The 288,358-nt window shown below is 37.0% G+C and overlaps 3 protein-coding genes across 9 annotated transcripts; 2 read left to right on the top strand and 1 right to left on the bottom strand.

The window, feature by feature from the left end:
• Window positions 1-159,091: 159,091 nt before the first annotated feature.
• On the top strand, window positions 159,092-180,936 carry ZNF507 (zinc finger protein 507). 4 transcript variants are annotated; one of them, XM_086758146.1, is made up of 7 exons: window positions 159,092-159,121; window positions 162,579-164,683; window positions 165,856-165,961; window positions 171,086-171,200; window positions 173,623-173,727; window positions 176,657-176,791; window positions 176,923-180,936. In XM_086758146.1, exons 2-7 carry the CDS (start codon window positions 162,584-162,586, stop codon window positions 177,281-177,283), a joined length of 2,922 nt encoding a protein of 973 aa, XP_086614272.1. In that variant the 5' UTR covers window positions 159,092-159,121; window positions 162,579-162,583; the 3' UTR covers window positions 177,284-180,936. The 4 variants fall into 4 exon arrangements, with proteins under 4 accessions (XP_086614272.1, XP_086614275.1, XP_086614273.1 ...); XM_086758147.1 differs by lacking the exon at window positions 159,092-159,121 and adding an exon at window positions 159,138-159,163; XM_086758148.1 differs by lacking the exon at window positions 159,092-159,121 and adding an exon at window positions 159,177-159,237.
• A 2,942-nt stretch (window positions 180,937-183,878) lies between these two features.
• On the top strand, window positions 183,879-219,207 carry DPY19L3 (dpy-19 like C-mannosyltransferase 3). Of its 4 annotated transcripts, XM_086758061.1 has the most exons (20): window positions 183,879-184,089; window positions 185,630-185,772; window positions 187,258-187,391; window positions 194,415-194,505; window positions 195,348-195,469; window positions 195,669-195,814; window positions 197,588-197,711; window positions 198,101-198,235; window positions 199,912-200,043; window positions 201,134-201,235; window positions 201,577-201,650; window positions 201,887-202,045; window positions 203,611-203,733; window positions 204,098-204,209; window positions 204,679-204,735; window positions 207,362-207,445; window positions 207,542-207,624; window positions 214,071-214,203; window positions 214,886-215,044; window positions 215,669-219,207. In XM_086758061.1, exons 2-20 carry the CDS (start codon window positions 185,670-185,672, stop codon window positions 215,828-215,830), a joined length of 2,235 nt encoding a protein of 744 aa, XP_086614187.1. In that variant the 5' UTR covers window positions 183,879-184,089; window positions 185,630-185,669; the 3' UTR covers window positions 215,831-219,207. The 4 variants fall into 4 exon arrangements, with proteins under 4 accessions (XP_086614187.1, XP_086614188.1, XP_086614189.1 ...); XM_086758062.1 differs by lacking the exon at window positions 207,362-207,445; XM_086758063.1 differs by lacking the exon at window positions 195,348-195,469 and having other exon boundaries at window positions 194,415-194,522.
• A 1,900-nt stretch (window positions 219,208-221,107) lies between these two features.
• On the bottom strand, window positions 221,108-287,780 carry LOC104486731 (neural-cadherin). The gene is made up of 33 exons (XM_086758031.1): window positions 286,754-287,780; window positions 271,147-271,344; window positions 270,005-270,230; window positions 267,328-267,532; window positions 265,660-265,771; window positions 264,094-264,343; window positions 261,141-261,283; window positions 257,843-258,015; window positions 256,903-257,071; window positions 255,977-256,147; window positions 254,858-255,030; window positions 253,619-253,786; window positions 252,788-253,037; window positions 252,560-252,687; window positions 251,513-251,699; window positions 250,639-250,782; window positions 248,879-249,162; window positions 246,739-248,350; window positions 245,477-245,570; window positions 244,152-244,336; window positions 243,709-243,938; window positions 240,283-240,560; window positions 239,169-239,383; window positions 238,058-238,185; window positions 237,325-237,452; window positions 235,032-235,155; window positions 233,173-233,353; window positions 232,120-232,286; window positions 231,096-231,360; window positions 229,095-229,275; window positions 227,867-228,111; window positions 225,425-225,579; window positions 221,108-223,135 (listed from the first exon to the last, which is right to left on the bottom strand). Exons 1-33 carry the CDS (start codon window positions 287,778-287,780, stop codon window positions 222,722-222,724), a joined length of 8,610 nt encoding a protein of 2,869 aa, XP_086614157.1. The 3' UTR covers window positions 221,108-222,721.
• Between the last annotated feature and the right edge of the window lie 578 nt (window positions 287,781-288,358).

Genomic DNA, 288,358 nt, shown 5'->3' with positions numbered 1-288,358 from the left:
CAGTCCAGAAGGCCAACCACATCCTGGGCTGCATCAAAAGAAGCATGGCCAACAGGTCAAGGGAGGTGATTTTCCCTCTCTACTCAGCTCTCATGAGACCCCACCTGGAGTACTGTGTCCAGCTCTGCAGCCCTCAGTACAGGAAATACATGGACCTGTTGGAGCAAGTCTAGAGGAAGGTGTCAAAGGAGATAAGGAGCACCTCTCCTATGAGGACAGGCTGAGAGAGTTGGGGCTGTTCAGCCTGGAGAATAGAAGGTTCTGGGGAGACCTTATAGCGGCCTTCAAGTACCTAACAGGGACTTGTAAGAAAGATGGGGAGAAACTCTTCAGCGGGGCCAGTCGCTATAGGACAAAGTGTAATGCTTTTAAAGTAAAAGAGGGTAGATTTAGAATAGATATAAGGAAGACTTTTTTTTTTTTTTTTTTTTTTTTTTTACAACAAGCTTTTCTTGTATGTTTAAGAATTACAGGATTGGTTACAGATGGTATCTAAGCATAAAATCCTATGCTTATGGAAGATTCCAATAGTGATAAATGCACAATAAACCTACAATTCATAAGAACAAGACATGGATTTCAAGGATTGCCACATATACAGGTGTATCAAAACCAGCAGTAAGACAGTGTTTGTACAGCAGATTCTTCTTATGGCTAAGTAACTATTTTAAACAGAAAAATTCATCGCAAAGCAATTTAGCTGTATTCAGAATTACAGATCTGAGGACTGTAACAGACAGAATTAGACTGTGAATCATTTCTGTTCCATTACAAACTGCAAAACTGCATTACACACAAAGGTCATCTGTTTGTACACGTTAATATCTGTATAGGAAAGGTGAATGCCACATTGGTCTGTTTTACATTGATATCTGCCGCTGAAATATTGAAGTCCCTAGTGTGTGTGTGTGTGTGTGTCTTACTTCTGACATAATCAACAATGAGCAAATGCAGAATAGAAACTCTATTGGAGATAGTCCCTTCTTTTTGAAAAAAAAAAAAAAAAAAAAGTGTGGTTTAGGTTTCAGTAATCATCTCCTTTTATGGCAATTTTGGGACACAAAAAAAAGCTCAGGTTGTGAGTGTTATTCTCAGAGTGATGACCTATAATGCAGTTCAGCCATTTTTCAGAGAATGAAAAATCTATCTGGAAAGTGTTTACAGATTTTCAAAAACTCTGCTGAAATGCCACCAACTTACTTAAAAAAAAAAAAAAAATCTTGAGTTTCAAAAACGTAATTCCTTGGTTACACAGAACTGTTATGCATATTAATACTATGTCTATTTTGACAACCAATGAAAAAAAAGGAAACAAGACTTGGTAACTATGCTTCTGAAATCTGAATTCTGAGTTTCAGGACAGAATCAGAAAAAGAAATTAAAAGAGCTAAACAACCTTTAATATCAGAACTCAGGACAGGGGATTCCTCCTAGATCTGCAGAATTCAAAAAAATACAGAAGAAATATCCACAGAATCACATGCATTTCAGATTATGAAATTGTCCCATTTAGAACCAGCACATAGCTGTAAAAAAGCCTGGACTAGTTTAAAGCTGGCACCTACTACACGGTAGGACAATGATACAACTTCCTCAATCTGAATGCAAAAAAAATTATTCAAGTCATTTCTGACTCAGCTGCTTCTCCTTATAAATGAGCATAATATACATTTCCTTAGAATAACATTATACTTGCCTTTCACACAACTGAGTGGAGCTGTTCAGTGGATGGCACAATATTCACCATGCTGGGAGAGAAGTCTTCAGCGAAAGAAGGTCTTTAGGCCTACAAAAATACTAAAAACCTAAGACATCCCAAATAGAAAGTCATTGCCCCCAATCCAAGGCTGCACTTGTCTAAGAAGTGTAAAATAGTACACTTGACACCATCCTTCATGTAAGAGCTTCAACTGGTCATTTGTATTTTATTGGCATTAAAGATCATTTAAGGTTTTGAGGGGATATTCTTTTTAATAATTTTATTTGTTCAGCATCAAGTCTTCTTCATTTTAAGCTGCCTCTATTTAGCATTAAATATTAAATGTTAATGGGAAGGAGTCATCTGGGCAGCATTATAACTTTGGCTCCTCCACAAACACAGTAGAATTCTCAAATTTCCCCAATTAACATTGGCAAACGACCACATCCATTAGGGGTTTTAGGCTTTTTATTTCATGGGGGTGGGGAGGGAGCTGAATCTATGAAAACATCTTCAGGGTCCATTAGGCACCTACATTATCCATGTCCTTATTTTAAGAATACAGTATGAGGGATCAAGTAGAATCATAGAATGGTTAGAGTTGGAAGGGACCTTCAAAGGTCATCTAGTCCAACCCCCCTGCAAGGAGCAGGGACATCCCCCACTAGATCAGGTTGCTCAGAGCCTCATCCAGCCTGGCCTTGAACGTTTCCAGGGATGGGGCTTCCACCACCTCTCTGGGCAACCTGTTCCAGTGTTCTAGAACACTCATTGTAAAAATATTTTTCCTAATACCAATCTAAATCTGTCTCCCTCTGTTTTAAAACCATTACCCCTTGTCCTATTGCAACAGGCCCTGCTGAACAGCCTCTCCCCATCTCTCTTGTAGGCTCCCTTGAGGTACTGGAAGATCGCTATTAGGTCTCTCCAGAGTACTATCCATATCAGAAATAAATATCCATAGATAAACATAGAAACTTTTCCAACTCTTTCCTTATTCTATTCCTTAAGAAAAAAAAATTAAAAATTATTAATAGCTATTCAGGAAGGCTCCTATAAACCAAACAGTTAACATTAAACTTTTAATTCGAAGATGAATGCAGTAGGTAAATTAAGTAGGAAGCTTCCTTAATTTGACTAACCTATGAACTGGATTTTCACTAGTACCAGAATACAGATCCTTCATCTCATATGTCAAATACAAGTGATTTTTCATTTAAAAGTTCTCTTGCAAAAACTGTCCTTTAACATTGAACACCCCAGCAAAGGAGCAGGCAAAATGTTTCACATTTCCAGCACTGATGCGCTAAGGAAAGAAAACGTTGACACAAAAGTTTCCGAAACATTGAAAAGGTACCTATGCCAATCCATCAAGTAGACTCAAAAGTATAAAATCTGCTATCAAGAACATTCAGAACACTGAAACAAATGAGAGAGCAAGACCTCGAAAAGAAAGCCAAAGCACTACAAAGATGTGAGTACAGAGGCCTTGCAAACCGCAAAATTTTCCTGAAGTAACATTATAAAAATGTAGAAACAGATAACATATGAACAGTTGGCAATTCACAAATGCATAGCAAATACGGGCCACTTCACAGAAGCCAGCATAAAAAATTACTATCCTAGGAAGTCAGAGGACAGCACTGAACAATAACAGGTTCCGTAAACCATGCACAGCAGCTAACTGCCAGGCTGAGAATCTGAGTTCTACCTTGCAACTCATATCCCAGTGAATAAAACAAAGCAAAATGTTATGAATATCCAACTGATCCTAAATCATAACAAGTACAGTGAAAATTCATTGGAAAGAGGTTCTCTCAAAGAATTGTGTCCCCTTTACGAAGTGGGACTAAAAAAATATAAATAGGGAAGTCTCCAGATTACATTCTCTAAAACCCAATTTTATTGACTTAAATACCTTTTTATTTTCAGATTTAAAATCTATTTTCTAAACACCCCATGGAATTAGCTTCTTTTGCCTCAAGAAATGATACAAATAAATCAATGAGTAAACTATGTCCACCCTTAAGACCCTCTACTGCTTATTCATTTTAATCAAATTTCCCCATATTCTTTGACTTCATATCCTTCATTCCCTTGAGCTATGCATTGCAGCTACTGATGACATACAAATGTTAATTTTTTTCAAATTCAAACACAATACAGAAGAGCCCATTTTAAAGACTACTTTGCAAACATCACACTTAAAATGAAAGAACTGAATTAGACTACAGAAAAGAAAAAAAAAAATCAAGTGGATCCCTATGTTAGCTCTGTCAAATGATCTTCAGTCTCCTTAGGACTCAAACAGTGATTTCTTTACTTGAAACTTTAACAGCTGTATATTCTATTAAAACATAAAGAGAAAGAAGAACTCCTTTAAAAATAAAACAATTGTGAGGCATCCAAAGAACCAATGATAGCAAACTTCATCCATAGTAATTAAGGGAAATGGCCGCGACAGTAGACACACAGCAGCTGTGCAGCAGTTAATGATGCTTTTTGTTCTTCTTTTGTCATTTTCAATATTTCCTTTATTCCCTTTCCCTTCTATGCTTAAAAAAAAAAAACAAGAAAGAAAGAAAGAAAGGAAAAAATGCTAAGACCACAAATAGCCATTCTGTTGTAGAAAAGAAGTAGTGCACTTATGTTCTGCCTCGATCCTAAAACGAACTCTATTCCACATTGAGTTTGGAATAAAAAGCACGGGCTTTACTTTCACTTAGACATGTGACCACTAATACTTCCCAGTCACTAATACAAATACAGTACCACTTTGTTCACCATTTAACCAGAGACCTCCTGCTGGGTCTTGCTGCTTATGCCAGATTTGCAGCTACATAAAAACTCTTGGAACTCACATGGTAAAAACTTAAAAGAACATAAACAATTTGGTAACTACAGAAAGGCTCAGCTTTTAAACAAGGTCTCCTTTGCCTGTGCCTCAGCAGCATTACCTCAATGCATGCAACAAGATCTAATGTGACCACTTCTATCAGGATGAAACAGAGTTCCCCCACAGCTCATCTTACAAACTGCTATAGTTCAATCTTATTTGATGAGAAGCTTGAATTCAAATTCATCAAGGCTAGGACACCTCAATGGGACACCTCTAACACTCGCCATAAGCAAGTATGTTATTCTGATGAGCCTCTCGTCATCTCCTATCTTCTACGCTGCTGATTAATTGTGCTTACTTACTGTGCAACTGATTTACTGAACTTCTCATTTATTTTTCTTCTATACTCTGCTTCAATATTTTCTAGAAACTTTTACTTTTTCTGACAAAATTATTCACAGAGAACACACCTGTTCTTTCAAAATACATGTGCAGGCCCCTCAAGTATGTTTCTAATAATATTAAAAGGGTATTGTCAGAGCAATAAATTCTGTCAAAGTGTGCATTACATTCATATTTGCTCATTCTTGATGCCTCAAGGCACAAAATCTTCTGTACTTTCTCTTAAAATAGCAATGCAATAGCAACTTCCACCAGTGACCACAAAAATGAGTCTATTGCAGTTCACTGTCAATCCACCTTTTCAAGCAGGTAAAACAAAGATCAAGTCCTCATATTAACTCATTTAAAACCCACTCTCTGATATTGTCACTGGGCATCAAGGCATTATCAAGACAAAAAAGCTTTCTTGCAAGTCACAAAGGTATTATACATTTATCATAACTGGAAAGGTGATCAACGTAAATTAAGTAAATTAAGTAAGTAAATCATAACTTTCTTTTTAATCAGTTTTGACTAATGCTAGTTTCAATGGCATCCAACGGTTGACTGCATTGTTGGATATGCGAGAAGAAAAATCAGAACTACGGTTGCAAGAAGAATGAATATTTAGAACTGAACTTGAAACACCGAATCTGTTTCATATGGCTTATCACAGCCTATCTTTTAACCCTGAACATGTTAAGTATCGGTTCTTCCTCTGGAGATTTGAAGATCTAGGGTTAACAGTCTTCTGTTTTAAAAATTCATTGAGGTGCAAACAAATGGTATTGCTTCCAATGCATATGCATCACAACAAGCCAAGGAAAAAAAAAAACCCTTACCCCCTGCAGGATACTTGGCAATTAACTCCAGCTATGTCAGCAATTTTTTGAAAAATTTCCTAAACATGAGGAAATCTCATCTTCACTGTATGAAAGACAAAGCTACTGCAGTGACTCTTCCATGCATTACAATGTGTGTGTCTTACTTCTTAACCAAGCCGCTAATCACGCAAATTATTGCAACTAATTACATCTGAAGGTCTAATTAATTCTTTCAGTACCACATCATTTAGTACGCATTCACAACACAGCACCTGTTTTGAAAATCCTTGCAGTTAATTTGTTTATAAACAAACACTATTTGCATAAAATGTTTAATGAATGGTTTAACAGTTAGCACAATACTCCAGCTTTGTCTTCGTAGATTTGAGGTCATCGAAGGCCACAATAAATTAATTTTAAACTATACAAATTAATTTAAATAGTATGTGTGAATTTCTCATTAATAAAGAAAACATTTCTAACATGTTAATTAATATCTCTGTAACAGGCCAATTACTGTCTGTACAAGTGCATCTTACAGTCAAACCCAAAATATTTTATAGGGTTCTACTTTAGTAGAGTAAAATATTCCAATTCACATGGACATGGGACACATACAAGTCACAGTGGCATTCAGAACTTACTTTCAGATGTCAGATAACTTTTTAAAATGCAAGACATTAGCATACTTCAATATTTTTATAAAGTATTTTAAAAACCATAGGAGATTCATAGCTTGTATATCACATCTCTATGGAACAAAGTAAAATCAACGGATTTAACTGTACCTTCTGTTTATTATCTCTTTATGTTGTACGATGCCTCTTTCTTGCTTTATAAATAAATAATAAAATTTTATGTCATTATACGTTCCCTAACAATAGGTATTCTGATTAGAGGATTAAAGGTTGCATACAGTGTTCTGACTCAGAAGTGTTATAACTCTCTATATACAATAATATGTCAACCTGCTTCATGTAGAAACTAAAAGAGAACATTATTTCTTACTATTAAACATAGTCTTTGCACAAACTATCATTGAAATATGTTTATATTCCCGAAGTTTGTTTCTGATTTGCAAGCATTTTCAAATTTGATAAGCACCTACTGTAAATTTACATTCACTCATGAACTATTCTTACGATAGGAAGCTAAGACTTGTAAAATATATTTATATCCTTACCCTTGTGTAGCATTGCCCCTTAATGCACGTTTTGATGAATTCACATCATTGTACTACATCGCATTATGTACTACCATATCTGTTTCAATAGGGCAAATAATGAACAAGGGAACTAAAACCAGTGCTCATTTTCTTTTGATTGTGAAATTTACTGAGACTGTAACCACATAGACACTTCAGCCAGACACTCAACAACAAAACCACTCGGGGAAACCAATAGCCTGTATTTGTTTCCAAAAACACTTTCAAGTGTGGATAATCTAATCTTTTTACAACACAGTTTGCTATTTCTAAAATAGGGATTTGCCAACAATTTTCGAAAGAAAAATCTGGATATGTGATAAAGGGTATCACAGTGTGAGAAGGAGCATCTATGGACATATATACAATCTGAAAACATTAAGACTTATACTGGATTATTGACCTAACATTGGCTATTTAAAAATAATTGTAATTCATTTCAGCATTACGGGGAGTTGTTTTGCAAAACAGCTACTTTAATTTTTCCTACTCTTTAAAAAGTTTCCTAACCTGCAGCTATTGCATACTGACAGTTCTAAAAACACAACTAAGATAGAATTTATTCCAGTTTCTAAGAAATACAAATTACTCAGCATGTTGACACCAACACTGAATATTTCTCACAGATCAAACCATCTTAGCCAGACCAGAATTTAAAGTAATGCAAACCAGTGATGTCAAAGGAGCAAGAATAAGTTATACCAAAGTCAATCTGGCCTATTTGATTAATGTTCTGCTAAGTGCTTCTCAATCCTATCCATTCTCTCCTTGTGTCTCAGGTTGTACAACATATAGCTTGATTCAATTTAGCATGAGTTATTTTTGAGAAAGACTTATCAAATATGCCAAGCGAAAGATCAGTTTTGATATGTACAAATCCACTAAGAAAAAAATGAGCTTTTCCTTTCCTATTATACATTTCTTTCCCTTTACAGTACACCAGTTATGGTTCATAGAAGCATTTTAAATGTTTTTCATTAAAACAGATATTAATTTCCTTTAAAAAAAATTAACAAAACTTGTAAGCACTCTTCCCCCATATACAAAATTTCAGATCTCATTCCCATAAGACAACAGTCTCTTGATAACACCTGTATAGCAATCAATTAAATCTATACTCTTTATATCCCATTCACATAACACTGTGTCTGTGTGAGACAGAGAAAGCAAGCAATATGGACACAACTATTTTCAAAACACTGAAGGGAGATAAACTTGCTGTTTTAAATGAAGACCTGAAGGAGGATTTTGTTTGCTGATTAAGATAAACATTTTTGTCTACACAGCTTGGTTTTATTCTGTCCTATTGTTGGAAGAGTTAAAGAACCTTAAAGATTTGATATAAACAAGACAGAACTTTAAAGTCAAAGATAAGTTGCTCAGGCAGCTGCTGAAGAAAACAAGGCCACAGCTAAACTACAAACAATATTAGTGCTGTGTCTAACTTAATAAGTTATTTGAAACGTCCCATGCACCAATGTCCAAACTATTCCAAACAAACTAGCCTTCTTTTTCTCTTCTCCCTCAGCAACAGTTACACTGAACTCCTGAGATGGCTTTCCTAACATTAAGAATCACTAGCATTTCAGAAATAAAGGAGATCACCATGTGAAAAATTATCTTTTAAAACGGAGTTTAATTTGCATATAAGGAACAGGAGATTTATGACAAGCAACACAGCGCAGCACTGCATCTGCCTAGTATCAGTCGTAATTTAGATTGTTTGTGACCGATCTTAAATTCTAAAGCATGGAGAAGATGAAGTGCTCTGTTGCTGTGTTATTGTCAGGAGTCTAAGACTTACCAGAGATTTATTAGTAATCTTATCACAAACATGTCTCAAGTTTTTGCTTTTAATATGTGCCAAGCTCCTCTGAGGAATTTTCCTCACTGCAATTATATTTCTCAATGCATGCATTCTGAAGCTTAGTTGATTTCCTTCCCAAAATAAAGCGACCTATCATTACACTACAGTTACTCTGCTACATTTTTCCTCTGCTACTTAATAATCAATGTATTCATCATTAAAATCTGAGCCCTGAAGCAATGGTTTTTAGCATATTCTAATGACTAGCGACTTGCAAATTACATTGACCTTTCATGTACATTCTGTAAGCACCTTGTTCTAATGTGTACTGTATTTATAGTTTGCCAATACAAACTAGCCAAAGATTGGATAATTACTGTAATCTATTAGCTCGATTGCTTTCCCTGCTCATTTGTAGCATGTGCCATATAGACCATTTTCAAAAGCTAGCCTATCTTTCATCTCTTGCAAGCCCAGAAAGTAAGAAATACTTCATCTTCACAATATATACACTTACTAATATATGAAGAACATCACATCTCAACTCAAGGATATTTCAAGAAATAAAGAATCTTCTTTACTATTAGTGTCATAATGCTATTTGTGACTGACAAAAACCACAGCTCACTGAGTGTAAACTTTACTTGAAGAACGTCAGGCCAAGTTCCATTTTCTACCCATTACCCTGACTTTCAAACAGCATTTAATAAGAACCGCTTGCATCTTTTCTTAGAAAGAAAGATAAAAAGACACTTTTCCTAAAGCACAGAACTTTTTTTAAGCTATAAGTAAATGTTTTAAAAAAAAAAAAAAAAAGACAAAACAAAACACCACACCACAAGCTTTAAACACTTTTTATAAAGGCACACTCCTGTGACTTAAGAAAGATAAGAAATACTACATGGAAGTATTAGCTCAAGTCTCTCTGTTCTTTCTGTTGACAGCCTATTTCAAGACAGTTATGGATAGATAACACTACAGACACTGGTAATTAAAACAACACTAATTTTGTCTCAGTGGCTACGCTTTGTTGTTTGAAATAATCTATCATGGCCTTCATGCTTCACACAATGAGAAGACATTTGTCTAGTCACATTCTGCTTGGTCAACACTTTTGCTAATATCCCAGCATGCCTGGGTGCTACTGCACTGTTAAAGAGGTAGTGCATTTTGTTTTGTTTTGTTTTTTAAAAAAGAGACCCTATTATATAAACTGCTTTGAATGCTTAGAGAAATTCATTATTTTTTGTTACATTTAAAAATTACATAATTACATTAACATCTTTTATTTAAAATGGGTTTAAAAAAAAAAAAAAAATACCAGTCTTCCTCACATTTTAACTGAGACAGCATCAGTTTAGCACACAAACTTCTACCCACCACAGGGAAAAAAAAAAAAGATAGATATACTGATACATCAGCATACATTCTGAAACAAAATAAATGCTTGAAATGCCTGGCCTCATATACTACTGATTACTTTGTATGCATTAGTTTAATTGATTTATGGACACTAAATTTTTCTTCAAAGTACTTTTTAATATTCTTAAACATCATTTACTTTAGTATTAAGAATTACAGCATGCAGATGCTTTATATTTTAACAATAAAAAAAGGCAGAAAAGACTCGTATTTCACTAGGGAGGATGAAGGAATCAGACATTATTTTCAGATTACTGCTTTGTTACTGCTGAAAAGCAGTAACAAAGTAAACTAAAGCACTTAAGATAGATTTCAAAGGGTTGTTACTGAATGACACAAACAAGACAAACAGGCAAGATCACTTAACACGAAACTGAATTCGGCAAGGCTACTAAACAAAGAGCTGCTGTCTTTCTGAATAGGCCTGTTGTTACAGAATTTCTGAATACAAAAATGAGCCCCATCCTGTAAAGCTGCCATCATTGCCTAATCACAGAAAAATACATCAGAAATAAAATTCCCTAAAAGTTAATAATACTTAAAATTCAATGTTTTCTACACCTTTTAAAGGCTTTGCTTTAATTTAAGAGGAACTTCAGAGTGGCCCACATGTAGTTTAAAACATGAGGTGAAATCACAGCAGCCTTGCTACTCTAGCTGCTCTCTCCAGGACAATATCCTTAAGTGGGGATAACGGACAGATAGGGCTTCAGCTTCACACAGAAAGGAACCCTACTCCAATGCTGGAAAGGTGGCATAACCAGCTAATAGAAGTTATAGTTTTATCACAGATCTACATATATTAAAAAGTTAAAAGGGGGCGGGGGAATCATTAATTTGCAATTCCTAGCCTTTTCACGGAAGGCTAAAATAATAAAAAAAAAAAAACTTAGCATCTCTTCCATCTTCAACACAATTTAAATGGTCATAGCCTAAAACATTTAAAATTCTTGTCAAAAAGTTACATGAGCACTGACTGTAGTAACGTTAAGACAGAAAGCATACAAACACTTGAAAGGGAAAAACAGAATAGCAAATAAGTTAGAAAATACTAGCGAAATACAAGTTTATTCCCATGAGCTAATGAGCATCCCTCAAATTTAATAGAGCTCAAACTATGTGCTACCCACAGGGAAAGAGCAGGAACCCCTCAGGATTTAGGTTTCTACGGCTTCTGTACAAAAAGATTTTGCTGGCAACAAGTGGCTCCTTAAGTCACACAGGCAAAGACTTGTCAGTCTGCAAGTAGACGTGGCAGGAACCGGTACGTCATTCGCTTCTGCAGCTGAAAACAGGAGAAACCCTGCCTCTTGGCTTCATGAAGTACAACAATTTAGCTAGTTATAACTTCACTTTTTTAATATGCTGGGAATTCTTCAAAGGGATTGGTATCGTATTTTTATTGAATGTTACTGGATTTTAATTGCAGTGTTTCATAGGAAGGCTCTAGAAAACCAGTGGCATATGAAGTACTACAAAACTAGGAAATGTACCACTAACTCAATACAAAACTTACCATTTATTCTAATTTTCAGATACTAGTAAAACAACATGAATGAGCTGTATCAACAATATCTTAAAGACAAAAGTGAAACAAATAATTTAAAGCAAGCTCTATTTTTTTTTTTGTTCATACCCTTTTATAATCCCTTTAAGATTAGTACTCAACAGATAACTATTATCAATGGACAAATTGCATGAGACAGTAACGCATACAGAGTCCACAAAAAGAAAATGCCTGCTCCCAATACCTGTTTCTGCAATGAATGAAGACGCACAAATCTTTTCACTTTCCATAACTTATTTGCATGAATTTACTTTTTTGCCTTAAGAGGTTGTTGTAATGTGTGTTAAAACACACAGTGCGATTTTAACTCCATAATATCATTAAAGAAATATTGTGTTAGTACAAAGTCTAAAAGTATGAATGCTGTTAAATTCTTCGAAGAGAAACAACAGTGCAGCACTGCTCAAAAGCACCACCCAAAGGTAGAAGTGATGTAAAGACATTTACAGAATTGGCGTTTTTGTGTGCAGGTGGTGGTTTTGGTGGGGTTTTTTATTGTTAATTTCAGCAAAACCTAAATGTAAAAAATGACAGTGTGGTGAAACTTGACAAAAGCTTTTGATTGAAGTGACCGATTTCTACAGCTGCACCTGTAGGAAACTGATGATAATGCTGTCTAAACAACTCACTAGGATTTGGAACTCTACTCGAATGAATACTGAATTTATGAATTTGAGAGACGTGTTGTAGATAATATGACAAAGTAGTGTTTTCAACTGAAAATTCCTTTGACCTAATTTTATAAAAATCATGCAAAACTAGGGAAGATAATTTATTTCTAAAGCCTTCTGAAACAGCTGAAGTTGTACTTTCGGAACAGTATGTATGTGAGCTAAATATATTCATAGGGCAAATTCAGCTATCAATTGTATTCATCAATTTTCTTTATTAGAATTATAAAGGATAAGACTTTTTCATATTATCAGCAATCAGTTGCTTCTTAGACAAAGAACATTTTTCCTTCTACTAATCACACTCACAATATTTCTAAGGCTGAAATAAGCAACAACTTAGCATTTAAAAATACATAAGCATAAACCTTGATAAACCATGTGATGCTAATCATGAAGTGCTAACTGGTAATCATTTTCATGGAATAATCACTTCAACAGCATATTAGCCAGATACTTTAAATGAGAGGAATTTGATGCATGGATGTTCAAAATAGTGCACTACGCTAACATAAAGAAAATTAATACATTATGCCTTTAACTTCTGCAAAAAGACTCTAGATATGACTAAGTATAACATTGCCATATATCTTCCAGATTTAAGTAGGTTAATTTGCTGGGGGATGGTTTTGCCCTTTTTACTGACATTCATTGCCCACAAAGAAAAGTTGAGAAATTGTGAAGCAAGAGCTCCACTGAAACACCAACTCACTGGAACGCAGATCAAGTACAAGAAATATTAGGAAAAGATAGCACACCTGGCACAGAATACAGATCTCTCACTTGCAGTCATACTTACACAAACACCTTCAATACAAGTATTCTTCTTACTAGAATTGCCCTTGTCTGCATAAGTGATTAGAACAAAAAACATGCAGAATGGTTATTTATTGATGCAGAAAGGATGCAGTACAGAGTTTGCTCTGCATGCTTCTGTTGCAAGAGTACAAAAATAAGCTAATCTACAAAACTCCCTCATCAAAGAAACAAGACAGTAATTCTGTTCTTGCAAGTATGCCTACACAGTGATTTTTACCACCAACTGAATAATTCCGTCATGTTTCTTATTCCTCTCTGTTGAGGAAGCCAGGGAAATAACTAATTATCAGAGGAGACAACACTGAATATCAAAATCAGGTTTTCACAAATGTATTGTAATATAAAACCACATTTCAGCCTGGAAAATGTACCTAGTTATGTTAAATCCACAAGGAATTCTCCTCCATATTCCCTTTTTCTTTAAAGCTCAATACATTTCTGCAGAGCAAACTTATAGAGGGTTTTTAAACAATATTTGTAACAGTGTAATATACAGTCCTGGTACTTCAGATTTTACAAACCCTGCAAAATTGGCATAGTTTGTTTTTTTTTAAAGAGACTTACTGGTCTTCAACAGAAAGCAGCCTGTAAGGCAGGGCATGTCCTGCAGGCTGAGAGGGAAGCTCAGGCCGCAGAAGCACACCAGTAGCCGTGCCATGCACAGGCTCGCAGGCTGGTACTGGTAGGGCACAGGCACTGGAGGCCCCTTTGCCTTTCCACTCAACAGAAATCCGTGTCAGACTCCAAACAGACCTTTACCTGTGGAAGGTAGGGAGATACTGAAGGCACCTCAAGCTCTTACTATCAAGAAAATTGCAGCTGATAGGCGAGATCTTTAACGACTGTAGTAAGGCTTTCTCTCCCCATCCATGCCTATGCTGCAGGAGAAAGTAGCATTTCATAATTAAATGCCATTTTCCAGTCCTTCCTCCCTCTCTTCCTTACAGATCAAGAGAACAGATTAAAATTTCCTCATATCCCATGATAAGATGTCATAATTTTAGATCAGACAAGCTCTATAGACTGTATGATTATTTACAGGAAAGGGTGCAGAGAGAGGAATACATACCTCACAACATCTTTGCAAGAATCAGAAGGTTCACTAGGAAGTATCTGGAGACTGTTTCAAAGGCATTAGTAATTCCTTAAAAAGTTGTAAACTGCAGTTTGAAACAAGCATATATACACGGTCCAGATGCAAGAGGTTTGCCCCCCACATTAGCCTGATCTCAGCAGTTCCTGGGAGGAGCGTGGATTATGTTCAGGCAGGCAGCAGACACCTCTCACGGCACAGCATATGCTCACTTTCCCTCAACTGTTACCAACTTTGTGCAGTAAGACTGCTTTCTTACAAGGTATCATTAAGGAAATTCACAGGACAATGACCCCATACAGTATGTAACCATTTCAGCCATTAGAAAAACAAACACAATCAGTAATGGAATTACCTGCTATTTTCAGCTCACTCTTCTAACCACAGTATGCAGTTACAAAATGAAACTGTTCTTCTAGAGGTTTCAGCAGAACCTCAAGCACGCTTAGAATTGTGTCAAGACAGTCAGTCTTCTGTGATAAAGAGGTCAAATTCCCTGTTTGAATTACCCAATAAGTCAAATTCCCCATAGAATTTCAAGGAGACATTCACGTCATTTCACTCATTCACAATGTATCATTTGGAAAAGTCTTTTTTTGCCACTATCAACAGAATTGTTCAGTATCAGACTACTTAATAATCTGAGTTCCACTGCAATATATTTAGTAAAAAATAGCGCTTTTTTAATTATTATTCTTTAAGTGTATTTGAGGCCAGTTCCTCTTACCCTTTTCCTTTCTTACTCTCTTTAATTCATAAGCTTCTCATTAGAAGTTGGCCCAAATAGGAACCGTGCATCCAACTTAATTATGCTTATTCAAACCTACTTTGATTCCACACTTCCATGAGGAATGCTTTCAGTACTCCTATAGGATTTGGCTAACAACTTCTGACAAACTCAAAGATTCAGCATCTGGGAGTTCGTTATCTACACCAACACAGGAGCAGAAGCAGGAGCTGAATGTAACACCCTTGTCTTTATCTCAGAAAGAAACACTCAGGCATGTCTAACAGAAATAATTGAGACAGGAGATCGTAATACCAGAACATACAAGCAGATGAGTTAAAAAGATTATGTGGGCTCCCTCATGACTCCCTCTGATGGACCTTAGACAGTAGGGAGAACATACAGGTATCCTGTTCCTTAATACAGGAGAAGTGTCTGATATGGCATCTCAGTCTTTGCCTTTTCAAATACATCAGTGTTGGCACTTGACACTGATACAGGTCTTACAGTGTTCAACTTGGGGATCAGTGATTATTGCTCAGATCTCCTTTAAGTCACTCATTTGTTCTTAACAAGTTTGAGAAATAACGATACCCAAGGCAGAAACATCCACGCTAATTACAGATATGTATGAAAAGTTATGAGATGCTTGGTGAGAATTACCAAAGATAATACAGACAGTAGATTTATTTTAAGTAAGAAAATGTCAGGAGCAAAACATTTTCAACTCCTGAAATAACAGAAGTCTTTACTCTCCAACTGGGCTGCTACCCAGCCATTGTAAAACAAGATGGCTGGGTAGCAGTTTTCAGCCCGAGCACATTTTCATCATCAATATTCAACACCTAAAGCTGATGGAGCACAGTGCTGGAATAAAGTTATACCATCAGCCCTCCAATAGGTGAGGAAAGTTGGATGAAGACTAGTGGTTGTGTTATCATTCATACCTTCCACACACATGCAAGAATGCAGGGAGACAGACAGACCTCCAAACAGGCTTTTAATGATGAAACTCCACCAAGGGCCTCCTCAATACTCTACTCCAATTACTCTACCAGCCCTATTATCCTTATAACATAATTAATTTACACTCAGAATCTATCAAGAAAAGAAATACAAATAAAATTCAAGAGGTAGAGATACAGACAAAGGAAGAGAGATAACAGAAGGAAAGTTGTACTTCAGAACACTTCGAAAAAAAGTCATTTCAGAGTAACAGAAAGGGACCTTTCTGAGGAACCTTGAAGGACCATGTACTCAGGGGTAGAACAGGATCAAGAAAATTCCATCAAAATGAGTCCAAAAGAATTAATGAGCCTGAGTTGCAATGCTGAAAAGTAATATCTACAAATTTATCTAGATTTCCCTCACTTTTCTTTTACGTGTTTTATTTATCACTATTTCAAAATAACTTTTTCTATGAAGTGCTTTTGCAAACCTGTGCTATTCCAGATTACAAACGAAATTTTACAAAATAAGATTATTATGTATTTTAAATTATATAAATTCTTACTCATTTACACTGATCTTTTTTCAAAATAAAATTAAACCATGTATTTAGCCTAATGGACATGTTCTTTGCTCTTGAGTTCTATAAACATGACAAAAAATAAATATGAGGCTAAGAATGTCTTCTCTATTAGTAATTAAGTATTAAATTCCTTTTGCATAATTTAAAAACTGCAAAACCTAAAATCTCACGAAATAGATAAAAAAGGCCGAGGTTGTATAAGCAAGTAAGAAAGATCAGAACAGAGTGATTTTTTTTATTATATGCATCTTATGTTATCACAAAGTTTCACATGTTCACAATATTTTCCCATATTTATTGATACTAAATCACTAAGGGGAGGGGAGCAGAAGGGGTGTGAAGAGGATTACTGCTACCATGTATATGTTAGGAGGTAACAACATGCAAACAGTCTCCAGTTATCTAAGAGGATCAACAGTTAGTACTGTTACTGAAATTGCTATTAATAAAAATCCTGAAATGGATCATGCATCACAGCTCCAGTTTTCCTGGAAAAAATATTGCATGTCCTATAGCATGAGAAAAACAAAATAACACTTCAAGATCCACCATTACTATATAGCGTAGATTAAAGGACTCAAAATTCTGATTTTATTTAAACCTGTAACTTGCAAAGTCCATTGGCTCTGCTTGAGCTAAAGCTGGAGATGTGTCCTTTTCTCCTCTGTACTTCCAACATAATAGGTATTAGTACCCATAACTTTTTATTTAAAAGAATTGTGTAGCCAGGAAAATGAATGAATTTTATTATCAATGCAGTGTGAAAAAAAATCATTAGAGCAAAAGCCTGGAACACTAGGTATTAACAATAAACAAAAGTTATTAAAAACAGTTTTAATAAGTGTCATTCTTTCTTCAATTCTTAAAATGTAAATAATACAAACACAGAAACAAGAGAACCATATGTAAACATCTGTAGTTATTGGCAAAAGATGACTAAGAAAATGCTAAATGACTGACTGGATCATTTAACTTTAAATCTATACTTTATGTGGCAATAGGAGAGGTCATTTGATTGCTACGCATAAAAAATTTAGAATTCTAATATGATCTAAAAGTTTCACCTTCATAAGACAAAATTTTCATTATAAAATTCTATTTAATGGTATTAATACATACCTGTCACCTCAGTTTTGTAATATTATATTTCTATAGACTGTCGACTATGCATTATAGAAATTATTATTTAAAAATAGAGCAGAATTTTTCTCCTTTATACTTTACTAATTCCCCAGTTTCCTTCATAGCTGCATAATGAAATTGTGTGGCCTCTTAAACACAAACCACAAGTTGTTGCACAAAAGAATTTTATCAGCTAGGAATCAGCATTTTGCAGATATATTTCCTGGGTAGAAAGATACTCTCAGCCACAGCTTCAGGCTCCATTCTCTGCATTTCAATGTTTATACTGAGTCATGACTCAGCCTTTGAGGATTTTGAGAGGGTTTTTTTTTATTTTCATCTTATTATTTTGTACAAATTAATGTATAATCTGGGCCAATTTTTTTCCTCCCCAGCAGCATGCAAAGCTTCCTAAACACAAGAGAACAACTTAGACCAAAAGTTATGGCTACTGAAAATTTGTGTTATCAAAAGTAGAAAGAATATTAAATATGTACTGTTGCTGCAAAAAAAAAAAAAAAAAAAAAGACAGCCAAAATCCTAGCTTCAGATACACAGGAATAGTTTCTACTAAAGTTTACAAACGTGCTTCCAGATATAATTTGGCCTTGCTGATTAAACTTTAATTTACCTAAAGTCCTGACTCAGAGACGCTTCTCAAAGTGTACTTATTTACTTCACTATTTGTTTAAAAAAATGCACTGGTAAAACACTTCCCTGCTACTTATTTAACTACAGAAAAATGCCATTAGATAGCATGGCTACACATCCACTAGAATACCTGGTTGTTAATCGGGCTGGGAAAGAATTGTCATAAGCGGAGCTGAATGAAGTAATACTGGTGCACAGGAAACAGCCACAAAAGACAGCAAGTAAGGGTAGAGAACGTTGCATAGAATCTACCAAAGGTCAGTTTTGATATTCTCATGTATAAGTTGTACTGAAACAAGCATTATTTCAAATTTGGAATATTTATGCTGATTTCTTAACAAAAAAAAAAATTCATACAGTATACAAAGAAAAATTAGAAAATCACTGAGTTTATAAAATTACTCACTGTATTAAGTTCATTAGTGGTTATTTAAGACGAGGTTTCTTTTTTGTGGTGATGTCCTTTGTAATGAAGTCATACAACATTCTGTAAAGTTTACCAGCCTTAGGCTCTATTCTGTAAGACATTTCAGACTGTTTAACTTTGCTAGTGAGAATATTCCCTATTGATTTCAAAGAGATTACTTGCAGAAGTAACTACAAGCAGAAGTATTTGCAGTAGTGGAGTCTCAGACATCTTTTCCCACCCTTTTGCTTGGGAGAAATCAGAATGGAATCTAGAGTTTGAGAGATCTTACACTAGAGGGCTAAAAAGTTGCAAAACCCAAACATTTTAAGTGAACCATACTGCATGCCAGGAAGTCGTCTTAACTACAGATCTTTCTGGGGGAAGAATGAGACAGTAAAAACAGGTTGGAAAGATACAGGTTAGCAAAAAAATAAATGTAAAACAGATTTATTCATGTTGTTCAACGGTGAAACTACTGAAGGATTTAAGTTAACAGCATTAACAATATGCCAATCAAAACTTAGGCATCTCATTTAGCAGACTGCAGAGGTTTCCTCTACAGTCAAAGGAGAAAATTTTCCTCCTAAGAGCACAATTACAAGCAACAAAGTCAGTGTCTAGAACTTCATAGAGGGTTACTCCGGAAAGATGTCAACAGAGCCTTCCCACCCTCAGACTCTCAAAGGAACCTAGGAGTCCCAGCCTAGAGGAGAAAGAACTCAGGAGTATCCTGCAGAGCAACCTCTGCCCCGTCTGCTCCGCTGTTACTTCATAAATGCCCAACTCGCCCGGAGCACCGCTCTGGAGAACCTGCTAGAGCCTTCATTACAACAGTCCATGCCCACTTCCCACACAGATAAACCTGTTGAGCTTACCAGGAGTAAACTTCCTCCCCTTGTCTCTTACAGGTGACTGTGCCTTCCCCAGTGATGTAAAAAAAAAAAAAAAAAAATATGGAGATCAGGCCAAACCACATTCACTACATCATCTACTCACTGAAGCCATTACATACATTATATTCATTATTTTTCAGAGCGGGCACAAAATATTTTATTCTCATTTGGCTTCAGACTTTGAATTTTGAGGATTTATTTTGAAGGCATAATCTTTGCTAAAAGAAAATAATCCAGACAGCTAAGGTAAGGCGGATCAGGAGTCAGATTATATAGGTTCTATTTGCATTCTTGTATGGACTCACTGCGTAGTCCTCAGCATGGGGCACCTTTCTAGGAGATATTTTCTGTTCTCTCTCCTAACCAACAATACATAGCAACAACAGAGCAACAATGCTACAAAATCATTTTGCGAAGTATTTGAGATCCTTGGAGGGGGGGCATTTATCAAAGCAGTTTTTCTGATATTAACTGTGAGAAAATTAGTAGACTAAAGATGGTCCCTTTTCTTGCTCACTTGCAGCAGTGATTACAGAAAAGATGTACTTCATATGCCACAGTTCAAATCAACAGTGCAGCAGTGAAAAATAAATATCAAAGAAAACATTTTGGAGGAAAATAATGAAAAATAAATTATTTTATACATAATGCTATGGAATCATAGTTCAATCCTCACATTTGCAAGTGAATAACTTCTATCTGAAAATACAATTCATGTGTGCACTGAAAAGGTCTTTCTTCAGCAAGCAGATGGCTCAATCTAAATGACCATGTGAAAGAAGAAAAAAAAAAAAAACACACCAGTACAGATCAATACCCTCACCATGATTCCTGCATTCCAATAAACACCAAGCCACCAGGCGCAACAGTGGAGGGAAAAGAGCATCAAAATACCATTTTAGGAAAAACAGTAAATAGCGAAAACCAATCTGAAAACAAACAGTCAACAAATTTAACAAAAAGAAGGTAAACAAAAGCCAAAACAGCTTTACTCTTAACGCCAGTGCCTATGGTTGTCTTGCATGTAAACAACAAAATAAACCACCATGAACCTCTGTGTATCACATACATATGCCATAGTGAGAAATCAAAAAGAAAGGAAAATTAATGCTTCCACATAAATGAGACACCTTACTTTTTAAGAAATTTAAATTATTTCTTTTGCATTTTCGTGCTTATTTACTTGCCTACCTTCTACTCTGATACTGTATCTTTACTAATTGCACTCTGTTGTAACGTAGTGATCTAAATTAACCAGCAATTTCTATACTCAGTCTGATCCAAGAACTGATCATTATACCGAGATGCCATTTTTGCATCAAGTTGTGATAATTATATTTGATTTTTCAATTTTACAAACTAGGACATTCTAAGAGTGTGAATTGTATTATATTGTAAAGAAATAGTAGTAATCTTAAAAGCAGATAATATTCACTAGTCTTAATTTCAGTCATTTAAACAAAGTTATCCTTTAAGTAATATTTATTTTCCTACACAAAAGAACTCCACACCTTTCCTGCACATATTTGCATATCTCACATAAACTCTTTTATTCTTAATAAAAAAAAAAACAAACCCTTCACTAATAAAGCTAAGAAATAGAATTCCATCATGAAGCCCAAACGCAAGACGACATATACTCATCAGCCCACTGATTGTTCCAATCATAGCTGAGTATTTTACTACTTTTCTAGAAGGACACATTTAGCTCTTAAAATTTTGGGGTCATATCTAGCCATTTAAAATAAGGACAGTTCGCAAGACATGAAAAAAATACGACAGCATTACTAAACAAATACTCTGAAAAGCTCTTAGTATAAAACATCTTGCAAATCCCACACATTCCCATACAAACATCTGAAAATAGCCCTGGCTCAAAATCCTTTAAATCTTTTCTAACCCATAGTTTTATAACCCTGTAAATTTTGCATTCTAGTTTAGGACATCAGAGAAATGCATTGTATTTCTACTGTTATTTGCATAAAAACTGGTCAAAAGAACAAAAAGTATATATTATGCCAAAAGTATAGACTATGTCAAATGTAAATTTGAACATTGCCAAAAAGCAACTGTAAATTTCATTTTATCAACATGCAAATGGAATGTAGTGAAAATAAGGGTGGATTAACCTGGGTTATAGAATTCAGACATCACAAAGCTCCGAAGTTCACCAAACCACCCTGACATGCAGTCTCTTTGGCTGCCTTTAGTCTGAAATACAGAGACTTTAAAGGCCTTAGAAGCTGACCTAATGTCCCAGTTACAACTTGAATAGTTAGTTTTCTTCCTAGTAGCTGGTATAGTGCTGTGTTTTGGATTTAGTATGAGAATAATGTTGATTACACACAGATATTTTAGTTGTTGCTAAGTAGTGCTTACAGTAAGTCAATGACTTTTCAGCTTCTTATGTCCTACCAGCAACGCATGAAAACTCAACGCATGAGTTTTCTCATTTTTATCCTTCAGACTCTCTCACCTATGCCACTGGAGAGGGAGAGGGTGAGTGAACAGCTATGTGGGGCTTAGTTGCTGACCAGGGTTAAACCACAACACCTAAGGAAACTGACTTTAAGTCTAAGAAGAACTTAAAATTGAACTATATTTGCTAGGAAAAAAATCTCACATTTCAAATTTTGTGCCAGCAGTTCATACAGTATGTGTAATATTTAAACATGCTGTAATTCTTACATGTCAAAACAATCATGTTCATTAACATTTCCATTGTGCCTGCACTACTTTCAATGTATAATTTTATAAGAACCATTCCCTAGCTACTTGGTACTCGTCAAGAAACTCAGAAGAAATGGGAATCAAAAATTGCCACCACTACAGCCAAATTGCATATTGATACAAGCAGTGCTTAACTAAACCTGTTCAGAGGCCCGGAGTAGACAGAAAAAAAAAAAAAAAAACAACACCCATTTTATACATAACATTGCTAATCTTTGTCCAGCCTGGAGAGAATCCATTTGCCATAAAAGTTTTCTTTTCCCCTCAGAAAGATAATCCCCACCCCATCACAGTCAAGGCAAAATGCAGTTTCTAACTATTTCAAGAAAGGAAAATAGAAAGTTTGTAAGCCTTCTCACTGAGAAAATGAATGAATTTACATACTCAATACTAGATAACAGCAATGGAACAAGAGCACTATAGAATAGATTGCAAGTTGGACAGCTACAGAACTGCAGATTTGGGGATTTTTAGGGGAGCTTCACAAAGGATTGCGGACCTCTGCTGGAAACTTCTCCATAACCAAGAAGCAAAATACAACCTGGAAAACATACACAACTTAGATAAACCCCACTGAAACACTAGACAATCTTAGATTTCTAGGTCTTTTACCCTGGACTTCTAGCTGTTGGTTATCAAGATCTGTGGAATAAAGCACTAACTACTCTCTCCCTGCTGCCCTTGACATTTAAATAAACAAGCCAAAAATCTTAAAAGTAAAGATAGACAAAACTGCTGATAAATGGTTTACCACTTGTAGTAGTTTAGCCCAGCTCAGGACCAAGCTATGCAGTCTCTCACTCACTCCCCCCACCCTCCAGTGGGATGGGGAGGAGAATTGGCAAAGAAAAGAAGGGAAAACTCGCAGACTGAAGTTAAAAAAAAAAAAAGTTTAAGAGAACAATAGAAGAAAAGAAAACAGAGATGGAAAACAAACAAACAAAACCCAATAAGAGAAAATACTGAAGCACATAACTTACGGTACAACAGCTCAAAGGGAATCCTGATGCTCAGCTCCTCTCTGAGTAGCAAAACCTGCCCCTCGCCAACCTCCTCACTTAAATACTGGGCACGGTGTCCCATGGGGTGGAATGGCCCTTGGGCCAATTTGGGTAAGGTGTCCCAGCTGTTGGCTAATGAGTAACCTATCCCAGCTGTGTCCCCCAGCCACAGGTGCCACCAGCTCCAGCTCCTCTCCCAGCTCAGGTGAAAATTAACTCTGTCCCAACCAGAACCAGGACACCACTGCAAACTGTAACACACTGAAAGTTCTCAGTCCTGGCCTGTCAGATTCCTAAAAATAGATAAATAAATATATTTTTAAAAATAAATAAATAATAAAAAGACAGGGGTGACACATGCTAATTTGATTTCCTACCTCTCTATCACATTCTTCAGTAGGAAGCACTACAAACCCACACATTAAGACACAGACTTTTCAGGCAGTTTAAGAAGGAGGATTACCAGATGTTTTCTGTTTCTAGGAAGTTTTATAATTGTTCTTTCTGTCTTGGAGGTTTCAATTGTTCTTTCTTTAATATAAAAATGAAAATCATCTAGATTGAGAGCATATTTTTTCCTATGGATAGGAAAACAACAGAGGCACGACCTTCTCTTGGGGGGTTTGTTACACACATTCCAGGTAGCACTGATCATATTTCACTACCCTAGAAGTGATTGTGATGTCCAGAATACTGAATTATGTCATTAATTAAGGAATCAGGCCGGAGGTAGCCGATTATAAGGGAGAAAGGATCTGTACTTACACAAAACTGTTTTCATAATCAGTGATGATAGATAGTGAAATAAAGAAAAATTACCTTGTGCTTAATACAAGTGTTCTGCTATATTGTTTTAAAAGATTGTTCTGTGTCTAGAAGATGCTGTTTAGCTTCGGTGGTCAGCCAAAAGCAAAGCATAGGTTTTAACAACCTTGCTGTAGCATGAGAAAAAGAGACACTATAAGAGTTTGCTTTGTATAGCAAACTTCCTAATTTCTCTGAAAGTACATACAAGAAAAAGGTAGGACGAAGGCTGTAATCCATTTAAATTCTCTTTTTTTAGTGTTGATTTTACCTGAAACAAAATGTGCAGCATGCAAGAGCAAGAATATCATTTACTAGAGTATCAGAGATTAGTTCATTAATGGGTTCAAGCAACTGGCCCTGCATCAGCATAACATTAGGGGCTAACTGATTTCCCTCTGTAAACCATTTATACAACTGAGCATTTGCAAATCATCTCAAGATGCATGTCAGAGAGAGATGACAGTGTTAAAGAAATACATTTTTCATTTATTCTATTAGTAATACACACTACTGAATATGTTATAGTGCAGAAAATAAAAGAGACTTATTTTTTAACCAGTTTGGCAAGCAAGAACACGCATTACCTGCAATGTGGCTCTTTTCTATAAGACACAATTGAAGCAAGATTTTACTGAACAATAACAGGATTTGGTCAAATTATGATCTTGCCAAATTTCCTACAGACTTCCATATTCTGATTTTCAAATAATCATCCGATTTCTTTCTTAGCCATATTAAAAAAAACAAACTCACTGATGTTAAGCAAAATGGCCAAATGCGGCCATGTGCTTAACTATCTGACCAAATCAGAGCCTTAAGATAAGGAAATTACAGAGGTTATGCAAAACAATCACTGCTGTGCTTCTTAACACAAAGGCCAGAGCAGTCGCGATGTAATGCACATAGATGTCAGATAGGATTTCTAAGTGGTCACTGGGTAAACATCACAAGTATGCAAAACATTCATGATTTTTTTTTAAAAAAAGAGAGGTAAATAGGCTACAGACAGATGTAGTTTCCTGTCTGTCCCAGTATTTTTGCTTGCATTAGGCATGGAGAAACACACATGATATTGCTGCAGCAATTTTTCATTCCCATATGAATGAAAATATCACTTGCCAGCCATCTTTCAGAAAACTGAAATCCAAAGTGACCCGAAAGACAATACTGACTGGCACTTTATCACTTATTCATGGAAAAAGAAGCTTGTGAGAGCAACCTTCACAAGGTGAAGATATGCAACAATAAGAACCATCAGGAATGTATGTCTAAAAATTTCAGATACTTGATTATCCCAGTAGCAAGAACCAAGCTAACAAAACTGGAAACACACTAACTCTCTAAGACGATGACCAGGAACTACAGCATATCTCATAGCACATACTGGGAGTGCATAGCAGCTCCAAATGTTAAATTTCAAACAAATCCATTCCAGCACTTCTTACAGCAAAAATAAAATGGTTAAACAGAGTCTTTGTAAGTCACAACCAATTAGTAGTTCTCACAATTTTCAAGGACTACACACAAATGTACACATTGCTAAAAGGTCCCTAAATAATCAGTAGAAGATAGGAGGTTCAGAGGAGCACGTGTAGTCCTCTGGAGCAAGAGGTGAGTGTTCTTCACAATTCCTCTTTCTCGTATTTCATAATGGGGGTAACTGAAAAGGTCTTCCATTCATGGGAAGCATGAATTTACATTTCCAAGGAAACTTTTATTAGGAGAAGACTAGATTTTAAAAATGAAAGTCCAAATTCTCTTCTACAGACACTTCAAATTCCAAGTCTTAGTCTGAGAAAAGAGCATATCACATTGCCAGATTATCAATATTGAACAATTTCTCTGCTGGATTTCAACATATATCTTTCAGGGGCTTTTGCTTTAGTCCACCTCAGAAACCTCTGTTCCACTGTTTTTTTCACTTGGAAAACATGGAGCTCTGCAGAGGGAGACTGAAGGAAAAGTCTTTGATATCTTTGTGTTATCACCTGCAGTGTGCATCAGCAGGGAGTGAGAGCACATGGCAATGTGAAAGCCAGCTTGCAACCCTGAGAATCCACTGCCAAAAATCCACAGCAAGAGACAGACATAGTGATTTGGCTGGAAGCAAAGATGCTGATGCCTAGCAGCCCTCAGGTGGGCAAGATCCCGGTGGACAGGGTCCCCATGCAAGCTACTCTTACTCAGCCTACATTTGACTTCTGCCTTTTTTCTTGGGTCTGTTTTTATATTTAAACTCTTAAGGTTACTCTTTAGCTATATTGCTCTTTAATGGGAAAAAAAACCTGCATTGAATCATTAAACATTTTCATAGCTTTGTTTTCATTTAAACTTATTTTCTTTTTTTTCATTCCAAGACCATTTTGCCTCAGGAAATTTTTCTTCTTCCATCTATGTTCTCAAGCAACTAAGCCTATTTTTGTAAGGCTAAAAAGTAATATTCATCTATTTTTAAATACTGACTTATTGACTATGTAGGCTGTTTTCATTCCTTCTATCCTCCCACTACCACAACTATAACCTGAGCAGCTGCAGATGAATTAAAAAATAATTAAATTGTTTTAGATAGAAAGAAGAAAGGAGGATAGTAAAGAGAACTTTATATTTCTCCCTTCAGTGTCACTAGTTGTCAATATACAGCAGCTCCCTCATGTAAAGAAATGAAAAGTTAAACTTAAAGAGTAACTGATGGCAGTTAAAAGTGCACCCTGAAGAAATCTAATACAGAACACATGTTTAAAGCATCTCTCCATATACATCCACGATAAAGCATTTGATCATGTTTACTAATTTAAGAATAAATGTGCACATTAACAAAAAAGAACGATGACTGCCAAATTGCTAAATTCTACATAGCAGAATATGCAGGCATTCTTTTAGCAAACACATAATTTTTCCTCATATTACTGCAAGCTATTCAAGGACTTCACTGGGAATCATGATACACTTCTTGTAGTATTTATTCTTAATGAGATTACAATAATCAAGCTTAAATTAACATTTATTCTGCATATTCATGCAGAATTAGTGTGCATGTACACATACACAGGCTGATGAAAGTATTATTGATCCAAGGAATAATGCGCATGTAGTAGAAAGCTCTTACCATTATGAAAACTGGTATTGAGAACTCTGCAAATATGCCAGGAGATAAAAGTCACCATATTACTGCGGTCTGTTTCAGGGACAAATAAAGTATGCTATTATCTCATATACTATGGAATACACAGAACTAGAAACAGAAGTGTTTCAATTCAATACAATATGAAAAAATTCAAAATAAAATGAAAAGTGTCTGAAAACAAACCAACAAAATTACACAGCAGAGTTGTTAATTATGATTATTTATGATCATTCAGAACTGGCATCGTTATTATAGTTTTCCTTCCAAATTTGTCTAAGACGCATCACTTCATAGCAACTCAAGGATCTATATGAATCACCTACCAGCAGTTTAGGGGTCTAAAAGGTGTCTTACTCAAGCCTGATGTTGCTACTGCTCTAAACAAGAGTGTAATATTTAATGTACTCAAAAATTTAAAGTAGGCAATTTATGATGGACATCTTTGGCAGAGCATCATCAGGCTAGTCAACAAAGTACTCGCAACAACTGAACTGGTCTCCACTGTGAGCAATCAGCTCTCCACCATTCTTAAAAAACAATCACCAAACTCATGAGCATAATCCATTCAGTGCATTGCTACCTGCTACACTGAATATTTCATCAGAAATGACAAGACTTTTTGCTTCTCCCTCCCTCCCAACCCCACTTTTATATTTGCTCGCTTGACAACTTGTCACTGCCACATCACTGCCACGCTGGCTGTCCTTGAAACCTGACCTCTGTAGCTTTTTGCGCCCAGTGGTCATGCCGTCCCTGTCTCACTCCAACCATTTCTGACAGGAGACATGCTGATCTCAACAGCAAGTCCTGGCACCTGAGACACACTGGGATTACACAGGTAAATCAGGGTATTCCATGTTGTCTCCTAGCTAACAACAGAGGGAAAAACATGACATCTTGAACAACAGATCTTACATTCGCATATTCAAAAGATTCATCATGTTTTTACAAGCAGATGGGCAAGATTGTTTCCCCTTGCTCTGAGAGGGCAAATCATACATATAAAATAAAAGAAAGAGAGAACCCCAGGAGATTTTATTTCAGTTTTCATTTAAACAGAAATTAAGGGTCCATTATTGAGTAAGACACCAGATAAAACAATGAATTAAAAATAAAGAAGGTGAACTGAAAGGTCTGTTCACCAATCTGAAACAGTTTCAATTACATCTTTTATTAGAAGCATCTCAGTTTATTTAGCTCTCGTGTGAATCCTGTGTGCCTAATAAGGTGTATGATTTGATTCCACAATGATACAATCTACTTAAAAGTAGGTGTATTTCTAAAGAAATGTAAGGTTTCCCTTTAAAATGGCATGTTTTTTAACTTTTCTTGAAATGTCTGTGTAGCAAGGAACGTGAAGTATTTTGACTGAAATAAATGCTTTCATGGAAAACAGTGAACCCTGGAGATTATGCCGATTCTTGAAGAACTTCATACTGTTTTAAGCAGGTGACAGTAATGTCATCGCCTGAGCTTTTTGCCTTCCACACTTGCACAACAAAAAAAAAAAAAAAAGAAAAAAAAAAAGAAAAAAGAAAGAAAGAAAGAAGTTTTACATTAGACAGAAAAGCTCAGAGCTACCCATGCAGATAGCACCTTAGCACAGGCTACAATTAACGTACATTGAGATCAGGTCCACTGCTGTTACCTTATGGCCAATGCTGCCTTTTACTATGAAAAAAACATGGTCAAAACCATACCTGAAATGAGAAACTGTTTGCATTTAATCAATTTCCCTTGAAAGGACTATAAACATCTTACATTACTACCTACATCACAACTAAACTGGACCAGGTAATTTGGATATTCCCTGCACATCAGCACGGATATCATAATCCACAGGATATCATACAAGCATATGAAACCACAAGAGTAAAGTTTAAGAGAAACAAGATGCCCTTGAGGATAGTATTTAAACATATTTTGCTGTGCATTTACAACTTTCCATCCTCAGTTATTTTTTGCCATTAGTAAATAGCTACAGAAAGCTCCTGGACTCCTTTAAAATCATGTGTTCCTGAAACTATTCATGCCCTAAGAATATGACATTATGCTTGGCAATGCTTCAAAGGCTACTAATAGTTATTTGACCACATTTTAGTTTTAATATTCTTAAAAACATTTAATTCCAAAATGTACTAGCAAATGCTCAATTTTTAGCAAGGCTCTATACTATATGACAGTTCATCATCAAAATCATGGACTTTGAGTTTGAATAATAATTTTAATGCACGCAGGCTACATAGCATTCCTCCTCCATGTCTCATACTAACGTTACTATTAAATCATACATTTAAGAGCCTATTCAAATTAAAGTATCCAACACTATCTCCTTTGGTAGTTGTTTGCATTCAAGAGAGAATAAACCCTTCAGGCACTGTTCACTGATATAAGAAAATGGGTAGGGGGAAATCACAAAAAGCATTTAGCCAGGTTTTTTTTTACCTGCATATGCTTCAGGTAAATGAAAGTTAAATAATTCCCATTTTCACTTGTCACAGCTCAACTACCTGCATGCATAGCATTTTGTGAGTATCACTTCTTTTAGGTGGCCCTTACCTATAGTTGCCCTCCAACCAGCTTTAAAAACAGACTAAACACTCCTAGCCATATGTAGAAAATATTTTTCTATTTGGAAAGTTAATCCAACACTCAGTCTGATTAGGAATATTCACCACATCCACCACATCAACCACAAGATTACAACCTCAGTGGTGAAGAGGCATCCAGATATTTCAAGGTGCAAACTCTACTTTAAACACAACCACAGCAAGTACGCATGGATGCAGCAGCTGCATCATCCCACGCCTACATTCAGGGATGGTAGCCAGCAGACGTTCCAAGCAAGCTCATCTAGGGAGCCTGGATGAACCTGGATGAACCACTGTAACCTTCCACTTGATTTTTCCTGAAGGAAAATTCTGATCTTATGACAGTTCCATTCTCTGGTCCTCTGCTAAACTACAGGAGGCAGCAGTCAGTAAAGTGGTTTATGAGTTCAACAGAAATTTAACTGCTAATGGTTGAGGTTACAAAACTGGCGAAGAAGATACAAGGTGTTGGCCTGTTTCTTCTTTTGAACCAAGTCTCATCTAATAAAGAAGGGGATTCTAATGAAGGAAACACAGAGCGAATACAAGTTAGTCGGCAAAATTCTATTAGCGTATTTTACAATGCCCTCAGGGAACACACTGTTAGGAGAGAAGTGATCAACTTCCAGAAACTAGAAAGAGTTCACAGCAGGTAAGAACAATCTAAAAAAAAAAAAAGGCCTGTGCATACTTGTGCTCAGAAAAGCTTTTTGAAAAACAGGTAACACCTATAGCAATCTGCTCCAATAGAAAACTTAAAAAAAAAAAACCAACCAAAACAAAAAAAAACCAAACACCACATGAAAATCTGTATTCTTTCAAAGTGTAATTACCCTTCCAATAAACACGAGTCCTTTAACAATCTTGCTTTGACTGCATCCACTGAGTGTGAATCAGTAGGAGAATTCAGAGAATTGCAGAATTTAGCCCTTTTTTGAAAGCCCCAATATGCAACTGAATTATCAGTGTGATGTAACTTATCAGCAACACTTAAGAGAGTCATGCTTGAAAACATATGTAAGCAAGTTGCAGAAATGATAGCACTTTTCTTTAAGAGAAATTTATTACATCTGTCACTTCTGTTCTCAAAGCCCATCTGTCTATCAGTGTGCTCTCCAAGCAAATGCAACTGAATGCTGTCTCCACAGTGAATCATGTTCTACAGCACGCCTAGGAAAGCATCACTGTCCCAGGCACAAAGGTTTCTGTAAGTGCAATCTTCTCATTCCACTAATGGTGAAGTTTTTGTCTGGGCTTTCTTCACAGTCCCCAGTTTTCCAACAGCACATCCTTTATCTACACATTTAAGAAAAAGTGAGTGCACTTTTAAAGTTCTTATGCTTCTATATACTCAAGTAGAATTTGCAGCCACTCAGTTCATGACCCACTCTGTTATGTGGACAAGGATGCAAATTCTAAGCTTCTTTGTCTAGCATATTTGAATCTACAAATCTACAGCAGCACAGACATGGATAATGTTGCATAAATAAAGCCTAAGGAAGTTAAAGGCTCTGAAGAAGGGGAGGGTGGGCAGAGAATCAATCCTTCAGACCCAAGAACCCATATTGTTTAAAATTTTATTTCTAAAAGTCACAGTCAAAAAAAACAAGTATAACTTATGCCTCAAAATATGATAACAAAAAGGATATGGCTAAAATCAAAGTCTTCAAAATAGCACAGCCTCTGCCAAAGCAGTTATAGTGGATTTTGTCTGGCAGTAAAAAAAAAAAAAAAAAAAAAAAAAAAAAAAAAAAAACCAACCCCACAACTAAAACCAAAACAACCACCAAAAAAGGCATCAAAAAAGCCATCCACACCTTTAAAAACAACAAAGGAAACCCCGAAAACTCAAAAAGCTGCAAACCCCACCAGTGAACCAGCAAGTTAATATCCCTTTCTTTAAAAGATTTAGCTGTACCACAGACCCAGACCATTAGCCATGAAAGAAGTGTTACTCATTACAGCTCAAACTCCAAAGCAGCATCATTAGGCTTCACAGTTTCAGATCCTTCTTATGCTTCAGGAATATGTATCAACATTAAATTTAAAGGAAAACAGAGTCTGGATTTTTCAAACAGATAGAATTCAAAATATAGGATAAAAAGTCACTGTAGAACTTTTGGCAAACGTGTTTTGGGAGTTGAGGATAAGATTCTCAAAGCAGGATTCCCAAATATCTAAGGGACTTGGCTTGCAGCACACTCTGTTCTACGTTTCTTTTTGTTTCCATAACAAACTTACACTTCTTCAGCTTTAATTAATGTGTGACATATTGAGCACTGATCCCAGATCATACCCTCTCCATACCTTTACAAATGTTCATGTCTTTTGCAGCAGATCATAAAGTTCAAGGGCATAAGCAGATGTACTGTAATTCAGCCATATGATTCATATGAATTCTGCTTTGCTTAACACACTCAGGAAGCCCTCCCTTCCCCAAGAGAAAAAAAGTTCAATTCATAAAATACTAATAGTGTCATTATGCATGCTCAGAGGCTGAGCTACATCAAGGAGAAGAAAATTGCAGAGCTAGATCTGGATAAAAACAGTCTCATGTTTACAAGCCCAGCTTCAGGAATACTATGACATCACAGTAACTACTTCCATTTGTACGGTTGTATAGTACTTACATTTCTCAACTCAGTATGTAATATAGGCGCAGTACCACAGTAGCCTGCATGCATAAAAACAACAACAAAAAATATGAATAGCTTTTAACTGATCCATTCATCTCCATTTTGAAACCTACTGCTCCAGAGAGCCCCACAGCAGGAAACTGCACGGGCAAGCCTTCATAGCCATCTTAAAGCAGAAGTAACCATGGAAAGAGAACCTAACCGAGCTTCTGACCTTACTTTGGTGGTGCTATGGTTGTATAACTGCAAAGTCCAGCTACAAAACCTAAAGCCTTTTGCAGTGAAGAGGCAAGACAAACAATTTAGCTAGTGCTGATTATCCAGTCCCTTACTGCTCTACCATTACATTTCTGTGCAGAAATTGTGTCCTGGTTTACATATTACAGTTCCATATTTCAAAATCTATTTATGTGTTTTTTATGTAAAGATTACATCCTCCAAAATGCTGGACATTAGTTTTACAAAAGAGGTATTTTCGGTCTGGTGCACATCCACAGACTGACACAGCAGTAAAGACCATGCCATCCAGATACTAAACATCCTATTGCTCTGCCTTGGCAGTAGCACATCTCATGATACCCCTCACTCTGCCTTGCACTGCAGTTTGCCTTTGTCATTCTCAAAGTTTCTCCTCTGTTCCCTGGAGAAAGGGGGAAAGCGTTTAGTGTTCAAGCATCCTTCTCTGATCTTACAGTTTATTATTCTCACTATGGCCGTTTCTACAGGCATGCAGATGTGCCTTTCCTATAGGTGGTAGCTTGAGGCAATACCTGATGCAGACATCCATGGGATACACAATCTCAGATGCCCCGTCAGCCAGCACACGGGGGATTTAAACAGGTGTGGAAGGTCAGAGGGACCTGTCGTGGACAATTATTCACGCACTGTATCCAATGTCTTTGGAGCTGGGTATGAGCATTTTGAGAAGAGGAAAAGATTCTCAGCAACCCTGCTACTTTAAACTAGAACCAGACTTCTCCCTGAAAAAGAATTCTCAGAATCCATCCAGCTTGAAAAATATTTTTGGACACAATCCAAAGCACACCTAAGTCAATGGAAAGACTGTACATAAACTGAAACCAATCATAGTTCAGCAAAGTCTAGTTGTGAAAAGATGGAAAAATGTTTCTGCAAAGAAGAATTTGTACTTACAGACCAACTTCTTTCAACAATTTCAAGCAGAGTGATGAAAGAAAGTAGAAGGATATTGTTTACCACTAGGAATTACAGAAGCTCTGTTCAGACTCACATTTAAGGACACACCCCACTACCTTTATAAGTGTGCATTTTAGCTGGTTTATGCCCTTGTAGTCAAAGTTTATCCATATGTTAAGCAAGTAAGGTATGAACACAGAAGGAAGAAATTTCATTTTCTATTATCATCTCTATATAAAATTTTTTACAACACATAAAATGCAAAGAACCTAACAAAAATGTACACAGCAATTTATTTCTTGCACTTTTTACCTATGAATGAATTATTATTTTTAATAGATGAACAATTATGATGGGTTTTTAATAATACTAAATTTAATTTGTCTATTTTAACTCAACCCATTATTGCAACCTATTAAAAAAAAAAAATCCATGCCAAAGTCTGCATGTAAATGACTGCATTAAAAGCATATATACATGATGCAAATCAGAATATTTAAATTCTGAACTGTGTACATATGTCTGTATGCTCATTTTCACCATTCCACACCAAATGTAAAATTAACTAGAAGATACATCTGCACTGACTTTAATCTATCTCATGTTGATCAGTAGCTAAGAATACTTCACTATAGAGATTTATCACATTCATTAGCTCTGAAATTACTCATAGTAATTAAGTATATTGTTCTTAAACTCTTTAGAGTTTATTGAAATACTTTCACTGCTACTTAAGGGAAACAAATATCGAGGGAAAGTCTTTTTCAGAAGAAAAACTTGTCTATTCATGATCTTTTAATTCTTCTAAGCTCTCCTACTCTTCCATTGGTCCTGCTCTCAATGAACTTCATACTATCTTCTAGAAGCCTAACACAACTAAAAAACAATTGCTAAAATCTTCATAGATTTTGAACTGCGACATACAGCATGTCATGTTATCACAGTGATCTTTGAACAATTCCTGTTTATGCATGTAGCAATCCCCAATGTAGTACAATGTTCTTCTCTAACTCAGATCCTCATATCACAAGTGCTGCAAGTATATGGGATTTCTACAAAGGTTTGCCGAGTATTGTGGAAGAAGTCAAGACTCTGTGTTCCCACAGGATAAAACATACAAAAGCAGAAACTTATATTTGCATGGCTTATTACGAAACACAAAAGGGAGGCCTGACTGGACCAATAAAGCTTTTTAGAAACTAAAATCCTACAGTACTGGATATCAGCACGGAGTGTGCCCCCCCTTCGCACCTTTTTTTTTTTTTTTTTTAAGCAAACAGCGTGGCTTAAATTTCTCAGGCTTGACATCCCAAAGGGCTGGTGCGTCATGTCCCTTTTTGTCAGCCTGTCACGTCACACAGTGTAATGTGGCATTTCTGTGTAACGGACTGAGACACGTCATGCCAATGACATGTCAAGCTTGTGAATTTCAAAAAGATACAGTTCAATGAAAAACATGGTTTTCTAACTGCCCTAGAGGTTTTAAACCTTAACAAAAATAAAAAAAGGCTTTTCTTCTCCAGTGATTTTGCCACTGAAAAGCACATGTTTTTTTAATGTTACCCGTGTGTAGAAGCAGGTAGCAGGTATCTGAATATTTGGACATCTTTATTAACTGAATCTTAAATTGCTGATTCAGTGAGATAATTAGGAAAGTTCCAGAGTATATCAGTATTCACTGAGCTGATACTGTTGTTTATTTCCAGTGGAATACATATGCAGTGATAAAACTTTTGCCACTTAATGATAAGCTAAGTCTAAATATTCAATTTCCATGACTCATAATATAATGATTCATCCCTAATACTTTTTATGCATATGTATGCTCCTGGCGACTATAATGGCATATTATGTGTCTGCTTAGATACCAGACAACAGGCAGGACACTGAGTGTTAGCCTTGCCTATCCTCTACACTGGTTTTAGATTTGCAGGAAAAAAACAAACAAACAAACAAACAAAAACAAACAGAATCTGTCTGCAACACTAAGCACCTCATGAATTTTTTCAAAGCATGCTTTGTCAACACAGATTTAATGTAGTCCAAACTGTGAAATGAATCAGCTAAGGACAACACCTTTCTCCCATCACTGGTGCTATTCCTTATTCTCTGTGCTTCCTAAATGCTTAAGGAAAGCGGCTCCTTTATGCTATGCCCCAAAATGTTTTTATTTTGTTAACAGTTATTTTGAACTCAATTTGTAGGAAGGAGCAAATGAAGAGCCTAATTAGAAACTATCATGCCGGTACCTCACTGAAGCAAACAAGTGGTTGGTGGCTTTTTTAAATAGCATTTTTGCCAACTTCAAAAGCAGTAATGCTTTCTCAGATGGACTGCTTTCAAATCACAGGGCCATCACATGAGACCACCACTGTAAATTGAATAAAGAACTGGGAAGCCACTAATACTACTCGTAGAAAACCAGTGAAATGTACTCCTTGGCAGATACTTATCTTAAGCAAATACATTTAGTGTGCACTGAAGTCAGATCATGGGTAAGTTAATACTATTCTTAGGTTGAAGAGCACAAAAGATAATTGATCAAATCTAAATACGCAAGAAGAAACACATAATCTATACTCACCACCAGTACTCCAATTCACCTACACAGCCAGCAAAAATTTCTGCTGCTTGCACATATGCCAATGGCTTGAAATAAGAACAGGCAAATTAAGAGACCTAGTTTCCCTCAACACGGCCTTTTCCACAGTCTCTAAGTGGAAAAAGTGTCTGACTACATTTATATAATCAATTACGTTGCCCACAGGTCCATAAGGAAATACATGTTCCCTGAAAGGAAACCAAAACCTTAAAAGAAAAAAAAAAAGTGCAACTTCTACAGTATCATCCTATCCTTATCTCCCTCTCTAGTTTTAACCAGACAGAAAGACATCAAACAGTAGACATACTTTAATGCATCATTCTCACATGTGCCTCGACTTCTTTAAATCTCTGCTTATCCATGTACTAAAGATTTTAGTTGACAGACCTTTAGCGGTGACAAATATCTACACACATCCATATATTAGTTGTATTAACTGTATACTAGGACTGGTTTAAAAACATACATACATACATCTGTTTTCCTGGAAAAATAAAAAAAAAAAATTACTACCCTTATGAAAAACAATCAGCAGCTAGCTCCTTTGGGTGGCTGATTAGTTACAGACTAATATTAACTCTCTGCTGAAGCCAGTTTTATTCTAGAATGCATAACTGTTCTTAGCAGAACTTATAAAAAAAAAAGTGTATTTGTTGTATTATATCCATAGCTTTTCAAATTTTTCAGATACTACAACAACTATTCTAAGGGAAGACACAAAGATCTCAGCCTTTGGAATGGTTATTTTACTAAATACCTTTTTTTTTTTTAAATAATGGGGCTACTTAAAAATGCAGTAACAAAACAGATAGTAAAAATAAAACCACAATGTTCTTCATTATAAAACAGCTTTATATGATAAAATGTTTTTGTTAATAAGAAAAACTATTTAAAGGTTTATAATTTTATTTCCTCAAAATGCTATGACAGCTATTGAAATGTAGCACTCTACAGTGCTAACAATGGTGGACTAAGAGCTACATTCCATTTTAATCTTCATAACTCCATCTGAGAAGATATGGCATTCCGCATCTTAAACTTTGTGCTGGTTAATATAACATTAGTTTACCTTCCCTGGAGTGGTAATCCTGTTCTAGGAAACACTGAATTTTCCAATGGAGTTTTTCAGTGCAAGAAATACAGTAATTTTTAAAATATTTTTTTAAATGCACAGTAAAACTTGTAGTCTAAATGTACAATATATTGCCACAGCATGCATCTTCTCATGAAGCCATCAACCACAGGAACACAAGTGTTCCATTAAATCGCACATTTTACAAACAGCTGTATTTTACAGAAAATAAATAAATAGTACACCTGAATTCATATTAGCGCCTATTGTTACACAACTATATCTGCTTTTTAACCACCAGTCCCAAACTGTTCTCCCAGATATCATCCCTCTTCTCTAGCCCAGACGTTCTTCAAATCTGCAGACCTAGCATGGCTAGCCAAGGAGGCAGAGTTGGCCATGAATCAGAAACAGGAGAGTATATCTTACTCTTCTCCTTTCTTTAATGTAAGACCCATACACAGGTCTGCATTTATGCATGATACAGCACCAAACAGGTCTTATGAAATCTACAGTTTCTATACATCTGTACAGAAATGTATCTTCTCTGCTGTACATTGTAATGTACGATAAGATGCCAGAAGATGTCAGGAAAAACAAAGCATCTTTGTTAAAGAGAGAGGTGAGAAAGAGATAAAAACGTTTACTTTTTCTTGTGTATTGATACCTTTGGATCTAGCAGGTGATTTTTTATTATTAACTATTGAAGAAACAATTTTTAACATTTATGTGACCATCTTAAAAAATTTTCATTTTGTCATTATGATGAGTAAAAATTATTGCTGCTAAAGGCAGAAAGGATTAATTGTCTCCATAGGATAACAGTGGGTTTGTAAACAGATAGGTCTAGTTGGAGGACATTGTCTTACGCAACCCACTATGCTGTCTCTCTGGAATATAAAACTAGTCAGAAACTTTCCCTCCTCAAGAAATATTAAGCTGCTGCTTCTCTTCTGAAAAAGATGCATATCTAACAGCTGCCAATTCTCATATTTCTATCTGTAATTTTGAGCAACGTCTCTGACAGCAGACCTGGACTGAAAACAAAATACGGGACCATTAATCATAAATAATTCCAAAAGATGCAGGATATGTAGTTCTGTTGGAGAAGAACTGAAACAACTTGATTTTTTTTTATTCTTTTGCTTCTGACAGTAAGAAATAACGTGTGCATCTGTAGTCATCTATACTATATATTCCAGAATCCAGTGCAAAGCTTGTATACAAATGCAAGGTCTTCATATTTCTAAGTTCTAATTCTAACTATTCATTTCTAATGTTTATGAGGTCATTTTTAAAGACTCTCAGAATGAGATTTTTACCATTAGATAAGCCAAATTCAATCTAATAATTCTACCATTTCTTTGGCATTCATTTTAGATTTATTCTCAGTTTCAACAGTGTAATTCCAGTGGAGTATTACTATCATCTCCCATAAACAGACAACTTTAAAGCTGATAATCCCTGTTTCTGCTCAGCTTAGCAGGAGCATGGTTACTGAAGGAAAAACCAGTAGGAGTTGGTTGGCACCTGGTCTTGGATTCTCTTTCAGTGTGTAGCTCCCCCTTTTCTGAGGACTCTTACACAGAAAAGAGAGCAACAAGGCCTTCACTCCTCTCATCAGCCTAGCTCTGTGTGTCAGAGTCACGGAAGTTTCCTTGCTGTAGCTCCCATTTCCATCAGGACCGTAGCAGCAGTCTTCATTTTGTTCCAGTTAGGATACAACTCATTCTCCTTCCCTCCCATGAGCTCTTAGTAAGCCACTGCTTTATTTACTGTTATATTCTCAATTCTAGAGATGCCATTTAAGGCCTGATAAGTACCTCACACTCCTTTGAAAATTGCCTTTATAATATCAGTACCGGTTTCGTTGCAGCTTTATAGCACAAGGCAAAACAGCACATCTGTTTTGAGTCTCTTGCCTTGCATAGACAAAGAGGAGGCTTTGCTTCATCCCTATCCCAGTTTCCTAAATGGCTGCACTCGAAGAGATTTCAGCCTCTGATCAAACACCACTGGCCTTTCTAAGCCATAGACTTGCTTTTACAAGCCTCAGCCCAATTCAGTTCTTATACTGTGGTTAATAAGATCCGCAGCCTTTCTTTGGTCGTAAAGTACACGATAGTGGCTTTTTTCGTTTGGTGCATAGATTAAATGGTTTTAGTATGACAGAAGCACAAATACACATCTAAACCAAAGTCCTCAATCCTGTTCTTGCAGTTGAGAAACTATTAACCTTTCCTCCTCTCCTCCCCAAAATGCCAATTTGTATATAAAAACAACCTCCAGGACTTAGACCTTGGGTGGCAGTTTTAAGTCTAAAATCAATTTTTGAGTTATTAACCCTCTGAAAATAGGGGTTTATAATGGAACCACTGACAGACCCTTAACTACAGCGGCGCTAGCGGGCACCACTGTAATATACGAATAAAACTAAATTACATCACTTGTCATCATTAAGAAAAATTTTCATCTCAGTTCTTCATTTGAAAAGCACTATAGTTAATGAATGATTACTGAGCCATGACACCTAAATGACTAAAATATAGGAATTATACTGAGGTCAACTCAAGTATTTTTTAAACCATGAAATTAAGGGATCTATTCACTTTGGTATAGGATACCTGTCCTGGCTATTATGCTCCCTTGCAACACTGACTTTAAGCATAAGGGAATGGTATGTATTTCTATACTGGAGATTAAGGTCCCATGCAAATTTAAGAGGTGAATACATGATTGCCCAAGAGTGACGAAGTATGGGATTCTTCTCTACGTTCGTACATGTTTCCTTCAAGCACCTGTTTTCTTTACACTCTTCCACATATAACTAACTTCAAAAAGAGTATTTAATGGCAATAGATTGTTCTTTGAAAAAGAATATTTAATTATTCAACAGAAAGTCCTTTAACTTAAATTTAGTAACCCACATTTAAGTAGACCAGATCCTTTTAGCCAAGACACTTAAAAAGACAGACATTTGAAGGAGAGTTGTTCTATTGTGCAATGCTCTGACAGTGCCTAACCACATCCCTTAGATACTGTGTGATCTCAGATTAAGAATGGAAAAGCCTTACTTTCCATATCTTTAGACATTTAAAAAATAAATACAAAGAACCAACTGTAAAAAAAAAAAACAAAAAACAAACAAACAAAAAAAAGTAGTAAAAATTGCTTTAATTTGCATTGTTTTCTTAAATGGAAACCATTTCATACTTACTTTCAAGTAGGAAAATGAAGATGCTCATGAGAGGCAGAACTATTTCAATTGCTTATGCAATACAAAGAAATTAAAAGCAGCAGGTAAAGATACAAAACAACTGAAAAGCAGACACTTTTCATCACTGCCACCCAAAGATTCTAACTCTGAGATATCTGCCCAGTCCACCTACTTTGCTCATGTTCTGAGAGCACTGAGTCTGAGCACTGCTGACTACGAAGATTTGTCTAACACCTGAAAGCATGCCGAAACTATGAAGAAAGTATGCAGAGTCTAAGATTAGAACAAGCATCTGAAATTATAGCTTTAAAGATAAATTGTCAGTCCTGCTACTTAGTCCCTGTACCCATGTTTACCTAATGTTTCATTGAGCATACTTCAGGTAAATAAAGATGACTAAAGTAACTTCAGGTTCTCAAAAGCTTCCAGCTCAAACAGTATTAGCAACATTCATTATTTCAACCCCAATTCTTGAACTCTTTTTTTTTTTTTTTTTTTTTTGGGGGGGGGCACGCTTGGAGGGAGGGGAAGGGAAGGACAGCACACAAGCAAGAAAAAAAGCTATCCAGAGAATAATGACTGAACACCATGAAATAAAACTGCATTTATTCAGTTTTTTCATATTAAGTTTCAAATACGCACATTTCTCAATACTCTTAAAGTAGCATTTGGAAATCATGTGTGTTGTTTCCCAGTGTGGAAAACTCTCACTAGATATTGGAGATGAAAGCATAAGTAGAAATGAAGGTTACCAAATTGAAAAGTATCAATGTAGACTGCATGTTAATTGTCACCTAGCTAGTTTACCCGTGTTGGTCACATGGCTAGTGACACTCATAGATGTTGATAGAGCCCGACCTGTTCTAAAAAGCTGGCATTTTCAAACAAAGAAAGAAAAAAAATGGCATAGAAGCTATTTCTGCAGTCTGTGGAAAAATAAAACGAGAGAGAGCAGCTTCTGACAGCTTAAGCAGAGGAGGAAAATTAGAAAGGAAAGCCAGTACCACTACCATATGGGCTCATAGCTCGTCAGGACAGCTGGCAAGAAACATTGCTCTTCTCTTCTTTTCTTCCAAGGCTGTAATACATTTCTTTATATGGCTATCAATAATACTGAATGATTAATGCTAATGATTTATGTTAATTTCATTATAAGCTTTATTTGTTGCCCAGTGCCTGTCAAATCATCCTTTTCTACATCACTAAAGATTCTTAAAATGCAGAGCTAAATATAACATCTGATCATTAATATGTTAATACACCTGTTTCATATATACACCAGGAGAACAAGAAAGTGGCTATTTTAGGATGATTCTCAGAGCAGCGGTTCATGGATCTTATATCTACTTACAACCCATTACTTAAAGGAGAAATACTGATAATGTACATTTTCCTCCTGCAAGCCTTTGGAAAAAAAAAAAAAAAAAAAAAAAAAAAAGAAGAGGGAAGGAAGGAAGAGGAGGGAAGGAAGGAAGAGGAGGGAAGGAAGGAAGAGGAGGGAAGGAAGGAAGAGGAGGGAAGGAAGGAAGAGGAGGGAAGGAAGGAAGAGGAGGGAAGGAAGGAAGAGGAGGGAAGGAAGGAAGAGGAGGGAAGGAAGGAAGAGGAGGGAAGGAAGGAAGAGGAGGGAAGGAAGGAAGAGGAGGGAAGGAAGGAAGAGGAGGGAAGGAAGGAAGAGGAGGGAAGGAAGGAAGAGGAGGGAAGGAAGGAAGAGGAGGGAAGGAAGGAAGAGGAGGGAAGGAAGGAAGAGGAGGGAAGGAAGGAAGAGGAGGGAAGGAAGGAAGAGGAGGGAAGGAAGGAAGAGGAGGGAAGGAAGGAAGAGGAGGGAAGGAAGGAAGAGGAGGGAAGGAAGGAAGAGGAGGGAAGGAAGGAAGAGGAGGGAAGGAAGGAAGAGGAGGGAAGGAAGGAAGAGGAGGGAAGGAAGGAAGAGGAGGGAAGGAAGGAAGAGGAGGGAAGGAAGGAAGAGGAGGGAAGGAAGGAAGAGGAGGGAAGGAAGGAAGAGGAGGGAAGGAAGGAAGAGGAGGGAAGGAAGGAAGAGGAGGGAAGGAAGGAAGAGGAGGGAAGGAAGGAAGAGGAGGGAAGGAAGGAAGAGGAGGGAAGGAAGGAAGAGGAGGGAAGGAAGGAAGAGGAGGGAAGGAAGGAAGAGGAGGGAAGGAAGGAAGAGGAGGGAAGGAAGGAAGAGGAGGGAAGGAAGGAAGAGGAGGGAAGGAAGGAAGAGGAGGGAAGGAAGGAAGAAGAGGGAAGGAAGGAAGAAGAGGGAAGGAAGGAAGAAGAGGGAAGGAAGGAAGAAGAGGGAAGATCATCGTCCTCTGATACCAGACTGCATAACACCATTCCTTACACAGTAAATAATACAGTATGTACTTTTCAGTGAGTGATCAAGCCCCCTGCTGAGGCACCCATTTTCCACGATTCTAAATTTAAGCTACCTCTGGTTGTTCAAAATGAGTAAGAAGAGTAAAAGATACACAGGATAGTATTTAACCATGTTAAATCTCATCCATCCATAGAACTACATAGGAATACCTCTTACAGCTCAGGCTGTCTTTCCCTTCACGTTCCTCTCCATTTTATAGAGGAAAACTGTCAGTTCCTAACTCCTCCTATCTTATTCTCAGACCAACTTTCTTGTTTATCACAACCTCAGATTAAAAGAAAGTGGAAAGGAAGTTGTCGTTGCTATTCCAGAAATTCTAACCCCATTCCCTGTCTTCCTTAAAATCCATTTCAGCTAAAACCAGGTCATTTCCACCTACCAGAGATCCAGGCACAGACCCCATACTTGATTATCTACAAGCTGCTAAACCACTTTAGAAATAATTATTTTTAGTGTCTTAATGCAGCAAGAGGAACTGGCTAGTCTTTTTACTTAGAAATTTTAAATTATAATTTTCACTTACAAATTTATTCATAAATTCCTCTCATAAATAGATCAAACTAAATACAGTAACTACAACCATTTCTTTGAATTCAGTTTATAGAGCATGCTGCCATATGCCTTTCACAAACAGATTTATTTGGTCCTCTGAGGCTGGAAGAAAGAGAAGAGTCTGACTACTACTACCTAAATGACAAAATGTCCTTTGTTTAAGTGCACATAAAGTGCAAGACTGCATGTAAGCATACATTATAAGGCATTTGCGAGAAGGTAAAGGATAAGTATGTGTCTTCCAAAAATAATTCAGAATTTTGATCTAGGTGCTAGGAACTGAACTCTTCATGTAAAGTAGCCCAAAGTTTCATTGACTTTTGAGTCCGCTCTGGATATTCTTGTCACTGCGTATCTTTCGTTAAATTTCCCAGGTTTTTTGAACAAGGGAAAGTTTTGGGGAAAGATAGAAGTGAGTTCTCTCAGAGAATCCCATTTGATTGACTATATAGAGACACTGATATTAAAAAATGGCTAGAATTACAATTTTATGAGGTCTGACTTCTGCCAATTACAAAGCCATAAAAGACAAATTATATACACTGTATTCATAGACTATAATTACAAAACTTTAAAAAAAGTGAACTTTTAAAAACTTGATTTTTTTTGTTTTTCTCTCTTGAAATCTACTACTTGCAGTTTTTAAACTACAATATATAGGGATTGTACCAAAAAGGAAATATTCTATTTGTTGCTCCTGCTTTTTATGATGGAACTACAGTTCTACCAGTTGGTCTGGGCTATACAGCTAACAAATGTCAAAACATATGGACCAAACCATTTATCAAATAATCTGCTCTTTGAATAGATAGGCACTATCAGCAATCTGGTATTGATCTTCACAGGCTACTGCTATTGTTCATCTGAGCATCCAGAATGCCAGCAAGAATTAATGAAAGAAAGAAAATAATGCATACCAAGCACACAGTACACAACTTTTTTTTTTTTTCTTTAACTTTGGTAAAATTTATGTAGTTATCAGAAGTACATTACTATAAACAAAGTATGCAGGCAGGATGGAATACGTGATAGAAAAATCACCTCCCAGGCATTAACTTCTGCAGACTTCCAGTATATTTACTTCTGGATTAGTGTAACCTACTTGCAGTTGAGATCTAGCATGATAAATTCCTTGCCGTGTGTTACACTGGCATTCACTATAGCTGAGATGAGAAGGCACTTTCATTAAAAGCTCCATTTCAGGGCATGTTTTACGTCTTGGACATTTCAAATTGCATCTGGCTGAATCTTGGCATACAGCTTGTCAGTCCAGATGCACGGGTTTTGTTTGGTTTTTTTTTTTCACAGAAAATTGTATAAATTGGTTGCGACATTCAGGAGTTCCATTGTGACTAAAAATATTACATGTTAGTATTTGGGGAATATCCTTTTTAAAAGAAAACACACACATTTAGTTACTCCCTTTTCAAATTTATCTACATGCTTTCTCCCACACTGCCTTCCCTAAGCTCTGCAAAGATCCACAGCTCCACCACACCATTCTCCTTCAAATTCATCTTCACAATGTTCTTCTAAGAAGATGCTATTTGATGTACTATGTTTTGACTTAAGACTAGACTTGAGATCATCAACCCAAACCAAAATTTTAGATATAGATGTTACTGCCATTTTCTCTTCTGTACAAGTAGCACAGTAGGGGAGATGTGATGGCAGAGAAGCCATGACCAGACTTATAGCTAACAATCATATCTAGCAAATCTCCTTCCTAGTTAGTACAACAAAACACAAACCACACCTAAACAGAACAAAGCAACTACAATATGCAAAAAATCTAGTCTTTTTTGGAGGGCTCAGAAATTAGGGTTGGTTTCCCAAACCTCAGCCCTGTATAATCAAAATTCATCTTTCATCTCCAGGACCAGTGATTCCTATACTCCTCACTGCCCCACCACTCTCTTTCCAAAGGTATTTATTAGGTTGTCATTGCAGTTATTTTACCATGGAGAAATGTGGGGGAGAAATACAAAGGAGTCACAGAGAAGCAAGAGGAGCAGCACAGCAAACATGCCTAGACTCAAAATCATTGTTCTGGACATCGTCAATACAATTTCTAGACCGGATGATGTTTTTTTCTGAGATCCTACTCAAACAAACAAGATCGTAACAGCACTGATCTTGTTGACACTTTTATATTAAAGAATCCATCATGCTGTTACTGTATACAAACATTCCTCACCATGAGTTTTCTAAGTTTGACAAGTTCAATTTCACAATGAACATATACTTTGGGAAATAGCTAGGAGTTCAGAAGCACTCTCGTGTGAATTGGAGGATAATGTCAAGTATAAGGAATAACAAAATACAGTATTACTATTGACATGGCCACTGCTAACAGTGTTCTGAGGATTATTCACTTCTGAAATGTTTCCTATTAATTAACTACAGGAGGCTCATGAGTTGCATGTTTTGTCCAAGTTCTGTTAAAAGATCTTACTTATTTTCAGTGATTAGCATTAAATTAAAGTATGTCAGCATTTCCATTATAAACCACATTCTCAGGGGTTTATTAAATTATTGGAAAAAAAATACTCTGAGGTAAAACTTAATACTTAGGGGTAAATTTTCAAAGTGCACATGCAGTTTTAGCTCCCAATCTCTGAACAAAGTCAATAAGAAGCTGCAAAGCTGCACCCCTAGTCAATGCTTTGAAATTTCACTTCAAAGTCTCACCCCAGGAACAAATTCTGTCATACACACACAAAAATCAATTTGACCTCTTTAAATCTGAAGAATGCCTACTATTCTTGCACTGTAACTACTTTTCATAAAGATGTTCACTGTTTCTAAATCTGCCTAGCCAATCATAAGCAACAGCTTTTGGGAAAGGGAAGAAGGATTAAAGAGGGTATAAATACTATATCTAGAAGGGGAAAAGATTTATTGTTACTTTAACCAGAAGCAAAACCAGAGTAAATAACTACAGCCATGAGTAGAGTAGTGCATTTGTTCACACATCAACATGACTATAGTAAACTGAATTTACTAAATGCAACAGCAGTAATCAAGAAAGATGATCCTTTCCTATTGCCAAGAACCAAGAAAATTACTCAAAGTCAGTAAAATGGTAGACATTTTATACTGAAAGATCTGAAGGGGAATACATTGAATATAAAGATGACTAGTCTCGTGGCAGTGAAGAAAAAAACATCATTTTTCATTGATGTAAGGCGGCAGAGTTGGAAAGAACACAAATACAACGGTAGATCCATTAACCATTGATCATGACAAGAAACAGTGTTCGCATTGACTTACTAAACTGTTTTTGATTCTTTAGTACCAACATGCAGAACGATCCTTACATTATGTTGCCAAGGAAAACCTAGAATGCATTTATTTCATAATGTAGCTTTCTTCCATTATCATAATAGAGCCATCATAGTTGTTGCAAACACTGTATGGCCTCAAACACCTAAATACAGCCGTTAAATTGGACATTTTTTAAGAGGAGGACATTTTAAGCCTCCCTAGAGATTTGTGTTGCTTGGCAAACTCTCAGCACGAACCATCTATTACTGCAAAACCTTGCTTACATGTGAGGGAGGAAGAAATGATCTCAGCTAACAAAGAGGACATATTTGGAACCATGACTGGAGAATGAAGGCTACCTCGAGGCCATTGAAGTTAAGACCATACACTGACACACAACTTTGGGTGAAATTTAGGCTGAGCTGATGAGCCTTACTGAGCTTGTATTCATTCTTGGCAAGTGTTTTCTCTCTTCTGTGATGGAAAATTACAGCTTGAATTCTGTTTTTTTATCTTGAAGCCCCATCTCACCCACTCACAAGACTTGAACTGTGTGCACAAAGAGGTTAAGAGTGCATTGCAGAAGAGAAATACAAGATGGTACAGCAACTGAGATGTTCAAGTCAAAGATTTGCAAAGTATTCCCCTTTCTAAATATGAAGGGTGCAAAGGACAGACTTTTTTAATCACTACCTTGCTTATTGAACACAGTAACAAGTCAGGGAGAGACAGAAACTCTTTTGTTTTAGAATGAAAATCAGGAATAACTTCTTAACATTCTATGCTTTAACATACATGCTTAGTAAATCCTTATTTATTTTAATTTTAATGTTTATTTTAATTGTTTCTCTGTCAATATACTGGTGACATGGCTAAAATATCACGTGGTGCTATCCTGTCAATTACCTACTAATTTGGAAGAGCTCAGAACAACTAACCCAGAGTTAAAAATATTTCATATTTGTTTGATTTAAAGTATCATTAATTTCAGGAGGATTTGTTTATGCATGTAATGAAACTAAGAAACACAGAGATACCTTTGCCCATCTCTTTGTATCAAAAGAGCTTTTAGACAATTAAATAAAAATATTTGTGGTGGATTAAAATATGGCATTTGCATTGATCAGTGTTCCAGCTTTTCAGCAGACGTTGTCATTTTACTCTTGGCTACGTTTTAGGATTCATAAAATCTGACAATCAATTCTCCTCTGAATGAGCAATAAAAATCTTACTTTTAATTTCACATAAAGAGTATTTGCACTGAATGTGCACAACCAGCTTTATAACATCTCTTAGTGTAATTTGCATTAATAATTACATGTGAAAGGTGTGCCTTGGCAAATTCCATTCTTGTCTGCAGTTCACAAATAACTGTATTAATGCTAACTGGTCAACAGTCCAACACCTCAATGTTTGCTAGGAGAAGGGGTAAAATTAGCTACCAGCAGCATTAATAACGGTAGCTTGAAAAAGCAGGATTATCCAACAATGAGGAATAGGTTTTATTTTGTTAAGAATTCAATATTATTTTAAAATTTCTTTGAAGTTGTATTCCTTACTGTCAACACTATCTCCATCCCCAAGGATGGTAGTTTGATACATACACATTATAGATTCCTCCACAACTTCATAGCCTAATTAAATAAAAAGATCATAGGTTTTGTGTCACCTCTCACCAGTCGCTTCCTAGTAACTCAGCCGTACGCTCTGGATCAGCACTATCTTCTCCACTGGCTTGATACAAAAAGGAGCAGAGACACCCCCACAGGCCCCTTTGCTGCAAAGCACCGTACTATATTAAGACAGCATTATCTTATTTGCCATTAACATAAATATGCCCAAAAGCAGTGCATAAAAGTCATACACACATTCCCCCAGTGTCCATACACAGTATCTATCTGGGAAAACACTTATATCGTTGCTTCAAAAAATAGTACCAGTGTCACAGGACATATATTTAAAACTTAGTGTATGTATTTTTAATATGACCCATTCTGATAACATCTGTAGCACAACTCTTATTTGTAAAACTACCTAGTATCATTATAAATACATATATATCTATGTACAACAGTAATTTGACAACTTGGTGTAAAAGACTGTGTCAAAAATTTGTCTCAACATTGTTGAAACAGCGGGCCACCACCCGAGCAATGGCTTCCCATTATCTTGCAAGGCAACTCCTGTTGTCTTGCAAACCTGAATGCAGAGCTGGTTCCGAGAAATCTAGCCCTAGCCCCCGGCATGCGCCCAGAGATACATATCACCTGCTAATGGGCATGCATATCGCCTGGTAATAGATCACCCGCTAATAGGCCTGCATATCACCACCAGGTGAGGGGTGCAGCTAGGAAAACCAGCTCTCAAAATACAATGAAAACAACCAACATAAAAAGGGACATTTCTGGACTTAGACACTTCTTCGAGACTGAGACACTTCTTCTACACTTCGAGACTTCTACACGTCACTACTCTTCACTTCATTCCTTCAACGGAATACACATTCGCCGGAATACACATCCACGGAACTGACATGGAGACAACCAACACTGGACAGATCGTCACCCCATTGAGCAAACTGAACTGTCGGGACGCTGCAGCTCTGTGGTGGTAGCTATTACAACCAAAACTATTTTCCCTCTTTCCTTCCTTTCTCTCCTTTCTCTTCCATTTACAAACTTCTTATCGGGTTAATAAAGCTACCTGGCACTTGACTCCATTTTGAGTCTTAATTCTATTCCCGAGAACATGAACAAAATCACGCTCCGTTGTGTGAGAGGTCAGTCCAGCCGCCCCTAGCCCCCCAGACTCGTCTGAGGTCGGCTAGAACGCAAGGGGGCCTTCCTCTCGTCCGAAATCGGAACATGACACTTGGGGTAAGAGATCAAGATGGCAGGGTGTGGCTAAGTGCCTACTAAAGCAGGCTTGGGAGTTTATTGCAGGAAAATATAAACACCACTCCGATATTCTACACTCAGTCTTAAGAACAAAATTCAAACATCAATGCTGAACTACAGCTGAAAGAGGGAGCAGCTGCTCTCAACAGAACTCAGCTAGGAAAAGGCATATCCTCCTAGCTCTGCCTAGTTCACATTACTGATCTGTGTGCTTGTGTTATACCAACAGCATCAACACAGGATCAGGTGTAGTAGGTAATTTACATCCAAAAAAAAAAAAAAAAAGCACAGCGTACAGAGCTGTGACAAAAGAGGGGAAAAAAAAAAAAGAAAATAAAATATGTAAGACTGAGTTTTATGGTCATGATTTACTACCAGACAAAAGAGGCAAAACAAGAAGCTCTTACAGAAGCACTGAATTTAACAAGTATGTTGGATAAAGTGTGTGTACAAGTTTATCTAGTGCCTGTGAGAGCTCCACCAGAAATTAAGTCTTTTCCAAGCTCCTGTATATCACAGCTGCTGCACATCTTACCACTACGCTTTGCCATTCTTGTAAAAACTTTTCCACTTTTCCTCATAATTCTCTCCCAGACATGCTAATCCTTAAGGTGGTGATACACTGACCAGCTTTTGTACTAACCTTCGTTTTCTGGAGCCAGAGCCACTACTGTTGTGGTTTTCTGGGACTGCTAGAAATCAGCTTATGACCCTTGAATAAAGGAAGACTTCTGGAAGCAGGATACCCTCTACTTCTGAAGTTCTAAGAAACAAAGTAACACATGTAATTTATGAAGCAGAAGTATTTCTTTACTGGTGTTTTTACTTCGTTTACCAGTAGTCTTAAACATAGAACAGAGAAACAATGCAGTCACCTGCAAACAGAAATTTCTACTGTTTGACAACTCCTTGGCCTGCACAAAGAGTAGCAGAAATGGAAGAGACAACCACATATGGGTAAGGGAAGAGCAGATAAAAAAACAGAGCCATTAACTCTCAAGAGGACATCAGACATATCCTGTTCAAGGCAGAAAAGCTTCACTGAGTTTTTCCAAAAAATTGACAAGAAAATTTTCGTTTCTTCATGCCATACCTTCTCAGAATAAATGTTAAAAAATAGCAGGGTTTCTACTTAATCTTTTTCAGCTATGGCCTAAAAACAGATGAAGAGGTAATCTCAATATCGGACAAAAACAAGTACTAATTTCCATAACTAGGATTTCATAAAATGCAACCTGGCTTCAAGTGTGTGGAAAAACCTAATATTTGAAAAATCTAAAAGGTCTGTATGGCCACCACCAGACAACACTTTTCTGACTAAACTCCTACTATGCAGTGTGAACAATTTACAATCCAACACAACACACAGAAACTTCTCATGCACTTCTTCCTATTTTCAGTTATCACCGATCACTGTATTCCCCACCCCGACACCCCCAAAATTAACCTATTAATGAGAAGAAAGATGTTAATCACCCGGGGTGACAGCATTGGTGGACAAGGGACAAGCAACGGGTACCATCTACCTGGACTTGTGCAAAGCTTTTGACACTGTCCCGCGTGACATCCTTCTCTCTAAACTAGAGAGACATGGGTTTGATGGACGGACCACTCGGTGGATAAGGAGTTGGCTGGATGGCCGCACTCAGAGAGTGGTGGTTAACGGCTCAATGTCCAAGTGGAGACCGGTCACGAGTGGGGTCCCTCAGGGGTCCGTGCTGGGCCCGGCCCTGTTCAACATCTTTGTCGGCAACATGGACAGTGGGATAGAGTGCACCCTCAGCAAGTTTGGCGATGACACCAAGCTGTGTGGTGCCGTCGACACGCTGGAAGGGAGGGATGCCATCCAGAGGGACCTTGACCATGCCAACCTCATGAAGTTCAACCAGGCCAAGTGCAAGGTCCTGCACCTGAGTCGTGGCAATCCCAGGCACAAATACAGGCTGGGCGGGAAATGGATTGAGAGCAGCCCTGAGGAGAAGGACCTGGGAGTGCTGGTGGACAAGAATCATAGAATCATAGAATGGTTAGAGTTGGAAGGGACCTTCAAAGGTCATCTAATCCAAACCCCCTGCAAGGAGCAGGGACATCCCCAACTAGATCAGGTTGTCCACCAGCACTCCCAAGTCCTTCTCCTCAGGGATGCTCTCAATCCATTCTCTGCCCAGCCTGTATTTGTGCCTGGGATTGCCACAACCCAGGTGCAGGACCTTGCACTTGGCTCAACATGAGCCGGCAATGCGCCCTTGCGGCCCAGAAGGCCAACCGCATCCTGGGCTGCATCAAGAGGAGTATGGCCAGCAGGTCGAGGGAGGTGATTCTCCCCCTCTACTCTGCCCTGGTGAGACCCCACCTGGAGTACTGTGTCCAGTTCTGGAGCCCCCAACATAGGAAGGACATGGACCAGCTGGAGAAGGTCCAGAGGAGGGCCATGAAGATGATAAAAGGGCTGGAGCACCTCTCTTATGAGGACAGGCTGAGAGAGTTGGGGCTGTTCAGCCTGGAGTAGAGGAGGCTCCGGGGAGACCTGATAACAGTCTTCCAGTACCTCAAGAGGGCCTACAAGAAAGATGGGGAGAGGTTGTTCAGCAGGGCCTGTTGTGACAGGACGAGGGGTAATGGTTTTAAAATAGTGGGGGGTAGATTTAGATTGGATATTAGTAAAAACTTTTTTACAATGCAAGTTGTAGAACACTGGAACAGGTTGCCGAAAGGGGTGGTGGATACCCCATCCCTGGAAACATTCAAGGCCAGCCTGAATGAGGCTCTGAGCAACCTGATGTAGTCGGGGAGGACCCTGCTCCTTGCAGAGGGGTTGGACTAGATGACCTTTGAAGGTCCCTTCCAACTCTGACCATTCTATGGTTCTAATTTCATTATCATCTTGCCAACACTTTCAGTCATTATTTTAATGATCTTCAACAACCTGCTACTGAGTCAATTCTGAATCTAAAGTAAATTGATAAGAAGCAATATGGGAAATATTTTTTAAACATTATAAGGACCTATTTTGGAACAGGAGATGATAAACTTCTGAATGTCAGCAAATAATACCCTCATTAATTTTTTCGTAATGAAAGACAAAAGAAAACACACTATCGCAGTGGAAGAGCATTTCTAAGTTATATAACCATAAAGCTGAAGGATCAAGCACCAACATTTCTTCTAAAAAAAATTCATGAAGTGTTTCACTTGCACACTCTTACATTGACCCAACTGTCAGGAGAGGGCCGTACATTCTGAGTTTTGACTCCGCATTAGTCATTTCCACTTCCACGTGGATCTCACACAAAATCAACTGTGCATGATGTAAATACAAAACAACTATTTTATATATGTAGAAATTACACAGAGACATGTTGAAACATCCATGGGTGGTTGAGAAACATTCTATACTTCTCAGGACCTGGTATACTAAATGGTATTCCTATTTTCACTGAGCACTTAATAATGCCTTGCATATATTGTTTAACAAAATGTGGTCTTCATTCCGATATAAATATCGTACTATTAACAGGTCTTTACTGTTTGATCAAATCTTGTTCCACAGATTAGAAATTGCCTGTATTGCATAGGTTTGTCTTAGATTTGTTTCACTAAGCCCAGCTTTTCTTACTCTGTTTCAATTCACAGTGCTTGATACTGCTTCATGAGCCTCTTAAAGGTTCTCCTCCTTCTAATCAAACCCCTAGAGGCACTTTAGCAGGTGACCTGGGTGATTACAGGCATTGCTGTTGTAATTTACTAAATTATAAATGCTTTTTCTTAGTCATCAGTTTCAATTGTGTAAAGTTGACCAACTGTAATGGAAGTTGCATGCAGAAATATTGTTGAAAATTTAATTTGCATGCAAATCTGCCCACTTGCCATCCTTTATTGTGAAGTGTTAATGTAGTCACACATGCTGCACTCATGGATTACCAGGATTTTCAAACAGGTACTGTGACTATGACCACTTGAATATACTATCCTACATTGCACCCACAAAAGTTCTTATATAGGTTCATCAGAGATATGTGCTTGCACTCACATATACTCAAAAGTACACATTGTTGTGTATATGCTCGTACATTTAGTACATTCCACAGGAACTAGAAAATTGCTTTAAACCATTGCAGTTGTACATATGCAAAAACTAAAATACATGTTTTAAATAGTAACATTTTAATACAAATACCTTTTTACTTCTTTGGTCTCCCTTCACTTTATTTCTGTCAGTCGGAAAAAAAAATAACAATAATCATCTGTTGCTAAACTTTTCAGTGAGGTTTATCCTGAGACTTTATACCTGTCTGTTGTCAGGGGTCTTTCCCCCACTCTCCCTTAATCCTCCTTCATTCACACCAACCTGGCACACAGTACACCACACACCACTTCCAGCTCCATCGGCAAGTGCCTGTCACTATCACCTATTGTGTTTCCTGTCTGATTGATCGTATTTAAGAAGTTATAGCTGCAGGTAATTAAAGAGTAACAACTCTGATATGACAAATAATCACCACACAATTCGTGTTACACTGGATAAGTGTGAATATCTTTCCTCCTCACTTCTTAGGCTTCACACAAGACAAACAACTGACCTGCTGCTGCTTTTTTTTTTTTTTTTTTTTTTTTTCTTCCAGATCCTACACTTACAACATTCCGGGTCTAACTAGTTTAACCAGTTTTATTCACATTTTTAATGTAGCACCTATAAACAGTATATTCTGAGAAAATAATGAAAAAAAATATATACAAGTGCTTATTCAAGAGTAAAGAAAATTCTTAGTTTGAGATAACTTTATGTTTACTTTTGGAAAGTATTTGTCTTCCATTTTTACTAAGAGAAGCGCACATAAGAAGTGCATTCTAAACTGAGGCATCCTGTTGCGCCAGGAAGTGCACAGTGATCTCCAGTACATGGACATTCACTGCAGTCACTTGTTTCAACACCTGACTGAAAAAAGCACATGGATCCCATGCTTCAGAAGTTTAGCATCTGTTCGTGTGGTTTTTGAACCTAATGAGTTAGTGCTCCCAATCCATTATGACTTCCCACTGCACCCCTCTGCAGAATTTGGGTACATGCTCCTTACAAACAACAAATATTATTTTCTTTATAGGGAAAATATACCCACCACTGTGAACATGAACTGCACAATGAAATAAAGAATAATCCAGACAGATGTTTCAGAAAGAACAGACACTTAGACCTAAAATCTATTAACTTCATGGAAAGGAAAACACTTGTTCCGATGAACCACAATTATATCACAAACATTCCATACCTTTTCTGAATATTGAATAGCAAGAAGGGAAACAAAATTCTTGAACTGTAGGGTAGAAAAGTGTTTATATCGTTCATTAGCTATTGTTACCAAAAAAAAAAAAAAAGATATCTTTAGTATTTCAGTTACATATAACAGAAAGACCTATTTGCACACTCCAGATGTTCTTGGAATTACAAAGATGTAAGAAAGCACTCAAATGGGTTTTGGGTTGTTGGGATTTTTTGATTTTTTTTTTTTATGTTTACCAAGAAAAATTTACAGGCTCATCCGTTAAATCACAGAATACAAGAGACTGGAAATCGAATAGGTCACAAAAGGTCAAGTACTATTTTTATGTATAACTCAAGCATTGTCCCTGGAGTAGCTCTGAATGATATGTGAAACAGGCCAGTAATGAGTATTATCACTTAATTTGGCATTCTTATTTGAAATTCCCTTCAAAGCCTGTATGATCAAATATTTTCAAAATATTTTATTACTACTATAATAAGCAATTTCAGAACAAAATAACATTTTACTTTTCTTTCTGATAAGTTTGCACTAATTCAGATACTGAAATAAATTTTAGATTGCTAGAAAAAGAGAAAAATCAGTAAATATTTCAGCTTCCATAAAGAGATGCAAGGCAAGACATTTAAATCCTACAACTCAGACTTACAGCAAACAGGATTTGCAAGACTAAAGAAACATAGTGCAAGTCTGTTTTTTTTAAAGTACTTATTTAATTGAATGCACACGCTGAGAAAAATCTTAAAGGAAATTAAAGATTATAAATCCCACTCCTCTCCTGCTTCTCATTTCACAGCAAAGTCCACTGATAGAAGGAAAATTATATTTACTGTTCTTACATACCTGACCTCCAACTACGTTTACAATGGAACTTTGGTCACAGAAATACAACTGATCAAAGACTCTAACAAAACGGTCTTTCAGGGTCTTACAATATTATTCATTTTTAAAGTACTTATTCAAAACAACATATATCCCCAGTGCATCATTATGTCATGCATTAAGTTCACTTACTCAAAGGAGTTATTCCACGTCTTCCCTGCTTTCAGGCAGAAGTCATTTCTATCAAAGGCGGCAAGAGCAGTACAGTTTACAGATCTTCAGTGTACTGTGGCACAAACATAGGAATATGAACATGCAGATTTATTTAAACTCCTTTGAATACAGCAAGAAATACAGCTATAGGCAGTTAGCTTAAACTAGTTAAGAAATTATTAGGAGAGAGAGGAAAAATTGTCTTTCACTGCAATTTTCCAGTGAATTTAGTTTTTATATTCTTCATACTTCCAGTCATAGAGTGCTCTCACTGGCTCCAAACACATTGCTACCCTACGTCCAGTGAAGCAAATTTCACAAACTTGCCAGGTGGATCCACTCCTATTTTACATGAGGCTAGTTGTTCTTAAAAGATTTTCATGTTTTACAGCTGAAACTTTCTCTGCCAGCCTGACACCAGGTGCAGTTATATACAGACTCTACTGTGCTGTGTATATGGTTTGTACTAGATTTTTATTGTTACTTTTTTTTTTAAACTCCTTTTAAGGAAATAATTAGCACTGCACTCATCTCTGTACTTAACAAGACTTTACGTTTACTGCTGCTAAAATTAACTGTTTTTAAAGGCCTGAAATTACCTCCCATCAGTTTGTTCAGATAATTTCACCAAGCAAAAAAAAAAATTTACAAATGCTTTGTTTTATTAACATCTACTTTAAATATTTTTTTTAAAGTGCCTCAGAAATTCTTTTCAGTAAATTACAATTTAGGGTTTGTCTTATTAAAACACTTCCCCATATAACACTAACCCACATACAAGCTCTCTGCATAAAACAGAATACACACATGTTATATACAGCTCCAGCATTTGGTGTTAGAGGGAACTCTACACAAGAAACAAACCTCCTCAGTCCTTCCCCTCAACTAGAATAAAATCTCCATGCCTGTCTTCCAGAGCAGAGTTCTCAAGATGTATCTGCTGTTACAACACAGCGGTAATTGCCAAGCACCTTCAGTTTGGGTTCAAGCAAAATGATTCTGAGGAGCTCCGCATCCCTTCTCAGGGTGTTAGCCTCTGCCAGCCTCTTCCATTTCCTTCCTGTACATTTTATCTGTGCTTTTATCTTTTCCTCCCTTTATTTTGCTTTATCTATTTTCTACAATAGTGACTAGGACAGTATAACAGCATAATATAAGCTTTTTACAGTGCCATGTTTTGCTTTACAGAGTGAGCATAAATGAGGAAACACTAAGTTAAAGTCTGACAGCCAATGCTGGATGTATCAGCTTGGCCTATAAATAAGCACTGATCACCTCCATTTTATTGAACTCATTTTCCAGGCAAGCAAAGACCACAAGATTCCTCTGCAAATTTTCCCTTTACACTCTCCAGCAGTGCTGCTAGTGTCAGCCGCGACAGATTTATAGCCTATTCATTCATGGGAACAAAAACCCTGCCAGGGCTGGTCATGCAACACGCAGTAGCAGTTAGTTCAGAAGATAACAGCTGCAATACCTCACTTCCTTATTCAGCACTCTATAGCATACACTACTTTGGAGATAATAAATGCTTCTTGTTTGTGTTTCTTGAGTAATATCAGAGGAAAGGGTCTGCATTACAACAGTATGAAGTGGCACTACAGCACAGGGGGATTAATCAGTGTTTTCTTTGTATTTATTCCTTCTCTGGCTTTATGGTTCTACAACTGACATTAAAAAGTTACTCTAGACTGTTTCTATATTCTGTCACTTCCAGGGATAGTCAAATACTTACATTTTTAATTTAGTGCCCGTTTTATTTAAAAGGTTATTTTGAATTATTTTGAATTCCTAAGTCTTAGAGTATGTAGTGCTTTAATACCAAGACATATTCACTATCAGGATTAACCAGTTATTTTCCCTTACAAAGTAAAAAAAATGTGCTTAATCTGAAGCAACAGAACTATAGGTTATTAAATTATCAGATTCCTTTTACTATTTTGAAAAAGCAAACTAAAACATGTAATAGTTTTGTAAATATTCTTTAGTTGCAGTAAGATGTGGTATTAGAGAGAAGACATCAGACTAAGATCAATACTGCTCTTTTTTGAGGTGCAGAGTAGAACATACAACCCAGCAGTTCTGAGGTTTGCAGTGCCTGCAATGTTCCTATTGGGTGTGGAGGCAAGGGAAAAAGAAAAGATTTTCTGTACTGAAAGTGGGGAAGAGTGTAAGAAACTAACCACTCGAATGATTTATCCTCGCATTGTCCTACTCCGGCAATATAAATATAAATACACATATTTAATGGTACAATATTTATAAATAAGCTCTTATGAAGCAGCCCTATTTTATCTACGGAAAATTAGCCACCCCCTGCTGTAAACACTGGATTTTTCCCACTCAACATAGAAATACATTCGCTCTTACAATTGTTCTTTTCTTTCAAATCACCTAATATAACAAATGCTAGAAGACATTATAGTTCATCTGCTAAGCAGTCTCTTTATAAGTTGAGGCTTCCATGCTTTAATGGGAAAATTGCCTGATATAAGTAAATCATATCACCTCCACCCAAGTAATCATATTTGTTGCAGACTTCTGACCTCATCTCTACAGTAAAAACAAAAACTCATTTACATTTTCAGCTTGAGATATTTGTTTCAAGTTATTTAAAAAGAGATGAAAACTAATTTTAGCCTACTCCAAAGATACTATTTAAGTTCTCTGTTGATAGTGTTTACAGATATATAATTATTGGTTACTGTCATTTAAACAGAGGCAGCATGTTTTTGCAGAAAGAAGGCAAGCAACTTGTGAGATCATTTCTGTATCGGTTACTACATTTTGAAAATGTTACTTTCACGGAAAAAAACCGAAAAGTTAAAAAGCTAAACGTATGTATATTCTATGATAAGAGGTTTCAGTTTTTTCCTGTATACGTTGTCTTCCCCACTGCTTCATAGAATAAATTCTTTTTGAAGTTACTTCCCATAGCATTATCTGCATCACAACATTTCCATGTGAAATGTTTCAAAAAACACTGGTAAACTAGTCTTGTGAAATTTCAAGCAAGTTTTAAACAAACAAGAAAAGATAGTTTTATCCTAGTTATTTCCCACATGCACGAGAAAAAGCAATACTGCTGTTACAAAAGCAAAGGTTAGAATTTCACAGGGAAGATAGTACAGCTTAACATGTCAATGCATACTGTCCTCAAGACTATCATCAGCTTCACATGTTGCCTTTTCAGTTAAAATGAATTTATTCAGCATCCTTACTTTTCACTTGGTCACGGACTTTCCAGTATGCAAACACGATTTCTAGCCTGTATTCTTCTATCTGAAGTTCTGATCCAAATAAGACAAGTAAGGAAGATGGGAGGGAAATCAACAGAACTTACTGGAAATTACAACTTTCTTGTATGGTTTAACTCGTTGTGTGGAATGCAAATTCCAAAGACACGAGACCACAGGAACTATCCGATCATCTAACCTGATCTGATGCAACATAGATCAAAAAGCATCATTCAGCTACTTCTATAACAAGAGTACACCCCCTAACACAAAACAACTTCATCCTGTATTGTGAAACTCTGAAAAGCTACAGAGCTTTACAAAAACTTGTGTAGATCTGTAGAACTTTACAGGTCTCTAGAAATCCTAATAATTTCAATGATTTGGTTTTTTTAAAAAGCTGAAATGCATGTGGATGTAATAAAAAGAATATGATATGTAATAATAAATTTGAATGGTTTGCCTTGAATTTATACTCTCCATTTTTAATTTCAAATTTGAGGTACAAAAGTGAAATTTGAGGAAATCAACATGGTTTCCCTCAATATACAAGCCCAATGAGACTCCTAGACCCATTGGCTTTTTTTCACTACACTGGGAAAAATATTTTGGATCATAATCCAAGCTTTTCTTCCAAATGAGGTAAGTCTTATTTTCTAGGTTTCAAAAGCTTAGAATCCTTCATAACAAACATTTCCATTTGTTTTTACTATTTCACAAAGACACTGGAAGACACAATTTTTTTTACAAGACAAAAAAAAAAATCTCTGCTTTAAGAAACTTAAAAGGCAAAATTTACACATTACAACCTGTAAATTTAAGGTGAAGGGATGATATATAACCTCTCACTTATTCATATTGCCATTTAAAATGACCTAAAGTAGGAGCATTGGGTCCTTCGGAAAGGCTTCCTTTATTTAATCCCTTCTTCAGCTGAAGTTTCATACATACTTCTAGTGGATACTATTTTTTCTCAATAAAAATATTCATTAGAAGAAAAAGGAAAATTAAAAAAGAGCAACTAAGCAAAACTCAACATTTTGCTTTAGCTTCATATCCTTTGTACAGGGTTCTGTCCATTACAATTTCTTTTCATCCTCTTACAAAAAGATTGGCTTGTCCCAAGTTGTTCCAGAAAAACCAAAAGAAAGGAGTGTGAAAAAGCTTCCATAAGCAGTAAACATAAAGGTGGCAATAAAAGCAATACAGAGGTGATAATTGACCTCAGTGGTCAATCTAGCCTAATATTCTCTCTCCGATATGTGCCCTTACGAATTATTTAATGTTTAGAAAGTTCCCAATAGGTCACAGTGTATCATATTAGAAAAATCTATTCCTAAGTATTTCAAATTATTTCAAAACATTCCTTTGAAATTTACAGTAACACTAGATGTTGTTGCCCACCTACATGTCTAATATGCTAAAGCAGTAGTCCCACATGACTTCTGACAAAAGGATTCCCAAACTTCCAAACGTAAGTGCTATGAAAAAAACTTTTCTTTTCACTTTTGTTTTAAACTTACTGTTTTCTAGCTTCATTAAATGTCCTGTGTTCAGAACTCATAACACCAGTGTCTTATTCACTAAGTACCTAAAACAAACTTAAGCTAAATGCCTTTTCAATTTTTTTTTTTTTTTTATTTGTACCACTTTGCATCAATTCCCCTTTTCCAGGGTTTTGAGCCCCTAGAAACGCAGGTATAATGTGATTTTCAAGGAAGCCTTCAAATTTTTGAACACTATGCATCACGTCTGAAACACACTGTAAAATTGACTAAATTTGCAGAGAGAGTGCACGGTAATACAGAGGTGGAGGGAGGAAGAATATGAGCTTTAACTGCTAGATAGAAATGCTGAGCCTTCTTTCTCAGAGCTGAGTCCTTTGTACCTATGTAATATGAGGCTTCTTTCAACAGAGCCTATTGCATTTTAAATTTTGTAAACTGTGAAAAGGAAGCAGGGATGTTGTTTTCAGTATTATTTCTGTGCCTTTTTACTAGAAGCCTCTTAATGTTATTACTATTACTTGATTTATCTGAGATTTTCTTCTCTGAAGTTCTTTTGCTATCTATTTCGGCACTTTTTAGTCTTTCCTTTCTTCTGCTTTTCTTTATAGAGTTATCTATGTCTTCCCTTTCACAATACATTCATGTAAAGATGACAGTGAAACTCTTCTGCTCACCACAAGATGTTGTTACTGACAATTATAATTAGTGTGCTATCACAATCACTGAAGGAAAGAACACGCTACAGCCCCACCATGGGTTGTTGCCTCTTCAATTGCTTATACTATTGTTCTTGAGATCTTGTTAAAATTATACTTAATGACTGCTGTTTAGATTAGTTTATCATGAAACCTCATACACACAGGTTATTCACCCATTTACTTTGCCATCTCACTTCTTCATCCTTCTTTTTCATTAACTGCCTGTTAACAGGAGTTTTGCCTGCTAATGTAATTCATTCCTTGCACTAGTATATCTTCATTACATGAATACATATATCATATCTGGGTTTCTGGGTTTTTTTCCTAATTTAGGCCAGAAGAGTACAGTATGTATTTTCCTCACTGTTTTTCTTCTCAATGTTTTCAGGATATTGGCTGATCAATTGTCTTCTAATCAATACGGAGATTAAATGGCATCACATATTTCACCAATATATGTTTATTCCTGTGCTGAATAGGCCAACTATTAATTTTTAAATATTTTCAGGTTTGCTGGTTAGAATTAAAGGGAACACTCACAATTATTATATGTGTATTTTTCTATTATGCACATACTGTAAAGAGAACTGTGCACTATTACTTATTGAGTTGTCCTATCCACAGTCATTCTGCTACCCAAGAAGTAATTTCTCAGACACAAGCTCCACTCAAGTTAGTTTTACTAAGTAACTGACAGAAGCAGAGAGGAGTGCAGAATTCAGGGATAATACTCACTCATGTACATACACCACTTATACTGATGCTGGCTTTATCCATGGCCAGGCCAAAGGTCTTTGGAGAACTGAGGTTTCAGTGCCCCATACCTCTAAGAAACAACCCACTAAATGAAGAATATCTTCACCTGGCATCTTCTAAACTATCAGTCTTTCTTCGCTATATCTCCCTTCACCTGTTGTATATGCAAAAGGCAAACAAAATGAAACTCTCCCCAACCAAACATAGTGGCCTGCTCCCTTTTAATATTTTATCTGGTTCAGTAAATCCTCAGAATTTTTGCAACTACAAGCATAAACTATTATCTATTTTATTGATAAATTATGTTTCTTTTTTTTCCACATTGTGTATCAGAAGTTCAAGGATACTGAACACTACATAGCTATAGGCAGAAATAAATTTATACGCATAACAGCTTCCCGGGCATATAACCCCTTCGACCACACACACACTAGACTACCACATATTGAACTCTTGTTTTGAATAGATGATACCATATTCACACAAGGAGCTTTGCCATTTTCAGGCTACATGCTGACATCAATGTAGGCTTTCTTACAGTAGGCACTTAACTCATGAATTTCAAATATACTGAATGTAATATTATCATAAAGGGATTGCATGTATCCAAGCAAAGATGGTGTATTTAGTCCAGTGTTAACCAGAAATATATTTATATTATATAAAAACACACAGAGGCTAGAATTCTCCTGCTCTGCACGGGCAATAGCACAGGGTTCACCCTCACCAGAATGAGGGCAGAGAGACCCAGCTTGGTGCATTCTCATTGGCACATGCTGCCTCTGACCTTCACAGGTAAAGGTAAAATGAATCCCCCTTCAGGGAATTCACAGAGGGGAACTGCCTAAATTCTCTTCTTCCTGATGCTGCCATAGTGAACACCCTAAAAGCTGCAGCATTCACATGATTTGTTTCCAGTGCCACCATATGCTCATGGGAAAGTCAAGGCAAGGGGCATATTTTGACTCTTCACCTGACAAGATGAAGAAAATCAATTCCAATGCCCAAGGGAAGAAATTACTGCTAGAGAAGGTCACTCACCACAAGTTGTTCCATTATCATGTAGTCTTGGAAGGAAGTCTACAAAAATTAGGTAAGTGTGGGGTTTGAGCTGATAACTTGGGGTAATGTAAAAGGTATATAAAGAATCTAAACCGAGTAAGATTTGTTTATGCATATTTGTTCTGATAGAGAGTTTAGGTAAGATGCTGTTTATCTGATGCTAAAGGACAACAATTTTTGCACTGCACATACAAAAAAAAAATTTGATATAACACAAAAAAGATTCACATCAAGTTGAGATTGCTGCTAATAGAGGATGGGGCACTTCACTAAGGAAAATGGTCTAATAGTCACTCGCAATATTCCAAGAATATGCCTTTCTTCAGAAATCAGCACGCTCATTCAAAGGAAGCCTGACTTACCATGCACATAAAATTTTAAGGGGCCAAGACTGAACCTCAGCTGAAGAAATGGACAGTCTATCCCACACTCAATGATTTGTAAATGGCTTTGCAAGGGGAAAAGAAACTGGCAGAGAAGCAACAACATAAGAACAGTAAAATATTGATGGTTTCATTCATGCTATATTTAACAGGCACACGCTCAAGTGAGATAAGGAAAGCATACTCTAAAATGGACACAGTCACTACCCTTATAGGGAAGCTAAATATTCAAAATAAATACCAACATAAAAGTGCTAGTTGTCATCTGACTAACCTTAAGAGGCATTGATAGAAGCTAATTCCTTATAAAAGTCAGGATCAAACGTGGAAAGCAAAACAGCAAAGTGAGACAGTAATTAACTGGTAAACTGTTTACCATCCATATACAATGAAACACTCAGTATTGACAAATGTCACAAATATATTATTATCTTCCCAGTATCTTGTGGTTTGGTTTTTTTTTTCCTTTAAAGCTCCACTTGCCAGATAATGTAATCCCAGGAAAAAAAAAACCACTCCACATAACTTACTAATTTTCATAGTCACATTTTAAAAATCAGTTACTATGAACTTGGCTGCAGAGAAATCAAGACTCCAAATTCACTTTAACATATAACAAAACAGAAAATAAATTCATTTCGAGGCCTTACACATGACATATGAATGCTTGGTAAAACTGAATATGCTAAATGAAGATTAGAATTTTAAGTAAAACAGATCAAAAATAACAGTTAATCTGTACAGCAGAAAGACAAAATAAGGTCAATGAAAAGACAAACACCCTTTGATGTAAGTGTTTAAAAAAGTAAAATAAACAAATAAAAAACACCCCTATGACACAGTATCCTCTTCAGTAACATTATTCTTGTGAAATACTCGCATGTCTGTAATACTTATACAGATCCCAGCTCTTTTAAGGAGGTTTCTTATTAGTGCTTTTTCACTTCTCCTGACATCAGAGGCTAAAGTACACAGAAACTGAATCACAATGTCATGCTGAAAGATGACAAGAGAGTGGAACTAAAAGAACATCAGGTGCTCTCTCAGTCCTTCGGAGCAGGGAACAAGTCACTGGGGAATATTGGATTAGGTCTTGGAAGCAGCTGGAGAAACACAGGGAAGTCAGGTGGTGAGAAAGCTACATTAGAAGACTGAACAGTCTTATTAGTAGACAAAACACACTTTTGATTAAAACTTCTACTTTGAGTTTCACTGTTTTTGTGTAATTTAATTACAGCAACACTCACTGCATGATATATGCTTTGTGAACACTAATAAAGGACACACTCTGCTGCACAAAACCTTAGAGACTGAAGACTGACAAGTTGACAGAGTAGAGTAGCCCTGAAGCTTGTATGTTATAGTTGGAAAGACAAATTAAGTCCAAACCAACCCCACCCTCTCACCCTTCAAAACATAAATGAGAAAGGCACCTATAAAAATAACCCAAAAACCAGTAAACTCCGTTTCAGAGAAGCCTACCATCACACTTAAAAGTCTTGAACATAGAAGAACTACAGAACAGAATTTTGGTCCAGATTTCGAAATTATTTTTTAAGATGGTATCAACAGCACTGCATATGTGAAGTTTTTATGTACATAAATTTGTATCCTCATGCAAACACAAATACAGCTTTTCCTTCCATACCTGGTATGAGATGGCAAACACTGAAATTCTGTCCTCTATCAACATAATTGATCTCTGAACAGATTTGAAAACAAATGAGGCTATCCTGAGGCAAAGATAAAAATAGTATTTATATAAGCTATTATTAAAAAAAAAATCATACCTTTATTTGAACTATGTGTGTCACATTTTTCTCTAATAGATATTTAAGGTGCTAAGGAAGAGGGATTTCTAATTACATTACTTTGGACATTCTGTTACACAAAACGTAATGCCAAGTTCAGTCAAGACTGTGACATAAAACTGGTAACACCATAGCCTGTGGATTCCATGTTATTTTGCTTCTCCTATTTAATGTTTTAGTCACTGGACATGTATAGTATGCCTTCTCTTGGGAAATTAACTATTTTTTCCATAGTTGCTACCACCAAATGGGGTGCACAAGACACATCAGAGAAGAATTTGTGCATCATGCAATCAACATCTCTGCTGTTCTACACCTTTTTCCACTATACATCACATTAAACCAGTGTCCCTGTAGTCCAGTGAGTGTCAAAGTACAACAGGAAAACAGAATACCTGACACTAATAGAAGTTTTTGCCAATAGCTGTTCATAACCAGCTATGAGTTTTGTATTCCACTCCAGATTAAAACGGAAGAAAACCTAAGAGTTCACTTTGCTTCTGCATTGTATCCTTCAACATTATCTACTCCACATGTTAAGAGCAAAAAAAAAAAAAAAAAAAACCCCAAAGGTTCAAGAACCTGTTCAAGGACACACGATATTTTTGACTATTTAAAGTTTCTTTTAAAGGACAATTGAACTGAACCCAAGATCGAAGTCAATGGAACAATATCCATTCAAGGAAGCCATACTAACAGTGATAAAATGATTAATATGTTATTGAGGTAAATATTTTTAGCATACTCAGTTAAAATGTCCATTTCAACTTCACCCATTTTAAATGCTAAATACTACATGTAGCATTCATTTATTTTGAAGGAATAATAATTTGATATCTACAAAAGTTCTTAAATAGTGGATTTTTAAATTTTTCACTCAAACTGCTTTATTAATCATGTTAGTTACTACATTGCTATATTAGCTATGTATACATTAAAATTACAAATGAAAGACTCAGAATAAAAAACAATATACAGATTTCTTTTTTTAACAACACTGAGGTTTTGGGACATAAAAATATGAAGGAAGAAGATAGACAAATTAAGACTTGTGAATGTCTGTCAGACACTAACAGGTTAAAACCAATCATCTGTATCATCCCCTTACAAGATAATTCATGCATAGAGGACAGAATAATCTATTCATTTGCTCTCATGCAGCAAACTAGTAGACCAAGCAGCAAAAGGCATTTGCACCTTTTTAGAACTAGCAGGTTATTTGTCCCAAAGTATATATTCCTTTCGAGGAATCACTGAGATCAAAGGCACCTGATGGAAAATTCTGTGTGGTCTTGCACTATTTTCTAATATTTCCTAGCATTTCCCTGCTTCTGTGTCAGCATGTCCATAATAAAATACATCTTTCCTGGTTTTGCTACCAGTTAAGCTCACTATAACCTCACCTCACAACCCTCTACAAGATCAAGGAAAGCTCAGGTCATTTATATCACTGGCTGTAAATGTCCTAACTACTTCAGATTCCTCCTTCACAATAGAAGAGGAACTTGTAGTTTTGATTTCAACCTATCCTCCTAGCGTGAGAAGCCATCCCCAAATGTGCTTTTAGCACAGGCAAACCATTTTCAGGGGGTTATCTGAGCAGCCATTCCACAATGGCGCTAATTCCAACTACTCAGTCTCACAGAGCACCCTGAACCGAGGGCAGCAAGGGGTCTTAAACATTTAAAACTATCTAATTAAATTCTAGGAATAGCAACCCAAACATCCTCTGTGTTAGAAAGAATATATAACTTGGGCACTGAAGTGCGTCTCACCATGCCCAGGGAGGGCACAGAAAACTTACACAATACTTTCAAAGTATTGCAAACACTCTTCTAGTATTCAGCTATCCCAGTTGAACAACCTGGTACATTCAGGATAATCACAGAATTCCTTGCTGCTCAAGCAATAGCCAATCCATGTGTTACATTTCAACTGGAACCGTGTAGCTCCTCACAAACATCACCATGCCTAGCTCCTGTTAAAAGCCTGTCAGTCTGTAATAATAGAATTCCTTTACCACTTTACCACTCACCTAGGCACCACTATCCCTCATGTCAAACTGATTTTTATACACATGACTGATCCAATACATCTTGTTTGGGGACAAACTTTTTAGCAGAGCTTATTGCAATAGGACAAGGGGTAACAGTTTTAAAGTAAGAAATGGTAAATTTGGACTAGGTATATGGAACAAATTTTTTACAATGAGGGCAGTGAAGCACTGGAACAGCTTGCCCAGAGAGGTGGTGGATGCCCCATCCCTGGAAACATTCACGGTTGGATTGGACTGGACTCTGAGCAGCCTGATCTGGTTGGAGATGTCCCTGCTCCTTGCAGGGGGGTTGGACTAGATGGCCTTTAAAGGTCCCTTCCAAACCAAACTATAGTGTGATTTTATGATCTCAAGAGTATGATCCATTTGGCCTTCTAAAGATCAGGCCACTCTAAAGCACAAAGTACTCGAGAGGCAGCATTTTCCTAACTAGTTTATCATTTTTCCATGTGCTTCATGTTTCCCCACCACTACCTCACCAGATGCACAATCAAAAACAGAACCATCAAAAGAAAATGTACATTCAAAAGACATGGAACCAGGTTCAGAACAAGTTACTGAATATTTGTCCTCATTTACAGACATTTAGATCCTGGCTTTCAATTAAATTGATTAAAACCTACATTACAAGTACAAAAATATACATCTTTGTTCACAAGTCAATCCCATATGCTTCCTTCCAAAATTTCAGGAGACAAACTATCTAGACCATCTATTTATCCCATCTTAATTTTCAGTACCATGAGATTTCCATATGACAAACACTGCCAAAGCAAGTAACTCTAGTCACTTGAGTAAATTTCTGAACTCTGTATTTAGTTCAAACAAAGAAAGGTAATCACATCTTGGTGCCACTTATCATTATTTAGGACACTAAATACAATATTTGCAGGTAAAAATTTTAAAATTCTTTTTACATTTGTGGGTGATTATGCATATTTAAATGCATACCTTATCTGGCAGTCATCTTCAGGCTCGAGAAGTTTGATGAAGGTTACTCTCAATGCAATCCAAATTGTCTCACTCATCTTCAATATTGTTTTTCTTTTCAGTACTTCTAGCATGTTGGTCTCTGGCACTCATTAAATTTCCTACCCTCTGCTCACCTTAGACACGTAAGAGCCAAAACTCTCTGTTTTATGTCAGAAGCTCCTGAAGCTGCTACTTTTCCCCAGGGCTGAGCACTACGATGTTTAGCATTTACTTATGGTGCTCAGCTGCAACCTTAACAAACTATATCTACAGAGAGGGAAAGTAAGCAAGGCGGCTGACATAATAACAGCCATAAATTTGTCAGCATTGTGGCGCTTTTACACCGGAACCTGGCATTCTGGCAATGTTTGCCAAACCCCTGGCAATGCTCCCGCGCACCCCGCCCCATTAATCCGATGCTTATTTTGGTATCATTCCCACTCTGACACATCAGCTGACACAGTGTGACCCCTTGTAGCCTTCAAGTAATGAGCAGCAAAGGAAACTTGACTGCTCTAACACTGCTAGTAGATAAACCAGTCACCTAAAGCTTGTGTCATGTAATGACCGTTTAATGCAATCAGGCACAATTCAAGTGACTTCAGATCCATAAAGCCCTCTGGAGACTGATGGCACTCCTCAGTTAAGAGCTCCGGGCTGACAACAGCAAAGCCAAACTCTACAGTTACCTCTGTTAGATGTAAACAGCATATATTTGCTTCTGTGGTCACTGAAGGTTTTCACTGTAACTCTGACAAATACAAAACAAAAGCTATTATCTGGAAAACATCACTGTTATTCTCATGTATGAAAAGTAGTGCTTAAATATTATTTTTAGATGAAATATAATGCATCAATAACAAATCTGGGGACACCACCATACTATACTACTTTTTAATTAAATTCTTGCATTGCATTTAAGTGAAGTTTTTGAGCTTAATGTTTTTTATGTAGATTCCTGTCAGTTAAAAGTATCAGTGATATTTTTTCAGAATAATAGTAACTACAAGCATTTAATAAAAAATCATGGAATTTTAAAAGTAAAATTTAACACAGTATTTTTATAAAACTAGCTTACTCAATTTCAATACTATTTCAATAGACTATCTGGCTACAAAACAATAATTTGAATTTTCTAATGTGAATCTAAGAAGATGTTATCTTTAGACAGATATTTTTTGCATATCTGCAGATGCTTGGCCAAAGTTAGAATTAGACCTTAAAACTCCTTCTCATTAGACTGCCTAATGGTTTTTGTGTTTTGAGATCTACAGCCAGCAAAAACAGACCTGCAGAAACAGGCATATCCATTTAAAGTTTTGGCAGTTTGACACACTCATACTGAAACAGAACATCCTAAAGAACAGTGTTTGGTCCACACGTGGCTTCCCTTGTAAGAGGATAAAGTCCATCTTGTTATCCTGTAAAGGTTTGTGAGATTTAACTCGGTTTTATGTCCTTCACAGGTGTTGTGAACAAGGTGGTGGGCAGGAATCAAACAGCCTACCTTTTAACTCACTTATATGCTGAAACAGAAAGTAGAGAGAAAAGATGGAAAAGTTGTAGGTGAGAAGATGGCAGGATGATATATTTGATAAAGTACAAGCTAAGCATACATCAAAGTGAATGCAAAGAACTAGCTCTAGAGAAATTCCAGCTTGAATCATGGCCAGGTATACCCTGGGGAACATAGCCCAAACTGTATAGGAAGTTACTATCCAGAACCATGATGTTAGGCTAGATGTGTACTTTTTGTCTACTTAAGCTTTACTATGCTGCCAGCTCATTTTTAAAGCAAAGATTAACCATAGCTTGCATGTACTTGGTTCCACTGAGGCAGTACAGCTCTATCCTCAGAACTGTATTTAAAGCACTAATAGTTATTATATTAGAAAGCAGGTTTTGTCTTTAATCATAATTAGCATAATTAGCACTTTAACATCACTAGGTACCGCCTGAAATCAGCTGCACAGCCAGGGAAACAAAAGTCCTGACTTGCAATAGTCACCAAACAGTACTCCCAAGCAGAGTTTACAGGCCAGCTCAGACTACAATGAATATATACTTTTGGACATCAGAAAATTAAATCTGTATGCAAACATTGTAAAATGCATCACTAGAACAATTTCCACCCATGCCTGTAAAAGCAGGCCACATGTTACTCTTTTCCTTTCAAAGTTAGAACAGTGTTGATTCTTTTTTTCTCCAATATCTTCATGTGAACAAGATATTTCATCTCAGATTTTACCTCAGTTCACTCTATGCACATTTTAAATAAATTAAGATGAAATAAATCTATTTTATTGTATTACTTTGTGCCACCTCTATGAAATAACACTCATCTTTGTATTTTGTAAGGGATGTTGACATGCCTGAAAATGGTGCATGAAGTATAATGTTTGAGGACTGCTAGAAAAATAAATCTAAGCCTATGTTTCAAGCTTAGTATGGCACCACTTTTGATTGAAATGCCTCTGAAACATCCATTCCAATACAGTTATGCTGTGAAATTCATACAATTGATCACTAGTGTAGCTGTAACAAAACTAGGGAGTAGTAGCTTTGTTTTATAAACATTTGTTCATCTCTTGCAAGCATAAAATTTTCCCATTAAATAAATTACATAAAATCCTTCCGTTTCAGAAAGGAGAACTACGAACTCACTGTAGGGAAAATCAGGTTACAAAGAAGGGCTGGTGACATAGATGACAAACAAGAACAAAATGAAGTTTAATATTTATTAATAGCAAAAAAAACCCACCTCTTCTCATGGAGGAATTTTATTCATCACAGGTCTTAGTCAAATAAGTTTGAGATATGACATCCCTAGCAAAATAGTGGCATTTCTTCTTATTTCTTGCCTCCATTCTTCGATCCAGGCAAATTCCCAAGCTTATTGAGTCCTAACAGAAAAACGAAACAAGAGTGAGGTATCCTTAAACAATAAAATGGCTTCCTGTGATATAAAAACCAAGTGTTTAATGAAAAAAAAAAAGTGAAAGGATGATCAGTTGAGAAAAAAAAAAGTCAACTTTAAAGCCTCATTATCTAAAACCAAAGTGAACTGATATCTTCTTTATCTATCTTTTTATGACCACAGCAACGGAGGTTTGCACAAATCCTCAAAATTTGTGGCAGAATAAGTAAGAAATATCTGTTCTGTTGAAGAAATTAATTCGTGTTTTGGAATATGAATTTTTAATAGTTCTCAGCTTCAACCTTAGCAGCACATTCGTAACTCCAGAAATCATCAGAGCAAAGAGAGATAATAACACTTAATGAAAGAGACAAGAGTATATTTAACTGTCAACTTCCCAATAGCTGAATGAAGAAACTCCCTTGGCATTTTCTGGCACTAGTTCCATTTCCACTTTGAGGTCATCTTCTCTCTAACATGAAGAAAAATAGCTTTATGAATCAAGAATCAGCAAGTCTTCCCTAAAGAAAACATTCTACAACTGCCATTCAGGAAAACATAATGAGGAGCCATTTTTTTTTTAGCTATGATCAATGCCATTTATATTTTCTTTTACAATGAAAGTACATACATTCAAGTAGGGGGGTAAGTGGGCATGACCATCATATTAACCAAATACTAGCTACAGAAGAGTTATCTGCTAGACTTACTTGATGAACAGGCATATAGAAAACCTTGTACAAAAATGGAGAAGTTATATTTAACACAAATCTGCTTCTATTATGTCACTAGAACAAAACAGGAACACAATTAGAGCACCCAAATCAAACTCTCTGTCACCATTTACAAGCTTAAAATAGGACAATAAGAACCACAAGTTTCACAGTGTTCTCATTCAAGAGGAAGCAAAGAACATGGATATATCAAAATTCTGTTAACAAGCCGTTAAAAACCTAAACAAAAAAAACGTACTTTATCTTTCTTTCCAACCACACAACTTACTCACATGAGTTACAGTTTATAAGTTTGAATTTCTTATAGTATTTTCATTTATTCACTTTTTATGTTAGAAGTATAGTTAAGCTTGATTTCTGATCATTTCTGCGTGAGGTTACACAATGTGGGAAGTTTTCAGAATGAAAAAACTTGTGAAAAAAATGTTCACAAAATACAAGATTTGGGCACGAGGTTTTTTTTTCTTCTAATTCATTCAACTACTCAAAAGCAAGGCTTCTGATGAATGCAATAAAAATACAAGAAAAATATTTCTGTCTGGCTAACACTATCAGTTAAATCAGTTATCCAAATCTCCCATCCCACTGCACTCCAGATCTACCATATTTTGGCCTTTAGGAAGAAAGTGACATTTATTTGTACCAAATCTTAGTAACTACTTGTTCAGAATGCAGGTATACTAGATCACAATGTAAGTGGCAGAGTCTTCAAGAGCCCATTACTCTCAATTACAAAGACTTTACCACTTCAGATGTAACAGTCAATCGTATTTTTCTCTGCTTAATATACATAAAGCTCATTCATGTATATTTACAGAATTACAGAATTACAGAATTATTATCACGATTGGAAAAGACCTAAAAGATCATCCAGTCCAACCATCACCAATACTTCTCAGCTAAATCATATCCCTCAACACAACATCCAAACGTTTCTTGAACACCCCCATGGTTGGTGACTCCACCACCTCCCTGGGCAGTGCATTCCAGTGCCTGACTACCCTTTCCGAGAAGTAATATTTCCTAATGTCCAGCCTGAATCTCCCCTGGCGCAGCTTGAAACCATTGCCTCTAGTTCTATCACTGTCTACACTAGAGAAAAGGCCGACCCCTAGCTCACTACAACCTCCCTTCAGGAAGTTAGAGAGAGCTATAAGGTCTCCCCTGAGCCTCCTCTTCTCCAGACTGAACAATCCCAGCTCCCTCAGCCGCTCCTCATAAGGCCTGTGCTCCAGACCCCTCACCAGCTTCGTAGCCCTCCTCTGAACGCGTTCCAGGGCCTCAATGTCTTTCTTGCAGTGAGGGGCCCAAAACTGAACACAGTACTCGAGGTGCGGCCTCACCAGTGCCGCGTACACGGGGACAATTACCTCCCTGTTCCTGCTAGTAACACTGTTTTTGATGCAAGCCAGGATGCTGTTGGCCTTCTTGGCCACCTGGGCACACTGTCGGCTCATGCTCAGCCAGCATCAATCAGTACCCCCAGGTCCGTTCCCTCCACACAGTCCTCCAGCCACTCCGCCCCAAACCTATAGCGCTGCCTGGGGTTGTTGTGGCCGAAGTGCAGGACTCGGCATTTGGTCTTGTTGAATCTCATCCCATTGGCTTCAGCCCAGCTCTCCAGCCTGCCCAGATCCCTCTGTAGGGCCTCACTACCTCCAGGCAGATCCACACTCCCAGCCAATTTGGTGTCATCTGCGAACTTACTGAGGGTGCACTCAATGCCCTCATCCAGATCATCAATAAAGATATTGAAGAGGACAGGGCCCAGCACCGACCCCTGGGGAACACCATTTGTGACTGGTAGCCAGCTGGATTTAACTCCGTTCACCACCACTCTCTGAGCCCGGCCCTCCAGCCAGCTCCTTACCCAGCCAAGAGTGTACACATCCAAGCCATGGGCTGCCAGCTTCTGCAGGAGAATACCGTGGGAGACAGTGTCAAAGGCTTTGCTGAAGTGTAGGTAGACCACATCAACAGCCTTTCCCTCATCCAGCAGATGGGTCACTTGATCATAAAAGGAGATCAGGTTGGTCAAACAGGACCTGCCTTTCATGAACCCATGCTGGCTAGGCCTGATCCCCCAGCCATCCCGCACATGCCGCATGATCTCCCTCAAGACTATCTGTTCCATAACCTTCCCTGTAACCGAGGTCAGGCTAACAGGCCTGTAGTTCCCCGGATCCTCCTTACAACCTTTCTTGTAAATGGGAGTCACGTTGGCAATCCTCCAGTCTTCCGGGACCTCACCAGTCAACAAGGAGCGCTGATAGATGATGGAAAGCGGCTCGGCTATCACCTCCGCCAGTTCCCTCAGCACTCTTGGGTGGATCTCATCCGGCCCCATGGACTTGTGGCAGTCCAGTTGGAGTAGTAAGTCTCTGACTGTTTCTTCCAGAATCACAGGGGGGTTAGCGTGCTCCCCAGCCGAGACTACCAGGTCAGAGAGAGGAGTACCCTGAGGATAACTGGTCTGACCTTTAAAGACAGACGTAAAGAAGGCATTCAGAACCTCTGCCTTTTCCTTATCCTCAGTGGTCACATTCCCAGCCTCATCCAGCAAAGAGTGGATATTCTCCTTTGTCCTCCTCTTACTGTTAATGTATTTATAAAAGAGTTTCTTATTCCTTTTCACCCCAGTGGCCAGGTTAAATTCAAGCTGGGCTTTTGCATTTCTGATTTCACCTCTACACATCCTAACGACTTCCTTGTATTCATTCTCAGTTGCCCGTCCCTCCTTCCACAGGCGGTAGATTCTCTTTTTCTCCCGGAGCCTCAAGAATAGCTCCCTATTCATCCACGCCGGTCTTCTTCCCCGCCGGCTCATTTTGCGGCTCAGGGGGACCTCCTGCTCCTGCGCCCTTAAGACTCCCTTCTTGAAGAGCAACCAGCTCTCTTGGACCCTTTTGTTCGCTAAGACTGAATGCCAGGGGACTCCCCCTACTAGTCTCTTGAACAATTCAAAGTCCGCCCTCCGGAAGTCCAAGGTAGCAGTTTTACTATTCCCCCTCCAAGCTCCACCATGAATTGAGAAATTTATCATTTCATGGTCACTCTGTCCAAGGCAGCCCCCAACCTCCACATCTCCCACCAGACCTTCCCTGTTTGCGAACAGCAGGTCTAGCGGGGCAGTTCCTCTCGTGGGCTCTCTGACCAACTGCATTAGGAAGGCATCCTCTATGCACTCCAAAAACCTCCTAGACTGCTTCTTCTGTGCTGTGCTGTACTCCCAGCATATGTCAGGGAAGTTGAAGTCCCCCATGAGGACAAGGGCTGACGACCGTGCAGCTCGTGCCAGCTGCTTGTAGAATACCTCATCTGTCTCTTCATCCTGGTTTGGCGGTCTATAACAGATGCCCACCAGGATGTCTGCCTTGTCAGCCCTTCCTCTGATCTTTACCCATAGGGATTCAATGTTATCATCCTCAGTCACAATCTCAGTAGCAGAAAAGGATTCCCTAACGTAGAGAGCCACACCACCACCCCTCCTTCCTTGCCTGTCCCTCCTGAAGAGTTTGTAGCCATCCATTGCAGCGCTCCAGTCATGGGAGCAATCCCACCACGTTTCTGTTATGGCGACTAGGTCATAGTTTGCCTGCCGCACATTTAGCCAATGCTTTTATGGTTTTCAAGTAAGGACATACAATTAAGTGTCATCACTTAATGATGGCCATCACCACCCACATTACTCAGTGAACCCCAAAGGCCATATCACCTTTAAATGTCTAGATTCTTTGTCAAGAACTTGCATTTACTTCGCAGCTTGACAATTCTAAAGGATTCAGACTTTTTTACTAGACCATAACTCATGAAAAAGGTGGAACACCTTCACCTCATCACGGAATAGCTCTCCTCTGTCTTTACTGAATATTGTCCAACATTTGATGAAACAGTATTCTTTGCCTAGAAGCATTTCCATGCAGTGGGTCCAAGAATTACATCCAGATAACCAGGCAGATATAGTTAAAAATAAAAGTACACTTTTGTGTCTTTCATCTGTACATCCAGGTCTAAAGAAATAGAACTGGCATATAATACAACTAAATCATCCCTAGAATTCGATTAAGTGCCAGGATGCTCAGCGCCATACAGGGGGGGAAAGAAAAAAAAAAAAAAAAAAAAAAAAAAGGTACTTTATGAGGAAAAAAGATAATAAATGATACATAGGCAATCTGGTATCTCCAAAGTTACCACAATCAAAGTGCTTAAAGACATTTTTCCTCTAATAATTTTCATCAAGCTAACACTCAACAGCTGGCAGTATTTTGAATTCTAAAGCCTCTCTTTCTCTTAAGGATACAGTACTCATCATGTACTTCCCCTAAAGTTAGAAAAGATAACTCCCTATATGCCTTATGCATTTTTGGTGACATATAGGATCAGGACTGTAAGACATTCCAAGCACTGACTTCCACTCAATTCCTTACTGTAGCAACTGTGGCCAGTGCCTGACAGCATACATCTGCTAGTTTGGGGTTTGTTTTCTTTTTAAAATACATTTATTTATTGATTTTGACAGAAACTGTTCCAATTTAAATTAAAGCTCAAGTTGGCATTATATTACATCCTGACCCAAGCCAGGAAAATGTCAGAGTTTAACCATTAACTTCAACAAGGTCATAATTTCAACCTTTTGTCCTGTAGATTAATCATATAGAGAATTATCACATATCTACTATAAGGAAGGAGAATTTTTTTTCAGTAGCACCTAGTTAGCTAAGAATTTTGATTGTTACATGTTGATAGTCACTGGCATGTGTACTTGTAAGAGTCTAAACTTAAGTTCCATCGCATGTCTCAAGATAACAGTTTAAAAAGCCACTAAAACTTCATAAGAGAGTTGGACATTTTTCAAAACTTTCACCATTAACACTTTGCTTCTTGCATATAAAAAGTGTACTGGGAACAAAATGTATCATCTGCAGTGATTTTATTTACTTCCTTACATTTATATTGCAAATTTGAACTCTTATTACATTGCAGCCTTGCAAAGTATATTATCGTATTTCATTATCTAGCACATAGCAAATGTATCTTACGAACAATGCTCTATTATTATAATGAATTCTGAATATCTAGTATAAAATTGTCAACATTATAAAATAATGTAAAAGTAACTACACAGTCAAATGCCTACTACAAAGGAATGGAGTTTAACACTCACATTTTCATTATAAAGTTTGTCAATGAGAAGTTATTATGTTTCAATGAAAAAGTGTACTTCCATTATCTCATCAGACCTTATTACCCAGATAGTAAAAAAAGAAAAAAAAAAAAGAAAAAAAGAAAAAAAAGGTGTAGCAATCCACTGACATAGATACACTCCAATGAACTTTTATATTTGAACAATGTAACCCAATACTTATGATTTTGAAAGCTACGGAATGACTGGTTTAGGTATTTTACTTCTCAAAAGAAAGCATTAAATATTTGTTTTCATTTAGTTTATTTTCTGATTTTAACAGTTACACACATACAGCAAAGATGCTATAGTTGTATTGATCTTACATGAAATACTTGGAGTTTCGCAATTAATTTTGAAGTCTTTTGTTGCAAGGCAGAAATGTAGATTATGACAGTCTGCTACTATTAAAAAAATATTCAAAATGTTATAGAATATAGACATAAACCAAAAAGTTACTGATGAAAAAGACTTTCCTACTCAGGATTAAAATGAAAGATTGTAATTCAGTTTAGAGAAGGTTTCTATCCCCTCCTTTGGTAGATCAAATCAAGCCCTTCAAATCTGACTCTCACAAAACTCTTAAACATCCTAATCTAAATAGTCATGACTGTTGACTCTCCTCAATATTTCCTTCTTATTTACTTCAGCAGGAACCAGACTAGATCTTTTCATTTTGTTTCCTCCCACTACTCAGAGTCATCAACATTTATAACATTAACAACATTTTCCATAAACTCTCTGTTTATAGTATTCAGAAGTAGTAATCAGTTACATGACCCTTATATTTATTTGTAGAAAATAAATAAATGAAGAAATAAATCTGTAGAAAACAGATTGATATTATGTACTCCTAAAAACCAAGAGTGCTCAGCCTCTATTAGTTTGAGTGACATTTTATATGTAGGCCACAGTTCCACAGTTAAGAGTCGTGTGTAAAATAAGAAAAGAGTAACTATGATGTGAACAGAACTAACAGGAGATACATACAATTAAAGTGAGATGGAGAAAAATATTCATAAGAAATATCTCTACTGAATGAATTGTGAAATAATATTTCAAATCTACATTTTATCAAAAAAAGTATTTATTCTGTGATAATGATTTCTTGAGAGAGACTATTTTATTAATAATGGATGTTCAGATGGAATCAGATACAGTAGGTGGAAATAACACAGAATCATGTCTTGTCAGATGTGTGATTAATTTTGCACTACAAGTATTGATTTGACAGAACACCTTTTTTTTTTTACCTGTTCATAGCCATTTAATCGTAATGGACTTCTTCATTATCCAAATGTTATTCCTTTGTTTAAGCTTTTCATTTGAAAGCACTTTGATGCATTTATAACCAGTTACCAAGTCTCTGGATCTTTATATGTGCATTATGTTCTAAGTTTACTCCTCCTCTTTTCAAGTCTATTAGCGTCAATTAGGCTTGCAAAGACATGCTAGCCTGACAGGCAAACTTTGATAAAATGCTTAGGCTGATCAACCAAACAAAGACAATGCTACAGCATTTGGTTCCAATAAATGATTGCATTTAATAAACATTTCCTTGAATTTTACTTTTTTTTTTACCATATTAGTGCATATAATTACTTTTATTAATGTCATAAAACTGCTATCCATTGTGATGTACACATCACTTAAGTATCATTAATAGTTTGCATACACTGGTGAGCTAAAGGAATGGTTGGACTTATGGATAAACTCTACCTTTTAGAGGCCACATAATCAGCAAACATTTAAATACACAGCAGAATAAAGTTGTTACTGCATAAGCACCAATATTAGGCAGCAGAAAATGGTTTGGTAGTATTTTGTGATCAGACTATGCCTTGCAATCATTTAAAAGAAACAGAATTTTCACCTCTTGGCTCCCACTGTTCTTCCCAAATTAAAAGTAAAAAATTCTAAGACAGTTTCTCCTGTTTTCACTAAGGCTACATAGTATCTTACTTCACAAATAAACCCATTAACTTCTTCAGTAAGAGTGTGATGGAACATATCTGTTATTTAACTTCCTTCTACCTACTCACAATGAACAATTTCTTTCCACCTTTCAGAAGAAAAAAAAAAAAAAACCAAACCATAAAATGAAGAACAAATATTTGTTAAGAGGCACTATGGGTGATTAGTAACTGCAACTGCTATGTATGTGAAAATACAGAAAAAGTAGATGGGAATTCCAGCTGTAAGATACTGCCTTTGAAAGATACACACACATTAACTCCAACATAACGTTTATTTCTGAATAGGAAGTTAAACAATGCTTTATGGGAAAAATTGTAAAGTTATTTGGTTAAAAACAACAAAAGAAGTAACTGGCTCTAAAAACTTTGCAGGCTATTTCAAAATACCTGATTTTTACAATTCACTCTTTTTCCTTCCACCTCTACAATAATGGAAAAAAAAAAGAAGCAAAATTCAGATGCACCACTGTAAGCATCTGGCATTCCTATAGCTCCAAATTTAAAACATCAAAACAGCACTACTTATAGTAACTTGTTGCCTTGGTATACTCAGTAGTCTTTCAAAACCAGTATTTCATATCATAGTGCCATTTCCTGATAGAACTGAACAATTGTACAATTGCAATTATTTGAAATACTTAAGACATAAGAAATTTTAAATATTCAGTGGGCAGTTTTTAGCAGTGTGCCAGTCATAAGGTCTCATTTCTTTACAAATATCTTTATTTTACAGTATTTTAATTTTCTAAGCTGGAATATGTCTTCTGGTCAATTGTTCATAAATAAAAATGAGAGATATAAGCAGAAGGAAGAAGATAAGTGACAAGTCTTAAATATCAAATGCAAAACATTTTTCCAGTTCCACAAAGAAGGTATTTTTGGCAACAAACAAGCCAGTGGACACACTGCAGTAAACTGTAATTTTAGGTGCATAAGGATACAGGATGATAAATGCCATATTTATCAATAAAGAATAGCTGGATGTACTATTAACAAATAATTATTCTTAAGACTTTTTTGAGGTGACAAACAACTGACCAAATTATATTTGATCCCTACCACAACTTAGACTGCAGCTATTCTTTTCTATTTCTAATTCAAATTTTAGTCTTATTAAAGCTTTAAATAAAAACGTTAGTAGCAGCATGTTTACATTAACTGTACCGTATTATTTTTCTGTAGCTGAAATTTGTCCTGAAATTTTAGAATTGTAAAACTATTAAATGTAGAGTGAAATTACACCGAGAGAGCAGAGTTTACCACTTTATTAAAATTGTGATTGTTCACATAAAGACTCAACCAGGTCACATATTAATAATTATCACTGACAATCTTTAACATCAGACTAAACTCACAAGTGAAGCAATATTACATCTCTCTCTCTCATTTATCTTTACTGCTTATGGCCCCTCTGTGGTCAGCATGCTGTGAGCTTCGTGGACATTTAATTATGAACACATCATAAATGTGGCTGACAAGGCAGAAGCCGGGTTCAGATGCTCCTGGGATGAAGGAAACATCGTTGAAACCACTTAGACTTGCAGTACTTTCATTCTGTTACAATAAACAGTGTTCTGTGTTACCATATACACACTGAATATAAAACTCCTTCCCTTTCTCATTACAGGTTTTAATTCCATCAAATGTAATAGTACATCTTGGTGAAAATATGAGAATGCATTTTTCATGGCCCTTTAAAAAGAAATGATTTATCCTTCACTAGTCAAATTATAATGGTGTAATATCAGTGTAATAAGGGCCAAATGCTGAATTTTTCTACCCATATCATACAGGTTACTGGGAAAGGAATAGAAATGCAACACCCAGGTAATAACACTGTGAAGCATTTTCGCTGTGCCAGGTAACAAGAGAGATGCCTCAGAGAGCTCAGGCAAAAGAAAGGAAATGCCCAACAGCACGTATAATTTTTGCTATGAGTACCAACATATATTACTCCTGTCTATGAATTCCTGGGTATAGGTAAGATAGAGACTAGTCTAGCCTAATGATTTTTACAGCAAATGCCATAATTGTCATACATTGTCATAGATCTCAGCCAAACACAAAAAAAAAAAAACACTCCAGAAACAAAAAAAAAACCCCACACCATCACGCAACTCCCATGGAAGTTGTCAAGACCATCACCTCCCAGATACTATACATCTGAAATAAAATTCTGGCATCAGAACCATATGAATATTTTGTCTTGAAAACACACATAGTAAGCGAGACCAAGACATGCAGATTTGGTATAAACAAAACAGAGAGGAAACTTGGATAAATCAGTTAAACCTACTGTACTGCCACACTGGAATAAAACAAGTTCAAGATCAGAATCAGGACAATGCTCTTTCAGAGAAAAAGTTAGTTACAATATATTCTGACTCAAATTAGTTTCACATCCTCACAAAAGCTGCTTTCTGCCACCCTCTCCACACAGGCTTTGATTCTGGATTTTGTCTTTCATGGCAATTAAAATCCCTGTAGCAAATAATAGAGAGCATCTCAATTCTACCGAGATTCTTGAAACATCATTGTTATAAAATGCTCTGAATCCTCATCGTTTACAAATTTCACTAACAAGAACCCTATTTTAATAAAGCAGCCTATATTGTCCACAAAGCTGTCAAAAATGGTGCAAAGATGTTTCCTCTAAGGTGATTTTTTTTGGTGGAATAATATTCATAATCCTAAGAATTAACATTTGAACAAAGAGTAAATTTTGCAAGCTACCCTGATGCTTAAACACCTAGGTAAGAATAAATGTGCATGCAAAGAACTAACCAGTGTTGTGTTTCAAAGCAACTGTCCTCTGTAGTGCTGAGGTACATATTTCTATACCTCCCCAACAGACTAGAAATAGAAAAGACAAAGCATATAATAAAGCCAAGCACAATGAAAGAGCTCTGAAGAGAGAGCTGAAAAGTAGCTATCATGTTGGCAGATAAATTCTACACACAATTATTCATTCCTAGCCTCTTGACATGTAGATTAATGAGTTTGATAACCCAGGCTTCTAAGAAGTAGATTCAACTCTGTTTCACTAGCTTTCTTCTCCTCTTCTAAGTACAAACAACACTTTGGTCTATTGAGGGAAAAAAAACAAATCGATACATTTGCACTGGTCATCAACATTTTTGCAATTGAAGTCCTATGTCAAAAATATGATCTCTGCTATGAGACATGGCTCTTTACTGGCCCTGTCAAGAATTCACTGGGGCTCATGTGATCACTGGAGGGAGGAGTTTTTGCTTATGCAGGCTGTGTTTCCATGCCAAGTTCAAAGTCATATAGTAGCCAAGGAAAAAAAAAAAGAAAAAAATAGAAAAAAAAAAAAAAAAAGAAATAGAAACACCACAACAGCTATTCTCATAGTTATAATGACCCTGTACTCACTGCAATGTGTTCTGTACATAAAATTTTCTATTTCTTCCCTGAGGCCAAATGACCTTTTGTCAACACTTCGGTTAATGTTCACTGATCAAAGTGGATTTTAAAGCAAGTGCTGTATCAGATTCCAGCCATGACGACTTTACAAGGGATTGCGTCTGCCTTGAACCAGTACACATAGTGATGCACGCCCAGGGGCGGGGGGAGAGGGGAGGAAGGAAAAATACAGTTAATGATTTACAGATTTATTCTTTGTTGAGGCAAGTCTTGCAGAGTGGAAATGTTTCATTCTTGATTGCTGAGCAGCTTTGAGTCCTTTTTTTCATCTCAAATGTTATGAGTTCAAATTCTCCCGAGTAATAACAGTCATATGCAGCTGTGTAAGATTTATCAGGAGGTTTAAGGGACAGGGCGGGGCAGGGGGGGGAAGGGTATGTTTGTTTCAGGTTACCTCCTTTTCCTGGTTCACAGCTATGTGAAAAGTAGTCTTTGGCTCTTAAGAAAAAACAGATAAATCCTGTGCTGCAAAATTACTAAGATATTGGTTAGATAATCACAATTTCAGAACCCTGTCTAGTGTAATTATAACATTTTGCTGTTATCTGCAACTGGAAAAGAAATCAAGATTACAGTAGGCACTCAATGCATGCTAACAGGCTCATCCTGATGGAAAGCTACAACAATCCCAAAACTAGAGACAGGCTATACCAGGCTAGTGATGCCAAAATAGCAACAACGTTCCATAGAATTGAAGTGTAGTTTACTTGCTCAGGCAAGGAGTGATATCCTTCACAGACTGCAACAGATTTTTCTACTGCAAACACCATAACAGTTACCAATTAATTTTTTTTCTCTTTGAATGGCACTCTAATGATGTGAGCAAACAATCAATGTGTTTGAGTAATTTTGTGCATATTGCCATGCAACTTTTTTTTTTTATCTACACCTGAAAGTAGGTTGGATGATTGGGTTTTACTTGCTATTATCACTACCTTTTTTTTTTTTAATTCAGGAAGAACTAAGTTACAGTTGCAAAATTTTGTTTTAAGAACTTTAGTTTTTAAAATGTTGTTTAAACCCAATTTATTTACCCTGGATGTTTTATTTGATTGGTTGGTTTGGTTGCGATTTTGGTGTGGGTTTGTTTTGTTGGTTTTTTGGTTTGTTTTTTTTTTTCTAGAAGTCACTAGAAATCATTAAGTGTTTCAGTGGAGATTACAGAGAAAACAGCATTAGTGAAGATATACACAAGATTGTTAACTGGGAATTAAATTGTATTGTGGAAAAGCTTCACAGTTTTGTTAGGATTCACAGCCACCAAGAGTGATTTCTGCTCAAATATGTCAGGCATCTTTTTCCCCCGGTGTTGTGAAAATAAGTGGAAGAGCTCAGCACCAATGAAAGGTACACACAGAATTCTCATTTTGTCAGAATGGTGTTGAGCATGACTGGTCCCATATTGATGGGTATAAAGGATGCTCAATGACTGCAGAAGCAAAGGAATTTCCTAAATTATCCAGACCTAAATGCAAGCTAGCTGAAGAATCACTAGTAATTTGTAAATCAGCGGTCAGGCTATTATATGCCTATCTTTTAGTCCAGTCAAAGAAAAGAGAGTATTAGTCTCACCTTAAGATCTTAGTTCTTTGTGTATAGAGTAGAGACTTGTGCTTTTTTTTCAACAACATCTAGGGCTCAAGACCTGGTAAATCCTCTTTGTGTAGTAGCTAGAACATTGATAGACACTGGGAACCGAACAACAGAAATTATTGTTGCAGCCAAATTGATACGCAGGTGCACATCTGAGCACATTTATCTCTAATTATCTGTTCTTGGGCACAAACCAAGCAGTTAGAGCAGAAAATACACAGGTATTTATTTCATTTTATTCTTGCTCTGAAATATGTTTCATGTGCAAAAACAAAGATCAGCTTGTCACAGAAAGAACCGAGTCTCAAGCCCACTAAAAATATGCCCCGAAGCGACTTGCCCACGTGAATTTTAAAACTCATACTTTAGGAAAGACAGAAAGGAGCAAAAGTGCCTGCTTACAGGACTATCAGAAGCACTGAGACTGACTGCCAAAGAGCATCAACATAACTTCAAACTACTTCACCAGAACCACTCAACTTTTTTGGCAGACATGCACATTTTCTACACCTCTTCTGGGGATAAAATGCAGCATCTTAGATATGTGCATGTGGTAATAGATGGTTTATGCCAATTGGTTTAGTGGCAAATATTGCATAAACTTTGAAATACCTCGGTGTTCTGAAGCTGTAAGTTAGAACTCCTGGACTGAGAAATTTATATAATTAACCCTTTAAGGGAGATAATGTAAGCTGTGTACAGTTTAGGATGTGCATCTCTCAGATGAGATAATTCTGCACTCTTATTGCAGAGGATTTTTTCCAAAGAAAGATTTGTTCTACAGCTTTCACTAAAAATTTCACCTTTTGCCACCTTACAGTACATTGAGTACCAGGAACTGCCAGTATAGGGATCTTTCCACTATATTAATTTCAATAGTGCGCATGTTATGTCTAGATTACTTATTGCCATACAGCAGAGATCCTCGAATTAGCTTTAACAAAGGGCACAGAGTATATTAGCTCCTACAGAGCTCTGTGTATCTCAGCTAGATTTCTTTTGGAATCTGAAAAGAAATCTCTATATTGCTCTGCCAAATGCAGTGTAGACACATACCAGTATAGCAGGTCAGTAGCAGAAGCTAAATCCTGATTCTGTAACATTCCAACATACTAATCACTGTAACTACTGCCTCTTATGAAGTCCTTTGGATGAAAGCTATTATGGCAATATAAACCTTTTGCTTTCTTTCCTTATTTAAAAATAATAAACCTTACCTAGACAGAAATAAGTGCTGCTTCTACAGCAGCCTTACACAAAGCAAACAAGGCTCTTTGTGAGAGAAATGAGCTACTGAGCACCAGACTGAATACCTGAATACTTTCAGGATACGATAGATTCATGCAATGTATTTATGTACAGCAATGGAGATCCAAGGAATCTGCTCACTTAAAAGCCACAGAACAGACAAGGTTATCGTAAGTTAATGCAACAGTCTAACAAATTTTAAATAAAAGATACATCCAGACTTCAATGACCAGCCTTTACTACAGCAGTCTACCCAGTTTCAATGAAACATTTCAAGTGCAGGTTTGAAAAACTGTCTCAATACAGAAGAAATAACATTTTACTTAAAGTACTAAGCCTGATGATTCAGGAGCCACCTCTCTCCCCCTCCACTCACAGATACCCCACCAGATTCACAGGATTAATATGAGACTGGCTTGAGGGTTTTAGCAGTAACTGCTGCAAAACAAGTTTTGATTGGTTGATTCAGAAATTGGGATTCTGGGCAGTGTTTTATAAAAGGATAATGTATCTTTAAGCCTAGGTGCCCTTCAGGGAAATGTATTGGATAAATGTCTTCTGAAAAGCCTGTAAATATTCCATCGCCTCACTGTCATTACTACCATGAAATGATAATGAAGCATGAAAGAAATATAATTCCATATTCAGATGACAGCATTAGCCTTCATAAGCAAACTGAAATATTTATTAGTAAAATGTTCGGTATCTACGCCTGTAATCTAAAAAAAGGACAAAAATGTTTTATAATAAAAAAGAGATTGAATGCAGAGGTAAAATCTGGTTGGCTGATTTTATTGCTTATTATTAAATCCAGGCAAAACAATTATTTTTTTCTTTTCATTAGTAAGGCACCCAAATTAAAACTATGCCCTCAGGCTGTGAGGTTTACAGTAGTGATTAAAAACAAGAAATTGTGATGCATGGGGTTTTTGACAATGGCATAATCAAATTCATTCATATTGTTCAATCTTTCACTGACAAATATTTTTACAGTGAAATATAGCAAACAAAGAAGCGCATACAAGTACTATCAATACAGAGGAATTAGGAAGGCTTGTTATTACCGCAGTAGAGAACAGATACAATGTTTCTATAATCTTGAATATAAACATTATAATGTAGTTAATTAGGGTAATTATTGCCTAAATTGTGCTTAATTGTTTTATACTGAAAAGGATTTCTGAAAGAAGCCTTTTGGATTTCCACAAGGCACAGAAGTGAATACTGTGCAGTCTAAGTATTCAGATGTAATTTCATAAGTTTGATTGTATTTCCTATAAGTCAGAAAATACATCCTGAAGCAGGCTGGGACAGAGATAAACGCAAGCCACATGCCGTGACCTCTGTTTCACCTTATTGAAAAAGAGGCGTAAAACAGTCATTTAGTACACTAGCATCAGAGAGTATTCACACACTCTAAGCACATTCTTTTAAAAAAAGGTCTTCGAAGTGAATGAAAAATTAGAAATTCAAGTGACCACGATCAATTCTGAAACACTGCACAAAATTAATTACAGTTTTGCATCAGAAGCAAGAATGTAGATTCCAGACAGTCTATGTCATTTATCTCATGCTGTACAATATACAAGGTGATTAAAAAGCCAAATCCGTTCCCACCCCCTGAGTCTAAGGCCTATCAGAGGCTGTGAAGTACAAATGATTAACTCCAAATTATTCAAGGGATTGTACAGACGCTTCAACTTGAATGAAATTTGCGGCAAGTCACAGGAGCTACAGAGGGACAGATTTGCTGCTCTTTATCAAAATCTAGTCTGACTATCGCTGACAGAATCCAGATAAATTGCATAGCAATCTGGCAGTGGCTGTGGAAAGCTTGCTCTGCAAAATCCAAATCTCTAATTTCTATCTGGTTTTAATTGCTTGACTTAAATTTGCATTTTTATACAATTGGCTTAAAGGATTTATTCTGTTCTTTAGGCTACTCTAATAAAATTGGGCCCCATCTTGCACGGTATCTCAGAAACCTACTTACATTAAATAAGCATGCTGTATTACAAAAATATTTACTGTAGCAGAAAAAGATTCCTTTTTATGTCATGTTCAGAATTAGCTAAAGAATACATGTGTCAGGAAGCTAATTTTAAACTCCCCTATGAAAACATACCCTCAGAACCAACAGGATAGTACAACAAAGAAAAGTGGGAGGGGAAAAGCATTCATTCAACAGAGGATAAGCTGGTAAGAAAAAAGCCAAACTTATGTGGACCAAAGAGTAGGCAACACATTTAAATACAAGTCAGAAGCCACCAATAATACAATCTGTTGTTAAACAAACATCATGAAAACAGTCATCCACACAGCTCTCCAGAATCTGAAAGGTGGGCATTAAAGCAAGTCTTCCAGTCTTGTATTTACCATGCTCCCCACGTCATTAATGGAGGTGCTGGCATCAACTGACTATTGTCCTTATTAACAAACCATTGTTACCTTCCCAGATTATAGCTTACCTTACCCCAACCATAAATATTAAAGAATACCAACAGCTGAGCAGCACTTGGCTGGCTAATATCCCTCAACCACTGTTCAACTGAGCATCAGAAACCAAGAATAACCAAGGCAAAATGACTAAATTATTACACTCCTAATCACTTCATCTACATATATCCATTCTGGAACTGACTAATGCAACAGATGAGGAGAACCCATTGCAAACACAAATTTTAACTTTCTACTCAACCTTTGCCAAAACAGTTGCTGGCAAAGAGAGGGCCCCGGGTAGACGTTATAGCAGCCTTCCAGTACCTAAAGGGGGCCTACAAGAAAGGTGGAGAGCAACAATAATTTTGACAAGGGCAGGTAGCGATAGGACAAGGGGTAATGGCTTTAAATTGAAAGAGGGTAGATTTAGATCAGACAGAAGGAAGAAATTCTTTACTGTGAGGGTGGTGAGACACTGGACAGGTTGCCCAGAGAAGCTGTGTATACCCCATCCCTGAAAGTGTTCATGGCCAAGTCAGATGGGCCTTTGAGCAACCTGCTCTAGTGGACGGTGATCCTACACATGGCAGGGGGGTTGGAACTTGATGATCTTTAGTGTTTCTTCTAATCCAAACCATTCTATGATTCTGTGATTTAAAAGATACAGCCATTATAGAATCATAGAATAGATTGGGTTGGAAGGGACCTTTAAAGGCTATATAAAGGCTACAAGTATCTTTGAATTAATTTGAATATCTGGAAGCAAAGATATACAAACTTCACTGTGGTTTAACATAACTCAATAGAAACAACATCTTACATTCTTATAGATTAAGTTCAAATAGCATTAAAAAATAACAATAATAATAAATTGAACAACTGAATTTTACCCTACAAGTTCCAACAAGGATTTACAGATTGCCTTTCCTTCCAAGTCAGTGTGAACAGAACAGCATCAAACAGTTCCCATATCACCACCACAAACATGATCTGACCCCAACCATGAACAGGATTTGGTCCTAAATGCTATTTACAGTGCTTAATATGAACATCAGCACTGCTGGAACTTAGTTATGTTCCAGCGTGGAGGGTAGTTGCTCCATTACTTTTCCAGTGGATAACACATCCAGTATCCATACTTACAAAGAAAATTCATGAAAGAAATCAAGTCAATCAACTGGGAAGAGAGGTCAGCTATTAGAGAACATATGCTGGTATTACATTTCTGAGGTAACCAGCTATCAAACATGTGGCAATTCTAACTCTGGCATTGTGTAGATAAATCAATAGAGATATACAAGGACAGTTATCAAAATAGTACTTTTCCCCTCTTCAAATCAGTAATGTTCCTCTGGGATGTACAGGCAAAAGGAGTTTGAGCAGCAAGAAACCAAACCCCCTCCACTGCAGAACCAGTCTGCATAGATCACCAGAAATATGGACAAAAAGCAAGGATTATGTCATTTCCAAGGCTCAATGTTCACAGCAAACCCCCAGTGAGAAACCAATCAGAGAAAATAATCCGTAATTGTTTTAATGAAACCCCCAACAAGCAATATAAGGACAGTCAATAGTTCTACTGCAAGATCCAGAGGAACTCTATATTTTGTTGCTCTTGCTAGTATTCTTTGCAAAAACTGCGTAGGGAGAGCAATGCAGTTTCCTCCTAGAAAACCAAACAAAACACTGGAAGCTACTGCTTATACGCCAGATTTAGGAAAGGATGGCAAAACTCTGTGTCAAACTGACATGGAATCAAAAATCAGTGTAACACGGAACATCGATATCAGAATAGATATCAGAATAGAAAATAACTGTCCATAGCCTGTTCCAATCCAACTGTGTCACACCTTTATTTTATCAGAAACCTTCACACTCATTCTCATGAATTACTGTTACTAAGCTAACCCTCCCTGAATATAATGAGATATTCTATATATGAGATATGAGAACAAATACATCTTAACATGTTATAGAAGAAAAACAAAGGCTGACAGACTAACTCCAAACTGTTTCTAATATATGTTTGCATTGAATACTCCAGGAGGAAGTAGTCCACTGGTCTGTATTTCCTCTAGCATCAGAAATTACACAATACATGCAGCCATGCATGTTTGAATTTTTAAAAATACCTGTACAATATTCAAAACTCAGAATGCATCTTACATACCATTCAAGCTTCCTCATGTCTTTTGACAATTCTGCTATTACTTTTTTGGTACTATTTCCCTTTATTACCATGTTTTTATAAGGTAATTTATATAAATCTTCTTTAAGATTACAGATAAAAATTCCATTTAACTGTTGAGTGCATCTTATACAAGTTCCACAATGATACATAATTTTCTAGCAACAAATTTCATATTCACCTTTGGATACTAGAATGAAGGAAGACCTCCAAGGCTTTAGCAAAAGTCTTCATATAAAATACATTTGTATTTTTCCTTCTTTCAGAGGTTTTAAATTTTATGTTTCTCTAAGAATTAATATCTGATTTCATTTCCAGCTGAAGGTAGTTATTCTAAAGTATCACTCCCTTTTCATATTTCTCATGTTTGATTCCTTTGAATTCCTATACTGTCAAATATTAGAAATAAAGAGATCTGTTTGGTGAAGCAGAATTCCCTAAAGCCGATTCCTGCCAACATGTGTCAGTGTCCACTGTACTCCATACATTTTTGTCAGCTAAACAATGCTGCTATAATCTGCATCAGTTTTCTAGGATTTAATTCAACTGCAATGTAAAACTAGCATTCAAATCTCACAGTGGGTTCATTTTAAAATAAACAAATAAATATTTCCCTTCAGCCAATATTTGGCTGCATTTCTCCACTGAATACATTCCACAAGTGGTGTGTACCGACAATGATGCAAGTAGACTGCTCTAAACGATCAACTGATGTTGCATTACATGTTCAGCAAAAATTGGTCTAGCAAGTATTATGGCACTGTAGGCCCAAACTTGAAAAAATCCATGCCTTCAGCCCACAGGGTTCTACCTCTACATCAGTTCCATGCTTTGCCCTCTCCTGACACATTAAAGCATGCAAAGCTACAAAGCAGGACACAGGTGTGAGCAGCCTACATTTGGATCACCTCTCACAGTAGCCCAACTGATTTCACTGGCATTATTCATATGGAAAATAAATCATCTGCATAATTAAAAAGACATTTTTTTTTATTTCAAAAATTGAAATTATTTCAATGCACTAATTAGAAAATCTTAATTAAAACTCTGTAAGACCTTACATATTTTAAAAGTAAAGTAATTGTCTACTTACAGCTGTATAAGTTTATGCACCGAACAAATATGTTATAGCAAAATTAGATTGAAGCACAACCTTCCAGTATTAAAAAAATATAAACATTCCATGGTGTCAATATAAAAAAAAAAAAAAAACCCACACCTTATTTTTATGGCAAAAACCAGAAATGTTGAAGCAAAAGGAGCTCACAAAGAGCTTTAAACAACACATCACCAAATATATATATATAAGCTTGTCTGCACTAACACCTTCTATCATTGCAAAGACAAAAAAAAACCCACATAAACTTGAAAATAGATAGTACAGAGTTTACCTCACAAAACTAATTCTTTCTTATATTTCCTTTGAGTTTGATTTAGCATCTGGTTTTCCTCAGAGAACACATTTCAGGAAAAATTTTTAGACAATTTTTTTTCCTGGACATCCGCTCTGAATAGAGTCCCTCTAAGCTCTTGATTCTATGACTGAGATTGGAGAGTAGTTCACTGTTTAGCACAAAAGGTTCAATTAAGCTGCACCAAATAGACAGTGATTTAAAATCACGTCTTGGTCCTAAATGTTTAAGTAATAGTAAGGGAGGAAAAGTGGTGGTGCCTTCCCATAGGATAAGAAGCCAGAGGTGCTGCACCCTCATGTAAGATGTCTCAATTGTTATAAGTCATTATGGGCATGTTTCTTATTTGAAAATAATCCCTTGCCTGTCCCCGGATACACAAATCAAGAGACTGCTCTTTAGCAACTCCTAACTCTACAGTACATAAGGACCAAGCCATAACAAAGTATAAATCAAAACCATTGTTTTCTTAAGTATGTGAACTACTATACATACTGAACCTGGCTTCGCCATCCACATCAGATATTCTGCATTCTGTATTCTGAACTGCCTTTCCAGTGACCTCCAAGAGGGGAGATTTCACAGCAGCAATCCAATTCAAAAGTGATGAAAGCCTGAATAAGCCAGTGAAGGCAACAAGCAGAAGTTATAGCTCTATCTCTGAGAAGATGTCAATGCCATCTAAGTACTCAATATCATACATGGAACCCACAGAAGCCCTGCATTGCAAACTGATTTGTGTTGCTAAGCACATGTCTACACAGCACAGTGCAGCTAGAAAGAGCCACAAAGCCAGAAGACCCAATAGGGATACAGAAATATTGTAGCTGTCTTAGTGTAAAACTCCACCTATACCAATTAGACCAACTGAAATCTAAAATAAACCTCAGGAACATGAGTTGGTGATGAACCTAACACTGCTTCCAATACTCAGAGTGTCTTATTCAATGGTAGCATGGGTATCTCTGCAGGGCACTGCACAGTATCAATATAAAATAATAACTAGTTAATAAAGAAAGATAGAATCTTTGCCACGGTTTCTACATACTTCAGTTTTAGGTAGGCTGAGTTTTAGCTGACTACTAACTTTAATTTTTTCCAAAATATCTTACTGTGACAATGCATTACCAAAAAAGTTCCAAAGGATATAATAATTGATTTAAAAAGCAAATAACTCCTGCCCTTTCCCTCTTCTCTTCCTCTTCCATCTCTTCCTCCACCTCCTTTCTCCCTCTTCCTCACTCTGCTTTACAGAAAACCTTTTCATCAAATTAACTTACAATGAGACATGAGAAAATATACTGAGAGGTCCTGAGACTCCTCATATGAAACAACCCATTTTAGATCACAATGGGCTATTTAGAAATGTTATGCTTTACTGATGCAAAGCTATCACAGAGTAAGTTTCAGTTCCTTTTTATATCCTGTTGAAAAATAATGACTTACTGAGTTGCTTAGCAATCAAATTTAGAGTCTGACCTACCAGGTTCTTGGGGTCTTTTTTGGTAGGGTTTTTTTGTAAGTTTTGGGGGTTTTTTGGTTTGTTTTGTTTGTTTTAGAAAAAAAACTAACCAGAAGTTCTAGAGAATTTGTCCTCATTACATTAACTTAAAAAAAAAGAATTTGAAACCCCTTATTCCATAATTGGAAATTTCCTATAAGTTAAAGATATGTTATTCTAGAGCATACAAAGCGAAAATAACATAAAACACATATGTTATCCTAATTGGCAAGAAGGACAAGTCTTCCTAGGAATTTGAATTTAAAAGCGTATGTTGTACAGAGTATCTGACACTTTCAGAAAATTACTTATGCAGTGCACACCTCTGCGTTCCATTTTTGTGTATCTCTGTGGTATAATACCAAGTATAGGAAAATGCTTTACAAAAATAAAACTGCAATTGTCTGACCAATAAAAGTATTCCTGTATGTAATCCCAGTAATAGATTTTTAAACCCTTACTACTGCTGCAACATTATATATTCATAGTTATTATCTTGTCCACTTCCAAATCCTGAAAGGTTAGATTGTTTAAAGATTTGTTAGCTGTGAAATACTTAAAAAAGCAAAGTATTAAACTCAGAGCTAATTGAAAAATAGCATTTTATCAGATTCTCCTTTGATATTATCTTGTAATGATTGTACTTAAGGTACTCACAATACTTCAGTAAGTAGTGAAATTAAAAATATCTTTAGGGCTTTTGAGAGAATGTGGCTGTTAACAATTTATACTGGGGGGGTTAACCATTATTTTCTTATATTTCCCACAATGCTTCACCATCAGAAGCAAACAGAAACTGAATGATTACCCCAAAGTGTGCTAGATGAACTGGAAAAAGTCTATTCAAACAAAGCTCATTAGTTTTGATACCTCCAGGGCTATGACAAATTAAGCGGCTGGTGAATATGCTTGCAGAGAAAAGGATGATGCAAAATCTAGGGCTGTGCTAGGCATTGTGTCAATAAATTCTACTGAAAAAGGTAAAAATTACAATTGAAGCTAAAATGGAATCCCTTTAAGGAACGTGTAGAAAATAGATCATCCCTTTTCTTAAGTACATTTATGAATGATTGCACTATAAATAATAAAGGGATTTCTTATTGGCTACTTTTAATGTACATTGTGGTGGGTCAGTCCTGGCCTCTGAAAAATTTTACTCCAGAGCCAGTAAAAAGCACATAGAGAATTTAGGCAGATTCTCTGAATTGCCTTGCCACATTGAAAATATAACTATTCTACAACTGCCGGAAATTTGTACCACAGAATCATAGAATGGTTAGGGTTGGAAGGAACCTTTAAAGGTCATCTAGTCCAGTCCCCCTGCAAGGAGCAGGGACATCCCCGACTAGATCAGATTGCTCAGAGCCCTGTCCAACCTGGCCTTGAACGTTTCCAGGGATGGGGCATCCACCACCTCTCTGGGCAACCTGTGCCAGTGTTCTACAACTCGCATTGTAAAAAAATTTTTCCTAATATCTAATCTAAATCTGTCTCCCTCTGTTTTAAAACCACTTATTACAACATCCACTCCTGAAGTGAGAGCAGCTACCATCAAGCTTATGACTGTACCTTCAGAACTCACCAGTGAAAATGCACAGGTAGCTACAAAATTAATTGGTGAATTTGGCCCTTCTCCTAGTGAACATGGATCTAAACCACACACACTCTCACAACCCGAAGCCCAGTTGATCAGCTCAGAAAAAACAGAAAGAAGCTACTCATTCCTCTATCATAAGGTGACCCTACTGTGTCATCACTGAGCCATTCTGGTGATCTGATATTTGTCTGCCCTTTGCAGTGCTTATGCTGTACATGTTCTGAGGTGAAGTGAAGAATTTGAATGACAGCACTAAAACTAAGATCCTTCAAAGATGCTAGGAGTTTAATATTCCTGCCTGTCAGCTTCCACTGGTTTTAATGAGAATAGGACTGGAACTTTTCTAAATTATAATTAATTCCTAGTATTTGCTCTTTAACCACCAAAACACTTTTTGATGCAAACCTTGTTCCTTTCACGTACTTGTTTGTTATTTCCAGTCATGATTAGTGAACTATTATACAGGTGGTGTGTCATGAAATTGTGCAACCACTCACATACTTAATTTTGCTGATCATGTGACATACCTGTTCTTTCACAGCTGTACAGTATTTGGCCTACTAAACTAAAGTTTCACATGTTTAACATAGTCAAGATCTGGCCTATGATTGAAGTCATATTTCTACATGTTGCAGTCAGCGAGTCATTTCCTCAGAACTGTCTGCACCTTAAAATTGCTACAGAATAAGAGCTGGAAGCTGGATTCACCTTCTTTTATGCCACTAGGAATTCAAAGGCAGTTCACAACCTAACTAATCCAGGCTGCCACCAAAAGCAGATTATTGCTTTTGAAATTCACCTTCCCTTCTGACAAAGCCTAATTTTGCAAGCTTTCAAGAGAACATTACAGAACTCCCTTTCACATCTGATAGAAAATCAAGAAGTATATCTGATCAAACAGGCCAATTTTCCTCTCCATAAACTCAATGAGACCTGTTACCACTAGGGAAAGAACATAATCCTTGTATACTTCTGTTGTGGATTTTATATACACCACAAATTTTGAAGATGTCTTTGAAAATTCTTTTAAAAACACATTATCAATTTTTTAAAATAAAAATTGACTAGAAATATTACTGATCTAAATACTAACCAAGAACATTTCTTAAGATATAACAAAATATACAACTGTATTTTCTCTGAGCTCATAGTTCTCGCAAGAATGTATCTATATTTCCACATCTAAGGTCAATTTTGTTACTTAAAGTCAGTTTAAAAAGATAGCATATTTCCCTAGATAGCATAGTTTCCAGAGGAAAGAATAAATTGGTTAACAAATATTGTACACAATTCGTTCTGCCAGAAACTAAACAGAAATCTACAGTTGTAGCTTTTTGCATGTATGAACAAATCTCAAGTACCAAAACAAAGTATTACCTGGAAATGTAAATTGCGGGGGGAAGGGGGTGTGGAGCCCACATCAGTTTCTCAATAAATGAGGAGTTGTCTCTGTATTCCTTAATTATTGGTTTCAAAATTATATTTTTTGAAAAGTTTTCTAGCTGGTGCTCCTGTCTGGAGGAAAGAAGAGGAGGAAATGACATGCAGGTGAGCCCTGCTGATTTGATTTTGTGGCTTTCAGTAAATATCATACACATCACTTTAAATAACAAAGCCATATAGAAATGTGCTCTAACAGAATCAGGCTGGTAGGCAAGACAATGCTGGCCTTAGAGACAAAGCTGGATGCAAGAGAATTGCCAACATATCGATAACTGACTCAGAAAGTCTCGGGAAGAAATAGGTGGTGTCATGATGAATTCGTTAGCAGCATCCAGAACCTGAACTTTTCATTCCTGCTTACAATTTGCTAAGAGGAGCACCTTATGGCCAGGATTCCATTTGCAAATAAACTCACGTTATTCTCTTCCAAGTGTCACTCTCATCTCCCTTATTTGTGTGTAATGTAATGAAGTACCTGTCTTCTGGAGTCAGTAGTCATTCATTTTATGGGCAACAAAAGGAATGCTTGTTAGTAAAATACCAGGTTAAGGGAAACACAAAGTTCTCAGTCACAGAACAAGAAGGTGCTCCTTGCCCAATTGTTCTCGATTTGTGCAGCTTTACCTGGGGCTACAACACATGACTAGCAAGAGGATTTTAATCTAAATCTCCTAAATCTCTGATTTGGGGAAGAATCAAGAAAGGAGTGATTGCTGGGGCCAGCATTATTACTGTGCAGTTCTGAAACAGTACTGTACTTTCCAGCTGTGCACAGCCCGAAGTTCTCTTGTAACAGTACTAGCCTGTAGCAAGTTGTCACTCTCTCTTGCTTGTACTACTGAGAGCTTTCCCTCACAAGTTACAGACCATCTGTCTGTAGGTCTTTGCAAAATAGAAATTTTTAATAGACAGCTCACTGGATAAAAAAAATCTATAATCTGAAAGTTAGGCTGGGTTCTTCTTCCTGTGCATGTTGTCACTAATATTAGAGTTTTTCCAGTCCAACTTCAGCCTCCACCTCACCTATATAATGTCAAGATCTTCAAAACATCCCCAGACACATCTGCAATCTTAGAACTGTCAATGAATTTGCACCATCCTAATTCATTGGAGCTGCAATCATAATCCTGTACACACTGCCTGCCTGTGGGTTTGGGTTTTTTGCAGGACAATTAAGTGGAGCAAAAGGAACAAAAAATTTTTAATTTGCAACATACACCACTGCCTGGAATAGGGAAAAAATTCTCTTAATTCAGTGTTAAAAGTAAAAGTACAATTTACAATTTTCTTTACTGATACTTTTAGCTTGTATGCATTCAAGAAATAACTTTGATGGTTCTAGCACATACTTATGATGTCAAGGTCTGGCCTATTGTTCAATTAAATATATTAAAGCAATTGTCACAGTCCAAAAAAACCACAACCAACCTTGAGATGCATCTGTTGCACACCTTGTCTTAGCCGACTCCTAGCCCCAGTAGATAAATTACATTTCCTCCTCCATAAAAAATGTAAATAAACTCAGTTGTTAACCTTGACGACTTCCAGATCACAGAAGTCAGGAAGTTCAAAGATTGTAGCTCTTAATTCTGCAGTGCCTTACCCAGGAAACTGCAGTGTGATAGTTTCTCTCCATTCTTAAAGGATAAAAAGAGCTGACTTACTGAGATTTAAACCTATAGTTTTGCTTTTAGTTCCAATATATAGAACACAGTTCTGTCACAAAAATATTAAGAAAGATATCTGAAGATTTTGAATTCTAAGAAATCATGTGTCTCTCCAAATTATTCTTTTGGTTATCCACATACTACTAAGCTGAGCTACCATTTTTGTAGCTATTGTGCAATTCTTTCTTATCGTATTTCATTCTTCAAAACTCTATTGTCAGCCACTTCATTATCTTCATTATAATCACTGTCAAGAGTGGAAAGCATGAAAGGTTTCAACTAACATCTTCCTAAACAAAACCCTTTTGTGCTTTATAAGTCGCTAGTGATCTTACACAGCATATCTAGGCTCAAGCAGTGAAATATCAAGAGCATAATTCTTGCAAATTTTTTAGTATCATAAAGTCTTACTGTGCATATCATCCAGACTGTTATGATGTTACTTCTGTCTTTTGATATGGCAATCAACAAACGTTTATATCCACATGTATAAAAGACATGAATAAAAGATGAAAGACAAATACAACTACACAGATATAAAAGAAGATTTGATACATATAAGCATTTAGGCTAAAAAGTATATTTTTTTCTACATCAATCTGCCTAGTCCATCCAATCAAAACCAAAATCCAGTTTAAGGAGTGACTTCATCTATTTTCCCAAGACTTATTTATCATCAGAACTAAATTAAAGTAGGTCCCTTTTTAATCTCAAGGTGATTTATGGCAATATTTCATGTTCCTAATCAAAAAGCACTCGCAAACTTTTGGGGAAAAAAAGACCGTTTCACTGGAAAGGTAACAATGCTGTCCCAAGCAGTTATACAAGAACATTAGAATCAGAATAAGGTTCTCCTGTACCTGCAGGCCCACCCTTCCCTTTCAGTTCATCTTTGTAAACTACTAACCAATGAATCCACAAAGATGCTGCAGAGCAACACATCCATGCATGTAGAGGTAGCTATGCAAACCTTCACAAAACTAAGAATGAAGAACAGAATGGGTGTTGGAGAGCAAGAGATTACAGTGGAACAAGAATTCTTTCAGGAAGTACCTAAATTGACTTTATAGTATGCCAAGCTGACTTTCTAGCAGTGTTACGTACCCTTCATTTTCAATCTGTCCTGTCGACATGTAACTGGAAGTTGCTCAATAGTCTATGTTAGTAACTTTAAAAATGTACACTGAAAATAACAGATAGACCTAAAGGCATCTCAGTGTTTCCTAAAGTAGGAAAAGAAGCTAAGAGGACCACATCATCCAAAGATTCTTACCAAAGGAAGTTAAATATCTAAATATATTTTTAAGCTATTCATATAACTGTGAAATAAAGTTCACTCTTTGCAAGAGGATGCTGTACATAAAAACTCCACAAAATGTATTTTAAGGGATGTTATTTTTAAAGAAGAATAAATTTGCATGCCATATACTAACAACAGTTAGTTAGTTCTTCTCGTGGATAGGCCTAGAATGTCATTGGGCTAAGTGGGGCGGGGGGGGGGGGGGGTGGGAGGAGGGGGAAATCACAATCCCAACACTTGGTGATTTAGAAAAAAGAACATCACAAAGGTGAGGTTTATTCTTACAGCTACCAAGGCGCTTCCTGAATAAAACAGTAAATCTCAGCAAGGGGGGGAGGGGAGGGGGACAACAAAGGAAAAAAAAAAAAAAAAATAACCCACTCATACAAAACACAACATACTTCAGTAGAGAAAAAAGCTACACTGTTTGGTTGGGAAAAAAACCCAACCAAACAAGAAATAGAATTATGAGATATCCATTTATTACACTCTCATGCCAGACAAATCTGTCTTCAGACAGTTCTTGCACAATCTAAGCTGCTGAACAAAGATAAAATGGCATGAAAACTCCTCCTACAGGCATTGCAACTGGAGTTCACCTTCACATTGATGACATTTTTTGTTTTCTTTTTTCAAAACCATATAAAGATAATGTCATCTATTCTGATACTGCCAATTCAAAACAGGACTTGCTTGAGAATTGCAGAGTAGAGACCTGCCAGATAGCACTGATACTGGTGATTTTTCTCACAGAAATTCTTCACATGAATAAAGATTTTTTTTTTTTTTTTTTTTTAATGGAGACTAGATATAAGTACTGGAAGAAGTACTGGAAGCATTCTGAGAGGAAAAAGAGACAGAATACACTGTTACATTTCTCTCATAGGAGGAACCATTTTGGCAAGATCTTCATTTTCACTCTTTACTTATCACACCAATCATGAAAAATGATCAGAAACCCTAAAAAGTCCAGCAGATATTGGCCTCTGATAGCCATAAAGGTTAGGTGAAAGCTGTGACTCACAGCTTGAAATAATATATAAAATTACTCTGTTTTTGACTATTCACATTTAAAATGTTGATTCTAATTAAACAGTAATATTTTCTAAGTATACACCTTTAGTCATTGTGCATCGTATTATTGAAACGTAAAACCAGTATCTTCAGAACTTCCATGATCTCCTCCATTTCCTCCTCCTCCTCCCTCCAATCCCCTCAGCACTTTGCTCAGGTTAGCCATGATTCACACACCTTTACAAAGCCTGGAACACAAATCAGGGGTGGGGGGCAGAGGAAGAACACAGTTCAGAGAAGCCATTTCACATGCCCTTCAGAATTAATGCATGAAAAACCAAAAGACTGAAAATAAAATAGCAGTTATAATAAAAAGAAGATAGCTAAGTCCAAATTCAGTTGGTCAGATCTTTCCAGTCTGACAATTAGAATAATAAAATAAAAGGAAGTTTTTCGACCTTCTTAAGCAAGTATTTTTATTTTATTTAATTTTTTTTGTATGTTGATATCTCCCTAATCCAATGGGATCCTGGTTTATAAGCAAAGTACTCAGGCAGTGGCACAGTAAAAATAATTATGTGAACAGGCCCTTAAATAACACAGATCATAGAAATATGTAATAGAATTACATTGGCATTCTTGGGAAAAAAAGTTTACATTATAGTCAACAGCTTTTAAATACAACTGCTATTCCCCAGAGTCAGAGGTCTCCAAGGAATCTGCAGACCAGCAGTGAAAAACATGAAACATTCTACTTCAACAACAACAGTGAATATTACAACTAAAAGTAGTTCTTACTTCACTCAGACAACAACTGCTGGAAGAAACTTAGAAGCTATGAACATACATGCTGCTTAAAAACCTATGTATTATTATAATAGCAAATTCACGTGAATGCCCACTTGTAACAGAAATAAACTTTTGATATAATAATTTTCCACATTTCTTAACCTGACAAACAAAATCTATTTAAAATGTCAGGCTTATAAATTTTCCTGGATTGGTGATGACAGGACTAAGATTTCAGTATGCATTTGAATGAAGAGGCAGCAGCAGAATTCATCCCTCTGTGACTGTATTCTTCAGGTCTCTCCAACAAGCAATCCTTAGGGCATCTAAGTTTTTATTTCTGCTCAGAACAATCTGAACATTCTAACTTCTCATCTAAGCAATGTGGCTTGACTTGGCACCAACACTGCTTACCTCTATTCGGTTTCGCAACACCTGTATTAGTAACATAAATATACAAAGTCCTCGTTGCAGCCCTGTGCTTCTTTTCGGGTCCTGTATTACTGGAAGAAGGAAAGGTACTTTACGCAGTCTACGTTTCACAAAAAAAAAAAAAAAAAAAAAAAAAAAAAAAAACCACACAGAAGAGCATTTCCTTACTTTAAAATAATGAGTGTCAGATTTTGAAAAGTTTATGTTATTTGGGAAAACATGAATGTTACTTTTTAAAATATTTTTAATTTTCAATATATATACAGCCTTTTACTGATTTATATCCCGGACTACTTTCTGGGAAGGATAGATTAAAATCTTCTTTCGAGGTGAAACATATTGTTGGTTATTTCCACTTAGTGGTTTAACCTGGAATAAAATGAACCTTCAGGACTCAGGCAATTACCTGAGGAGAACATGTTTTCCTAGGGCACTGGATAACTTTTTCCTCAAGAAGGTTTTAGTGAAACATACAGAAAAAAAAAAAAACGTGTAAGGACACAGGAAAAAGGAAGAGAGCCAACCTGTGCAAAAGCAGTAATATAGGGTTAAGGTCTGACTTAAAAAGCTGTGTAAAGAAAAAAAAGGAGGAAAAAGGCAAGCTGGCACAAGTCCATGACATTTGTCATTGTATATTTCATTCAGTGACTCAGGCATTTTTCCATTGGACTTTAGGAACTAAGATAATTGATGTTAGCAGGGCCTGTTGTGATAGGACGAGGGGTAACGGTTTTGAAACAGAGAGAGGTAGATTCAGACTGGATATAAGGAAAAAATTTTCTACAATGAGGGTGATGCAACACTGACTGGCACAGGTTGCCCAGAGAGATGGTGGATGGCCCATCCCTGGAAACATTCAAGGCCAGGTTGGACAGGGCCCTGAGCAAACCCATCTTATAATTTGCAATATGTGTCTTTTCTGCTCCAGCTGACTGCTTATACTTGTAACTATGCAAAACTCTACCTCTGTTTAGTATCATACTGCTAGGGTAACTTCAGGAAAGAACACTACAAGACAGTACTACATCTGTAGTAACAAAATCCTACACCTCATGCTTATTACATGTCTAAATGTAAGGATTTCTTTAAGACCCTTTCTAAAAGGAAAAAAGGGAAACTGATGTAACCATACGATTACATTATTAACTGCTATGGAAGCCTTCTGCATGGTTCATCTCAAATATATTAATCTGTTAAAAAATTTTAAAGAACAATAAATTCCTATTTTAGTTCAACTCTTGATGCATGTGCAAGTGATTTCTCTTTTGCCATTTTACTTACATTTGCATGTTGTTCTACATTGTAATCATTACTACTATGCAGCTTCTGGCCCGAATGATATATATTGGACTAGAAGAGCACGAAGTTTGTAGCACTGGTACATTTGGAAGCATACCTTAATAAAAACTTTAAATTCATACATTAAAAACAAATAGATTGAGTGGAAATACTGCCACAAAACCTCAATTTTATCAAATTAATAGCATGATCTTCAAAACAGGGAATACATGGACAACAGTTTTTATGTGAATGTTATTTCCAAGGATAGGACTCCTAGCATTACAAATTGTAATCTAAAGGGGAAACGAAGAAAATTCATATGCCGTTACAGCAATCTAAAGCTCTTTTCTAACCTCATTTGTACTCTACATAACTCACAATTTAAATTACACATGCACACATTGTCATAATCTATCTTTCAATTAAATTGTCAATACCTCAAGGTTTCTCTGTTCTGGAATATAAGGCCTCTCAGTAATTCCATTGGGTATTATCAAGGTTTTGATAGTTGCAGACACCAATATGGGAACAGTACTTCAAGTTTTGTATGGGCTGTTTGTTTTGGATTTTTACATATCTATGCTACCACGAATTAGAGCCAGACAAGATACATGAGGTCATCTTGTTCACATTGTGTTAGTATTGTTCCCATTGTGTTAATATAAAATTATTCTTAATGGATTTTTTTTCCTTCCATTGAGTCTAAGCTGCATTTAAACGCTTCATGATGGAACTTCTGCCACAAGTTACACAAGTTGCACATTTTTCTCTCTTTCTTAACATCTCAGCAATGCTACATACACTAGTTAGCAGCCTCAAGCAGCTTTAAGCTGAGAAACAAAACCTAGGCAGCAAATTCTGTCACGGTCAGTGACAATGACAGTACAACAAGGTTTTTCTGCATTATATATCATGCACAAAGAGTTTTCAACATCTGTCTACTGCTCCTACAAGTTCACCTCCTTTTTCCGCAGGAAAACAGTTGAAAATGCTGTATTGGAAGCTAGAGAAGCCTTTATTCTATTTAAAAAATCTAGAAGTATTAACATGGTATATTATGCACTATTTGCACATTCAGATTACAAGGGAGAAGTCCTTGCCGCTGCTGTATTTGAAATCTATTGGTATGCCCCAGGACCCAACTGTGTTGATCCTGTTTGCTTTTGGAGAGGGAGAGAGAAGAAGAAGAATAGTAGTAGTAATGACAAAGATTCAAGCAATCAAATGAGGGATGCTATATTTAGTGAAATTTCACTTCATCCAAATTAAAATAAAGTTTCTGGATTAACTCATTCCATAAAAGCAGTTATCTATTTCAGGTCAGCATACACTTATTTACACAATCTATTAAGGTATACTTTTAAACTTGAAACCATTTTGGGTGCAAATATTATAGAAAATACAATTCTTCGGTTCAATGATTCTGATGTTTATTCATATTAAATAACCATGATTTACATTCCACTCATTTTTTTTCCTTTCTATATACATAGCATGTACAAAAGAATAAATGTGGTACAGTAATCCAAAATTGTACCTAATGGTAAATGTAGCAAAGCTTAGGTATGTTTAGTTTAGTTCTCCCACAAAAAAAAAAAAGTTCAGAAATGTAAGTTTCAAGCTCTCTGCAAAATATTTTAATCAAATTTCTATTATTGAATTATATAATTTATTAAATGGAATATTTTTATTTATTTATGCAGAAAGATTTTTTTTTTTAAATGTATGGGAGGTTTTTTAAAAAAATAAAAAATAAAAAATTCTGCATTATTCCCTTACCAGCCATCAGCTACATGCTGAAAGAGTTTACTGGAATAAAAGGAGTCTTTACTAGTATAAGTTCTCTTTGGCACCTAGAAGTTATATTAGAAAAAGGCATACTTCTGTACTTCTGTATAGGTATCCACTCCAGAAAATTTACTCTCTCTATGACTATTTCAGCTGTACTTTCTAATATAAACTGCCAATATTCACTCAGACTACTTACAAAAGTGTGGTGCAAAATAGAAAATGACACTTTTTTACCTAAAAGCATCAGAAAATTCAAAATTTAACAATAAAGTTTTTCATATAAGTCTCTAGCACCAAACCATAATCTTTTAACAAACACATAATAGATGTATTTCTTCCACAATAATTCAAATTACTTTTAATAATGTATTCTTTTCAACTAGATAAAGATTGTAATATATTTTAAGTATAAGATAGATTTTGCTCTCTAGTATTTCCATTCATTTTTTCACAAGTTCTAACTCTTTTAAATTTTGTAACACTGTAGCCTGTGTCAAATAAGAATGAACTGATACTGATTTCTGATCTAAATCAGTATATGCCATTGTCTGTTAATAAAATTCAGTTCTTACATGTAAAATGCATAAAAGGATCTCTATTTAGCATTAGCTGCAGTGATTTTAGCTACAAGTTTCATACCTGCTTCATAAGTGTCACCATAAGAAAAAGAATGTAAAAATTTAAGAGCCAGAGCTCTGGTTCAAAGTGTTCAAGCACATGATTAAGTACACAAATAATCCCACACTATTCATTAACTTTAAGTATGCAAGTTTTCCCAAAAGTATATTTAAGTAGTTTACTGGATCATGGCCTATAAGTTTATTTGCAAGAGGTAGTTAAAGAAAGTTTGGGAAATTTTACTAGAATTACTGCAGCATGCTTTTTTAGACCCATATGTCTAAACATACATAATTATACATCAAAATAGAGCTGTAAAATCTTCAACTATTTAGGATATGTTCAGACTGTACATTACAACCTCAGAGGAACTTAAGGTTTAGTTAAGCTTGCATTTAATTATTGAAGTATCAAACTGGGGCCCTTGCTGTCTGCCCTTTAGGTTTTTTAATCCATTATGCCAAGAAAGCCCAAGACAGTGCACCACAGCAATTCAGTATGAGCAAGCTAGTGTAAGGTTACTTGGTCTCATACCGTGCACTCCATTCGTAGGTTACCAGCTTCTGAATTTCATGTTACCACACTGTTGCCTCACGCATTTGTGCCTGAACAACATAATTTTTTTCTAACCTCACCTATACTTGTCTCTTCACAAGTTGTCGAAAGAAAAAAGCACAAAGCACTCAAGCAATTAAAAAAAAAAACCACACACACACAAATTCTCTGAAGAGTTTCATATTAAGTGTTAACACCATCTAAAATTTAGCAGTAATGCAGCTACCTATGGCTATTCAAGAGACAGAAAGAATTTAAACTTGACCAATTGCAGTGACAGGCTGGTAGTAGCAAAAAGGGAGTTTTCAGTAATCATTAAAAAGACATGTAATGCAATGCTAAAATTCCCCTCCCTCCTTTAGCAAATGCAATGAAATTTGCTCCCTCCTCCTCCACTACTGGCCATGTAAATATCACCCTTTGGAAAACAGTCAGTACTCTATTAAAGAGAGCAATTAGCTGAAGCTGCCAAAGCAGCAGGTGTGGCAAACCACCAGGTACTTTGTAATCCTATATGGATTGCATTGATCATTAAGAGGAACTACAGTGGTTTGCCACATAGCTCTAACTTCTCTGATCTGGAGACTAGACCTAATAATACTATTTCCCATGTAAAGGACAGAATTAATCTAGTTTAAGTTTTAGTTATTTTAGCATAAGATATCCAAGTCTCAGTTAATCAGCCATAGAGACTAGTCAATGGAGAACAATGGGTGCCGGGGAAAGAATCACCTCTTTAGACATCTGCTTTAGGCATTCCTAAGCCTGTAACTGTTACCTGTAGGTAAAGAGTCAGTACAAAAGGCAATAATGTAAGTATCTATATTCTACCCTGGTTTTGAGTTACAAACCAAGTTACATTTTGAAGTTAAAATATTAGACTTTTAATTAAAGCTATTTTATTAATGCTCATCCAAATAGCTTCTGAATTCAACTCCAGCATCACAAATTCTCATCAGCTGACCTACTATGCCTACAGAACAGGCATAGGGCTCATAGCCCTTCCAGATCTAACTCAGGTGTTAGTTACCTGATTTTTTATATAGTTCAGGTGAAATATCTGCATAGTTTGCATTATATACTGTGTGTTTTACCCAAAGACATATTATACACAGTCATTAAGTGAAATGCCATAAATGCTAATATCTACACTACAATATATATGGAAAAGAAAACATGCTAAACTAAAGGAAAAAAATATTCCAGGCTGTGAAGTGTAACAAAAAAGGCCCATGATGACAGTTTGATATGAAAACAGCAGACTGAGACATATTAAAATTGGTTTATTGTCTTCCTAATGAGGCAAAGTATGTAAAACCCAAAATACTCTATAATCAAAGTTACCAGGTAGTGTAAGCTTTGAAAAAACGACAAGCAAATCTATAACTGATAATTAACAACTTCCTTCATTGTTGACTACACAGGAAAGAGAAGGGTGTTTTTACCACTGTTCTACTCTGCTTTACTGTACAATGCTACTGCTATCATGCAGTCTGTACCCCATCTCAAAACACAATAACTGCTTTATTTTTTTCCTAAAAATATTGTGAGTTGCAGTCAGGAAGGACTACTTTTTGTACACTAAAATGATTATGTCATTTATTTAGATAGAATTAGAATTATCTGTGTAACTATAACAAATCATAAGCTTTCAAGCTTAGCAGTAGTGTCATGAAGACATTAAGGTTTTTTTTTCTTACCTGAGTCTGTTTTCCCAGGCTAAGTGTAACTCATCGCTGTATAAACACAAACCCTTAAATACTTCTTAACATACCTTAAATAGGGAGAAAAAAAAAAAAAAAAAAAAAAACAGCATTTGTAACCTACCAATGTAACCTATTCAATAAGAGAGTAAATCTAAGGTGAATGTCTTAACTATCTTATGCTAATTCTCCGAAATGCCTAACAGAGGCTGATGGCCATCTTTTTCTGACCACAAAAGAAAGCAACACAGGAAAAAGAGAGTAAAGATGGCTCATTCAATGAAGCCTACTGCCTATAGAAGCTGCAGTAATCAGGAAGCAGCATTATTAATAAGATGACCTAGTTGGCAAAAACTAGTTGCAGAGATACTTTATCTGAAACTCTGCTTTGCACTGAATGACAATACAACACAACCACTCAGACTGCAGTCTTCTACCAGAACGCTACATCCAGAGCATCCTGTCATTCAAGTCAACTGCTGGTTTGATTCTTTTTTTTCCCCAATGTTCTCTTCGAATGTTTTCACAGACTCAAAATATTATGTGAACCTACAAAGTGAACAAAAATGTGAGGAACAGGATATGACCTCTGCTTAAATAACTTTGGGGAATTTTTTTCCCTCTAAAATCATAGTATTTTTTTCATAAATCCAGAATTATTTCTTGCTGTATATTCCTAACTGGATGCATTCCATGCTGTGAAGGTTTTTATGCTTTGCATTAGTACATCTCACATTTAAACTAGGTTTTCAAAACTGGCTATGTGCAAATCAAAATGCTACTTACTCATTTGCCCAGGGCAATAATTAGTAAGATTTCAGGACAATTTTGCAAGGTTGATATTAAAGAACGTGCATGATCATGTGCACCAAGTATTTCAAGGATTCAATGAAAACTGTAAAACACTAATAGATAATAGAGAAAACTTATATCCAAATACAACAAACCCAAACTTGAAAATCATTGGGTAGACCACAAAATATTCGAATGATATATACAGATGATATACCATCAATTATTGATGGGAAATAATAAACTGAATTCCAATACAAAAGCTTATTCCTGAACCCTAGTTGGGTTCAGTGAAGAAATAATGGCATACCTATGCTTCTGGCACTGAAATCTAAACAGTTTTGAGCTTAGGAAAGCACAAACTATGAAAAGAAATAAGCCACACGTTCAAAAAGAACCTACATGTGGCTTACAGTATTTTTAAAAATATATATATATACTTATTTATTTATTTATTTGGTGCACTCATATGGGACCTTTTGATAAGATTTAACTGGAATCACAAGGTATGTATTACTTGAGACCAAAAAAAATGGTTTTGATCTGGTCAAACAAATACTGCCACATGCCGTAAAACTGTCTAAGAACAGTGGCTACTAACCCAGTGTTATGACCAAAAGATATCACACTTGAAAACTCTGTCATCATGGAATCTTAGATATTTTCATATTCTGGACCCCATCTAAATGGAAATATTACCTTCTCATCTGCACTTTCATAAACCAAGCTCCCGCATCTTCACAATCCTGACTCACATCCACCACCATTTAAGAGCAAGTGTGTATCTTTCCAGGGCTTCATAATTCCATCTGTCCTGCCTGAGATTTCCTGAAGTACAGATAAATTCCAGCAAATAACACTTTTCCTCAGGAAAAAAAAAAAAACCACCAAAACTGAATGCAACATGTGGAATGTATACATTTAGAGCAGCATATGGAAAAGCAATATTAAGAAGTACATCATGTGTATTAAAATACGAATGTGATATAGAAACCCCAAAACAAACCAAGAATGAGGAAAATATCACCACTAGAGTACAATCTGTCTGCAGATAATCCTAAACTTTCACCATGGATTTTTGATTAAGATATAAACTCAGTTGAGCATATTCAGATATAGACTCAGTTGATTCTGCATCAACTTATTCCTCTAAGGGCTACATTCAAAGTACAAGGGGCCATCTGTACAAGAAAACATGTATGTGATACATTTTCAAAAACCAAACAAAAAACTCCATCCCTTACACCTCACTGCAGCTGGTCACTACCTTTCTTTTCCACACGATATAGAGACTACTGATGTAAAACACTGTCCCTAGCTTGATATCAGGCAGTTGGTACACAAAGAACTCAACAGGATGAGCAGCACCTTTTCTTTACCATTTACTGTGCACTTCTACTGCCCACACTACAAGTAAATCTAGCATGCAATTCTTGGTGTGGACAAATAGTTTTACAGTATAATCCATTATTGTTTTTTTTCTGTGAAGTTTGCAGAGCTACCTTTATGACCTTGAGTTCAAATCATCCTTAGTTAATTTTTGTCCTCTGTAAATCAACTTAACTTTGCACTCCCATCCTATTTGACAGGAGAAAATAAATAAATCTGTTTAAAAAACCTGAACAATGTAAGTGTCTTTTCTAGGTTTTTTTTTCATCATCATATAATTTGTCAGTTACCACATGAACAATGCATCTGATTATACAGTTTGTAGAAATACTGAAGACAACTTTCTCCCAAACAGTTTTAAATAAAGTACAAGGTGGTCTGGGGTTTTTTAAAATCTATTTCTGATTTTTAAAACTACACACTTCTCAGTCATATTTTTGCCTGGATTTTCTAAACAGTGCGATGAGAAAAATCTGATCAATAAACACTCTCTGACAAGAACTTGTAAAAGTTTTTCCAAATTCATACCCTGTTGTCATGGCCTCACATCTCTTAAAATACATAGTACTTCAGAGGCAGTAGGGAAAAGAAACACTGACAAATAATGAAGTAAGAAAACCAGCACAAACACCCCCACCCCCTCATACCCCCCGCTTTAAACAACCCCGTAGTTTTATATATAGAAAACAATCTTAGGGCCTATTGCAAAAATAAACAGTAACAGCAGCACTCAGGTAAATATCCTAATTCTATTTCACCTATCTATATTTATGTCATAAAAATTCAAACTTCAAATAAACTGCACGTGTCACGTATTCAGCTTCATATTATTTCTAAGTAGCCAATTTTCTTTCTGCTGTTGTGTTTTCTGTGGTAATTCAGAGTTAACATTCCAGGTAGCGTTGTCTCCAAAGCTATATAAACCTTTACTAGCACCAAAAAAAAAAAAAAAGCAAAGTAGAAAAAAATTTAAATTATTGCAAAATAAAAATAGAATATAAACTGTGCTATAAAACCCTACTTGTTTCAGCACTTTTTTTTTTTTGTAATGCACTGTCACTATCATGTGGCAATCATAAGAAATCTATTCTTCAAAAACCAGCTCTTAGCCACTGTTCAAGACCTAAAAATGCTTTTGTTCCAGATGGCCTAATGATAATGGCTTTTCACAGATCAGCTGCAAAAGTTGGTTGTTTTGTTCTCACTTCAGTGAAGTAAAATTCCAGAAATGCCATAGTCAAGTTAATCTCAAAGAAAACAGATACAATGAATACAGAATCAAGGGACTCATCTACACTATGACTTTTGTAAAATGCTATATTCAGTTGTGCAGCTACTAAACTTCATCCTGTTAGGTGTTATACAGCTACAGCTTCCACCAAAGTCAGGACCTCTTAGGACTAGGGCCAAGTCTAGGCACACACACACACATGGAAGCATCATTTCTGTTGACTGATCATAAAGTCAGTGTCTTTCCGGAGCCTCAGCTCTGCCCTGTGAAGGATGACGCTAGGAAGGGGAGCATCATGGGCCTAATTATAGCTCAGTAATTCTGATACCAGTCTCTGACAGTCCCACCTTGAGCTGTGAGGGTATGTGCCTATAAAACACCACTTACAGATGGTAGCTATGGGAGTTTACACCAATGAAGGACTGAGTTCTGTTGTGTTCTTAAGCCATTTTGCCCTTCCTTGGCAGAGATTCTAAATGCCTAAAATCTTCAAACCTGGGTGCCTTCTGGTAACCATTTCTCAAAGAGGGATAATAGAGCTAAAAAGGGCACTAGAGACAAGAAACAAGGATAATCAAAAGCATAAAAGTACAGGTCAAATTGTGGACTTCCAGAAACAGGAAGGACAAATGTTGGAAAACGTAACCCTACTTTTGCTTTGCTACTTAACAGTCTTTCCCTCTAAATCCTTTATTGGCCAATGTCACAAAAATGACAATATCCTAGAAGGCTTTTGGTCTGCTGCAGAGTACTTTTTCTCACACATAAATATGAAGATGGGAGGGAACACTAGAGTACTGATTCCCACTTCAAGAAATTTCAGCTAGCCACACACATCCCAAATCAGACATTAAATTCCCTGAGCAGTAAAGTCACATTAGAGAACTTAGACCAAATATTTCTAGAGTTTCATAGATTTAGAGCTAATATAATATACAGGATCTTTACTCCTTCAAAATTAGCAAATTAGGGTCAGTGTTTTAGAACTAAAGCATCATACTAAGAATGTAAGCCTTTAAAAAAAAACCTCAGAATATGTTACATATTCTGATAGGCAATTTTAGACTCATATCTGTGTCTATAACAAATGAGGGACAGAAGACTCACAGAGCCTTTTGACTTCAATGGAAACAAGATCAGTTTGTCAGATTAGGACTTTGATGAAAAGATCTAATTGAATGACTGTATAATAATAAATTACATCTAGAGAAAAACTGATTCTATTTTTTTAAACAGGAGTAACACCTGCAGCAATAAACAGAACTCTTCAGTACATCAGTGTTTTAATGCATGTCAAACATAAAACTAAAACATCCATTTTGTAAGCAAAAAGCAAGACACTTTTCCTATGTTCCAGAAAGCTTAACAAAAAAAAAAAAAACAGCTCATTTTCAGTTCTGTTTTCACCGCTTTTAACAAAATTTTTACTTGATTCTTATTCCATCAAATCACTACAGTTATCATAAAGAAACTTAACTATATTTTACCTGACTTAAAACACACTTGTAGCTCAGTATTTCAAGTCCGACAAAGTTATTTAAACTCAGTACAGAATACTTAAAAGTAATAGTGAGAATAACTGCTTAGAATACCTAAAAAACAAAAATTAAAAATACACAGCTTGCTATTCTTATAAATTCCTTCTCTTCATAATGTCATACTTTTTGAATGTTTAAATATATATATATATATCTGTATTAGAAGTACCCAATTAGTGAAACAAAAATTTCATTTAATCTTTTTAGAAAAACTGTCTGTATAGTGTTTAAGGAGAATCACTCCCATTCACAAAAAAAAAAAAAAAAAAAAACCAAACCACAACCAAAAAACAACTTGGAGATGTAATGCACTTTTTTCCCCCATCCAACCTGCTACTGTATATAGTTGTTTGCTTAGTATGAAATACCAATGAAATTGCATCGCTTTTTTTTTTATAATTACATCATTAAGTACACTTTAAATGCCTGATACTAAGGATGGTCACACAGGAAGAAGCAGAAGTAGAAATATATTTCATCTGTAAGATTCCTTCCCCCAAAAACAGTTTATTTACAAAAAGCCCAGTATATAAATACATTCTGAATATACTTGTAATACATCAATATTTTCCAAAACAAAATGCTAAGACAACATCTTATACCAGAGCCTAATCACTGACAGATTGAAGCAGTAAAAATTTCTAGCAAAATGAAGAAAGCGTAAGAGATGCTGAAAAATGTCACGCTTCTGGAAAAGCAAAAATCAGTTTAGAAGTACAGTGACCAAAGAAGCCTCTTAAGAATACCCAAGTGTTGAAACACCTTCTCAGTCAACCTGTACAATCTATGTGATTGCAGCAGTAATTCTTTTCCAAAGACAAAGCAGAAGCCTCATTTTTAAATTCAGTTTCCTCCTTGCGGTGCATCACAAGTTGTTTGGTTTTGCTTGCTCTCTCCTCTCAGAAATGTTATTTTAACTTCTCATCATAAAAAGATATGATTCCAATGTTTATACTATGAGCTACATTTATCTTTAAGAGCAAGATGTTGAGTTTAGTTCTAATGATGAAAAAAGCCTTTAAAAAGGAAAAGTCATCACAACTCATTATGTACTATAAAGGCCACAATTTAAGGATTCTGTAATTCCAATGATGATCATTTTAAAGTAGATTTATAGTAGAAAATAGTTATATCCTTTGACTTCAGTTATAATTTTCCATTTTGTAATTTAACACTCCTTTAGTTTATATTTGCACATTAAAAATATAGCATCTAAAAGTCCATCATTAAATACTTTTAATAAGTGCAATAAATAAATTTTACAGTGTGCATAAATCTAAAAACAAAACACAGCTTAAATTGTTAATCTTACACTTTTTCTCATTAATTGCAATACATAAACATATGTTTTATACAAAGATATTTGCTACAAAATAAGTATAATAAATACAGTTTACCACATGTATTAATCTTAATAGTTACAAGCTGTTAATCTTATATATTAGGTAATAATTTGCAATAAATAATTGTTTATTATCTTGATGTTTGCTTGTCTTGGGTTTTAGCAATATGCAATAAAGAAATGCAATTTTGAATAATTTGATTGTAAGACTGCTGGGAAAATACTCTAAGTTATAATTAGCTGAGGGAGGATTTTGTTCACTAGATGAACTATAGAGATATAGTGCAATAACAAAAACATGCATTATTGCTACTATAAATAATGTAAAAAGTTAACTTCAGTTTCAAGCAATAAGAGATTTTTTTAAAACTTAAATGCAAACAAAATTAGTAAAATATTTCACATTCTTTAGTTCTTTTATCATTCTGTGTTCACCGAAAATAGCAACAAAACACAAAGCAGCATTTCGGCATCTTACAATTCTTTGCACATGAATACAACCCACGCATACATGTATACCTGACTCCCACCATCAATATTTACCTGTTCAAAAGTGTGTCATATATTTATTTCAGTATCAAGTCATCTTCTGACTAGTTCTACTATAATATTTGTTTTGTCATATATACTAATCTTAATAGAAATTGTTTTTCTTATACATAAAGGCTAATAATTTTGCATAAATATGTATTCATTATCTTAATATCTTCTCACCTTGGAATTTGGCAACATGCAATAAAGAAATGGAATTTTGAAAAATTAGACTGTAAGACTTCTGTGAAAATTGGGTAAATTCTAATTAGCTGAGAGAGGATTCCATTCACCTCAGAAGAGACTGCTGCCTGCCTTCAGTAACTTTAAAAGTTTGCTTTTAAGAAAGTAAAAGTTCTCTCTTAAATTAAGCAAATAGATATGGTAAAAGCATTTCAAATGTATCACTTCTACAAAAACAAAAGGACAGCTACAAATAATATATTAAACAGAGGTCCTGAAGCCCCAAACACTATGCTATAATACTTATTGTCCCACCTATTCACCTTGTACTATTATGTAAACAAATTACTTTCATTTTGTTTCAACCTCATCTAAAAATTAACACTGAACAACCAGAATCTGCTGACATACAGCAGATCATGAAAGAAAAACTCCTTACTTAGTGATCAGAATCTGGTGGGTGTGTGTATATATATATTTACCTTAATACGTGAAGTTGAAAGAAATAATTTATCTTTCTAGATATTTTAACTGAATTAAATGATAGGGCATTCGACATTGTAATGTGGTTTAATAAAACCGCTGTTGTTAACATACTGTAGAACAGTGGTAAAAGGAGAATTTATCTGTAGGTAAATTTACACAAGTGTACTGACTCAAAATCAGAAAATATTACAGGCTTAATAAGTACAGAAATTGAAACACATGATGAAAACAACTAAGTCACAGTGAAAAGAAAAAAAATCACTCAAATTAAAACTTAACTCCCATTTGCCTTACTTACATGAATAATCCCATCGATTTTAATGGGACTATTTGAATAAGTAAAGCATAGAAGGGAACAGAATGAACATAGTGTCAAACCTATGGTAGGAATGAATTCAGAAGCCTTTTGCATAATATTCAGGAACGATTTCCATCTAGAACTTGGGAACTGGAATACGACTAGTTCAGGTACTTAAATGGATTTGTATCCAGCACATAACAGGAGAAATCAGAATCTTCCATTCACTAAGGATAAAAGGAAAATATCCTTAAAACAAAAGTGGGGTTTTTACATCAGATGAAAGGCATTTGTTAAACAAAGAGCTGAAGAAGTCTGCTATTCAAATGAAACACTGTACTACAAAAACACAGCGAGACAAGCATTATTAGAGGCTTCGCAGCAGATGGAAAAGCTACTTTGTTGTAGCCTAAAGATGTAAAATGCAATACCAGTCCCTAAGTGGCACTGGTACAACTGTGGAAATCATACAGCCAGATGAAGCACATAAATTTCCCATATGAACAATTGTTTTCATTTTCCTCCCATGCCACTAGATATTATAAGTGGAAAGTAAAACACAAGTAAATATGTTCATTCCACTCTTGTGATCAGTGATAAATGAAAGGCTATTGAGCCCGACAAAGGTCAGCCACGGCCCCGCCGCAGCTCGCCGAGGCGCCGGTGCGCCGCGGGTGCGTGTGCCCATACTCCCACCAGCCGGCCGCCCGCGGGATCGCGCCCCGACTGTTCTACTCAGTCCCAAAGCCAGGGCTCGGGTTCCAGGACAGACGGGATTTCTCATGCTGCCGTCTGTATAAAAAAATGCAATACGGTCAGTGAACAAAGATGAAAACAGTCCATTTCTATAGGGAAACAACAGCAACGGCACCGGAGAAAACAATGACTTCTAAGGATCACCACCAGCTAAGAAATGCTCCCAAAACCACAGCAAGGGCATTTCAGAGCACTATTCATAGAACCGAGGCCAGATTTCACAATACTTAAAAAAAAAAAACCACCACCAAACTAACAAACAAACATATTTTAAGAAAACTTAATATATTAATGACAGAAAGTAAAAATAGATTAGTATATATGTAATTATCCTAAAAGTTCTCTTTCCTTCACCAAGGTATTTACACTGCTACATATTTTCCTGAAGTTCTTAGTAGCTGGCAGCTATTGCTGAGACATTGAAACTAATATATTTATTAACTAATTCTATATTATATATATTATCCTTGTCCAATATTACCATATAAATATAGAATCTTTGGCGAGTTATGTTAGCCAAGTTTCAGACATATTCTGAAAATTTTATTCATGTAACTAATTCATAATCACTCAATAGTATTGTTAACTATATTAGCAAAAGGAAGTGGCATTTAAAAAAAAAAAAAACACTTGTAAAAGGCAGAATTGGATCAATGTCATCTTTGGACAACAAATTTAACATTGTGAATCTAATACTATTCATTTTACAGTAACATATTTACTGCTGTGAAGCTCCATCAACAGGATTTTTTTAAAAGTTATCCATTACTACTACAATTTTTAAAAAGAGGGGAAATGCTGCAATAAATTGAAAACTGCATTGGGTAGAAAATAGAATATAAGCAAGAATTTCAGAAATCTGAACATATCTCAGAATAGCTAGATGTTTTTAACATTATCCATCAATCCACTTACTGGTATGATAAAATATCTTAAAATTCTTAATAATGATACAGGCAGAACTTTTTATTTAAGAGCAAAAAAAAAAAAAAACAAAAAAAACCACCAACCCACAACAACAACACACAACAACCAGGAGAGGAATGGAGATATTCAAGAAGCAGGTAAGAGCTCAAAAAACATACAACTCAGATAAAACTTGTGGAAGTGGGTGAGAATAGGATACATTTAAATCATAAATATGCTTTAGTATTCTTAAATCACTTATCATGCAATATGTATCATGGCTGCTCCTCTTCGTTTACTAATCTCCACATCTGCCTTAAACTACAATCTCTTACTTGGGCAGGAATTTACATAGTTTTTATTTTCTAGCAAATAGCACAGGAAAAGTAACAGAGCAACTAATGAAAGGAAATACTGCTATCTACATATTCTCTGTTTCCAGGAAGAAAGAGCAATACTAAAGACATTAAGTTAAATTTTACTCTTAATATAAACCCTGGGGCAGCAATGGAAGAGAATGAGAAGCGTGAGCAGAGGCAATTCTGCAGCACAGCTGGATTTCATGGAGATGGTACAACTGCAAAGCTCCAGCTCCGGCTGACTAGCACTTGGAATAGACCACTCGAGTGCAGGACCTGTGCCACAGAAGTCCCAGCAAAAAAAAGTAATCAGACCTAGCAGAAGCATAACTATGTTCAAACAAAACACACACCCTAGAAGCAGTCAAATGACACTGAGGTATCTCCAAGTAATTTAATAGGACACAGATGTCTAATTCTCATTTATATTCTTGATGAGAGCCCATTTGCAGCTCTTTGTGAATGACAGACCAATGCATAAATTGTTAGTTCATATAAACTATACAGACTTCTCAGGTTTGAATAATTGTTCCTGAGTCAACAATAGCAACTTCTCTGTGTCCCCAAAATAACACATTGAAAATAATGCTAAATACTTACAGGGAAATAAACAGCAGTAAAAACATGGCTAGATACTACCATTACTGTTGCATTGTACATTTTTGTCTGAGTATCTCATTGCATCATTTCTAGGCATCTCTCAAAATTTGTCAGAAGCTTAAAAAAAAAAAATTATATGTATTTCAAAGTTCTCAAACCTGCTTCAGTGCCACTTTTTTAAACTTCAAGCTCACAGAATACATTGGGTATTTCTTGCAAGGTAGCCAACGGAAGTTGCAAGCAATCTTATACACTCAAAATTAAAATAGGAACAACTAGAAGAGGAAGGAATACACAGATCCTTGAAAAGTGAAAGAGAACTCTTCAATTAAGGGTGATACTGCACAAAAAAAAAAATTAATGACAACGCTTTAAAGAAGACGTACCACAAAAACCTCACTTCCTATTACAGCAGAGTGCGTGCCTGTGTCCAAATTACTACTCCTCCTGGGTTTGATGAATTTAAACAAAAGAAAACATCCGCAGAAAAGCTGTCAGAACTCTTCCTTGATCACTTCACCAAGAAAGGACAAAGCAGAGACAGAATCACACTACAATAGTGCAAAGAGGTCTGTTCTCTAACACAGACTATCCATTGGAGGCTAAGACCAAACTTTGGCCTTTCTACCATCTTGCTTCCACTGCTGACTTTAGATGAGCTCCATGGCAGAGTGAAGATGAGCTAGAGAAGATACTTACTAGCAATCCTTGAAGGACTATGTAGAAATGGGACTTTTCTGACCATCCTTACAGCTCAAAGGGGACAACAATGTACATTTCCAGCAACCTCATCCTCACTGTAAAGCTTTCCCTTTCCGCTCTCCCTAGCCACTCCCACCAGTTAGGGCGAAGAGTTTTCACAATTTTTAGGTAGGAAGTGCAATCCACCACTGTACCTCCACAGATATAGCCTGTTCAAGTGCTAAGCTATAGTACACAGCCTAGACGGGTTTTCTTATGAGTTTGGTTCATTTTTGTTCTGTTTACATACTAGCCAATAGCAAAAATTTATCAGGGCTTACATAAAACAATGGTTGCAGTAGAGACCAGTTCTATATGCAAAAATCCCAATCATTCAATTTTAGAAAAATAACTATTTTAGCTGAGAAGTAACTCATATCAAGTCTTACATTGCATGTTACACTGAATGAAATAGATCCTTCGTCATCATTTTTTTTCATTCCTTTTTGGAACGAACTTCATTACCTCCACTTTCGTCTCATCATGACCTGCCTCCTTTCCAGCCACCACCTTCCCTGACCTCCTTCCTGTTCACCACATTGCTTCTTGCCACTGCCCGATGCTGTCTCCTTGTCTTCTTTCCTTTGTTCTTCTGACCCCTGCTTCTACCTCCCTCCTCCCTCAACTGCCCAATTTGGCAGTGTCAGCATAGGGCCCAGCCTAATAAGCCTGAAAGAGCTTATTAATTTAGGCTTCATGCCATGCCTCAACACTACTGGTGTCTCCCTAGTAGCTGGGAACCAAAACATACAGTGAAACTCAAAACTCTAATGTGAAATTCAAACATTTCAGAATTTAAAACTGAACTGATTATTTCTAAGATACTTATTCTGTAGGGAGGCAAAATTTGAGTACCAGTCTGTCTCTGTATTTACCTAAGATATCTGAAGTTACAATAGTTCCTATTCCCCCATCGTACATCATCGGAATTGCAATGCTTTATTATCACACCTATGTTCAAGATGTTTCATCTTCACATTGTGTAGGTTTTCTGTAGCTTAGTCCACCAACTCACTAGCTATTTATGATGTATCTACAAAACATTTCAACACCTGCGAAAAGCATCACAATTTCACTGCACAGCAAAGCTTTCACGGAAGCCTTGTGATGCATAAAAATGATTTTTTGAAAGAAAGAATTTTTTTTTTTAAATGCTGTATGGACACATAAGAAAATTTTTTTCTAGCTCATATGATAGAAGTGGAAACCATTAATAATTTGACACCAGATATTAAGCAGCACATTAAATATCAGTTTGTACTGGCAAACCTGATACTGTTTACATATCTTATATACCTTATTTTATCAACATAATTTTATCTTCATTAACACTTCTTTATTAATTCTTAGTATCATTTTGATAACATAAAAATCACCACTACTGTCTCTGGAAAAAAAAAAATTAAATGCAGTGCTAATATGATACAATGGAAAATTGCTAAACAATAAGATGGATCTCTAAGAAAATCTGATATAGATTTCCTGTAGTTTCCCTGCACTATTTTCAACCCTTCTCACAAGGGATACAGCAAAATGGCAATGAAAAGTGAATTTCCTGCTGTTACAGCTACTTTGGATGCTCATGCTTCTGTTCCTGTGGAGCCAACTTGGATCAATTTCAAGAAAATAGCCTTTATCTACACTTCTGCACAGAAAACACATTTCTAGTTTGAGGAGATGCAGTATTTGTCTCTGGTCAGTATTTTAATCTGCAGCATAACAGTGTTGTAACTTGCATATAATTGAAGCATAGCATGCTATCAGAGAAAGATTTACAAAGCAGTTGAAGAAAATTATTTTTGCATTTTCTAAATAAGGTAGAGAAGTATCTAGTTCAGAATTCTTAATATCATTTATGCACTGTACATACACTATTACATGCACCTAGTAGAGTTGTATCTGTTGAAGCAGAAACAGAAAAGTAACTGAAAATTTGTATCATCACAATATTGTGTCTGAAGATGCTTGCCTTGTCATTTGTAGATCATCCATGTCTTCTGAGCTGATCAGCAATGAGAGACTCTCTATAACAGTTAATTCTAATCCAGTTACCAGGTGTGACAATACTCATTCATTAGCACTATACTGAACTTTATGGCCCACTCTTGTCACCAGGAAGACAATTTAAAAATTTGTTTGTTTGTTTGAGGGTACAGAGACTCAGGCAAATTAAGGCACGGAGAAGTAGCACACAAATTTGCTTACTACTTTTTAATTGAGGAGTTAATAATACCTGATGGGCTGTAATCACACAGCAAAAAGAGTGTAAAGACGCATGTATACATTCATGCCATAGTTAATCTCATCATAGCTTGTATTTAAATACCCGTAAAAAAAAAAATAAAATTCAAATCAAACAGACTTCAGGGTGAAAGACCAGACACTTGGTCAGTTTGAAAGAACATCAAGCAGTGTACCAGTGAAATTTGAATCAGTCATCTTTTATCCTGTTCAGAGATAGTCAACACATGCATTACCTGGCTTTTACTACTGCTACTTCACCACATTTTATAAACTGTACACTCTAAATAGACACATCTATAATTAAACAAATCATAGAATCTCTGCAAGAAGAAACACTCTAAAAGAATTATCAAATCAAAATCTGAGCTCAGACTTTCTTACGTGACTCCAGGAGACTTAAGAGTTGATCAACAATAGCCCAGCTAGGTCTTTACTTCAGTGCAAATATAAATGTAAGATGAGTAGAATATCATGATTCACCAGAATGAACAGACTAATTCCTAAATTATAAGCCAGCATTTCTTTATCTGTGGTACATGAATACACTCTACCAAAGGCACTGCACCCATTTTGAATGCCAGCTCTCTGGAACAGCAAAAATTACTTTCTTTGATGTAAGCATCATTCTCATTTCTAGAGGACATAGCAATAGTTCTAACACAGAAACACAGCAAAGCAAGCAAACTTCTCTAGCTTGCTTCATACAATTTCACACCAATTTCCAGATATTTAAAAGGAAAAATGGTAGAAATTAATTACTTTGATTATTGTTAAAACTTAGATGTGTCTCTTAATAAAGAGTTCAAGTACAAAGTATACAGCAGGTATAGTTTCCTCTCTATACACTTCATAAATCTGCTTCTACAATACACAATTAAAAAAAGCCCCAAATTGCTATTGTTATCATGATAAACACTGGAAAGTTCTGCTTGACCTTTTATTAACATTTTTCTATACCAATATGGTTCTTTTGCTACAAGCACCCCAAGGAATTATGAAAAATACTTTTTTCTGTAGTTTAGCCCATGTGCACTTAATAGGCTCACAAATATAATACCATTATAAAAAAGAAAAACTGCCAACACTGCTAAAAAAAATTGTCATAACACTAAATTATTATATAAATATAAAAGGAGTATGTCTGTAAAATATTCACTCAATGAACATCCCAAGGTGATGATTTTGCTATGTTGTTTTTATTCCTGGGAGATCCATAACACATTTGGATATGCCACATGTCACCACATGAATCAGGCAGTTAATGCATGTGCTTTTTAGAAGCAGAGATGTCTTCCCAATAGAATGCGCTATAAAAAAAAATGTTGAGATTCTGCTGCTTTGTCTGATAGGCATAATTTAATGTCTTGCTTATAATGTTACATCTTAAGGAAAAATGTGCACTGTTCTATGTAGTTATTTACAATATATTACTAAATCTATGCAAATATATTTCCCTGAGCTTGGTATTATATAACAAAGGTCAACAATGTTTGAAATATTTTGAAACACATTCCCAATATATTTTGTATATAGCACTAATGTCCAATGTACATACATATATCTTAATATATTTTCAGATATTTCTATTCATTTTATCTTGCTGTAGATTATTACAACAAATATGTGGGGTTTTTCACTTTAAGACTATAGAAATTGGTCTATCAAGTTACAGCTTTTAATTAAGAATGCTAATTATACATTTGTTAATAATGCATCATTTTAATTACCACATAATATGCCAGCACTATTTAACAAAATTAATAGTCAATATTCAATATCATTTAATAATAAACATGCTCATTTGAGAAAAACTAAGAGAAAGAAGTTCTTAAGTTCTGTTTCCTGTGTGATTTATTTCATAGTTTCTACTATTCACATTTCCACTAACATTTAAACAGAAGATCCCCAAATACTATGTATCTGTCCCATTTTTGTGAAAACTCTAGACATCTGATTCCATCTACATATCCCTCTTGTTATTTCTACTGTTATGTCCACATTTTTGTTAATAATTTTTTTTCTGCAAATGAAATCGTATCGGTGATTAGCAGGTTGTAAAAACTTGTGCATCTCAGAAAGCAGGAGTAGAAGTTTTCAAGGGAGTATAATCTTTTTCCATTTTTTCTTCGGATTTTTTCCTTTTTTTAATGCATGTTAGATGTTAGAGACTGTTTGAAGTTTCTCTGCAGAAACATGGATACTTTTTTCAAATTCAGGACTTACAATGTAAAATATAAAATATTCCTATGTACATGCAATGTACATAGGAAATGTACATTGTACAATCACCGAAATGCTGAACAATTTGTGTGTTGCTCTGTCAAGCAACTGACATATTTCCAATTTTTACACACCTATGATGTCAAAATAAAAGTTTTGGAAATTAAACATGGTCTAGTTGTATGTATTAATGACTTTTTTTACATCTTTCCTAAGTGAAAGCTGTATCATGTAATTTTAACAGAGAACTCAATCAATTTTATTATTCATTAGTGGGATTACAGATTCACGTCTGAAAAAGATCAATAGATTTTCAAGGCTGAAAGGAATCACATGTTCCACCTAGTCTGACTGACTTCTGCCACAACATTTCACCAAGCAATTCCCAGATCAGATCTACAGGCTGAATTGCTACAAGCAGTGAATAAAACCAAGTTAAAACTAGCCCATATTACTGCAAAATGGGAAGAGCAAACTCTTTCCTCATTTTTCCATTGCTCATGAATTTCTGACAGTCAATGCTCTGGGAGAGGCAAAATTACACCCTATGAAACACATTGTTGAGTGCAAAGCATATCCCAGATCAGCATTTACTATTGAGTTTAGCTTGTACTAGCTGTCCTACATACTTACTCCTAATGTGCAGACCACATCTCTTGTACCATTAAATACTAGATACAGCACTTTGCTCAATAAGTACCAAGCAAGATTTAGCTGATTACGGCTACATTAAACTAGGGGACCTAGAAGCATTTTGAAGCTGTTTGTGCAGTTGTATACAATGGCCACATTCCAGTTCCAGCCCCAAAACATAGGCCAGATAGGGGCCAGGATATCGAGGAACTTCACGTCATGCATGGCATATCCTTCCCAACGTACCTGCAACTAGCAGGCAATACCATTCATTCCTACTGCCAGTCTCACTGCCAGCACTGAAGCCGTAAGCATTCTCCATCACTTGCCCACCATTCAGGTTACGCACACAGACTCTAAAGCTCAAGTCACAGGGTCAGATCAATGGATAATTTACCTTTGTATCCTGTCTCTAACAGTGGGTGTAAGCAGAAGATATGAAGAAAAGAGGGCCAGGATTACGTTCTTCCCCCTAATATTCTCAATGCCTTCAGCTATTCTCAGGTCAGAATTTCCTGTATTTTTCACCTGCATTTCTACCTGAAGCCCTCTACAGCCACACTGTATCTTTCCAAAGTACTGCTCAGCATCTTATAAAAGATTTTAGACATGTAATGTCATTACTCTGTTGATGTTTTCATTCTCTCTGTATTGTGTTGGCTATTACTAGAGTCAATGTTTCAATTTCTAACATGTTTCAGTCATCTCTGACAGGTTTTTACTCTATTAGTTCACATCAGTTCTTACTAATTTCATTTATTTTAATATTAACTGCTTCAGTATTACCCATTCTTGTTTTTCAACTAGTGATAAATTCATTTCAAAAAATTCATTATATAGTTGAATTGCAATTCTAATTCCACCGAACTGTAAGAACTGTCATTCTGGAATTCTATTCAGGGTCATATTTTCGATAGAACAGTCATCTATTTTTGGGCATGTGATACAGTACGCATTTGCAAATTAAATAGTATAGTATGCATGTAATTACTTAATCAAAATTACATACAAAACCACTGTGCCTAGCAATACAATGGAACTTAACCCTGTTTTCAGCATACATATTTCTCACATTGTCTGCAAGTCTTCCTACTTTCCCATTAACGTGCTCATGAGTACTTACTTTCTATTTCTCTTTCCTTGCTTAGCATGGTCTACATCACCTGTGGATCTGCTACATTTTCAGTAATCTGAATTTTAAACTAACACAATCCTTTGGAATTTATAATGTATACACAAAGCTGTGCTTATATCTAGGATGGTCCTAGATATAAGCATGGTCAAACACTGCAATTAGCTCCCATTACATTTTTTAATATACTAAAATTGTATAGAATACTGATAAAGAAAGTTGATGTTTAATACCATGTTCCCATTAAGTAGTATCAGTCAAACACGCTAACAAAAAAAGCTCTGAAAGCCTAATACATATTTTACTTTTAAAAAGCAAGACTACAGAGGCAAAAAAATAACAGCTACAACTGGCAAAAATTTATTACAAAATTGTTTCTGATAAAATACTTCGAATTGTGCTCATGCTGTTTGCCTGGAAGAATAAGATCTTTATTCAAGATTGGAGTTAGTTTCTTAGCACATCCTTCTCTTGTGTACATCAACATCACTGCAAAATTTCACAAAGTTCACTGTCTCCACTTAACAAAGGCCAATATTTCTTTTGATGTCAGGGTGCTAACAACACTATCTCTTCACATTGTTCACCCAATTCTAATAAGTATTGGCAGTTCTTCCATCATATTTCACACACCACCACCACCCCCACCCCACCCCATGAATACACACACAAGACATCGGAAGAAACTGGCAACACTTGATGCATTAAGATCACCTTTCAGAAAACATCTGTACCCCGAAAGGACTATACCCCCAATAAAGCTATTTTCCTTGAGCTTATCTTTGATGCATGCTACTTCAGAAGACGTACAAAGTCAGCCACATCTTTGAGGTTTGGACAACTGCTTCCTTTCTCCTTCAATACCAGATCTACCCTACCTATTTTGGCATTTTCACATGGATTTCTATCTTATAGGAAAGAGGAGATACAAAATTTGCAAAGATTCCAGAAGTCCTTTCAAGTAAAGATACTCAAGAAATGTAAATATTAGACGTTTTTGTAGAGGACTTTAACCAATGTCATCACAGACAGTAGATTGCCTTACGATACGAAAGTATCGGACTCCTTAAGAATAAATCTGCCAAATATGAACTTTATGTTGCAACAAATTAGCAAACAGTTAATCATGTACATTTGTTGGTTAAAGTACAGTGACCGGAATCTATTGGTATATTTAAGTAGTGAGTCACTTTGATATTATACTTCAATAATAAACTAATTTAGCCAACTAATCTTGTTTATTTCCTAAATATTGTTAGTTTCTATCAGTCAGATGATTTTTCCAGACACTTACATAACAAGCATTAAAAAGATACATTTAGCAGCTACAATTGTTAACATAACAAAGCCTACAGAATTCAGAGGTTATTGCATTCTCCCAAAAGTACTTAAATAATAGCCTAAAATCTGAAGAATTACTTTAATACTTCAATAAAAATAACCCAATTCAAAACATTTTCAAGGAAACAGAGCTCCTTGCTCTAGGCTACCGAATAATGGCTGAAAGAAAGTATATAGCTTGTCACTTCTGATTAGAGAACTGTGCCTCTGTGCTTTGAATGAGAGGCATGTCTGGTAATAGGAAGTGCAGATATTAAATTTAATAAAATAACATCGAATACGATATATATGAAACTTGACCAAGTATAGCACAAAATGTAACATACATTACCCTGCTCAGTCAACTACTGTGGCCTAGCATTTAATGACAGACTTAATTTCTATTTTCCAAGGAGAGTACTACAAAAACATAATTTTCAGATTATACAAATATTTTATCAGACTATATAAAAAAATGTAACCAAAACTGCCTTACATACCTACATAAATACATAACAATAGCAGAAAATTGCTATACTACAAAACATTCAGCCTTAAAAGTCCACAGAAAGACATCAGGTCTTATAAATAATTAGTTACAAAGATCCTGATGCAAATACATCATGGCATCAGATGAACCACAGCATATTTCTTTCTTTTTAGGTTTAAGAATTCATTTATTTTGGGGGTTTATTTGTTGGGGGGTTTTTTGTTTGGTGTTTTGAGGGTTTTTGTTTGTTTGGGGTTTTTTTGGGTTTTGTTTGGTTTTTTAGCACAATAAAGACACAGTATTTACATAATGTTTATGAAGAAGGAAGTGCCTTGTCTCTGTTTATGTCTTAATTTTGGCATTCCAAAGCAAATCATAACAGCTTTGTCTTTCAACACATTAAGCCTCAGCATGTATTTTCACAATCAAATAAGCTCCATATAGTACTTTCCATTCCCTTTCTAACAGAGAACTATGCTACCTGTGATATGACACATAAGGGATTTTAAAATAATTCCATGAGCTAATCCCAGTAAACCCAGAATTAAAGTTCTTGTTTTCATATTTCACTTTCAAAATATTTAGAACTTTGACAGATATGACATTATGTTTTCATTAAAACAGCTGATTTCAAAATGCTGCACTGTGCAAAAACACCATAAACAGTTTATGATGAACTGCCACACTCTTAATTAAAACAATAAATCCAGTGCACAATATTTGTGCAGCCTCTGGTTTGACCTTTGCCTCTTGCTATCCACTACCAAAGCTGCTGCCTCATTCTGTGCACCAGATGTAGGAGGTTTTAAACCATGATCTGAAAGGCAGTAAAGATAAAATAAGAGAAAATGTGCCATTACTCTTTGCGGTTATGATTAATTCAGTTCATATTTTACAATCTGGTTATGGAGTAAAACTGCAGACTTTACATCAAGTATTTGCCATTCAATATACCAAATATATAAAAATGCCTGATACTTTAGAAAATGGCAGAAAGCTAATTCACAACCACCACATGAAAGACAGAAATAGGAATAATAATTAAAAAAAAAAAAAAAAAAAAAAAAAAAGGACAGTAATTAGCTATCTATCTGAAACACTGAAACTATCTCAGCCACTTGCTGGTCAGTCTTGGCAACAAACACATCTGTTACTACAAAACAAACTAATGCTTTCCTTGATGTCTTTACCACTTGATTTTAGGTTAGAATATCCTTTAAAACTATCAGGTCTGCTTCACGAACAGAAACCAAAGGTTATTCATTACTATCGTGTGCTGCAACGATCACAGATTTATTGTGTTTTCCTGGAAACAAAGTCGAATGCAGAAACAACTCAAAGACCTAAGTACAGGAAATGAGCTAGGATCCTGGAGTACAAGCTGCTGTAGGCAGAAACCTTCAGAAAAGAAGATGAATTGAAAAGTCCTCATTCTGCAAATGCTTATACACTTATCCATTCATTACTTTAATCCACTAGTTTTGTATACAGTAAAGGCTACAGGAGTAAACATCATGGTCTGCTTGGTAGATTCATATGTGAATCTATTTGTTGCATAATCAGTATTTCCCTTCCTGACAAAATGAATCAGTTGAACTATGTTATCTTCATTTAGTAATGATTAATATTATGGGAAATTGGCAGTAAAAAGATTTTTCCTTAGGATGAAAGGTGGAAAACACTCTGTTCCCAAACAAACAAATTCAGGATTCAGATGCCAGTCCACCCATGCCCTAAGTTAGGACTTCATTTCCTGTAACAACTCCCCATACAGAGCTCTAGAGAACAAGAACCTTACTTTGCTACTCCTTAGATTTGCCCACAGCCAGAAACAAAAAAATCTCTCCTCAAGGTTAACTTACAGAGATGCATCATTCTGCACTTGACAAGACATTGGGTGTTTGAGGATGTAGGGGGTGGTTAGGAGTTTGGTTTTGGTTTTAAGTTTTCTTTACTCCTCAATTCCAGTTATAAATTGAGAAAGGGAAAAAAAAAAAAAAAAAAAAAAGAGGAATACACATAGGTAAAACTTTCCCAAGGTTTGGTTCTTTACACAGTATTTATTATGCATTCAAAATCAAGGTGCATTGCTGTACAAAGCAATGTATCACTTTTCTACATCATTCACAGAGAACACAGAAGTTCAAATTCAGAGGAGTTCTGCAGGCACACAAAAGGGAAAACCACACACGTATCTAGTTTCCTGTATACTGAGAAAGTGGAAAGTTTTTTTGTATGTCTTGCCTTTTCAAATATAAGGATCCAACGCATTAACAACTCTATTGACTTTGTTAATACTGGTGACTATTCCTTGGTTTTCTTTGTAACAAGAAACACAAAGGAACTGGACTATAATCAGTGACAATTAAGTGAGTAGTGTAAAAAAAAAAAAACAAAAAAAAAACCAACCAAACACATAAACAAGTTCAACTTCTCAAACATAGCTTTCCAAATATTTCATCAGAAGAAAAACAGGAAATATTGTTATTGGAGGCTTCAATATTGAGGTCTTTCTGTGACTCCCCCAACCTACACTTGGGGAGAAGACTATAAAAAAAAAAAAAACCACCAGTTAATGAGGTCTTCATTTTGTTGGGTTGCTTCATACGAATATACACCATATTTTAATCAGGCTTTGCTAGCTAAAAATTCACGATTCTTGCTAGCTTACTGCTTTACAAATACACATACTTTGAATACTGCAGATGTCATATTTGGTGTGAAGTTTGACTGCTAAAATGTGTCCATCATGACATACCACAATTTAAGAATAATAAAAGATGACCAAATCTGTTTAGAAAATATTATTTTTTTTATGTTGCCAAACAAAAAACTTTTAATGTTTTCTTGAATGCTCAGCTCTTTACAACAAACTACTATGGACGGCCAAAAGAAAAGAAAAAAACAAACAAACAAACAAAAAAACAAATACAAATCAGAAATCCTTTCCTAAGCTTCTTGATTATAAAAGAAAACTAAAAAAAAAAAATCATGTACCTTAACAAAGGAACTCACAAAGGAATAAGAAGAAATATTTTTAATGTCATAAAATCTCAATTTTTATGCCAGTTTCATGACTACAGTAGGCCTGATTCATGACATAAAAATGTCTGGAGTTTGCCTACTTAGCACTTTTCCATAGCTTTCATGGAAACTTTCAAAGATAAGCAAAAGTCTAACTCATCACCAAATAACCACTACCATATCAATCCTTTCCAAATCTCTCACACAAAATGCATTATTTTTACACCAGATACACATATTCATAAACTCTATACCATACCTCTTCTATCTGAAAGAACTAGATGATCTTCAAACACAGGCAGGAAAATAGGAACACAGAGGAGTCTCTGGAGTTGTTACAAGGGCTGAACTAAGAGAGAACCACCCTTGTAACAGATTCTCCCCAGGTGGTTTGTGACTACAGCACCAGTTGCACCCATTTAGTCTAACAAGGTTCTGTAGCAAGTGTTAGGATTGGAGGGGGAAGGGAAAAATGTTGAGGAAGGGGAAGTTGATGTAAACAAAGATTGATACTTTTGTCTTATTATAAAAAAAAAAAACCAAAAAAAAAACACATGCCAAAAACATCATAGCCTCTTTTTACTCCACGAAGTAAGAAAGATTCTGTGAGTCTGGTTTGGACCTGGGTTATTGTTATTTCACCTGCAACCTTTCAACTGTCCCTTATGGCACAGTAGGATTCCATCAACCAGCTTGGTTACACAAGCGAAACCCATGTCAGAGTACCGAAACTCCTGCAATGATTTAGCCAATACGGAACCCAGAGCCTGAATACTACACAGCTGGTGGGACACCTTCCAAATAACGAACTAATCCTTAATGCTTTCACAATATTGCAATTATTCCTGTCAATGTATCAACCAGGACATTTCACAAACAAACACTAAAATTGCAGGAGAGCACTTTCAAGATGTAATTACATTTTAACACAGCTTTTTCCAAAGCAGAAATCTTGACCTTGACTGCAGCAAACTTACCTGCCAAGTTAAAACTTTCTAATGAACACATACAAACATGTATAAGTGATTAGTTTTTTTTTTTTTAACATGGACATCAAAATGCAAGCCTGAAACAAATATGCCCTCCTGATATCGATCTATTGCAAAGAAAGTGAACATCAAAACTTCCAAAAACAAGTGTAAGACTATCTGAACATGAGCCAATAACATATTTCCTGTAATCTAGTTCTCAGAAACACTTAAAACATTGTAGGTGAAACACAAAAATTTCAGGAACTTGCAAGTTTTAGCCCATAAAAACAGGTGACATTTAACAAAGTTTCAAGACACTGAAAACCATTTTTTTTTTAATTGGAAAGGTTGGGCAAACTTAAATTAAGGGTGATGCATAGGCTACTGTAACAATATTTGCATGCCTACAGAAGAAGAGTTCATCCTTTTAAAAGAAAACATTGCTCTGCAGAGTACAGCACATAGGGCGTAACATTTAAATAAGCTTTAAATAAGAATTTTGCCTAAAGATCCATTCCACTCTAGACTTTGGTAGACACTTTTCTGAAGAATATTTTTTTACACCATGCAAAGATTAATTTGCCTTCCTCTTCCTTCCTGGAAGAAGGAGTTGGTCAATTTTGATAAGATTCCTGGTTGTAGGCACTCTCACATGAAATGTCTTTGCATAGCAAATTAAAGTAGTGGAGCTCTGATTCAGAAAGAACACTGAATACATAACAGAAATTAATACTGGCACATCTATATACAGCATACAGATTAACATAGGAAAGTAAAAAAGTAGGCAGCAAAATCCTCCCCACCTCTCTTTTTAGTGTGCACCTCTCTGCACAGTTATTTCCTGCTGGATCACATTAACAGTGCATATATGTGCAAAGAAAAGTCATGCCCAGAAGGATAAAAGAGCCAAGACCAGCCATCACTAGCCTGGCTATATGACAAATCCAGAAACAACTATGATTACTCCAAACTTAAAGCCACAACCACCTGAAGAGCTGAATGAAGTCAGACAAAGGGTATAAAGTAGCATCAGTCACTACAGGGAATTTCCATTAGGTCAACTGACAGTCAACCAGCTGGAAATTATAATTATAGATTCAGCATGGTGCAGAACCACAAGAACACATTCTTGTAACACTTATAATGATCTTTTAAAAGGAAGGATGAAATGCGTGGAGAGAAAAATACAAATTCACCTTCCCAGTCTAAATACTCATCTTACTTTTCTCCTCAGTATTATCTTTCCGTAGCACATTACTCAAGCACTGCTATTAAGAGAAATTAAATTTCACTTTACAGAGAAAATTACAAAAAAGAAAACCTATAAACAAGTCACATCCAACAAAGGAACCAGTGAACTGCCCAAAATTTTTAAACTAAACTTTCAATTTTCCAAGCTGCCCATCTCTTCAGGATTTCAACGTGCTTCAGTGGAACATGCAGATGCTCAGAACCCTAAAACAAACAAGCCCTTTTCTCCATGTTTTATTAGAATTAGAGATGTAGTTCAGACTCCACAGTACCTGACTTTGCCTCTAAATCAAGAGATGTTAAAAACAATCACTCTAGATCACTAAATTTTAAATAGCCATAATACCAACTGGCTGAATAAAACAGTTCACAAATGTTATTTCTGTTCATATAGAACTTCAGAAAGATGACATCTGTTTGTCTTCAGCAAAGAGACATTCTGTGTTTGAAAAGTACATACCATATACTATTAATGTTGCCAGAAACAAATCTTAACAACAAGAGGTCAAAGTTCTCCTTAAACTACAAAGATTAGGCATTTTTCTTTAAAATAAAAATTAATTTCTGCAAAAAGAGAAGTATGATAAAACTTGTGGACAGATATTAAATGTGCCAAATAGCATAAAATTTCTGAATTATGTATTTCCAAATTTTTTCTATGAGCTCAACTTTCACACTTTCTTCTTCATCCTGACCTGAATAGCTAAAATTTAAAGAACTGGAGAACAGTAGATTAAGAAAAATAAAATATACGCTTGAGTCACAATATTCTTTAACCTTCTATCAGAGACCCTGCAAGAAAACTCAGCATGTGAAGATCAGCATGTGAAAGATAGCATCCATTAAGGTTTATACTGCAATGGCTTTAGGTTTCATGAATAACAAAAAAATGAGCTCAGTCAAGAAAAATGGTTGAATAAAACTGAGAAGAAATACAGCATCCACACAAGGCCTAGGAAGTCCACCTTCCAATGTACTCAGTTAATGCTGTTTTCCTATTACAAAAGTAAGAAATCACTATTTGTAAAGCAGATAAGTGAGGAGAAATTGGTAAAAAGGCAGCTTGAGGAAAATTTACATTTTCTAGACTATTATAGTCAGGTAATGAGTCTTTTCTTACTGGGAAATGTATCTGAGGCATGGAATGGAGGAAATAGGAATTAACTCATATTTTCAATGAATTCTAGCTCAGTAAATGCACGAATATCTACAGGTAAGAAATCTGCATTGCAATAAAGGAATAGGAAGGAAGAAAACTGAATTTTTTTACAGCCTATTTCAAGTATTTTCAAGTATTTATTTCACATTCAATAGATGAACCCCAACACTTAATCTAAACAGCATATGTGTCCCCCTGAGAGCTGGCAGGTGTTTCCAGTGGTAACAAGTTTACCTCCTTTAACAACAGTAATCCAAAATAGTAAGTCATATACAGACAATGAGTAGCATAACCCTTTCTGTCTCCCTGCTCAATTTTCAGCTTTAGGAATACTCTTGGATCAATAAGATATATGCTGGGTACATCTGCATACCCATGAAAAGTCTTCATTGGTCCCAAACATCAAATCTACACTTGAACTTACAGAAGTTGGCAGGTGATTAGTTGGTAGATGTAGGTGACCAATTTAAAAACCCTACTTGGAGGACACTACCTGAATGAGAATTAACCTTGAACTACAGAGGGTAACAATCACAAGTCTTTGTAAACGAAAAAGATATGCCTTTCTAATAACGTTATCCACTGATCATCTATCACACTTATATAACTGTAAATAATCTTCCTTTTTGAGGCTAAGGAAAAGGACTCCTCTTTACTAAGATGACTAAACAAATATTGAATTTATTATTTTCCCAGTGTTTTCATTACTTTTGTTTGAATATATATACATTATACAGTGAAAATACAGCAGTTATAAATAATCTTATAGAGAATCTTGCAGTAAAGGTGCAACTAAAATTCTCCCTGAATGAACAATCAGTACCTTTATGATGCCAAATACCCAATACCCAAATACCATGCCTGGAACTACAGGAGACCATTAATAAATACATTATCTTTGTAGGTAAAAGGAAACACTTTCTGTACCTCATCTGAAAGGGATTGATCCCATTCAATATTTACACATGAAACAAGTAAGTCATCTTAGAGAATCACAATGAAGTAAACAAATTTTACTTTGAATCCTTTAATTTCTTCCTTAACAGCTAATTTTTTTCAATCTGATTTGAAATATTTTTGCATTAATGTGAAAAGTAGAAATGCACAGTTGTCACCCAAAAGAACTATACAGAGACTGTTTAAAAGAAAGATAGTTGACTGAAGCAAAGAAACCTAAGACAGTCAATCATTTCAATTGTGAGCCTTAATTTGTACTCAGCACACATAAACAGTGCCGAATGTGAACAATTCAATATAAGTTATACTCAGCTTCTGAAAACTTGGAATTCTTGGTTTGAATTCTTTGGGCAATATTCAAGAAAAAAAACCTGAAATTTTATGAGGAATTCTTCTTGAGTTATACCTGAAAAAGTTGTCTTTTTTTTAGAATTAACAGAGGCTTTAAGACATCACTCCTAGACTAAATATACCGAAAAATCAGTCCCACTACACATAAAAAACGATGTCTTAAAAAATCCCACAAAATGAGCTGTATTTCATCTTTATAAGTGTGTCTTACTAAGTTCCACCACTGGGACAGTAGAAAAAAGAATAGGGATACATCTCCATCTAATTTTTTATGTCTTTCTCAGTGCCATTATAGGGCTAACATATTGTCTCTCTCAACTTTTTTTTTTTTTTTTTTGTGGTAGCACCACTGGGAGCAGGTGCCTTGAAGTAGGGGCACATACTGAACCTGACCTCCCTAGGAACAGCTCTGAATTCCCTGATCTTGTTAAGAATATTTTTCTTCAAATGCAAAACTGCAAAATGCATGAAAATGAAAGTAATTCAATTAAGTATCTATTCGGAGCTGGAAAAGACCATTTTGTTGGAACTAGTGGAGCACTAGTTTAACCCTGGTGCTCCAAATTCCCAAGCAAGTCAGCACATTAAGCCAGCTCTTCAGCTTAAGAACAATTACTGTCATTTATCAGCCTGAATAGCAATAATGCACAAATCGACAGCTTTCAAGAGGCAAAGAGCGATCTAGGTGTAATGATATGCAAAGCCACAGCACTCTACGTTTTGAACTGTCTTCAGCCCATCAATACATCTCCAAGTACCTACAATTTATCAATACAAATGTGGTACCCAATGAAGGCAGGACCAAAAAGATAAATATGAACAGCGTGGAATAAAAGGTTTAAGAATGTTTTAATTTTATAATGATGAAGTACAGATAACATTCTTACAGCATTTTACATGCAGTGACTTGATCACATCACATTTTATTCAGCAAGAGGAAACTAGGATAAGAGATAATCTTTCTTTCAGGCAGTTTTAAGCAGCTGCTTTGCTTTTTTTTGAGTTTTCTTCTCTATTCTTCTTTTTCCCCCCTGCCATTTCTATTTTAATCATGTATCTGTGCAGTAGTTACATACATATGGTTACTTCTATTGAAATATATAATTAACATGTCGTTATTTTTATCTTAAGAAAGCACAATATATACAGAAGGGATCATTTGAATCTCACTACCTTATAAACCCATTTTAGTAGCAATTGAATGATTAAAAGAATGCTTGAAATTATCTAATAGCATATACACCAAAAGACATTCTGCTGATGAAAGGCTCAAGAACACAGAACTGATTTCCTCTGTACCTAATCTAACTGTGTGGGGTTTTTCTTTCAGATTTTCTGGCTTTTTTAACATAAACAGCTTCTCTGTGAACTGACCCTTTCAGCAACTAGAGCTATTGCAATGCTCAGGCATTGAGATTCCTTTTCTAATATAGGACCTATGCAGGCAGGTATGGGCATTTGGATTAGCAGTTAACATACACAGAGAATAAAGACACTTCTATGTTTTACCAAGAGAAAAGAAAAATCAGGATTATAATTTTTCACCTGCAAGTCTGGTAGTTCTACCTGAAACTGCTAGTTTTATAATACTTTTTAACTTTGTGTTACTTACTTTCCAATTATTACAGTACAGAAACTGTTACGTGCAGTTTTATCTTGATTCAAGATTTGAAGGTGTTCACTTGAGTTAAACATCTATTTTGAAATGTATTTTGCGCAGAGGATCTCACTATGCAAGCTATCTTTCCTAAACTACTTCCATCTTCAAAAACTTGACTATGTTACAGAAAGTACTAACACATCCATATGGATAAAATGAGGTATGAGTAGAACTGAAAGAGGGCTTTTCCAAAGAGAAAATACAGTCTTGTAGCTAAAGAACAGAGATCAAGAGCTCTGGGGTTTATTCCTAGCTTTGCTACAAACTTCTTGTATAATCTTAAACACATCACTAAAACCTGTGCTTCCTCAGTTCCCTCAGAGACAGCTCTTTTTCAAAACACAGAGAATAGCTTCTTCAGGGGACAGATGACAGTTATTGATCTATGGAAAATAGAACATCATGATCCATGCACATCTGTGTGGTATTCCTCAGCAGAGGTCCAGAACAATATTGTCTTCAGCCTTCAAGCAGACCGAATTTGCACAGAGGTACAATTCATCCCATGATATAGCACAAAGTTGAGAGGATTTAACAGGAGCTTTTGCACTACTTAAAATACAGTTTTTAAAAAGAAACACCATTTCCTCCTGTTTTACTGTCTTTCTAGAATTCATTCATCTTCGTCTAACTATTGGAGGAGTGGTGGGGAATGTATATTCCAACATCCTGAGTTTATTTTTCACATCCCTTTTTATTCCCACTGACAACTTATTTTACCAACTTCTACCATCTTACTAAGCGGGTTGATTACATGTTCCTAAACATAGGTGTCTCTTTCAGACACCCAGGTTGCCAGCTGCTGAAAAGGGTGCAGAGATTGAGAGGATATCAGCCCATAAGAACGCCTCAGAGAACACCACGATCTCTCAAATGACAGAATATGTCAAAGTTTGAGATTAATTCAGCCTAAGACGTCCTTTTCCTGTTGGCCTTTCTTATACTGCTGATTACACTTGGTTACCAGTTTAGTAGACTTACCAGTTAGTAACATGAATATTCAGTCAGAAGAACTAACTCACTATCAAGAAACCCAATGAACAGGTTAATAAAGAAATAATATGTAGGGTCATCTCATCTCAAGGGAAAAACAGAAAAGAAACTCACCACTGATTAAGATAGTAGTTTTGAGAACCTAAGAACTGCTGTTTTGTAACAAAATTACTTCTGTATTTGGTCTAGTATTCTGATTTCAGCTCAGTTAGCAATGCACATGGAAGAACCCACCACAATGAAGACATAATAGTAAAATTTTCCAGGAAGATGAATGGAAAAATGTCTAAACAGAACACAATGGAGGCTTATTTTTATTTCTATCTCTCTCTTACTTGTTACTGTCTTGGCAACACTCATGATTTTTCACAAGTCTCCTGTTACTTGGTACTCCTCATCTAACCACTCCTGCATTTGCTTTATTATGTTAAAAAATCTCATTTTATTTTTTTAAATTATGTTTCTAACATTCAGTAATGATGAGAAAATACTGTAAGCTCAAACACAAGAGTTTCAGAATACTAACGTAAACAAAAAGAATTTGAAGTACATTGTTTTAAAAAACTGTTTTAAACCAGTCACTTTGTCATCTGAAATGCAGTGGTCATTGGTCTTGAATGTTCCTGTAAGCAATGGCTCTAAAGCTAAAGTAATAGTAGAGAACTTTCTTCTCTGTAATTTCTACTTCTAACATGTTTGTGTCAACCTTGCTAGTGTTATCAAGCTCTATTGCTCCTGTCTAACAGCAGCATCAGAAATGCAAATATGCTATAAAAATCCAAGACATAAAACAATATATTGACAAAAAAAAAAAAAATAAATTATTCAGAAGGAGAGGAGAAATCTCTCAAACAAATGTTTAACCTGAACAATCTAAATGACATGTTATTGTGTCAAATCCCTTTGTTCATTTCTTATATCTAAGCTGACTGAGAGTTTGATCTTGCTTCCTCTGAATTAAAAATAAAACTTCCATCTTTTTCTTTGAAAAAGTATAGAAAGATCTTCTGGAGTAAGATAGTATCTTCTGTTTAAAAAACTTCAGATTTATCTATTCCTTGGCTTAAGTTATAAGCAAAAATATAATAGTAAGAAAAATTTCTAATAGCTACAGTTTCAAACATTAATTAACTTAAACAAAAACTACAGTATACTGGCTGGGTTCTGCTTGGCTTTACAATAAAAGAGTTGAGTATCACATTTTGGCTAATTATCCAATTAAACACTTGCACTGAAAGAGCCAAACATGGGCTCCTTAACAAAGGTTTTCATAGAGACATTTCATCACTGCACAGCCCATAGCTATGAGAGGTCTATTATAAAGTTACCAAATATAATTTGCCACACATACTAGCAATAATATCCCACCCATTACATCTATAGATACAGCAAAGTAATGACAGATCAACAGCCACTTTGAAGGCTCAGTAAAATGATGAAAAAGATGCAGGTTAGCTTACAATTTGTAATAAAAAAAGGAACGAGCTCTGAGAGCTATTGGAGATTAGTGGGTATTAGGCATGTCCATACTTTTAGAAGATGTCTATCCACACCATTATACCTTACTACCAATTTGGTTCCAGCTGTGATTTAGTATTCACCAACTTAATTAAAATGTGAATTATGGTGAACAATCTCTACCAATTTTTTAGTAAAATTAAATGAAACTGTTATATTAATGATTGGTTAATGATGACAATTCTGTAGATAAATGTATTAAGTACTTAGTGCATGACAAAGATAGTAGGAAAGCTCTGGACATGATCAGGCCTGTGCTCTGCCCATTCACACCACAGAGCTGAGAGTACTTAGGGTCACATTAAGGCGTAGTACAGAGCCCTGAAGAGCACCTGGTTCTTTTTTCCCAGAGTTGGGATTTCTTCTTTGTTTCAAGGTTTTTAAACATCAATAAAGCTACAGAACACTCAAGGAACCGAAGGAAGAACACCTCTAAATACTAATTCGAGCTCATTCACATTTTGGTTGCCCAGTAGACAGCATGGAGCAAACCTGAACATGAGCATGGCTTTTCTGAATTCCTAAAGATGGTTTAACCCAACAGATAATTCCATCAGTAGCATGGAAGGAGCATATATCATTTGTCAGGAGTATGGTAGAAATGAGGCAGCAGCAGTCCAGCCAATCTCCTCCTGAACGATGGCCACAAAGGACACAATCAGCCTGATGTAAGTGGTTCATCCTTGGAGTTACCTTAGTTTATGCTAAACCAAAACTGATGCCAATCTATTGCAGAATTTGTCAAAAGGGGATTGTAGCATCAACTGTTTCAAAGTGTCATAAAGATTGATTTTATTTAATAAAAAAGAGCTCAGCTTACCATTGTCATTCCTAACGGGCCTTATAGCACAAAGCTCTTCACTGGAAATGTGGATATTGTTCTAAAAGGAAGTAGTCCTAAATATGGACATTTAATACAAAATTTCATACTGACATATGTGCATTTAAACTGGTAGGAAAGACATTACAGCCATTTTATCCTTGTTTCTATTAAGTGTATAAAAAGCATATACAGAAGATGACATGGAAGACAAAGCAAACAATAAAATGGGAGTCAAATACTCTCAAATCAAAGAAAACTTTTTGACTCTTGTTATTCTTTTTGAAGTATCCATGCAGTAATTTAGAAGACAGTGCAGACTCACAAACTGAAAAGAACAGAGGGCAAATCAGGGCTATTTCAGGGATTCAGATTGAATGTTGATATATTTAAACACACTATAACCCAAAGAGGAGGGTTTTCTTCAATGTCATCTTATTACACTGTGAGGGAGGAAAACAGACAGTTCAATCACAAAATCATAATGCTTAAGCAGCATGAAATCATAAAGCTAGCAACAAAACAGGTGAAGCATGCTACATTTATGATTCATATGCTTCCTTTCACCCTAGCACAGTATTGGTTTACTGATAGCCCTAAATGGCCAGTCCCAGCTGGTCTCTCCAGCACAAGAGGAGTAAGCAGTATTATCCTTTTGGGTGTACTTACTGTCCTGCACTCCATCACATAAAAATAATGCACATGAATAGTTAAACTGTTTATCCAACTGTACACATAGGTTACAAGCTACCATAAATAGGGTTGTTGTTTAGACATATACATAAAGCCCAATGCATACAAATAATCTTTACTGTCACATTCTAGATACATTGAAATTGGTACACTGCTACAATATAATTTGGTAATTTTATTTTGCTACAGACATGTCAATTCCCTTAAAAATTGATGTGAACTAAAATAACAAATTATTTGCAAAATCACATCTATGAAAGGAACTCTAAATGTGGACTTTCTTTGATCATTTAGTGTTCTCATATCTTTTTCAAATCTTATGTGATTTTGAGATCACCAGTGTTGATATTCTCAAGCACTTGAGGGGCAAAAACATCTTGAAAGAGGTGTCTCCTTAAGATTTACTTGAGCATAAATCCAGAGTAAAAACAATCCAGAGAAAACTCTCAACTTTATCTTGTGCTTCCACATGGTGAAGTAGTCATATCCAACTAAGATACTAAACTGACATGAGAATATCACAAAACCAACTAGGACATTTCCTCTCTGCACTGAAGCTGGACTCAACATGGAAATGAGGAGGGAATGGAAAGGATAGCTTTACTTACCTCAGTCAGGCTGAAGGCTTCTTCAGTGTCTGCAGCAACTCATCTGGGTAAGGAATTAACTTGCAGAATTCACCACGTCCTTTATTATCACAGATCTTCCTGATACAAGTCAATTCCTAACAAAAGGATAATATTTTCTGGAGTGACTAAATAATCTAAGAGAAGAGAACGAGGCTCCTAAATGCCTTTTTACAAATTTTAACCATATGTCTCATATTGACATGTGTTCCCTACCAAGTAAATACACCTGCTAGACTGCCCTCTGTTGTAAATCAATAATCCATCAACAAAATTTCTATATTGCTTTGAAGATAACAATTGTTTAAAAAAAAAATTATTTGAACCAAATTTTACTATATAACATGAATGTAATAAAGATTTATTTTTCAATATGTACTTATAATATACTTTATCCTAGCATACAAAACTTGTTGCAGTCCAAAAAAAAAGTAAAATTAATAATTAAATTGAATATTTATTTGCATTTGGTATTTGCATTTTATTTTCTGAATGCTAATTCTGAGAACACTTTTTAGAATTTTCTACCTTTGTCCTCAAGACTCAACCAAAAATTCTTAAATTTTTCTTTTCAGCCAGAAGATGGAGTCACTGTTTCCTTAGAAAGGTCTTCATCACCCATACTCTATCCTGTCTATTTCCTATAGCTACGTCACCTTCCAGTCAGGTAAATGTTAATAATGACATTAAAAGTTATAAATTATTCAGAATTTCAATACATTGATCCTGCACCGTTGATTCAGTTGACAGTCTACTTTATCAGCTTATAGCAAATCTTTCTAGAATATATTGCGGTGGTGTTTATGAATTACTTCTATTATTCTGGTTAGTATCTTTCCAGTCACATTCTTCACCTGAAACTTTTTGATTGAACTTTCTGCTCTGCCTCAGTGAAATTTCCACAGCAATAGAGGCAGTCTACACATAGTGTTTACTGATCACTCTTCTTGGGTGATTGCAGCATAGTTCATAGAGAACTGGCAATTCTGGAACAGGAGCTTGCATACTAATGTTATATCTATTGCAAATTTATATCAAAAAGTACATCACACAAGAAGCAGTGTTGAAAAGAGCAGATAACTAGCCATGGAGAATTTATGGTTATGTGCTCTTCACATATGTGTGTACTAAGGAAATGAACATACTCCTACCAAACAACTTGAAAATAAGACTAGATCAACATGAGAGCTTACACCAACAGCTCTGAGTATAAGTAAGCCACTAATGAATAACACACTATTAGTACTTCCTGAAATGACCGATCAGTAGTAAATAGCTGGTTCATAAACTACAGATATCACAAAAGACAAACTAAAGAGAGAAATGCAATAAAGATCACAAGTAGCTGACACTACTAAAGTTCTGCACATACTCACCACAACGACCGAAAACTTCTGTTTTAAAAGGCTTAACATGAGAAGCAATTTATCAACCATACCACTAAGTTTGACGTCCACAATACTGTAAGCAGATTACGGGTATTCTAAAATTAATCACAATTCTAATTCATAATCACAAGCAAGTATTTCAGCAGTCATACATTATCTGACTGCACTGTAGCTGACATAACAGTATTCCCTGGCTATCTGCTGTTGAATTTGTGCCCTGTCTGGCACCTACAAAACAGAGAAACCTAAAAAAGCGTTAGCTGCAAAGGTGGAATCCATTTTTTTGCTTTAAAGCATAGAAAGCAAACCACCACCCAGAATTCAAACAAATGTGTCAGTGAAAACTCAGGAATGTATCACTACAGATATCCAATCTGTTAAGATGAGAAAAATGTTTTGTAATTACTCTGTGAAGTTAGTCTGAGCACCTGTAAGTTCAAAAAAGTAAATGTAAGGGCGAAAGTATCACTTTTCATTTCCTCATGGTTTCAGTTTACACATGACTGCAGAACATTTATGCATAAGACAGAAATTCCTTTACTGAATACTTTCAGTTCTCTCAATTTTTTCTTAAAAGTACAATACAATAAACTCTTACATACATAACAAAATGTATGCTCAGTTAGCAGGTATTTGTTTACAAAGCTTTCAAGTACCTAACAGGTTCAAGTTTAATTCACAAAAGATTAATAATTTAGCTTCTGAAACTTTGTGTTACTTTCCATAACAGACATTCATCCCCATCTACATTTCAAAAGGTTTAATCTTTTATTGCAGCTTTATCAAGTGTCACGATGGTAACTCCAGCCAAGTTAGGAAAACAGCACTGCTATTAATTATTATTATTTACAGTGCATACTAGTAAAATAATTGGGCAATAAAAGGTACTGCCATGATTTATCAGAGTATTAAAAACTCATTCACTAGATATTTTTTTTCCTACTGAACTACAGCATTCAGTATTATAAAGCAAGTTTTTACCATTTTATTTTAATTAGGTGACCCGGTTTTAGAGAAAGTAAAATGCGAATGTTAGTAAGAAGAAAGTAGAGAAAAACAAAACCTGAGGGTAAACATTTTAAGAAGATTTCCTTCATCTTACATTTATGCAACTGCAGAAAATTCATCAAAAAGACGGTTCAGGAAGTCTGACATCTGCAAAACTTAAAGAAAACCTGGACAAAAGACAAGAAATAACAAATCCAGCTTTAACAAAAAGAAAATACCTGGTAACCAGGTAGGTTTTTCTCATCATTATTTTTTATAATTTATTAAAAAGTATTAACTGACAATGACATTGCATTTGAGTGTCAGAGATCAAGCCTATTTCTGTTTCATCACCACTCTTTTAGAGAATTTTTCAGACATAAGCCACCTCCATTAAAATAGAAAAATGTAACTAATATTTGGCAAACCTTTAGATAGTAACATGCTCATTATTATTGTACTAAAAATTAATGAACTATTTTTCATTTCTTATCATTAATACTGTTTTTGGAACTACTACCTTTGTGCTAAAACTGCCAAAGCAGCCAATATGGTACAGAGATGTAAAGACACAAATTATTGAGCTCAGCACTTTTGCCAGCATGTATGATGCTCACAAATAGACTATGTGTAAGAAAAATAACGTATTATTGCATAACATTCTTAATTGCATCTCACTCTGCAGGACTCCATCAAAACACAGCATGTTGTATCTTTATAAAAAATATTTTGCAGAAGGAATTTAGAAAAGCAGAGACCTAGTAAACAGATAGCCATTGCACACATAGTTACAATGCATTTGTATCAATAACCTAAATTTTTTCAGTTGACAGTGCAGGTTTTTGGTAAACCTAAATGGACATTAACTCCACATGCTTATACACAGCACAATCTTTACCTGCTCTCATAAAGAAGATAAGCTATTAGCCTGAATGACAGATACTGTTTTCATGCTCGCAAATACTGTCTAAACATTCCTTCAGCTAAAGACATATTTAGAGTTCATTGCTTTCCAGATCTGAAGTTATTTAAAAGTTGGAGAAGAGGGAGGTTTTCTGAACTAGGCTTCCAGGAGAAGTGGGTGAGTTTGTTCTCTGAAAGCGGATTAGCAGTGTGCTTCCTAGGGGAGAGGAACAAAAGAACGTGCTACACGAAGGGCATCTTCCTGAATGGCTTCCCAAGACTGCTGTGGGGACATTGTCTCCCGTTCTGATAATTTACCAAAGGTCTATGCTATTTAGAACATGCATGTGTAGAAAGAGAAAAAAAAAATAGGAATAAAAAAACCTTACTTCTGCAGATAAAATGAATCCTTGGGATTTGTGTGCAAAACCACAGAGAGGCAAATTTTTCTATTGTGTAGTATCTACCAGAAGAACTGTGAGGATTTTCTTTAATTTCCATGACAGCAATTGGGAACAATTGTTCCCCAAATTGAACATCTTGTTCAATGCTTATGGGAGGATTACCTCACAGCTTTCCTGTCAGCACTTTCTTTGTTACCCTTGAAACAGGCAGGGACAACTCAAACAGCACATTTCCAGTCGTCAAAATGGCGTCCTGTGAATCTATGACTGTCGCCATAGTTCCTCCAGATGCCATATTCTCAAACACCTTTTAAGCTGGTTTCCCTTTGAAAAGTCTAGCTCAGGCAGAAGGGAAAGCAAAGGAGGTGGTGAAGAAGAGACTAGAACAGAGATGCTGATGATTCAATTTGTATTGATCCTCCCCGGGTGTCTAGTGACATTCGGTGGAAGCCTTTCCACCATACTGTCTACTTACTCATCCACTGTCCTTAATACAAGGTATTACTACAGTCTGTCTGATGGACAGAGCTGGTAAAAGCACCTGATATCTCAGCCAATGCAGAAAAAAGCTCTCCTTCTCACAGTGCTGATCTAGAAAAAAAAAAGTGTGCCAGTCTTGCCAGGAATTTTATGGAATCTTAAAAAAAAAAAAAAGTCACTGCACGTTCCTAGACAAAAAACAAGTTAATTAATATCAGCGGCAGTCTTACATGAATAAAGAAATTAAGAGATTATTAGTACGAAGCTAATTAGTACACTGCGCTGGCTGTCCGTCTCCACGTCTCCCCGCAGGTGGCTGCAGGGGGGGGTCTCTGTGAGGAGAGGGTGGGGCTCTCTCCCGCCGAAGCACAGCCGGTTCCAGCCGGTTCTGCAACCGCCCCGGCGCGAGGCACGGCTCAGCCCAACGGCGGCGCTCGTGGCCCCTCTGTGGAAACGCGCGCGAGAAAGGGGAAAGCGCTGCCCGGCAGCGAGGGGAGAGCGCGAGGAGCAGCGGGGTGGAGGGCGCGCTCCGGGGGCCGGGGCGGGGATTGCCCTGCAGCCTGAGGGGAGAGCACGGGGGAGCGCCCAAACTGCGGCCCGTGGAGGGCCCCAGGGCGGAGAAGGCAGGTGTCTCCTGCAGGAACTGCTGCCCGTGGGGAGACCCACACTGAAATAGGGGGAAAGCGTGAGGAGGAAGGCGCAGCAGAGATGAACTGTTAATGACCACAACTCGCCATTCCCAAACTCCTGCCCTGGTTGGGGCTGCAGTGGGTAGAGGAGTCGGGGAGGAAGGAGTGATGTTGAGCCTGGGAACACGGGAGGAAGGGTAGGAAGGTGTTTTAATTTTCTCTCTGTTTCTCACCATCCAAATCTATTTTATTTGGCAATAAATTAGTTTTCCCCAAGTCTGATTTGCCTATTCCAGTTATTGGTAAGTGATCTCTCAGGCTTTATCTTGACCCACGAGCTTTTCCGTCGGACTTTCTCCCTGTCTTCTGGAGGAGGGAGATGAGCGAGCAGCTGGGTGTGCGGCTGGCTGCAGCTCACGGACCCCCACCACATCCCGGAGCTGATGAACGCTGTCAGTTGGGGGAGAAACAGGACAAAAAAAGGGGGGGGAAAGTTAAAGGGGGTAAATATAAAAAGAGGGGAATACTAGATTTATCTGAAATCTTATCCCTACCTGGATTATTACTGATTTTAAGTTCTGCAGGCAGGCTCTGATATATTTGGATATTTTGATCACACATCCATACTGCCAATATTGATTTCAGTGACACATTTGGGCCTCTGCACTCGTTTAGTTCTATTCTCAGCACACAACTGGAACCCTAAATATAGTCCTAGTCTGTCTGGGGGTATCATGCTGTGTAGCTACAATAGACATGCTTTACTGTAGTAACTCTTTCTTCTGCTCTTGAACTGTGTAAGCACTTGGAAGGACCTGTATCTACAAATGCTTGATTTCTTTTATTGTGTCAAATGCTGTATATATCTATATCTGTTTGTAGGGAAAGATGTGAAATAAACTATAGGAATATTTTGGGAAGGCTACATAAAAAAAAAAAACCATGCTTTCTAATAAAAAATATATTCATCTGGCAAGGATTGTATATAGAACAAAAGAAACTAATAGAATACTTTTTAAAAAAGTATTTTCAGGAGATATATGCTGACTACACATTATGACACCTCCAGTAAGCTATAATTTTACATATATATTTTCCTCAGAGGTGTTTAGCATCTCTGAAATTTATTATCAATTAGCCTCCATTTGCACTGAATTTCTTCCAGTATTGCACAGTTACTGTCTGGTTACAAACTCTGCTGATGCTACCTTTAATGCCAGGTCCACCATCTTCCTCAACATATTGAAAAGTGACTTTTTTTTTTTCCCAGCTTCCCCCCTTCCCCACCAATTTCACACCTCTGTGTCTCTTTTCCTTATGTAACCATAAAATCCTACCAGGACTGTTCAGTAAACTTCTCCATCAGTAATGACACTCCTGACTGCCTCTGAAGAGTACCAGTCTTGTCCTTACTCAATTTGTGTAGCAGTTGTGATATTGATCTAACAGTCCACAAAAACACAGCTTTCAATGGTTACAATAATTGAGCAAAACACATCCATTCTGAAATTATTAATACTATCATAGGGAGATTAATTTCCTTTTGATGTTCTTCTATCAGGAACTCTACTTTGATTCCTGGATGTCACAGAACAACTTAGTGAAGTACAAAGCCAAGCAGTATGATATTAAAATCGGACATTATTCTGCTACGGATATCAAACAATAAAGTAGCAAATGGCTTTTTTTTTAGAAATGGCTTTCATGTCAGACTACAAGGCTGCACAAACCAAAATTATTTCTTTTTCCGGAAGTTGTTCTTGTTTGGTTGAATATCTGGATGAAAATCTTCAACGTATGAAAAGGCTACATTACAGGATAAAAGGTCAAACATTCGATGGTATACAAACGCTAAGAGATTTTGTAACCTTTTATGTTTGGGCTCTTCAGTTTCAAAGTGGCAACAGAACATAACGCTTGGTGAAAAAAACAAACACTGATCAACCTGTGTGTACTTCTAGACAAAATATTTGCCAAACATTCTGTTTTAGTAACATTGTATTTTTATTTACAAAATTTACTTATAACACCTGCTACACTTGCTCTGAAAGGAATTATCCCTTCATAATTAATTAAAAGCAGTGATATCTACAGTGCCATCAAAACTGGGTTTGTAAGACCAAGCATTATCATTTCTACACTAAGCCTAAACTTGCTTCTTTGGTGAATTAAAGACAAATGTTACAATTTTCTCATTTGTTTCAATGGGAGGTTAATGTGATTCAGTGTCTTCCTTCAAATGTGTCTTCTCTAGGATGCTATTAATGTCTTAAGGACACATTCTACCTCTCTCTATTCAGCACAGCTACTGTCTTCAGAAATAAAGTCACAATATTTGAATACCCAGGTTTAGGGACAAGTTTCTTTGTTGAGGAAAAGACCAACCCATAGCTGATACATTGCCTTCTACTGACTGCTGGTAAAGCATATATACTGTAAGGAGAAGTAAAAGATCATTTAACTAAACAATGTTGTCTATGACTACTTTTAAATGAATTAATTAAACAAAGCACAAAGCACAAAGGTATGTTTCATGTTGTGTTTAACACTGAAACTGACAGGTAACTAAAGGCAGGTTTTATGCAGCTATTCTTGGCCACCAGCAGATGAGTGGAACATCAGATACAGCAGAATCTTTGAATTTCAATTGCACAGAGGAGGACGGTATGTGTAAGGCATTTCCTGTATGTCAAGTGGTCAATTCTATAGCTGTAGCTTCATATAATGCAGTTTCCAGGGGCTTAGGGAAATGAACAAGATAAGGCCACTGACTTTAATCTCAGCACAGGGGAATGGGAAAGAAAGAGCAGGCAAACATACTTACATATTTAGTAAAATCAGAAGAGACAAAATACAGAAACCGAAGAAATCCATAGAATCTCTAGAAAGGAATAATACTTTGTTACTTCCTAAAAAAAAAAAACCACCTCAACAGAGGAAACGAGATGCTGCTAAGTGGATTAGCTGCAATACAAATCCTATTGAACAGAACAGGCCTTCTAACAACTTGCAATTTGCATTTATCCATGGAGGATTGGTGATTAATTTTGCATTAATTGCAGCAACCTGTTAATACTATCCCAGCCAGGTTTCACTGGCAACCAGAATCACTATTTTCATTATGAATTCTTATTAGTAGTTGTATGTATTTAATGCTAACACATCAGTCAAATTGAGTTTTCTTATTAATCTCATTAATACAAGATATTTTGAAAGTTTGGACTACTTATGAAATGGTTTGGAGGGCTGGAGAGGATTAGCCATAGTTTGTATTATCTGTCTTTGAGAAAGTATCTGTACTTAGGTTTTTCAGTTTTGTAAACTCTGCGCCTTGATGTGACCTTTTAATATTCCCACTTGTCAAAAGGTAGACACTTAAATTCATGTAGAAGAGTGAAAACACTAATAACACAAAACTCAGATATTTTCAGAAAGTTATGTATATCCAAGGATTCTTTTGAGCAAAATGTTTAACAAATTCATATCACTTTTGGTATACTCATCTCCAATTTGAGCTAAATCCTTTGAAGAAATAAGTATGCAGACATGCACAGAGGATACATTTTCAAGTTATTTTTCTGAGTTGCTGTGTCCCTTTTTCTTCCACCCCACAAACACCCCCAAAATTTTATTCACCATGATTTTTAATATAAATGATGTTTAGAACATATCATGTTTAATACAGTGAAAGCTTTTAATAAGGCTAAACTAACAATGAGGTCTCCAGTTTTCAGAGTTAAAAGATCCATTTGTTTTCTATCACATTAAATGAACTACTGGTAAAATGGTAGGCACAGAAAATGCATTCTACATTCAGTGTAATAGTGAAATACTTGGCTTTGCCAACAACAGACCAAGTACTCTATTTTATGTAGAAAAGGATGCAGTTTGCTTGGTTAGCTTGGAAATAAAGTCAGTGAAAAAGACTGGAAGCTTTCAAAACACAGAGAAGTACAACTTAGTGCTGTTTTCCCATAAAGCTGCAGAATGCAGGTCCCTTTCAGCTGTTAAAAGATTGAAGAATGACTTGGAGTAGAACAATAATGTCAGAAGAACGGCGAAGTGCACACTAGACAGCCATAAGAACTTCATTTGACTTGTATTGGCAATTGATTTAAATGGAATTGCAACTACCCGTCAAGGTCAAGAGTGCTTTCCTGACATTAGGGACCTCTGTGTCAACTGTAAATGTACAATGGTCATCTATTTTTTACAAACATGTTCAAATCATTATAAATCATGTTTTAGAATGATTGTTTTAATGTTCTAGGTAATGTGATTTTACCGAACGGTAGTACTGCTAACTGAACCGTTTGCAATATATTCTTTGCTATACAAATTATTCCACGAAATAATAAAATACCCTTTATCAGACACTACGCAGCTTAACCAAAAGAGACAGATCACATCAAGTACCTTCCATTTAGTATAGCAATGGTACTTTTAAGACAGCAATGTTGGGATTTCAGGACAACAAGGTCTTACAACAAGGTCTCGCTTAACATTAGTGCATGAACATTAGGCAAATGTTAAACAAACACTAACTTACCTCAGTCATTCTGCTGCTTTATCACTCACTGCATTCACACCTTTGGAAATTTTGTAGTCATCAAAATTAGCTTAAGAAGTAGTGAAGCGTGACAAAGAGAAAACTACAGTAAAGATCAGAAGAAGTAAAAGACCAGATCTATATCTTAGTGAAGTAATAGCATTTGTATTGGCTTTAGTAACCACTGGGACGGCCCAAAGAGCGTTCATGCATTGTAATCTCCCTTTGGCTTGTGGTTTGTGATTCTCAATCTTCTTTTTAAATCTAACACATCATTCTGAAGCTACGATTCAACTTACATTTATATTTTTGTTCATATACTCCTATACTTTTTTAATATTCATATTTCGTGAGGAGTTGAAGAAGTCGTCAAGGTACAACTGGTCAACAAATACAAGGGAAACGTGAGTAAAGAACATACGTGTAAACAGGTCTGAATATCATATGTTAGTATAAAAATAAAACCCTAAAGATTAAATAAATCCAAAACTTTGTAATCTTATTTTTCATTAAATTACCACTGAATTATTTTAACTATTACACAAGCCATCTTTAATCAGTGATCAGGACTCTTTTAGCAGCAGTTACACAAAGGATTTCCTTCAAATCAGGTTTTGACTGAAAAATAAACACATTACTAACACTATTTTACTGCTTTTGTTAGGGTAACTACTTTTGAATGTTGTTTCTTCAACATCGTTAAGTTGTATAATAGCTCTCTCTTTTGACTTTGGGTCCAAACTCGTGTTAGTCTGGCAGACAGCAATACCTGAGCGGCAGTGCAACGCACACGGTAAGATCATTGTGGAGTATTGCTGCACACCAACTGGCTTCCCAGCCAGGAGTTGTTTTAGAAGTTTGTAAAAGCAAATGCTTTTAACCTTTTCTTCTAGTGCCTCCTATTTTGACTAATTAGATAATAATAATTTAGTAACCTAATAGTAATTGACAACGTAGAAAAGCATAATAACCATGTCCTGAAAACTGACATGAGCAATATTATATCACCCAATATACTGCCTTTCATACAACTATTTCATTACCTGCAAGCTTCTTGGTAATGAATATGCTATTAAAAGGGTTTTTTTAATTTTCATGTTTCTCATGTTGTAGTTCTCCAATAAATTTCTCTGACTTCCAACATAAATAAGTTTCATTATTCCTCATTATTAAAAGAAACAAACACATTCTCCTTCACTGAAAGGGTGTCATATAATTAGATGACCTTCCTACATAAAATCATGAATGAAAAAGGACCTGACAACTTGCAGGAAAATATTTAATCAGACATTAGGACATTAAATACAGTTAGTCAAGACACAAGACACTATTGTACTAACAAATGCTTTCAGAAACAGTCTTTTACAATACAAGAGATCAAAACAGACTTTAGTTTTACTACACCATTAGACAAGTCCCAGCTTTCCAACAATTTATCACCGATTTCTTCATTTGGTTGCTTTAAACATGCTTTTAAAACATACTTGATAACTAGTAAAAATTGTATACAATGCAAATGACATTTCAGATAAGTTTTATTGACTTAATGCTCTGGTAATAAAATTATAACAATCAGTATTATTTTGATTTATTGCAAGTTTTACTTTCACCTTCAATGGACTTGGTGTATGGCAGAATTGAATGTAATGCTGCTGCCACCTCAAGGTCACTACAGAAAAGTGTGATGGTTCATTTTGGTCTACTCATATCTACTAAAGAGCAGCAAGATTCAATAACTAAGAATGAACGGACTGCTCTCCTTTCATGCAGTTGTTCGATGCTCATTGTGTGCAGATTCCACATGCATATTTGCAATGAAAATATAACTTTATGACTCTGTGTACATGGAGGTGCATACACATGCCCCTGCAAACCCGTGTGCATGCAGAATGCTAAAGGTTAGTGAAAAAAAATCTGTGGATATCAAGGAACGTTCATGAATTGAGCCAAACCATGAGGTTCTAATTTTACACAAACTCATGAGCAAGACTTTTACTTAGTAAAATGAAAAGGGAATTAAAAGTTTGGTTCAGTATCTTTCCAGGGTTTTTGTTTGTTTGTTTGTTGCTTTTTTAAACTTCCAGATTACAATTACAGTAGGATGTAGAACTCCAGTTTGTCACATTTATGTTAGTATAATATATACTGAGGGAACAGGTGCACAGTTCCTATCTGTAGCACAGATAGGAAAGTTCTATAAATTTTCTATTTAAGGTTTTGGAGGACAAATAAATATTTTAATGAAGAAAACTGGAACAATGCTTTTATTGGGTATTATGAAACATTTGCAGTGTTGTGTGTTTGTATGGATGCTCAGAAATGATATAAATTTGTACTCCTAAAAGTTGTACAGGAGTGTAACAGAAGCCTCATGCCATCATACACATGACAAATATGTGGTCAGCTATAAAATTTTCCAAAATTTATCAAGGTTAGGTTAACATGACTGCTACACTGAACTTATCTGAAAAATGTCACACTCTAAAATTACTATCTACTGCTTAAAACCCATCTCGAGCACCTACGTGTCTAGATTAAAAAACCCTACCTAATCCCATTTGGCAAAAAACAGATTGCACTTCAAGTAAAAAAGTCTGCAGGAGGAGATCAGTCTATGGAACACAGGAAAGCTGCCAGGACTAGCCAGAGCATTCACTGAAGGACAGATGACTGGTCCATAGTTCCACTTAATGATACAAGAAGCGCTCAAAAGCACTTGTTATTTTTTTAATAAGTTATCCAGTTGCCATGCTGAGCAGGAAACCTTAATACCTTTTCCTGACCTATATTGGTAATTGACACTGAAATTAAGTCATGGATATACCAGTTTCACACCTGACTGGATTTACAAATTTTTGGTGGTATTTTATCCTTTGGGACCTAGCATATAGTGCATACTCTAGGAGTTCGTTCTTACACCAGAAATTAGTGTACTTTAGTCTACAATGACTGATTTAACAAGGAGGAAGAAATAATGCCTTTTAACTACAATCCCTCAAAAAAAAAAAAAACCCACAATAAAATAAATTGGAATATTAGCTACATTAGAGCTCCAGGGAGTCGAGTTCTTTTTAGGGGATCTCCTTTTACATGTGAAATATTAATTTATGTAATGTAGGATCTGATTCCAGGCTTACTGCAGCTTATCATTCACAAATGAGTTCTCCTGAATGTGTGAAACACACACTGAAGACAGTCACTGAGGCATATATGAATGGCAAATGTAACAACTGGGATGAGTATGTACCTGCCTTAATGCAACACTTCGCATACAGCTAATTTCTCTTAAGAATGCAAAGGACACTTCTGTATTTTCACTGACTGTAACAAGAAAAAAAGAGTGGTAGTTTGCTATCATTGTAGGAATCTTGTGCATATGACTCCCCTTGCTACAACCGCCAGTAATAAATCACATTCTGCACTCCTTTAATTGGATTACAAACCTAAGAAAGCACTGTTTGGAGTAAAACCTAGCAAAAATATCAGTATCTGTGCAAAGTTGGATTTCAGAGGATCCAATGCACTTGTTTCCATATTTTGCATCGAAATATGAATTAAGTAGAATATGGCATGGTTTAGCTATTTTTTAAATGTACTTTTTCAAAGGCAGGAGAATGTTTTTAAAGGCAGGTGTTTGAAGCATTTCTTCAAGTCATATTGCATCCCACTACATTCAGTCACCATCGCAAACCCGCTCCTTTTTAATACACAATCATAAAATTAGAGTGTTATATAGGAAAAAATATAGATTAAAAGAATTGTTACTTATTTTTAAAGATTTTTTTTAAATCTTTCTTTCCTGTTTCTTCCTTCCTCCAGTCCTATTCACACAGCTACAGCTCAGATTTATCCTCTTCCGTTTTACACTCACTGCAGACCTTCCAATGAGAGACAAATATGCCCATTGTGATACTTTGATCAAGTCTGTAAAAATCATATACTAACAGGCTAATAGTAGCTAGGGATGTGATTTTTTTATGATGTTTTTATGTAAGGTTGAATATAGAATGCAGTTATAATTATGTTTTGCCAATATCACTGACAGAAATAAGCTTTCACTTACTTCACAGATTAAATCAGCAGATACAGCAGTTGCGAAAAGAACTGCTGTGCCGGCATAACTTCTATGTAAGTTATATAAGTTCCTGTTGGTATAGTTGTATCAGAAGATCACTTTCATTGCAGAGATCATGTCAGTACCTTGATTTGAGCCAAGGGGAAGCTTTCCGTAATGTCTCACTATTTTCAGCGCACCTGGCTGTATACCTGTTATACAGCAGAAAGCTATGAAGGAAGTTAGCTTACCCTAGCTTCTACTCCTAGCATATCACCAGCCATCTCACGTCAAGTGATGTTTCTCATTCTCTTAAACTGACTATCTCCTAACAACGGACTGGCAGGTTCTATGAAAATATAGCTGTAAGTTTTCTATTTTAGAGCACCTAAAATTTAGGGTTTAATTTTGCTCAAGTCAATAACACTCTCCCAAAACCACAAACATGACTTCAGAATTTTAAGGAAATATGTATGGAAAAAGATGAGCCTCTCCCTATTTCTTACACTCAAGGGTTCTTATTCAGGTTTCTTGTTCTCAATACCAATGAAAAGTCAGTATGTTAAAGACAGTACAATATATTCCACAGAATGGCATGAGGGGAATTTTGAAAAAAAAAAAAATATACATATTCTCTTATTCCTGAGAAGAAGTTGTAAGTATAAGTGAAGAAGCCAATGAGAGAGAAATACAGAAATATTTTTTTTTCTGTAAAAAGCAATTCCAAATAAGTGACTTATGGTCAAATAACTAAGATTCAAGGGAAAGAAAGTAAGTTTGCAAATAATAGGACAGATGCTGTTAAATTATCTCTAAATTGCAATTACATATTTTACATATACACTTACTTGCACACATAAAATTGGATTTACGTATAGCTTAGAGGTGGCCCTGAATCACAGGGTTTAAATCTGGAGTCAAGCCTGTATCTACACAGCCATAAAGCTGGGGGAAGCACAGGATTGAATATAGGGATTTTTGGTCTCATTTCCTGTACAAAGTAAAGCAGATGTGATTTTAGGAGACAGAATAAGTCATATAAGAAAGCAGAGTCAAAGAGATTTCACAGAGAAGTACACATAAAGTATAGACTAAAAAAAAATCTCATCATTTGATAACATCATGAAAAAATACAAGGTCTAAAGCAAGGAGAAAGATTCACTGATTTGTAGTGTTAGCAGTATTAAATAATTAAAAGACAGATCAAGGAAAAACAAAACAATAAGTAAGAAGTTAAAAATGTCATGGTTATTCTCTGAATATACAACATATATCAGATTTACATTTTTTTAGCAAATACTAATCATTTAGATTTAGTAAACATATTAGTAACCATCTTCTCAAAAAACAGGAGATATGTACCTAAATTAAATTAATATAAATCAGCCCCTAGATGTCATCGTTGCAGCTGAAATATCACTTAATACAGAACTTTCCCAATTCTGTAGTAGAAAAGGCTGTGTAAAGCAAAATAAACCATCTAAGTAATAGAAATTCTGCTCTGTTTTAATGCCTCAATGCCAAAAGCACAGACATCTGAGGCTATAACAAAAAAAAAGATCACTAACTCTATCTGTACAAAATGGTTGTATTTGAGATTTGTGTTCTGACAGCAGGTACGCACAATCACCTCACAGGACATTGCAATCTAAACCTCATAGCCTAAAACACCATATATCCCTTTCACAAGGAAAGAGTCTTCGTAACTCTCATCAATGTTTGCCTCCATACTAAAAACACTGACATTTCATATGGTTAACACATCCTTAATTCTATTTGCAACAGCTGTACATGTTCTCTCTATATATACCAAAAAAAAAAAAAAAAATTCTTTTCTAAATCTTACAAAGTTTTTGTTTTCTACAATATCTTGTAGCCATGAGTTCCAGAGGTTAACTACACATATATAAGGAAAAAAAACTCTAAATCTTCCCATGCCTGTTTTGAAAGTTCAGCCATTCAGCTTCACTGAATATCTAATTAGTGTAATGCTAGGAGAAGCATATTTAAAGTGCAATTTGTTTTCTTTATACCATTTATTATCCTTATGCATCTATTATGTTCTATTGCATTGTCTTTCTAAATGAAGCAGTGTTCATTTTTCCCTCTATAATTTTTCCGTACATCTAAAAATTTTTAATTTGTCTGCAATATTTTCTCTCAGAATATAGTCCTATTTCATAAACCAATAACAGAGTATCACTTTTTTCTGTATAGCGTTCTTACCACTCTTCTCTTACGCTCTGTATTTTCATATGTTATACACCAGGTTTGCAAACTTCTATATTTAAAGGGTCAAACTGTCCCCTGTGTGAGGATCCATTTTACAGTAAGGATTCCCAGGATGCCAGCCTGATAACTCAAAGTAGCTAATACATATGGACCTATGTAAATACATGTAAATTCTTCCACCATTTTGTAGCTGAGAAACTCCCAAAACTTCATTTTTCATATGACAATCAACTGTATTTTATGCACTCTACATGTTTTTCCAGATACAGAAGAGCTATGAGCAGATAAACCTAGTACACAGATAGAGACACTATGAAACAGACTCCACTATCCCACAGCTCTTCCATAATATGCCAGTATAAAACACATGGATGTTAAACATGGATGTTAAAATTAATACAGAAATATAAAAATTAATACAGAAACATAAACACAGATGTTTGTGATCTATCTGTCTGGATATATCATGGTGGTCAGCAGAACACTATTTCTGCAGTTCCAAAAGAGATTATATTGTGAATAAACATTATATGTCAATCCTGCATAAATGTTATGATAAAGTTAAGGAACTATGAGTGATTACACACTAATAAGCAAAAGCCAGCCAAAAAGAATGAGAAAAATAAGTCCAGGCTTATGTGTTGCAGTTAGTCTATAAAGATGATAGGAAAATTCCTGGTTGCCAACAGTGTTGCAATGCTACTGCAAATTTGACTTTTTTTATGGTGGATCTACCTCACGATAAAGTCTAAACTCCAAGCTGCCAAGATCTAAAACTTAAGTGAAATATAAAATAAAAAACTACTTCTTCACATGCCATTCAAAGTGCTCACATAGTACTCTTGTTCACCATTCACCCAGGAAGAGATGTACAAGCCAAGGCCTCTGTTCCAACCCGTGCTCCATGCAGGATTCATTTCTGTTGTACCTTGAGCTATGAAGCAGTTTATTTAATCTCCACTCAGGAGATGCAGGGACCTAATTTCTTTAATACACTGCAATAATGTGAAAATTATAAAGCTTTTGGAATGGTTTTGGAACAGCCAGGCAGGAAAGTATAGAAAACTCATGAGCTAAATTGAATTTTTTATTGACAACTATATAACTCATTGCTGTACAGGTCATTAATGAAAATAAGTCTAATCATTAATCTTGATGACTGAAAAGAGTTTGAGACTGAGGCCACAAAGAATAAACAGACAACTTATAGGCAAGTTACTACACGCAGATTTCTCTTATTTTAAAAGCTTACACAAAACAGTGTGTATACTTTGCATGTATTTACTTCAAGACAGCATCTTTGCTGATGTAGCTCTAAATTTAGTTGGTGTTTCTAGACTATGCATTAGTCTTTTAAATTAAGCTTATAATGTTTACCATAAAACTCATGCCACTGACATTCTGAACATATTTACAGTAATAACGAAGCAATTTTGTATAAACTTTTACAAAAACATCAACATTCTGAACATATTATGCTCAATACAAGTGTTTCATCTCTACCACTCTGGGATTGTTGCTTTCTCCAAATTTCATTTGGTTTCATTTCTCCTTCAACTTGAAAGCAATGAAAATGAAAAATAAGAAAAGAACTTTGTGAATTAAGAAGCCTTTCAAATTAATGTAAAAGTGTAAAATCTATACCTGTTTTTGTTGTACAATCATACTTACATGGATAATGAAATCCTTAACTTACTCCAGCTTTAATTACAACAGAGAGGAATAACAGAGTATATGGAGACCATTACTCATTATCAACCCAGTGTTTTTAATCCAGACACATCAGATCCTAGCGTATTTTGATTGGGTAAAGGAGGGTGAGAGTTCTGTATCTACAACAGTAATTAAATCCAGATAACTGGTTAATTAAACTATGACAAATACAGAAGTGCAAACTATGCTTTTAAAGGAACAGGGTCCATGGAAAATGATCAACTTTCTTTGAAAGGGCTACATTTAACAGGGCAGGAAAAGCTGAAACAAGCTGCTATTATTATTACTACTACTACTACTACTACTACTACATTTGACATTATGACTGACTATGCAGCTTCATTTTTTTTAATGAAACATTTCAGTAGGGGTTAAGAAGATAGGTTGTATCCTTGCATTTTCTCCACAGCAATTTATTTAAAAAAAAAAAATCTTACCAAAGTTATCTTAGCAAATCACAGACTGTAAGATGAGGTTTGAAGTGTCTTAAAACTTCACATAATTAAACAGAGGTGCATAATTCAAGGATTTGCATTTTAGACACAAAATCTGGGAGTTCTTGTGTTGGTTTTGTTTTAACTGTGGATGTTTATAATTTGAAAACTCTGCTAAAAGAAAACACCTTTTGGGAGACTATACAATTTCTTGAAGCGCATCGTGCTGCCCGCTTGGCCCTGGGAACTGGAATATTGGGGAATTCCTGACTGAAAAAGGCAAGAAGCCAGAAGATCACCCGAGTGCAGGAGCTGCAAAGTAAAGAGAGATTATTTTGAGACTTGGAAGAAAACCACCAGCTCAGCCGCACTGGGCCGTCATGAGCGGCTGTGCACTGCTGTTGGGTCTCCGCGCGGAGTGGAGATTGGAGTTAGGGCGATCAACCTGTCGATGGAGCCGCCTGCACCAGTACCGCCCTCGCCGGAGGCCGGCGGCAGCGCTCTCTGGACAGGGCGGGCGGGGCGCAGCCGCCCCGGGACACGGCTCCATCGCGCCTTAGGGACGGAGCCAGCGTGGAGGCCAGGGGCCGGCGGCGGGGTGACAGCCCCGCACCGGGACAGCCCCAGCGGCCCGGGTGCCTGGCGCCACGGGCCCTGCGGCAGCCGGCAGGGACGGGGCGCGGCCACGACAGGGCCCGCGCTCGTCGCCGTGGCAACGGCGAGGAGGCGGCGGCGCGGAGCAGCGTCCACCCGCCGGTCACCTGACCCGAACCCGGCGGTCACGTGATACGGTCTCCATCGTCGCCATCTTGAAGCGGTGGCCGGGGGTGAGGAAAAAAAAATTTTTTTCTTTCTTCATTTAAACCCAGGTAAAAAGCAGAGCGGGCCCGCGGCGCCGCCGGGGTGAGCAGGCGGCGGCCCGGCGGCGGCGGTCGGCCGGCAGGTAGGGCGCGAGGGGCGGCGGCAGGCTGGCGGGCAGGCCCCGGGGCGGCGCGCCGCAGCCCATGTGCGGAGCCGCGGGCGGCTGCGGGTCCCGGCGGAGCTTTCCCTGGGCCGGGCCCGGGCCGCGGCCGCATTCCTCCCCTACCCTCCTCACCTCACCTCACCGCATCGCATCTCATCCCCGGCGGGCCAGCTCCCTGCGGCTCGGCCGCCGGAGCGGCGGGCGCTGCTCCTCGCCCACCCCGTGGCACCGGGCCCGCTGCTTGAGGGCCGCGCCGGCGGCACCTGCGCGCTGTAAAGCGGCACCGCCCGGGGAGGGGCCGCAGGTGCGGGGGCGGGCGGCGAGGAGCGGGGACGGGACGGGACCGGGACGGGACCCTGCAGGAGGGAGTCGCGGGTCCGCGGCCGGACGCCCCCGCACCGCAGTCCCGGGGCAGGGGCTCCGCTGTCCGCGGGCGCGTTGGCAGCGCGGAGCTCCCGCTGGTGAAGTTTCCCTGCCCTGGGGAGCCGCGATGTGATCAGACCGGCCTCTCCGAGTTGGATTGTTGTACAAAGCGGTGGCTGGCTTTTCCTAGAGCCGGAGGCATCGCACCCTGTCTGCGCCGCGCCGCTCGAGTGGGTGTTTGACACGGGTGGAAGGGGCAGCTCCAGCGCACAGGCTTTTTTCTCTGGTCTGGATCTTCCCCTTCGGCCCGTTTGTCACCCCAGACCCCGCACTGTAATGACTGTGGGGGCTGCGCAAAGGGGACGTGCTGGCAGAGCCGATTGCCAGACTAAAGTTTTATGTCGTGGGAGATTGAATCATCATTGTGCTTAGTGAAAGCCATGTAGTTGTTAAAGTCCGATATTTATGCACTGTTCTGAAAACCAAAGTCTGCAGCAGTAAGCACTGCACTCACTATAAACAGAGAATGCCTGACATACAGATATAGCAGAGTTACCCGTCGGACAGCTTGCATCGGCCGCAGGCATCCCCACTCAGTACATTGGAGCTGCTCTCTCTGTTAGCATTTCTGAGACAGCGGTAGTATATAGCAGCATATTTCTTTTGTGGTCCATCTGAGACCTTTCCTCTTAGTTTCTATGCTGCTTTCAGATGAAAAAGGTAGGGGAAATATTTGCCTATTTAGCATTACTTCCAAAGTTTTAAAAGTACCAAGTATAACTTTAAGTAGTGCCATGTGCTTAGAATTTTCCTTAACTCCTTCTCAAATTGAAAATATTTCAAGTAGGCATCATTCCTTTCAGGACTTCGTGTAATGTTATATCTGCTTTCAGGGGAAAAAGCATGTTTGTTTACTTTTCACAATGTTTTTTAAATACATTACAGCCAGCATGAAACAAACAGCAAACTATTTTTGCATAACTAAATAATAACCTTAAACTTATTTTAAATTAATATATAATTGGAGATGTTACATGAAAAGCGTATAATTTTTCCTAGCCACATAGACAAGAGTTAGTCATTCCATATACTGAGTCAAACAGATAATAGAAATTGAAGCAGAAAATGCAAATCGAGACATCTGCTGGTTTATATTTAAAAAGTTAAATGATTGGATGTTTCAGTTTAATAGTAACTCTGTGGATACATACATTGATTCCTATTAAAAAGACAATACTGAATTTGAATTAAATAAGCAGGCTCTTACATAAAATGATAGTTTTTTCTGTTTTAAATATGTTCATCTTTTAATTTCTACCTCTTACAATTGATCTACCATTGCAGTGCAGTATTGATATTTTTTAATCTCTTTACATAGATCCAGCTAAAGGCACAAGGCCTTAAGAAGCTTAGTTTTCTAGTTATCATGGATCCACTACCCTATGGCTTTATTTGTATTTTACTAATTTTTCAATTTTAATGTAGATTTTAGCCGTTACCGAGTACATATTCTTCAAACTAACACTGAAAAATAGTAACATTGAAGAGAGTAATCTTGTCTTTCTTAATGATTCAGAATTGACAAATATTGCTGCATTTGCAACTTGAAAAATTTGACATAAGCATATGAAGTGTGAATGATACTGACATTGCTTATAGTGATAGTTCTGATGATAACCTGAATTGTAAGTTGAGTGGCAAATAAAGGTAACTTGAGTAGTTCTGCCCAGAATTTTTCTGTAGTAGGAAAGGGGCACCACTGAACCCAGTCTCATATGTCTGTTCATTATATTCCTGTATGATAAATCCACAAGTAGAAAAGCGTGGATTTCATGGGTCTTTAGGACCAGTTCTGGGAGTTCTGGTTTGGCCTATGTTTCTTTCTTGAAAAAAAAAAAAAATGCACATGAAAGAACTTAGGATATATTTTCAAGGATGACTGATAAATATCTGGTGTCTCTTTATGTTCTAGATTTTATATATAGTATATAAAAATACATGTTGTGGCTAAAATATATGTGTGTGTTTATATATAGTGGAACTTGGATAGGTTATTTTTAGACGTTTTTTCAGAAGTAAACATCACTGTTAGACTTTTTGTCTGACTCCTCCACTCCTCACCCCACAGCTTTGCCCACATCACAAAGTATGTTTTCGTGTAAATTTATACGTATTGGCTTGTAATTTAACCTCCAACAGTACCACATTATTGCCTGTGGTTTATGGTTAGATATATTTAAAGGAAGTGTAAGTGGAAATAGTTATTCCCTCAAAATAGAAAAAAAATTACTTTAGTACCAATTGATTTTCCCTACAATTAAGGAATTGTAGAAAAAGCTACAATTAGTAGCTTTTCTAGAAAATTACATTTATAGTAAGAAGTATGATTTGACATTTGGATGGTCTTTAATACAGTCATAGCTAAATGACTAATGAAAGTAAATACCAGAATTACTTTATTTTCTTAACATTTCAAGGGGGGAAAAAAAAGCTTATTTTTTAAATTGTGCTGTTGCAAATTGTCATTGCTTTAGGAGACATCAGTGTATGTTAGGAATACATTTTCATATCATATTGTGGCTTTTAAACATAAATATGCCAGTTACTATTGATTGGTATATTTAAGTGTCTAGCATTCAGATGTATAGTCCTTGTAAAGAAAAAGAAAAAGCTGTAACAATGCTAATGAGCTTATACTTGAAAAATATTTATCTTGCCCTTGTACAACTTGGAGGCAGGCTATCATAGGCTCTCTTGAAATGATTCCCTCCAGCTGTATTGAATAGCATCTACTCTATCCACTAAACGTCCTCAAAGTCTTTGGCTACGAAGTTTTTATTAAATCAGTGGCATTAGGCTTCATATTTAGTAGAGGGAGAAATCTAAATAGTACTGGGTTGTATTTTTAATATTGTGCATCTATAAATTTGAATTTTTTATAAAACCCTGTCTCCTAGGTATTATGGAAGAAGGAAGCAGTGTTGCGGTATTGATGCCAAATATCGGGGAACAGGAAGCTGTGCTGATTTCCGAAACAGTCGTTGGCCCAACGCTGCAGAACAGCGAAGATCAGAGAAAATGTAAAACTGATCCACTAATCCATGTTATCCAGAAACTAAGCAAAATAGTTGAAAGTGAGAAGTCACAAAGATGCCTTTTAATAGGGAAAAAACGTTCCCATCCTAATGCTTCTGCACAGTCATTTGATGCAGATGATCTTTGTGAAATCCCAGCTAAAGCAATTGAACTATCTGTTATTGCTACTAAAAAGACTGAAGAGTTACAAGCAGATTATTTTGTGACTGAATGTCTTCCACAAAGCAAAAAAAAGGTGACGTGCTACCAGTGTAGTCTATGTAAATTTCTGTCACCTTCTCTGTTAACACTACAAGAACATATAAAACAACATGGGCAGAAAAATGAAGTGATATTAATGTGCTCAGAATGTCGTTTTTCTTCCAAAAGCCAAGAAGAACTGGAATCCCACTTCCAAAGTTACCATGAGAAAGTGCAGCAATGTGTAAATGTCACAAGTTCATTTTTGCAAGGGCCAGTGGAAGGCAGTGTCAAAACAGGGACTAATCAAACAGGAAATCTGGAATGTAAAGATGTAACTCAGTCTACTCGTATGCCTGAAATGGGTAGGGGAAAATGGTATACTTATGAGCAGTATGGCATGTACAGGTGTTTAATTTGCCGGTACACCTGTGGTCAGCAAAGAATGTTGAAAACTCATGCTTGGAAACATGCAGGTGAGGTTGACTGCTCCTATCCGATCTTTGAGGAAGAAAATGAAACTACCAACTTGTCAGAGACAGTTGTAACTCACACACCTCACAGCGTGGATACAGTTGTTCTTTCTGTGGAAAACAGTGAACTTGATATCCATAGTGAACCTTCTCTTCAACTTCAGATTTGCAATTCTGAAGAGCTGTCGTGTAAATCACCGGTAGGAACAAATGTGAAAGAGGAAGAGATGTTAAATCAGTCTGTAGTGCATTCTCCTACTACAGAGGTTTTAGAGGAGACTGTATCAGATACAGAACAGGATAATATGATAACTGATAGCCTACTTTCATCAGCACAGAAAATAATCAGTTGTAGTCCAAATAAAAAGGGTCACGTTAATGTAATAGTAGAGCGTTTGCCAGGTGCTGAAGAAAGTGTCTTACAAAAGCCTTTCTTGATGAACACTGACATTGAAACAGAAAAAAAATTAATCTCAGAGGAGTCCCATGTTAACTGTGAAGAACCTGATGAAGTTTATCGTTCACATGAAATTCAAGAAGTAATAATAGGATGGAATAATACCGAGAAGAAAGATAATGAATTAAGCTGTAATAAAAATGTAACAACTGATGAAAATGTGCCTCCTGCACGAAGAAGGACAAATTCAGAGTCTTTACGACTGCACTCATTAGCTGCAGAGGCTCTTGTTACGATGCCTATCAGAGCTGCAGAGCTAACAAGGTCTAGCTTCAGGACTCTGACTGGAGAAGATGTCGTCGATGCAGGTGCAGGACAAGGAGAAGCTGATGGCTCGTGCATGGCTCATTCTAAAGTGGTATCCTCACTTAAGAATCCTTCAGAGGAGTTTAGTGGCTTAAACCCAAGTGAATGTGCAATAGTTGAGATACAGAAAGAAAGGCCAGAGTTATCAGAAGCACCAATTAAGATGGGCATCAGTATGTCACTACTCACTGTCATTGAAAAACTAAAGGAGAGGACAGATCAGAATGCTTCTGATGATGACATTTTGAAAGAATTGCAAGACAACGCACAATGCCAAAATGCAAATGATGCAAATATTCCTGGAAGTAACCTAGTCGAATATATACCTAATGTAGACCGACCCTACCGCTGCCGCCTCTGCCATTATAGCAGTGGTAATAAGGGCTACATAAAGCAACACTTGAGAGTCCATCGTCAGAGGCAGCCGTACCAGTGCCCTATCTGCGAACACATTGCTGACAACAGTAAGGATTTAGAGAGCCACATGATCAACCACTGCAAAACAAGAATGTATCAGTGCAAGCAATGTGAAGAATCCTTTCATTATAAGGTAAAGTTCATTCCTGTGCCTGTCTGTAATAACTAAATAACCTATTTTGCTACTTTTTAAATAACTGGTGATCCCGCTTTCTAACTTAATTCAGTCTGACGTCCTGGCTTTATTGTCATTACAGTTGGGGATTATTGCCAGCAGCACTTTCCAAATATACAGTTCAGCTATAATTATTCTGCTTTACCCACTGAAATAAACTTGCTTCCTCACCTAAGTTATTTTCCTGAGAACCATCTTATGGACGTATTAATATCATGTTGCTTTTCTGCCCACATGTAGCAACTACAGGAAGAAATGGAAGCATCAGAGAACTTAATAGTTGGAACTTTAAAAGAATGCTCAAACATGCCTGCTAGTTGTGAATGTGTGCAAAAGTAGTCATGGCATTTGGGGGTAACATGAGACACTTTTAAGCAGAAATTATTTTCTTTTTTCCTCCGTTGTTGTGTTGGTCTGGATGTTCTGCAGAGCTTAGATCTGAAAAATGACACACCAGAGCAGAATAACATACTTCTGCCATTTTTATAATCGCTATTTTAAGCATTAGTGCTGGTGAGTGTGTTCCTATGTACTCAATTCAGTACTCAGGAATACAGAAAAGATGTCATCAGTATCTAGCTGTACGGCTGAAACTCTTGCAGGCAATGGTAGTGCAAATTTTCGCATGTTTACTGTTGTTTAGTCCTAGTTTGAGACAATGTACGGGTGGGATGGCAACAGGCTGTCTCTCCCATCTCTTCCCTAAGCAAGTAGAAACAGGAACAACATATTCTTAAGTCACTATGTAATATGAAAACTGAGTCAATTTTCACGGAAGCCGTCCTCTAACCTTTAATCCAACACTGCTTTTGGAGTATAATACTTTTGGAGGAAGAACTGTTTGCTACTTGTCTATGGGAATGAGGGAAGAAATTTATTTTCTAAATAAACACAAATTCTGTAATCCTGTCAGTCACTCTCATCAATCCTTTATGTTATTAATTAACGTTATTTACTTTGCTTTGTTTCTAGTAAAATTACCTGAGGGATAAACTGTATATATGTTAATATACATTTTATAACAGTTGTCATTAAAACTTAAGTAACCATGTCACAAATGACTGGAATATTTGAAGTGACCAGTGTGTGTTTGTAGTGAGTATTTAAACATCGGAAATTGTTTTTTTCAGAGCCAACTGCGAAATCATGAAAGAGAACAACACAGTCTTCCAGATATCTTTTCAACAGCTACACCTAACAAACTAATAGTTTCCAATGAGGTAGATGAAAGAGAAGGTACTGTTTATATTTACACTTGGAATTTCAAGTCACTCATAACATTACTTCTGTGTGCTGTATTTGTATAAAACTGGTTTTAAGATCTTGTTCATGCTGAAATGTTTTCATGCCTGTTCCTAACTTTAAATGTATGTTCTTTGCATTGTGCAAAATTTACCATAGTCAGTTTTGACATACTTTACTGACATTTATTGGTAGGTAAGACATTTTTAGCCCCTATAATGGGACCTTGTATTTCTTCTAATGAAAAACAACTGGTATGAAGTATTACTTTGATTTTTTCAGAAAAAAAGAAATAATTTTTTCCTTCCTTCAGTGACTACAGTATTTTCCAAGTCACCTACAGTAAAAGAGAAAAAAAAGCAAGCTTTTTTTTTAAACTCAGTGTGGTATTGTACTTTGCTGTCAGCATGTACATACAATACCGTCCATTCTGTGATTAGAAATTTCTGTTTAATTATGGTAATGTCCAAAATGAGTAATTTGTTTTAGCCCTAGAAAAGCAATCATAAGGCATTCTAAAAATGCAACCTGTATCTGTAATAGTTGTCAGGGTAACAGTAGGTATGCATTTTCTAAATGTTTGTTTAATTGTGTATCTGCTTATAATTTAATAGTGTTAGTTTTAAAAACAACAACAACAGAAACCCCAAACTCTTGATGTCTAAAGGTAGTAAAACTGGAGAAAAATAGCGAAATTTTGAAGTTTACAAGAAAATGTGGTCTTAAAATCCTGGAGGCCCAATATTTATTATTGCAATTTGAATACATCCTCTTCTCTGGTGAGTTAGTTATTGAAAATTTTTACAGCATTTTTGTTCTGAAGGCCAGAATGTAATCATTAGTATTTTGCAATTTTAGAACACTGGGGAAAAACACTAGTAATTATATCACCTCTGAACAACTGTGGGCTGAAGTATTTCCATTTTGTGCAAATAGCTCTTTTCTGTCCTAACTATGGTCTCTTGTTTGTTTAGATAGCAAAATATGCACTGTAATAGTACTTAGATTGCAGTTGAAATTTCTGGGTTCTACTCTCATCTCTACAGCTGATCAGTGAGCGGGAAAGTAATCATTGAAACTGATGCAACTACTTGTGAAAAAAAGGTACTAACCAGCATGAGCCAGGGTGGACAGCTCGAACTATTAATCATAGAATCATAGAGTGGTTTGGGTTGGAAGGGACCTTTAAGGTCCATCCAGTCCAACCCCCCTGCAAGGAGCCGGGACATCCCCAACCAGATCAGGTTGCTCAGAGCCCCGTCCAGCCTGGCCTTGAATGTTTCCAGGGGTGGGGCATCCACCACCTCTCTGGGCAACCTGTACCAGTGTTCCACCACCCTCAGTGTAAAGAAAGAATTCCTAGTATCTAATCTGAATTAATGGCTTGTCTAAAGCAACGTGGTACGTGTCAGAATAGACTGAGATCCTTAACTCTTGACTTCAGTTCTCTTAGCTCACGCTGCCTCTTTTTCTGGTTTTCAGTATACGAGTTAGAAATGTAAAAGTTAATTACCTTATCAGCCACAGGTAAAATGACCCTTCCCAGCTCCTTTTTGCCCTGATCAATGCAGAAGGCATTTAAATTCAGGAAGTTGATCTGTAGTGCTTATTACATCCCTAAGACCTCAGCCTGAGAGAGCCATCTGAAGGCAGAGGAAGGCAGGAAAAAGGCTAGGGAGGGTCTGCTGGTAGTGGGAACGTTTCCCATTAGGTAGTGGGGTTTTTTCTTCAGAAGAAATAGCGTAAATATTTTAAATGGAAGTGATAGGAAATAAAACATTTTTATTTTAGTTTGTTACAAATATCTCTGAGCATAACTTGGACTATTACTTCTGTTTTGTTTGTTTCAAACCAATGTTTTTAAAGATGTCATGATACAGGAATAACTAATTACCTTGCAATGCCTGAAACATGTCAAATTTGGGGGAACACTGTACCTTTTGAGTTAAAGTCCTGTTAAGGTGGCTGAAAATCAAGATGCCTATCTGCTTTTGGAAATAGTATGTTTTAATGAGGTGGTTTTAAGGTTTACATGCTGATCTTGTAACTTAACTTCCCTGAAAGAGGAGACCCTGTTCGAGAAAACTGCCTGCTTTCCATTTAATTACTTTAGAGATTTTTTTTCCAAAATATTTTTGCTCATTATTATCTTATAAAGTGTTACAGCCATACACTTTAATTGAGTGTTTACCCCACATGAAATTTAGTAATGTGACTTGCATGAAAACAGTTCTCCTTTTAAACTTTTATTAACTCATACTGTGGAATGCTTAAATTATTTCAGAACCAATTTATAATCAAATTGCAACACCACTGCAGTACAGCAAACTCTTGTCAAACAGATGTCATCCCTATAAAGCGACACAAAACAAAGAAGTTTATGGCATAGCATCTGTTTATGTGAAAGATGCCTGAGCTGGAACAGTTTCATTTCTTGTTTATGAAATAGTTAGTCCTAAAAGTCTCTTTATTCATCATGGTTGTACAATAAATTAAAAGGGAGCATTATGACACTGGATATGATCAGATTGTAAATGTCTATTAATGAAGGAATAGGGTAATAAGCAGCATTAAAGGAGCACCTGTTACTGCTGCTAGAACAAAGATCTGTCATTTCCACGTTCGCTTTTAAGAGACCTGATATCCTCCATCCAGAAAGCAAAAAAGGCCCCAAACCCGCAAGAAATAAGCCAGTGGAGGGAGTGGGGGATACAACTGCTATTTTGCAACAGTGAGAGATTATATCATGTATTAGAATTTATGTCCATTTTGTTGAAGGAATAAATATAAAGTAGTGATTGGTATAAATAATTGCTCCTAAGTGTGTGCTGCGGGGTGGTTGGCCACTTACAACTATGCAATAGGAAATATGTTTGCATAACGCTTTGAAAGTCTCATTAGATACTGTTTGTTTTATGCTGCCTGCCCAATAAAATACCAAATTCGTAGCAGAAAATACATTGGAAGCAGTTTATTCTAAAGCTGCAGAATTGAGGATGGAAAACTCATTCAAGTAGAGCATGCAATAGCTTAACCTTCACACAACCCCTGCCCTCCCGCAGATCTGCAGCCCAGTGAGTGTCTTTGTGTTCATTTGAGGTCTTCTACATAAGTGTGCATTCATAAAGGAATAATTGTAGAAATATAAAATCCAAAGTCTCCAAGTATATAGTTAAGGTTGTTTTGATAATTTACATTAAAGAAAAAAAGCCCTAATCAATTTTACTGTATAAGCATACTGCAGGAAAAAATCTGATCTATTCTGCTTTAAGGTTGACTTGCAAAAAGTGCATGTTATATATCACTTCCATATTATTTTTAATAAGAATGTTACAAGAGTGAGCACTGTGTCATGTTTTAAAGTAAAAAAATATAAAATATTTTTTCTGTTATCTTGGTACACACAGCGTTATTCAAATTTTATTTCAGACTGTCTTTGTATTCAGATTGCTATTTTATTTTGTATGACATACTATATATTCTTCAGAATAACCCTCTGGGGTTATCAACCCTATGTCATTCCTTTGTGTCTTGAACCAAAAGTCCTGACTTTTGGAGTGAAAGTTTAATTAGTGGGAATTTTCCTTTACTGTTTAAGTAAGCTGTTTGACTGTATCCCTCAGAATAATATATCTAAAACTTTTTTTGACACAATTCAGTGCCCATCTGTGGAAAAAAAAAAAATCTAAGTGAAAAACTGAACTTCCATTTTGGATAACTTGTCCTACTAGTTTATTCTGCAATGTCTCCTTAAGAGAGTTTTACCGTAAAGATTCATAATTGTTGCTTTGATAATTAAAAGTTTCAGTCTGGGTTACTGGAGTCCAGTATCATCAAGAGGAGACTCCAAAACAAAATTATCTTTACAAAATCTGTTCGCTGTTTTGGACTTAGGAGATGGAACTTCTGTTTTCAAGATAAACTCTACAGTTCCTCCTGAGTTCAGTCTCCTTGTCTCATTCCTCTCTTCTTTTACTAAAAAGAATGGGTTGACTGTTCAGCCAGATAGTAAGAATTTGGTGTAAAGATAAAATGGACTTGAGCACCTTACTTGCACTTGGAGAAAAAAAAAAAAAAAGTAGAATTACTTAACCGAGTGAAGAGGTTAGATGCAGAAAGAAAACCGTTTGATGTTAGTTTGATGTTTCTTTTGGCAGTAGTGCTGATTTAAGCAGCTCCAACCTTGGTGTTCCTTCGTGTTTCTGCTGTTCCCTCATATGGGGAGGGCATGAAGGCTGCATGGTAGGCTGGAATGGGAAAATGACCTGCATAAAAAATATCATCCATCTTCCCAAATGTTAATATTTTAACCCAAATCAGTTCCATTATTCAGTGAAGGAGCAGGAATAGGGCTGGTTAAGTCTGCACACTTACATCTCAAAAATATTCAAACTGCACTTGAGGGCACACATTTTCCTATGTTAAATTAGTCATTAGCCTTTGTCTCTGTGACCATTAATTTTTCAAGAGTCTCGTTCATTCTGGAAAGAAAAAGAATGGGGTTTGTTACAATTGCATTTCAGTAATTTGGAGAAGTTCCAAATTATCTCTTAACACATCTGGTAGGTATCTATTTTTTTAATCATCTCAGATCCTTCTCAAAGTGTGAGTGTATGTGAATGATAAAGAGGATTTAGATGCTTCAGGAGACCTTTTGCTTTTCTTTTCTGTTTGCCGGTTTGAAACTTGTCCTTTCTCAATGCCCATCTTTTCCTGTAATTTGATTTGATCCATTCTGCAAAGCAGTGGAACGGCTCAGTTCGGCAGTTCCCACATTTTATCACCTTTTGCTGTAACGCAGGCTTTTAACCCAACTGCAGGAAGAAGAACAGTGTCTGCATAGAGAGAAAGAATGTATTTTCCTAAAATTTCAATAATTCCAGTAAATGGTAGGATGAATTCAGAACAGCATAGTAAATAAACTGTACCTTTTTTATCTTGATGTCCATTGCCAGTTCACTCTAGATACTTCAAAGTATTAAATATTTATAGATATTTAAAAGTATTACTTTAAAATGTTAATTCCTGTTCCGTAATTCAGTTGTGCTGAAATTATCAACTGTGAACTCCTTACAATGCTGAATGCAACTCTAAAATATTGGATTTTGTTTCATATAGGAAATAAGTCTTCAGTTCAGAAACTGTATAGATGTGATGTGTGTGACTACACAAGCACAACTTACGTTGGGGTACGAAATCACAGGCGAATTCATAACTCCGATAAGCCATATAGGTGAGTGTCTCAATTACTGCTCCGCTAATGCCACGTGCCTCGTTGATTTGTTTTAACTACAAAGGTTACTTAATTGTTCATGCAATTTCGAAGGTACTGTTAAAGAATTTCAATTATGTAATTTTACTGCAAATTTGAAGGAGCCACACTTGCTGGTTGACTCAAACTATATAATTAAGATTTGCTAACTTTTCCAGGATACATCTTTTGCTGTAGCAATCTACTGCTTGTTTTCAGTTTGAGGCATTCAGAAGTGGAAAGGGAAATAACTACATTGGAATACTGAACTTTGGCCAGTAGTAATAATATATTTCTCGAACCCCTTGCACACTTAAGTTCATTTCGGATTTGCTTTATTGCAAAGTGTTCTCCGTTGTCATATTGCTACTTCGGCTTCTACAGAGCGTGGCAAAATTCTGCCCTTTGCCTTGTCGCCAATCCCCTCATCTTTTTAACAGGTTTCAAACAATATTAACACTAGTAGGATATTAATTAACAATATTAATGAATTAATTAACTAATTAATGAATTCATTGACAATGTTAACATACTTAGGATTAGATTTTATAACTTTTCTACAGGGATGTTACATGGGTTTCTATAGAAAGTTTGATATGTAAAATCACACATCATACTAGAGCTCAGGTCCCCAGCAGAAGACTAAATCATGCATTTTTCAATTGGTTGCCCCATAAATTCCTGCAAATTCAATCTGTGCTTATTCAGTGTGGATCTCTGTCCCTCTCTAGTGGCTAGAAAATAGATCTGAGTTAATACAATTTTTGAGCTAATACACTTCTGTCTTTTTAATACGAGTTCTGGAAACTCAGCACCATCAAATGCTGAGCTCAGCCAGGGACTTTCGCTTTTGGATAAACAAACCAAGAAAACATGTTGTGTTTTGATTTGTGCGTTATAATGATATCCCGTAACAATTAGAAAAATTTGCAAAATGTTTGCTCAGACAGCAATTGTGGACTACAAATAGATTTTATTTTTTCTCCTCAGATTCTTCCCTATTACTGTTATTTGTTACTCAGTGGGGTTGGAACAGCAGATACTGTAGAGTGTCTTGTATATCGTAGTTTTCTGAATTGGTGTTAGCCAGCCTGTTTGATTTAGGAACCTTTGAAAATGTTCCACTGGTGATACAGACTGCTGCATACAAAATTTAACCCTACTGATCTGGCTTGCTTTTCTTATTATTTTTTCATAAACTCCTTAGACAAATCTGCAGACCTGCTAGGATACTTAAGCTATAGCCTAAAAACCATAAAGATACAGTATTTATGGTATTTCTCCTTCTGAAACATGTATTCCTCAAGCCTTTCATAGTATCAGATAGCAACATACTATATTGCTGCCATTTTTATAGCTGTAAACATATTTTATTATTTGTTTAACAAAAGTGGCTGGAAATTAAACTGTATAGCCTCCAATAATGCATTTTTGTAGATTTGATACCTTCTGGATTTTAATACAGCACATTTAAGTCCTTTCAAAAAGAAAGTGAGTAATCCTGGGTTGTGTCCTGCAGTCTCAAACTGTTTCACACTATAGACCAGACTTAGTAAACATTGTACATTTTACTATTTCAAATAAAGAAACAACTGGAGTCCTAATGAATACACAGAGTTTTAGCTGAGCTTAATGGCTTCTGTTTGAATATGTTACATACAGGAAGCTTGTGCGGTAGTATATTGATATCTATGAATAGCATAATATTTTGTGTAATACTTTGGGATCTAAATCCATGGATCTAAATCTAGATCCTGGTTTAGGTATTGTTTTTATACAAAGATATTATGACAGAAGTAAAAAAAAATAAAAATTTAGACAGCATGATGTGACACACTTGTCTTGGTGCACTTGAATCTAAGTGTGTTAATCTTGTCCCTGACTCCTATTTCAGATACAATGCTCTGAAACTTAGACATTTTATTACTAAGTAGTTAGATTGGCATTTAAAATGTCATGAGAAACATAGCTGTTGCATTCTTGAGGAGCAAGACTCACTTCTAAATACACTATGTCTCCTGTAACTCTTAAGGTCATATTCTGCCTTTGCATAACTTAGCCAAGCAACTTGCACCAGGGCTGCATCCATTCAAGTACATCCACATCTCGTGTATGCTTTGTGATGCTTACCAACTTCAGTAGAGGTGCACAACATAGAGATGTCAGGCAGGAACATAATCCACATGCCTAGTGATTCTTGCTCAAAGGTGTAGGCTTTTTTTGGGCTGCAAAAGATTCCCGTGGTCCTTAAATTGAAAGTTAATGTCATCACTTGGACTTCTGCAAATATTTTTAGCCTTTACTGTAGTCTTTCCAGGTCCCTTTGCTTTCTCATAGATTTTTATTTCTGGAATAGTGTTAGCAGTTAATTGTCAGATTAGTTTACTTGTTGTTGTCTCTTTAGATGTCGAGTATGTGACTTCGCCACCACAAATATGAATAGCTTGAAATGCCATATGAGGCGCCACCCCCAGGAGCATCAGGCAGTGCAGCTAATGGAACAGTACAAGTATGTAACAGTTCTAATTTGGCAAAAAGCTGTGATAGTAGTGAATTTCTTGTGTTAAGATACAAAGCAGAGTTCAGATTCTATTCCTTTCCCTCTTAGATTTGTTCTTTGTTCCAGTGACTTTTTTGAGAGAGAGAAAAAGAGATTTGATGTAGCATTCCCATTCAAGGCTAGCTTGTTAAACATGTCCATGACCTCCCTCTGGTACAGGGTTCAGCTTTTTATTTCCAGAATGGGGTGGTTGCATATAAACTGCCTATTGCAAGTAGGTTTTGGACTGTGTTAGTTACCAAAGCATGCCTGGGATCATTTGGGAGAATGCATGTGCTAAAACCATGCCAGAGGCACTTCTAACATTTAACATTATAGATTGTTAAATTCCAGTACCCAGGAATGTTCTCTGGCTTTGTTTGATATCCTAGTCTAGGCACAGCCTTTGCATATACGCATTAGAATCCGGATTGGCATCACTGCCCTGGTTAACAATTAGCATGAGCAGTCACGTTTAAGTGATGAGTGTCCTTTATAGCCTGTCCATAGAGATGGGTGTTTTATGTATATAGATGAGAGAAAGTTGGCACAAATATGTGCAATTGTTTACTACTAATTTGCAACAAAAAATAAAAGCTGGGAAGGGAAAGAAAATCAGGAATACATTTCTTAGTGGAAGGTTTTAAAGGCAACAGGGAGAATGCAAATAAAGCACATTCATGTAAGAGTTTCTTCTCAAGAAAATATGCTTATACAACTTCAGAGTCCTTCCACTGCATTTTTTTGCCCAAAATGTTCCTAGTAGCATTAAATTCTATTTGCTCTGCTGTCATACTTTGTACAGTATTGCTGAGTACTCCTAGTATTACCAAAGATTACTGAAAACCTCCACACTTTGGTCCCTGTGTCCCCAAGGAAATAGTCTATCAAAAGCTGCAAGATAATTCTTTCCTCAGTAGATCAATTTAGGATATACTTGAACACTGAAGTTTAATAATTCAGCATAGGTCAACCAGTAGGGCACATCATGCTATAGAATTGAAAGGGTTCTACTGCTAAACTCAGAGGTAAATCATTTTGTTTCTCTGGGAATGTCTTGCATATACTGTAATTATACATTATGTATATGATCGTAAAGCGTCGTGCATCAGGCTAAACGCTGTTGAGTTTCTGTGTCTTTGATTTGAACTGTATGCTAAAGCAGTCAGCAGCATTTGGCTCATGATATTGTTCTCAGCAAAGTAAATCTGATTAGTAAATCATCTGAGTAAATTAATGTACTTCAAAAAATGAGATTAATTAAAAGGGATTAAAAACAAACACTGACCTGTTGTTTCATTCACTGTTACCAACACACTGACCAAGCTATGTCTGTGGCGCAGAAAAATCATACATATGATAAAACTAGTGGAATACATGTGCATATAGAATGGAATTAAGAGTACTTGTTGATTTTTACAAATTCCAAATCAAGTGAGCTAGAAGGACATGCTTGTTTTTCCCTAGCAGGACAGAATTATCTTGCTACATAAGCAAGGTAATGTACCATGCCTTCACCTAACTTGTGAGATTTTTGCTGTTCTCCCTTAATCTTCTGCTGAGCAGAAATAGTTTCCTATATATGATTATTTGCAAGGCATTTAAGGACGATATCCTACTGTCATTAAGATAATTGGTAAAGCTTTACTGAATTGTAGCATATAACACAGTTTTATGTAGGCCTTCTCGTGTTTCCAAGTTATATTTCTGAAAAGGTCTTCAAGAATTACAGAAAGTGTAACATACTAGGATCCCATTGCTTGAGCAGAAAACATCTTACTCTCACTGAGGAATGAGATAGATTGAGATGCATTCCTAGCTATAATTTAATTAGAACAAGGTCACCTTTGATTAATCCTGGTCTTTTCCATGTGATTTGAGAAACTGCAGACTTCCAAAGTAGCAAATAGCTAAGCAGAGTATCTTCCTCATCCAGATGACAAGGAGCTACATTGTCTTTACCGTGAGTGCTGTTTGGCTTTGGAGTGATGTCGTGCAGTATCATCCCCTTCATGCTGAGATGACTAATTTATCGTCTTAGAAAACACTTGTAAAAAAAACCTCCTCTGTTGTATGTTCATGTACGAAGAAAAGTCCTGTGGGATTTGATAAGTCTTGGGTTATTCGTGTCTGTAAATATACACTACATCTCTGTGTAAATAGGATTTGCTGTTCAAGGTTTTGTTCTTTACTGTATGAGACAGTGTTTTATAGGGAAATAGAAAATTTACTCTTGTGGTACCTGAGCTGATGGAAAATGCTAGGGACAAAGTTGTCACCTGTCTGAATCTCGATCTGTGAATGTATTCAAAATCTGACTGGACACTGTCTTCAGCAACCTGCTGTAGCTCACCCTGCCTGAGCAGGTGGATTGGACAAGGTGATCTCAAGAGGTTCTTTCCAACTTGAACAATTCTGTGATCTTTAAATAAACTAATATATGCTACACCAGGAAAGACTTAATTAGTTTAATTAAAATTATCAGTGCTCTGACACAGCCCCTGCTTGGTTCAGAGCAATGGCAAAGTGAGCTCACTAGCTGCCTGCCAGATACCACACCGATGTACTCCATGTTTCTGCAGTCATCAGAACTATTGCATTTTTTTCAGTGTTTAAACCCTTTTAACAGGCCAGACAGTTAAGATTTTAATTGAGTTGTTTAAGAAGTCAGAAGAAGCAAACTTAAAAATTCTCAGACCCTACAAATAGTCTTACATTTCAGGATGAAACTTTGCAAACTAACTTGACCTAGTTATGAAACTGAAAAGGGAGACAGAAGAGGATTGACATGTATCTCCCTGTTCACTTACCCATCTGGAAGAACTAATCCATTAATGAAGTAATAAAATTTAACTTCTAAATGTTTCTCTTTTTCCTTCTCTACTTTTTTTTTCCCCAGATGTTCTCTGTGTGGATATGTATGTAGCCATCCTCCATCCCTGAAGTCCCACATGTGGAAACATGCAAGTGATCAAAATTACAACTATGAACAAGTGAACAAGGCTATTAATGATGCAATTTCGCAAAGCAGCAGGTATGTCTGACTTACTTTCAAGCCCTATCATCTAGAATTTTCAAAGGACCCAACTCTGATCCAAAATAAAGTGCCTGTCAAAAAACAACTGTACGTTTTTATATTTGTTTGGGTTTTTTTTATTATTTCAGGTTTCAAGGACAGCTTCCTGACAAAACCTTATTAGAAGGCACAGATGAAAGTGTACCTATACTAGGAAGTTCAGACAACTTGGTGTCTTTTACAGAGTCTACTAACCAGACTACGAATGAAATGTCAGGTTCTGATGAAAATGAAAAACCTAACTTGGTGAATACCTCATGCAGTTTAGAAAAGAACTCCACTCTACCCCATCTTGGCACAGAATACTGTGTTCTTCTCTTCTGCTGCTGCATTTGTGGTTTTGAGTCTACCAACAAAGAAAATCTGCTGGATCATATGAAAGAACATGAGGGTGAAATCATAAACATAATTCTAAATAAGGACCACAGCACAACTCAAAGCACAAACTAGGTGAAGCAGTAAGTTAAAGAGAGTGTTTTCTCGAGTGAATATTTTCTTTCTTTCCTAATTTTTGCCTGAGAAACTTGCTAAAGAGAAGAATTGCAAGCAAAACTTGATTTCCCATCCTGAGTCCTTGTTTCAGCAGTACAGTATTTTAACCAGAGACCGATTAATCATTGAAACGATAAATATAAGGAGTGGGGAATAGAACGATCCATTTTAATCTGTTCTTTCTCTATATGGTGCCAAGAATGTAGGACTGTTGGATTTTTTTTTTTCTTTTATTGTCAGGTACTAGTCAGTAATAGTGCGTTAGTACAGTACATTAAAACCCAAAGGTATGAAAACTTTGTATCAATTAAAAAGCTTTTTTCTTCTTCCATCTTTTTTGAAACTGGCAACAGACCTGGTAAAATTTTTACAATACGATCTCATAAACCCCACTGCCTGGATTCTGGAAGGTAGGGAGACGGGAGATGGGTGAGGGCATGTGTGTGCTTGAATGCTTGCATAGGCGTTTCATTTTTCCCAATCTGTTTTTAAGGCCTTATGAACTCCAAGTCCTTCAACAAAGACTGCTCTCCTTTCTATCGATTTAGAGCAGCAGGCGCTGAGGAGCCTAGAAGCATTTAGCTAGTAACTATTTGTCTGATTGTATCCTGACTGAAAAACTGCTATCTTTTGAATTGGTAATGTATAAAAGATCCTTTATAATAATAACCTGCTGTTTTGTAATGGTTTTCTTGACACATTCAGCAGAACTGTTTAAAAAAAAAAAAAAGCTTATCATATATCACTTAATTTGTGGTGAATACTTTACAGTATGTATGAGCAATGTTTTTTAATGAGAACAAGATATTAACAGTAATTACCACAAAGAGATGTACGTTAAACCTATGTAGATTGCTAAAGATGTGGGTGAGCACAAAGTGGGATTTTGAGAAATGCCTACGTGCTTTGGAGTTCTTTGAAATCCCACTGGCTGTCTAAATTTTCCATTTGTCTGACAGAGCTGTAACTGCAGAAGTATTTCACTGAAAGATAGAGTAATCTTCCTGTAGAAAATAATATTTTTTTTAAAAAAGGCAAACAATATTTTAAGCAAAAACTGTATCCAGTCACTTGTAGGATAAATTTTACTAATACATATAATATGGATTCATAAAGGGAATTAGGGATTACTTTGTTTTCTGAGAAACACATAGAAATCTCTTTAAAGCTTTTAGCTTCTAAAATTACAGTGGGTTAGTGGGGTAGGGTTGGAGGTATTTTTTTTACAGTTACAGCAGTTTGCAGTAGAAGACATTCAGCTATGTATCAGTTTGGAATGTTATTATACTGGCTAATTACCTGGCAACTTTGTTGCAGTTATGTATAAAGCTGGCTACTTAAATTGTTTGAAATATATGATTCAATCAAGTGAAGTAGTAACATTTCCAAAGAAGCCCTTTAGCAGCTAGATTTAAAGTTTCTAGTTCAGGCATGTATTTCTGCTTTTAATGAATGGCAGACGCACAGAAACATGCCTAGTTCCTGACATGGGGATAGAGTTACCTGAGTTTTAGTAGCTCATTACTTAAAAAATTACTTACTCTTAGAAAAACAGTGTTTTATGGTTACTTTATTTATACATTTCTGCTAGCAGAAATAAGCTACCACTGTAAACCTAAGAACGTGGCATATGCAGTGTACGGTCTATTGCGCTGTCGCTGACTAGAAGTGGCAAACAGGAAAAGAAAACAGCAAGTCTTGTTCAGCTTTACAAAGCAGCACAAAACCTGAAAGCCAGGGTAAAGGCACTAAGATTCCAAGTACATTTGATGATAAGTTTTCAAGTGATTTCCTCAATTTGACTTGTTGTTTTGGGTTAAATATCTATTATTTTGTTTATAAGTTAGATAGCAAAAAGTACACATTTTACTTTAAAAATTGTTCAGGATATAATGTCAAAGCATTCTTGTGTCAGATTTTTAAGATAATTTAAATACAAATGTTAAATAAGTATACATTATTTTCAGTTAAAAGTTATTTTTCATATTCCTACAGATGGATTTTACATTTGAAAAACATGATTTATTTACATGATCTCAAATTCAATTAGAGATAGTAAACTTTTAATGGGATATTAATGCTGTCTTGTTGACACCGATATTTTACCTTCAACGTAGAATTCATGTGAAAGTAGTACATTATCTGGAATATATCTCAACTTTCTCATTCAGAGATCCCATTTGTTGAAAAAAGTAAAGGTACAACAAGATCCATCGTAATGCTAAACTACCAGTCAGCATTCACAGAAACAAGTATTTTGCCACGTTGTTATTTCTGTGTAAAGGGATTATTATTTTAAAGTTACCCAGCTAGTGAAAGATAAAAATGTGAAAAACTTGCATGCATAAGCTAAGAAGGAGATGGCAGTGAACCAAGACTTAAAAAGCAAGTAACCTTGAGTCAAAATTAACAATATTGGCGTATGTGCAGGGCACGCTTGCAGCATTCAGTATAATGCACCAGGACTCATTGTAATGGGATTAGTGCAGGATGCATCTATTCAGTTTTCCTTGCCATTTCACTGCTTTTTTCTTTTTGACCTCATCTTCCTATAAAACAGTAGAAAGTTAGTTGCCTCTAAAATCCATTATCAATCCTAACAAATGCCAACAAATAATTATTTCCCATATGCACAGAGATTTTTATTTTTTATAAACTGTCTCCATGCTGCTTGCCATTAGTTACCCACTCTCAATCCCCATGGACTTTATCAGAAGTTCTGCATGTGAAGTAATCATAGTTTTTCTGAAAGCAAATTATTTCTCAGGTTATCTGCTTTAGAAAGTGTATGGTTGGCTTGGTTGCATGTTATGTAAGGGTTTCTAAGCACATTTCAAAGTCACCAACACTGCGGTCTTCCCCTTTCTTTAAGCTTTTAAAATATTTTTGGATCTTCTATCACAGCACTATCAGATGACCGGCTATTCACTTGCTGTTTGTTTAATTTAGATTTTATTCTGTGATATGAACTGTAACTTGCAGCTTTATTTCAAATGCCTGTACTTCTACTAAAGAGAGAACTTCATTCATACTAGACTATACTGATAAATAGGTGCATATTTCATCTTTCCAATTTATGGTTGGCCTGGAAAAATAGAGTGGAATTCAGTCAGAGTTATTGTATTTTCCTCCTTCAGAAGCACTTATTTAATCATTTTTTTAAATGTACAGTTGGTGCTCAAAGTAACATTTAAAATATATTTAATAGAAATTTACATTTGCATTTGATATTCATGGACATGGGTACATGTATTTTTTTAAGAAAAGGTATTGTAACACTATGGCACTGCTTTTATAGCCAAAGTATAAAAAAATTAAAAAACTGACATGTAAAGACTGCAGTTAATTCTGATACTGTATCTTATTAAATAGGATTACTTTCATTTTATAAAATTATCCAGCACATTAAGCTGCATGCCTTAAGCTCTCTCTAGGATTGTGTTCCTGATGGACAACTCTTTGGAACTATGAAGCGAAGTCTGTAGTACTACTTTAACTACCTTCTGAAATACTGTACAATGTTAGAATAATTTATTTTGCTTTACAGGAGTTTGTCACTTATTGACTTTAATATTGTATTTTGGTAATAAACTTTTTTGTTAAACACTTTAGTCACTTTTATTTGACCTGTATGAAATACGAATATGGAAAATTCAAACAATGAACCAGTGTTTATAGAGAGCTGGGAATCTGTTTAAATCAAGATGTATTTTAAATACTTTACTGCTATTTCTCACTCTTGTATCAAGTTATTACAGTTTTAGTAATGTCAGCACAAGTTTTCTAAAAAGAAACTATACTAATGAAATCTGAGACTGTTTAGTCAAAATACTTGCGCGTGCAGCGATGGTGGGACAATGCTGAAGGACAGAACTGCGCTTTCAAAATTCATAATTAATCTAGTGGGAATTTTTTCCCTAATTTCAATGGAGCGAAAGCCTTATACAGCTTTTTTCAGGTAAGTGACCGACTCTTGTTTATCCATCATATAAGCTAAAGTATATCTTGCAACCTAATTTTAAATATCCAGCATATTTCTTGGCCTTGCTGGAGCTTTTCTTCCCATCTTTTTCAGGAAAAAAAAAAAAAAAAAAAAGCAGCCAAGGCTAACTCAGTTGCTATTTCTGGCCAAGGAGAGAAAAGAGAAAGTACCACCAGAGTACCATTGCTGGTGTTCTCATGGTTTATATTTACGTAAACAGGCTCTCTTATTTCATTTTGTTGTTACTATTATGGCCCTGGGCCAAATACGTTGAAGTAAAAAAAAGCTGGAACTACAAATGGGTTTAGATGCAATGGTACAGAATGCTGTGTCATGCAGCTTTTTCACATTTCACAAAACCTGTGGAAAAAAAGTCTGTGTAGCATCCAGATATTATCTTATTCACTGGGCTAAAATACCTTGCTCACTTCAGCTTAATAAAGTAGGAGAGCCTCGTAAGAAGCTACTTCCCTCCATAAATAACCTGGTGGTGTGTGATCCCACTGGTATCCCAAGACACCTTATCTGCTGTGAAGCACGTCTTATCAGACACCTTCCCCCCTCACTAGTGCTGGCCAACCCAGAGTGGGGCTGCTGCTGCCGCTAGAAATGGCACCATGCTTGCTAGTGAACACTGCAGCTTTTCCAGAAGTAGGACTGGACACACAGCTTGTTGGGACAGAGCAGCACTGACCTAACGTTTGATGATTTTAACACTCCTGGGAATTGGGAGAAAATGGGTTAGAGCCCTGCCACACATCAGTGGGATTTGAACCACTCTGTCCTATATTTTTGGCAAGTATTTATGGTCAAAGTCATTGCAGAAAAGTTAACGCACTATGCTACTGTTCTTTTTTTGCAGTTGCTTCTAGGCATATTTGGAAAAGAGCTGTCACGGTGAGTCACTCAAAGTGAAATGCCATTAATACTGACTTGACTTAGTATTAGCTAAGTAAAAAAACCTCAGAATTGGTAAAACTAAGATGCTTTTACCCAAAAGCAAAAGTTCAGGCACCTGACAAATAGAAGTTGAAAAATGAGAACCTAGAAATTTGAAGAATTTAAAGTTTTTAAATTACGTTTTCTAAACTGTTTCTGCAACTTTTTATTCTGTGTCGATTTTACTTTGCATTGGCCTCTTTACAGGTAGTGGATAAACAGAATTTCCACTCTAGGAAACATCTTCCACAGCATTCCCTTTCTCAGAAAATTAAGTACCTTATCTGTCCTCCTTACAGAACAATGTACACACACTCAAGATATTTTTTTTTCCTTTATTTACATTGTAAAATCACTTACATGATCTGTACACAATATGTTAATTTTAACAAACACCTGACTTGTGATGTGGCAGTGATGCTATTAGAGACAGAAATAAGGCAAATCTAATGCCCATTGTAAAGCCCCTAATTCTTCACTTTCCATGTTCTTGGTTTAAGCATTCCCTACAAATATACCACCTGCCCTATTGCTCAAAAAGAAAAAAAAAAAAAAAAAAAGAGAAGTACAGCTACTCTGTTTGTTGTAAACTGACTTAATAGTAGAAATTTTTAACTATTTGGAGAGTTTAATAAGAGGAAATAAGAGAAAATAATTGTTTATTCTAAAAACTACTTACAAAACATTCTAGGTGTGCAAAGACAGACACTGAAAAACTCCCAATTTCTAATGTTAATGGCTTCAAAGCCCTGAATTACTGGAATGATTACAGGTACACAGTTTGCTTGGCATCTCTGAGTGTTTTCTATAAATTTCATGCCCCTTTTTGCTCAAAATACCGACTTTGCCAATGAACCAAGGTTGTGCAATGAAGAAGAAAAAAGAGTAAATATTGCTGGACTGTAAAACAGTGATGGAAAATCAACTGAATATTGTCCTGGAGAAGTGAACTCTATCCCCACCTGTTCCACAGAATTTGTATGGATCTTTGGGAAATCTGCTTTCCGTGATAAGATCTGGGAATTTTTTTTTCTACAACTATCTTTAAAGACACTGCAAATAAAGTTTAGAATAAGGAGTTATTGTAAAGGTAGGCTGTACATGTTAAGTAGAAAAAAAAGCCTGGTGTTGCCGTTATCTTTCTGCTGCAGAGCTAAAGATCTTTTCCCACCTTGCATGTTTATGCTGCAGTTGATCATGAAATACAATGGAGCTTATAACGAACGATATACAGGCTACACCTCTACTGTTCAGGATTCTAATTTACATTAATTAACCCCGCAAGAGGCGCAGACCCCACTTCACAGGCCCGAACCCCCCAGCCTCGCTGGCTGGCTTTTCACCGGCACCCGCCCCGGCCCGCCGCAAGCCCGCCTTTTGCAATTCAAACTACGGAAAAGCCTCTCGGGCTGGGGACGGACGAGTTCGCCTGTCTCTGCTTTCGCAGATAACCTTGTCGCCGCCGTGCTTTTCGTTCGCAGAGGAAGCCGAAGCGCCCTCCGGGGAAGAAGCTGCGGCCCCGGCCGCCCCACCCGCCGCCCGGCCCCGCTCCGCTCCTCAGCCCGCCCACTCCCCACAGCCCGCAGCTCCTCCCCGCCCAGGCCTCCCCCGTCCCGCGGCGGTGGCTGCCTGCCCACCGGCGCGCCGCTGCCCGCGGCCGAGCCCCGCGGCCCGGCTGCCGCAGCCCCTCCGCTCCGCCTGGCAGGGACAAACAAAAGGCGCCGCGTCCGCTCCCGCCCCTTCCCCTCTTCGCAGCGGGGCCCGGGCGGCTCCGCCCAGGCAGCGCCGGCAGGAGAAGCCGCCACCCCTCTGCAGCGACCCGCGGCCCTCGGAGCGCCGGCAGGTATCGGCCCCGCCAGCGGGGATGCGGAAGGGAAGGGGAGGATATGGCTGGGCGGCGGAGCCGCCGCCGAACAGGCCCCGCCGGGCCGGGCCGCCCGCGCAGGCCGCAGCCAGCCACGGAAAGGCGGCGCTGTGCGGAGCTCCCCGCGCCCCGCGGGGCCCGCCCCGGCTACCGGGGGCGCCGCGGCCCCAGGCCCGGCCCTCCTGCCTCCCCTTCCCGCCCTGGCCCAGCCCCTGGCGCCACAGCCCTTCGCCGTCGGCTCGCAGCTGCTCGGGCTCGCTCGTCCCCCGGCCGCCCTCTCTCCGGGCCTCGCCCCGGCTGCCCGTCGTGCCCCCTGGCCCCGGCCCGCAGCCGCAGAGCCTGCCCCAGGCCTGGCCTGGCCTGACCTCACCTCATGTCGGGCAGCTGTGGGGACGGAGGAGGCGGGACGTTCCCTTCCCGGAGCCCTTTCGAGCCCCGCGTCTGCCGAGCAACACCATTCCCTTGGGCTTTAGGTATTGAGGACAGCTGGCTAGAGGAGCAGTGCAAAGAAAGAGCGTGGTTATGATGACCATCTTGCCCGTACTAATTAATTGTCAGGTTTTCTATTTAAAAACAACTTGGATAGGTGCTCACATAATTCCTTCCACGTGTTTTCCCAGGCATGAGGGAAAGAGATGAAGCTAATTCACTGCAAAAGCTTTAAAACAACAAAGTTGTCTGGTTGAGATATATTTCTTAGAGCATTACCATTACTGGTCAGTTACACCAGTGGTAACACAAATACCAGTGTTTCTGCTCTGGGAGTGGTAACTGATTTTTGCATTCAGGATGGGACACCATTGATTTTCAAATGTGAAATGTCAAGTTGAAACCGTTTTATGTACAGACGGTGCTCACACCTGGGAGTTGTCACTCTGTCACTCCCAGAAAGCACCTGGGAATTGAGAGGAGAAGAGCTGGCTGCTCATCTTTTTCTCTTTTTTGTAATGTTCTCAAGTTTTATGGTGCTTTAGTAGTATAAAACATCAAGGATTTTTTTTAATCCTGTCTCTGGACAGTGAACACATGTTCACTGGCATAATTTTTTGATCTTGCGGCTCTCTTTTTCAGGATTTTTGAAAGCCAAGATTTAAACAACTGGCTTTCTGTTTTAGGTGCCCAACTAAAATACCTAAAAGGACTATTTTACCTTTGAAAAAGAAAAGGGCTTATGCTTTTTCAAAGAAGTGGAGCTTGGTGTGTATTTTGAGTCAAGGACCAAAAGTGAGGGCAATCAAAATAATGAATTGTTCTGAAAACCTGTTGAAGAGTATGTAAAATTGTGAACATAAGTCTTGAGTAATTTAAGATAATGTTTTCTATACTTTCATTTGCAGTTCAAGTTGTACAAATTTTTTGAAACCTTGCATTTTTGTAAGATGCACTTCAAGTACAGTGTAGTTCTGTAAGTCAAAGTCTCTGATTGCGGTAAAATATAGTTCTGTTTTCACATATTTCATACAGTATTAAGTGAATGTTTGGGTAGGAAGATGCATTGCTTGTATGTGTCCATTTGTAGGAGTCAGACTGAAGAATAATGAATTAAAGTGACTGACATCATGACAACCGTAAGACAGAGGAGGGTTGGAAAAGGCACAGACGTGGCTGGAGATCAGCCTTTAGAGGAGAAGAATGTGAAGCCTGATGGGAAAACTGTATCTGGTGGGTAATGAAAAGGATTGTAACATGGCTTTTTGGTAGTGTTTGGCTTTGGTATCTAACCTAAGCACAGGTTAGAACTAGATGTGTACCAAATACATTTTCATATTTGAATATCTATCACCAAAATTAATTGGATGAGACAGAGGGCATACAGATTGCTGCATGTCAATCTCATCTCTATTTTAAAATCTTGATTTAAATTGATCAGAACAATTTTTTTTTCAGTTTAGTATCAGTGACACGCTGTCAGATTGCATAGGTTCATAAATGAATCTCAGTTCAAGTCATTGGTAACATAAAAGGATTTGAAGACCTCTGATGAGTTGTACTTAAATATATTGCACATGAAATCTGAATTTAACTGCTGACCCTTGCTTTTTTTACTATAGGACAGACGAGCTAGGTAAATTTTAAAGAGACACATTAAGTAATGAAATACCAACAATGTTTTTGTTTGGAATTATAACTTTAAAGTTGGCAAAGTTTGTTGGGTTAGGTTTTTTTTTACTGAAATTATTTTAAGGGATGTTTTAATCCAAATTCTGAATGTTTCTATTTATGCAATTTGGGTAGATGGAAGGAAAGTTATATTGTTGTTTCCACAGGAGTACACTTCGGCTAAATACAAAATAAGGAAGTGGTCATAGTTCTCATCCAGCCCAGGCCTCAGTTCCATTGAATTGCGTATTTGGTACCCATTATGTAGATGTCACACACAGTATGAAATACCCATCGCAAAGATGTAATACCCGATCACTAAGATCCATATTAAGCCTTCTATCAACATTAAAAAAAAAAAAAAACAAAAAAAAAAACCCAAATCAGAAAACCAAACCAACAAAAAAAAAAAAAAACCAGGAATGTAAGTGTATAATAAATTGATTGAGCTAATTACAAATGTAACCTTTCTTTTCCATCATTCCATCTATAGTCTTATCCTGATGTCATCATGAGCATCTGCAGGTCATCTGCAATTGAAAGCATGACACCATTATCAAAGGCTGCTTTGGCTGCTGTTCAGTCTTGTTGTGGTATTTAGTGAGACTTCTGAACCTTCAGTATTGTTTTTTATAAAAAACAAGCAAACCTCCAAAAAACAGGCAGCTGTTTCAAGATGTTTGAAGATTTTAATTTCTTACTTTGTGATCTAACAGTTCTCCTGTATTGCCTTAATTAAAAAATATGTCATGGAGGATATTCCAATGTACAAATTAGGTGTGTTATTTATCTAGACTTGTACAGGATCATGGTGTTCTTAAACTGTAACTACATTTTACCAGTTAAAGCACACCTTATTTCACTTAGCATGTAAATAAAATACTCTGAGTTTGCTATATGAGAAAACAGAAAACACATCTCTATAAGGATCTCTTAAAACTATGTGTCCTGTTACCTAGAAAATGTAAACTTTACTACCACAGGCAATGTAGAAATGAGTTTCCAAAATTCCTTTATGTGTTTCACAATTACAATTTTTCTTCCAAGGTCATACAGGTGGAAAGCTGTGGAACATACTCTCAATAACTGTTGGTGGAATTGTTGCCATCTCTCTTGGACTTCTTACTTCTGTTTATGTTGCTACACTGCATGAAAATGACCTGTGGTTTTCCAATATTAAGGTAACAGTAATTTTCGTGGTTTCATCAGTGCTTTCATAAAGCATTAATATGAGTGTTAGTTGAAATTTCATTTATTTATGTATTTGTGTTGTAACTTGCTCAAAAACATAGAGTATTTAATTTTTTAAAATTTAACTTAAGAAACCCACCACTTTTTAAATACTTGATCATTTTTATAAATATCTTTCCCCAGTTTTTCTTTAGAAGTATTGCTACACAGCTCCTGCCTGAGTTGTAGCTGTGCTTCTTTCAACCATTAATCATTATCTAGAACAGAATTTCAACAATCTACTATATGTTGCTCTATGATCATCTTTCCTTTATCCAAAGCAATCCAAAACCAAACAACAAACTATTAAAATAAACAATATGCAAAATCCTGTCATACAGTTCTTTTAGTTGTGATCTTGTAATACAGTTTAGGCACAATCTCTTACTATTCAATACTAATTTTATATAATGTTATCCTAAATATGCAAACCTTAAAACATATTTCACACGTTCACCAATGTAAAACCAACTTCTACACTGTAGGAGAATTTTCATTCGTCAAATCCTGGACTAAGTAGGTTTTTCCTAGAATCATTGCATGGGAAAATAATGCAGCTGTACACATATCTAAATTTAACCAGAGAGAAGAAACAGGTGAGTCATTTTCCTTTTAGAAGCCTAAAATTCACTCTGTTAGGTCTATGTATTACACTCTTCAAAGAGTACGTATGGTTAATTGGAATATTTGCATTGCAATATATCTTTCCTTTACTATGCACTTTTTCTGTCTGAAAAACATCTACATACCCATAATAAAAATAGTTGGCACTTACTGAAACAATTGCTGTTGTATTATACATGTAACACTGCTTTGTATGTACTGTCATCTTTCTTTGAAAATATTTGTAGATTGTATATATATATTGAAGGTACAGCTTAGGTTTACCTTTTTCTTCCAAAAGCAAATATTGATTAGTTCCACAGGTGCTGTATATTTTGAAGTACAAACTGGCATGAACTTGTGGCAGTGTCTGAACATAATGGTTACAGCATTTTTATTCTGTTGAGCTAAGTTCATTAAGAGAAGCAGGTTTGTAGTTGCCCCCCAGTGGATGAAATGCTGACTTTATTTGATAAGTATTGTTTTAGTTTTAAATACAGTAGAATGCCATTAGATATCAAAACTGAAATAAAACCCTCCAGATATTTTTAGTCTGGATTCTGTTGTCTCTGTAGCTCTCATTTCATCCTAAGGAGTTGATATGATAACTCGTAACAATGGAACATGAGCCAATTCCAGCCAATTTGATGGAAAGATTCTAAAAAGCATTAAGTTCACCTACCAGCAGGTTAAAGGAGAAAGAGATGCAGGTATTCTCTGATCTCACATTGTACCTTCTTCAGTAAGATGTTAACTCCACCAGATAATGCATGTGGCTACAGTGCTAATTTTAAACTAATAACAACAAGAAAAGCTTTAATGAGATTTCACATGTCATTAGAGATAAAATAACCAGTTGTAACACAGAGCCAAAAGTGATCAGGCTTCGTGCATGCTCCTGCTTTTTGGAGCTTTGTGTTCAGTGAGTACATACTGTTTGTTTTGCATGTATGCACTCTCAACTTACGTTGTTTCTAAGGATATCTTCCCAAATAGAAGGCCACAGCTCTAACGTCATTGATCAGACAAATGCAATTTATTTTGTAAACGCGTCCCAAGCAAGATTCAAAGGTGCTTTTTAAAGATTTGTTCTCAAATTGTGTATCACAACTTGAGACCAAACTGGTAGCATCCCCTGCAGTTTATTTGAAAATAGAAAGAAGGTTGGGGATGAGTCAAGTCTGATTAAATTTTCTGCAATTGTCTGCCAAGTCAGACTCTGTGTTTTCACTTTGATTAACACAAAGCTTTCTACGGTTTTACTGTTAACCTCAATATAGTCTGGACTTGTTTTCTTGCCAGTATCCATATCAGAGCATTTTGTGGCCATAAGTGAGACTAGCAAGATAAGAAATCTAAACTGTATTTTTATACACTTTTTCTTAACTAAGTAGAGGAAGAATACATTCAAATATACATGGATGAGATAAAGATTAAACAAAATACTGTTTTATGAGCAGTACAGGAAGAGAAGACTGCATGTGAAGAGCCTGTGAAATTTCCTGCAAAGCTGAGACAAGAAGGCTCATTCTAACAACTGTAAAACAGTATATAGAGATCTCTCTGCCTGTATGTATACGTGGACATTGTAGTATCTCCAGATGTATGCACATGCGTTCCAGCATTTCTTAATTGGCTAATCTTATAATTACAGCATATGCCACATACTAATAAAAGATAAGAATAACTTATACTATGGAACAGTCTGAGAGCCTCAAAAGTAATGTTCAAAATAAATGGAAACTTTGCTTTTTTTTCTCGTAACAGTTCATCGTTTGGACAAAGCATGTATTTTTGCACATATAAACTAAATTTTCTAAAAATTTTGAAAGAGTAAGTTTTGTTTTAATGTGTACCCCAGCCCTAATTCTCGGGAAGAAGAACTGTAGTCTAATTCTTGGCACACAATTACATGCCTTGCTTAATGAAGTGCAGAAGTTATTTTGGTTTATTTTATCTTTATTAAATGTTACATTTAGAAGAAATAGAAGCAATACTGGTACATATTCAGTGTTTCATTAACCCTCATGCCTATGAAACATAGCAGTGCATCACCACTGCTCTGAAACATGGAAAGGAAAGTAAATTCTAAATCAGTTATATTTCCATACATTTAAAATTACTGACTTGAGTTACTCTAAATTGGCTGTAAACAGTGCAAATTTGTGAATTTTGTGTTACTGAACTTTGATATAAAAATTATATAACAACATATTATCCACCTGAACTTTTTTCCTTTCTTCTGAAAAGCTGCAGTTAGTCAGATGGTAAAAATTAATGTACAAAAGGGTATGTGTGGCTACTAAATTAATATAGTGAGTCTTAATGGGAGACCTGTTTTGTCTTTTTTTTTTCTTTTATGTGAAGGTACTGCTCTCTTTGTACATTAGTAGAGGGAGGTCTGCAGTTTATCTGACACTTTTACACTAAACTGGACAGAGGTTTTTACATATACTAGTTAGGTACAAAAGGTGGAATTTTTGTTCTAAAGACCCCATTGATATATGAACATTATGGTTGCTTAGTTACAAAATTGTACAGTTTGCCAATTGTATTCAACCCTAAAAATTGAAAGTAAAAAGAGTTCATTATGCAAAGTCATGAGTTCTAACTTCTAAGTAACTGAAGTTCCGTACACTTGTAGTGATTGCATTTCTGTAATTTCCATTGCAATTCATTGAAAGCCAGTTCAGTTTTGAGTGTCTTCCAGCAATGGTTCACCTGAAAAACTGCTCTGTGGTTGTTTCACTGTTCTGTTCTATTTTGAGTATGCCTTTCAACAGTGCATTGATTTCAGCTGCTGCAGTATCTGTGACTCTTGTTCTTATTTGCTAGTAAATATGCATGCTGTTATAAATTTGCTGTGGTCGTTGGAGAAAGACATAATACAGTTTCCTTATCAGAAAAACTGAAAATACAGATCTCAAGGAGTGGTTTATGCCATGAAAGAGGTACATGATTGGTTTTTGTTTTGTTTTTTAATCCCAAGACCTCCTGAAGGAACTACGAAAAAAAAGTATAATGCAGAATACCGTGTCCATTAGTGTTTGTGTACACTTCCAGTAGGAGTCACAGAAGGTTATAATCACTTACCTTGACCAAACAATTTTGAAGAAAAAAGTTCTAATCTCTTCTGAGATGCATTAAAACAATAAAGATTTCTGTTTATGATGGTGAAAGCCAAAACAGATTTCTTAGCCAAGAACCCTTTCTCAGTTTTCTGAAAACGTTCTGGCACTACACATATAAAATGCCTAGTCTATTTTCAGTAATTTTCAATAGCAGTTTAGTGACTGCTCCTCAAGTATGCTATCTTTTAGGAACAGGATCTACTGTGAAAATAACAAAATACGTGGGGTGAGGGGACAACTGCATCACTTCTGTCAGCTGTTGAATTGCTTGTTCAAATGCAAACTGTGAAGAAACTTTTAACAGGAATGAGCAAAGGCCATATAGCAAACTAATACTGTAACGCAAAGATGTAAACTTCAGAGTTTTCATTTGTTCTTCATACCTTCTGAGTAAGCATTTAGACTACTATTACTGAATTTTCCTTTAATAAAATTTCTGCTTGCAAGATGTCTGGAATGAGAATATAAACTTTTAAATCTTTCAGACAGGCAGTATAATGATTCTGTGATTCTTCCTCTGAAGTGCTTATATTTTCCATTTTACATTTTGAATGTAAAAGGAAGATGAAAAAAAGTGTGAAAGTGAGTAGCCAGCTAATTAGAACTCTAAGAAGTGAATGCTTAAGCCATAAGGAGAAGGAGGGCCGTCCAGTACTTCGGTGATACTTTTCCAAAGAAGTACCTGTTGGGTGGTCACGGGTGCTTTTACTGTGGATCAAAAGCCTGATCTGAGTAGGAACTGTGCTATTCTAGCAGATGGGCGTGAGGTTAGCCAGCCAAGAGGCCGTGTACAAGGATTAAATACGTTTGCTGAAGGCATGATTTGTAACCAGGAGCACCGATCACAGCTATCTATATTGAGTTTCCGCTTGTATGGTTGAGATTATTTTCAAATCTTTCTGATCTTAAATTGAACAACTAAAAATATTTTCAGTTACACAAATTATGCTTTAGCTCTGTCAGAAAAGACAAGTAATTCGAGCTTTGCTTATGCTCTTTATTTATAGGAAAACTCAACTCAGACTCTGGCTGCTTGCTCAGTATTTCAAATGACTTAGTTAAGGAGTTTGAGGAGTTCTGGTTTGCTCTAGAATTTTGCACTGCCCTTAAGAGGAAGAGTCCTTTGTGTTTTGTTTTGAATGCTTAATATTGTTAGGATGTAATTGCATAAATTGAAATCATATGCAACTCTCTAGAGGAGAGCGTTCTTTTTTTCTTCTTTTTTTTCTTTTCCCTTGGAACAGCGGTAACTTCTTTGTTAAACACTCACAAATTGAATATACAGAAAGATAAAGATGGGCTCTTACAATGCTTACCCATAAGTCTGTATGTTTTTATTGACATGGAATACTAGGAAAAGTATAAATTGCTGTAGAACTGGAAAAGTATTGTGAGTGGATAAAACAGATGTTATCTTAGCATGAAACAGATGTAAAACTCACGAGTGTTTGTCTCATAAAGTATAGCATTTGGTTGAATACAGCTGGTCCCAGGATTACAAATTAATCATGTTTGAATGCATTTTTGCTAATTAGATCCCCCTCTGTGACTACTCTCTCCCCCTTAATAAATTCCAAATGTTAACATTCCTTCTCCTTTTTTTTTTTATGAGCACTTAGAATCAGCCACTCTTTAGTATTAGAAAACTTCTCAGTAGTGATGAATTTGAAACTAGAGCTCATTCAAAATCCAGCATTCTCATTTTTCTAAGTGTGTGGCTTTTAGTATTTAGTGCCAATGTCAGTTTCTTCTGTGGGTATTATAGTGATTTGTGTGTCGTAGAGCAGCTGGAGAGTTTAATTGTGAACTTACATTGAATCAGATGTGTTTTTATCTGTTGATTTTTCTCAGACCAGAACTAATATTAGGTTAGTTTGCCAACAGTTGACTACAATAAAACACATGTTTTGAGACAGGATTCTATACTGGGCAGTAGAGGAGGGAGGAACATGATTTTTTTTTAATCTAGCTTTATGTTAGCCCTGAGATAGTATTGATTCTATTCCAGCAAAACAGATGGGACTATATAAGAAAGGTGAAAGTCTTGGGATTCTGTGCAAGGTCGCATTAACCAGAATGGCATTCATAAAAATCTCAGAGAACTGTAACGTTCTGTTATTTCAGTAATGTTCTTTACTAAAGAAAGCTGATTTAATAAGATTATCTTCACAAATCTCACTTAAATTTCGTAATGACTTGCTTACACCGCATACAGGAATCTTATTGTGTTTTCAAATCTGAATATAAACCTTATCTGACTTACTGCTTATGAGAGGTATTTGCCGGGATGTTTTTCTATAAACTACTAAAAAGATCACTAATAGTAAAACAATTTTTTATAAGATGCCTATTATTTCTTGTCAGATTGGTTGTTCATGCAGTCTTATTTTTTTAAATCTGGTTGCCAAAGCTCTAAATTTGTTAAATTTCGTTAGGTCTTCACAACTAATGAGTTAACAAAAGGAGGTGAATTCCAAACCAAAGTTCCTCTACTGAGAGCAGTTTTCTCTAGGAGAGCTTTCATATCTCACTAGGCTCCACCTGCTGCAATAAGAGCCAAGAAGAGGCATAGTTTGAAGTGTACATAGTTTACATAATTTGAACATTTTAAAATTTAAAATTATAACGTTACCTACACCTGAATACAAGTAATGAATTGCTTTTCCTTTAACCTGTAAGTTAAGCATGAGAGTGGTGAACAGCTGGCTTCCTGTAGGAAACAGCATTTAACAAGCGGGCAGCAGCATAGCCTGCCAGCTGAGATCTCAAGTGGCATTATGGTGCAGTCCCAAGTGTAGCACAGTGAATTAATTGAGCCTTAAGGTGGCAAAGCCACGGAACACAATGGGATATGCGCATCTGGAAGAAAAGGTTAAATGCATGGAGAAAGCATATGCAGTTTTGAAGTCCAGCTGTTAGCCACTGCAACTATCTAAACATTTAGTATTACAAAAAATAGAAAAAGGTCCAAAATGTTTTCGAGCAGCATATCAGAATCACAAAAGGCATATACATTTCATGCAAATGGCATTGACATCTCAGCCATTTGCCTCTCACCTTAATTTATGCATGTATTTTACCTTTATTTGAGCTAGGTTGCATAGAATGCACAAACCTAAGCACTCAAACCACTGTTTAGGTCAATTTCCCTGGTGCAGCAAGAATTTCAGTTGAAGGCAGCTTCATATGATTGTGAAAAGCAAATGGAAAGTGAATTTACTATTGAACTTTCACTTGCAGGAAGTTGAAAGAGAAATTTCATTCAGAACAGAATGTGGACTTTATTATTCCTACTACAAACAGATGATTCAGGCTGCTTCCATCCAGCAAGGTATTGTAAACTGTAAAGTAAGTTTTACTTTGTGTTGTCGGCTGACTATTTTTAATATTTTTTCAAGTATAGTTGAGAACAAGGAATACCATAACTGTCAAAGATAGCGTAACAATTTAGTTTATTCTGTTCATACGCCAGGGAGCCACTAAGTTATGGACATAATAAATTTCACACTGATACATTGGTTTCTGTGCCACACCTTCACATTCTGATGAAGGCAATCACTTTGAGGGACAACTTTCGTATCTGTTAAGGTTTCAACCTTGCTAGTTCGTTCAGTCTATTAGCTTCCTTTTTCCTCTTCTCTTGTTTAATTATAATTATGATCTATTTGTGAGAAGGGGCAATTTTTTTTGCTATATGTCTGGACAGTAAGTGACACAATGAGCAGCTTCCAAGAAACTCATACATGATGCTGGGGTTTTCTGTGACAGTCTCGTGTTCTCTAGATATTTAACTGTTGCTCCCAAGCAATTTTGCTTATACTACACTTTTGGCAATATTGACATCACCTATATTCACAGTAGGGACAAGAATGGTTCTCAAGATCCAGGATGTACCACAGATTCTATGCTAGGAATGCAAGCGTAAGAATACATTTATACGTTACTAAATATATAGAACTTGAATTAGCACTCTGAGTCACATTTGAAGCAGGGAAACTGAATACCTTGGAAGGTCATGTTGATTCAGAGCTAGTGTGATCTGAATCCTTGACTCAAAGTTTGCAGTTTTTGATTAGAGATCCTAAAATACCTTTGAAAAAGTTATTCACTGTTCAAATGAAGATGGAGGGGGAAAATGACAATCTCCTATTTCAATTTCTCTTTATCATTAAGGTTTACATGGTTTAGTATATGACAATAAAACTGAATCTGTGAGGACAATTAACATACTTGAAAGAATGAATGTTTACCAGGAGGTGTTTCTCAGCATTCTGTATAGGATTCTTCCAATTCAGGTAGGCATTTATTTATGGCTTTAGATTGTAAGTACATTATGAAGATTGCACAGTGAATCATAGCTCCCCTTTTTAGTTGTTTGCTGATTAGACTTATTCCTAATACCTTCTTAATTTGTAAAAGCAAAACCTAATTCATACTAAGTATAATCCCCCCATGAGTGTTTTATGTCAACATCAATATTCTTGTGTTTTACAGCAATACCTAGAGCCCGTTTATTTTTATATCTACACTTTGTTTGGACTTCAGGCAGTTTATGTCATTGCTCTGTATGTAACAAGCTGGCTTCTTAGTGGAACATGGCTTTCAGGGTTGTTGGCAGCTTGCTGGTATATTACAAACAGGTAAGTGAGATTAAACATTCAATCTTTCTAAAAATTGTACCTCATGTCAAAGGTAAGGCATTAAACGCTCAAGTGCATGATTAACTGGATGAAAAAATGAAAGTATAAGATCTCTCCAGATTAGCCAGAAAATGGAAAAATGCTTAAGTAATACAAAATAATTAGGAAGTAGTCAGAAGTGAGCTGACATTGCAGACTAGGATTTTAAAGTTTCAAGAAGTTTGAGTAGAAAATTTTGGCTTAAATTGTTCTCTGAAAGTGGACTACATCTTTCAGGTGTGTCTGGATCTCCAGGTGATGTATCCTGTCTTCTCCAGCCTAGGATCCCTTGAGTGTTAAAGACACCTACATATATGCCCTTCAGGTCTCTCCTCACTGCCCCACACCCAGCCTTCAGGGATTCCTTCAGCAACCTAAGATCATCAAAAGTTCAGCTTTTCTGTTCCCTTATTCCTGTAAACATCTGCTACACTAAGACTCAGAGAAAAAAAAGATGGTAATTGAGCTGTTCTAGTGCTATATCACTTGACTTCTCAATTTGGGGAGAAAAATTAAAGAACTGGCTTTAGGCCAGCAGTAAGCTGCTGTCATGAAGCTAAGGCTGGTGACATGGGCTGTTATCTGTAACTTAATAAAGAAAATAAAAATATATTGTCAGTTCTATCAAAACTGTTTGATATCTTAATCAGCAGCTGTAATAAGTTTATCTGCAAGCAAGTCCATTAGAAAAGAATTGTAAGTGGTAAAATGTTTCTTTCTCCTAATATGAAAGTAGTTTAAAAATACATGCAATGTGCAGTAACTCACATGTTTATTTCATGAGATCATCTTTTCCATTTACAGAATATTTGGAGCAGGTTTGTCCATCTTTCTAATAATTAAAGAACAATGGAAGCTTGCTATCCTTTATGCAAATAGAATAAGTGCATGGAATTGATTTGGATAAAGACTTTCTGTCCAGATGAAGTACATCTGAAGCTACTGAGTAGCTCCGTTTTAGGTGTTTTTTAAATCCAGCTAAGCGTATCTCAGATGTATTGCTTACTTTCCTTTTAGCAAGTATTTTCTTTACACAAGAATAAAGGGAATTATTTTTTGGTTTTAACTTTTAATTCAGGTTTTATAAATGACTGCCCTTTGGGGAAGTTTTACTAACTTCTGTCACATGCTTTTTATGTTAGAGCATTCAAAAATGATCAGACATTCCTAACTGGTTTAGCAGTATTCAAATCCAGTGCACTGGGTCACAGTGAAGAGATTAATACCTATTTATTCTTACGTGTGCTTTTTACAAGCCAAAAAATGAAGTAAAATCACCTATGGTGTGAAAACACAACAGGACATGGTTTAGTAGGCATCGTGGTGCTGGGTTGACAGTTGGACTTGATGAACTTAGAGGTCTTTTTCCAACTGTAATGATTCTATGATAACTCTACGTGTTTGGTTTTGGGAGTGTTTTTGTTTGGGGGTTTGTTCATTTTCAAATTGCCCAAGCTGTGCTTCATAATTAAGAATTAATAGATAGTTTAAGTTTTTTAACAGGAAGTGAAGCTAAAGTACAATATTTGAGCTACAGAAGCAATGGAGGACTTGCAGAACCTTTATAATCGTATTTTTTCAGAGCTAAGCATGTTGAAGGAACTAGAGTGTAAAGCCTTAGTTTTTATCACTAAGTAGTTGAAATACCACAAAAATGCCAGTCATTGCAACCTCTGTCACTAAGTTGGTGTTTTATTTGTTTTAAATTTATGAAACTCCATTTGTTTTGTACAGAATAGATACTACACGAGTAGAGTTCACCATTCCTTTAAGAGAGAACTGGGCACTACCATTCTTTGCTGTTCAGATAGCAGCCATCACATACCTACTCCGAACTCATTTACAGCCTATTCAAGAAGTGAGTATTTCTGACAAGTGTGACGCAGTAAAATTAGTCTCGGAAAATTCTCTTAATCTTAGGACAAAATACTTCATGAGTGTTTATAGCAGTGGATATTGCACATATTGCGTATTAATCTACAGGCTGAAATTGTTTGAGATCTCACCATTTTACAGTGGTAAAATACAGGCTTAAACACAAGAACTTGTAACTCAAAAGTGTTTGTTATCCTCCAAACAGTTATTGCAGTTAGAAAACTCTTAGCAATATTTAAAAAATGGATTTAAAATAAAACCAAATTAAGGTGGGTTTTGGTTGTTTTTCGTTGAGATTTTGGGGGGTTTTTTGCTTGTTTTGTTTTTTGATGAAGGAAACTAGAAAGTTAAAACTTCTTTCCCTTCTTCCAGAAATTGACCCTTATGACTGTATTCATAGCAACATTTCTCTTTAGCCTGACTTGGCAGTTTAACCAGTTTATGATGCTGATACAAGCATTGGCATTGTTCATACTGGACTGCTTTGACATGCTTCCCACAGCCAAGGTAAGATCCTATTTGGAAATAACCAAACTTTTTTCTTTTCTATCATAAAGCTAAAAGTTTTGGAGGTAGTTTACTAACCATTGGCCTGAATGCCCAAAGTAATACAGACCATACACTGTGCTACTTTGTGCTTTTAAGTAATCACAGTGTATATACTGCAAGTGTAAAAATGAATAATCAGAACACCACCATTTCTGATCTTTTTTCAGATTATTTTATTTCACTTTATGTAATTCACTTCTATTGTTTAATTTTTTGTCTAGTTTTGTTTAGACACAGCTATGTTTTGGCACTATTAAGGAAATGCTTTTAAACACCATTGTAACATTTGATCTAATACCGCAGCTTAAGCATGTCCTCTGGAAGTAGCCAGAAAAAAAAGTAGCATAAGAAATCTTTGCCTAAGCTGAAGTCATAACAATGTATGACTTTTGCCTCAGGTATTGTGCACCCGTGTTTGAAAGTTACAAGTAGGCACTGTACCACAAAGAGAAGGAAGAAGACAGACCAGATTGCTCAAGAGAAGCAGTTGTCTTTTGTACGTTGAAATTCACCACAAAATAACAACATTGTCACTGCTGCTGAACTGAATGAGCCAAGAAGTAAAACAAGTGTTACAAAGAAGATAAGGGATCATTTACAGTCAATCTTAGGAAATAGAAAAATACTATAGATGATGAAAACATTGTCTTTGGATTTCATGTAACTGAAATTCTACCTAGATGATTTTAGCCCTTGTAAAAACTTACAGTAGTTGAAAAAACTGTACTTTAAGGAAGTTTACAGTAGGATGAAGAGTAATTCCTGTTAATTTCCTTTTAAATTTGAAGCAGACTTGAATATTAGTGATTATCTTAACTGAAAATTCGTATGGTGGCTGCATATCAAAATAAATGTGGTTTATTTAACAGTTTCTAAACGCTTTATTATATCTGCAAATGTAAGGTGAAGTTAGCAATTGATGTGACTAATCAGGTACCTTAAAAGCTGGCAAATTACCAGCTTCATCCTGATTTGTACTGAAGTGGACTTACTGCACCGCTCTTACTCCATATTCATTTTCCAAAAAGTGCTACTTAAATTTGTTGGAGTTTGTTGGGCTACTTAATACTGACTTACACCACTGCTGTAATAGAAGACTGAACTCAGGATCTTTGTGTCAGGTAAAATTTATGTTTTGGTGCCACTGTATCAGAAAATCAGCAGTTTTTTGGTGTTTGCATTCAGTTTAATGTTTGTAATAGTTTAGTATAGCTCAAAAGTACTAAACTGTTATAAAAAATTAGAGAAATCAGCTGATGTTGGATTGCTGGACTGCATTGAGCCATAACTCTTTAGTCATAAAGACATCAGAGAGCCTACAGAAACACTTGACTAAGAAAATACAGAACACCTTCCAAATATTAAGTAATTCATATTTTCCTCAGTCTTCAACTGTTTAACTTATTTACTTTAATATAGCATCAGGCTTCCCTAGGCATAAAGTATTAACCTGACTAGTTCAGGACATAAATACAGAAAGGATATAGTAACAGCTATAAGTGTAATGATTTAGTGCAAGGTGATACATTATTTGTAAAAATAATTGATGTTGAAATAAATTATAAAACATATTCAAAGAAAAGCAGCTATGACTGTAAAGTTTTGTAGGCATAAAAATCTAATTATTGTTACAGGTTATGTGGCTGTATTTCATTCAAATTTCTGGATTACTGCTAGTCTGTGTCCTGCAGTTCTTTAATTCTATGATTCTTGGATCATTACTGATAAGTTTTAATGCTTCTGTCTTGATAGCAAGAACAATCCAGGTAGGTATCAAAATATTTCTGTAGCACTAAATAAAGTGTGATGTACGTAGATAAGTGAGTAATTTATATGCATTATAATCTTAAATTACTAATACTAATTAAAGGAATTATTATAGCATAAACCAGCAAAAACATTGCATGATCAAATAATGAATTCAATTACTGTAACTACAGCATAACCAACACATCAGACACGATAATTCTGTGATTGCTATTAACATTTATTATTGTGCAAGCTGCAGTTTTGGATCCTGCAAAAAAAATTTGCATAAACAGATTTCACACCTGTTTCAGCAGGACTTGTATTTATGGATCTGCCTCCAACAAAATACACTGTGAGCGTTAGGCATGTCACATTCAGTTTACTGAAATCTATTGTTTCTTTCAAAGATTAGGATTTTTTTCCTGTATTTACAGTTATCTTTTTTTCCAGTACTGGCATTGACAGCCTCTAACCAGAATATGTGAACTTACAGGGCCATTCCTGCTGTCTCTCACTCGTGATATTTTAAAATCAGGACTGTGGGTTTGTAGTTAGACAATGTCTGCACCTATTCCAAGCTGCCTCTGAGCAGCCAAAGAACTGTTCTCAGATCTGGAGCTTTGAAATGGAAAATTGCTCAAAATTCTATCAATGGACAGTTAGAACCAGAAGACATCTTTGCCGCATTATAAGTAGATATTTCAAAAGGCACACAATACTATTGAAATGAGGAGAATCTTGGAAAATGACCAGTTGCACTGGGTGCCAGCAGTTTGGTAAATATAAAGGGACCGCCTCTGAAGATAGGCTCTTGGGCTAATTACAAAACTCTCCCAGATCAATAGGCTGGGGAGTTTTTATGGTGGTGTCCCCTCCGTTTGGTGGAAGAAATGTGTCTTTATTCTGGATACTTGGTTATGTTTGCATTTACATTTTTGCATTACATGAACCTAATACAGATTTGATCCTGATGAGGCCTAGCAGATAAGCCATTTCAGATGGTCTGTGTTGCTTTTGTTCTGAATACATACAAATGTACTGAAATACTAATATTTTGTTCCAAATAGAGACAAAAAAGTACTGAAATACTAATTTTCTTCTTTCTAGAAAAACCTAAAAAAGGGTGGCTTGCTTAATAGGCTTGCGAAACTTATCCTCCATGTACTATTAGTCTTGTTCTTGACTCTCCTAATAAATAAATTTATCAAGGTAAGCAAATAATTTTTAATATAGAAACATACAAAATGTATTATGTTAAAAGCTATTTGTTAATTATTTACAGTAGTATCATTTTTAAAAGTGCAGTGAGATTTCACTGGTTTTCAGAGGTTGTGTTTTAGAAATGAAAGATTGTTTTGCTTATCTTTTTGGTATATAGATTTTAAAACATTCTTAAAACTGCATAAATTAACACCAAATAATTGAATATGGATTCATAACTTGAAGCTTACCTGTAATTTTATAATAAGTATAATTTATACTGCATTCTTAGACTGCTGAGCCTTTACAAAGATTTCCATTTAATTTCCTTTCTTTTTCCCTCTTTGTAGAAAATTCTTAATCTTGAGTCAGATGAACATATATTCAAATTCCTGAAAGCAAAATTTGGATTTGGGGCAACAAGGTATGATTTAGCTGCAATTTTACTTTTTTGTATGACTTCATTAAGTGAAGCCTGCAGGTTGTTGCTCAAAATCTTGGTGAGAAATCATGGATTTTTACCTCACTTATGTCACCCGTTTTCCTTTATAATAATCTGCACAACTGCCTTTATAATTACTTGAAAAAAAGGAAACTTTGGTCCTTTTTGATATCAAGTTACGTAATACATTATGACAAGGATTATTCTTTTTTCTTTAGAGATTTTGATGCTAACCTGTATCTTTGCGAAGAAGCTTTTGGTTTACTACCATTAAATACTTTTTCAAGACTCTCGAATACATTACTTTTTTGCGTCTACGTATTTGTTCTCTTCCTTATGACAGTAGCAGCTGTAATTGTTGCCTTTCGGAACCTCAGGTAAAATATGTTTTAAGAATAATTCAGATTTTTGTCAATTTTCTCTTCTTCAATAGGCTAAGGAACTGACAGTTGAATACAGCAGCATAAGGTATTACTTTCCACAGGTACCAAGGAAACAGTAGGACAAGTAATAGCAAGATCAGGCAAAATAAGTAACTTCCTATTAAAGCTAAAAATGTAAAGGATGTAACGAGACTAAACAAAGAAGCATTCATCCCTAGATTCCTTCAAGCTCTTTTGTTTGCTGTTGAAGTTTTGTGTGGGCTCATGTGTGTATGTGTAGGGTCGTTTGGTTGGGGCTTTTGGGGTGGAGGGGAAGCCGGGGAAGGGTGTCTTTAGAGAAAACAGTGTTAGTTTCTTTAGTTCATCCCATTTTCCCTGTGCAAAGCACTTCAAATCAAAGATTTCCCTGCAGTATCCTCAAACTGCCCAGAAATGAGGTAGGATAGTCTGTGCTGAACTTTCTGTGATCTGTGTGGAGAAGCAGGAGTGGTGAACTGCAACTGTTCATCACTGCTGCCAGTTCCCATAGCTAAACTGTAGGATTTGGAGGAATTTACAGAACACTAGTAGGAAATCAGTACTGAACCACTATTTTGAAAAAAAAAAAAAAAAAAAAAAAAAAGTAAATGGTTCATTATAGACCACTCAGTTTTACATTTACCACTTGGGGCAAAAGTTAGAAGGGATGATATAAAACTTGATTAAGCAAAAATTCAAGGAACGTCCCATAACTAACGCCACTCATTCTAGATTTTATGGAGAACAGGATAAAAGGGGGAGAGAGAGGGTCCAAGACATTCTGACTCTGAAACTATGTTATGATAATTGTGAAGTTCATAGTCATCTGCAAGGCATGTTGGTACTGTTCAGCCAACCTCTTGAAAAAACAGCTGCATCAATCCATTTTAAATACAAACAGAAGACTCTGCAGCTCTTATTTTCGGTAATCCTAAATGTAATCCCAAACATTACCCTGATTTTTAACACTGCTCAGTTATCTCAATTATCTCGCACCTGAAAAAACAGGGAAAACACCCACACATTTAAGCAGCTTCTTTTTTTAGATCTGCCCTCCACATACATTCACAAGGCTAGCAACCTCAAGCAATAGCCAGTCCTTTCAGCGCATCTTTTCTGTAAACTTATTTCCAACCTATGGCTTTAGTAGCATCCAGATATGCTAGCACAGCCCCACAAAATACAGGTAAGTTCTTCGCTTTCATCGGAAGCCCTATGAACCTTAGGGCTGTAGGGAGTAGCTGCTTCAAGCAATAAATCAGGCATGCCTTTCTGTAAACAATTTTGCATCATTCTAAACCAGCTCATTTAAAACCGTTGCATTTCTGGAAAACCAGACATGAAAATAAATTCCTGTTGCTGCATCAAGTTGGTGCTATCAGGCTTAATTATATCGTAGATATAACAGAAGATTGTGGACTGATAGCAGTAGCATTGCTCTTTAGCATCAGAAGGATTAAATGCTTTTTGAAGTACAGACAACTATATGAAAGGTGTTACGGAACTTAATGTAACACTTCTTATTTCTTCTCTTTACTTAGTGGTTCAAATCAAGTCCAGTTCATGGAAAAAATGGAAGAATGCACAATAACACTGAAGCCTGATGCTGCTTACAACTTAATTCACACGGTCCTTTTTGGATGTCTGGCATTAAGCACAATGAGGTATATTTTTTTTTAATTCTACTAAAGGCATTTTTAGGCAATTGAGTATATTTTGATAAGAGCGTAGAATACTCTGACCACAGACTGATAGGGTCATGAACTTTCTTTCTCTCCCTGATGCGTTTCTGCTTGTAGATAGAGGCATTTCCCAAAAATCCTGCCAAAAAGAATGTTTGGAAGCTTGGGAGCAGAGATGTTCTCAAGAGCACATAGCAAAGTGCCAAATCAGTCTTTTACTCAGTTATTTCAGAGTCCTGAAAGTCCAAGAAAACTGTGTTCAGAATTTCTCTAACATAACTGCTCTCAACAAGACAGCTTAGCAGAGCTCCGGATGATCAGCAAAAACTTGTCTCTGTTCTTACAGAATGAAGTACCTCTGGACATCCCACATGTGTGTATTTGCATCTTTTGGCCTGTGCAGTACAGAAGTGTGGAAACTTACCCTGAAGTGTGTTCATCTCTACACATCACAGAGGGTTAGCAGTATACTTACAGCATTTCATGAAATTTGTTTTTGCTCCATATCTAAACAAAATCAAGACTCAGAATTCTAAGACATCTGAAATGAATATTGTTTGTTGTCTTCTTAAACTGGACATCTTTGAAGTACATTTGTATCAATTTAGTAAGTAAAATGTATTTTCTAGTGGTTTATATATTAAACAATTCCATTTGAGTACACTAGATGGCAATATAGATGTGGTGATGAAAAGTAATTTTACTAAAAAAAGACCTAGTCACCATTTTAAGAAATCATCTGTCATTTGTGATGGGTCTGTAATAAGTTTTACTTGAAAGCAAGATCAGAATATGATCTCAAAATTCAAACTCTGTAAATAGTATCACATGATAAATATGTCAGGTATCAATACATTAAAAAATAAGTCTATCGAAATAAATTTATCATAAGAATAACCAATTTCTTTTTTTTCCGATTTCTCTTAGACACGTGTGATTAAGTATTCTGTACCAATAATTACATTACTATATGTTTCATATAAGGTAAGACTTTTTTCTCTCAGTTGTTTTGGCATCTTTTAGTTGCATGGAATTTTCCTTCTCTCCTAAAGGGGTGTTGTTTTATAAATAATTACATACAAGATTTGTAGCTGAATTTTAAAAATTAGGATAGGCTGCATGAAGTGCATACCTTGTATGTTAAGGATCAGTTGGGCTCATTTGATCCGAAGCAGTTGTTTGTAGATACAAATGTCTGTCTGACTGTATGTGTAAGTTTCCAGGTGTGATGTACATGCGCAATTTTATGGAAATATAAGTTGTCTGGTTTGGTTTTAACTAAGTTGCGGATAAAATGCAGATTGTTAATTTGTGTAGTGATTAATTGTAGGAGCAGAAATAATAATAATAATGTTCTATACTGCTGCCTCATCTTGTATGTTTTCAAGTACAGACTTGTGAAACTAGTCAAGTACTTATGTTATTTTCAGTCTGTCCCAGAAACAAATTATTATGGTCAAACATTTAAAGGTAAATTCTTCTGCTAGATGACTTTTAGGACTTTTTTCCATTGGTATGCTGGTTAGGGAAGTCATTTACCATTTTCATTATCTCTGAAAATGATAGAAATATTGACATGGGTGATGCCAAGAGCATGACATTCTAATACATAGTCTAATGTGACAGATCAACTAGGAATAACTTTCCTCCCACTCTTCATGAGCAGATGTGAAGTTGGTAAATCCTGTCAGATTCAATTCTGAAGTCAACAGAAGTCACTGATTTTCATAGGCTTTACATCAGTCATTAGTTGTGCTCAGTCTGCCTTTTGTAAGCTTGACAGTGTGTAGAAAAAATGACAAAAGGAAATGTTGTGTATTTCTATTCATAATATCTAATCCTGTTTCGCTAAGGATAGTCTTAATTTTCATTCTTGGACCAACAAGAATACTACATAAATAATGTAGTAGTACTTGCTTTTCACTTAGAGGCCAAAGAATTAATGCTTATACTTTGTGAATACAAAATTAGTGTCCTTGTATTTGAGAACTACTAAATTCCCATGATCATCAGTTAACTGTTCAACACCTCCAAGTTTGTGGCTAGCACAATTATCTAACTCTGGGCTTTCTAGCTAGAAAAATAATATTCATTAATATTAATGTTAATCTATATAGATTAGTTAATGCCATATGATAGTCCCAGCATTCATTGGATAGCATAGTGTCACCGGATTCTCAGTAGATTGCAGCGCAGGTTTGCAGCATGATCTAGAGGCAAAGCGGAGCCCATTTCCTTTTGTCTCCACCCTGGAGGACTCCAAGCTCTCAAAATGTTTAGCTATCCAATGTAGTTTAGTAAAGAAGAGAGGAAATATTAATTGATAAAGAGACACTACAGTCTCATTTCACAACTGCTTAATTTACTTACTAAGCTCTCGAGAGATCTTCTGAAGAGCAGAAATTTCTATTATAATACGAGTGTACTCCCCAAAACTGTAAGGTTGTGATACTGCCATAACTATATTTTAGATGTTTCTCAATCTACCAGCCAGTATTACTTTAAGAAATGCATGAAGTAAACAGTTAAACTAATAAGTATCTTAATTAGCCCAATTGTATCTCCTACTTCCCAGTCCTCCTACATAATTACCGTTTTAGTGAAAGAATGCAGATTTTTGCTAAGTAGCTCAGCAGCATCACATTCAAATTCATTCTGAACTCTTGGGTGAGTATTATCTAAATTGGATGATTTGTGGCTTTTTAGATAATCAGGCAGGTTTTCTTACACTTTCTCCTGTGACATTTCACTTTGCATGCCAGCAGTCCTTATTATCTAAAGAAAGCAGGTTTGGAATAGGTTTCACCATAACATCCTATGTAGAAAAGACCGATGCAAAGTAATCGGTTAGTCATTAGTGTTGTAATTGTCTTTCTTAATTGTTCCCTTTTATCCTTGAATATTCAATAGCTTAAATAACAAGAAACCCTTAAATAAATCTTTGTTCTGTTAGCTTTTTTTTTTTTTTTTTTTTGAAGGGTTAAGCTTTTCAATCCTTATTTCTTTACTCCAAATTTGATTTATGTATTCTTTGTCTTCGGTAAATTTTGAAATGTTTTCCCCCAATAGTCTATTGGATGTTGCCATTCAGTCACACTTTTTTTTTTCTTTCAGTGGTTCTCTTTTAATTCAAACTCCTAAAATGCCATTAATGACATCCATAGCACATCTAATGACTTCTGATACAGATTTCCTATCTTTTTTAATTTAGTTGTAAGATGCCTTTCCAAACTTTATGTTGATTCCTGGGGCCTTTCCTTCCCCAGTAAACGTAGGCATTATCTAATGGCTTGGCTGTTACATATTGTACTGCTTCATGATGATTCTTTATCTTATTCCTTTTCTTAAAACTTGGTCTCTTAGGAAAATAACTTAAAATATTAACATTCATTATGTAGTCAAGGGAACTGCAATGGTTCCCTTGTAAAGTAGGTACAATGCAGAACAGTTGTATTTGGTGGTAACTTTTAGTTTCCCATAAATTTTAAGATACAAACTGATCTTAACTAATAGAGTTTTGGAAAACTCCAGTGAGATGTGCATCTGAGAAAAGCTGTTCTTCTCAGGCTCACCACAATGGGTAATTATGTTCCTGCTGGTCATCTGGCAGGAGCTGCAGCTCTCACACTCTGAAACTGTCTTTTATAAGAGTAGATATGCTTATGTCTTGCAACTCATCCATGAGCTGAACAAGGTCAGTTACCAGCTAAGAGGAAACAGTGTGTTTCAATGTCCACAACTTGTTTTGTTCATTCTGTCTTCATTTCGCTTTATTTTGTTTTCATTATAGTTCTGGCCAGGAATAATGGATGAACTGTCAGAGCTGAGAGAATTCTATGACCCAGACACTGTGGAGCTGATGAACTGGATTAAGTAAGAGGATTTTTTTCCCTATTTAAGTTAAATGCTATTTGTGTAGGCCTAATGTTCTTAGTTATAGTGTTCTCCTTATTTGTCACAGCTCATCCGTGAACTCTGGTGACCCATGGAGATAGTTAAGGATGAATGGGCTATCAAGAGCTTAGCAAATCAACGGCTGTGGAGAACAGCTATATGCAAAATGCCCCAGACTGCTGTGCTCTAGTTCAGTATCATGCTGCTATATTGCCTGTGCATCAGAGAAACAGCTGAGTCCATTTGCTGTCATAAGTATGCATAGTTTTCCCAACCAAAAGAGATCAATTTGGAGGTGTCAAGCTTCTTCCATCATGTTATAGCTACCTCTTTACATTAATAGACCTTTGCAGTAGAACAATTATATTTTTATTTCTCCTCCTCCAACCTCGTGTCCTTCTCTTTTCACCTTTATAATTTTAAAAAGCTTGGATATACAGTTGTAGAGCTGGAAAATGTGTACTCTACAGTCTGTTTCTTGAACTTATAAACAATCTATATTGTTTATACTTATTAGAATTAATCCCAACATCTGTTCTAAACTGTAAACAAAATATTTGTAATTGAGCTGGAACTTGCCATGGCTAAGTATAGGTGCAAAGTCTCTTTCAGGAGTGTGAGTTAATCATTCCAATCCCGCCTCATCACTTCTGCTTTCTCACAGAGCATAGGAAGGTATTTTTTAGGTTTGGAATACTACATGTAGAAGATCCTGAGAAAAAGGGACAGGTAGGATGTTCTCTGGAGGACTGTGAATTTAAAGGATATATTCTCTGTTAACATACAGTAACCACTAAAAATATTCAGGTTAAGTTCTGAACACAGATATTCCTGGGACTTGTATTTGTTTGGAACTCGGACAAAGACTTAAAACAAAAAATCAGTTTCATATTCTGGAGGAAAACATTCTGAAAGTAAATCTGGATTTACTATATTTAACATTGGACTATTTGATGTATTTCCTTGGAGCCCTGTCTTGTGTTTTCATATACAATGAACTCCAGTGAAACCAGTCGCCCAGCCTGGTTATTCTACCCATAGCAACATACTTACACTCCATAATGTTGTATTTCTTTAGTCCATAAACTAGCAGGAGTAATTTAGGAGTAATAATATATTATAAGCTTTCACTGACTTATTTTGAAAGCAGGCCATGTTTTTTTTCCATCATTTAGAATCTTTGCAGCTGTATTGACACGTTCTTGTGACTGATGTTTACCAGCCAGTTCCATTTAGCACTACTGTTTTATTAAAAGATGGTAAATGGCTGATACTTCAGGTCTCGTGTGTACAATATATAGTTATATATAGATTTATACATAAAATATGCATGTGGAGTTATTCCCAGCCATGAACTGGATTTGACTGGATCCCATGAGAGTAATTTTTCATATGTTCTTAATGCTGAGAATGCTAAACTGGTGCTTGTCCTCTTTTCATTTTAAGTCATGACAGACAATTACAGAGGGAAATTTTCTACTTAGGATTTATTATGTTTAGAAATATTATTCCTGTAAAGAGTTAATTATCTATGTTTTAAATACAAGTCAACAAAATTTATGGTAAGTTTCTCAGAGTGGGACAGATTTTCTTAAGTTTTGATGTGTAAGAAAAATATTTTATTACACTAACACTTGATAGTTCTGCTGTACTTAATGATCTGTCAAGGCTGGTGTCAGGAACTAATCATTCATTATTAAAACTCAGTATGAGAAGCTCTAATTTGTCATGTATAGCAGTGAATTAGGAGTAACTCATCTGTCGTGCAATCTCTCTACAAGAAGAAAACCCTTCTATCTGCTTAGGTCTAAATGCATATTAGCTTGTCCAAACATACAGTCTGAATAATAGCCAGCTATTAATCTGTCCACTGTGAAGTGTCTGCAGATGTATTTTTTTTTTACTCTTCCCCTTACTGAAATTAACATAGCATTTTCAGGAGGATATACTGGTTTATATCTTTACAATAAAGTTACTGGATAGTTTTGGACTGCATCTGTTGCAGAGCACAGTTTTTTACATAATGATCTTGCATATCCCAGTCTCCTGCTTTTTCCTACCCACCACCTCATTTGCTTAGCTTTTTTTTTTTTAAAAAAAAAAAAAAAAAGTCAAGAAGATCCTGCCAGTGACCCAGGGATAGTTCACAGCTGTGTTCCCAGATGGGAGGTATATTAAAATTCTTAGTTTTGGTCTTTCTCCCTAAGACAACAGGAACAACATGCTCATTTGTGAGATGGGGAAGAATATCAGTAGAATGAGCAAATCAATAGCGTGAACTTCCCTACTCTGTTTACCTCTGGTAAGTGTTTAAGAAGCAACGTCTTCTGCCTTTAAAGGGGAAACTTGTCTAGAATTGTGAAATATTTCATAAGCAGTAACCAAAAATTATAGAAAAGCTTCTTAGAAATCTCAGACAACAGCCGAAACAGCAGAGAAATTAACTGAGACCGATATTTGGCAGAGCATAGTTGTATGCCAACTGTATTTTAATCAGGTGTGGGGGACAAGCAGGCAAATTTTTATTAAAAGTTGCTAAGGTTACAAAAATGGAATACCCATGTTTCAATGGTGGTTCTTTCATTTAGTAGTTTATAATAATGGCTGTATTTTAATTTCAAGCCAGCTATAGATTTTAACTCTTCACTCACACACCTGATTTTCAAGAGTAATCACACTGAAATTCACACATATTCCAGACTTTAAAGGCAATATTACACCTTTTTTTTTGTTTTCTAATTGTTCTTAAATTCTTGGGCTTATCCTTTGTCATTGACCAAATTCATCAGTGAAATTCAGGCATGAACTTTATAGTTCCCGAGAACTAGATTTATACCAACTGTGTAGGTGCACTCCTTTGTGTGAACAAAATATGCATGCATAAAATTGAGGCTGGAACTAACAAAAATGCATCTTGTTGCTCTTTCTTTGTGGCTGTCGTTTTCCATTTTTGCAATTTTTAGTCTTTCCAAACCAGAGGGAAAAAAAAGAACCATGATGGTTTGACTGAATATGATTTACTGCCTATTATTTGCACCTAAGCCTGTAATATTTTCATAGAGCATTCTGCAAATAAAAAGATTTCCTTTTAAATAAAAAACCCTAACGTGGCATATTTGAGAAGTCCTTTTCAGAATTTCCTTTTCTCAAACCCCTTTGCTTTATAGATTCATATCACACCCAGGCACTAGTAAAGGAATAATCTGAGGTTTGTCAGATTTTATGGCTTTGAAAACCAACTACAGAGTTCAGCTCTGGAGTACCTTTATTATTATAACCATTGTATTTCTAAGGATGTAACCTAGAATTGCAACATTGGCCATTTCTGTAGGGCTTCCTTAAAATCAACTCACAATAATTATTTAGCAGCTTAATAAAGAGAAATAATTACTACCACTTTGAGAGTCTGTGCAAGTTAGGTATAGACCTGTAGTTCCTGTAAAACTCTTATTTTTAGTGAGTTATTCTTCAGTATTTATATAATTCTCTAAATTCTTATGTATAGGTAAAGAAAAGCTTCATAGGATACATTATAGTGCTTTAGTTTACCCATTAGTTCAGCTGTAATTAACTTGTTGAAAGCTTAGAGCCTCAAAAATAAATGAGATTATTTGTTCAAAATGCCATCAGGTCTGATTGGAATGACATTTAAATTATATAATGTAAATCAGTTTGACCTGTAAGTCCTCGTCATTATTTAGTGACATTTCGTACAGAATAAATTGTTTGCGGGTTGGGTAGTGTGGTATGGAGCTTGGCAGAAAGCTATAAAAACAAATTATCCTTTCATTTTATACATCATTTCTTCAGACGTTTGTAAAAATTGCTTCGTTTTTCTGTAATAGAGAAGTGTCACTCAGTGGTTTGAAGCACATTAGCTGCCTTGGATACAGACCACAGCAGTTAGTGTCTGACTCAGGTAGCAGTATTAGAGAGAGGCTCGCATGAAATGTAGAAATCATCCTGTTCCTGAAAAATATTTGTTAATTGTCATTTCTCCCTCTAGTGGCTGTTTCCCAAGATAAATGCTCGGTAACAGCCACCAGCTGAAGTTCTTTAAGTAATTAAGGAGGGCAGAGATTGCGGGAAGCTCAGTGTCCCCTCCTAGCTTCCAGGTGTGCGTCCACAGCAGTGAAATCCAGTGCCAGGTTTGTGCTCCTGGTACTGCCAGTAAAGCGTGGGAGAAGAGTGCCTCCAGTAGCTCTGCTCTGGACATGTTGGTCTGGGAACCATCTGAGCTGGCCCCAGTAAAATGTGGACAGTGATATATCTTAAGGTGTGTCATTTTCTAGGACTCCAAACATGTAAATCTGAGTCTCAGGGAAACAACTGCCTTCACCTGGAATACCTGATTTTGAACTCCATCCAGAACCAGGGCACGTACGGTAGTTTTTGAAAAGCAAGCGAGGGTCACTGGAGGGCTTTTAAGGCATAGGAAGAGGAGGAAGTGCTGGCAAAACTCTTAATACTTGATAAATAAAGAATGTACCGAGCTCTGTTTCACCCCTTCTGGGCAAGAGCGCATGCTTTTACAACAAGGAGGAGTTGAAGCCCACATCCTCTACGTTTTTGACAAGCATTTTTATCAGTAAGTTGTGGGAAAAGGGCACTGTCACCATTTCCTCTTGCTTGCTTCTGTAAGAAAAGAGGCTGCGGGCTGTTTCTTGGGAGTGTTTCATTTTTGCTTGCTTCTGGTTTTGCCTTTGGTACTTGTTGGGGGGGGGGTTTTGTTTTGTTTGGTTTTTTTATTTTATTTTTATTCTTATTTTTTTTAAGAAAGTCTGATTCTGCAAGTTTGCATTACGTTGGGCTCCTCAGGATTGCTTTGATAAGGCCAGGCCAGGAGAGAAGTACATTGTAAAATTTGTACTAATCTCAAACAAATGCAGTAACAGACTTCTCACGCTAGAAGTGTCCCAGCCCAAGCAAAAGCACAGAAACATTTTGAAGCTGCTTTGAGAATCTTAACTTTCATTTAGGAATCTATCTAAGCTCTACCGAGTCCCTCTGTGAATCTAGTCCGGGTTCTTTTCAGCTTGGTCTAGAGACTTGTGCTTTCCTGCAGATTCAGGGATGAGTCCTAGCTGACAGCCTGTCAGCGCCATTACATCTGCATAATATTCAATTCTAAGACTAATTCATTTGTTTTAATGAAACATTTACTTCATGACAATTGTGGCTTTGAATATTTTAAGTAAAAAAGAAATTGATAAAAGAGATGAAGTATTTTCAGACTTTAAAATGAAACTGGTTTTATAAACTGCTGAAAAACTAGTCTATCAGTAAAGTTAAACTAGCCTATTAAAAATACTATCTCTGTCTCTCCTTGATGAGATTTATGTACCAGTGCAAGAATTTTTAGGAAGGGTTTGTAATTATTAATTCATTTGCTGGGCATAATCTCTTGAAAAGTGACAGTAAAATTTAATACATCTCATGACATTTTCAAGCCGATCATGAAGCTTAACGAAGACTGAATTATAGCTGCAGTTTCAAAAGGCTCCCTAAAGCGCACCCCAAAGTGTCACAGTTATTTGATGACTGCAGGTGCCATATGTGCATGCGTCTGGATGTTAGGCAACTGTTCACATTCCTAATTTCATTTTACTTGGTTTAATGTACGCTTCTTTCTCTTGTTTTAGCCTTCATAGAACTTTTCATGGTTATATGCCTACTAAGTGATGGAAAACTCTTCAGCATACTATGGCCATTTTTAATTAGCCTAATTATAGTAGTCTCTGTCGCTTGGCATTTTTGCTTTATCTTTTTGCTATGCCCTTCTGCTGTGCCTTTACATGTATTTTATATTGTAAACGTGCTGAGGGAGAAGGTGAGCAAAAAACCTTTTTTTCATTGTGGGTATTTAAACAATCTTGAGCTATGAAGACTGTTATTTAGGTAACAATTCTAGGCATTGGCTTTGAGTTTCAGATGACATCACAGTACCAATAATTGACAGCATTTCTATCTGGCATCAGTAACAAGAAGTTTTAGCATTCAGATAAATAATCCATTTTATATAGAGTAACTTATGTATCAGACACAAATCTAAGTCACAATAAGTTTTTTGAAATACTAAAAGAATTAGGAGAATTAGAAATATTAAAATAATTAGAAATTTACAAATATTCAGAGGCTATATAAACCCAGGAAATATAGGAAATATCAAAGTAATTTGAAATTTTCGGGATCGTGTTTTCCCTAATTTTCCTTATAGCATATAGTAAATTTTTTATTTGCAGTTAGAGAGTATTCTTGTGATTTATCTGCTTCATATTTGAAGAAAACACAGTTGCTTGAACAGTTTGCTCCCTAAATAGAGGCAAAAAAATATTTTTTCAGTCTTTTTTTTCCTTCTGATCTGTAACAAGCAATGCAAAAATGCCCCTACAGAGACCTCCTCAAACTTATCAACGTTTGTTTAGGTCAAACACTCCAAACACAGCAGTGTTTGCTGGGAGCATGCAGCTATTAGCAGGAGTTAAACTCTGCACTGGACGGACCTTAACTAATCATCCCCATTACGAGGATAAGCACCTGAGAGAGAGAACAAAACAGGTAAGAGTATTCTGGTTAAGCTAATTCTTATCCGTATCAGTCACTCTATTCCAGAAAACTTGCTATCTCTAATGGCACATTGCAAATAACATTACGTGCTTTACTTGTTGAACTAACTTATTTTCAGATACAGTTCCAGAATTTAACTTCTTCTGTGAACTGACTTCTGGCAGCTGGTGTATGTCCAAATAACTGCACCTAGGTGCTCAAGCTAGCCCTGCGTGAACTGGTCTGGGTGCTGGTGGCATTAATAGATGCTGCTGCCCGGCTGGGCTGTTAAACTCACGTGGAGCATTTCCTAATTTGCCTGATACTCCTTTCAGTGCCCAGACTAACACAAAGTTTTTTTTATAGAAACCACCTTGAGAAACTCCACACAAAGCTGGGGAGATTGCTTTAAACTATCTTTTCCTATATTTCAGACATTCTGGAAGTTTTACAGGCTTCTTCCAATGCCTTTGCGCAGACAGCAGCATCCAGTGTTTTTGTAGTCAGCAGCAGTACTATTGTACTCTAAGTGGCTACTGAATATAGTCTTTATTTTTTTAAAATACTTGATTCAAATCACATGGATTATCGATCTTATTTCTTTCTCTGGTTCAAGATAAATCATGAAAGAGCAAACAAAGAAATAATGGTAATGTAATGTGTCTTACAGCTTAGTTTTCTTCTTCTTCTATAGATTTATCAGATCTATGCCAAGACATCTCCTGAAGATGTTTACAGAATACTGCGCTCCTTTGGCACAGACTACGTGATCCTAGAAGACAGCATTTGTTACGAAAGAAGACACAGTAGAGGCTGTCGATTACGTGACCTACTTGATGTAGCTAATGGCCATGTAAGTATTATACACAACATTTATAAAGAAAATACATTCTACTTAACTTCTTTTTTAAATACAGTTACCATTGAAGTACCTTGGGTTATTTCTGCTTCATCGTGAGTGCGGGAAGTAAAATCTAATGGAGCCTTTAGACTTTCTCAAAATCACCAAATTGAACGCTGCTTGCTTTTAATGGTATTTGATAATTAAAAAAGGAGGCAAAATAAGTAATCACTTCCTGATGAGCTTCAGGTTAGCAACACACAAATAGTTCCCTTTCAGAGTGTAAATCACTTCATAGCTTCAGTTCCCGCAGGACCAGCGGGCGGTTGTGTTACTCCATTGTGTCAGGGCAGTTCTCAAGTGTTTCTGGGGCTAGCATGGAGCCACAGCAGAGCGCATAACCCCAAGCAGATGTTTACTTCTGACAAATCAGCTTTATCCATAATGGCGACAGTACTATAAATCTTACTGCTTTAACATTATTTTCGTCGTGTTGCTTGTTTCATACAGTCACCGTTAACAAATCTGGTCAGCCTGACCCTCTGAATGTATTGGCGGGGTTGTTTTTGGCTTGTTATTGCCTGTAACTATGAACTGGCTAAAGATGTTTCACAAATCTCTTCAATTTCATTACAGATCATGGATGGTTTGGGAGAGAATGAACCTGATTTGAAACCTTCGTTGTATCCTCGCTTCTGTGAGGAAGTTAAAAAAAACCTGCCTTCTTATACTGTACATTTCACCAGAGTGTTTCAAAACAAAACATTCCATGTTTACAAACTTGCTAAGCATAAATAACATTTCCAACCACAGCTTCAAGTTCAGTATTTTACTGCTAGGACCACATTAGAAAATGCAGAAGTTTGCAAACATGTTACATTTTAAGACATTTTACATTGATGATTTCTTGTTTAGTTACTGGGATTCTTTTTTTTTTTTTTTTAAGACAGTTTAGTTTTGATAGCATTCTTGATGTTGCCAAAATTTTCATAGGTTCATAAATAATTGCTAGCAGGGACCATTTTGACTATGAACTCTGACCTTCTGAATACCTAGCGTATAACTGTTTTCCAGTTTTAACTGTTGGGAAGATACACAAAACGAGCAGCCAGCATGTCCACTGCAGAATAGCCAGCCTTTGACGTTCTGCTCAGCAGTTTGGATTTTTACTATGAAATGATAGAAATTCAATGCAGGCCACGCTACTCCTATACTGAGTATCCATTATCTTTGTGAATCCCTAAAACAGTCACAGAAATTGAGGGGTTTTTTTCTTCCAATCTTATCCTCTTCGACAGACCCTTGTGCTCTTTCAGTGCCTCTTTTTTGAATTATTTGGGAATGTATGCGGATAGGAGTTTCCCAAGCTTGTGAGTGTGATTGCAAAACCAGTGAGTGCAGAATCGGAAAACAAGTTTGAAGAGTAAAACTATAATCACTGTCCAGCATTTTTAGTGATACAAAAACGTACTGTTTTATAACATTAAACATTTAGTGATCAAGTGTTACATATTTCTAATGAGAATGAAGGTTGGAGCATGCTTGATACATGTTGCATGTTTGTATCCTCATAAAATGCTCAGAACAAACAAGAGAACAAATTTCTCAGCTTGGATTCTCACAACACTGTTTTCTGTATTTGCTTTCTGAACTACAGGGGATCCTTTTTCTCCCCATGTGAATTCCAGTAGGATATCAAAATTGGACACTGCCAACCTTACAGAAGAAAAATTCATCTCTAAAATGAGCAGGAAACTTAGGTATTTAAAATATGTTCAGGTATTACAGCTTTGCTTTGTGTTATTTTAGACACAAAGCTACATAGGTTAGCACAAAACCATTGTATCCTTGCTCTTCATCCTAAAAGACAGACTACAGTTATTTTCAATTGACTTGGAAGATGAAGTGAAGACAGGCTTCAACCCTGAGAATTTTGTGATTTGTTTGTACCCTTTGTCTTTTTACCAGTTAGAACTTTGTGAATTGTATTGACTTTCTAAGTGCTACATAGATAACACTTTTGCTGTGGTTTAGTGCTGCTTTGGTTTTGTGTTGAAATTAGAGATTAAATCTGATTGAAAATCTAACAGTACTCTCCAACTTTAATTAGACATCCACTAGAGTCATTTGTTTCTTATGAAAAACCAAATTGTAATAATCAAGTGCCTCTAGGCCAATGTTGAATTAACATTTGAACACCTATAAGGGTGTTTGTGGCCTGTGCAAATAACTCAGTTACAATAATTACCACTGCAATTAATTTCTAATGATGGGAAACTTAAAGCCCTACTGATAGCAAACTCCACATTTAATTTAATCAAGATGTGTAATGAGATTAGCTTTCACAACTGAGCTGTGTTCCCATTCCAAATGATTTAAATGTTTTCCCTTTCCAGTGGTACTACGGTAAATTACTGAAGAGATGGAGATGGTTGTCACATGCTCAAACAATTTTATATTCAGTAAATACTCATTAAACAATGTTCAACATCTTTCTGCACTTTCATGCTAACACAAAAGGGAAGTGTGCTTTAATCAGACCGTGTTTAAATCAAACATTGACAGTAGCCAGGGTGTTAAACTGAGCAGCTGAAACTCCTGAGTAATTTCTAGCCTGTATCCCTTAATGAGGTTGGAGACCACTGCAGTTTAACATAATACAATAATAAAACATTTTTAATCAGTATTAAAACTTTAATTAGGCCCGTAATGATGCATGGCTGTTCTTGCTGAAAGCATGGGTCAGTGAATTCCTCAATGAGTGCCTTACTGAAATTGAAAAGCACAAGTAAGGTAAAGTACGTTTAGGCTGCGTTGTCTTTAAAATGTGGTTGTATCTATCTTTCTTTAAAGGTGCAGTAACTCTCCTCTGATTGAGCTGAGAGATTCCAAGGTCCAGTGGTACCCTGTCATTTTCAGAGTTTACTTGTAGGTGACAGCTGAGACTAAGAAGTCCTGACTGTAACAGTAATCATTTTTAGATAGACTTTTTTCAAAAACAGTGTCTAGTGTTGCTAAAGGAGAAATTTAACCCTTTCATAGAAACTACCAAGTGCTAATTTGTTTTGTTTTGGTTTTGTTTGTTGTGTTTTGTTGGGATTTTTTAAATAGATCCTGAGCTACCATTGGTCTTGGGAAAGCATAAAGCAGAGTGGCTGTTATGATCCAGAACCACCACAGTAACATCGTTTCCTCTTGGAACCAAACATCCCCCACAGTAGCACACCAGAAAGTTGATGTTTTAGATACAAGGTATTTTGGAGACGGCTTCACTCTTGCAGCTTAGTCTTTAAAGCCTAGGTAGCTTGTGGCAGTTGTAAACAATTCTTGTATCAGAAAGATTTAATACTAAAGGAAAGGGCGTATTTCAGTGACTATGTAGTACAGTGTTCAGAAGACCAATCTCCTTAAAACAGTAAAATAGAAAATGCCAAGGAGCAGAACCACTTACCAGCTCAGAGGAAAGACACGCATCACCACAGCACCCAGAAAGAGGGAGCAGCAGCTTCCCTGCCCTGGTTTAAAGGCTTGCCCCGCAGAGCAGAGCATGCTGGGGAAGGCTGAGCAGTGATGAGCCGTCAGTGTGGCCCAGGTGCGGGGCTGGTGGTGAGATGGGACGTAGGAGTCGGAGACTTCTAGGAGGTAGGTGGTGTTTTAGTTGCCTGATAATTATTTTCTCTATTTCCCATGATCTATATTCACTGCATAAAAAATGTGCCTTTTTTTTTTTTTAAATCCTTTTACCTATTCCTGAACTACATCATCCTGACAAACCTCATTTCCAAGTGGTTGGCATCATTGTGTCATTGTAGTAAGCGTGATCCACACCAGGGACAACCCTCGTGGCAACGCGTTTACTGAAGTCTTACAAACAACTAGCAAGGGGAGTGGCACCATCATGACTACTTGTGTACACGACCAGTTGTCTGCAAGGACTTCAAAGCTACACATTATCAGAGGAATTTTGGTATGAATTACTTCTTTTAGATGACAGGGACAAAATGTTATTGACTAACTGGAATGTTCTTAGGGCAGAAAAGCCTTTGAGATCCATAAGTATGTTTTCATTTCTTGTTTCAGTGTTCTGCCGGTGAGATCTAACATAGTTTATAAGATGTTGTTGTAAAGAGATGTAATGACTATTGTATACTAAATAAATTGTGTCATTTGAAAATAACTTTTTTTGTTGTTTTTATGTTGGGATGGATTGAGAAATGTGCGGTTAGGGCTTTGTTTCAGTCCATATGGAGGAAAGCAAAGTATTTTTCAGCAGGAAGTTTTGACTTTTCTCAGGCTTGTTACATTGCATGTATCCCTGACTTTTTGAATCGTCTTTGTGTTTAACAGCTTGCTGGACTTCATTTCTCTGTTACAAGTGAACGGTGTATGAGCCATGATTTTTACCAGTCATCACCCCATATGCTTTAGCAAGGTCAGGCAACTGAGGCAGTTACTCCCTTTAAGTAAATCTCATTTGCTTGGACCAAGAGGGATCTGCTTGTTTCCACATTGTATCTCAAGCTTTAGTATTCCTGCTCAATGAAAAGCAATGTACATTTTTTTGGGGGGGAGAGAAAAATTACTTGTATCAAGTGCTTTATTTGACTGGAGATGTCCTGCTACAGGTAAGCTTTAAAAGGCCAGGCGTTGTTGTGGCGGGGGGAGCGGGCTGTGCAGCACTGTGTGCACAGCTGCCCAGCGTGGCTCTGTCTCATCTGTGGTGCCGGAGTGCGGTCCTGGCCTCACGTGTGGGACTGCTCTTGAAGTGAGCTTTGTCATGGATATTAATTAGGTACAGACAGGACTTCTGTAAGATTATTTTAATTAATGGAATGTGGTCATAATTGTGGTATGCTTGTACAGAGGGGATTTGGGGTTCTGGAGAACCAGGGTTCTCAAAACCTTCTCCTTCACCAACAGTTAGCATGATGCAAACTGTTTCTCTAAATCCCCGGGAAACGGCCGTGGTTTTTATAATTTCTGCAATTAAGAAAATGCTCAACTTTCTTGTACTCTCCTAATCCTGCTCCTTCTACAGCCACAGTTCGCCTTCTAAACCTGCTGGTACCGGCCAGTAGGTTCAGACCGAAGGACAATCAGCTTTCGCGGGGCTTGGCTCCATGTTATGTACTTGGAATGTTATTTTAAAAGGGGAAGAATCACAGAGATTAATGCGGCTGACAGCAGACAGATTAAATACTAATATCCACATGATTATTTAAATTCCAGACCTTTACAACTATTTTATACTAAATAAAATGTTCTTACTACATGTTTAAAGTCTGTAAAGAACATGCAAGAAGATTAGTAGAAGTACCAGATTACTGAAAATCCCACTACCTAGGGACCCAGTGATTTTTGTATATTCAATTTTTCTTCTTCCCCCCTCACCACAGCAAAGCTTTCTGCTGTTGAGCCAGCTGTCTGTTCTTGAGCGATGGCAGTGCTGTACTGTGATAAGCTTTCTTGGAGAGGTACTGAAATATTAGTATGTGTCTGTGTGTGGGACAAGTGAAGATGTTATTTCAGAAATTGCACAGTAATTAGAAGAGCAGCATGCAAATTAAAACAGATAAATTAAGTGAACTAATTAGTAATCCCTAGAAAGAAGAAAAGCAGGTTTTAATAGAGCATGACAGCTGCAAATGAGTATGTCCTGTCGCTGAGATTGTACCTGCACAAGCTCCTCCAGCAGTTTTAAGATGGTCACTGACCTTTTGTTTTATCCTGTATATTCTGTAAAACGTACGGTTAACTGCAAGCACACAAGCAGCTCGGAGGTTGTGGTGGTGATTATTGTTTACATTAGTTTACAAATTAGTGCCATAGCTGTCCTAGGGAAAGAAGCTGTAGCAGAGCAGCAACTTCAGGTTGGCTTCCAAGCTGCCTGTTTGGGAATGGTAACAGGAGATGTGGGCTTGAATTAAGATCACAGGCTGGGGAGCGAAAAGAAGGAAACTAACTGGAGTGTTTTGAGATGTATTAGTGTCTTACAGTTTGTCCTGCCTGTCAAGCCTGGAGATGTTTTGACCACCTACCTTCTGAACTGGTCTGTGTCCTGTTGCACACTGTGAACGTTCAGGATCACAGTGTGCATCCTACATGTCAGCTCAGCACCCAAGATCTGCAAATGGGTAACACAACTTGAGTAATTCTGTGGAATGTAAAGTTAAGGATTTCCTCCTCCTTAGGCTAATTGTCTGTCTGTTGCAAAAACCACTTGGATATCTGAGAAAAGCACCCATCCGTGGCCCTACTTGGGAAAACTCAGAAATGGTAACATCTTCTGAGCATGCAACACAGCTTGAGGCCATGCATCACTGAAAAGCAACTGCTGCTTCCCTCAGCTTTTCAGACAAAACAGTGTGTGTGACTCCTGTCTGTGAAAGTATCTGATCAAAGCTGAGAGAGAAATAATTCAGTAGAGTCCAAGCTTTAGTCAACCTTAAATATATTCAAGGAAGAGACATCATCTACAGAAGGCTTATTTATTACTTACATTGTGCCTCAGATACGCATGACACTTCAACAAGCAAGTAGACAGTCCTTGCCCCAAGGACTTGCCCCAAGCTAAATTAAATTAAAACCAGCCAAAATGAGAGCATATCCATAGCTATGGAAGGAACACAAAGTACGCAAACAAAATTCCTGCTGTTTGGGGGAGGAATAGATTTTTTGTGCATTATACATATTGACTTCATTTCCATATCCATTTGTGACTGCTATCAGCATGAAGTACAGAATCTGACATAGCTGACTTGTGAACATCGCAAGATATTTTAGCCTGTGTTTCCTCACAGATAAATGTATCAGTAAGATTACATACTCATAGACTATGCGCCATCTGTGAATCACAACTATTAGGCATGGATAAAACAGCATTTAGCTCTTCCCCCATCATCTCAGTGTGTAACCAGTAGCTGATTGTGTGCTCAAGGTCTTCCAAAATGTGTCACAAACGCATGCAAGAATAAGATAGTTTGTGAAAACTTCTCTTTTGGGAAATGTGCAGATTAATCTTGCCTACAGACTGCATTGACCCATTTGTTTATGGGTTTTTAAATATATATGTAAAAATAAAAGCTAGACCTCCCAAAACAAGCTACTGATGCAACTGTAATAAAACAGTTTTAATGTATTTTACAATACATTGTTCTATGTTTCGTTTTAATGAAAAAATTATCTTAATGGTATCTTCATATTATCAGCTGATACATACATAATTTAAATAGAATATATAAAGAACCAGCACAAAATAAGATTGTGTTCTTGCCGCACTTGACTCCATTTATATATACAAGTGGTCTCAATTAAAAAAAAAAAAAAATCAAAATTAATTTTATGGAGCCTTATGTACATAGGATCTCTCAAAGAGTCCTCTATTTACCTCAGTGACAAAATCTATTTATTTCTTAAACACTGTATGTGATGACTAAGTACACCAAGTTCTCCCTTTATTCTTTCCAATAAGTTTATATCCCCAAACATGAATGTCTAGGATGTCCCAAGAGTAGCTCCTGCTACTAAACTTTTTGGTTAGATGCAAATTGTGTCTCATTAGTGGGAATCTGACTGCCTCTCATAACAGCAAATAAAAAAAGGGGCAGGTGTAGTCCATAGCAAGAGCACAAAAAAAAACCTGTCCTTCACCCTTGCTTCCAAAACTCTGAAAATAGTAGACTTCGTAATCTACAGATCTTCTGCATCTACCTGTGAGTACAGTTCACTCAGTTTCTCAAACTTTGGTCCCCACTCCTTAATGTCGTCATACACTAAACCCTCCCCCAGCCCAGAGGAGCTCGGGGTACTCAGACTGCTAGCGACCGAGCCTCCTCCTTCGGTGCGGAACACCTGCAGCGAGTCTTGGGGCACAGCCTGGGGGTGTCGGTCAGCTTCTCTGACGGCATCTGACAAGCGCTGACCAAAGTCTGTGCCAGTAAAAGAGGTTTCTGGAGTTGCTGATGGTTTGGTCTGCTCCCGCATTCTTGGGGATGAATCATGAAGGAAACTGTTCAGTTTTGTTGGGTTTTCTTTCTTCTTGTGGAGGGAACAGGCTGGGCTGGTTTGAATAGACATCTGCAGTTCTGTCATGTTGTATGCATCCTGGCGTGAGAAATCATTCATGTTAAATTAACATTCTCTGTAGGTCCCAAAATTTCACGTTCTAGGGGAAATAAAGATGGAACAGTCCTGAGGCAGTTCGTTTATTGTGAACACGTGAAGGACTGGCTTGTTCAACCAACTCTGCCATCTACAATGTGCCTAAAAACGCCAAAACCCACTGAGCAGATGAGAATGCATGAGGAACGCCTGTGCAGCCTGCACTACCACAGTTCAGTTCAAAATCAGTTATCATTTCATATTAGAAGCTAAACAAAAATGACAGAAATGCCCCAATTTTTGTTCTGAAATAAAGATCTGAATATTTTACATCATTAAACACTGATACCAAGCCTGGCAACAAAGGTGAGAAAGGATATTCACAAATAGCATGTTAAAAGAAATTTTTCTGCATTAGTAGTTCAGACTTAATGGGAAACACAACTGGGAGTCTGTCCAAATACAGATTTAAGGATCATCCCTTCACTGACCTGGGTGATATTAAAATCGCCCTTCACTGCTGTCAGTTGTTCATTAAAATGGCACACTTCTGACCACACACCATTCTTGGCTGGCAGTCTACAAACCCAAGTCCATCCTTGCCTCTAGCTCCAACATCTGGTGGTTAGTTGTGTTAAGCATATACTCAACAGGGCACTCAGCTGCTACAACTTTTAGGAACCCCTAATTTCTCAGAGGGATAGTTTTATTTATTTCAGGTGCAGAAACTCCCCCTCTCTTGTCCCCATAGTCCTACCCTCTGCTAACACTGCAAAGACAAAACTCTTGTTCAATTGCTCATGATCCTTTTGTTAAGGTAATATTAGAATACAATTAAGGTATTGTAATTCTGGGTATTTTTTTTTTTACTTTTTTTTTTTTTAATCTAGACAAACAATTAGGTAGTAAAAAGGATACTGGAAAGTTTTAGCTGCAATCTCAGCAATGGTAAAATTTGAGTAATTTAGGAACAGTACGCAGAAGCCATAGAGGCTTCACGCCAAGCCGCATTTCTTCAAGACAGAGTAACAGCCTCAGATAGAGATCACCAAGTCACTAATTTGATTCCACTGCTTAAAATAAGGAGTGTATTTTAAAAACTCTCCTAAAGTAATTGAACATGTCGTACAGTAACCGTTGATCTCCTCAATCTACAGACCTTCTTGGGGCAGAACTGCAAAACATTGCAGAAGAAGTTAATCTTATTAAGGAAAACAGGATTTATGCGTATAGCTGTCTGTGTTACCACACAGAAGATGTCCTTGTATTTGCTATGTTCACACTAATTCATCAAGAAATTAAGGATACTCTACAAGTAAGAATATTTTCTAAGGTGGCCTTGTAAAACAGTCTTGTATTTTACAACTAAAAATTCGTGAAGATACTTGGAATTTTGTGACAGGTCACATTTAATTTTTTTTTTTTAATCACAGCCTTTTTTTGATCCACTACGTTAGTGCCCTGACTATTATTACCTCTGCAGAGTCACACCACCTTTTGAGTCCATGAACAGTTTCAAAAGGCACCCATGAACTTCCTTACCTTTTTTAAAAACACAGCAAATGTCTGGCGGTCAGCAAATAATCTATTTCAATTACTCATCTATAATATTTGTAGTTTTCTTTCAAAGTTCTGGCTTAAACTGACATGTGGAAATCCTTGAAACAGCTGGCAGAAATGTTAGTAGTATCTGGTTTGGGTATCATCTGGTCTACTGGAAGTGCAAACAGGGCTTGTGTTCACTAGTGTATTTCTCCCCGAAACAGAAAAATGCAGAACGGTTCTTCCACAGCCACCGTGTGCTTTAGGGCTGAAGAGGCACAAATGCAGTACCTCAGTTTCTTAACAAGAATCAGGTTTGAGTAAGTGCTGTTAGGAACAGTCTCCAGGAAGAGACTGTCCATAACAAACAGCTCACATCAGGCTCTTTCAAGCCCTCAGTGCTACAGCAGTAACTACCCCTGAGAACCTCAGCAGCTCCTGAGCCATGAAACCAAACCATCAGCTGTTAGTTATTCACTCCTGAACTCACTCTACAAGTATTTTTACATATGCACGTGGGATCACTTCCGTTAAGACAAAGTAAAAATTGATAGCCACTTATCTCCGCCTAAGAAACATGCACCCTTGTGTAGGTAACCTTGCAAATAATTAATCTACCAATTACAGTAATGAATCAGCAGAACAAAGGCTAAGGTCCTCAGTTATAAATGAAAAGCATAAAATACATTTTCATTAGCACAGTGAGTCACCAGTCCCCTCTTAGCTGTAATGTAACACAAAGCAGCTTACTTGGTCTTGTTCCCCACCCCCTTCTTCATTGTAGTTGAGGATATTTTCTCTGATGTCCTCCAAATCCTCATGATGCGCAGACACGTGGTAAACTCCTCCGTTCAGACCTTTGTGACTGTTCCAACGAGCCCACAAGAATACAGCACTGAACAGAGCTGTGTGAACACACAGGAGCAAAACAGAACATCATTCAAAACCAAACAAAACATTTCTGTACAGACGTGCTGTGGGATGCCTCAGCAGTCGTCTACACCCGCTCTATACGAGTACTGCAGCACTGGTCTCCAGTCACAGCCAGCAAGGCTGTCGTTCTGTGTTTCTCAGCAAATGTTTGATTTTTGCACTCTTCCATGTAGTTACAAGTGAACATCAAAGACAGAAGAAAAGACCTTTAGAGAGCATTTTAAAACACCCTTTAAAGTACAACTTTGAAGTTGTTATAAGCACACGTAACTGAAGAGCAGCATCACCCAAGTGGTGTTCAGAGACCTGTCTATTTTAGTACCGAGTTCAGCGTTGTGAGAGAAAATGTCTACAAAGGGGCAGCACTTCAGTAACAGGGTGTTGACAGTGACAGATACAATGACACAGAAATGAAGCACAAGAAGACACAAGACAAAAGAGGAAATGACTTAGACATTTTACTAGAAAAAAAAAAAATCAGGCACATTTTGCCTTAGCATCCATGAATTTAAACATTTTTCTTAAATGCTTAGGTGCATTTTACACACTGACAGCTGTAAAGCTTCAACATCAGATACTGAACATTATGTCAATAGAAGCTTGCGTACCACTGTTACCAACTCTATACAAATTGATAAAAGCTCATAGTAAGACCTCAAACCGTTGGATACCAAAACCTAACACTATAGTGAATTAAAGAGACGAGAATCTCTTGCAGAATATCTACACAGCAGAGCGCAGTTCTGCAGAGCAACACGACCAGATGACCCTGGGACTGAAACTGGTGCGCATGGAGGTCTGCGCCCTGCGCTGTGCTGTGCAGCTACACCCTTCAAGCTGAATCAATGCGTTTGAGATGAATGGTTACCTTTCCTCCCTCCAACCCCCAAGTTTACAGAAACATGTCACGCAGATTTTCACACATAGTAACTTCTTGGCAAAATAATTTTTTAGCTGGGCTGCTTTTGAGATACTCAGTAAGTCTTTTGTATGTTCTGCATCTCTCATCTTCTTTTACTTTGACTGCTAACAAAAAACCAATGCTTAAAATGAATACAGCCCACGTTCCAAGAGTGTAAGAAGAGGGTAAACCAGGAGTACCCCCACTGAAGACAGTCTCTCCTCCATACAGATAGTGACAGTGTCAGCTCCTGCCTGATTTTCTGCTCAGGATCTTGCAACCCTGAGCTGCCACTAAGCACTCTATGAAGCCAATTGTTTTTTTGCTCCATGCTGCTGGTGTTAGAGTAGTTGCAAGCTCCAAAGTATCACTGTGTCTTTAAAGGAACAAAATGAGCTGAAGTCTCCTCCTGGCAGGAGGGGTGGGGAAGGTCCATGTGATACTGAACCAGTGCGAAGCCACCCTGGCAGCAGCACAAAGTCAGCTCACAGCAAACCTGCTCTGACACCGCAACCCCCTCCTCTTAACATAATGACCTCTGCCAAGTTCACCTAACTGGGATTGCAAAAGCTGTGAAACCAGTTAGCGTCCCGTGTTATTTGCTGTTCATATTTGCATGGCAAACATACTATCTAGCAGAGCTGGGGAAAATTCAGGTATTCCAGGTGGCTACAGATGGATGCAAAACAGGCCACAATACATTTTCACACTCTTACGACTTCTGAATGAAACTTAATTAACACTGCAAGCCATGTGAAAAGTCCTATGTCCTTACTCAGGCAAACTTTCGTGAAATTTGAACAAACAAGAAGGACTCAAAGACATGATTGTTCCTCACTACCAAGATCCTTCTTTATCTTTTCTCTTCTTTTTGAGATCCAATGCCTAAGCCTGAAAATGGCAGAGGAGGCCAAAATCAGCTGCTAGGAGTTGTGCCACAACCAGTAAGATGCAAGAGACTGCTCCGCTCTGACCAGGTGTATTCTCCTACAATGAGAAGTCTGTTCCACACTCAGCAGTATTTTTAGCAACACTTATCTAGTAGCAATTTCTTGCTGTTCAATCGAATTTACTTCCAATTATGCATCTGAACAGTTCCTTAGCAAGGAAGTGACAATGTGCAGGAAATAAAATTGAAAGACTGTCCATAGCTCACTGACGTTCGTTCACTTAGCAATATATGCACATGAGGATGATGTTACTGATGGAGCTGAGACCATGGCAAAGGAATGAAGGCAGAGTAAAGTCTCCATTAGGAGACTGAGGTTTTCAGCAGGAGGATGAGATGACGACTATTTAGGACACGATGGACAAATGAGTTCACCAGAGGTAATACAAGACGTAGTTGCCATAACTACCTAACAGCGCCAAAAAGCAAATGCAGATGGCAAACACGGAACTGAAGCTCAGGCCTGTATCCTTGTGAAAGATCGCCAGCGTGATTTCACAGTAACGTCCAGTAAAGCCATTGGGGCAGTGACATCGGAACTCGGTTGGTGACTGCGAGAGGCAGGTACCACGGTTACAGGGCCTTTCAGCGCACGCAGTGTAGATACACTGTCTGCCAGTGGCATTCTCCATGATCACGTGTCCCGGAGGGCAACTGAAAAGATGAAGGCAAAATGAAACCGTTTAACTTTGAGAAAAGGAGGCATGAAAGACAGCACTTAAGACTTCAAACAGTCTTTGACGACACTCTATATACAGTTTCTGAAGCAGCCACTAGAAGGAAGTGACTTAGAATCTGATTACGATTGTAGTCTTTTCTAAAGTAGTCAAACAACACTGGGCTCCACCGCTTTAAACCCTCAGGTCTGGAGCTTTCAGAACTCAGGTAGCCCACTGGCTTCTGCACAACTGCCCATGTGGAAAATAGCTGGATCAGGGTCTGCAGTTCTGTCTAGGCAGGACAAGCTATGCTATGTTCTTTGTGTTTCCATCACAGTGAATTTCCAGGAAAAATGCCTCTCTAGAAAACTCTGTTTTTGTGGGCAGTGGCAGTCAATAATCCTTAAAGTGTACATTTTCACAGCACAACTAACTTGAATTAATGTTCTCCTAACCTCAGCCCCAGCCACACACAAGAACTCTGAGCTTAATGATGCGGTGCTGTTAATCCAACTTGAGTGGCCTGTAAGGGAACAGAGGTCACAGCTGAAGACAGTGTAAGAACTCAGACACCAGCAAAAGAAAGCGCATCTACACGGCACAGCACGCACTTCACAAGACAGCTACCCATGCTGGTGTTCCACTCCGTTCAGGCTAACCCACCCTCTTTTCCTGGTTTTCCGGGGTCACAAACAGTCTGGACTTGCTGCTATTCTTTAAAAATTCTCAATTAAGCCAGGCAAATGAAATTTTTACATAATCAATGGAGACATGCTAATTCACATCAGCTAAGGGTAGAACCTAAACCAAGTGTTCTCTGAGTAACCTGATGCAGGCATCCAGCTTCGCGGTTTCACTGTGTTTCAACAGCTTTGATGAGATTGCCAGTGGCAGCCTTCAAGTTGCATGCTTCTTCAGCATCCACACCGTTTCCCACCCAAATCTGGAGGGGTTTGTGCTTTTATTTCCACCAATTACCTGCATTCGTGCATCATCCACAGATCAATACAAATAAATTCCCGGTTACAAGGGTTATTCCTACAAGCCTCTGAAGAACAGCCTTCTTTGATTCCTTGGGCACTTAATACTGACACCAGCTCCTTCACGTGAGTATCCAGAGGGATCCTGTAGTTATTAAATCTGACATCCTTCATACATCCTGAGGCAAGGCACAAAGACATTGTTTCAAAAGCCGTCCAGCAAGAAAGATTTGAAGCAGCTGTAAGATTTGGCAGTTTCTGTTTAACAAAGGACCCGAGCTACCAAAGTTTAAATCTAGGATTGAATTTGTCTAAACTTTCAAAGCATTGTTCTCCATTTTTTGACTGAATTTGTTAAAGTTTTCATCAAGATTCCCAGTGTTTTCCACAAGAACCAAGTGCTGCTGCAGGCCCCTCTCTGCTTGTGTTCCACAGTGGAACATGTACCCCTTCATTTTGTTTTCAACAGGAAAGTCCAAATATTGTGGAAAACCTGTTCTATGTGGAAAATCTGTTATATTCCTCAATGTGTACAGTATAAATTGTGTTTGGTTGATTTTTAATTGTAGTTAACAGCTTAACTTTATAGAAGAGCAAACTACAAATTATCGCAGAACAGCCTTGGGTCACTGATGGAAATTCTACACTGAAGATGTATGCATGAGATGAGATCTTTTGCATGCATGAGATGCCTCAGCATAAAAGTGCATACCTTGATGAATTAAGTACGTTTTATACCTTCAAAGCTCTCAATGTTTCAGCTGTTTAACAGCAACATTAATTGTCCTAATCAAAACCATCTTCATGTAACCATTTGACTTCTTTAATCACCTAAAAACAAATACTATTACTTCCATAAATAAAAATTCAAAATACGGTCCTTAGTTCTCAGCATAAACTGTAGTTATTGCAATACTTCTAGTGAAACAACAGAAAACATTCTTTTTCTAAATAATTTGTGATACACTTAAGTTTTAAGTTCTTATTCTATTTAATTCTGATTTATTTATATATTATTCCATTTTCTTCTATTTTATATGTTTTCTCCTCGCACTTTGTGTTGCTCACTGAAATAGTTTTATCTGGTGAAAACATTACTACCTTCTTTCAACTGGATTTACTAGGATCTGGCTAAAGAGGGGAAAAGCATAGGAGAGAGACGTAGTAGACAGACACCAGGTGCATTTAACCAAGTAATGGTGTGTGTCTTCCTCGTCAGAAGAGAGGATGTGCTGCGTAACTGTGCAGTACTTACACTGTGATTTTACGGAAAGGGTGACCTGCGAGCTAAGGAGAGAGTAAAAAGCTGTTACGGATATCTCAACCTTGCACTTCTCTATATTTCTCCTTTCTGTAACTATTCAATTTCCAGGCTAAAAATGTTGGGATTTTTTTTAACAGACGTCATGACTTTGTCCACTTAGTTGTCAAAATTTTAATGTTTAAATCTAAATCAATAAACCATTTCTAATTTCAGTTAATGCTTCAACTGAGTGACTGTAAAATCCAATAATACAAAGGCAGTGCATAACGGTAATAGCCCAGAGTTTGCTGTGTGTTATGCAATGCACGTATAAAATGGAAATTCTCCTGTCGGCACAGGGCCAGGTGTATTTGGCAGGGCAGGACAGCTGCTGCATGGACTGGACAGGACCACGCAATGAGCCAGTTCTGTGTATCTAATGCAACGAGCCATCCAGCCCACCTGGGAGAAGCTTGTGGATCTCCAGTTACAAATACTGCACATACAGTTGTGTGAAGAGGTTACCATCTTTGTTCCAAGTCCAGTAGCTAACAGTATTTTCACATAATTCTTTCCTTTATCTTTTTCCTAGTCAGAACATTTTATGTTTTCCTTTTGCAAAGTGTTATCCAAGAAATCTGTTTACTTTGGGCTCTACATAAACAAGAAAGCTTCTCGCGATATGCCCACATAGTACCAATAAACCTTCATTTTTACAGGTCTGTATTGAGAGCAATGAGATCAGGAATACCTCACCTTGAAAACTCTTCTTTTGATTTAATGGGTAGGTGTTGCCAAGGACCAAGCTGCTGGGGTCAATCACAATCTCTTTGTACACTCCTGCTGCTTTCAGAATTTCTCTCTTCCCACCTCCTTCATAAAGGCGAAGAGTAAATTCATTTTCATTTCTCTCCAGTGTGATATGATGCCATTCACCATTATCAATGTGGTAGGAGGGAAGGCTTACAGAATAGTCTCCATCACCCAGATTATATGAGACCACTAAGAATCCCTGAACAACCTTGTGGATAATTAACAAAGTAGTAAGAAAGAAAAGAAAAGTCATCACCTGACATTCTATATTGACCTGTAACTGTCACATTCCTTGAACTAAGACTTATAAGTAATCATCAATCTTAAAGCATTTGTTTAAATTTAGGGTATGTTTACACTGCACATACAGTGTAATATACAGATACCTCAGGTGCCACTGGACTAGACACCCTAATACTGGTAGCACTGTACTCACAGTAGTATGTAATTCACTTGGAGTAATTTTACCCTGCTTCTTTCTTGGACAAATTTATGGGGTTCTTCAAATAGTTGAGAAACTGGTGTATCACTTCTACACTGACAGCTCAAACCTACTTGGCTGGAGAGGCGACTCGTTCAGTGGTAGGTATAAAATGAACAGGTTGATATTTGGAGAGTGACATCATTAGAACTGCTACAGGCAACTTTCTTGGCAGGGTCTGCACTACGCAGAATTGTCCACTCATGACCACGGCTGAAAAGGACACCAGGGCAGACCCACTACTCATCCTATTCTGTATAGCAAACTGTATTTCTCTGCAACTGACAATAAATTCTTTTGAAATCCACTGGGATGCCAGGGTTGTGTGTCAGTATCTTAAGTGAAAAATTAGATATGTAAGTGTCCATGAAAATGAAAGCTTTTGTGCTTAGCATAACGTTTTCAGTTCTGTTTCCAACTCTTAAGCTAATGTTCCTCTGGGCTAGATATTCACTGGCATTGATTTAACTGGCCTGCCTGGCTCACCTGTAGCGTGATGTGTTCATCCTTACTTCGAGACAACATGCTCACAATGACACTGTCAGGCTGCCGTGTCCTAATCATGGCTTCAAACAGCGTCCTACGGGCAGGCACGCTGACGGGAAGCTGATAGCGAATGTGACTCCCTGGCCCAAATGTGTATTCCTTGGCAACTAAAAAGACAGGATTAAGACCTTTAAAACATTCTGTAGGGAGAGCAAAGCATTATTGTTTCCACTACCTTCATAATAAGCATTGAAAATAAAATTAAAAAATTGTAATGCACAGCATGGACCCACGAAACAACTTGTCTTTTGGGACCTGTCCCTTTGCCTATTTCCACAGCTTCCTCAGTCACTCTCCCACTTCATCTTCCTCTGTAAAGAGGTGATCTCCCTCCTGACTTCATCCTGCGAATGATTCCTCACACAGGATGACAGAGGAAAGCAGAAGCTCTGACCAAGACAAAGAAGAGACTGCAGACAAAACATTAAGTACCACAGCCAAGTTTCACAACCTGCCATTTTACAATTCTCTTTTTGCTGCAAACTTCAGCTCTATGAGGGATAAAGGAAAGATCCTGCTATAATGAAAGCATAGATCCTTAAGCCAATGGAGTCTCTCCAGACACCAACAGAGCAGCAAATTCTAATTCCAGCTGCATTGTTCTAATTCTGCACAGTAAGTGGTACTGACACACTCACATTTAAGTCTTAGGTTATTATATATTTCTGAAAGTGTAAACAGATGCAAATTCAAAAAACTGTGACGAGAACAAACAATTTTGTTCACAATTGTTCTGTCATGCAGTCTCCATTATACAGTTATTGCACAAACACCTTCAGTACTAAAGAAATGATCTGATACTGATAAAGTAATTTCTCGAAGGCAATTAGAAAAGAAATTGTTAAAAATTGCAGGCAACTACACTGAAACATGACTTTACACAACATAAATATCAGAAACCACCTCAGCAATCACTACCTGCAAATATTTTACGTTTCTTGTACTGTAAAATTTAGCAGCCTATCAATAATGGAACAGAAAAACAGACTTCACCTTTATCACATCGATAGCCGTAGTAACCTGGCAAACAATGGCAAGCAAATGAGCCCCAGTCTCCACGACACCTCCCATGAATACCACAGGAAGAAGACCCCATGGTCTCACAGCTCCCATCTGTAAGTGTGCAGCCAGGGAAGCTATTCAGGGACTCTGCAGGAGACTGAAGGTCATATACCTGCAAGAGAAAATTGTATGATACCAAAATATTATTTAAGAAACACTTATACTTAATTTTAAAACAGAAATACCTTTACCACATAACAGTCTCTTCTTCATCTGCATTGCTTAAGATGCCAAGTTTGCTTTTTGACATTCAGATTTCAACTTTTAATCAAGACCATATTTTGCCTTTGAATAAACTCAACTGACTAGGAAAGCAGAAAAACCCCTAATATTTCCTAACTGTCGTAGTTCAGCCCTGATCAGGACCAGACTACGCAGTCTGTCTCTCGCTCCCCCCACCCTCCGAGAGAATAGGAGGAGATGATATAAGAAAAAACAGCTCAAGGTTTGAGATAAGGACGGGGAGAAATCCTTAAAGTTACCGTCACGGGCAAAACAGACTCGACTTGGGGAAAACTATTCATTTATTTCTAAAATTAGCAGGAGAATGAGACAGGGAACAAGATAACCTCCCCCCACCCCTCCCTCTTCCCGGGCTTAACATTATCTCTACTACCTTCCCCTCCCGAGCGGCACGGGGGGGGAAAAGGGAATGGGGGTCGCGGTCAGTTCATCACGCGTTGTTTTACGCCGCTGTATCATCGTCAGGGGAAGAACTCCTCGCATTCCTCCTCTGCTCCAGCGTGGGGTCCCTCCCACGGGCCACAGTCCTTCGTGAAACTGCTCCGGCGTGGGTCATCTCTTCCACGGGGTGCAGTCCCTCTAGAGGCCACAGCCTCCTTCAGGCCTCCACCTGCTCCGGCGCGGGGTCCTCCACGGGCTGCAGGTGGATCTCTGCCCCTCCGTGGACCTCCATGGGCTGCAGGGGGACAACCTGCTCCACCATGGTCTTCACCACGAGTTGCAGAGGAATCTTGGCCAGGAGCCATATTACTCCTCCCCCTCCTTCTGAACTGACCTTGGCGTCTGCAGCCGTTCCTCACAACAGGCTGGCAGACGCCTCTCAGGATCCTTTTTACATCTTATTCACTTCTCATCTCCTCTCCACTTCTTGCAGCCGGGCCGGGCCGAGTTGGGCCCAGTCGGCTGCCCGGAGGGAGGCCAGAGGGTGAGGCCTGCAAGGCCCATGAGGCTCGCGCCTCCCCCTCTCTGCCCCCCGCTCAGCTGCTTCACATCTTCTCCCCTCTTTTTCCTGTTTTCCCCTACTTAAATACGTTATCGCAGAGGCGTTATCACGGGACATTCTGCTACCAATTGGCTTGGCCTTGGCCAGCAGCGGGTCCGCCCTAGGCCCGGCCGAGTCCACTGAACAAAGGGGAGCAACTTCTAGCAGTTTCCTACAGAAGCTACCACCTTAGGCCCCCCTCACTAACAAAACCAGAACACTAACAAAGCAGACAGCTGACATAAATATATCATTGTGCAACTGCCATTCAGAAGTTCCTTGAATGCACAAAGAAGCTTGGAAGATAGCTGCATGAAGTAGGAGATAACCAAAGACACAGTTTCTGCCTCTCAAATACATCTGTTTGTAATTGAGAAATAACTTTTCAAGGTAGTTATTCTAATCATGACAGAAAAATCCAGAATTTTCTTTTATTTTACACTGACGCATATGGGCATTGAATAGATCAATGGATGCAAAAGCTTCAGGTATAATACAAAATCTCAAAAAAATTTAATAAAGAAGTTTTCTCCTTTGCTAAAGCAAAATGTTACACTTGTCTTACCTGAGTATCCACGATGAAATTGCGCAAACAACCAGAAAAGTGTTTGTGTAGCAGTTGTGGGTAGGAATATGGTAAGAGTTCTTTTACACCACCCAGCTGTAGAACATGGTTCACATTCAAATACCTTTAAAAATTACATGAATAATAAAAATAGATGTGAATTTACCTTCAAACACAGGCATTCTATAATAAGGCAAACAAATAAACATCTGCACTGCATTTCCAAACAATAGAAGCTTTACAAAATAAGGGAAGAATGCAACTATTTTATCTACTTCTTTCTCTGAAACACAGTCAGTCAGTGAGCAGAAGCCAGCCCTTTGAAAAAAAGGGTAATTTATTTTTTAAACACGACAATGAAGCCTATTGGGAGTCTAACTGAAGTGTGGGAAACTATTACAGTTCAGGTACGTTTGTGTTCAAGTGAAGAACAGCTGTGATATTCTAGACACCATGCAAGTGCTTTTGCGTGTGCACATTCATTCCCTACTGTAGGAATACTACAACAAAGACTGGTTTGTATGTAAAGGCCAGAAACCTAAAAGGTGAGTCGGTGTGGTCTAAAATGTACAGTACACACATCCAGGCTCCGCAATGTCTCCCAATCATCTGTCTGAGCCAAAGGATTCTACATATTTTAGTTCTCACAGAATTTCTTTTTCCCTGAGTTATCAATTTTTTTTTTATTTGTTCTTACATTTTTTCTTTATTTTGCGTGCTCCTTTCATGAGCAGAAGGGCTCCATGCATCTGCTGGCAAGGCCTAATTCCAGCGCTAACCAACACACCCGCTGGGACTATCTATTCCACAGCTCAAATATCTTTATTAGTACAAAGGTTTCCCTAAAATATAACCTGAATATTCCTCATTGTAACTTAAGGCCCTGTACAGAGGAGATTGTCTAAATCCTCTTTGTAGTATTCTTTTATATACACTGAGAGTTATCATATCTCTCCTCAGTTTTCCATTCTTTCAGTTGTGACCTCAATTCCTTCATTCTTGATAGGTCTTACTCTCAAGGCAAGATGATTACAGTCACTGTCTTCTCTGGACTACACCCAGTTGGTACACATCTGCCTTGCACTGTGATGCATAAACTGGACCCAGGGCTCCGGCTGAGGCCCACCAGCGCTAACGAGAGTGGAAGGATTATTTTCCACATCTCACACATGCACACATGTTGAGATATTACTGTGTAGTGTTTGCCTTTTTCACATCAATATGGCATTGCTGAATCACTTTCCGACTACCATCCGTGTATTTTACTGATACTCCCTTCTCTCTATTTGCGAGGCTCGTTATTTCTGCCTACATGCAGTACTTGGCCCTTTGTCATAGTGGAAAAACACAGTGTATTTCCAGGGCCTATTTTCAGTTTGCTGAGATAACAATTCCAAGCCATGCCCTCCAACATACTGGTCATTTCTCCCAGCTTGGTGTCATCAGTAAGGGCAATAAGCAGCAGTCTAAAGTGTTGAATTATACTGAATCCAAACCCTTGCAGAACACAGCCAAACACATCTTTCTGCTTTGAATGCAGTAACTGCTTTTTGAATAAGATTTTCCAACTTTTTCAGTTTTAACTAAGGCTAAGGGCTGACCCAACAGTACGAGCAATTCAAACTACCAGAGTCATTATCGCACCTTGGCTGTATTACTTTGCTGGAAAGCACACACAGGTGTGTTGTATGTCTCACTACGAGACACTGCAGCCAGCACCAGCCTGCTTTAATCAGCAGTTTACACAAGTACACCAGGCTGTGAAGTGCACAGCTGAGGTATGGAAATGCGTGCACTTCCTCTGACTCTGCTACAAAGGCAGTAACCTTGGATCAATCGGAGACCCTGATGCGTTAGTCTGCCTTAATACTTTTGTTGTCAGTAGGAGCCCTCAGACTTACACCAATCGAATTATAAGATTGGTTGAGGATCCAGGGATACTGCCATTAAAAAGTCAAGCAACCTAATTTTGTGAGGTTTTCAAGAACAGGCTGACAGTGAATTGATAAATAAAATAAAAGGAGAGAAATCCCGTGGGTAACGGATGGTACGCAGTACCCACAAAAGCTCCAGTATGAGCCACATGGTGTTCTGGAGTTGTTATTTAGCATTGCAACACTACTAGGAGGAAGACTTGTTCCTTAAAATTTGGTTAGTGCTTTAAGGTCCAGGCTTGGCCCAGAAGGTCCTACAGAAATGCAAATGATTTTATGCTCCTAGTCATTAATAACTTTCCTTCAATTTGATAGGTAAAATGTTCAAAGGCCTTAGAATAAACTCTTCAGAAATGTACCTTTCTTTTCGTGGAACAGACCCAAAGACTTCACAGTTTGTACGATCTTCAGTGGACAGCCATTTGCCTACGCCTTCTATCTCCGAAACAACAGCTGCACTGCAATGATCCAAAGTGAATCGAACATCCTACCAAAACACAGGATTATTGAACTAAGAATTTCTGTAAAATTCAATAAACAAGTTACATCAAATTTTCATCTTTTTCTTTTTGCATGCCACCAAGCAAAAAGGATTGTTTTTTTCCCTGTTCTGTTTTCCATCTTGCAATAAAAAGTAAAGGCAAAATGGAACCATTTTAGAAGACACTTAACTCTGCATTTAATTTATGCTTCTGAGTAGTTTAACCACTTTCACAAAAACTGTAACTGTATTTGCAAATAAATAATTATCCACCTTTTGTGCCTAGGTAATTCATTTCAGTGTCCAAACGTGTAAACTGAATGTGCAAATTACAACTAAGAATTTATGCACATTCCACATGTGCTGTAGAGCTTCAAAAAACAGGAAAAAAAAAGATTCCTCTGACCCTGGAATATGGATTACGACACAGGTAGATTTGGAATTCACAATGCTGTCTTCCCAAGATTTGTATTACACATCAAATCTACAAGCACAGTTAGAATAATACATACAATTACCCAGTCCAATTTTTCTGCCCTCTTGTTTCTGCAAAGGCAAATGCTATTGGAAATACAAACAATCTGATGTGGAAAAAAAATCAAATAACTGACCTGACCATTGGTTCTGACTTCTAGTTGATGCCACTTTTTATCTGCTACATTCAGGTGACTTGGAAACTGCAGCACCACAAAACCTGAGCCATGGCTCATCTTCAGCACAGGAACACCACCAGAGATTTCTAATATAACATGAAAAAGAAATTAACTTCAGCTATGAGACTCTTTCCATTTTGGATATTTTAGCAGTTAGTAGATGTACTGCATTTAATCCAGTATTTATTGCCAGTCATACAAAATGGGGTTCACTATAAAAATAACTAGAATGATATTCTATAACTTCGATTATGCAGAAATACTCCTTCAATACAGTATTTCTTTTTATACTTTAGATTGTGCCACTTCTTTGTCAAAACACTGTAGCTAATTCCTCTTAAGCAATTGTTTTAAAGCATTATAAAACTGCACATGAACACATGCAAGTTTTACTCCCTCCCATCTTCTACGCAAATGTATAAATAACTTCAAAACAAAGTGAAAAAAGAGTTTAATGATTAACAATATCCAACATGAACTTTCAATTAATTAGGAAAATATAAAATACCAAACATACTGTGCATCTTGTATATTATTTCACAAAAAATAAACAGTAGTAACCTTTTAAATGTGTCAGCAATGAGTTCTACTTGTGTATAAATTTTCCTACAGTGGCACGAGGGAGCACAGTTCATCCATCAAATCATTGCCTTTTTTCAAAAAAAAAAACAAAGTGCAAAAATAACCCAAGACTGAAAGCCGTTTAAGTGGATTTCTTTTCTCACCAAACTAGATAAGAATGACGTGCAACTAAGACTGCATTAATCATGTAATACCTGTCTTCAAGGTAACTAAATCCCTTTACAGCACTGCAGTTTTCCCAAGAGTATTATTTTTTTTTATGTATGAGTCTGTCTATCTTGGTCAACCCTTGATTTCTACGACTCTGCAGTAGACCTAAAGCCATAGGGGCAGGCTACAAAAATTGGCATCAAAGAAGAAAGACGTATTTGGAAATGTTTCAAAATATTTTCAAACCAGAAAGACAGAATTCATACTCTACTACACTGTTCACAGGCAACCCATTCCCAAAAGGCATTTAATTTTTCACACACTTTTGCAGAAGTACCTATTGCAATGAAGTTTTCTGTACTCCCAGGTTCTGGATTTGATAAAGGACCACTGTACAGTAAAAGTCCATCTGGAACCACAGTAATAAACTCCAGAGAGAGTGAGCTTTCAAAACAGGGCCTGATGGGACGAAACCATGCATAACCATTTCCATGGAAACTGTGCTTAGTCTGCTGGCAGTCTGGTCCATGAAACGAAGCAGGACAAAGACATCTGAAAGGGTAGAAACACAAAAAAAAGAGTCAAAATTCCCCAATGTTCAACCTTTTACAAGCAACAAATGCAGCACTTAAATCACAATACAAAAATAGCAGTGAAACGATAAAGGTTTTAGCAGAGTCTCAGAAATGCTTGGCAATTATTAAAATACTTCAAGAGTACAAAGCATATTTATCCACTTTCATATTATCAATATTTATTTTCATTTTTAAAAGTATTTTTGAGGCTATGTTTTTGAGAACGATGAATTATTTCACTAAATAAGTAACACAGAACACTAAATATCAATTGGTCAATTTATCACAGAGAAAACTCAAGGTAGTCTACTGTTAGCTAGATTAAACCAGTATCATTTCACTAAAGGCATACTGGTGCATGCTAGGTGATGCTATAACAAAGTAAGTTTCCTATCTGATGTTTTTTAAGCTCCTTATTACTCGTTGTTTAACCTACATTTCACTCCCACTACATCCTTGCTGCTGCCACTGGTATTCATCTTGATTATTACTCTACTTAAAAAAGAAAAGAAGAAAAACAAACAAACAAAAAAACCAACAAAAAAAAAACAGAGCAGACTTGCCACTCCTTCATACTGAATTAGGTGCTCTTAAGAAACGACACATTAATTACATCACTGTTTTTTCCCCAAGGTTGTCTTTCTTACTCACATACTATTTGTACTGCTTTCAGGACTACAGCACCATTACTGGCGCTGTTACCAAAGACCTTGTTGTCATTAGGTTTACACTCCAATGCACTCGTGGGATTTTTGTTTCTCCTTCAGTCAGAAGTACATTTATGATTTTTTAAGACCTGTGTCTTGTAAGCTCCACTCAACACTTTAAAAATAGAAGGACAATACGTAAGAGCATCTGCAATACAAGTTTCCTCACCTGTAACCATTCAAGGTGTCAATACACATCCCACCATTGAGACAAGGACTTTGAGGGTAGGAGGAACAAGACTGGTGAACTCGGTCCCTAGCTGAACAGGTGCAGACCGCATTGATGGTGGTTGTTACAGAGACGAACGACACGCTTCCAGTATCCATCACTGTTGGGATGTCACTCACGGCGAGGTAGTTTGTACAATCGTTGCTCTCACTACAATTTGCACTCCTACATTCATCTACATCGATCTGTGAAATGTTCAATTGTAAAGCTGACTGGATCTAAGAGAAAATACAGTTTAACACATCACTAGTCTCATTCTAATGAATGCTTTTACTTACGCCTTAATTTCTGAAAAATCTAAGCCATCATAGACTTAATGGAATGCTTTAATTTCTTGAATATTAGTTAGTAACATCCTTGACTAAACAGGCAAGCAAAATTATTTGACAAATACAGGAAAAAATCTGAAAAAAATTACAGCAGCAGAATTTCCTAAAAACTTAAATCATTGACACGATCGACTGTGAACATGTTACATCTGTACTGGCCAACTAACACTATTTCCAAGGACCAAGCTCTGCAAGCAGCGATACTCCACCTTCCAAGCTGTGTCCTCTGCATCACACTTCTCTGCACACTGATAGCAAGAGGCATGTTCTATCTCAAGTCAGGATAAAATTTCTTCCTTGTGATTTAGAACCAGATATTATTTCTTACATTGTCTCACACAAAGACACAGGAACATGCAGGGCTGAGCTGCATTCAGCAGCAATGTCCACAGACAGGGGCCTGACAAGACCATTTTGTAGCAATTAGGACTCAGTTTACTGATTCGTGCCCCATAAACTTACACTTAATGTCAAACCGTCTGGAACAAAATGCCATCAACACAACATACTGGATACCGCATTCTATTCTACATTAATCTTCGCTAGTTCATTGTTTTTACCATTAATTAGGGTTGCACTTGAAAGCCCAAATATCCAAATAAAGAGAAGAGCCTCACTGTACAGACAGGTCTTGTAACGTACTAATAGTTTCTTTGCAGTTTGCAACTTCCAATCTGAACAGACCAAAGAAAAACTAGCAGAAAGCACAAAGAATGGAAGCAAGTTGTTCACAATAAGCCTGAGGACAGCAACAGGGCTGCCATTATTATTATCTTTTGCATTTCAGACAGTGGCCTACACACTGGACTAAGTTAACACTAAGTTTATTTCCTGGCACAACAGATTTCTTCCTTCTACTTGCTTGCGGATTTTGCACAGGTGCTTATAAACCTTCAGAATTTTATTTTTATTTAGTAAAATGATGTGTATTTAGTGCCCCAACCTGAATACAAGAGATCTCACTACTCTCACAGTGGTATACAATGAGGTATACAAATGTAAAACTAACAACATGAGAATACACTTAGATTCTCTTTATTTATATATTTAATATGTATTTTTTCAAATGACAAAATGTATGACAAATACCAAAATAAATACATAAATACTAAAGTGCTTCTATTTATTTTTCACTTGTGCAGTCATCTCAATTCACCTCTGTAAGAACTTTGAATTTGTAATCAATTGTCAGTATGTCAAATATTATGACATGTATTGAAAAACATGCCCCCAGAGGCATAAAATACACTTTATAATGACATCGTGCATCCTGTCAATGCATTTTGGGTCTGCTGCCCACATCTGTCACCATTACTGGAGAATCTATAAGGCACACTCAGACAGCTATGCAATACTGCTATAGAAAAATACAGTGTATATAAACAGCCTTGGCTCCTTTACAGTTCTAGGACGGATTATTTTTCTGCTAAATAAAAACAGTTGTTGTAAAGCTATATACCAAGAAGGTAATGCAAATATATTATTTATTTAGCAATTCAATGAATAATTCCACCGCTAATTACTTATTTTCTATACTTATAGTTAAAAACATGTACAAAAACTACCTGGAGAAATTCTTCAGCTATGACTGGTTTTCTATAAACTATTGGTGATTATTCACCAGAGCTATTCATTAAATATTGAAAGGTGATATATAATTAATACAAACTTATTTTCATTAAAATATGTGAAGCAATCCCCTTGTTACTATGTTGATGAATTCACCTGCTATATATTATGGCACAGAATATTTGAAATCTAAGCAATTTTCTGTATTATTGTTACAGTAATTCAATGAATATGCAAAAGAAGCCGTTGTTATGCTTCATGAATACTATCTTTCTCTGGTATTTTCTACTTGGTCACTCTGAAGAGTCTCATAATCCACACAACTACTTAAAATACAGTAAGATGCAGGCAGGTGGTAAGTTAAGATATTCCTTTTTGGTTCCCAGAATCAGACAGACCCTACCATATTCCCACAGAGGGTTAATTGCTGTTTTCTCTTTAGGAAAAATCCTCCATAGATGTACCATGCATTAAACTCAGTTATGCCCCCATAGCCACAAATTACATGTCAGGAAGTGCTGCCTTGCCCAGGGCAAGTGACAAGGCAAGCAGTGGCATCTTGCCTTTGTGCAAGGCAGCAGCTTTACTGTCTATTCAGCATCTGCAGGACTTCAGCAAAGCCAAAATCTGGAGGACTACAGAAAATAAAAGTGAGGCCAAGACAGACTGTATCGGGGTAACTGAGCTAGAGGGCATACAGGATCTAGTAAGAGAGTAGGACAGTTAGGGAATACCAGAAAGGGGAAGAAAACATCTTGCATTCAAAAACTATTTTCACCTTAAAACAGTAAAAAAAGTTAGGGGAGAGTGTCACTTTGTATTTAAAGTTGTCCTTTGATGAGTTAAATACAATCACAAAATTGGTTGTCTACATCTCACTTATCTGTTGTAACTGTTCTTCTAACCTGCTTATTCCTTCCAGCAGGATTTTTTTCTACGGACTGTCATCTCTTTGTACAGTAGAATTTCCATCTGGGCGGCATCAAGCCTCTATGATAAATGTCTAATCACAAGCTGATGATTTGGGTATTTCCATCAGCACCTGCAATGTCCAAAAAGCTGTCATTTTCAAGATATTCTCCATACTACAGTATCACTTTGGCTTCTAGGGATTCTTCTGATTTCATATTGAAAAGTCTGAGACAATACACAATGAAACATTGACTGGAGAAACACAGGCAACTGTACCACAATGGGAATGGAGGACCGTCTTTCTGCAACTAAAAACTGGTTGTATTTATTGAACCAGAAGTTAGTACAACCATATAATAACGGTAGATACGGGACTAAGGAGAAGGGAGAAAGCTTGTATTAAGCCCTTGCTTGACAAGTGTTTTTGTCCTGAGTGAAGCAAAAAAATCTTATCTGTAGATCTAGCATATTCTTCCACTGAGGTTTGGGATATATACCTTGCAAACTCAGTATGTGGGTGAATTACATGGATGCATGATAACCCTAAAGAATATACCTCGTTTTTAAACGCTGCCATCTCAGCATGCAGTTTCTCAGGTCTGTAATATGCCGAGCCATCGTGGACTGCAAATCTTACATCAGTCTGTTTTCCATCAACGTTCATCACACTGAAGACAATGATATCACTAGCCTTAGCAGGTAACATTTTTGCTAGTAATTCCTTGAACTTGTCATGTTTCGTTTTGCCGAGTTCATCTCGCCTTATGAACTCCTCTGCTGTGACATCTGAGTTTGGGATTCAAAAACAGATGAACATGAAACACTGGGAGACCACAGGTTAATTTATCAATTTATTTCTTATTTAAGAATATAGAAATATACCAGAAAGTGCCCTATAGAGATAAGTAAATCAAGTATTGATATAATAATACCTATATCACATAATCGTTCACTTACAGAAGCAGTTGATCTAAACTCTCACCAGCAAATAAAACTAACCTGATAGACGCACAGTGGCTGAGTTTTGTACGGCTTCATTTTCCAGCTCTTTGACATGGATTTGTACTGTAGATATAACATCAGGACAAACTCCATCAGAAACTCTAACTTTTAAGTTGTATATTCCTTGAGGAGTGTTATCCACCATCATCAAAGTCCCAGTCCTCTGATTTAATCTGAAAGACCTAGACATAAACCTTCAATTAGGAAAACTTAATAAATCAAAATTGAGAACTTGCTTCATTCGTTAACGTAACTCAGAAGGCCTTAAACGTTACTACAAATGTTATAGGATCAAAACTTATGGGAACTAGCAAACAATCTCAAAAAAGCACCAGAAAAATCTTAATTCAGAAATTATGATCTGCATAGCTTATAAAAAGATGTTTCTGCCACTCCCAAATCTGAATAAATCCTGAATAAAAGCGGTGTGTAGTTGAACCATGAGGTTTGACATAGTCATCGTGATCAGGTCTGTGAGTTAAGCAACAGAAAATGACAAAACCACACAAAGTCATTCCAGATGCTCATTTATCCACCTGGAAGAGCATAAAGTCTGCATGAAATCTTTAATATCATCTTCATTTGCCACCTCAAAGGAGCAGTAATCAGTAATTATGGAAATATTCTATGATCACTATTATGGAACAGTCACCTCTTAATATGGAAACACGCCCAGGGGCTGCAGACAGACAGAAAGTCAGTCTTTAATTTTGAACTACATAAAGCTTTTAAACTCTTATTCACAGCGGAGACAAGAATTCACATTCATTTCTACGTCCATTTTCTGTATTTCAGACAGCACACAGTTACGCTATATGACTCAATTCAACATTTCAATTAACAGAAAAAACTCCACTAATCTAAAAGTCATGGTTTTCACATGCAATTGTAAATTTAGCCATCAATGGAGATCACCAAATTGCCTTCAACTTTTGATGAAATTACTCCACTCTGCCCTTTTACATTTGGGATTTGTATTCCATCAACTCTAATATTTGAGGGCAAGTATTAAAAACTCTGCCTATTTTTAAATTAGACCTCACAGAATAAGAATGCACGTTTTAAATTAAATCAATGATGACAGCTGACTAAAACTCAACATCATGGTGTGATCTTGCATTCTGTTGTAAAAAATATTTCATGCATTTTCTTAACACCTAGTCACCCAAGTAAAAAAGAAAAAGAGCATTCAGAAGGTATGTTCCTTAATAGTCTCAATAACCTTGGCTTTATGCACATCCTGAACACAGAGAAATATATGGTGGGTAAAATAATTGCAGAAGCATAAATATTACTCATTTTGCCACAAATGCAATCCTCACTTGAGCAGTTTTCCTTCAGAGAGAAATGTTTTATTGTCCCAGTCATCTTGATCTGGTGCAAACACTTCCCCAAGCACTGTTGTTGACCAATTTCCTGTTGAGATAAATTATAATAAATGTGCATTTAATTTTTGCTTTTTCCTGGTCACATCTTTTTCTAATTTAGGCGTACTGAATTCAGCAAAAATAACTCATTGCAAAAATACCTTCTGTAGATTAGTCTTCTCTAATCTTTATGAGAAATTCTACCACTGCAATGATAACTGAGATGTAGCCAAGTCTATCTTGAATAGAGTATTTGGGGAAAGGTATAATAAAGCATGCTTAGTAAGGGCTACCAGGGCTAGTTTAAGGTCAAGTTTTACAGATAATTTCAGGAAAAAACACAGTAATAGAAATTCAAGATTAATTTTGAAAATATTATTAAACTGTTCATCCTCTGCTAAATCGCTCGGATGAGAAAATGTAAAGCATTCACTTAATGGATGCATTTGCTCTGCTCTTTCCCACTACAACGTTAAAACTCATAGTACTGTGGCTGCTATCACAGAGGAGCTCTCCTGCTAATATTTCTTGAACTAGGTACTGTGCACCACTCAGGAACACATCCAGAACAGCATCTCTTTCACGATTTTCAGTTCAAAGACTACACCTTCTAGGAAGCACCCTCTTATTGCACTTCAAAGATTATTCTCTTCCTAAAAAAACCCCACTGCCTTAGCTTTCTCTCAGATCCTTTCTTGCCAGCAGAAAACCTCCCTCCTCAAGATTTCTATCCTGGTCAGCCACACTGTGGCTGCCACAGTGGAGGTGGGACCGGTCGGTCTACAATTTCTGGGTAGGGCTAATCTATGAACCTATGTTTCTCTAAGTTGCTTCAGTTCTGCCATTCTCACCTCCAGATCGCTCAGCATCAGATACTTTCCGAATTGTGTGCACACACAAAAAAAACTTTTCCTCTGTGTAGGTAAAAACTAGTGAATGGAAAATACATTTTATTGTTTTATAAAAATACTGCTTTTTCTGCCAGTGCAATATATACTGGTTTGCAGCTAACAGTTTTTTGGTAGATTATCTTTTACACACTAGGGTCTCAGCTTGGCAAATGTACTTTTTTCACTTTATTTAGTAGTTTACAGGATTGCAGGTTCAGTTTCAAAACATCTAAACTATTTAAAAATAATTAAGAACTGCAGGACAGAAATTATGTGCAACACTGTGCTATATTCATGAATCTGATACAATATCCAGATAGCACTTACCTTTGTAAATGTACACATAGACTTCTTTATGGCCAGATTCATGGCAGTTGTCATTTTCATCACCAATTGTTATCGTTAGGGTGTTTGTAGAGCTCATAGCTGGAATCCCACTATCCGTTATAACTATTGGTAGATGAAACACCTTCTGCTTTTCTCTGTCAAAGGACCTCAAAGCAGTTACAGTTGCTGTGTTATCTCTGTTGTCAGTAAGAGAAAAATCCAAAGAATTCTGATAATCTGGTGGCAAAGAAAATGTAAAGGGCGGCCCGTTTTCCTCACTGTCCGGGTCAAATGCATGAAGTAGTTTTGATGTATGGTTCATACACACTATTTCAGGCCTCAGTATATTTTCCCAAACTACAGGCATGTATGGTGCCTCAAACCTTGGTCCATTGTCATTAACATCAAGCAAGTTAATCAAAACTGTAACACTTCCAGAGTGGGCAGGTGTCCCTTGATCTGAAGCTTGCACAATTAAACTGTATTTTTTAATAACTTCACGATTTAGTGTATTTGCCACAATCACATGGCCATATTGGTCAACCACAAACTGTTTCATTGGATCGGAATCTGACTTTATAGAATATATGATGTTCCCATTCAAACCAGAATCCTTGTCTGTAGCTCTCACTGTGGTTACTGTAGTACCTACAGGCACGTTTTCAAAGAAAGGACTTGTTTGAATAAACTGAGAAAGGAAAACTGGGCTGTGGTCATTAGAGTCTTCAACTTCAATCAGGCACACGGCAATACTAGAAAAATCAAGATCTTCCACTGTAATAGTAAGATTAAACTGCCTTTCACGAGCATTCTCAAAATCCAATTTTTCTTTCAGTCGAACTGTGGCACATTGCCATTCTTTGTCATTCTCAATATAAAACTTCTGATCTGGGTCTCCCCCAATGATACTAAATATTAAGTCAGCATTCTCCCCAGCATCTGCATCTGTAGCACACACTTGCAGGACTTCTGAGTTGATTGCACTGTTTTCAGGAATTGCTGCCTGCCATATCTTTTTTGTGAATTTAGGTACATGATCATTGACGTCTGCAATCCAGATAGTGGCAGTGCCAGTTCCTGTTAGCCCTCCCCCATCTCTTGCTTCAACAGTAAGAAAGTAATTGTCAGTTCTCTCTCTGTCTAGCATTCCCCCTGCTACACGGATTGCACCAGTACTGGGATTGATATTAAACATGTCAGTACCAAACTCATTTTTTACATTCTCTGTTATCCTGTAAGTCAGGACAGCATTAAGACCTACGTTTGGATCATCACGATCAACTGCACCCATTTCCATAACTAACGTGTCTGCAGGAGAATTTTCAAAGACGCTCCCGTTGCAATCAGGCATGCATGTGAACATGGGTGCATTGTCATTTATATCCCACACATTAATAATTACATCAGCAAATCCCGTAAGTCCTTCTCCACCTTCATCGGTGGCCAAAACGACAAACGTCCACAGTGCTCTCTCTTCCCGATCCAGCATCTTGTGTGAGTAAATGCTGCCCGTTTTCTCATCTATTGTGAAAATATCAGCTGCACCATGCCCATGCAATGAGTATCTCAAATCTCCTTCATCCACATTACTATCAGGATCATTTGCCATAACCTAAAAAAGTTTTGGAAACAAAGACATAGAAATTATAAAGTATGCGATGATTGCATTATATCCTATATGCTGCTACAGTCTAAAGGAGTCCAACCAAAAGTATATGACATACTATCAATATGTGCATGTCAGATGAACGGCAAATGAGAGGTGGCTGAGGGGATAATTCAGAATAGGTAAATATGCTTGACACTACAATAACAATGTAGTTATTCTAATACTAATATTTTACTTTTTCACATTTGTAGAGGTAATTTAACTATGCTATTCTGATAGCTACTTTAAAATGTTAATGATTGAGTGATTGGCTTTTTAGGATCACAAACGATCCATTCTGCTTATCCTACTCGCTATTTTTGTAGTTAGTTTTCCTTAAAAGTTCATTTTTCTTCTTCCACTGACAAAAAAAAAAGCAGTAAAACCACATTTCATTAATATATCTGTGCTGAATTACTATTAACATAATTGTACCAGAGTAATCTGTGCTCTTTCCTCGAAACCTTGTAATTCTGAAACTGCATACACTACCTGAAGTACAAAGACTGGTAACCCATCCAGTTCCTCAATTATACTTCCATAGTATTCACCGATAGAGAAAATTGGAGTCTCATCATTTTTATTCATGACATTGATGATAACAACTGCATAATCTTCCCATTTCCCATCAGAGGCCAACAAGTGAATCTCATGCATTTTTGTTTCTTCGTAATCCAGTGGTTGGGCAATAAAAATGGCTCCTGTTTCTGGTTCTACATCAAGTACTCTTCTTGTGTTTCCAGCTGTGATCTGGTACCGTAATTTAGCATTTGTTCCTGCCAATTACGAAGTGTCAGAAAACATACATTTATTGAAGTAGATTAAAACAAGGGATGTTAAGATGAAGTATAAATCATACATAACTGATTTTTAGTATTATAGTTTTGTGATCTTTTAAAACATACAGTAATATCAGATTTCTTATCAGCATTCTCAATTCTGGCATGTCCAACTGTAATTTGTGTGTAATTATAAAATGTGAATTTGCAATGAAGTATTAATTCTACTTTTACTTATGATCCCTTGAATTCACTGAAGGATCAATATGACTGGACAAGGCTATGGGACCAAAAAGACAAATTCTTATTTGTTAACACGCAGTATGTAAAATGAGTTATCATAGGATACTTCATACAGTAGAACCATTCTGCACTCACATTCATTTACACATAGACTTTACCAACAAACAGGATTATGTATCAAGCCAGAGCAGACAGTCCTAACAGAACTTCTCAAATTTTCAGATGCATTACCAATTTGATGATGGTTTTAGATCAAGTAAAGACTTTTAGCCTTTTTGCAAGCTCTACCTTCACGTTACCATTCTTCTCCTCTTCTTTCATAGCTACATCTTTAATCATTTACTTTATTAAGAGGACAGAAATTAAGTGTCATATCCCTATCACATCAGGTCCTCTGATCCAAGACTATAGAGTAGATTTACTGGTAGCCTAAGTAACAAACTAAAAGTTCCTTGAGTAGGTAAATCCTTCTTCAATACCACTTAGCCACATCTGTGTCAATCTCCTTGAGTGGGTGACAAATCAAATGCAGCCAGGATGTACCTGCACTTCACAGGCAGACATGCTGACAGAACAGTTCTTTGGGACTTAGGCAACAAAAAAAAAGTATGGTTTTACCAAACAACAAAGTCAAATTAATAGTGCACCATGGCCATAAGATGGAAGTCAGTACCATTCTTTCTCTCATTTATGAGCACTGGTTATGTACTTATTTTTACATGACTTATGGCTGAAGTCCTGACTGACCTGTAGATAAAGAAATATAGCTAAGGTTCATCATATGCATTTAAGAAGTTCAGTTTCAAATATGCAAATGTGTACCAAAAAAAACCAAAACAAAACTCAAAAAAACCCTATACTGTCCATAGAGAAAGCAAATGAATCTCACTGAAATCGTCCGATTCATTCTAGTTAACCAGGACATTTTTATTGGTACCCATTTGTAAGAAAATGATACAATCTATAATAAATTTGTATTTGCTGGCACAGAAATTATTCCACATCATCCCACATTAATGCATTGCCTCCTGAAACAAGAGTTATTTGACTTATGCCTTATAGTTCCATTATGAACTAATGTTCATGCCCAATCAGTTCACACTTAAAGATTTTTTAAAATCTAGAGACAAAAAGACGTTTTCCTCTCTAACACCACTAAATATGCCTCAGTGTGCTGAAATTAACTTATTAATATTTCAGACACAGCTATGGGGAATACCAATACTTTACCTTCATCTTCATCATTAGCACTGACTGTAATGATGGTTGAGCCCACATCCTGGTCTTCATCCACATTTACTTCATAGACACTTTGAGTGAAAACAGGCTTGTTATCATTCACATCGCTGATAAAAATGCGCACGTAGGCCATGTCTAGAGAGACAAGAAACAAGAGATTAAAATACTTAGCTGTGCCACTTCTGTCAGCTACAATTCCTTAAACTGTCTAGCTGCACATTAAAAGAAGAGGAATATGCAGACAATACAGAAACAAACCCTTAGGGTTGTGGACAATATATATATCAACATTACTCAAAAGCACTTGGATATCAAATGAATGTCACATTCGATTTATTTAAACAGATAATATGTGAATAATTGATGCCTAATATGCCAATTGTACAGTTTTTAGTCATAACTTTTTGTCCTAAAGCCACAAAAGCCAGATTTTGAGGGTTTATTTAAGCACAGCCATCAACTGAGAATGAGATTTTCTACCTTGAACTTTCCTGCTTCATAATTCATAGTAACTTTCAACTGAATACAGTACCATATGCAGTGCTTTGAGAAACACCGCTGCCCAAGATCTGCGTCCTACAGATAATGGTTGCATCTTTGCTAGCTAGGAAATACTCACTAAACTCTAAATATGAAGCCCTAGTTTTCCTTTAATTTCAGAATAAAAAACTCTTCCAGCTCTGACACAACTGTTGCACAAAGAGGAAAAAAAAAAACAAAACAAATCAAAGCAAACAACAGACACTCTTTTCACAAGTACACTTGAAAAAAATGGAAAATAACATTTAATCTTGCACTTCAGAGCTTCTGTTTTCAGAGACCAATCCAGGTAAAATCATGGTTGTCACAGACATCTGTGTCTTACCAGAGTTTGGCTTTCCATGTTTTCCAGGTCGAGCTGATTCAGAGCCATCTACTGACTTGACTTCTAGAAGATAAGACCCCTTCTTCTCTCTATCAAACACTGCGGCAGTGTATACTGAGCCTGTCTGTGAGTCCAAGCGAAAATATGTGTAGTCTCTGCCACTGTCATGTAACAGGGAATAAGTTACCTGCAAGATTAAAAAGAAGTTGCTAATCTATACTTTCCTTCTGTATGATATTTCACAACTAAATAAGTATTTAAAGAGAGGAAGAACAGTCTTGTGTTTGAGAACTTGTCCAGAGCCAAGACTGGGTAAAACCGCCAGTTTGAGCAATCTAGTTTAAAGTTAATTAACTTCCTTGCATATTGATTGCCAATCTGTAAATGGAAATAAATTTGTCTTGTCTAATCCACTCTTGAGTTCTCTAGTTCGCATTTGCACAGTGCTCATGCAACAGCACTCAAATTCAGCTAAAGACCCCAGGTACTAATACAACAGCCACAGATGAGCTCAACTTGAACTTGCTCAGTATCATGGACTGTGTTCTAGTCTCTATTATATATATGTTTTGGTGCACTTGACTTCAGCTTCTACTCTCATTCAATTTCTAAAATCAGCAATTAATACCTCCAATGTTGGTGTTAACTTGACATATTTTCTAACTATTCAGTGTTCATTACCCTCAATGATTTACAACTCACAGATGCTTTTAATAGATTTTTTTTGTCCATTAATTTAGCCAATCACATTGTAGGTCTATGTAGACCTTTCCAAACCAGACCATTATACAGCAACTTTTTCACCTGAACTACAGGTTGTACGAGTATTTCTTCTTTGTTTTCTGTATCACACCTAACTAGTTTTAGTTGCGTTTTTCACATGGCAAGATAGAGAAACATGTAATTAATTACTTTTTTTCATCTCATGTTTTCCTATTAGTTACCCTTTTTTTCTAGATTGAAGGCTTCTAGACTATTTAGCCATTTTCCATACAGAAGTTATACCATACCTGTCATCACAGAAGATGTGGGTCACCACTTGCTTACCTCACCATTCTGATCAAGGTCAAGGTCGGTGGCAGACACCTGAATGACAAACGTCCCAACACCAGCTCCCTCTGTTACTGAGGCTTCATAAATAGATGATGTGAAGAATGGGACATTGTCATTGACATCTAAAACATCAAAAATTGTGCATAAGAGAAAACTACAGAAATTTAAAGAAAAACAAAAGTACTATGATTACACTATAACATCACTGAACAGCTTACACACCTGTTACATTAATATAGACCGTAGCAAACGCTGCCAGAGGAACTGCAGCAACATTCTGTGCTCGAACCCGCAGCAGAAAGCTCTTGGTTTTTTCATAGTCTAGTGGCTCAGCTACCAAGATTGAAGCAGAACCATCATGTCTGTTTGGAGTCAGGTAGAAACGAACTGGCATGTTGGTCTCCGGAACTAGTCCCTCTTCTAGATTATAAGTCACACGGGAATCACCGACGGGAGAAGTTGCTTTGATTGTCTGCACAGTTCAAAAAGTTTGTGCAATCAAAACTTTTGTAATTACAGCAACATTTCCAAAAGTTTTTGTGTATTGACTCTCTCAGATCATCTGCTTTCAGCTGAAAACACAAGGATAAGTATCTCCTGATACCAAATGTTAATATTGCCTGAAACATCTCTAGGCCACAAACAGCAGCAGCCAAAGGTTACCAGCAATTATATGTTTGGTTACTCAGGCTTTTATCCTAAAAATATATATTTTGGAGTTACTTCATAAAGCTATTCTGATTACTCATTCTAAGCAACCAAACTGAACACGTACTTTAAGCCAAATAGACATCTCTGGTAAAGCAGTACCATTCAAAAAATTGGAACACCTACAGTGTTGTCCAAATGGGAATGAAATTAAATAGTGGTGACACACATACAAATTGGAGCAAAAATGCTGGTTACTGTTAGGATTTCTGAAAGAAAACTGATAGTAGATCATTGGTGCCTACAGTACAAGAAATTGTTATAAAAGCTCACTATATTTAAGCAAATAAGAAATGTTATAGCCTGAGAGCTATAGATAGACAAATGAGTCTGTCCAAACCTTACCAAAATTGATGCATCTCGTGTAGTATTCTCTGGAATAACAACTTCATAGCTGTCTCTTTCCCACTGTGGAGGCTGGTTTTTTCCACTGGTAATAGTTACTGCAAGTTCAACTTTACTGCTCCTATTCCCTCCATCTGTAGCAATAACCTCTTGAATTATAGATGACTTCTGAAGTAAAAAAGGTTTCATTACAGAGGGTTTTGATCAGGGTTCAATGAGCTTTTTTTTTTCCAAAATAAATGAATACACAAAATTAAAGGCACACTTAAGAAAACCTGCACAGAACAAAAATATCCACAACTGCAGAATACTGAGCTCAGAATATGAAGTAGGTGCAAGGTTGCTGAAAATTCTGCTTTTGCTTTACTTACGATTACTGGAAAAAAGTTGCTATTTGTCTTGGTAAACCTCAGCAAATTCCACACAAAATTTAAAACAAAACAAAAAACCCCACTCCTTGGAGCCTCTGAGTTCTTACCTATCAACAGTTTTTGTTATTAGGCTTGGTAGGGTTCTTAGATTAAATAAAGAAAATATATTAAAAGGATAGACCTTCAAAGTTTTGTGTGTCAGTTACTCAGAAGTTAAATTCCAATACTAAATATATCCATTAGGTATCTGAAGACTGACATCTAGAACATCTGTTTTTGTTTCAACACAAATGACTTCACAACTCTGAAAAAAAAAAAACAAACTGCTTATGCTGGTGTCTAAAAATGGCTGAAATTGGTAGATTTTAGATAACTGCATGCAACAATTTTGTTTATTATGCCTTCACCTTCCTGAAAGATAGCTATGCTTAGTCCATCAAGACTAGCATTTATTAAGTTGGAAATCTGTATCAGAAGCAAAATTTCCCACTCTTTCACATTCAGCTTTGTGTCTTAACTTGCTGCCTGTTAACACAGTGAAGTCCTACACCTAGGTTCTTGCTCCCCTGCTTACGGTCTCAGCCCTCCAGTCCTTGGTATTACCAAAGCTAATTGAAATGGGAAGAACAATTTCTCAGAGGCAGTGCCATCAGCTGCTACTTTCCAGCTGAAAACAGGGCTTGCCTATATGCAAGACACAGTCAATGAACTCATCAGCTAAAAGACTTGGATTTACATTTAATTTAAACATGACTTATTGATCCTTTGATGTGAAAGGCTAACATGGAGGTAAACACAAACTCGTGACCTCGATCCCTCCTATGACATACTGAGATAGTCAACTTGAAATGGAAAACAAGTGTCATACCTGAGATATGGGTTGGTTCACAAACACCCAGCCTGTAGTAGGATTAATCTGCAAATAATTTGGTTCTTCATTTGCCATCCAATATGTAATGGCAGCATTTGAGCTGTAGTCATCATCATGGGCTGCAACACGAAGAAAGCTGGTCCCAACTCTTGTGTCCTCTCTTAGGAAATCTAATGTAAGGAAAGGATATTTCAAGTTGATCATTAATTCACTAAAGTACTATGAACATCTTACTAAGAAATTAAAAAATACTAAAGTAATAATGTATGGAAACTATAACTTTATATTCCTTGGAACAATGGCCATCAAAATCAAACCGAATATTTTAAAGAGCTGCTATCGCTCCAGAGCTATACATCACATTTGAACTTCATATTATCACATTCAATACCTGTAATCTTATTTCTCAAAAGATACTACTTCTTTTTTTGTCTTGTATTTTTACTAAGGGACTAATTGCTTTGTATGAATTACATATACATGGAATTTTAATTTATTGCATAAAATCAGAAGAAAAGGACCGCATTGTCAGAAACTACATTACAGGATTTGCATAGTATAACTAACAAATAATTATCACTCCTCATTTTTTAATGAATAATATACATGCCTCTGGGTGTTTATCCATAAACAGGAAGAGTTTTTTGAAGAACCAAGAAGGAAAGGTAAAACAACAAACAATGAAGAATGATGACATTCAAATGGGAAAATGAAAAGCATATAATCAAAAGCTATGACAAAATTCTAATCAGAAAACAAAGGATACAGTTAGTGCTCAGGGCTGCGCACTCACATGCTTATTACAACTCCACATCTCCATGTAGTACCACAGACCCTTGATATACTCAGGTAAGGAAAGATACTGACATGGCTATTGTTTCAAGGAATTTTCCCATAACAACACTCAGAAAGGTCTATGAGTCAAGGCTGTACTTGTTATGTTGCACATTACATAAAATAACAATTCTGTAATTAATTAAGGTAAGTGCATCTCTGGCTGCAATTGTCTAGTTGGTCACAAGATCTACTGCCAGGAAAGACAAAACCCAAAAACCTTAGTCATCATGTAAGCTCACACTCAGGGCACCGAAACTCTATCCAATGACTCTCAATTACATTCATAGCGGGTGTTTTCAAATCTGGGATCATTGTCATTTTGGTCCAGGATGACAACAGTTATCTGACATATTCCAATGAGTGGTTCCACTGCCTGATCTGTTGCTGTCACAGTGATAGGATATTCCCTTTGTTTTTCTCGATCAAATACCTGAATAGTTGTCAGAACTCCTGAAAACAAGTTAAACACCAGAAAGTTAAAATACTATGTATTTGACAATATTCTACATTTAGAAGTTTATTTATCTGCCAATACATTGAAATACAACGCAACAAGTTAAATACACCCATAATGAGAACTTCAGGTTCAAGGATCCAATCAAAAGATTTAACAATTTCAACAGCTTAAATTGTACTGCTTAAGCAGATACAAACTTCATACATGCTTACATCTACATGCAACTGGACTTAAATGTAGAAAATTGAGATAAGTACCAAATTAACTTTAAGAGAACAAGTTTATAAGGATATTTCTTTTGAAGAGCAGTCAGTAAAGGGTAAAGACATGTTTCATATTTTTTATCCTCCGACAGTTCAGCCTGAATTTAGTTTTGGCCTTCCAAGACTTAGTCTCTTTGTTATTTGTAAAACTACTGTCATTTGGATAAATCACTTATATGCCACTAGCAATGTTGCAAGATAATGTGGTGGTTTTTTTTAAATCCAGTTACAAAAAAAAACCACTCAAGTTATTTCACACAGTAAAACTTCCACATTTCAGGGAAAACATCAGTTCTAGTTCAGTATTGGACATATATGAAAGCAAAGGACAGTATTTGTTCATGCACTTAATACAGTTTATATTTTGCCTACTATGAAAAAAACTCAATTAAAAATCACAAAGTCCAATTCTATTTAAGCTTTTTTCCCACCAATGTAAAATATTGGTTTCTGTATTCCAGTATCAGTTCTGATATTCACTTTACCTGTGTCAGGATGAATACTAAATGCTGGTAGGACACCACCTCTGTGCATCAAGCCATATTTCACTATACCATTGACTCCTTCATCAGCATCAGTGGCTTCAAGTTGCAGTACAACTGTCCCTGAAGGTTGATTTTCCAATACAGAAGCATGTTCCCGATAATACTGACACTAAAAAGAGGGGAGAAAGAAAAAAGATAAATCAAAGACTTACAATGCCATTTGATTCAAAGATATACTAGAGGGGAAAAATAAAGGAAAAAAGATTTAGCTAGACTTCCATTCACATGTACTGATGCTAATATTTTATCTGTACCATGATTACCTTACAGAATTCACTTGCTATTTTGTGGTTACATGAACAGCACACAACATGAGGCCACTGAGCACCTCCAACTACTGAAAATATTTGGAGAAAAAGTTCAAGTTGCATATACTTCCAAATGCAAGTATTTTTCTGTATTAGCAAAAACTTATAAAAAAGAAAGCATAAACTTGCCCAAACCATAGAATTGCTTTGGTCAAAAAGGGATTTCTACACAAAGTAACTTTGTCAAGGACAGATTACTAAGAATTTACAAGACCGACATGAATAGTCACTGACTTTTCAAAATATGCAATGTTACCCATCAACATTTTAGCCATCAGCATCAAACCTGAAATTTTTAGGCAACAGATCCTCAATATAAATTAACATTCTGAAAACATATGCAAGCATTTATTTTTTTACAGTATTTTACAAATTAAACTAAAACATTTTCATTCTCATCTCTTTCATCAGTTCCAGACATATAATTATCAGAAGAAGTCTATGTATTTATAGAGAGGTATTTTGGAATATTATGGAACAAGTCCATTGCATAGATAGCTATAACTATTGATTTCTCCTCATATATGCTACACTGAACCTCCAAAACTTACTCACTCAACCTTAATATTTACCTTCTGAAAGACAGGCTTGTTATTGTTGACATCATCAATTTTCACAACAACCTGGGCAGTACTTGTAAGAGAATGGGGCCCTCCAGAGGCGTTATCATCAGTAGCTGTGACATTAAGTACATATTCTGACCCCTGCAGCTTAGGAAACGGACTTGAACGAAGTCTAATTAGCCCTGTAAAAAATAATTAAAAAAAAATAGGTTCTGTTTTTCTAATTTTCAAATTACATTAACCAATTACTGTTATTCTTCTCACTAGTAAGAATGACAACAAACCATTCTGGTCTTCCCATTCACCAACAAATCACAAAGCTGCTAGAGTTTAACTATAGTATTTTTACTGCAGTCTGATAATAAGCCAAAATTAAGACAGCGCAACACATTTCTTTGTCTGCAGGTATATCTACAGAGCTAAATGAGACAACAGCTACAACTCAGCTGACCCGCACATATTAGCTCTATCTATCTGCTGCAAGAAAAAAAAAAAAAAAAAAGAAAAAAAAAGAAACAAAAATCCAGAGAAACATTGTGGCAGACTTCTGTTTAACCTGCACCAGCTCCACCAGCGAGCCTGGCTGTGTTCCCGTATCATTATTGCAAGGAAGCACGCATCCCCGTGCCTACTGCTGTAGCCAGCAATGCCAGCTCAACTGAAACACACACAAGTTCACCTTCCTGCAGCACAGCCAGCAGCATTTAGCTGTACAGGCATATCCTCAGAAACCTGTATTTTGCTACTCTCCAAGTCACCCAAATGATACACGCTGCAGGATGGGTCATAAAGGCACTGCCAGAGAAAGATGTGTGAAAGATTTGCCACAAAAGCAAGAGACTACAGCTATCTGAGACTATGCAGTAAGAAGCTGTGATTCTTTTGCTCCACCACCGATCAATCACCTCTATTATTCATCAGGTGTAACAGCAATTGTCATTACAACAGAATTTTGTCACTGCATCAATGTCACTCAATTTGCTTGCAAATGTATTGTTTTAGCTGCAGCACTTATTTTTGACACATTTCCATTTACTTTGGCATTTCCGTGACAAAGTTGGTACAGACTATTCTCCTGACATAATTTCCAAAAACAAACTGCTGCAAGCCACTGTATAAACCTTTATTGGTTTATTAAGCAACAAAAGCCAAAAGTGTTTTGGAAAAAAATGCTAATGTTTCTAAAATTAAGTTTCAAAGACTATAAAAATTAATTGGTAAAAAAGTATAAAAGTACATATATATGATTATCAAAACTACAGAGCTAATCCTAAGAAATGCTATCAATGAAGCGTTAAGATTCTTTGAGCACTTACAATAATGATTTTCAGAAGCATCCAATGTACCACCCCTATGGCAATTAGACATTTTTAAAACCATCTTTCCTCTTTACGTGCCAATGTATCTTTAGAAATGTAATTCTTCAAACCTATAACTTTATGTTTAAGTTAAAAGGATAAACGGAGCTCTCAGGATCATGCTTCAACACTTGCAAGTTACCTGCAGACCACATCTTTGGGAACATTTTAGAATCTAACATTAATATTGCAAAAACATGCTTGCATTGAAATTAAAACTTCATGCTAATGAAGGAGGAATAACTGAGGGTAGCTTACTCCTTCCTTCAACAGTTGTGCTTTGAAAAATGTAAGTTCAGATTTTCATTCCCGTTCAAAATAGGTTAAACATTAATTAGTTTAACAGAAGTTAATGAAGTCCCCATCAATGGGATTTCAATTTGGTTGCCTGTTTCTGCCTCAAAACATCCCCTTTTGTTTTTTCAAGCAGTGAACAGCAGATAAATCTTATTAATTTAAAGGGATATGCCAGCCTACTCAGACAATGCCTGTTTATGTAGTGTTTTTTAATTTATTTTTTCTTTAATGAAGACAGCTATGTTGTGGGATTTTTTCCTTTGGGGTTTTAAAAATACGCAACTGCTAAAAATAATTTTAAAACATGTAAAACTGGTATTTCAGAACAAATTACTTGAACTGCAAAGTATTCTCCACACTTTTTTTTTCCTCATGCATGTCATATTCTTGGCTAAATAACGCTGCTTATGTGAATGATATTGTCCTTAAATGAAAAACATACTTACTGAGCTCATATTTTATATACTTTTGCCTTCATTGAAATAAAACAGCACTGGTCTTATTCCACCTACAAATGCATCATTTTGTGTTAGTACAACACAAGTAAGCTCAGCTAAGACATGTTTGCTCACACATGCGTAATGAGAACATAGACACAAGCATGGGGAAAAAAGCCTCATCTAAAAACCCAAATGCCTGAGTCATTGAAAAAGTTGCACAAAGAAACTTCTCCAGTCAGAACTGTCATCCTATCGTTGTTGTTCTCCTCACACGGCTATTTGATTACTAACAGTGTCTTTGGCTAATTGCAGCAGGTGGATGTTAAGCTTTGAGTGCACCAACCAGGCTTTGCAAACTTCTCCTTCTCCCTGGGTTTGACTGCCCACATTGAAGGCCAGCTCCCACACAATGTAGCGGGCTGGCCTTGGATCAGACAGTTGTCACAAGCCTTGTCTGTGGCCTCTGCCCCTGTCCTGGGAGCTGTGCTGAAGCTCAGGTCCTCTTCCGAGCTCCCCGGCGCTGTGCTGTACCTGGCTGTGCTCCTGGCTAACCCTGACACTGCCTTGCTGACTTGGCCTCCTGCTTGACCTGAGACCTGCCTCATCACTGCAAATCTGTCTGGTGATCGCTGGACTGTTGGATGAGCCAAATTTCTATCTCAGGACCTGCTCAGCTCTTCTTGCTCGGGATGGTAGTCTGGGGCTGTGAGGTCCTTGTCCCTGCCTGCCTTGCTGTCACCCTTGACTCCCATTTCGCCTTACCCCACAGAGTAAACCTTTCTTGCTGCAACTTTGAAACTAGTTTCCTAAATTAAATGTTATTCAAAGCCTTGTTTGATATTTTGGAATGTCACATTTATTGTTACCAACAATAACGTTCTCTACTAAGTTACTGGCTATTACGTTACCCGTTATCTATAATAATACTCTCTATTAAGCTACTGACTGAAAGCAAACAATGAACAAGTAAGATAGGTCAATTATACAAAGCTTTTAGGAAAACAATACCTTTTTTTTTTTTTAACATTTTAAGTGAGTCTAGAACAACTGCATCTTTGTCCTGCACTTTTTTGACTTAGCTTAGTATAAGCTTCAAAAATAGCATATGCTACTTAGTTTTCATAATTGCTACCTAACTAAGACCAAAGTCAAGCTGCATCACACCAGAATCACCACGATGAGCACAGCAGCAAAGAGCTAACACATTATTACCTTTCTTAGGGTCAATAACAAAGTTTCCTTCTTGATTCCCAGACAGAATATCATATGTCACACCATCTCCATCAGGGTCAACAGCATTAACTGTAGCAACCACTGTGTTTGGGCCTGCATCTTCAGAAACAAAACTCCTGTAGCTGTTAAATTATGACAACACATTTACGGATTTAGATAGGAAATAATACACACAGAACTATGTTTTACAACATCTACTGACTACCTGTACAAAGGGTACTACAGAGATTCATAATTTATTAATAGAGTTACACTGATAAGATGCTTTGTTAACCACTGATAAGATGACAGTATTGATGACCTACCCAGCCATTCACGTCTTTCTGTTGTTACCTCCCACGGGTTTCCATTGTAAACTTTCAGCAATACTGAAGCTTTGAAGCTTAGCTTTGCAACAAGACTTGAGGGCTAAATGTAGAATTCACTTTTTTTTTTTTCAATTTAAAAAAAAAAAAGTTGCATGATTAACAGAACTAAAGCAAACATTTGCTAAGATAAAGCACTGCTTGCTATAGCATACTTTCTGACACAAGCTGTCAAAAAGCTTTCAGTGCTGTCTTTGCAGCAGCATGACTAAGAAAAGAATCAGAAGTGGAGGGTACATGCATGATGTCAATTTTACAAAAATCTCTTCTCAAGGCCAGACACATCAGTGACATTATAAGCTCTTAAGAAGCATTATCAGCCTAAGATTAACGCTCTCTGGAGTAGAAAAGTCCATTGCTTTAGCAAAGTCCCAAATATTTATTATTTTATCTGACTGGATTGAGCATAGGCCAGACTAAGAATACTACAGACCTGTCCGCAGTAGGTATCCCAAAGCTCAGCCATACAAATGAACTACAGCTGGCTGTATCCAATACAGATAAAATACATATGTACCACCGGGTTCAGAGTGCTTATGGACCGACTTTCCACACTGCTGTCTATATGTGTGTTTTCATCAAAACTTCCCTAGACACCGTTGGTTTTTTTTGTTTCCGCCAATTTAGTATGTAATGAATTAAGAGAAGTAAATTATTTTGTTTTAGCTCAGTCACAACCCTCAGGACACTGTCTTAACTCTACATCTGGAAAGCAAATGAAGAGTAATTCTGATAATTTTGGACATGAAATACAAGGATAGAAGAGTTCAAGCCATCAGAAGAGGTCTCTTAAAAACGAGAAAGTAAAAACTGACAAAATGAAATGGAGTGGTAGCCTTAAGCATTTCATAACTGAGACACAGAATAACCATGCTGAAAGAAAGCTTGTGGCAAGGAAGCAGAAGTTTATACTGGACTGTAAATCTATTTAAACAATCACCAACTTGACTTGTATTAGCTTGACACAGAGCATCACATCAATTGCAAACTAGTCTCTCAAGAGCACCTAATTTATGGTTGTTCATGACGAATCTATTTCACAGGAAACTTCAACTAAGTTCTGTCTGAACCTCTGGGTTCAAGGTTTTGTCCATAACTGGAAAGATAAAGCAAAACCAAAGCCTAGTTAACCTGATTAAACAAAAAACTTGAGATAATTTGAATTCCAGGAGCTTAATTTAATTCCATAGCCAATCTATACATATACACAATGGCATTTCCCCACTATTGCATAGGGAAAATAAAAGCTTCTTGTGAATGTTTGGTAATTTAAAATAATGTTCATTTTAATAATATTCTTCAGTAAACTTTAAATATAAGAGCTGGCAGGGTTTGGGGTTTTTTTTAAACTACATTCTCTGCTTCCAGTTTGTTAGATAGATATCTTTAATACTATCACTCATTTCTGATTAAAAAAATTAGGAACAGATACAGATAAAGATTCAATGACCTTGAATATTAAAACAAATAAATAAATTAAAAGTAGGCATCATCTGAAGTGTGAGAAACTTAATATTGTTTAGTATTTGAAAATGCACAGAGAAATAATAAGAATTTACAAAAAATCAACTTTTCCAACCCGTATCTCCCAAGCAATTAGGAAAGAAAGGAAGGCACAAGATTTTGAAGCCAGAGGTTACCTTTACATAAAATAAGGACTGTCAGAAAGCTTTGATGGTTTTTTCAGCTAAATCACAAGCTTAGCATTACTGAAATCTCTGCCTTGGTTTTGTTCTAAGCAATTTCTACTTTTAAGAGTAGAAGGCTGATGCAGAAGCCAACTGGAAATTCCTTTACTAAGCCTCTAATACGAATGCAAGTTTATTGGACTTCAGATGTTTCTGAGCCCCAACTGTAGAAGAAAAATTCTTACTGATGCTTTAGAAGAAAAAAAAAAAAAAAGAAGTACAGTTTGTAGGACATGGGACTAAGTGAAATTAAGTGAACTCCACTTATTGACATTTATCTTGTGGTTTTCATAATTCAGTGGTCATTTAGGATTCTGCCATCTAAGCATTTTTCGTTAATGATTATAAACCAGAGATGTGGACTGTTGACTCTGCCTAAGCTTAAACTGCCTAATTAAAAGGCAAAATTCTACTGTGGGTGAGGGCTGAGGACAACCCTGAGTTGCCTGCTTTTTCTGCTTGATTTCCTTTGGTGCTGGAGGGGTCCTTTTGAAATGTATCATCTGAAATTACTGCACAGCCTCTTTCAGCACATATTGGAAAAAATTTAAGATCTGTCAAAACAAGAGACTGTCTATACAGTACCCTATCTAGCCTATCTAGCTAAATACATATGTTCTACTGTACAATGAAAGTAAACCTAAACCTTCAGACTAAGAATCAAACAAAGCTTGCTTTTTTTTTTTTTTTTTAAACTGGTAGTAACAGAGTCTTATAGTCAAAAGATCATCTCATATTTGTCAGTTGAATTCTCAGATTTGACTGAACTGGAGACAGTTAATATTCTCAAATGATCAGCCTGACCAAAATTTTCTGACCAAAATTTAAAAAGTAACAGTAAAAGACACAAATAACAGAGTTTTAATAATAAGTACTTACATCGTTTGGGAAAATTCAGGTGCTTCATCATTGACATTTGAAACATGGATCCTAACAGTTGCTGTCCCAGTCTTCGGCTCTTCCCCTTTATCTACAGCCATAACTATAAACTCATAAAGATGGTTAGGTCGCTCATAGTCTAACTGTGTTGCTGGAAAAATAGTACCATGAGAAGTAATACTGAAGTCTTGACTCAAAGTGTAATATAGTATTTCAGCATTCTCTTTTGAATCACAGTCAGTGGCTGTCACTGTTAAAAGAGAAGAGAAGAGAAAGACATTGTGTAAACCAAAGTTTGTGAACTGGAATGTTAAGTACTTTAACAAGAGAATTAGCCCATAGTATAAAACCGTAATAACATTTGCCTTGGCATGTGATGCTTGAAATAATTTATAAAACTGTGCTATCCTCTCTGCTTTTTATTGAACCAACCCTTACTTGAAAACAAGTTACTAAAAAAAAAAAACCAAAAACCTTAAGTCCCTGGTTGAATACAGCCACTAGATCTTGCCTTTGTGTACTGGATTTAAAGAGCCCTGTACTACCAAGAACGTAATCCCACGGAGAGACTTATATTCTCAAGTCCATCTGACCTATAACGCTGACTTAAGATCACTCAGATGAATCACATCCTGTGTGATTAAAGATGAAATATTTACATTTATTATTCAACTGATGCAGGTTAAATTAATGTGTTTGTCAGATTACATCCACAACCTACAAGAACCTATGCTAAAAGCACAGTTACCAGAATAGTAACTGACAGACTGCCATTAGCACAGGATAAATCAGTAAGTAGAACAGTAGGAAGTTATAAAATCCAACTTACCAGGGAACAGCAATTTTCCTGTAGCTTAATTTCCTTTTTCCTCTCAAGATTTAGAAAAAGTTTATGTAAGGGTTGAAGACTAATATAAGGCCCTCCTACAACTGTTTAGCTGACATAAATTTGTTTTATTGTCAGGACCTGCTCATTTCTTTATAAAAATTTTCAATATAAATTTTTTGTGGTTTACCTAATCAAAACTTCCATAATTTACAGAGCATCATCATTTAAAGCTTAAGTTATTGGTTACATCAGGAAGAAGCAAAGTCTTTTTCTCAAACATCCAAACAAAACTTCACATACAACAGTTAAACCATGCAAGAGGCTTTTAACACAAAAGAGCAATATTCCCTACAGCAAGCCCACACAGGACTCTTAAAGAAGCGTAGAGAAGGTACGCTGATGTGTACAATTCCTGATCCAAGATCACTCTCTTCCTTCAAAAAAAGAAATGAAGAAATGAAGATTGCTACTATAAGCCTGCTGCTACAATACCAAACACAACCAAAGTCTTGTTACTTCAAAATCCTACAAAGAAGATTTGCTTCCTTTGTCTCCCATCTCACAAAATCGTTGTAGCAATTATGACCCAGTTCTACAAAGGTGCCATTTGCCTTCAGAGAGTTGCAGTGACCCATGCTGGGGCAGGTGATTTTGCCTTCTGTACTGAATTCTATTAGTAGGAGGTGAAAAAAAAAAACCTCATATTGAATAAAACAAATAGTTTTAGAAGTACTAACCTTGTAAAAGTGCAGTTGTCATAGCAACTGTTTCAGGAACACCAACTTTGCTGTAAATTGACTGATGAAATTCGGGCGCGCAATCATTCACATCTGTGATTACAACCAAAACCTGAATGGAAAAGAGAGGAATGTCAAACAGTAAAGAGAATCAAAGCAATGGCTTCATTGCTCTTAAAATATCAGATGGAAGTATTTCCCAAAAAACATCCTTGAGGTCTTCAGAAGCTATAGTGCATAGAATGTCATTTTTCTTAGATTGCTCTTTTTCTGCTGAAAACCATTGAAATGTTAGATTGCGAAATACTAGGAGCTGCCAAGTCCCAGTCCCCTACAGCAACAGTTTCCACCCACTAATTTCAGTAATTTTCTATTACTAATTTAAAGGAAAATGGACCTTCTGTTTTCCAAGCATCCTTTTTCCATTATCTTATCTTTCAACCCTTCTGTTATTTGTAACACTAAAAATTATACTGCCAAGCATACTACATTTTAGCATTATAAATCTCCAATATCAAGTTCTGAATTTAATTACAGCAGCATAGATCAGACATAGACGGGACCAACTATGGTAAAACAAATAAGAAATACAATTCTGCTTCTAACATCTTTTAAAATTATTTCTCATTCCTATGTCAACTATGAGTCCACAGGTGCATTGTTTACAATCCAAACAGTAAGGAGCGTGTTAAATGAGCCTTTATGGTGGTTCCCAGTGCTACACTTCAGAATGTCTCAACTTGATTGAGGTATTCTGCATCACACTGCTTCAGGCAGACACATACTCCATCTGCTCTTACATAGGTTCGCATAAACTGGGAGTTGCTCTCTCCTAACTACTGAGGTTGTATCTGTGTAAAAGCAGGTAAAGTTAAACTACATTTAGGCTAAGTCACCTCATAATCCTCTTTCAAGTCATATTCTACCACTCTTCATCTTGTAGTATGTAAATGGGTCAATAGACATTATCAGTCTCTGCTGTGCTACAGCCACTGTTTGTTACACCGACACACTGTTTTTGTGTCCTCCCACTTGTTCCTAACAATCCTGCATCCTGTTCCCTCTATGCTGTACATCTTACTTCCTGCAGCAGGAACAAATGGTTATATTGCATGCATTTCCTAACTCAGTGAATCCTTGAATTCGAACAACTGTAACAACTATATTTAGAAACATGTTTGCTGTCAAACAGCTTTCTAAAACACCATGAACCACCATCTTTTCATATCTGTGAGGTTTTATTACTTTCTCTCTTTACAAGTTCACTTCATGTTCCTGATACAAACCAAATAATTTTCTGTTCTGTTTTTGTTTTAAATTGGAATAATCTAAAATATGCATCATACTTTATGAAGGCTTAGAGTAAGGCAAAACCTCATGTTTGGCTTGGCCACATTTGTTTCCATATCTTCCCAGATAAGGCCCAGGACCTACTATGGGATGGCATATTGATGCCTCAGAAATATCCTTTTCAACATCAGCAAGAGTGAACTCTTAAGAATACCTAAACAAGCCCTCACCATCTATCTATAGAGAGAAAGACTTTTAAATGAACAGCAGAACAGACAGCACGAGGGGAAGTGGGAGTCCCTAGTGAATCTGTATAGAAATCTGGAAAGGCTGAGGGAAAATGGAAATACATGCAGACTGTCAGAAGCAAACACCTACCTCAGCTTCACTACTGAACTCTTCCTCATTTTCCTCTGCTCTGACGAAAAAAAGATACTGCTGTTGGTCACTCTCATAATCCACACGACGAGTTAAACTGATATCTCCTGTTGCCCAATCAATACTGAATAGACCACTAGGATTAGTTAATAAACTGTAGCTCAGGGATTTCTTTTGATATGATACAGCAATGACCGTAAGAAAGCTGCATTTTAAAAAAAAAAAAAAAAAAAAAAAAAAAAGAGGACGACTTTTAAGCATGTAATACAACACACTGAAAAACACATATCAGAAATGACAGTGCAATCCTGCAGGTCTGATCAGAGCAATACTCACTGAAGTCAACGATAGCTGTACCTAAACACCAAATTCAAACATTTTGTTATACAGTTTTCTATCATCTTAAGGTTAAACAGATAAAGATAGGATTCTTGGAAGCATAAGGATTCAAAACACAGGAACAAAGGATTTAATTTTTGCTGCAAGTGAATTTGCCTACTCTAACTTTCTTCTTCCGTACTGATTATTTTCAGGCAGGAAACTGAAGTAAGACGCAAAAGATTCATTTCAATAACAGCATGGTAAGTTTGCTGCTCCAGTCATCCCATCCTGAAGTTTCAACAGATAACTGCAAAGAATAAAAGCCAGTCACTGGCTTTGTGCATGTTACAGGTTATACACGACATATATTTTTAGCTCTTTTTTCCACTGAAGTCCAATGTGGTTGAAGTCTTCAAGAGGCAAAAACACTGTCAGTATGAAGAAAAAGAAGAAGTGAAAAAATAAATGTTTTTAAAGAGTTTAAACCAGAGCACTAATTCTTCAAAGTGTCTGTTGCCTTATCATGCAGGCTTCTTAGGAAAAAGAATTCCACCTCCCAGGAGAACCCACCAACATGCATGATCCAGTGTCAACTACAATAAAAAAAAAAAAAAAAAAACCAACTCGGTTTGTCCAAACACCTTTTTTCCCATTGTACTTCCACACTGCTGTCTTCTCACTCCCCTCAGGTGTAATACTGAAACAATGGAAAAGGTTGCTGTAGGTCATTATCTCACTTCAGTCTTTTTCTGTATTTTCCTATGATGTGGTCTCACAGTCAGTTTCAGTCAGCCAGTGCCAAGAACATATTCCTGCCAAGAGGAATTACTTGTCCTCCTTCCAGCTCCCTACCCTGGCTGCACGTTCACGCCACTTCTCCTCTCCTGTCAGCACTAGAAATCACAAGACCATGCTGTGAGCACATTTAACACCTCAACTGAAAACTTTTTTGTCTTTTTTTTTTTTTGGCTTTGTCTTTCATCAGCTCAGCCTGCCCATGCAGCTAGCACATTAGCACTAGTGGCAGACCAAAGGAAGGGAAAGATTTGGTAACGTTCCTCTGCTCAGCAGCCCTCTTAAACTAGCCTACAATTGTGAAACCTCAAACCCAGAAATCCAGAGCACAGCAGCAGCTCTTTTTTCCTGCATACTTGTGTAACTGGTCAAATCTAAATATCAGAACTTTAGGATTCTACATGGATTTTCATTACTGTTTCTGGTCAACATATAACAGGAAACTACTTTCACTGGGAGCATTGTTTATATTCAAACTCTTCTGACATAATAACCACCATATTAAATACTTCATTCCTTTTGGATATTATGAAGTAATTTGACCAACTGATCAATCTACTATCATCTTTGTTGTGCAAACCTATTTTTAAATAGTGACAAAAAATAGTTATAAAGAATGTCATTATTTTTAATCCTAAACATTATTGAATCCAAGATGGCATGTACTAGTTAGATATTGTAGCGTTTCACAGTTCTTACATTTCTTTCACGTCTGTGCTATTTAAGCTTACTGCAGTTTTAAGGAAAAATCTTGTTACCTACTATTAACAGCTGCTATTTTTTTTTTTTAATCTTAACACATCTTGGCTATTTCAACACTGTAAAACTCAATGTTGTAGATTGTACAGAAAAATAGAACACCACAGATAATACAATATGAATAACAGTTGAACGGCCACACAAGGAAGATGCTTAGTGGACAAAAAACATTGTCAACTGCAAGAGGAAATGTTTGCCATAAGAACAAAACAGTTTGGGACACACGGAATTGAGTACTCAGGCATACCTCTGTTACTAACATTTTCTGTGATATCTTGTGATATTTAGATCCACACGGTTTGATAAAGGATGGAAAAATAAAATGACAAGTTTTGTAGGATCTTCGTTTTCGCTTAGTTTGTCACTGTGACTGATGAAGTCAGCAAAGAGTCTTCTGGTTTTTTTTCTGATTTTCACTTGATAGAGAAGGCACTTCTCCAGATTTGACATATAAAATTAATATATTATTTTGCAGCAGGATATCTCCTTCAAGATGTAACAGTTCTAATTTGTATTTTGCATTTGGTTTAAAAATTAAGACAAAAATCAACATCTATTAATACTTTCTGTGTCATTTAAAAAGCAAGAAACTGTATTACTCAATACCACCTTTCTGTATAAAAGGGTGACTAAAAAATACAGTTCAATCAATTGAACTGTATCTTGATCACTTCTATTAAGATACATAAATAGATACTATGAGTAGCAATTTATGTTTCTCAACAACACTGAGGCTTCGGGGATCAAATAGAAATTAAACTAGGAACACAATCTCACTGCGTTATTTTTAACTGTTACTTACGATTTTCCTTGTGGCATACTTTCAGGAATGTAAACAAAGTATGATACGTTGGTGAACTGTGGTGGTCGAAATCCAGCAATTACAGAAACAGAGGCTGGAGATCCTCTGCTTCCCAGTTTATCTGCTGCTACTACAGTGAGTAAATACTCCTTGTCCTTCATCAATGGCAAACCTGTTGTTTTAATCCAACCAGTGTCCTTTTCAACTTCAAATCTGTCTTCGCCACCTAAAAAGAACAGATGCATAAATTGTTGTCAGCAAGAACATTTTTACTTGATTAAAAGGAAGATGAGAATACAGCATCAACTCCCAAGTTGGTTTTGGCTTAGAATCAGCATGCACACAAAAATTCAAAAGCTTCTTTAGAACTTAGAAATCAGTGATTACATTCATGATTACATCTCTAAGTTGCATTTTACTTCTCTGGACAATTATTACTCTTCTTTATCCTCCAATACTTTGCTGTTGTTTGACCCTAAATATCCCTTACCAGAAAAAGCCCTGCTAGAGTCCTGGCCCAGAGGAAGAAATTTACCTTTGGAGTGGTATTGCTACTCTCATTCTGCTTAGATAGTTTTGAACTACTACTGAAGTTTCTTTTAAGAGCTCCAAAAAGAAAATTATTAATGAGTCTGTACTAGCTTTGCAAAGCTAAGGCACAACCCAGACCTTTAAAAGTTTCTTAGAAATTAACCAGAAACATAACTCCAGCAAGGCAAAAGGAATATTAACCCTCTCCACCCAACAAACTGTGCTCCAGTACTGCCCTACCTCAGAAACAGGCAGTCCAGCAGAGAGGTGCTGATTGCTGCCATCACCACCCCCTTGTCAAAGCCCTGTGCAGTACTGCTGCTCCAGGCCCCATCATCCCACAGGGGACAATCTGGATAGAAACCCAATTTTTCATGGAGAATACATTTCAATTCTGGCAAATCTGTCTGTACTCTCAAAAAAAGTTTATTTTTCTCACACAAAGAGCTGAAGGCTTCTCAACCTTTTGCAGGAGAAAGGGAAGATCTTTCACTAACAAAACTGAGGATAAAAGACAAAAAAAAAGTCACAATAGTGTGGCCTAATAGTCAGGGAAGTGTGTATTAGGAAGGGCTTCATAATAGTGAAGCCTAACACAGGTTAAAATTTACCTTCCAAGAGAAAATATTCTACAGCTCCACGAATCCCTTCATCTGCATCCACAGCAAGCAGCTTGTATACTTCAGTACCTCCCGCAGCTTCAGGGGAAACCACAGCCAAGAACGGGAAGGGCTCCATGGCCCATTCAGGTACGTTGTCGTTCACGTCTGTCACAGTAAGTGACAAGTGCACCAAGTACCAATCCTTTCCTAATGGTCACAGAAAAAGTAAGAAATAGTTAGACAGCTGCTTAATGGCACTCAGAGTAACAGAAACATGTACCAATTCCTGAGTGCGTATTGTCTGCAATACTGCTGGCATGCAATCCAGAAAAACCCGGGTTTTAAGGCTCTTCTGCAATTAATAGCATCCAGACACAACGCGGGGGAAAAAATAACTAGCACAAGTACCGCTGAACTGCAAGACTGAGGCCATCCATGTTACGTTCTACTAATGCCTCTTTTCAGGAAAGATCATACATTCTTCAGTTTTCAAAATTTAAACACATGTTCTCTGAAAAGTTTTTTTTCTGAAGGAAAAAAAAAATCAATAAATATTTTGTTTATGCAATGACTACGGTAACTCTGAGTTTTGAAAACTAACCATTTGTTGCTAAAAAAGTCTAACCAATCTACCCTACACAGTGATTTTCCTGGTTAGAAAGTTCACTGAAATACTAACATGGTTTTCTCTTCTATTAAAGATGAAATGCTGTTAAAAAAAAAAAAACAAAAAAAACCAACCCAAAAAACAACAAACAAAACCTCAAAATCAAACCATCACAGAATAGAATTATTCAATTTTCCAAAACTTGACAACAGAAGATCCTCAAAAATCGAGGAAAAAGTGTTTCTTCTACCTCTGCCATTACTAAATCAACCAGTGAAAACAGTAGAGCTCCTAAACAAGTAATACATATCAGGCAAGTATGGCTGAAAAGGTGGGAGAAAGGAAAAGTGTCAGACTGAAGAAACTGCTCTAAAATCTCCAGGAATGGAGGTCAGCTTTCCTGTTAAAGGAGGAAAGGGTGGCAAAAATCCTGCATGAAGAACGTTTCTGAACACAAGACCACAGAATAAGATTAAAATCCTGATGTTCCAAAGAAAGCAAAGAGATACAGAAGACAAAGTCTCCTTAGTAAATTTATATACACTTTCAACTGAAAAAATGCTTCCTTCCGTCACATACAGTTAGCTCAGATTTTGAAGCAACTTAGCTGGGCTAAGACAAGACTACGACAAAGTGTGTGGGTTTTTTTGTAACTGGTAATATTTGTCAGTAACAGCATGGAGCACATATAAATATAACTTAGGCCTGTTGGCCAGCGTGGCTCCAAGTGGACTGGCACTGAACTCGTAAAAAGTTTTGCTACAGAAGCCAGCTTGAGTGTTCCTGCAGTCCATACTCAATGCCTCTGGCTCCAGAAAAGTGGTGTTTGCACACCCAGTCTGACTCTGAAAGCAGTACAATTGCCTTGACGTGGCACGATGCCCCAGCTAATAACCCTGGAGAAGTCAAAGGGAATGTGGTCCAGGTAAAAACATCCGTCTACATGCACAACGTGAGTTATCCGGAAGTTTAATAATGGATACAAAGTCAAGTTTTTTAAAGATGATGGTGTTAATACTTCATTTCAGTGTGCATTTATTATTTAGACATACATGAAAACATATCTAGACACACGTGTGTTTATTTTCAAAATAGCTTTACAGGAACTGAAACAACACAGAAAGAGGAACACCTAAAATTATCAGCTTCAATTTAAATGTAATTAATAGTACAAAGAACCTAGTATTTAAGACTCTAAACAGGAGGTATTGCCAAAATGTCTAATCTTGTAAACAGTGTTATCTTGCTAAGAAGCAATACTCTTCCAGGAAAGCGTGTCACTGAGGCTGAACAGCTGTACTCTCTCCCTCTCCACTTCCTTAACTGCAGCATTACATCCCTTTCCAAAAAACCTCCACGTTCCAACTGAAATAGGTTACTTTTGTCTGATATAGGCATTTACTGACGTTATCCCTTCACTCCCACAGCAGTACTAATATCTTTCCCACCAGTCTCTTGCATGCTTCAGCTATCCATAATTACGAACCTCTGTCTGATGGCACGTGGTGTATTTAATCCACCATATCATAATCTGCAATCTATAAACAACCAGTAAGTGGATTGTTGTAAGAAAACTCCTTCGTGCGGTGATTAACAAAGTCAAATGTTAAGTTTCTTAGTTTAGATTCCCGAGACTTAATCCATCATGACCTTTGAATACGTTCTGTTCTTAGCCAGAAAATTCTCTTAATAGAAAAATCAGCATTCATCCAAGATAATCACAGAAGTTCTTCTTAGTTAAACTTGTAAAACTGTATTAATTCATCCGAATTTTAGAACTGTAACTATGAGTACATTGCTTTTTTTTTTTTTATCTAAAGAGCAACAGAAAGTGTATTGACAGTAACTTGTTAAATCCAAATGAATTTCTTGGTAATTATACCTTGTACTCAGAATCTAATGTTCCAGGGAATACAATACTAGCTTAAGATAGCACACATGAAAAAATGGTGGCTACAGCAAAACTAAACTTCTAATTTATCAAACAGCAAATAACGGAAGCAATCAGTTTCCTGAAAAAGAACCTTAAACTTGCCTTGCACCACTGTAGAACACGGACACATGCAACACACGTTTTTACATTTTCATGAAAAAATTCTCAGTTACCATGTACATCTAAGTCCTGCACAGTCTTCTCAACTCTGACACAAATTGTGTGTGTTACGCACTGCACTTCTGCAATCAAAACAGTTGGGAGGCCTGGAGCAAGGACGCTCAATTCGGCTTCTCTACTCACATGTTCTTTATTACATTGCACGTGAAGCTGAAGTTTCCAAAGGTAAACTCAAATTGCCTCTTCACAAAAAAAGACTGACACTGAGGTGAGACTACTGCAGCCCACACTGCTATTGCACTGTTGACATAGTCACTCAGGTATAATTCCCTTCAATTTATAGCCAGATCCTGTGAAAGCAACTGAACACTTTCTCCTCTGTATAGCACAAAAGCTACAGAGAGCATTTAAAAAAAAAAAAAAAAAATCTCAAAAAATCATGATGTGAAAAGCAGCATAGATACTATTTTCCACTACCATACTAACTAGAATTACATGTGCTTCAGAGAGACATGTTTCATGTCAGAATGTGCATTCCAAAGGTCCCAGGGCAGCCAGTCCAAGGCATCTCAAGAAGCTGCAGAGGAGGGAACTTGTTAGACATTGATCTGAGCCTGAGGTTGAAATACACCACGGTGACCCACAACAGGGTAAGTTCTAAACGAGAAGTGCCAGATGAGAACAGCATCTGCTTGAATGCTCAAAAGATTTTAATTAAAAAGTTGTCCTAAAAGACTAAGTGCAAAAGGGAGAAGTTACTGTCAAAATTGCCTGTCTCTTCTCAAAAGAACAGGTCCTCTGCAAGCTGTCACAAGTTTGCAAATACCCACTATTAGCTTAGTTTGCCTGGGCACACCACAGGCTTAAAATAGGAAGCACTGAATTAGAAGCTGAGTTAAGAACCTTTGAAAATCTGCCTCTAGAATAGCAAGATCTATTGAGGATTTGAATGTCACCTTGGTGACCCTGCCAGGAGTAAAAAGGTTACTGATTTTTCTATCTCTGGAATCTGGAAATCAATATCCTACTCAACCCGTGACCTCATTCCATTTCAAGTTCTGCTAAAGCTCTTAACATGCATGTATTAGTCTACCAAAAGATAAGTCACAATCGAAGAATAACTGATTTTTATTTGAGCAAGTAGTGATAAACCTGGATACAAATTCCATTCTTGTCACTTACAGACTGTCAGTTCACTGAATATGCCGGTATTTACTGCACAATTATAACTGAGAAATACCTCTTGTAAGGAAAACTGTGGAAAACTGCATCAGGACTGAGATTAATCCTCACATGCCCTAGCAAATTTTATTAATCAAAAACTAGAAGGACTTGGATATGTTCCTCCAGGTACTTGTGTTTTAATAGTTAAGGGACTTTAATGTCATTTGACATCTTGGCAAGATCAAAGCTTTCAGCAATATGTTGGTTACCTCTGAAACATCTGAATACCTCTAAGAATTGTGTTAGGATAGTCAGCAGGAACTGCAATGCACATAATCAAAGAGACAGGCTTACGTGCCTCTCTTGACCAGTACATGTATCCACTGCATATGACCTTACAGATCTTCTTGGTATGTTAACTTCCTCCATCAACCGTAGGCAATCTGATTCACAAGCAAAAATACTAAATAAATCATCATGATTTCGCTTTCAGATGAAGACAGTCTGGAGGAAAATGACTGAAAGTGAGTTTTCCCTTGACTGCGTACCATATATGAAAGCAAAAGCTGTAACAGAAACACCGAACGGGACTGTACTTCTCTGCCCAGAGACCTACAAATGTGACCTGACAACCTGTAGAAACAACATCAGGGTGTCCAGTGAAGCATGACTGGACAAGGGCTTGCCAGAGGACCACGACTGTGATGAAGAGGCTGAGAGGGACAATAATGTGTTATATATATATATGTGTGTAACAGGACAATGCATTAAGAATTTCAAAGTATGTTCATGAACGGGATTTTTTATTAAAGCATAACTTCACATTCTAATGAGTGCAGCAAACACACAAAAGTTTTTCATTTGTTGTATTTATCATTACATACATACACACTACAAAACGCAGTCTCTTGTATTTTGTAACTGACAGGTTCTTTCCTACAGAATAGTTGTTTTCCTAGGGAATGGAGCTTAAACCAGATTTTTAACTGATTTTTACTAAGGTATATAAAACCCATTTTCTCCTCTATTTATGAAAATTATTTCTGCTTCCAGACAGTGGAAGGAAAGAAATTTTAGAAACATACATCTCTTGATAGTTAAGGTGTCTCAAATGCCCCCTTCCATCAAGACACCCCTCCATATGTATCTTGTAGGTATATTAATTACACATGTACATCAGTATATTAACAGTAGTAGTATAATATTATGTATCTGCATTTGCACATTATGATTAATAGTAGTTTATTAGTAATATATAAGTAGTACACGTGCAGTAATATAGCTACATTATTGGAGAAATAATACGTCACAATTCCACTCAAAATCTTAGCAGAAACAGCTTAAAACTGGTAAGCCTCTGTGGATTTGGGCGAAGTCCTACAAACACAGACAGGTTCTACTTAAACTATCTGTTCTGAATACCAGACCCCAACAACAAGTGGAGATACCTGGAACTATATTCAGCAGTGCAAGTCAATCCGCTACTGAGATCCTAAGTCAGGAATCTGGCACAGGCTTAATTATCCCTAAAAGAATTTTCAAACTGGTTTGTAACACACTACCAATAAGAATTTCCTCAATATTAAACACTAGGTACTTGACTTTCAAGCCAGGCACACCATAGGTATCTTACACAATGTCATCCATTCAAAAAAATCCTACTAATAGTTTTGCTAGTTACATTGTTGGCACACATATAGATTCTGTATTTGACAGATTTTCTTCCCTAGCCTCAGATAACAGAAAAATTTTAATTGTTTTCTCACAAATACTGAGCAACAAGAGACAAAACAAAATGGCTTCTTGCTGCACATAAACATGACAGTACCATAACACTGGAACATCTTATATTAAAAAATCGGTATTTTTAAAAGTTATATAGAAAATAATACATCATATTCAAAAGGGTAAAAATCATCTTTTTATTTGATCAGAAAGGTTTTTTTCCTTTTTTCTTATTTTCCTTCACTATGGAAGTTAATGAAAACAGACGGGTTCTGTGAGCAGATTGCTTTTACCACATATTTGCAAACACTGCTGATTTGCCCTTTGCAATATCAATACTAAGCCCTCTCTACAGCTCTTTTCAATTTATATAAAAAATTAAAACTAAAACTATAAACTCTAATCCAGAGGTTTTTCCTACTTTAGCTGCTTAATTCCCTATTAGAGTCAATTCGTATACCATCAAAAATCCTTCTCAGGGCAGCTCATCCTGATGTCTGCTTTTTGCTCCGATATTCCCTCCAGTTGGAATGACTTCCTTTTAACTTAATACTACTGAGAAAAGCTGCAGCACTGAAATCCATTCCCTATCACTAAAATCAATCTTCATAATCCACTGCTGAAACCTCATCACAGGTATCTATAATTGCTTATTTTTCATGCCTATCTGCAGTTGAAAACTGATAAACAGAAGGATTTATTATACTGTCTTATTCTGAATTCCAACTACATTAGGTAACATAATACACCAGCCGGCCCAAGCTTCTGCTCACAGCAAATATACGATTTGCCATGGCTCACAATTTTCATCCTTAAACAAAAAAAAAAAATACTTAAGGAAAATATTAAGTGATTTCCTGGGAAGTTTAACCCAGAAGAAAAGAGTCTCTAAGACATCTTTCTGTCTGTAGGCAAGCTTCCAGATCCATACAGCTAACGAAATCAGCTCTCTGCTAACACACTCTGCATCCAGCTGTTGGTTTCTATAGCAGAAGCATTTCAAAGAATGTCACAGTTTGCCTACACAATGTCCCTAGGTGTTAGACTTTCATCATTTTATGACAGACTAATTTTTAGCACCTGTTTAACCTTCCAATAGATGTAAAAAACACAGGCCGCCTCAGCTGAGGAAACCGATTTAGTAAAATCAGAATTACTGTACATCCAATAACATTCTTTCAGTTCCACAAGGTCCAAGCCACAATACAGACAGGATTTGTGCAATATTTAAAACCTTCCTAGTTTAAGACAAAAATCCACTTTTTTGAAAGGAAGTAATTTCTCCAAGAAAAAGCATGAAAACCTCTTATTCAAATGCCTTTCAGAAAACAGCAGTGCAGATCAAGGACAGTGTCTGCTGTCAGCCTCGTCGCTAGATTCCTTTTTCCAAACCTCCACAATCAAAAGGCAGACAGTGCCTCATTAAGGACAGTTGTTAAGACTGAGAAGCTTTAATAAAGGCAGAGTTAAATAGGAGAAAATATAACATTTGAAATTAACTATTCAAAGTTAGAAATTTGATCCTCTGGTGAGATACAAATCACATTTGTATAAAAAAATAAACACAACAGGAAAAAAACTTAATACTCATATACTGTGATGACTGGGCTACATACTTTGTCCAAGAAGCTCAGGAAAATTTCTAATAAATTAAAAAGGATGTCAAAAGCTTGTAAAATAATTTCTAACTTTTCACATCAAATTTAAGACATATAGGGGGACTTAGTATTCAGAAGGAACAGAAAGCCCTCTCATAAAGATTAACCTCTAGAGAAGGCCAAGTTAAAGACTTGTCAAAATTGAAGAACATACTGAAAATTACAAGCAGTGACCAAATATCTTTATCAGATAACGGTTCCTTTCTTCTTCAGGTTCTCCACTAGTTCTTTATGGCTCTACCAAACTACCTGAAAAAAAAAATATTTTGTGGTGTTCACCATTAATTTTCTAGCAAAGGGTTTCGACATAAAGCAACATGAACTAGCTCCTCCAATCTGGTATCGAATCTGAGTTATAAAGATTCATTGCCTTGCACACAGATACTGCAAACTAACAAATCCTGTCATTTCATACAGCAACTGAAAAAAAAAAAAAAAAACAAAAACCCTCATTCCTCCACCTACCCAGGTGGCAGGAAGGAGGAGAGGGCTTTAATACTTAATTATTCAGTTAACAACAACTTTTGAATGTTACACTGGTTAAACGAAGCCTTGAAAATCATGCATGCTGAATTAGTTTGATGGCAATTTCAAACACTGTAGGTTGGAGTTGCCTCTAAACCCATCTCTTTTCACCATGTCAAATTATAAAACATGCTGTCAATCTGTGAAATCCAGCATATTCTCAAACTTCTGATCTAATTAGGACTGTATGACTGTCTTTCAAAAATCCAATGGATACTTCTATAAGATGAGACTGGAAAGTAAAAAATCCCTGCACTTGTTAAAAACACAGGCTTCTCTGCATCAGTGTAATTGATAAAACTGACAATGCCAGACATTCTGATTTTAAAAATCTGACAATATAGAGTATGTACTGGACTGAACATGTCTCTACAATTGCGGACAAATATTATACATTCCTTCAATGTACTGAGGGAAGAGGTATTACATTATTATGATTAAATAATAATGGGTGAGAAGCTAGGTTGCTCCTGGCATTTTTAGGTCATTTCAATTTATTTTTAAAAGGAGATTATGAGAGTGTTAAAAAGTCTTGCAAGCGTTTAGGTCAATATCGCGATTACATTCTGGTCTACATCTATCAGTAAATTAAGTATTCCAGCTATTATTTTTATTTTTATTTTTTTAATATGCTCCGGCTTCTAAGACAAAACCTTAAACAGACAAATGTTTTTTGAAAACTGAGGATTTCGTTATTTGTTTGTTTTACTGCAAATAAAATATTTTAGGTTTGGTTGAGAGGATATTGTTGTTTGGAGGAGGCTTTGCAAATCATAGAATAGAATCATAGAATCATTTAGGTTGGAAAAGACCTTTAAGATTATAAAGTCCAACCATTAGCCTAGGGCTTCCAAGTCCACCACTAAACTAAGGCCCTAAGCACCACATCTACGTGTCTTTTAAATATCTCCAGGGATGGTGACTCTACCAGCTCCCTGGGGAGCCTGTTCGAATGCTTGACAACCCTTTTGGTGAAGAAATTTTTCCTAATATCCAATCTAAACCTCCCCTAGCACAACTTGAGGCCATTTCCTCTCATCCTACCGCTTGTTACCTGGGAGAAGAGATCAACCCCCACCTCACTACAACCTCCTTTCAGGCAGCTGTAGAGTGATAAGCTCTCCCCTCAGCCTCCTTTTCTCCAGACAGTGCTGTATCGCACTCAACCGTCCTGATCCCAAAGCCGGCACTTCCTTAACATTGACTTTCATATGCAACTCGCATTTAAAGAGGTAAAAAGTTTTTATATGCATAAGACTAATCATTTAAGGGAATCAAATCTACTATTTAAGAAATTATGACCTCTTTCATTAGAAAAAGGAAAAAAAAAAAACTGGAGCTTATATCTGAAACACTATATATTATTAAGTGAATCAAAAGAAAACTGTCTTCAAAATACTGAATTTGTCCCCTATTTACACCAAAACACTTTGAAGTCAAAGGAAAATGTACGGTGGGCTGTCTCAGGGTCTCTTTTATTTTAAAACCTGAACTCAAACGTACTAAGAGGTTTAAAGACACCCTGTCTACAAATTCGGACACTACGCTTCTTAGACTAACTTAAAAAAAGAGATGTTAGGAAAAACTGAAATAAAACTATTTCATAATCAAATGAAGTGTAAGATAATCCAACCCTAACCATTCTATGATTCTATGATAATCGCCATGCCAGTCAGAGACTCAGTATCCAATTGGAGATGTTACAAAACAGCTTTGAGGAAGAGTCTACAAATATATTCTATAATTTACTACCTCCATCAGATTAACAGATTTGTGAAATCTGAAATTTAGATCTTAAAAAAAAAAAAGTAAGAAGCTTATTTCTTTTGCAGAAACTGAATGTTTGAGATGATGAACTGGCAGGAGAACTGAACAGCTTTGGTGTTCAAGCCCCAGTAGTCTCACCAAGATACTTTTAATCTGACTGCTTAGAGTAGACAGCATATAGTATCAAAACATCCAGACTGGATAAACATCAACGTGGGGCTCTAACGCTTCCCCAGACATTCCTCTCTACCAGAAATAAGTAACATTTGAAATTTGTAAACAGCTACAGTTGTCCTGCGTGCACACAGAATGCACATTTTCTTTTGACTTAATAGCATGAAAGCCATTGCAGTTTAACAAAACACATCTGCTGGATAACAGATGATGATTTCAACTTAAGCCCAGCTTGATGTGTAACTGTTAACATGGTTGTAAAAGAGGTAATAAGAACTGTAAAAGACAAAACATCACTCAGAAGCTACTTAATTCTTAGGGACGACCCCCACAGAATCAATACATCTAGTAAGGGACTAAGGCCTCAGATAAAATTAAAACAGATGATCCTTGGCTTCCAAGCATGAAAACCTTCAAGGTTTAAAATATACATATGACTAGAATTGGTTATGTCCACTCTATACGTCAACTTAAACAGGACAAATATACTTAAAATATAAGTGACTGCTGTTAACTATTGGAAGGCACGTCAAACATCACCCTTTGTAAACCCTCTGATAAGAGAAAAAAACGACAGGGGATTAACAAAGCTAATGCCTATGGATGAAGTAAGGTCAAAGAAGCTCGAGACGACAGAGGATTAGAGAGACGGGATCTTTCATGCACTTCCCGCAAGCATTAATGGAACAATAATGGCTCCTTCTCAAATTAAATGCTAGCTCTACGTTAAAATATTAATGTGTATGACAGTCTAAGAAATTTTACCTTCTGTTCACTGGGTAAAAACTTCAAATTGTATTACGCTTTTGTGAAGAATAAATAAATTGTGTCCCAATAAATGAAAGGGGATAAAATCTGAAATGTTACAGAAAACATGAACGTAACCATCACTTCTTCAGGCAAGGTTAACTGAAGAATATAGCCCAGGGCTGAGTGAGCAGTGGGGTCACTAGAGGAATTTGCTCACCAAGGACCACGTACCAAAAAACACTCTCATGAAGTTAAGCCCTGAAATCTTTTAATTCTCTTCAGCATCTTGTCGCTCAAACTAATGTATGAGTTTTTCGCAGTGTTTCTCTTTGGTTTGAGGTTGTGTGGTTTGTGAGGGTTTTAGTTTTTTCCCTTTTGGCCAACATATTCGTAAATTATGAAAAATGTAAATACTGTTGGGCCATATTTCAGATTCAAATGAGTGGTTACAGCTCACCACATTGAATTCCCTGTCCAACGCCCAGGAAGAGCAATTTAACTCTCAAGGTAGTCAGGGAACAGAGAATGTTTTACACAACTGCACACATGCTGCTGTTGAAACTGCAGAATTTAAGTGCCAAGGAGCAGCAAGGACAAGCTGCTTTGCAGGGTAAGGTGAAATGTGAAATGGGAGTCAAGGGTGACAGCCAGGCAGGCAGGGACCTCACTGTCACCGAGTAAGAAGAGCAGAGCAGGTTCCGAGATACAAACCTGGTTCATCCAACACTCCAGTGACCACCAGACAGATCTGCAGTGATGAGATAGGTCTCAGATCAAGCAGGAGGCCAAGTCAGCAAGGCAGCACCCCCAGGGAGCTCGGGAGAGGACCTGAGCTTCATTGCAGCTCCCAACACAGGGACAGAGGCCACAGACAAGGCTTGTGACAGCTGTCTGATCCAAGGCCAGCCCGCTGCACTGTGTGGGAGCTGGCCTTCAACATGGGCAGTCAAACCCAGGAGCAGGGAGCTGCAGGACCTGTTACTGCACTCCATGACCTGATAACCAGGTTGGACAGGTCAGCCCTAATCTGAAAGGTAACATCCTACCAATCTATTAAATCTATCAGGCTTGATTGATCTGCAATCTCTTCTCTATTTCTTAAAATTGACTTCTGCCTGTTTTTAAACTTTCCTTCTACGAAATCATGCGAGGAACGCACATGATCGAACTACAAGTTGAACTACAAAACAAGACAGGATCTCCTCTCTTGTCCAGGGCCTGGGATTATTACTCCTCCACAAGTACAGCAGAACCCACACCGTAAGAAAGGTACTTTGCTCCATAGGTCCAGATTTTCCTCTTGCTGCTTTCCAGTAACGACTGTTTCCAGAAAACATACAGACTGTGTTAAAGCTAAGTCTACAAACTATCAAACGGCCACAAAAAAGATACACACTGAATAAACAGAACTAGTACCATAGTATCTCCTCTACAGATAGCAGTTAATTTTACCATAGCCCTGAAATACACAAAATAATTATTTATTTATACCAAACATTATGGTTTTTTTTTTTGCATCTACATTTAAAAAAAGAATCATGAAATTTATAACCAAAATACATCCAGTCAAAGAGTAACTCCAGCATGTAGCTGCACTGGTAACGACAATAGTGATAATAACGATTTGTCCACATCACTACAATAAATCCTAGAGCTCAACTGCATTTTTGCCAAAACACTCCGCATGCTGAAGAGTTTTTCACATTGCAAATGCCCCTCAAAGCTACCCCTAACGCAGGAGAATGTATACCAGTGCCAAGCCTATGGTCACACCATACGGCTCTACTAAGAAATACTTCACAGAGCGAGGAGTCAATCTGTTACACGGTAGTTACTTCTCATCCCAAGCGGAGTGAGCTGGCTTAGCTCATACCTTCAATAAGCTGCAACTCAGAGTGAGAAAACCCTTCTTCTTGTTGTATGAACATGTGGAAGATAATCTGCATATTGAGATGTTAAAGGACTGGTTGCATCCGGAACAATATTTACTTCAATGGAACACCAGCCTTGGACACACTGCCGCGTTGCTTATCCAGGACAGAATTTAGGGGAAGCACACAGAACAGCATTTAAAAATCCATTTTAGCTGAAGAGGAAAATCAACAAACATGCAGCCCGCTACATATCCTTTGTGCTCTCCTGAATAAAAATTAAGTTAGAAACAGGACATCTCCTACACAGTCTCATTTATGAAGGTAAGAGCTGTCACATTAACTAGGAAGAAACACTGCTGAATGTTCCCTTATTTCCACATACCAATCTTCTTGCTATGATTTTGAGAATACTCCATCAGCCAAAAAAAAAAAACCAAACCAAACCAAACCAAACCAAAACACCAAACACCCAGCTATTCTTCCTAGAGACATATTAGGACCACTTGTGCCACAATGCTTTTAAGCATTCTTTACTACTTTAGATGATGAAGTGCGTATTACAAATCAAACACAATAAACTACACTGCAAAGATAAAGGACAAAGAGGGTAGACTTTAAAGACTAAAGCATCTAAAAATCTTGTCTTATCCTTGATATCATTGTCTGAGTTGAAGAAGAGGCTAATGCCAGAAATAATGATTTGTTAATTTTAAATTCTCAGCTACCAGGGAGCAAGAATTACAAGAGCAGAAAATGAAATACACATTAAAGGAATTAATACAACTTTATACCACTTGAACATAAATCAACCTCTGATACCATAATCTCTAATACCAGAAAACCATAGCAGCTGGAATATTTATGATTATGTGTGTACAATGTAAAATAAGCCAGCACGAACATTGAAAGCAACGTAAACAAACTGGAGAAAGAAACTGAACTTACACTTTCATTCATAACAAAATTCAGTGTAACTGTCTCCATGCTTTAATTCATCCTGAGAGCTTACTTCTGTAAATGTTGGTTTGGTTTTTTTTCCTGAAGCTTTTACAATTTTCTGTATTTCAGATTAATTAAAACATCTAGTTCTTCTAGTCAACTTTCTCACTCCCCTATCCCATCCTTCTGGTTGTCTTTTCTCACATTACTGAGGTTTGGATTGTGAGTAAGGAAAGAGAGAAAACTTTCTAAATCTGTTTCAAATACCTATGTAATTTTAACCCCTATAAAATGAGAATGTGAGCATTTTGCAGCTTAAGAGTTGTAAAGGTGTCATCACTAACTCTTACCTGATTAAAACAAAAAAAATTAGTAGTAGAAAAAAAATTCCCTGAAAATAAGTTGAAGTTGGTTTGGGTTTTTTAACTGGGTTAGAGAGCACTGTTTTGGAAAAGAAATCTCCGACATGACAGAGTGACAAGCTTTGTTCCAGGCAACCTCAGCCTTCTGTATTCAGACTAGATGAGAGTAAAAATCTTGACAAAGGTGAGACTAGCAGTAACCGGGGGCAAGGTTAGCTACCACTTCTCTAACAACATCATCTTGATCCTGACAGAGGGAGCTGTGACACTAGCAAAGGGCTGCAACCTGAGCTACGCGACAGAGCGGGTGCACGTCCCAGCAGCGAGCTCGGATTGACCCAATAGATTTTGTCACTGCCCCTGAAAAATGATGGCCCGTTGGCATGTAGCCTTGCTCAAGATTGAGTAGCAAAGATAGGACACAGAAAGCGCTTGTGTTTTGGAAATCGGTCTATCAACCTCCTGGTTAGTAGCCAAAGTCCAAGCCAGAACAAAGTCAAGTACAAGCGACTGACAGCAACATGCCACAGCGACAGGCAGGACAAAAACCAAGCGAGAAGGACAGAAGGATCTGAGAGTCATTCCTCAGGACCCAAGTGAAACGAGCTGGTGACCCAGTCTGCTTCACAGGGGGAAGTATCCGTGCCACCTAAACTGTCAGCACTAATGAGAAGCCCTGCAGACATCCTCAGGGATTTAACAGACACCAAGGAATAAACTGCCTCGCTCCTACAGGCTGCCCCTCAGCTAAGAGACAGAGGAGAGGAGGGAAAGGAATAGCGTGGGAAGTTCTTCACCGCTCCCCCTGTGCTGCTCTGTGGCTCACAGAAGTTACTGCAAGCAGCTGCACTGCTGAGGAGTTAATTGTTCTCACGTGCACTAGAAGTGACCCAATACAAAACCCTTTCTAAACTTTTCCAAGATGAAATCAAGCCAATAAACTAATTTCTGCTGATAGAACTTTCTCCAGAATACTCTAGACCATCTTCAGAACACTCTTACAATTGCAAGTTACAGGAAAATAACAAGCGGCATGGTGAACGTACACAGATAATCACCTTCTGGTGAATTAAAAGCATGCTTAAACTAAGCTGTATTTCCACAGGTGAAAAATATTAACCAAGATGACAATTCAATACTAAAAACTAAATTTTAAAAGTAATAGACATAATCAGCCAGAGGCAAAGGAAATTAGTCTTATTCTATTTAACCTGAGTAAGACCCAGTGAACGGTGGCCATTTCAGCCATAAACATGCCCCTTTAATGGTGCACATTGGACTGCTCAGATTTTTTGAAAGGAGCAGTCACATAAACACAAAGGCACCAATCTTGCAAAACCTCACATCATACTCATGAGTCAAACCTGCTTAACTTTAATAATGACCCAAAAACTCTGTGACTTCAGCTGTATGCTTCAAATGTGTTGAGCATTTACAGGACCGGAGCTATGGGATGCCTTTTAATAGAAAACACTTGTGTGTAAGAAGCGTGGTATATCTAACACACTTTGTCTCAATGCATACATAACATAAGTAACACTCTTTGGTATATCATTATATCATTATCTACAAATTTTCCATCCTGCTCATCAGTGACACTGGGAATTTCAACAGGTGACACGGTTCCATTCTGACAACCACCTTCCTGCCCCAAGCACTCCACGGAGCTGTGCAGCCCACATTCACTGAACTGCAGAACGCTTCTTGTCTCCTGCAGTGCTTTAACATTAATAATTTGCAGATTTAAAATACCAGAACTCCATTCCACAGTGTAACGGCATTTGACACCTGGATGCTGAACCACTGCTACGCCCTTGTCACTTGGGGACGTTTTACTCCTCACAAGACAAGCCATCCTCCAGCTGACTGACGGGACAAGACCGCTACTCTGGAAAAGACGCAACCTTTTTTTTTTTTTTTTTTTTTTTTTTTTTTTTGCAGCTGCCACCGCGGGGGCGAGCGCAGCCGCCGCGTGTGTGCGGCCGCCCCGTGTCCCCACGCCGCCCGCACCCACCTACCTCGGCGCTGCCGGACGCGGACGACGAACTCCCAGGCGGCCGCCGCCTCCCTGTCGAGGGCGCCGGCCAGCGTCACCTCGCCGCTCTCCCGCTCCACGCGCACCGGCGACTCCTCGGCGGGCGGCGACACCAGCTCGAACCAGGCGGAGGGGAAGCGGGCGGGGGCCAGCGCGGCCAGGCGGCTGCCCGGGCGGGCGTCCTCGGGCAGGGAGAGCGCCAGGGGCGCGGCGGGCGGCAGGGCGGCCCGGCGGCGGCGGCGGGCGGCGGCGCGGGGCGGCGGCAGGCGCTTGGCCTGCGGCAGCACCTCCAGCTCCAGCGGCTCGCTGAGCAGCGCCGGCCGGCCGCGGTCCCGCGCGTAGAGGCGCAGCGGGATGGGCGCGCGCAGGTGGAGGAGGGAGCGCACCAGCACCACGCGCCCGCTGCGCGGCACCACGAAGAAGTGCGCGCTGCGCGGGAGGGCGAAGTACCGCAGCTCCGCGTTGGCGCCCGCGTCCGCGTCCTCGGCGCGCGCCTGCCACACCTGCGACTTGAGCGCCAGCGTCTCCTCCACGCGGAGCTGCGTGACGCCGGGGCGCGGCCCCCTCACGAAGCGCGGCGCGTTGTCGTTGTCGTCCAGCACGCGGACGGTGAGGGCGGCCAGCTCGGCGGCCGCGGGGCCGCGCGGCAGGCAGCGCTTGCAGCACAAGCCCAGGCGGAAGGAGTAGAGCGCCCGCGCCTCGCGGTCCAGCGGGCGGCGGGTGCGCAGCCAGACGCGGGCGGTGCGGGCGTGCAGCGACACCTGGAAGTGCGCGTGGCCCTCGCCCAGCAGCTGCAGGTGCCAGCGGCGCCCCTGCACCTTGGCGCACCAGGGCTCGGGCCCCAGCCGCGTCAGCGGGATGCTCAGCCCGCGCACACGCGTGCCCGCCGGGCGGTTCTCCGCGACGTGCCCGCCGAACGAGGGTGTCTTCCGCGGGGCGGCGCGGGCGGCGGCCAGGGCCCAGCAGAGCAGCAGGCACCCGGCGACGCGCCAGGCTCCGCAGGGACCCATGGCAGCTGCCGCGCGCGCTGCGCGGCGCTCCCCGCACCGGCGCGGCGACTGGGCGGGCGGGGAGGGGCCCGGGCCGCTGGGCTCGGCCGGCCAATCGCCGCGGCCGTCTGCGGGGCAGGGCCGGGGCCGGGCGCTGCGCGGAGGTCGGGGCCGTCACCGCCGCCCCCCGCCTTCTGCCGGCAGCGGGCCGCGTCCCCCGTTGGCGCGGGATCGGCTGTGCCGTGCACCTGATCTCGGCCGTCCCCTTAGCCCAAATTATCCTTCTTACGTACTAATCCCCTTGGCGTCCTCAAGCCCCCCGCCCTCCCCCGGAGCCGAGTTCCTCGTCCACTCACCGCGGGCAGCGCAGCGGGCCGTCCTGCCGCCGGTCCATGCGTCGAGCAGGCTCTCCCAGCACTCGCGTCTCCGCTGAAAATATTTTCGTGTTGATTCCTAGGTAGCTACGCATTATAAAATCCCAGTTTTGCCCCCAGCTTCTACTTGAGCAATGTCACTGGCCTAAAGTTACACTTTTAGTCACAATTAATTCGCTCCCTAATACCTCCAGATCAGTAAAGGTAAAAGAAAATTTTTAGAAG

The sequence above is a fragment of the Chlamydotis macqueenii genome, chromosome 13, assembly GCF_036417535.1.
Source record: "Chlamydotis macqueenii isolate bChlMac1 chromosome 13, bChlMac1.mat, whole genome shotgun sequence".
Lineage (NCBI taxonomy): Eukaryota > Metazoa > Chordata > Aves > Otidiformes > Otididae > Chlamydotis > Chlamydotis macqueenii.
Note: the sequence above shows the minus strand (reverse complement) of the source record. Positions and strands in the feature narration are given on the sequence as shown.

What these genes read in the sequence shown, in the direction of transcription:
- ZNF507 (XM_086758146.1), top strand. Translation starts at nt 162,584, where the DNA reads ATGGAAGAAGGAAGCAGTGTTGCGGTATTGATGCCAAATATCGGGGAA. An exon ending in TGAGGTAGATGAAAGAGAAG is followed by an intron (nt 165,962 to 171,085) that starts GTACTGTTTATA and finishes TGTTTCATATAG; the next exon opens with GAAATAAGTCTTCAGTTCAG. An exon ending in AACTCCGATAAGCCATATAG is followed by an intron (nt 171,201 to 173,622) that starts GTGAGTGTCTCA and finishes TTGTCTCTTTAG; the next exon opens with ATGTCGAGTATGTGACTTCG.
- DPY19L3 (XM_086758061.1), top strand. Translation starts at nt 185,670, where the DNA reads ATGACAACCGTAAGACAGAGGAGGGTTGGAAAAGGCACAGACGTGGCT. An exon ending in ATAGGATTCTTCCAATTCAG is followed by an intron (nt 195,470 to 195,668) that starts GTAGGCATTTAT and finishes TGTGTTTTACAG; the next exon opens with CAATACCTAGAGCCCGTTTA. An exon ending in TGAGAGAGAGAACAAAACAG is followed by an intron (nt 214,204 to 214,885) that starts GTAAGAGTATTC and finishes CTTCTTCTATAG; the next exon opens with ATTTATCAGATCTATGCCAA.
- LOC104486731 (XM_086758031.1), bottom strand. Translation starts at nt 287,780, where the DNA reads ATGGGTCCCTGCGGAGCCTGGCGCGTCGCCGGGTGCCTGCTGCTCTGC. An exon ending in ACAAGCCTGTCTTTCAGAAG is followed by an intron (nt 257,072 to 257,842) that starts GTAAATATTAAG and finishes CCCTCTTTTTAG; the next exon opens with TGTCAGTATTATCGGGAACA. An exon ending in AGAAAACTTCATTGCAATAG is followed by an intron (nt 238,186 to 239,168) that starts GTACTTCTGCAA and finishes ATGTTATATTAG; the next exon opens with AAATCTCTGGTGGTGTTCCT.